The sequence below is a fragment of the Centroberyx affinis genome, unplaced genomic scaffold, assembly GCF_046629955.1.
Source record: "Centroberyx affinis isolate AG114_WGS23_722 - 3 ecotype Tasmania unplaced genomic scaffold, CSIRO-AGI_Caff_v1 ptg001245l_1, whole genome shotgun sequence".
Classification (NCBI taxonomy): Eukaryota; Metazoa; Chordata; class Actinopteri; order Beryciformes; family Berycidae; genus Centroberyx; species Centroberyx affinis.
In genome coordinates, this window is record NW_027279756.1 from 129,720 (window position 1) to 375,647 (window position 245,928).

The 245,928-nt window shown below is 44.1% G+C and overlaps 11 protein-coding genes across 16 annotated transcripts; 6 read left to right on the top strand and 5 right to left on the bottom strand.

Annotated features, from left to right (window-relative positions):
- Positions 1-821: 821 nt before the first annotated feature.
- Positions 822-13,109, bottom strand: LOC139648675 (vasopressin V2 receptor-like). Its single transcript, XM_071524860.1, has 8 exons — positions 12,750-13,109; positions 11,624-11,697; positions 5,300-5,682; positions 4,748-4,993; positions 4,365-4,511; positions 2,776-3,138; positions 2,466-2,697; positions 822-1,021 (listed from the first exon to the last, which is right to left on the bottom strand). The coding sequence occupies exons 3-8, from the start codon at positions 5,678-5,680 to the stop codon at positions 822-824; spliced, it is 1,569 nt and encodes a 522-aa protein (XP_071380961.1). The 5' UTR covers positions 5,681-5,682; positions 11,624-11,697; positions 12,750-13,109.
- Positions 13,110-29,325: 16,216 nt separating this feature from the next.
- On the bottom strand, positions 29,326-35,820 carry idh3g (isocitrate dehydrogenase (NAD(+)) 3 non-catalytic subunit gamma). Of its 3 annotated transcripts, XM_071524864.1 has the most exons (13): positions 35,663-35,762; positions 35,387-35,430; positions 34,983-34,994; positions 34,722-34,819; positions 34,481-34,596; positions 34,278-34,338; positions 33,896-34,028; positions 32,809-32,942; positions 32,586-32,688; positions 32,034-32,180; positions 31,790-31,884; positions 31,525-31,585; positions 29,326-30,404 (listed from the first exon to the last, which is right to left on the bottom strand). In XM_071524864.1, exons 1-13 carry the CDS (start codon positions 35,745-35,747, stop codon positions 30,303-30,305), a joined length of 1,191 nt encoding a protein of 396 aa, XP_071380965.1. In that variant the 5' UTR covers positions 35,748-35,762; the 3' UTR covers positions 29,326-30,302. The 3 variants fall into 3 exon arrangements, with proteins under 3 accessions (XP_071380965.1, XP_071380963.1, XP_071380964.1); XM_071524862.1 differs by lacking the exon at positions 34,983-34,994 and having other exon boundaries at positions 35,387-35,434; positions 35,667-35,820; XM_071524863.1 differs by lacking the exon at positions 34,983-34,994 and having other exon boundaries at positions 35,387-35,434; positions 35,673-35,762.
- Positions 35,821-36,022: 202 nt separating this feature from the next.
- fam3a (FAM3 metabolism regulating signaling molecule A) lies at positions 36,023-41,465 on the top strand. Of its 3 annotated transcripts, none has more exons than XM_071524868.1 (10): positions 36,023-36,288; positions 36,580-36,611; positions 36,703-36,810; positions 36,913-36,936; positions 37,050-37,173; positions 37,513-37,571; positions 37,666-37,716; positions 37,819-37,903; positions 39,280-39,406; positions 39,702-41,464. In XM_071524868.1, exons 2-10 carry the CDS (start codon positions 36,599-36,601, stop codon positions 39,798-39,800), a joined length of 690 nt encoding a protein of 229 aa, XP_071380969.1. In that variant the 5' UTR covers positions 36,023-36,288; positions 36,580-36,598; the 3' UTR covers positions 39,801-41,464. The 3 variants fall into 3 exon arrangements, with proteins under 3 accessions (XP_071380969.1, XP_071380968.1, XP_071380966.1); XM_071524867.1 differs by having other exon boundaries at positions 36,023-36,292; positions 39,702-41,462; XM_071524865.1 differs by lacking the exons at positions 36,023-36,288; positions 36,580-36,611 and having other exon boundaries at positions 36,684-36,810; positions 39,702-41,465.
- A 495-nt stretch (positions 41,466-41,960) lies between these two features.
- wnk3 (WNK lysine deficient protein kinase 3) lies at positions 41,961-81,352 on the top strand. The gene is made up of 25 exons (XM_071524889.1): positions 41,961-42,471; positions 50,014-51,190; positions 60,845-61,017; positions 61,959-62,179; positions 62,644-62,801; positions 63,465-63,553; positions 63,681-63,900; positions 64,171-64,518; positions 65,685-65,878; positions 66,243-67,288; positions 67,735-69,449; positions 69,810-69,853; positions 70,883-71,018; positions 71,137-71,253; positions 71,351-71,452; positions 71,559-71,607; positions 71,716-71,868; positions 71,970-74,140; positions 74,390-74,636; positions 76,392-76,477; positions 76,586-76,929; positions 77,082-77,317; positions 77,410-77,505; positions 77,606-77,769; positions 77,969-81,352. The coding sequence occupies exons 2-25, from the start codon at positions 50,465-50,467 to the stop codon at positions 78,551-78,553; spliced, it is 9,420 nt and encodes a 3,139-aa protein (XP_071380990.1). The 5' UTR covers positions 41,961-42,471; positions 50,014-50,464; the 3' UTR covers positions 78,554-81,352.
- Positions 81,353-81,587: 235 nt separating this feature from the next.
- phf8 (PHD finger protein 8) lies at positions 81,588-93,056 on the top strand. Its single transcript, XM_071524857.1, has 22 exons — positions 81,588-81,836; positions 82,488-82,810; positions 83,513-83,598; positions 83,797-83,923; positions 84,362-84,522; positions 84,784-84,925; positions 85,113-85,299; positions 85,511-85,673; positions 85,796-85,883; positions 86,032-86,138; positions 86,248-86,339; positions 86,791-86,880; positions 87,038-87,319; positions 87,435-87,517; positions 87,621-87,799; positions 88,016-88,101; positions 89,005-89,126; positions 89,421-89,755; positions 89,898-89,993; positions 90,084-90,193; positions 90,323-90,689; positions 90,791-93,056. Exons 2-22 carry the CDS (start codon positions 82,713-82,715, stop codon positions 90,877-90,879), a joined length of 3,090 nt encoding a protein of 1,029 aa, XP_071380958.1. The 5' UTR covers positions 81,588-81,836; positions 82,488-82,712; the 3' UTR covers positions 90,880-93,056.
- Positions 93,057-93,326: 270 nt separating this feature from the next.
- Positions 93,327-136,124, top strand: huwe1 (HECT, UBA and WWE domain containing E3 ubiquitin protein ligase 1). 2 transcript variants are annotated; one of them, XM_071524894.1, is made up of 83 exons: positions 93,327-93,371; positions 96,903-96,970; positions 101,478-101,527; positions 101,724-101,793; positions 101,902-102,000; positions 102,864-103,070; positions 103,204-103,356; positions 103,445-103,507; positions 103,658-103,735; positions 103,847-103,894; positions 104,002-104,170; positions 104,259-104,359; positions 104,575-104,725; positions 104,848-104,975; positions 105,076-105,216; positions 105,350-105,455; positions 105,618-105,725; positions 105,817-105,918; positions 106,140-106,220; positions 106,509-106,615; positions 107,077-107,254; positions 107,368-107,459; positions 107,564-107,766; positions 107,918-107,975; positions 108,302-108,478; positions 108,570-108,815; positions 109,155-109,288; positions 109,372-109,484; positions 109,580-109,762; positions 109,943-110,159; positions 110,251-110,373; positions 110,523-110,760; positions 110,933-111,280; positions 112,252-112,374; positions 112,481-112,576; positions 112,710-112,979; positions 114,325-114,477; positions 114,620-114,747; positions 115,104-115,185; positions 115,956-116,132; positions 116,274-116,424; positions 116,538-116,938; positions 117,122-117,317; positions 117,503-117,670; positions 117,778-117,926; positions 118,034-118,100; positions 118,231-118,454; positions 118,586-118,797; positions 119,233-119,415; positions 119,626-119,798; positions 119,888-120,027; positions 120,148-120,223; positions 120,333-120,431; positions 120,569-120,696; positions 120,783-120,942; positions 121,168-121,396; positions 121,523-121,701; positions 121,806-121,895; positions 122,673-122,833; positions 122,967-123,009; positions 124,068-124,445; positions 124,663-124,873; positions 124,996-125,120; positions 125,358-125,578; positions 125,738-126,132; positions 126,247-126,910; positions 127,015-127,738; positions 127,863-127,954; positions 128,211-128,367; positions 128,473-128,605; positions 128,889-129,091; positions 129,195-129,436; positions 130,300-130,402; positions 131,321-131,470; positions 131,625-131,870; positions 131,972-132,089; positions 132,180-132,320; positions 132,412-132,699; positions 132,987-133,092; positions 133,418-133,535; positions 134,304-134,485; positions 134,928-135,118; positions 135,233-136,124. In XM_071524894.1, exons 4-83 carry the CDS (start codon positions 101,749-101,751, stop codon positions 135,333-135,335), a joined length of 13,746 nt encoding a protein of 4,581 aa, XP_071380995.1. In that variant the 5' UTR covers positions 93,327-93,371; positions 96,903-96,970; positions 101,478-101,527; positions 101,724-101,748; the 3' UTR covers positions 135,336-136,124. The 2 variants fall into 2 exon arrangements, with proteins under 2 accessions (XP_071380995.1, XP_071380994.1); XM_071524893.1 differs by having other exon boundaries at positions 128,473-128,604; positions 128,876-129,091.
- A 7,410-nt stretch (positions 136,125-143,534) lies between these two features.
- l1cama (L1 cell adhesion molecule, paralog a) lies at positions 143,535-190,231 on the top strand. The gene is made up of 29 exons (XM_071524861.1): positions 143,535-143,649; positions 168,982-169,347; positions 170,554-170,568; positions 172,414-172,516; positions 173,076-173,278; positions 174,440-174,562; positions 175,024-175,194; positions 176,034-176,148; positions 176,582-176,766; positions 177,565-177,696; positions 177,793-177,939; positions 178,053-178,164; positions 178,566-178,726; positions 178,932-179,091; positions 179,282-179,406; positions 179,966-180,067; positions 180,661-180,858; positions 180,976-181,046; positions 181,512-181,737; positions 181,893-182,008; positions 182,517-182,733; positions 183,063-183,189; positions 183,797-183,963; positions 184,461-184,574; positions 186,343-186,492; positions 186,957-187,088; positions 188,234-188,306; positions 188,491-188,502; positions 188,787-190,231. The coding sequence occupies exons 2-29, from the start codon at positions 169,209-169,211 to the stop codon at positions 189,046-189,048; spliced, it is 3,858 nt and encodes a 1,285-aa protein (XP_071380962.1). The 5' UTR covers positions 143,535-143,649; positions 168,982-169,208; the 3' UTR covers positions 189,049-190,231.
- A 1,904-nt stretch (positions 190,232-192,135) lies between these two features.
- ribc1 (RIB43A domain with coiled-coils 1) lies at positions 192,136-194,925 on the bottom strand. The gene is made up of 7 exons (XM_071524898.1): positions 194,727-194,925; positions 194,427-194,644; positions 194,177-194,291; positions 193,712-193,830; positions 192,884-193,108; positions 192,465-192,631; positions 192,136-192,217 (listed from the first exon to the last, which is right to left on the bottom strand). Exons 1-7 carry the CDS (start codon positions 194,923-194,925, stop codon positions 192,136-192,138), a joined length of 1,125 nt encoding a protein of 374 aa, XP_071380999.1.
- A 723-nt stretch (positions 194,926-195,648) lies between these two features.
- smc1a (structural maintenance of chromosomes 1A) lies at positions 195,649-208,356 on the top strand. Its single transcript, XM_071524870.1, has 26 exons — positions 195,649-196,022; positions 196,601-196,789; positions 197,346-197,458; positions 197,949-198,152; positions 198,451-198,689; positions 198,870-199,128; positions 199,664-199,804; positions 199,899-199,981; positions 200,128-200,227; positions 200,460-200,567; positions 200,747-200,932; positions 202,231-202,410; positions 202,880-203,026; positions 203,461-203,598; positions 203,693-203,809; positions 203,902-204,008; positions 204,133-204,274; positions 204,457-204,602; positions 204,737-204,890; positions 205,006-205,113; positions 205,703-205,859; positions 206,063-206,217; positions 206,430-206,581; positions 206,737-206,806; positions 206,908-207,018; positions 207,322-208,356. The coding sequence occupies exons 1-26, from the start codon at positions 195,914-195,916 to the stop codon at positions 207,400-207,402; spliced, it is 3,696 nt and encodes a 1,231-aa protein (XP_071380971.1). The 5' UTR covers positions 195,649-195,913; the 3' UTR covers positions 207,403-208,356.
- Positions 208,357-209,979: 1,623 nt separating this feature from the next.
- LOC139648699 (dihydropyridine-sensitive L-type skeletal muscle calcium channel subunit alpha-1-like) lies at positions 209,980-231,746 on the bottom strand. Its single transcript, XM_071524897.1, is given in 44 exon segments — positions 209,980-210,557; positions 211,148-211,240; positions 211,328-211,374; positions 211,823-211,887; positions 211,992-212,200; positions 212,610-212,735; positions 213,635-213,768; positions 213,862-213,963; positions 214,080-214,182; positions 214,341-214,437; positions 214,561-214,688; positions 214,861-215,020; positions 215,103-215,194; positions 215,357-215,422; positions 215,733-215,858; positions 216,579-216,641; positions 217,435-217,518; positions 217,606-217,716; positions 218,371-218,529; positions 219,240-219,441; positions 219,725-219,871; positions 219,974-220,026; positions 220,130-220,237; positions 220,365-220,452; positions 220,590-220,696; positions 221,300-221,359; positions 221,451-221,580; positions 221,809-221,941; positions 222,360-222,429; positions 222,558-222,657; positions 222,792-222,906; positions 223,075-223,195; positions 223,410-223,617; positions 223,850-224,075; positions 224,205-224,365; positions 224,491-224,572; positions 224,662-224,807; positions 224,923-225,026; positions 225,264-225,469; positions 225,587-225,739; positions 225,902-226,035; positions 226,440-226,579; positions 229,415-229,520; positions 231,562-231,746. Coding segments are annotated over 44 exon segments (5,589 nt in total). The 3' UTR covers positions 209,980-210,218.
- Positions 231,747-232,924: 1,178 nt separating this feature from the next.
- tmem9 (transmembrane protein 9) lies at positions 232,925-236,277 on the bottom strand. Its single transcript, XM_071524881.1, has 6 exons — positions 236,150-236,277; positions 235,836-235,953; positions 235,641-235,732; positions 235,398-235,506; positions 234,742-234,873; positions 232,925-234,610 (listed from the first exon to the last, which is right to left on the bottom strand). Exons 2-6 carry the CDS (start codon positions 235,926-235,928, stop codon positions 234,470-234,472), a joined length of 567 nt encoding a protein of 188 aa, XP_071380982.1. The 5' UTR covers positions 235,929-235,953; positions 236,150-236,277; the 3' UTR covers positions 232,925-234,469.
- Positions 236,278-245,928: the final 9,651 nt, after the last annotated feature.

Consider the following 245,928-nt stretch of genomic DNA (forward strand, 5'->3'; position numbering starts at 1 on the left):
CTTGACAGTACTACACCGTCTTAGCGAGTCTACCTCTCTCCGGCTCGCTCACAAGTCACTATTGTTCCTTGAAACTGGATTCCTCCTGAGTGAATATGAATTCAGCCTCAGGCATCCATCTCTAATGCATTTTCTTTGATTTAACAAAGTTTCCTCATATTATTAGATTTCAACCAAAGCCTTCTCAGGACAGCTCCTAGAGTTGTAACATCCATGTCATCCCCTGTCTGTTTTCTGTCCAACAGCAGTCTCTCTCTCTCTCTCTCTCTCTTTCTCTCTCACTCTCTTTCGCTGAGCTCGCTGCTTTGTTTTCTCTACACCCATAGCTTTGTCTGCTGCTTTGTACATTAGGCGTGCCGTAAGTCCATTAATTTGTCGATCCACCCCTTGCATTCCTACAGCTCTGTCTGAGCAGGACGAGGGATTTGGAGTTCTCAGTGTACAAGATCCTACTCCACGGTTACTGAAGCGAAACTCTTCTTCCTTCAAAGCCATGTTGCATTGCAGTTGCTGTTGTTGACAGCCACTGTATATTCCATAGTGCCCCATAGTGCGCTGTTGACATCTTCAATGATGCCCTTCCTCAGTGCCAGGGTGGAGAGGACAGGTGACGGCAGATAGGGATCCCGTTGACAGTGCGGCTGTCCTTTGTTGTTGGAAACATCTGGTAGGGGTCAGCACACTCTGTTCTCAGGGAGCGGAGCCGGAGGTGGTAGCGGTGCTGTGCGGTTGCGTGCATCAGCGCAGGCGTGTCCTTGTGACGGGCGTGCGTGCAGCCATGCGTGTCTTCTCAAACATGTCTGTGTGCGTGTCAGTCTGCGTCAGTACAGGCTGTCCTTGGTGGTAGAGGTGTGTGTGGTGGTGGAGTCGTCCGGCAGGGAGCCCCGGCGGCCGGGCCGCGGCCGGCAGCGCAGCAGGCCCTGCAGCTCTCTGGACACGCTGCTGGAGAAGGCCGTGTAGATCCACGGGTTGGTGCACGAGTTCAGACTGGCCAGCAGCATCAGGATAGTGAAGGCCACGCCTGCAGAGGACACACAGACACAGACACACACACACACACACACACACACACACACACACCCACGAGAACACACATGCATAAACACACACAGATGCAGGGACAAGCACATACAGACACATGCAAATGTATGAGTATTCACACACACACATGAGCGAGCACACACACACACACGCACACACACACACACACGCACGCACACATGCACGCACGCACGCACACACACACACATAAGAACACACACACACGCATGCACAGAGCCATCAGTCAGCCGGTGGAGGACGTTCTTGCTACTGGGGAAACGCAGTAGGGAGTGATAGCGAGAGTGTGAAGGGCAGATAGATGATTGGAGTCTACATCCTTCCTCTCTTATATGAACCGAATATAAACATGTATGACCGCCATTCACTATGAATATAAACCGTTCATGATTATTGTTTTTCATTTCATTTCCTCCTGGAATAGTTACAGGGACTGTAAATATCCTTCTGGGACAAACCCCTACCTACTTCCTTTTGCTGTTTTCTTACTTCTAATAATAAGCTTTTTATGTAAAAAGTACAACATGCTTATTTCACTGTTGCCAATTCAGGAAGATAAAGACGAGTGCAGAGCGATTTTAGACTACACAGCTGATAATAAACAGACTTTATCCCTGTGTGTGTGTGTGTGTGGGTGTGTTTGTGTGGGTGTGGGTGTGTGTGGGAGGGAGCTGCCTACCTGCCAGTATTCATCCATGTGTATGTATATCTGTGTGTATACGTGTATGCTTTGTATATGCATGTATGTGTATGTGTGTGTTCCTGCAAGCTTACGTTCCTCGCTCTGTGCGCGTGCTTGTGATCTTAACTGTGTGCGCTAGCTGCTGGCACGTAACATTGTTGATGAAATGTCAACATCTGGCCGGGTTGCAAAATCAGCAGGGGACATAAACAGGTTATTTACTGGCCTCTGGTGTTTGTTCTTAGCTTGATGATGAGAGTGAGAAACACCCAGTCAGTGTCCATTCTGTCAGCAACAACTTATGGCTACGCTAGCCTTGCTTCATCATTAGCTGCCAGCAAAGACATCAACAGATGCTGACTGTCTGCCAAAATGCAGAGGCCAGAGATGTCATCCAGGGGTTTCTGGTTGTGGATCAAAACAAACATCCTTTTTGACCCTGTATTTCGCTCACTGTTACCACAATTGAGTTGGGACTAGCTGTCCTCGGAGTAATAATTGAGATCGTATCCAGACTCCCCAAGTTGGACAACAGCAATCATCAGGGGTTGTGGTTCTAAACCAGATCTGGCCCTTTAGCTTTTTTTTTTTTTTAGGCTGGCTGGAGTGCAGGAGGATAGATGGGGTTTGCACATTTGGGACAATCAGATGGGTACAACTGTGCTAAGGCAGCTCAATCCATCCCAGAAAAATAATTGAACTGATCCACTTGTTTGTGACTAACCTTGGTTTGGAGGGTTGGGGTCCCAGGCGGCCCACAGCTGGACGATGAAGAACGGCGACCAGCAGACGGTGTAGACCAACACGATGACCAGGGTCATCCTCACCGTCTTAGACATGGCCTTGGTGATGCTGGGGGGCGGGGTGGCGGGGGGGTGAGGGGGAACATAGTCCAGGGAGCAGCGGGGCGAGGCCCTGTGGCAGCCTGCGGCCAGCTCGTACGAAGCGTAGCACTCCTGGCAATAGCAGCTGTTGGTGGGCCCATGTGGAGAGTCACAAGCTAGGTTGGTCACAGGTGCGTTTGGGCTCCTAACCTGATTCTCTGAGCTGTTGAGTGTTTGTTGTTCTGTTGGTGATGTTGTTGTTGTTATGTGCTCACCGTGGCAACTGCTATATTGAGTAGCAGATGATACGTAGTTGTAACATTCTCCCACCTGGCTATTGTGGGTGTTGTTGTGAGAGCCTAAAGGGTTGTTATTCACACCCTTTAAGAGCTGTCCTGCTCTCCCGTCCCGGCCCACTCCTCCAGATGCCCGTCTCCCTCTCTCCCTGGCTCGCTCATCCTCCTTTTTGAAGCTGTGGAAGCGGAAGAAGACCTCGTTCTTCTTCAGCTCGGCCGTCACCACTCTCTCCGACTTCAGGTAGATGTTATTGTGAATCTCCCGGAAGATTCTTATCTGAGAGGAATGAGTTGTCCAAGAATGAGCTTGAGAGTTATATTTGACAGGAATGCAACATTGCGGTCAGAAACTAAAGTAAAACAGGTCAACACATCGTTCAAAGACCAAAGGGACTTCGTAATTAGATTTCATGACTGGCATGTCCCAGATTCAGATGTTTCTCTTTATTCTTTTGAGATAATCTTGTTTACATTTCTGCCTTATTGGACAGCATAATATTCGGGAGTGACATGAAAAATGAGGAGAGAGAGAAAGGGTGGTGACATTCAACATAGACCCTGACCCTGTCCTTTATTTTTATGCAACATTATTAATTATAATAACACTATGCTCTGTTAAAATCACGAAAGCTACCATATGTTGCACAATGTTGTTTTTGCAGCCAAAATTATAAGACACTTCTGAGCATTTTAAATCATTATTTGAAAATGTATTATGATCTTTTTTCATGGGTGATTTATATCTGCCTTGTAGCTATTTTTTACTGTTATTTTAAGTGGTTTTAAGGTTTAAGTTTTTTTTTTGTTATTGACACAAAGAAGGTGCAACCCTTCCTCATGCTGTTGATAATAAAACAGGATTTCACAGGACATCGCACTCCAACCCACAACATGGCATAATGTGTCCACAAAGCACATGGTAGACACTTAATCTGCTGAGTCACGAAGAATTGCTAAGCTTACAGAGCTAGATTACTTCCTCCAACAGAATAGCATACCTCTGAAAGACTTTATTGTCTAACAAGGTCACTTGATTTGAAATCTGAGAGTGAAAATGAAAAATCAGGACAACAAGAAAAGGTCATGAGCGCTATGTTTGGCTGAGATCTGGTGCATTCCACTTCCTGGCAGGAGGTTCTCAGAGTGGGCAGATTTTCTGACCAGCCGTCCCAGCAGTGGTCCTCCAAGTGCTGTGTTAATTAAGGGAAATAGTTGGACCCTGGAAATATCTTTCCCTAAATAGAGCAGCAGGGCCGATGGGAGGCAGCCCAGAATGTCTATCCTCTATGGGATGCTACACAACACAAACCGCACGATTGCGCGCTCCCCCATGGGTTATCAAACCACGGCTGCCAAATGCACCCTCCATGAAAACAAAGCAACATTTCATTCATCCCACCTGCTTGATTTCTGGATACTGTTTCCTACAGTACATAATCCAGGTCACTGGTCATTGTTGGACAGTCAAGAGAGTGAGAGTTCAGCCAGCACAACCAGTATTACCTGACAGACGGTGATGATGAGGGCAGGTAAGAGGAAAACAGCCACAGTCATCCAGGTGACGTAGGCCTTCAGCCCCCACGGCTCGGCAAAGTGACCCCAGCACTCAAACTCCCCAGGACCCACTTCTGAGCGAGAGAAGATGAACACCTGACAGACCGGACAAAGGGAGGGTGTTCAGCACACCCACAGACACCAGTAAGTTTCCTTCTCCATTAACCGAACTCAGATTACCTCATGGTGCTAAAAATAGACCAACATCTTGAGTTCTCCTGTAGGAATCAGGGTGTGAACGCCCACTGAGCTCTCATTTCCTATTGCACCATGTGTTTTTGTGTGTGTGTGTGTGTGACGTTTTGTTTTCCTTTGTGTTCGCTCCTCCCTACCTGTGGTAAGCTGAGGACCAGCGCTAGAGCCCAGGCCACCATAACAGGGGTGTTCCAGCGGGAAACTGCCCCGCCGCGGTAGGCCTGCAGCGGGCAGCAGATGGCATGGTGGCGGTCTACCGTCATGGCAACTATCATGTAGGAGGAGGCAAACATGCCCACAATCTGCAAGTACTTGACGGACCGGCAGAGCAGGTCTGGTCCCTGGAACCTCTCTGTAATGTCCCATACTAACTGGGGAAGTACCTGAGGGCAGACAATTTAGAATAAAGAAACGGTTGATGGTTTTGTCAAATTATGTAGAAATGAGCTAGCAGTGTGTAAGATATTGTTGTTATCTTGGCCCTCAGACAGATGTGGAAGAACAACCTGCAAGGTTTTGGAATTAGTGATTTATATTGTTGCTATGGCTAAAGCCACATAATGGACAGAATAGTAGTGCTGACTTGAGTTATTTATGTTATTTATTTTCTTTACACCATGGTCAGGTCATTGCTGCTAATCATAATGTTGTTATACTTAATGTTCCTGCTAAGTAACCAATGAACTGACCTGAAAGAAAGCCACCACCAGGTCAGCCACACACAGGTTGACCATGAACAGGTGCATGGGTGCGTTTTGCTTCTTCCTCCTCAGCAGCACCCACAGCACAAAGCTGTTCCCCAGGGTGGTGAGGGCCAGCACCAGCGCCAGCACCGTGATCTCTGCCCGGGCCAGGCCCATGTCCCTCACCCTGGGCTGGGGCAGGCTGTGAGGCGTGGTGGCCGAGGCGTTCTCAGGGAAGATCCCGAAGAAGGACCCCCCGCTGTGAGAACTGTTGAGGGAGTTCAGCTCAGAGAAGAATGAGGAGGAAGAGAGGTTGTTCCTTCCTGTGGCTGCCAGAGAGGAGAGGGCTAACCCATCCCAATCCGTTTCCCCGCTGATGCTTTCCATGCCTGGAAGACAAACAAAGTGTTAACGTGAGAAGCCAATAAAATCTCTTGTTGTTTGTGGAGATTGGAAGTTAAAAAGAGGCCCTGCGCAAACCGCGACCCATCAAATTGACTTTGGCAGGAGGTCATAAGACTTTGTATGCTCAGATTTTACCAAGCTTAGATTTTATCAACAAACAGTTCGCTTGTTTAGAATTATCTCAATAATTCGGTGTGTTTATCATGTCTGCGCTGTACTACTATCAAAACCGTCTTTATTAAATTTAACTCCAACTGCCCTCAAATTTGTCAGCTGAGTCATTTCGTACTTCAACAATTACAGTTTTTCATAAAATGCTGTTGAGGATCCTGGGCAAAACACTTAGGCCTTTTCTTGAAGATACAGGATAATATAGGGATAACTAAACAGACTGGGTTTTATTAATCAGAATCACTCTACATGGGCTATGTTTTAGGTGTATATATTACATTTTCTCATCATACACTATAAAAAGTCATAAAACACAGAGACTGTACTGATCATACACAGATGCTGCTGCGTGAGTATTGTTATGTTTTTGGTACTGTTTCCAATTTTTTAATAAGTCTTCAATGTGTCTGTTTGTCCATCTGTCTAAGCCTCTAGCCGTGTTTGACGCAAGTCCTGCCTGGTTTATTTTCTTTTTCATACTTTCTCAAGGTTGATTTGACAGCTTTTCCCTCTATCCCAAGACTCTTATTCCTTCACCTTCGCTCTCATAATCTCTCTCATCCCTCACTTGCCCCATACATTCCTGTTTTCCCTGTTTTTGTTCCCCCTCTCTCTCTCTCTCTCTCTCTCCCTCTCCCTCCCATGCACACAGGCATTCTTTTCTCTCCTCAAGTCAGACTCTCTGTTGAGCTCAATAAAATTCAAGTTTATTTTTTTTTCTTCACTTACAAATAAATAGCTCAAAAGAAAAGAAAATTGATATGAATGAAAATTACAATTTAAGAAACAGAGCCATGGGATTTTGGGGACAGTCTTGGAAATATAAACCTCACATAGAAGACAGAAAAAAGGGAGGGAGATTGAGGAAGAGTGATGAAGGATGGAGAAAGGGCAGCTAAAGGAAAAACCCACCCAGAATAGGTAAAAGAATAGAGTTGTGGAAAGATGGGATAAGACAGGGAAAGGGAGGTAGACAAACAAAGCTTGAAGGTGGTCTGTGTGCTGTTGGTTATCATAGAGGGTGTGTTGATCGATACTAAGGCGGTATAACTTATCATTTTGACTAATGTGCACAGGAGTGGCCAGGTATTGTGTGATATAACGAATGGGTACTTGGAAATTTTCCAATTCCCTCAAAATAGGGGGCAAACTTAGTGATAGTGTAGTGTAATTGAGTGTGACTAACGAGAAGTTACAAGGTTGTTTTCACTACTCCATTGAGACTTAATGGCCAATTTGCTAGTAATAGCTTACTTACTGCTGGGTGAGCAAGATAACACAGCAGAACATATTGTCAAGTGTTACATGCTGGCTTTGCCAGAGGAATGTATTTAGATGAATGCATGACAAGCCAGGCCAGCTGGATCTCCCTTTGCCCAGCATGAAGGTAGAGCAGTGGGTGAAAGAAAGAGCATCTGAGCAGAACCATTTCTCTCAAGTGAGACAATCAATCCTTGGTTGGTGTGAATCCCAAACCAGACTTCCACAACATTGCCATAGAAGGCAAAACCAGGCCAAACTTTAAAAACATTTCTCTAAATCAGTGGCAGTAGACACTGGTGCAAGGGTCTGTCCATCTCCCCCTAGATCAAAGTTGGTAATTATTACCTGTTTTTTTTTAATTAAGGGTTTAGACAAGGAGGCCTTTTCTTTTTAATCAAGGAATCTCTTGGCCTCCCTTTGTCTGGACCTGAGGAGCCCTGTGCCCCTCTCTGTAATTATAATTCATGAGAGACTTCTTTATGCTTCTGCAGTCCTCTACATCTCCTATGTAATTACATTATGTATATTTTCCCTCATGACTAATTTCTGATGTCAAATCCCTATTTCAAGTCCATTTTGACCCCATATGCCTCGGTCACAAATCATTATACCTTATCTGGACGATAAAGTATAATGACTTGTGACCTAAACATTAATCCACAGTAATACATTTTATTTAATTGCATTCATTAAATTTAAGTAAAAGGTTCTTTAACTGGTAGTGAGAACATTATTTGATGATGTTATGGTTTAAGGGGTTGATAATAAGTAATATGTCAACATGTGAGAGGTTTCCTCAAATCCTGGACAGATTCACAAAGGTATATCATCGCCTCTTCGAAGTCATGTACTGGGAACTCTGAATTAGATCCTTGTTTTCCTGGAGTCCTGAAGGACAAAGAGAATTTTCTCCAAATATGTTCATGTCTCATTTGCATGGCTTGTGCATCCAAGAAATCAAGATGGATTGTCTTCAAATTGCTCAATGGCTCAACTACAGGAGACCCACGCACTGCTTAAAACTTTTGGCACCAGCATATCCTGTCCTCAGAGGAAATTCCTTGAACTGTAGTAACATAGAGAAGGTAAATAATGTCTGCAGAAATGTGCTGTATCCATTTTTAATGTAATCCTTTACACATACACGGTATTTGAAAATATGTTATGCGTTGCACGTTTCTCTAACAACACGAGCGTAGCACAGCAATTCCCATCCGTCTGATCGACTTAATGTAAAGCACAAATTATTCCGTCTGCCTGCTGGATGGACTGTAGACACTGCTCTTAGTAGTAAGTGCAGTGCGTTGCTTCCTCTCTTTACTTTAAAGCTTTCACCCTGATTAATGAGTGAGTTCATCCCTCCCTTGCTTTCCTCCCCAGAGGCAAATCGGTGTGGAACCATCCATTTTCATGTCCTCTTCATCTTACACTCTTTTCCTGCACACAGGGCTTGTGTGCAGTGCCTCGGGGATGATGAAAACAGGTAGTTAAATTGCGCAGCAAAACATTACATCGGCCTTTTACATCTTTCACCATCTCAGTCCTCTTTTCTTGCTGTTCACACATGTTTTGGTCATTCCCTCCAACACACTGCGTAATGTGCCAACTATGCTGAGATCCAACCAGAGTCTGCAGGGGCGTCAAAACCCTGCTAAACCCTGAGATATGGCAAAGTCCCTGCATCTAATGTTTGCCACCAAAACTGACTGAATTTGTTAGGGACAAATGGAGCAATTATAATTATTTTGTTGTTTAGTCCATGTGATTGGTTATTTGCTTATCTGGTCAATGTGAATGATAATTAGAGGGAACTTTGGTCCTGAATATGATGTGGTTTATTTTGGCATGGCTTTCAACTAAATCTGGCAGTTTTGTTTGATACTTGCTCTTCATTATATTGCTAAAAATTACAACATCAAATTTGGCAACACAGTCTCACAACATTTCATAAAAAGAGCACAAACTCTGAAACTCAGGTCATGTTTTGTGAACACGAAACATGTGAACATCACATTTTTCTGCCACAGAAGGATCGCACAGTCGCACAAATTGGAAACTTTCCATCGCATTATTTCAGTGTCAGACTCCCGCCTGTTTCTAGTCTTGTCTTCTCAGCGTAATCCTTTCGTGGTGGGGAAATGGATTTCTCTCACTTTTTGTGCACAGAGCATCTTATTTGCATTTTAAGACATCATGCTCATTTCATGAACTTTTGTGAGACCAGGCTGAATACATTTAGGCTAATGCCAGTGTAGATGGATCTGGAGTTGGCAGGGCTAATCAGCGTCTGACATGAAATGGTGGTGGCAGCAGTGGCAGACAAACAGGTGGGTGCAAATACTGGAAAAATAATCCAAACTTAATTAAAGACCCATTACTACCCTCCCTGTCCCTCTCTGTGTTTGTATGCCAATCCCTTGATTAGTTCCCTTTGACCAGATCCGACCCAACCCTAATTAATGAGGACCTCCCTGTCCTCATTACCCACCCAGTGTAGGCTCAAGCAGCCCATTGCTAAATGTTTCCCTGTTCTGATCTGCGCTTTTCCCTCTTTTCTCTTTTTTCCCTCACCTGCTATTTTCTCTCATTTTTCACATTTATCCACCCACTCCTTTTCTGTCCTGCCATCCTAACCATTCCACCATCCTCTGTCATTTAGGATGACAGCTGCGGAGGAAACAGTTACTGATATGCTTGTTATTTTCGCTTAATTTCAATTATCACCCTCATTGTTGGATTTTGGCAGCAGGAAACAGGATCAGAATGGTCGAGCCCAATCAGCATCCAAGCCGACTGAAAATAAACATATGAATCAAGCATGAGATCATGCCATGTAATATAGCTAAGCTTTGGTCTTCTATGCTGTTTCTCTCAGCATGGCAAGAGACTTTATTTACATACCGATCAATAGAGCATTATTCAATAAAGGCCTGGATGAGTCATGTAGTGCCACGTGCTGGGCTGTGGACTTCTGCAGCATTTCATCTGCATGCTAAAATAGATATGATAGGAGCTTTCTTTATGCCTCTACACATATACATTAAATTAGATCCTCATTCACACACTCAAACTGAATGAATCGATTCAATGACAAATGGGTACTTTGTGTATATTCATCTATTTCAATTTGAGATGCGAAGACACCTGCTGTACTCATTGAAAGTCAAATTCACAGGTCTCTATTCGTGAGCAACAAATTGCAGCCTCCATTGATTTATTTGTCCCTTTTCCTGTGTGTCACTCCTGCCTCCAGCCTCCATTGCATACAGCCCATGTGAGCAATAAAGGTAAACACTTTGTTCTTTTGCTGTCTTGCCCAAGCAACCCATTAAATGTTAATCATGTGGGACCACACCTCATTGCACACACTGATACAGCCATTACTCGGGCACATTTCAATACCACTCTTGTGTGTGCAGCTACTTGAGTTTTGTATTTAGGAACCTCGCCTTTAGACATGAAGTTTATTTCCATAGTAGACCTGCCAGCAGACAGGGCTCACTTGGTTTTGTTTTGAAGAAGGTCCAAGTCCTCTTATCTGCACTGATAAAGCCCGTTCATAAGACCATTGACTGTTTTTCTTGTTATGTATCATTAACCAGCACGTGCCCTAAACCAAACTGGTGTGTTTCACGTCACAGAAATGGTATGAAATTCAGAGTATGCCCCTCATGAATGGAAACTGGGCCGCAATGTTACCACACCAACTAATACAGTCCTGACCGTTCCCAGTTGATATGGTCAGATCCATGCCACACAGTGATGAAATGAATCCCTGTCAGAGACCACACTAAATAGAGCATGAAGAAAAAGATGATGATGATGATGATCGCTTTTCCTGATGGAAGCGACAATCAAGGAAGTAATTTTATGCATACCATGTATTGTGCCAAGAAGAAAAAGAAAAAGGAAACTGTGTGGCCAGTGGAAAGAAAACAGAGGAAAAAACTTTGAAGCGCTTTGTATCAAGCTGCTCTGAATCAGAGTAATGATGACACCATACGGTGATTTTTGCTCATTGAATTGTCATACTACTGAGATTACCTTTAAAAGGTTTAGCTATTACACTAGTGGGAACTGACAAGCCGAACCGCTCAATTAAACTGCTACGGCAGGAATGTGGTCTTTCCATGAGAAGTGAAGTCAACATTACTACACATCATTGCCTCATGGCCCAAGCCTAAACATTAAACATAAATTATACATTAAATTATAAGTTCTAATCTTACACATATATTTTACAAGTTAAGCAATTATTCCTTTGAAATCAGCAAACAATGAGCTTTTGAAGATGTGGGTTTGTGTGTACAGTAAACACATGGTTGGTCTATTTGAGAAGCTGATGTGGCATCACAAAGTTCCTTGAAGAGCTTTGATTTGCCTTATAAAATATGGGCAGGACATACAGAGATATACACACACACATACACTCACACACACAATAGAAGAGCACCCCAAGGTGAGTATATACCTCCCTCCCTCATCTCTCACCTTGTTGTCAGTGCATGGTAAGCCTTCTCACGCGTGTCCTTTTCTCTACGTTTGTCTGTCTCTCTTCTCGGTGGCTACAAGACAAAGCAGGAGAGCCGCCACCATTACGCCCCATTAACATTACATGCTACAGCAGATCACATTAATGACCTGGCAATAATTTAAGCTCTTTATTGTTTTTGTCCACAGGAAAAGTTATTAGTACTACATGCATTTTAAACTCGGCTGTGCCATAAAACATCTTTTAATTTACCATAGCTGTCACTCTCCTGACATATGAGCTCAAATATTTATATATGTTGAAAACAAGATAGACAGGCATGGTAAATGGCATATATATCATTAGAAAATGCTCTATGCCAAATATGCTAATATATCAGCATTTTAAATGTGATATTTGTTAATTTGAAATAAACAGACGACTGCATCCAGAAAAAAACTTATTTGTGAGTAAAGGTCATCAAACAGCTAAAAACTTTAATTATGTCACATAATAAGTTTCATCTCATTTGAGTATGTGGCACATCTTTCAAAATATATACTCAATATATACTGAATACATTAATTCACTTTGCATCATATCTGCATTTTCCTAAAAATCTGCACTGTTACTACAAAACATTTAAAATATATGTCTTTACAGAGAAGAGTGCTATTTAATTATATTTTATTATTATTTTTTTTTTTACTTTTTATCATTATAAAAAAGAAGAGTGCGCCATTATTACTTAGGTGTAAGGTATATAGTCATAAGATTAATAATAATGATAACAGCAAGACCCTGATTAGGAAGAAGCGGTAAAGATGAATGAATTAATGAATAATAACAAGAAGTAGAAATAATAATATATTCAATACATAGCTTCAGTTTCAGATTTGTGTGTTCTTCAGATACGCGGCGTCATATTGAGACATGAGAGACAGTGACCTAGATTGGTCAGTAAACAGATCTATTCAAACAATTTGAGCTACTTTTAGTGCCTGCAGAACACCACAAATGTGTTGCATTAATAAAAAGAAGAGAATTAATTATATTAATCAGATACTAATTCATTGTTATTATTGTCGTTGTTATTATTCTAATTATTATCAAACACTGACCATACATTAAATATAAGCCACTTACTGGCTCCTCAGTGGTGTGACAGCGAGGCGTCAGAATTTTCCCCAAAAACATTCACATCCTCAGCGCTGTCAAAGCCAAGTCCCTCCGTTCAGTGTGAGTGTCAGAAGCAGTTGACTTCTGAATGAATTGGACAGGAGATAAAAAAAAAAAAAAAAAAAGTCCTGTGACCTGTCTGTGTCACACAAAAAAAAACCCCAGGGAGCTTTTCTGTCAATGTGAGGAAGAAGTTCTGTCAAAGGTCTGCGCAGGTCCTGAGTGTGCCTTGTGATGGCATGTCCTTGCAGTATGGTAGTTCATATAAGTATATGTCAGAGTAATCCATTTGATAGCCATGTGTGTCCCGGCTCCTTGTGCGTCACATTAGGCTATTGCATTGCGCTGTGCCTCCACCACCAACAGAAATGAATTTGAGCTCCGTCTGCTCTTACCACCCCCTCCTTCCCCCACTATCCCCTCCTCCTGGGTCAACAAGCCTGTCCTCTAGGACTGAGGGCGGAGCGTGCAGCCAGGAGTGGAGGGAGGGTGTATGGCTGTTATACATACCTATGAAGTGTAAGTGCAGCGCTGAGAGGGAGAGAGAGAGGGGGAGAGAGGGGGGGGGGGAGAGAGAGGGGGAGAGAGAGAGAGAGGGAGAGGGGGGGCACAGCAAGGAATCATGGTAAAGAATGAGGAAATCTGTGTGTCTGTATGTGTATGTGTGTGTGTGTGTGTGTGTGCGCGCGTGTGTTTGTGTGTGTGTGTGTGTGTGTGTTTGAGAGAGAGAGAGAGAGAGAGAGAGAGAGACAGCACAGTAAGGGAAACGTAACAATCATGGTAAAGAATGGTGAAATCTGCGTGTCTGTATTTGTAAGTGTATATGTGTGTGTGTGTGTGTGTGTCAGAGAGAGAGAGAGAGAGAGAGCACAGCAAGGGAATGGTAACAATCATGGTAAAGAATGGTGAAATCTGTGTCTGTATGTGCATATGTATATGTGTGTGTGTGTGAGCAAACATGTTTGTGTGTGTGCATGTTTGCATGTGTCTGTGTGTGCGCATCAGAGAGAGAGAGAGCACAGCAAAGGAAAGGTCACAATCATGATAAAGAATGGTGAAATCTGTATGTGCATGTGTATACTGTATCTTTGTGTGTGTGAGCAAACATGTTTGTGAGTTTGTCTGTGTGCATGTTTGCATGTGTATGTGTGCGTGACAGAGAGAGAGAGAGAGAGAGAGAGAGAGAGAGAACCACCTCCCCTCATTGTAATGATTTATGCCTTGCATGGGTCATTGATACATGCCGCTTGTGTTTTTATTCAACGCTCTCTGCTGTTTTGTGTTCTCTTGCCCGCCTTAGTTCTCCTTTGTTGGTGAACATGAAAAACCAGTGATCTGTCTGTCCTTCCTGTTGTTCTCCTGCACTTCCACCCATCCAGGAATGCCTATTGGCTGACTCAGCCTGGTCAACAGCAGGTCACGCCCTTGGTGAACACACCGAGGAGTGAAGGTCACCGCAAAAAAAACCGCCTATCTTTCAGTTTTCATGACTCACACACACACACACACACACACACACGTGATAGCATGGAAATACAATTTGCAAACACGCAAACGCTGTGTTTGAATGCCTGCAAAAATTCATGCATAAACACAAAAGCACTCACATACGCTCATATGCACAAACATTTGCACACACACACACACACACACACACACACACACACACGCGTACATCCAAGCACACAGTGGGTGATTTGTTCAGTTTTAATGAGGATGGTGGGCAGGTAAATTGTCGCTTCCTCTCACTTTTTCCCTAAAAACTGGAGTTAACAAGGGAATTAATACTTTATTGGTATTATATCATCCCTGTACACACTCACACACACACACACACACACACACACACACACCGCATGCTATACCCATGGGGTACTTTCTGTCTAGCCCCAGGCCATTGATCTCTGGCCAGCAGAGACTGAATTGTCCCATGATGTCAGAAAACCTGGCTGCTTTCCTCCAGCGGTTCTGCCAGGTTCACATCAGATGTCTCCCTCAATCGAACTTTTCTGTCCTGCAACTGAGATGGTGGGGGCTCAAGCTCTCCGAGAATCGCCTTAATGTGATTATCCTGGCTCCTCTGGTCTTAGAGGACATTTTGTCACAAAGCAGTAGAGCGGCAGAATTAATCCACGATCCACCTTCTCCCTTAAACGGCCGCACATGACAACCGATGAGCAAGAGAGGAAGGAGGGAGGAGGGAGATTTCAAGATAGACAGAGAGAATAGTCATTAGATGGAGAATGAAAGTACGGGACAACAAACCTTGATGTGTGACAGACGAATAATTAATAGATTGCTCAGATTAGCTGTGAGTTATGAAAGCACGATGCGGTAAAAACAAGCCATCCTGTATAACCTGTTTTATTGAGGTCACGGCAAACCACATTTCATTATTACTCTCTATCATCAGGTAGCGAGTCTTGTGCACCATGCTCAGATGCAGGACTGTACTAAAGTTTAAAAAAAAAAAAAAGTTGAGACCTTTAAACATCTCAATCCATCAAAACCTTCTCCTCTGAGATTTCAGGCTGGACATTCTCCCACATGTTGGGGCTTATTTCCAGCTCCTAGTGTTGTGGCCAGAAATAAAAATGACAGCTGTTTTCCTTTGAGAGGGAGTCTCTTCTGCAAAGACCTTTCAACGACTCTTCTCAGGGACCTCCTCATTCTAATAGGGGTGTTGACAATTAGAATCTTGCATTGAGGTCACATGAATCAGCCATGTGGTCAATCATGGACCCTCTGTGCCTGGAGAAGGAGGAGGCTGAGACAGGCATGGAATACACTGAACTGAATCCAGAATCAGTCACTCAGTCAAGTTCGCTTTTCAGTCCAAAGTGCTTGGCCTCCTCACCAGAAACTGTCAGAATCCACAAACATGGCCGTCCTCAGCCTCCAAAGCGAGAGCTGCAGATTTACTGTATGTTCACTCAGAGGAGCAGAAAGTCCAAAAGAGCAATTTGTCTTTCTGTACGACGGGCTGAAGTAGCCTGTGGACCTTGAGCAGAGAGATGCATGGAGCACAGTACAACACCTGGTCTGACAAAGTTGGCACCACAATGCTAAGGAACATCTGAGGGAAGCATTAACTGTCAGCTGTCCCATAAATAACAGAGACAGATGAGGAATTTGGGGTCCATCGTGTGCGAATCCATTCTAGCTGGCCATATCGCTATGAAAAGATACTGTGGAAGATTACTTTGCCAATAAAATGCAATTTTATTTGTATCAAAGGCCCTATGACAGTACAGCTTGTTTCCGTGAGTTGTTTTGCTAAGCGTTTATCACTTCTGCTCGCAAACCTGTCATCTACAATCAGAAATATACTCTCCACTTCCATTTTAAGCATGATGCTCTAATCCAGACCGTCTTATAGTGAGTGACCAGGTAAGGAGTTATTGCCTCGCTCAAAGACACGAGGAGAAAGGCTGTTGTTGGGATTAAATTGTGATCTTTCAGATGGTCTCTGTAAACAATAGGCCACTAAAAAGTGCAGACACCATGAACATGTGTCTCCTTTACTTTATGTTCATTTAAAAAGATGGATTGTCCATGAGATAATCTGTTTATGAAATTTCAAAGCATTAAGCCTGGAGCAGCAAATTCATTTATCATATCATAGCAAGCTCTGCATATGGTCACAGTATGATAGCCATAGCCACTTTTCATTGTGGAATACAGCTATTATCTCTGCGTGCTTTGTCATGCTAATAGCTGTGGAAGACATAGATGAATAAAGTGGGTGGCAGACCTGTGATTTTCACTGCCAAGTTGGATGCTGATGGAAGCTTATGAGGACAGATCTGAAGAAAGATCCATCGGCCTCCAGAGATACAGATGAGTGTGTGTCACACATCAACCAGAGATGTTAACTGGTTCATATGAGACAGGCACCCACACTACACCAAGCACTGTTGGAGAAAAGTGACACAAGGCTTTGGCTAAATATATTTCAAGGTTTAAATCGCACATTTTGGGTGTGTGTGCATGTGTGGGGGAGAGAGAGAGAAAGGATGGGAGGTATTGGGGTATTGGGGTAAAAGGGTATTGTATATGTATCACAGTTTGCAGCGTGCATGTACATGTTTGTGTACCACATAGGGGTCCTGAGAACTGGCCTCTTCCTCAGTAGGGTCCGGGGTCCAGATGACTTTTCTGGGCAGTATCTGTCCCTGTCCAGAATCCCCTCCTCCCTCTTTTATTCTTATCTTCCTCATCTGTTTCTTCTTCTCCTCTTTGTGCCCCTTCATTTGTTTTATCGTTGTGTTTTCTGCTCAGTCTGCTGGATCCCCCCTACTGCCAGATGACAATGATGGATTTTCTGTGTGCACAGCAAACATACAAAAGGCTCAGATAAGGGAAGGATAAACAACAAAGCAAATATATTGACAGAACGACAACGAGGAGACGACAGAAAAGAACCAGGTAGAGAAAAACGCACAAAAGAGAGCAAAGAATAAACTGAAGAAAGTCAGGCTGAAAAAACAGCGTGCAAGACAATTTAGGTTTTTACTCAACATTGAGATGTGTTTGAAATCTTTTGTTTTGATCCACTAATGAGAGCTGTGTTTAAGGACACGTGTCATTTGAACCATCAATCGAGGGAGGCTGCAACAAAAACAAACTTCGAAACCTCACTGCCTCACAGTATTTCCTTTCCCCCTCTCTTCTGCTCACGCTATCTGTCCATCCCCCCCGATCCTGCATCTCCTCCATGGCAAACAAAGCAGTGGAGAACAGGAAAAACAAGATGGGCTGTAATTCAAGCGTGAAAGATGGATGGAAGACACTGGACACAGAAAATAGTAGATCTCTGCATCCTGGAAAAAGAAAACACACACCACAGTTAGAAATAATTAGAGGGATTAAATGAGGAGGAAGAGAGCTGGGCGGAGGGGAAGGAGAATACTATCTGTCAATGTTTAGCGAACAGAATAAAGAATGGAATAAAGAGCATGGTTCAGGAGCATTGTACCCATGGAGTGCTGAACGTGATCATCCAGAAAAAACAGAGTGTAAGCACAACGTGATGGTTTGTGGGAGGCGGTGTGGTCGTGTGTGTACATAGAGCGTGGGCTTGAGCGAGCAGTGTGGTGCATGTTTCCATACAGATGGAAGTTTGTTTAGAGTAGCGTGAGTGTGAGAAGTGAGTATGCAGATGGAGATGCAGATGTTGTCAGACTGTTGTGAATAGGACTCTGTGCGCTTTGGGGGTCTATGGACTAAACTGGCAGTGGCGGACCAGTTGCCCTCTCCATTTCTTCCACTTACTCAATGTCAGCCAACACCCCCTACTGGATCTGGACTCACAACCTGCAGTGTGTGTGTGTGTTTGTTTGTGCATGTGGAGAATGGGATGATACCTCTATCCATGAGCACTGCACTCACATACTGTATGTGTCTATATGTATATGATTGATTTGTGTATGTGCATTTATATGCGTATATGCATGTGTGCATCCGTGGGTCGAAGTGGATTTGTTCTCTCTGTAGCGTATGTGTGTACATCTGAATGTGTTGTTGGGTGTGTGACTTGCATCAGTTTGTACAGATCTTTACCAATCTGTAGTGCGTGTGCATCCGGCCGTGTGTGTATGTATCCTCATGATGTCACAAGGAAAGAACAAGAGCAGAATGGAGATAGTAACAGAGAGGAACTCCAGATGAGCTGCAGTTATTTGTTCAGATGGATCTGTCTGAATCCCATTACATCCCTCTGTAAGACTATAGAGATGGACGGAGTGAGACAATGTTACACAAATCGGAAGAGATGAATGAAGAGTTGGAGCTGGAAAAAAAACATTGACAATGGAGGTGTATCCATCTCACATTGTAAATACAGGTGGTCAGACAAACAGAAAGCCTAAGCAGCGCAAATGAGCCGCATGAACACTACAACAATATTGACAGAGAAAACCAAACCTTCCCTCAAAGCATTATAGTCTGTGGGAGCAACATAAACACTATCAAGGCAATGTAAATCCAAGTTGGAAGTCATCTATAGTGGGCCCACCTAACGAGGCACAAAGTTGGAAGATGGATTGTAGCTCAAATCTGAACTCGCACAAAAGCCACTTTTCATTTTCAGCTTGCTGTAGGAACATAGGGGCACGAAAGGTGTTGTGCTTTGCATCAAAATGAGCTGATGTTTATGTCATATCATATCAAGAAACCAATGTTCCATATGGGAAAGGAACTGTTCAAATCCAAGATGTGTGTGTGTGTTAAGTACATGTGCATGTGTGTTTGTGCGCATGTGTGTATTTGCATGTATGCATGTGTGCGCAGACGCACGCCTGCGCTGGTGCATGCACACGCAAGCCTGTGCGTTTCCTGTCCGCATACCTACTTATCATATACAGGCTGTGCGTTGACGTCACAGTGTTAATGATGATTATGATGATGATGTTTATTTATCTGCGGAGGTGGAAAAAGGTAGACAGGGTTGAATGAGCACAGTGTCAGGGGCCGCAGAGAGCCGAGCGTGAGCCAGGAAGAGAGAGGGAGCGAGGAAGAGGGAGACTGGGGAAGAGGGGTGAATAGTTCTCTGTTGGGGGAGAGGGAGAAAAGAGAGAGCCTCTTGTGGTATGTTTACATGTCAGTGTAGTTCTTCGTCTGATTGATCGTATCTATGTGTGTGTGTGCCCGCATCTCGCTAGCATGTTTCTTAGACAAGGCCTGCAAGTGTGTATGTGTGGCACTCTGTATGTGTATTTGTGTATGTGTGTATATGCTTGTATATTAGTTTCTGTCTGCAAGTGTAAGTGTGTGTGTTGCTAATGCATGCGTGTGCATGTTTGCACGCGCGCGTGTGTGTGTTTGTTGTTTGTGAGTCTCTGTCTGTGAGTGTGTTTCCACGTTGAATTACTAGGTTTCCCCTTGCAATCATTTAGGTTGGACCATTATGCCTCGTATGTACTAAGTGTCACGCTGTGATGTGTTATGGCTGTATGTACTTTCATTTAGCAACTCATTGGACACTGTTAGTAATGTCTGGCCTATGAAAACAGGGGGAGTGTGCTAGAAGGCTTGCTCCTGGCTATTCCACCATTGTGATTTATCGTGGCGTAAACCTACAAACCCCCTCCGCGTGGCAGGCAGTGTAAATCTGAGCTTGGCTAGGTGCTGTCTTGGACTGAGCGATGCTGGTGGAGGTATATTTCATAAGAGAATGAGGCAAATCTGTACTCAATGGAAATTAAATGTAACCACAGGTAATAACTCCACAATTACCCAACTATATTTACATCCAAGAGTGGAAAGCCACTGTTTTGTTAGTCTGTGCTTTCCTGCACTACACTGAACACTGCAGTGTAATTATCCACAGCACCAAATCCACTTAATCAGTAATATGTTTTGATATGAGGATGTTATCAGTAAACAGCCTATCTCCTGCAGACACTTTCTGGTCCACTTTGAAGTATGGCTCAAAAAATGTGGGAACAATTGCTGTGAGTCCTAAGAGGAGATCTGAGTGTTTCCTGAGTTTAAAGCCACCGCCGACCTGGTTAAATCAGGCTGGTTCTCATTATTCCACAAGTGAAGAGGGGGAGGAAAGAGGGAGAAGAGGGTCTCATGGATGGAAGGATTGAGGGAGAATGGGAAGGCCACTGGAGTCTAGAGAGTCTAGAGTCTAGAGGGATACCTAGAGCATAGAATGGTGAATAGACAGGGAGTGTAGTTTTTGTTTTCACTTTGAGGAAGATTTTGTTTGGCCACGTATTGGAAAATCTTTGACATGACTGTAGGAGCCAGGAGTTATAGGGAAAGTGATGAGGCTGATTAAAAGGGAGAGAGACAGACACACACACACCCACAGACACATACACACACAAACAGAAAGAAGGTGTTTAAAAAGATTATGCTCATCTCCTGTTACAGTCAATAAAACATTAAGTGTGTCAGTCACCATAGTGTGTTTCTGAGGGTGTCAAGTTAGTGTCCTTCGTAGAAAGGCCCTCCTCGGTGCTGGCAGCAGTGGGGGTGTTTGTGTGTGTGTGTGTGTGTGTGTGTGTATGTGTGCACATGCATATGCGTGCATGTGTCTCCATGCATGTCTACCTATTTCTATTTGTTTAATCAAGCCTTCTCATGTGTAAAATGAGTCTTAACACCTGATCAGTCTCCGAGTGTGGGGCTGTGCTCAGTGAGCAGGGTGCTAATCTGATAGAGTAACTTTGTTAGACCTTGTCTAGACACATACGTATTTAGCTCTGTAAAAGCATGGTAATTTTGTTTGTGCTGAACACAGTTCTAAACACCGTGATCAATTCAATCAGTGATCTTTGCAGATCAGATAGTCAAGGTTCACATCAAGGGAGTCTGATGATACCAATCTGAGGAGGGTATAATATGACCGTGTTTATGGCGGTGTTCCCATAGCTGCTCAGAGAGCTTGACCCCACAGTTCCCAGGGACAGGGGACAGACAGGGCTGTGGAAATGCTGTTCTTGCAACAAAGTGACAGTTCTCAGGCCATGAAATCTCTTGGTGCACCAATATTATGCTCCCTCTCTCCAGGGAGAGAGGTGTCACTTAGAGTTAGGAGTCGGGATGTTGGAACAAACTGTTTTGTCTCCTGCAGACCGGCGTAACGGACCTTGCATAAGCCGAGCGTGCTGGCAACCCAACATGGCAGTAAGAGCTGTCTCCATCTGCTACTGCTCAGCACTGGGCTCCTGTGTTTATGATGACAAGGCTGTGACAGGGCAGTAATGAAGCTGTATCAACCGGCCAAATGAAGTGGATGTCAAGTCTCAGTGACTGACGGTGGATTAGCTGTTCTCTCTCCCACTTCCTTCCTGTCGAGCGGATCTCAGAGAAGTGAGTGTGACCTCTTTGAACTGCCATACACACTATAGCCCTTATGATATAAGTAACTGAGAAATATTACTGCAGAATCTGGAGAATATTACTGTATGAGGCACTAGATTGAGTTGCTCAGTACAAAGCAAACCGTGTACGGGTGGCCCCTGTTCAGCGGATGTCTTCAGTACAATAGGTCATATACTGTGGAGGAACATAAACAATCAAGGCCGGCTCATAGGGTCATATGCTAGTCATCATGTAAGCAATTAGTCTGAGGAGTTCCATGGTAACAAACACAGATCATGTCATTTGTCGTTTTTAAACAATTCCCAAGGCTGAAGACATACTGAAGCAATGGGGGATGACTGAGTAAAGCCATAGGCGTTCATTAACTTTTCATTAGGCTGTATAGAATTTAAAGGGTGTGAATAATGAAAAGACTAACAGGGGGTAAAGAGACAAATAAGAGATACAGTTAGAATGCAGTCTTTGTCTTTTCAAGCCCTTGTCTTCTGCTATGACTCGTTTAGTGGAACAGGGATTAGGGGAGGCTGATTTCCGTATTGTATTTCCATGGAAAATGAGCGGGTGATGCAGGAGTGACGGCGTCACATCCTGGGCTTTATGATACTCCTGACTCCCTGCCATTCTCTGTCACTCCGCGCTCAGTTTCTCGCCCGTGTCCTTAATTCCACCTGCTTCCTGGACTCTCTCCTGTTTTTTTTCTTCAGCACCGTCTCTCCCTACAAAACAAAATAAAAGATCCCCTCTGGGGAAACAGAGCAACACAAACTTTGCATGAGGGTTCTTTCCATGATTTGGAGTAATGATTTAATGATAAATAATTTAGTGGAGACACACAAGGAGAGTGCAGAAGACAGGTTTGTTTGCTTGTGGTTGACATAAATGAGGCAGAACACCGCAGAGTGCCGTACCTAGACACAGCGTGAGATTTGCACTGCTAAAGTTAGCAGAACCTGAGATTGGTCAGAATAGATAATATGCATTCATACTGTGAACATACACACTGTTAACACAAGTGTTTTCATGAAATGTCTACAAACAGTAATTGCTTGGTGACATTACAGCATGAGGTCATTGCTGAATTTTTAGGCTGTATATTAAATGGAAAAATAGGACCATATGTCGAACACATATCGTCCATATATCTATCCAGCTATATCTAGCTGAGCTCTGTCTTCGTTTGTTTAAGATTAGGCAGTAGGGCGATAGGAAGCCATGGATAAGGCTGGCGGAGGAGCTTTGAAGTGAGGCAAGGGAAGGGGCCAGGCAGGTATGTGCTGGCACTTGAGGGGGTGCTGAAAGAAAGAGCAGCTCAGCGGCAGTGAAAGAATGTGAGAAAAATGTACTATAAGTGTGGAACCTTCACCCACGGAGCCAATAAGAACGATCTGTTCCTTGAGGTTATGAATGTTGAGACATGAATGATTAAAAATAAACCCATCTGTTTATTGGTTTATAACAGAGGCATAAGGGCAAAATATGTCAAGAGTCATCCATCAGATCTTGCTGGGCCCATTATTCCCTCTTCATTTCCTCGTGATTCCCCCAGCTGTTCCATAAGATACCATCAAAAGTGGGATAAAAGTTGGGGGAAAAAAGCAGAACGCTGCAGCCTTGGCAATATTACTGTTTTAATTTTCCACTGCTAAACATACCGTACGTGATAAAACCAAATGGGCAAGACTTCAGTTGGGAAAAGTCAATTCAGACAGAGGGAATGCTTACCGCTTCATTCTTTCCGGATTTATCCAAAGACTGAGCTGTTCAAAGATGTAACGATGAAAGAGAAGATGGAAGCTCGGTCATCACTGCACTCCCTCTTTTCCTGTTTTCTGTGTGTCAGGTGGCTTTACCTTTAGAGCAGGGTCACAGCAGGTATGTGGCAGCTTAGTGCACCCTGAGGCCAGGTGTGTGCTTGCTGCTATAGGCTAACATGGCACTCTGCACTCTGCTTCCTGTCCGCGGCCTCCCAGTCGGCTCTCCAACAGCATCAAACTCACCATGCACCTCTCTTCCAGCTACCGGATCCGTTCCTCCAACAGTGGAAAGTCACCGAACTCTCTCTTCATTAGTCCATTTTTAATACAACTTTTTAAAACGCAACGGTAACACTTTACAATAAGGGTACATTAGTTAACTGTTAATTGAGGGTTATTTAATGATTTTTAAGCATTAACTAACCCTCAATTAACAGTTAACGAATGTGTCTGTAATAATTTACTAATGGTGTTCATGTTAACTAAGGTATTAATTTATACATCATTTAATAGTCATCTTTATAAACTATTAAATAATGTATAAATTAATACCTTAGTTAACATGAACACCATTAGTAAAGTATTACCAGACACATTAGTTAACTGTTAATCGAGGGTTAGTTAATGCTTATTAAATTTTTTTGGTCACAGCATAACATCTGCACAATCTGCCACAGACCCCCAGGTCCTCTAGATCACTTCAGGTTTTGTTAGAACGGCGACATGAATGTTTCCCCCCTCCAAACTATTTCATTCAGGCACCAGACAGCTTTTATGAAGAGCCACTGAGACAGGAATCCTGCAGAGTTGTCACAGCAAGTAGGGAAATACAATCAAAGCTGTGTTTTCTGGTGGATTTGCAGAAATCTGTTTTCATAAGAAACACTTTAGAGATGCTTCACCTGGGGAGAATGGGGAGAGTAATGCAGACATGTAAGAGAGGGGAGGGGGTCCAGATAGAAATCAGGAAATAGAACCAGAAAATATGAGACAGAAAAATGGAAGCGCATCAAGAGTAATAGATAAGCTCAAAGCCGAAGACGGCTACTGTTAAGAAAAAGACAAAGGAGGTGGAAAGGATCTGGACTTGTGCTTAGAAACAAACTCTTCTTTATCAACAACGTCACTTTTCTCATTTTGGGAGGTTCAGAGGGATTGCACGGATATTTTAGTAAGACATATTTACTTTCTTAATGGCAGTCTAGACATGCCTCTGGCATCAGGTGGGAGATGGTCCTGGCCGGGTCCAGGAGAAGATCGCTCACTGTGTACACAAAACTAAGTCGCTGGACGTGGATGGGACTCAAGAGCAGACATTTATAAGATCACACTATATCAATGTTGGTGGGAAATATGCTTTGGCAACCCATAGAATACACTGTGTTTGGATTGGAGATATGTGGTGTGTGCAGAGGTAGAAAGCAGGGGGTTGCCGAAATGGCAAAGCGCCAACATGCTCCAGTTTCGGGGGAGCAAAGTTGTAATGACATCAGGGCAGTGTAATGCAGGTTGTCATGAACACAGCATGCTCGCCTTGATGTAATGTAGCTCTGGCACTGCCCCCCTGAACTCACAGCAAGGAAACACAAGGTAGAACATTTAATAGCAACATGAGAGAGAGAGAGAGAGAGAGAGAGAGAGAGAGTGAGAGAGAGAGAGAGAGAGAGAGAGAGAGCAGGAGACATATTGGCAAGAATGGAAGAATGGGTTCAGATGGAACAAACAGCCCATCAATATCCAATCAATCACCGCTGTTTCCTTTTCTTCCTCCTCCCATTCTCTCCAGCCTGACCATACATCTGGCCAAAGTGCTGTGCTGTGTGACCCTAACTGATTCTCTCTGATGAGAAACTACATATCAACGTCCTCAGTAGAGCCAGCGAGCAAAACAAGCCCACCGATCTATCATAAACATAAAACCAAACAGAAATAGCACACAGCCAGGCTCTCCCTGCCCGCACGCTGCCAACAGGCTTTCAGCATGGAAGAGCAAAAGAGAGAGCTTATGAGGGAGGTAAGGAAAAGAGAGCAAGTTAGACAGGTTCCTATTTAGACACGATGCAATAGAGCCCCCAGTTGCCGCCCCCCAACACACACACACACACACACACACACACACACACACTCTCCCCATGCAACATTTTACCACCTTGGCTGTCTGACAGGGCAGAATACCAGGGCAGGGCCATGCAAAGGGCTCGCTCTTACAGCACATACACAGGTGGGATTAATTTTCCTGCCTGGGGCAAAGAACACGGCAGTGCTAAAAGCATATGCAGACATGCACGCATATATGGCACACATGCATGCATACATGGCACACATGCATGCATACAAGCATATACATACATACATGCACATGCACACACGCACATATATGCATGCACGCACACAGACGCAAACAGTCCAGCTATGCCTGGGGCCTCAGATTTCCTCCCCTGGGGATCAAATAGAAGCAGTATATGCACTTAAAAGGTAAGTGCTGGCAGAAGCATAAGAAAAGTGCTTGCCATACTGGTTCTATACATGTGTGAGGCAGATAAACTGAATAGGTAAGCCTATGTTTTGACTGTGAGCTCAGTGTGGGGGAAGCCCCTGTAGCTGTGGCTGTCCTCAAACTGCACTCCTCAAACTCCAGGTTCAAGCTCCGCGTTGGCAAGCATGTGCCCTGCTGAGGTGTCCTTGGGCAAGACACTGAAACCGAACCATCTCCAGGGATCTTGTTCTGTAGCTGACCCGGCACTAAGTCCTTCTGGAGGGGGCAACGAAAAAAGAGAATTTCCCTACGGGGTCAATAAAATATCAATTTAGTCTTAAGAGGAGCTGTAGTGATAAGAGAGATCTTGTGACACACACACACACACGCACACACATACACACACAAAATGTAAAAGCTGTGAAAGCTCTGGCTGATTGCAGCTCCAGATAAAGAGGCAGACAGGAGTCAGATGTTCTGCGGGATCCAATTTTGTACGGTAGGGTGGTGATGAAGTGTTTCTACTGCCAAGCTACCCAGTGAACTCTCACTCCCTGGTATTCAAGATATATCAGCTATATATCATGCTACTCTTCCTCCCCCTCTGAACCAAACCTCACCACCCACCTCTCCCTCAGTCAGTCCTCTCCTCATCCTCCACCCCCAGCCACTTACTTCCCTCTTCTCTTCCTTCTGCATGCCCTCCTCCTCGACCTCCTCCTCTCCTTTCTACATCCATTCTGCCAGCCAAACATTACCGCTAACCTCACCCTACTACCCTTTCGTAATTTTTTTCTGATTAGGCCTGTCACTGCTAAGGAGGACACTCAAAGTTCTGTGAAGAGAAGGCCAAGAGGACACACAGATCCCCAAACAGACAGCCTGGGCTAATTAATGGAGAGAATAGCTGACCGCTGACGTAGCTTTAATGTAGCTAAGCCATAGCTGTGGGGGGAAAAAAGTCCCATTAACAGAGAGCAGAGCTGGCTGACTGGATGCAGCTGTGCTCGGCAGAGACTGATCAGACACATGTTGATTGATTACTATCACCTGCAACGCGTTGCGTAGTGGAGCAGAGCTGATCAACAGGAGAGTGAACACACACACATGTTCACACACATAGGAAGTGAAAATTACTCATTGGAACTTGGATTACACTGGAAAAATAGGAAAAATAGTGTGTGTGTGTGTGTGTGTGTGTGTGTGTGTGTGTGTGTGTGAGTGAGACAGAGGGAGAGAGAGAGACAGAGATCTGGGGAAATGATCTGGAGCAAGCCCCAAGTTACGGCAGAATTATGGCAGCTAATAAAACCACGTTTAACATCGATCTCATATCCTGTGGTTAGCTTCAATTCCTTACATTAGCATTCATCATGGAAAGGGGGGTGAAGGATATGAAACATGGTGTTTCAGAGAGACATGAGAGGGCAATAAGGAGGAGAGGGAATTACAAAGGAGAGGGAAAAGGAGGCACAGGGTGGGGGGGGGGAGAAAAAGACCTTTGAGCCATGGTAAAGCAGTCAATAGCCACATGTTTAGTGAGTGCTAGGAAGACGAAACACATATACAGAGTGTGTGTGAACATATGCCTGCTCTTTTGATGAAACAGAATGATCAGGCGGATTTAGGTGAAATAATAAGAGATCATTATATTTTGTATGCTCGCTGTGTTGTGCCTGGAATGAAAACCAGACAGCAAGGATAGACGGAGTGCAACTGGAGCGTTTGAAGGCAGCTGTTGGAGCAGAGATTTGCTCAGCAGGTTGGTGTGCTCAGCCCCTACAGGGGATTATACAGGGAGTGGATGGTGACCCCTAGGTCAGGTGGCTGGTGGTCTCTTGCTAAATCTCCCTCTCTCCACAAACTTGTTGCAGAGTTCTGGCCGTCTGACTCACGGCCTGGCTCCAGAGGAGGCTCAGAGGGGACAGAGCTAGGGAGGGGCAGGGAGATAGAGAGGTGAGGGGTGACACGGGAAAGAGTGTGTGGCTCACTGTACAGTGATTAGAAGTGATGTGAAGTGTCAGGCTTCGGGGTGTATGGTGAGGTAAACAGGCTGAGGAAGGGAGGATTATGAGAAAAAGCTGGGGACCTCTTAGAAAAAGTGCAGCAAAAAAGACTGATCGAGAGCGGGGACGTACGCGAGCCAACTTGGTGTCTCTGTGGACTGAATAACTGACGTGAATGGAGAGGGAGAAGAATCGCCAAACAGACAGCCAAATTGTCACAAGCCAAAATACACACCTGAGTAATTCCCTGCACATTTCACACTGCACACCGCATGCCTGTTGTTTCTCCAGGACCACTAAATCTAAAAAAAGAATGAACTCCGTCGTAAAAAACAGCTTTCTCCAATCAATATGCAAATGTTCAAACAGAGGGAACAGCTCGCAACTTTCCCACAGAATCGGACACATGATGAATTGGCCAGTGCCATTACAATGGGACGTGTCCCCGTGACCGCAGGTCCTATCGGAACAAGAGAGGCGGACTGGGATTATTTGTACAGTATATGTGAGCAGGAGGTCACTGCTGAATGATGTACTGCTTTGACATCCATCTGCCCCTCCTCCTGTGCCTGCTGGCTTAAAGGATAAGTCCTGTTTTTTCCCTATGATGTTCAGACGGTTGTGTGGTCAGACTAGTCTAAGAACCAGGTGAAACTGGAATGCATGGTTTGGTTTCAGGCTAAACGAGGATAATTTTGACAGAGAACAAAGCCAAGCATTCCAGTTGCACCTCGTTCTTAGAAAGGAGGACTCTGAGGCCAAGAAACTGAACGCAGGAAGACCACATCAAGAGCAGGAATTATCTCAATGCTCCCAATTACGTGAAACATACAGTGCCGGAGATTCTCGCATCCTCATTTCCCCTGCAACTTTTCACACTACAGTCAGTGCTGTGGTAACTTGCATATACATGGTGAACCACATTGCTTATATTGTGCAATTTTTCCCCGTCAAACAGCGTGTAATGGGACACACATGCATGCTGTTGTGCAGCTAGTGTAGAAGCATCCACTGTACAGCGCTGTAGGAGCAGCCCAGGAAGTGCTGTTGCCCCCTACTGATGAAATGTGAAACAGCAACTCGTCATCCATCATGCTACAAATATGACGTTGATGGAGTGTGAAATTGTAAGATAAATGGAAGGATCAATTTGCATTACTTTATTTATAGCAAAATAATCCTACTCCTCAACAGAAGGCGTGAGGAGAGCTTGTTTTTTTTAAACCGAGGCAGAGAATGAGGTTAAGCCCAAATTGATCTAAGGGATAAGAAATTCCAGTTTTATAAACCGTTTTTTGTGACTGTTTCTATAAACAGTTTGAAATGTTTTGCCTGTTTACTGTAGCCTCTTTAATACATTAGCAGTTCATTAGAGATCTGTTTGATAACTGTAGCCTCATGGAAAGGTTTGACCAAAATTCAGTTGCAGAAAATGCCTGTCCAAAATAAAGAATCACCCAAAATGAGTTATATAATTGCTTTATTGATAATATTTAAGTTATACATATACCCACAGATATGATAAATCCACTCTTTTCATATCAAGATTTAAGAGCTAAATTTTAACCAGATGACAACAGTATATCTCTAGATTTGAGCCACACTTACGTAAAAAGAAAAACATAATTATGGCACAAACATAACCTTACAGCTGTGACGAAGTTATTGTACACCTTCTCTCATGATACAGTATGAATGAAGCTACATAACCATTTCTTTTTTAAGTACAGTTGATCTTATGTGAACATACAGGACAGTACAGTGTGTAACAGGCAACTTGATGTTTAAAATACAGCATGACAAAAAACCGTAAGGCATTAAATCTAAATTAAAGCTGCACATTTGGGTTGATTCAAAAGGCGATAGAACATTAGTAAATCATAAGACTTATGATATATTCCACTCAGAGTGAACATTGCACTGGGGAGTGAGGGCATTTATCAAGATCACTGTACAAAGAATGCAGTATACCCGCGTTAGCATATTTTTACGGTATATTCCATAACCCATAATGTGCCTGGTGTGCCAGATGCTACAAGAGGCCCTTTTTCCAAAACCATCTGACAACAGATTTAAAATTGGATCAGCCTTGGGCAATCATTATTTAAATCTCCTGTTAAATGTTGGGCAAACATTTAATGGGACTCCTAAGTGATCATGGAAATTTATCAAAAGGAAACCGTCATAAATCAATACAGTATAAGTTATCATGTATGTGAAAGACACAGATGTGGATCAAAGGTAGTTTGTACAGTGAACTGGTCTGTAAGCTGTGTGAACACAAAAAGGAACCATTCTAATGTCATCGATAAGAACCATCACTATGGAGGCAGACATGCACTGACACCCTTCCTCATACTGTATACCGGTCCTGGATACAGACACCTGTTCAAACACACACATACACCTGTGATGAGTGTGTGTGGGTGTTGTCCTCAGCGGTGGTTTAGAGCTCAGAGGTGAGCTGTCCCTTACTCTGGATGAACCTCATGATAGACTGGACCACCTCTGATGTGGTGCCCTGCCCCCCGATGTCAGCCGTGTGCAACTGCAAGAAAACAAGGACACTTACACTCTGGCTCCAAAAATTAATATCCGGCAAGCACCAAATGCCAGTAAAATTTGCCAGTAAATCAGCAAGGGTCAGCTGACACACTGGCCGGTATCTTACTGAGGAGATAACATCTGAATAGCTCAGTTAGGCTATATACGGCCGTTGGGCTTTGCCTGTTCTTAAACTTTGTCCCTGCTGACCACTGTACTACAAAGCAAAACAAAGTCTCTGTATTGGCTGCCTGTTGACGTTTCTCTACACAAAGTGGTACTGTCTAAACTTCTGTAGGCTTTTCCTCCTGTTTCTCCACTACATGGACGGTTAACTAGCCTATTGTTAGTAGAAATGTAACATTATTCCCATGTGGCAACATACAGCAGGTGTGAGGCCACTATAAAGAAAAAAACATTAAGATAAAAAAGAAAATATTAAGACCAAAAAAACATCCATTGTATAAGTGAGTAAGCAGATTTTAACACTGAGATGGGTAGGGTGGCATATTTCAATTAAAAACAAATTAATTTGGACAATAAAAATTATTATTGGCAGATAGATATTTTAGTTTACCAGTCCTTGGCAGGTGAACCAAAAAGTTAATTTCAGACCCTGCTTACACCATGCACTGCCATCTAAGACAACTCAAAAATGATTTGCTATTGGTGATCATGATTTGTGCCACTTATTTTTATTTGTGTGGGTGCATTATACTTTTAAAGCTTCTGTATTCAATCAATTTCCCATTGGAAATAAAATCACGGATATCACCTATCGTTTCTCAAACATCCTGCCAACACGGCTGCCGGTCCGCTGCTTTGGATGATAAGCCTTATAGACCAGGTTTTTACGTGCGCTCAAGGACTGTAATTAATGCCATGCCACACTGTGCAATATCGGATACCGCACAGTGCCGCACTTCATAGGAGCTTTGTGTTAGTAAAAAGGACATAATACTGCTCTGTGTGAGGGTATTGTGATGCTGTCTAGGAAACGTGCCAAGCCTGCCGTCCAGGGCCTCTGAGCCCATGTCAGACAACAATGGCCTGTGAGCTACATGGCAGCCAGGGAGGCAGCTGAGGGCAGAAAGGCCTATCAGTGACAGGGAAGCAAGACTTACCCTGGTTTCATTCATGGTGGTGAGGACTGCATTCCGGATCGAACTGGCATGGTCATAAAGCCTGGGGGCACACAGGAAATAATAAATGCTGTTAGGAGTAGAGAATAGGGAAACTAATATGGAATAAAACAGTCAACAGCCAACAATTAAAAATGATTGTGTTACTTACTGGTATAGCACAGTCACATCATCACATCTAAAACCAAACAACAGTAGGGTATGAACTAAAGATTAAAGGTTAAATATTTTGTCTGGGAGAGCTTACTGGAGGTGGTCCAGCATCATGCAGCTGGCCAGCAGCATGGCAGTGGGGTTAGCAATGTTCCTGTCCGCAATACTCTTCCCTGTGTTCCTTGTGGCCTGAGAGATCAAGAGAATTAGGAACAGAGTTAGGGAGAGAAAAGACTCAATCAGACTGCTGTAATTTATGTATTCTTCATAAAAAAAAAAGACAAAAGAAAAAAGGGACTGTACATTGCATTGCCAAGCATGAATGGCCAACCACTCACCGTTTCAAAGACAGCATAGTCACGACCATAGTTGGCCCCCGGCACCAGGCCAGGTCCTCCCACCAGGCCGGCACACACGTTGCTCACCACATTCCCATACAGATTGGGCATCACCATCACGTCAAACTGCTCTGGCTTGGACACCAGCTAAAAGACACCCAAACAAACAAGGTGAGAAGCAGATACTTTAAAAGGAACTTTTAGAAACATTTCCTAGATCACGGGGTCATGAGGTAATTTTGGGAGGTTGCAAGATGATTTATGACATAGGTAAAAGGCATATTTCTACTATACAAAATTATTTTCATGTCTATTTTTTCAGATTTTTCTCTAATTTATGTTTTTTTCCCCTTGTAAAATACTGAATAGTATTTTTTTGTTTTCAGCCTCTAGGCTTCCTCTGATAATGAATCAAATGAAATGACCTGAAAAGGGAAAATCATTCTTTGGTTGAACTGTACACTTGAGACGAGGGTCGCTAGTAGACATTGCTTCATTTTAATGGGTCACGAGCCAAAAAGGTTGAGAGCCAGTAAGTAAATAGATGGTCACCTGCATGGTGGTGTTGTCCACTATCATGCTGTCAAATGTGATGTCTGGGTACCCGGCGGCCACTTCCTTGCAGCACTGCAGGAACAAACCATCACCAAGCTTCCTGTTGGTGGGGAAGAACGGGCCACATTCAACACGTCAAGTGCTAAGAAACTCAAAATATGACATATGACTCAGGGGAACAGACAGCTCTGCATTAATACATCACTACAGACTAACTCACATGATGTTGGCCTTGTGAACGGCGGTGACCCTGCGGCGACCCTTCTCCCTGGCCAATCGGAAGGCATAGTCAGCGATCCTGAGTGAGTTGTTTCTGGTGATGATCTTGAGGCTTTCCACTACCCCTGATACACTCTGAAGAAAGACAGGGAGACAGGGGGAAGGTTGATAGATAAATGACTGGCAATGTTAAAGTACTGAACACTAAATTTCATTCAGATGATGGTAGTATATATGGTGGTATATATGCAAGTGCTCGGAGGAAAACTAGACTGAAAACAGGACAGAGGCACGGTGCACAAACTTTCAAAACTACTTCAGGGGTTAAAAACAAAAAATACCCCCCTCCAAAACAGTTCCCAACATTGACATATATTATTAACACATTATTAACTATAATGATCTTAGGGAAGTAGGTGTACAAAGGTAATATCATGCAGTAGGAAGTAGTTGCTGGTGTGAATAAGGTAGTATCATGGTTCTGTGTTGTATGTGAAGTATTTAAAAACTTCCTTAAAAACACAGTGAGAAAATCAAAAATGCACAGGGTAGCTTTATCTTTTTGTTCACCTGCACCACAGACTTTTTATTTTAGCACGTTTTTTGCTTGGTTAATAAAGAAAATAATGTTAGCTAATCTTTCATTTTGGTGTATTTTTGATAGTGTGTGGATAGTGCCTTATTCCTATTTCAAAGGAGAGTAAGAAGAGAACTGGGGGCCGAGGGGAAGAACGACACAAAGAGGAAGAGGTGTTTAGGGAAGGAGTGTAAGTATATATATATAACCTTTATTTAACTAGGAAGTCACATTGAGATTAAAACCTCTTTTACAAGTGACAGGGTCAAATAGCAGCAACAAACACAAAACAGGACAACAACATCCAATCACAACAGCAACAATAGGTATGACAAGAATACATTACATAATAAAGTGCATAAACAAAAACAAGGCAGCAATATTTAATCAAGTGTTTGTTAGGTGAAGCAACTGCAGCTAACAGTGACCACTTCCATGATTCTGAGTGTAAAATAAGTAAGTGTGTGTTTCTGCAGATTGTAGAATCAATTGTGTGTCTGTTCTGTCTGACCTCATGCTCCAGACTGCTGTACTCTCCCTCTGTGTTCTCCCTGATGATCATGATGTCAATGTCCTTGTGGCGAGTCTGGACTCCAGGGAGGGACTGGCAGTGCATCACATTGGCATACAGGTCTAAGCTGGTGCTGTGGACACACACACACACACACACACACACACAAGAGAGAGAGTGACACAGAGGGGGAGAGAGAGAGAGAGAGAGAGAGAGAGAGAGAGAGAGAGAGAGAGAGAGAGAGAGAGAGAGAGAGAGAGAGAGAGAGAGAGAGAGAGAGACACTGGGTCAACTGACATCACCAGACACAAAAGACCAAATCGCAGGTGAGATATCACCCATTTGTCAAAGAGGGAACTGAATATTAAATTAAAACTCTTACCGAAGGAGATTATTTCTGGATTTGACAGAAGGCGGCATGGTGTGGTTGGTCTCTATGTTACCTGCCAGGATGGTTAAACAATGTCACGGTTAAACGACAGTGTCATATTTCATTTTTAACACGGCTAACCTACATTCTTCTCACAACTGTGATGATTATTTGCTTTACTTGTGACTTTGAACTTTGAACTTTAAATCGCTTACCTTTGAGGGCAACTCCATTACGGCGGATGGCGGTGATGGCATTATTGATATCATCCAGAGTGCCCAAAGAAGAGTTAACATGCACCACCTCAAAGTCCACTGGCACACAACTGAACCTATGGCATGATTGCACAGCACAAGATCAGCCCCATTCAACCCCAACCTGCCTGCAGTCAGCACGTTTGAAAAGGATTTAACTGACCTAAGAGCCATAAATGTCATGTTAATAGACCTGACCAACCTGAAAACTTCTCTAACATGATTAAGCAACTCTGGACCAATTCCATCTCCAGGTATGAGGGCCACTGTGTGTCTGCCTCCGTACTTCGCAGGAGGGGGCTGAAACATTGACATGCCACACATTATTAACTAATTATGAACTTAAAATAGAATTAATAGGGAAGTAGGTGTACAAGGGTAGTGTGAATAAGGCGGTGACATGGTTCTGTGTTATATGTGAAATGATGTAGACCAGTGAGCCATGTTGGAGTCGGCTACTTACAATATTTTCTCCCTGTTGTTGAAGATGGACAGCAGGAAAAGCAGAGGAACAAGTCAGTTTGATAGCAAGGCAGAAGGACACCATAAAAGAACAACCTCTCCTCCCCCAAAGAGGATGGAATGATAGAAGTACAGAACAAATAAGCCCAAAACAACCCAAGGTTTAGCCATTCTAAATGGAAATGAACAGTAATGATACAGTTGTCATGATGTAAATGAGTAGCAGTGATTTATGCGGCATAACTTGTAGCACCATCTTCTCGTTCATTATTAAAAGGTGCGTTACAATACGCACTGGTAGCTCTGAGGGGTATAAAGAGATGTATAACCTCAGTCAGTAACAAGCTTGCCAAATTGACATTACCACCTCTGCTCACTCTGACAGACATAATCTGATTTACTCACAGTATGTGATGACTTCTCTCTGTGACTTGTCAGTGTTGCTCCAACTACCTGAAATACAAGATAGATAGGGGGGAAAAACGTGACTAATATGGTTAGCAAATGTAGTGGGACCAAAGCAGGATGAGCATAAAACAAGATATGACAGATGCTTGCTATAGCTAGCTAACTCAACTGTTTGGTTAACCAAATGACCTTGTGTTCAGAAAGGAATAAGCGACTTTACTTTGGAAACCCAAAACAACAAGCACAGCCGCGATGCAGGCAGTTTGTCTTCACTTACTTTAACCGTATTCCCCAGTCGTCCTCCCCAAAAAGGTTTAACGATTTTGGACATCGAGAGCACAGCACTGGAGGCAGCCATCTTGATTTTGAAACAGGATGTACAGCGGGCGCGTGCACGCCACACAGATTTTGTGCGCGTGCCACAGCGGAGATATTTTTCAACTGCCTTTTTTTCCCCTTTCGTCTTAATTTCTGGGAAATGTGCGTGTTTTCAATTACCCTGATCAATGACAAAGAACTGACGAGTGGTTTAAATGCTAATAATGTTATGTAAAATAAAAAAAAAATCAACATACGTCACGTGCTCCCCATGCGCAGACCCGATGGTGCTGACGCCATTCGTGTTGCGGAGGGGATGGGGCTCGGCGCTAATCCGGAAGACAGATAGAATAAACGTATTTCTTCCATGCCTGTCGAAACTAGAATGATACAAATCACGTATATGCTCGACTGAGTACTGGCTCGAGTCTGTCTTCTCATGGAAAGTTGATTCGCACCAGGAATGCCTCGATGAGGAAACAGCGCAAGAAATAAAGTCCCGGGTGGCAAGAGCAACAGCTCTTCTTTACCGTTTAATAAGGGGGCAAGTTGAGTGAATAATCGCCCCCAGCCTTGACACAGTAGGTAGGATCTCTCGTTCCTTATATTGTAATACATACAAGTGAAATGTAAAGCATGTACAAACAATTATCCTTTGCTGTCTAGCCGTCTCTGCAATGGTTTCCTTCCTTCCACTTCGTACTCCAGCAAGCGTCGTCTTTGCAGAGCCATCTTGCATGGACAATTTGTAAAAAGAAAAATTAATTAGACACACTGCATGCTTTGCAATGCTGGTATGCAGTTTATCACATCAACCAGTTATAGAAGTGCTATATAAGGGGTTTTAATCAGTTCTTTCCAACTCTGTGCAGGACTGAGAGCTGGTGAATCATGAGATTAACAGGTTGGTTGAAATTTAAATAAGTTACACTCAAGTGAGAAGTTGTGTAGCAACTTTCAGATGAGACTAACTGGAATGTCTTTCCTCTTGACAGGCCCACTGCGAGCTATGGCTGTGCTGCTGCTGGTGGGGCTCATCTGGGTGTTGGCAAACACTATATTTGGAGGGGACAGCGGTTCATCTGTGCGGCATTTCTTCACTGGTAAATATCCAGAGAAGCTATAACTGTTCAGTTGTGATTCAGATTTGATTATGACATGTGTATCAATCAATTTGAACTTGAACCACGTGTTTGTTTTTCCAGGTGCAAGTGAGGAACCAACGCCTGGTAAGTGGAAGAAACATGAAGGCCAGGTTGTAATCGCTTTCCCTGTCAAACGTCTTGAGAGCATAGCATCTCCGTCATATCACTACTAACTAACGTGTCATGTGCTTTATCAGAGCCTCGCCCTCGTAGGTATAAATGTGGCCTTTCAGCTCCCTGTCCCCAGAAACACCTGGCTTTCCGCCTGGTGTCTGGTGCTGCCAACGTCATCGGCCCCAAAATCTGCCTGGAGGACAAGATGTGAGAATCGATGCTTAATTCCTCTCCGCTCATCTGTGTCTTTGTCTCCCCTGCTGTCTCTTTTTGTGTGTTTTTTGTTTCACCTGCCATTCTTTCTTTCTCTGTGCTGTCAAAACCAGGCCTCAAGTCTGTCTGGGGAGCTGAATGCAAGTATTCTCTGTCTGTCTGTCCCTCACCTCTTTGGTTTTGTCTGTAGTCTTGGTCCTTTTATAGTTGGTGTCGCTTCTTAAGTGTGTGTTAGTGTCCAGATTAACCTCTCAGAGCTCCACTCGTTAAGGCAAGGTGCTCTTTTAGACAGTTTCAGTCACCGCTTCAACCTCTCCTGTCTCTGTCTCATAGGTTGGTGAGCAGTGTGAAGAACAATGTTGGCAGAGGACTGAACGTAGCTTTGGTAAATGGTAAGAGCCTCCACCTGACAATATATCGTATTGATATTTGAAACGCTTGTTTATTGTGTTATTCCAACATCTGACTGATGTTTCTGTTGTCCAGGAGTGACAGGAGAGCTCTTGGACACAAAGTCCTTTGATATGTGGGCAGGAGGTAATCAAAACAAGATGCTTATTTCATGTACATATTTCACATCTGGTACATATGACTCAGCCATAAACCATGTTACTTACCTCATCTGCTTCTCATTCTCAGATGTTTCTGACCTGTTGAAGTTTCTCCGGCCGCTCCATGAAGGAACGCTCGTGTTTGTGGCTTCCTTTGATGATGCTGCTACAAAGTAAGAATCCATGATGGCTCCGCTCCGCTCCTACACCCCTCTCTCTTCCCTAAGACACACATGGAAGCCATTTTGACAGATACGTTGTCAGCTGGCGTGGTGGATATTCATGTTGTATAGAGCTGCAACGATTAATCGATTATAATCTAGCTGCAACTAACCATTATTTTCATTGTCGATTAATCTGACGATTATTTTCTCGATTAATCGATTAGTTGTTTGGTCTATAAAATGTCAGAAAATGGTGAAAAATGTCGATCAGCGTTTCCCAAAGCCCAAGATGACGTCCTCAAATGTCTTGTTTTGTCCACAACCCAAAGATATTCAGTTTACTGTCATAGAGGAGTAAAGAAACCAGAAAATATTCACATTTAAGAAGCTGGAATCAGAGAATTTTGACTTATTTTTCTTAAGAAATTACTCAAACCGATTAATCGATTATCGAAATAGTTGGCGATTAATTTAATAGTTGACAACTAATCGATTAATCGATTAAACGTTGCAGCTCTAGTTGCAGCCCTAATGTTGTAATTTGGACAATCTTTTGTAGAGTGTAATTATTCCACTCTTGACACAGAATAGCTAATTATTGACAGGTTATAGACAACAGCTGCTTATCAAGAGCAGGGCCAGTGCCCACCTAGCTTTATAAGCAGCCAGCTGGTGCTAGTGAGTAAATCTGTTGTCGTCCTTACAATCAGATTTGTGTGCAACAAAAATGACATTATATACCCCACCTGTAATGGTATCTATCATTTATTCATTAATTCATTCAAACTTCCTCAAAAACACGCACTAAAAACACATAATAAAAATGCAAAGTAAAAGCACAGTAAATATCATACAGACAAATATCAGTTGATAAAACCAGACAAGTCAATTGCTCATCATGCCTGAATGTTCCCTAATGGTATCAAGAAGCAAGGTTTGTTTATATTCATCAGCAACACTATATTTTACATTTAAGCTACATCCAGTGACTGGTTCATTAGTTATTGAACACTTGATGCCTTGGCTGTAACAAAGTGAGCATCATCATCATCATCAGTCCCTACCTGCTGCTCTCAAAGGCCTTTTGGCTTGAAAAGGTCAAGGGGTTTTAAAGTGGCTAAACCTCTGAGTAAAGACCAGAGAGTCCAATTTAATCCTAGCTGAAGCCCGGAGTGGCCTCTGGAGAAATGTTGGAAGTGCCAGCACTCCCTGGCTGTGACTCATAACTTCAGTACAACTGTGGATCAGACACTGCTGTTAATGCAGCTTGTGTTCGATACAAATTTAAAGAGAGAAGTACTGTATGTGTGTGTTGCTTGCTCAGAACAGCCAGTCTCGCTTCATGAACAGCAACCCGGTTTCTTTTGTCCTTGTTTCCGTGGCAGGTTGAACGACGAGGCCCGGCGACTGTTCGAGGAGCTCGGGAGCACGGCAGTGAAGGAGCTGGCCTTCAGAGACAGCTGGGTGTTTGTTGGGGCCAAGGGCATCGAGAATAAGAGTCCCTTTGAGCAGGTACATTACCATTACTGATGCTGAACACACGCCGGCAGCGGTGTCAGTCCGCACAGAAGCTTACCGTCTCAAATAGCAGCTTATGTGATGCGGTTCTGATCTGATGTTTTCCGCCAAAGAGGGCAGCAATCACATTGATGAGCCTGTTTACAATGTAGGTTGATTATTTCTAGAAACACATTCAGTGTTCATCCAGCACTCTGTGTACAAGTGGCTAGAACCTGACTGAAAATTAAAAACGATCTATTCTGCTGACACCAAATGTTAACTCTGTTTGTTTGTCTGTGCTCATTAGCGTATGAAGAACAGTAAGAGCAGTAACAAGTATGAAGGTTGGCCCGAGTCCCTGGAGATGGATGGCTGCATCCCCCTGCGGGCTCCGCTGGAAGGTTAATTCTGTCTGGTTCTCCTTTATGAGCAAGTAAATATAGTAATACCTGGAGCAGCAGCAGTGGATCCAGATGACTGTTATAAAGCCAAGGAACTGCTGGATAGTTGAAGCCATCCTAGACCTCGGACAACGATTATATTTTATTTCTCCTGGTCCTGGCAGGGATATTAGTCGACTGCAAACTACATTGTCTCGGGACTTGATATATTTAAAAGAAAATGCTGGACGGTTTGTGTGCAAAACTTGTGGGTCAATTTTGAGCTGGAGTGGGGGAAAGTTCGGAGGCCGGATTTTTGATGACCAAAATGCAACGGTGACCAGAGAGTGAATACAGCTGGAGTAGGTCTTCCAAAGCCATTGTAGGAAAATGTAATGTTTTTTCTTCTCTGCAAGTCCGCCACTGGTGTGTCAGTTGTCTGTGCTTGAGCAAAAGGGATATGAAAGATTAAACGTTCGTGTGACATTTGATGTTCAGCAGGCAAGAGAAAGAACTGACTGGTTTCTCACCAAGGCTGCAGGAAACCCACCCCAGATCTGACAAAAAAATTCATTTGAGGTAGTACAGTAGTAATTTCCCACTAAGCAGGTGGTCTAATGAAGATCTTGTCTAGTGTGCTGATTTTATATTTAAATCCGTTAATATATTTTCCTCCTGTGATATCTGTTTCATTGATATTGTTATGCATAGTGTTAGCTGCCAGTTTCCATAGAACTTGATGCACAGCAGTCATTGCTTGCCCAATGTTTACAGAGTGTTTCTTTATATAGTTTCAACAAATTTTGGCCTAGGACCTACTACATTGATGAAACTATTTATTCTGATACATTAACAGAGAATGCGGCACTAGCATCAATGTGTGGGTTATTTATAAAACCACCCATGCTTTTAATTTTGTCTCAGGCCTAAAAATGTTGTTCCATTAGCTCATTGAGTGCTTTTTTCAAGATACAGCCTCTTTCTTGTACTTTTGAATATGTCATTTTTTTCACTCTTGAATGTATCCATCTGGCGTCTTGCAAGCCTAACTTGTAGGAAATGTTTGAGGTCTGTTTTAGCAACCTTTGTGTGGATCTGTTGATATGATTGTGTTCCCTCCAAGTTTCAAGTTTCTTCTACAAAGTACCAGACTATGTTTTGTATTGTGTTAACAAATGCTGATCAATAAAAAAAGTTATATCTGGTTCTGTAGATTGTGTAAATATTTAAATAGTGTTGTTATTTCCATCAGTTCTGAGTCAACTGACCTATATGAAGAAATTCACCAGAGGGCGACAAAGGTCTGTTATGTCACTGAGGTTATTCAGTTCAAACTGCTCAAGGCATTTGCGTGAGCAGGCATATGTCAGGATGGGGGTAAACACTGCGGACTGATTGTACACAACTTGTCTAAAAACCTAAAAATGACAGCATAGCTGCATTCTGCTCGTTAAATTGGTGCATGTAGTTGCATGTCGCTCGTTAAATGCGGCCTTCAAGTGTTGTCGGGAATATCATAATTATGAGCTGACTGTTCACGAGCCATCTACCCAAGCAGTAAAAAAAGTACTGGGAAGTTGGGAATTATCTATGATGCCCGCGCTGCCAAGATGTGATGTTTAGGGGGCCTTTCTTGAGGGAGAAGCGACAGAGACCATGGAAGCCGTGTCAATTACTAGTATAATGGTATATGGTAATGGTAAAGGTTATGTAGTTTATTATTAAGTTATTGTTTGAGATTCGTGTAAATAATTATTAGTAGCAGACCTACTTGTGTGTGTTTCCACTTTTTTTTTTTTTACTTTTTAATTTGCTAATAAATGAATCAAAACAACTACATGCCTGGCGTGCATTGTCTCCTCTTCATTGCGCCGCTGCAGCACAAGACTGCAGCACAGAATGTGTCGCTTGATTTCTAAAATAACAGCCACCAAAAAAAAAAAAAAAACTACGTTTGTTACAAGGTCCATCAAATGCTTGTTATTATTTCCGACAGAAAAATAACACTTGAATGTGCGTCAAGTCGTGCTTGGAGCTCGGAAATAGGAGCTTACGGGGAGCATTTGAAGGCAGCATATAAGAAACATGTTGTGGCACTGCCCCCTTGTGGCGAAATGAAAACCGGTTTTGTTCGTTCTTTGGATGATGAGCCCTGTGGCAAGTGTATTCGACAGTCAGGGGGGACGGCAAGCGCTTTCAGTACACTACAACCACCAAATGGCTGTTTGAGTCGTACGTTGTAAATTATGTACATAACTTATTATTATTATTTGAATATACCTGAATGGCCAGGTCTAGAAGTTTGAGTCGGCAAATCGACGAGCGAGTGGAAAAATCTGTAAATCAACGGCCAGCATCGTCTGAATTGGAGCACGTACACGAAGTGCTCTCTCTCTCACAGACCGAGGCTCGACGACTCCAGTGGGGATTTTCAAGCCGACAGCACCACGACAAGCGTATGAAATGTAAAAGAAGATATATGAACGCGCGTATTTTTTAAGCTCTTTGTAAATTTATTTTTTGGTGTAAAATAATTTTGTACGAAAAAGCCCACTGTAAATCTCCTAATAACCTTTGAAACGTCTTGTAAATAGCTAACGGAAGAACAAATTCTAGGTCTCAGTGAGTTAGCCATCTGTGCTGACCAGCTCGTCTGTAACAAATCACCGGACCGACGACATATGATGTTACATTTGGGTGAGTGATGTTTGTTGTTTATTTACAATTACAGCGTAATGACTAATTTGCATGATTATATGTTGGAATACCAAGGGACTGGTTCCCAGAGACACAATGTTATTATTTTGTCCAGTCCGTTTAAGCACTAACGTTACCAGATTTCTGCCTAGGTTTTCATTCTCTCCTGTCTCCTCCTATCTTTAGGTCCCAATACATTCTCCCTGTCTATTGTTTATTCTCTGAAATACCTTATGCTATGTGAAAGCAGTTCAGTCAAGTGCAGATGGGCGGGTTGACTGACAGGCCTTCAAACACCAAATATTTATCCCGTCATTTGCATGATTTGGCAGTTTGTCAAACGCCTGTGCTCCTCTGGCACTATTAGGCTGGGGGGATTTGGGATTTTGATTTGTGATGGTGTCAGTCAGTCAGTATGAATTAGTTATCTCATGCCCTGGTGATTGTACCTTTTTTCTTCCACCGCTTGGCGTTTCTAGAGTCAGCTGAGCTGCCAGCTAGCCAATGGCTGCACATGGCCCATGCTCATGCACGCAATACAGTGTTGAATATGCTGTAGCCTATATATAACATCAATTATTTTCATTTAGTTTTACAGCCAATGAGTATTCCCCACCCTCAAGCAGTTTGTTTAAGAAAATTAAAGTCACCATAACAAATTCACCTCACCTCCATCCATTGTGTTTGTTATCAGTGCATCCTCAAGTACAGGTAATTGAATTAATGACTTTTTTTTTATGATTGCCTATGGGCAGTGAAGTCTAGCCATGCCCCTCCTCTACCCCAACTGTACAGATATTTTGTAGCCATATTTCAAAACATTGCCTCTCTGATCTCTGCATGTTTTGATTTGAGTGATGATGGTGTACTCAAAACATTAGGGAGGCTACTTGCTTCTCGTAAATATGCTGACAACTGCTAAACCGCTGAAAACATCTGAGCAGAAACACTTAACTGGGCAGTGATCTCAATAAATCAGTACTCTCCGCTATGAAGCCGTCAAAGTTCAGAGGTGATCAGCTCTGTGATCTGACCATTTGCAGCAATAAAAGGGGCTCAGCTGTTGATATGAGCTCCAGGAGTGGTAAGCCACTTTAGTAATGTGTAATCCCTGATTCATCATTGGCTGATTAAGGAGCCCTCTCTCACCTGGATTAGATGGATGCTTAGTGAGAGACGGTTCTGCTCGCTGAGGGGAATGAAAAAGAATAGAAAAAGAGGGTTAGATAACACATATTCTCTCTCTCTCTCTCTCTCTCTCTCTCTCTCTCTCTCTCTTTCTCTCTCACTCAATGAACAGTACTCTGTGTGTGCTACCTACACTCCACTGTCCCATGCTTGACCTGGATTGGACAAAAGTACTTGTTGTGTTTTCGGCCTTGAGTTTCCCTAATGGGAAGAGCACAATCATTGTGTGTTTGATTCTAGTAGAACAGCACAGTATATTTTTCATCACATTTCAAAATGCCGCCTAGACCAAAGAGGCAAGGGAAGCAACATGTGCTGAATCAGACCATGTAATCATTGATTAGGAGAGATTACTTTATATATCATTAACCTTCAGTGTATTTTTCTGTTAGATTGGGTCTCTCTTTCATTCTCTTTTGTCTTGTTCAGCTGCACATACACTGTTTTCAAACTAGCTTGCTGACTTTAGATGAAAGATGTCACTTGTCATCTCATCATCAATGTGTTTTTTGAGGTCTGATCATCAAGACCTCTCTACATTATTATGAGCCAACATTGTTGTGTGCCCACACTTGGCCTGAAAATGTCAGTTGCATGTCTCTTTTGGTTTTATTTAAACATATGCCTCCATTAGTTTTTCTGTTCTTCCCTATCTGTTTACATTGCTTAGTGCCTAGCCTGTGTATTATGACTAGATTGTAACTAGGCTATGTGACCACATTTTGAGCCTGACTGCCTCTGAATTTCAGGTGGTAGATCCGGCAGCGGTACAGATAAAGCCCGGTTTTTGAAGGTTTACACCTGCCACTTGTGTCCTGGTGTGACTGGATGACAAAAGACACATATGTTTTTTGGGGCATTTTTGCTTTTATGCGATAGTACAAAGTAGAGAGAGACGGGGAGGGGGGTGACATACGACAAAGGTCCCACGCCAGATTCGAACCTGAGACATCGCAGTCACATGGTACGCACTTCAGACCACTGAGCCACCAGGACACCCAAAGGTCACTGTTTAATATGCCATCATTGAACAAGTGTGGTCTATGTTTTTACTTGCCAATCTGGCAAACAGTTGGGCTACACATAGCTCAAATGTCGACCCGTGATCTCCAGAATAGTTATTGCTTGACATCGAGCCATTCGAATTTTGGCCGGCACCTCTCAGACCTTGTGCTGCCTCTGTCCCGTCTCTCCACATCACTCAGTCTCCTTCATCTCCTCTTTAAATCTCTGTGGGACCGATGCTAAATTGAGAAAGGAGCGGGTAACTCCAAATGTTGCATTAATCATGCACGGAAAAGTTGCTGCTACAAGCAGGTATCGCAGGTTAGGATTTGATCTGCATAATCAGATAACCAATTATGTTTGACCAGGCCTTTTGACTGACAGCTCACCTGCATTTCATCACTAGTGAGATGCTGCACCAGTATTCCTCCTGGTAGCAGGAAGTGATACCTGAAATTAAGAATGTAATAAGAACTCAGATTGTCCCTGGACTTTAAACAGTTTTATTTTGGCCTGTAGTGTGCAGCAGTGGTTTAAATGTCTGTTCATATGATAAATGAAGAGCGGGACTCTTAACAGGCTTACGGGAAACAGTCCTCCTCACCCCGGTGTCCCTGGGCCTTCTGCTCCCAATCTCACAGTGCCACTGGACATAGCAGTGGAAACTATTCCTATGCTAATGTAATCATCTCATGTATTCAACCTATTCCAGCCACTGAAAGCATTCTCTTCCCTCCATCCCTCTCTTCTCCTGTACTCTCCTACCCATGCACAACTGTAGTTGTTTTTGTTCAAGCAGAAATTTAGCTATAGTCACTGCTTTCATTCACACAAACATTGGCACATATTTTATCAGGCAAAATCCCCCCCAACCCCCTTTTTGTCTGTGCCACCCCCCTCTCTTTATCTCTCTCTTGTTCTCTTTCACACACACATTTTTCCCACCCCTTCTACTAGCTGGCCCCCCTCGCTCCATCTCTCCTTCCCTGTCGCTCTCTCTCTCTCTCTCTCTCTCTCTCTCTCTCTCCCTCTCCCTTTCTCTCTCTCTCTCTCCCTTTCTCTCTCTCTCTCTCTCTCTCCCCCTTTCTCCCTTTCTCTCTCTCTCTCGCTCTCACTCTCACTCTCTCGCTCTCTCTCTCTCTCTCTCTCTTTCTCTGCTCCCTGTTTGAAACTTTGGTGTCCGCTTGCTCCAACCAACTACAATCCCTTCCTGTCCCCCCAGCCACTTTTTATTCACACTTTTCATCTACATGTCCCCCTCGATCACAAAACGGCACTGTCTGCCTACACACACGCACACACATACACATGCATGCGCGTGCACGCACACACACACCCACAGTCCCCTGGCTCTTCCTTTGTCTGCCTGCCTAATTCTCCAGCGGCCGTTCGGTCCCAGGGGATTAATGTGTGTATCCCCATGAAGTGAGGGATGAAAAAAAGTGCAGGAGGCAGAAAGGGTGCGATGTGTTTGTTATGTTTGGAGTTTAGAGACTGTGCGGGAGATGGGAGACTATGTGTGCGCTTTTGTCTTTGTCTCTGTGATGAACAGTGTAAATTATGTAGGGCATTTTTTTTTTTTTTCTATAAAACTTTGAGCTCAGACAGCAGAAAGTTTCAGCGAAAAGAAATTTGGGCTTCAGTGGGTTCGGAGGATAGAATACAAATCACAGCTTTGGCAGTGGTGAAGCAAAGGTGTCACAATGATTTTCCCTGTGCATTTCAGAAATGATTAGGCGGCTGCAGGTGTTCAACCCGATGTAAGAGCCCCGTAGACGCCTGGAGGGCAGGCAGAGTGCAGCACGTCAGATGTTCAGTTCTCATGTAGCACTGCTAGAAAAATGAACGGACAATGATTCTGACATGTGAACTTATCGTAGACTACATGCTCGCCGCGTTTTGCTGCCGAAGCAAGATGTCATCATATTCAGCTGTTGGGTTGGTTTTTGTTATCCTTAACTCTTATGCCCTTATGTGGTTTTACCACGTTTGCCCACATGGGCAGTTGTTTGGTCGTTTGGCTGGTGTCAGGAAATTCCTTTTGGCATTCTTTCATTGAAAGGGGACATGCGGTTTGGGTGCGAGTGAGGGTTTGCTTGTGGTGTGTTTGTGTGCGTGTGTGTATGAAAGATAGAAAGAGAGAGAGTAAAATAGAGCCTGTATAGGTGGGGATCTGGTATGTCTGTGTTAGCCTGCTGGTGTGTCTGTGATGTGTGTGTGTGTGTATGTGTATGTTTGGAAGGGAGACCGGGAGTTTTTGAGAGACAGCGACGGGGCTGAATGTGTTTGATGTACTGTGATAACTCTGTCCGGTATGTGGCTTTCATGGGAACTCCTTGCCCTGGGGACAGTGGCAAATAAGCTCTTGTTTAAAGGAGAACTTCCCTCTCTTTATCGCCTGTTGTTTTTCCCTCTTGTCCCCCCCCCACATCCTGTCAGCCATTACCTTTTTAGCCTCACTGTATGTCCCCTCTGGGGCACCCTAACTCAGATCCTCTCCCTATAGTTCTGCTCAATATCTGTAAGACAAAGACCAAAAACTTGTGTGACAGGTTATTCTCAGTTCATTTGCTGTTACTCAACAGGATACCATTAGCTGAGGTATGTTGCTTCTGTTGCTGCAACAGCAGTTATGATAATGATTTCATCTTTTATTTTGCATTCTGGGACAAGGTGTGCAGTGTCTCGTGGGACGCTACTGGCTTAATGCTTATCATAATGTGAACGTGTCTGTATCTCGGGAATGTTACTGAACTGGAATCCTTTCTTCTCCCTCAGGCCCCTCCTAGCAGTTGGTCTAATATCAACCTATTGTGTTTTTAATGTGACTGACAGCTATTGACATTGCATGTCAGAGTCCCTTGGTTTGAGACTGGAGAGGGAACGCGCTTGACATAAGTGTTAATGACCACATTATAAAAGAGATAATAGCAGCCGGTTGCCACTGGACACAGACCCCCAGTGCTCACGGTGGGCTTTACTCATTAGAACTGAAGAAACGGTGTAGACCTGCCGCTGTGACTTTGAGTCAGTCTAGCATTGAAGAACACATTCCAGTGGCCAAGATAGACTGTGTATGTGTGGTCCACTCAGGATACCTCCAGTATTCCTAGTAAGGAGTGTCCGGTAACCTTAGACAAGAGTGACAGAGATGACAGCGGCCCTTAAAGGAGTAGTTCACCCCAATTTTTTTTTTGTCATTATCTATTCACCTTCATGACAGTTGAAACACTGGTGAAGTTTGTATGTCAATATAACAGACAGCAAGTTGGCTGCTGCAGCTCCGTAGTAGCCTTCTCCAAAACAACTGGAGTGAATGGAGACAAAGAATGACTCAAAGACAAAGATAACTCCAAACAGCATAATTCAAGTGTTCTGAGCCAAAAGGTTGCACTGTGAGTGCAAAAGCCCATTATTTACCTCAGTATCTCCTAGATTTCTAGATTTTCCACACTTGTTCTGCATAAGTCACAGCAGTAGCATGCAGAGTAGATATTGACAACATTTTCATTTTTGGATGAACTATTCCTATAACATAACCAAGCCTTTCATTTGTAAAGTAATACGCAAAGCGAGTTAATATCCTGACCTGGACTCCACTTATTGATTTCCATTTGGTGCACCGTTCTGCTCACAGGGACAGCCTCATTCATTCAATGCAGCATTTGCTGTTAGTATGCATTAGCACACTCTCTTCCGGTAATTTCAATTGCTTCATCATAAATGGTGACATTGGGCTTTATTGCTTCCGTAATTGTTAGCTCAGCCTTGTGTCTTGGATATTCGCTCCAGAGTGACTTCAGCGGTCGGCGGTCTGATGGAACAGCTCTGATGCAGCCACTGACAGATCATTGACAGAAGGGAGAGGGACACGCAGGGACAGATGGAGAGTGAAGATAAAGATGTCACCAGAGAGATGCCCACCAATGTATATACACACATATACACACACACATGCGCGCACACGCACACGCACACACACACACACACACACACACACACACACACACACACACACACAAAAACTCAAACACACATTGCAGGGTGTTAGCCATGTCAGAGGAACCTTGCTGTGATCAGTTTCACCTTCTACTGGCAGAGGATAACACCTTCTACTGGCAGAGGATAACACTGAGGGCCAATTAAAATCCTCTCGGTGTCCCCACTATCAAAGACTTGCTAAATGGATGGCTGAGTACGCACTGAGCAATAGCGTTGGCAAATGCCTGTTGCTGATGATAATTACAATTATAATTGTGTATATTTATGAGCCCTTTGTTGCAGATCTGTGGCATTCACTCCAGCACAGTTCAACAATCCCTCTGCTTATGAATTATTCACACTGAACTGGCCCATAGTGCATCATCCATATTTAATGGTCAGGATCACGTAGTCCTAACTGCAGCTTTCTTTTGACTAATGGTGCCATTGAACTCAACTTAAATCACAAGACACTTATAAACATGTGCTTGATGATTGATGAAGTCTTATGTAACTCTCAAGCAGCTAGGTACTCTGAGGGCTCTTTGGTTTAAACACCAAAGTTTAGCCCATAACAAAGATGAAGTTTTGTTTGGTTTTGATTAGCAGATTTAATGGTTGCTCTCCTGTATGTCTTTTAGGATATTCTCACCATACATGGGCACGAGTGGGGCTGCTCACTACCCAGTTTGAATTAACACTGTCCAATTAAACACTTAACAGTGCTCCTTTGGCCACCAACACTGGAAAAAGGCCATTTACGGACATTTCTACTGAAGTTTTACCCTGTATCCGATTACTGGATACAGGGTTCACACCCAATTATGAGTGTTTAAAAAGGATATATTGTCAGCAGCCCCTTTGTACAATTTACTGTGCATTAGCCATTATTCAGTGTTAGCAGCATTTTGCTACCTAGGGAGCTTAATTGCTACAAATCCATTTGCCGCGCTATTAGGTCTACAGGCAATCAACACTTCACATCAAATAGACTCTGGGGAAATATCTGTTAGCAAAAAGTAGCAACGGTTGGCCTCACAGAAATGTGCTGGGGAATCAGTTATATTTCAGCATTTTCCCACTAAAAATAACATCTCACAGCCCGATCACACACTGCGATCAGGCTGCTCTGACAGGCCATCTTCTTTAAAAAGTTCTGTGAGGGATCTCTGGTTTTTCTTTGATGTTGGTCCATTTTGTCCCTCAAAAGCACAGCAGACCCTCTGACCTTCCTCTTCGAGCGCATCTCATCAAACATGAATAATCTCCCACTAGCGTTCCTCTTGAAAGAGTTGGATATGACAACATGTCAAGTTATTCCTCTCTTCTATCTTTGTGAATATTAATGTGTTGTTTTTTTTCTTGCAGGATTTACTTGAAGATATTCATACAACATTTTTAAAGAGGAGGCCACAGCTTTCCTAACAGACTTGAAAACACCCTGGTTTAGTGTGTGTTTGTAAGTGAGAGTTGGATGAGGTGTGGTTTACTTTGGTTAGTAATGAGCCTTAGTGGGATCTGAAGGCTATGTAGGAGATGGAGAGAAGGAAAGTGAGGACAGAAACCAGTCTCAGACAGCTTTGGTGTCACCCTCCTGCGCTACTGTAAAGCATCCAAGAAAAGGAGAGAGAGAGGAGAGTGGGAGGGGGTCACCAGTTTGACTGAGGAAGGCCCCAAGTCACCTGCAGCACTGGAAGAACAGCTTGTCAGACTAGAAAGGGTGAGAGGGTGACCACAGAAAGAGAGAGACGGGGACTGACGGAGAAGCAAAGGTTCGGAGGAGGAGGAGGGGTAGGAGGAGTGGGAAAGGCCATTCTCCATGGCAACTGACCCTGGAGAACCCACAGGCACGGAGGACTCCTCGGAGAAACCTGATGGACAGAGGGAGGAGGAGACGGAGCGGGAGGGCAGGGCCGGCCCAGAGAGGGAGAGGACGCGCAGCACCCCCTCGGACTTCCCCTCCTCCCAGACTCAGGAGAGGAGAGCGGCAGAAGGAGAGGAAGGAGGACCCCGAGGAGGAGGAGGAGGAAGGGAGGCCAGCCAGGAGGGCGAGGAGACCCCAGTCAGACCCATGTCGCTCTCCACGCCCTCCTCGCCCGCCGCCCAAGGTCACAGCAGGCTGAGGAGGGAGAAACGCTTCTTCAGGAAGAGCGTGGAGATTTGCGAGGAGGAGGACGAGGTGGAGGAACCCCCAGAGGCACCCCACAGTGCCCCCCACCTGGAGCTGCGCTCCTCAGACTCAGTCTTCACCGGCAGTGCCCAGCAGCAGGGGGCCGCCTCAGCCTGTGCTGCCCTGGGCCACGACCCATCCTGCCCCAGCTCCAGTCAGGAGCCTGGCAAGGATGCCCCTACCTCCACATCCACCCAGAGGGGCAAGGAGAGGGACCGTGAGCAGGAGGAGGAGGCAGAGATGAAGGCCGTGGCCACCTCTCCTGGAGGCAGGTTCCTCAAATTTGACATTGAATTGGGCAGAGGAGCCTTCAAGACTGTGTATAAAGGCCTGGACACAGAGACCTGGGTGGAGGTGGCCTGGTGTGAACTTCAGGTGAGATTAACTGTTCTTTCTATTTGTATTCACACCACAATGTCAAACATTAAACTAACATAAATTCTGCATTACTTAGCATACTAGATAAAAATAAACCTAGAATGTTCTTATGCACTACGCTAACTTATAGAATATGTGTAAATGGTCCTGGCAGGTGAATAGAACATCATCAGAAATACTTTATGGCAACAAATAACAGAATTTCCAATCAGCATGCAGGGGAAATCTATAAGCCCAATGTTCTTCTGAAGTGAATAGCATTAAATGTGTCCCAGGAGCTCTCTCCTTTCTGGGAAAATCTCAGCACGTTGTCTGTTTGCTATTCATACTGTGAGACTGCGGTTCAGTGGAGAGTAGGGTGAAAAGGAGGAGCATCTCTTGTTGAGTGACAGCACAGAGTGAGAATGTGGGCTTTTCTAGGACTGTTATGAATAATAGAATCATATGCTGTCAGCGCTTGTTGTGATAGACTATCCTATTAGAAACAACATTCCACATAAGCCTGAATTATATGAATCCATTCATGGCAATTAAGGACTGTTCACCTGTAGAAATTAATAGGCATTGTATAAATTACATAATGTTATAGGCATAGCAATTAGCAATGTCATGCAAGAGGCTCTTCACAGTTGAGAAATATCTTAACATGTTTAAGGGTCTATTAAGTTTAGGTTTTCTCTGGCTTGTGGCAAGTTTAAATTATGTTCCCTTTCATATTGCTTAAATTACACTACAGACAGCTTAAGAGCCACACTGACTGCCATCAAAAGACTGTACTTAAGTTACTTTATTAAACAAGATAATTTTTTAATGGCTTGTCTAATAACTGCTTGATTGATTTATTCACCAATCAAGCAGTCAACCTGAATCACATGACTTCAAGTGAGAAGTTAATGAGTCTAATTAAGCTGGCCTAAACATATGGTCTGGTTATAGCCTAGGCTACATGTCATAGCCCACACATTGGCCTACTCTTGTCTACTGTGTAATGTAGTCCTGCAGAGATGAGGTATGAAATGGAAATACGCATGCAGAAGGGAGGCTGTGAATGGGACACATTTTGTGAAAACAGAGCAAAAGGGAAAACTGTAGCTACTGTAGATATAATGACAGCCAACATCACTATAAGGAACTCTTTTCTGTCATGCATTGGCACTGTGGTGGGAGGAAAATAAGAGTTTAATGAAGGTTTTCTGTCAGAGCACTGTTGAAGTCTTTACATAGCCGGCCTTATTTATTGCATTGAGAAGCAATGGGGAACATTGTCAGATGGCGTGAATTCAACATGTGGTGGGAGACACACTCGTGGAGGAGAGAAGAAATGCATCTCTCTGAGTCTTGGCCCCACAATAGAGAGCAGTGTTGTGGTTAGCCAGCTGATTTGACTGCTGGCTTTGTGTGAGAAAAGTCAGTCATGTGTTTGGTTTGGAGCTAATTCCAAAACAGGAGCCTTGACTAATCCTTGTGATCAGGCTCTGCCTGTTGGACTAACAAGCAGCAACCATACCCCCGTCACCTTCCCTGGTTTCACTCCAACAGCTAGTAAATCAGTCTCACATCAGCAGCTTGGCTCTGCCTAATATCAGCAGCCGCAGCTCCTGCTCATACCTCTGTCAAAGACAACAATCCTACTTAAATCTCACTCCATCTCGCTGGGTTTTTACAAGAGTTCTACCGAGTTTGTAAAGGTAGCCTGTTTCATTTTTAATAGTAATGGTATCATTAAAATGCTTTTATTGTGTGACACCAGTAAAGACACCACATTGCATTTATACCATGGTATAGTGGTATATAGTGTGAGCATAGCTGAGCTGGTAAAGCCTTTCTTGAAAATGAAAAGCCAGTAGGCTTAACATAATTTGTTGCTGCTCCCATGTCTCCACAAATGCATTAGGTCAAATTAAGTCTCACGGAGCAAAGGTGGTTATCATTGATTAATTGTTTATGGAGCATTACGACAATATATGGGAACCTTGTACATCAGTCAAGGATTACTGAGATAATTTGGATTTAGAAACAATCCGTGCATATTCTACTCTAACCAGATTTCACTGTATAAACAGGAAAGAACACAGTTTCTGAGGCAAAAACAGACTGAGAAACTGAGATACACACAGAGAGAAACAAGGGGCTGTACAAAAAAGAGCAACAGCACAAGACTGAGTGGCAAGAGGGAAAGAGAATGTGAGAAAGAGAGGAGAGAGACAGAGGAGCTGTTGGTGAGATGGAAAGAGAGACAGAGTGAGAGAATGATGAGCCAAACAGAGGATTACCATGGCATCCCTCCCGGAGAGCAGCCGTGTGGCTAATGCTAAGTTACCACACGCAGGGAGACACACACACACACACACACACACACACACACACACACACACACGCAATCCCCCACACACACATACACACATTCACACGTATATGTACACATACACACACACACTGGCCTGGTCACACGCCTATAGATGGATCCAGTGGCACAGCAACATTCTGTTACAGCCTGGTCACTCAGGTCTCGTGATCTGTCCTATTTCCTCCAGCTTACCAATGTCTATTCTCAGTGTCCAGGCAGAGTGGTATTAGGATGGACAATGGTGATTAGAATGATGTTGATTAGATGTGATTGGCTCGTTGCGGTAATGGTAGACTTGATAAAGGCATTCATTTGTCCTCCTGTGGCTGGATGCAGTGACCTGTGGTTGGATGCAGCAAAATCTTCAGTAGTAAAATATGAATGTATCTTTCTATTTTCATTCAGGACAATGAAACACAACAATATTTTTTCACACAGAATTTGTGAATTGGCATACAAGGCCAAATGTGGGAGAATAAATTTAAGGTGCAGACTGTCAATATCAATTAGCTACTTAACAATTTGTTCCTGCCTTTTTTCTGACACATATCAATTGTAAGGTTTGGATTGACACAGCCTAATTACATGGTTTAGATTGATGCCCAATGCATGCAATTACAATGTCATAATTTCAGATTGATAGTATTCCCTTACATCACCACCCGGTGATCTAGATATGCAAACAACAGCCATTCCTAATCAAACTACAGGTGTCAGTAATCAAACAGCAGGTACAGAAGATGATCAGTCCTTGTATTATTCTGCAGTATTGGTAGAGAATGATGGCAACATCATGAGAAGACCATTAACAGACTGTGTGGAACTGCAACATACTTCCAGTTTGCACTTTGAAGGCACTGATTAGGATGTATTATACAGCCTGTACAGTACTAGCTGATGCTGTCTCCACTATCCTGTGAGACCGCTGCCTGAGAGCACCTAGCTCCTCTCCTCCTGTGCCCACAAAGGGGGGAAGCCACTCTAGCACAGGGGATTAGCTGTCCAAATGCAGCTTGAAAGAGTGGGTAATAAAAGTTCACAGTGCGGACACCATCTCTCCTCTTTCCTCTCCCTTCCCCTGGGAATTCCATGCCTAAAAGGGCAAAGCTATATATCCCCCTTGCTATTGCTTGAGTTGTAACTTTTGCCATCCATCACCCTGAGTGCATGTGTGTTTGTATGTGTCATGTGCATCTATACGAGTATTACATTTCTGTGTGTGTGTGTGTGTGTGCATGCGCACGCGCGCTGTTGCTCTCTGTCCGTCTGTGTCAACATATGCCACTGTATGCGTCTGTCTCTCTCCCTCTGTCTCTCCCTCTCCCTACCTCACTGTCCCTCCCTCCCTCCATGGCTCTTTGTCTGTGTGAGTGAGTATACAGAGTGATCCAGGGAGTTAATTACAGTGGGTGCCTGTCAGGCTGGAACAAAAACCCTGCACAGACAGCACAACTCGGGCGGCAGAAACCAGACTGGTTCAACCCAGTCCTCCCAGACTGGCCCAGCTCAGCTCAGCTCAGCCTCACTCACAGGACTAGCAACAGTGCTAGAGCAGCATTCAGGTCTGATTGACTGCAGCACTCAAGGTTGACATGATACCACCTCAAAGATTTGGTGTTTCAGTGCATCTTCCTATAAACCGGTAGAGCCGCCCTCAGATTCCTCAGTATTTATGACTGCAGATAGATGCCAGTTTAGGAACCTGCCTACTACAAACACTGCCAGGTTTCCTAGTAGGCTCATTCTTATAAAGGGCATTAGAGAACAAGGACCAATGACTTGGTTAAAGGTTATATTAGCATTGGGGCTCAGTCTGTAGTCCATGTGACGGGAGTGGAGACCCCTTATTGGGTTACACTCAGGGATTGACATCATGATAATCCAGCCATTCACAAGGTCCAGAGATCAACAGTTGTTGGCATCAAATACATGTGCCTCATTTCAGGAATATTAGCTGGTTAATCTTCCTGTCCTTTGATAAGAACAATTAATGTATGCTCTAATGAAGGTCATGTAGACCACAAGCTAAGCAGGATGTACAAAAAGTGTTTTTTCTGGTCATACTCCTCAGCCCAGTGTAACAAGTAGCTACAGTGTAGGGAGGAGCTGAAAATTGACTTTGTTCTTTCTGATTATGAAAGACCGGTCGAGTTAGGTTAGGTGAACCAAAGACATACTATTGACTAGTGACTAAAATTAGTAGAGCAAAATTGAATGGGCCACAGCAGAACTGAATAGACTGGGATATAATCAATCCAACCAGACTGACCGGACGCACATTCAATTAGGGCAGTGACAGTTGACTTGTGTCCCTCAGGCCGTATCCTCCCACCACAATATTAATGTGCAAACTGGCTACTGAGATTAAATTGTTATTGAATGTGTGAGTTATTAACTAATTGTATAGCCTAATTAGAATCCAATAACTCAGAAGAAGAAAGAAAGCTCATGATCGGATTGTTATGATGTGTGATTATTAAGTGATTTAAATCCAAGGCAATCCAAGGTTGAAAAAGGAGGAGCTCTCCTAACAGACTTGAAAGAGGGGGGCATTAACACATTTGATAGGGAGCTGTCATGCCCATTATTAAAACACCATTTCACACCTTGCTGTGTGCTTGGTATGCAGCCAACTACTCCAGTAAGATGAAAAACAAAAATGTTTCAAGTCATAATATGAAGAGAAGCACAAATGTGTAATTAGATTTTAAGATTTTAATGAAGTGTTGATCAGTGGAGCAACCGGTGCTGAGGTGCTGTGTGTCTTCTCAGCCTGTCATATTTTCCAGCTGGCCAACTAGACATGGCAATGAAGTCAATCTCTCTACCACTGTACAACACAGGTAGCTTTAAAACACAGGTGGAGGTATGAAAAAATCCCTGCTAGCAAGGATCACCTAAACGGACAATAGAGGCAACCATGATGGTTAGTGAACTTGGCCCACTGGCCTGGGGTGGTAATCCGGGGTGAGAGCCTGCCCTTTTCCAGCAGTCCATCTTGTTAGTCTGAGCTGTCATAGCTTACAGTAATCTAATCCTAGCCAGCAGCCACCTCGCATTTCCAAACACTGAAACGCTTACTCCCACACTACAGGGCCACGCTAAGGATCACTCATGCATGTACAAATGTCTACCGACCTGCACCAAGAATAACGCTTCTCTGTTTTATCTGTGCTACCCGAGGGTCCGGACCCAGCACTATTGATCTCACTGTGGGTGAAGCACCTCCCCCAGACAAGAATGTCAGTGGAGAAAACCGAGATAAGACAGTCAATCTTGTGTAGTCTATATGATATTCATGTTTGCCAAATAGAGGCTGTGATATAAGAGCTCACGTGTCTGGGCCTCCTTGACCCCAGCCTCTTACCATCGGCCAAATGTGCCTTGTAAGCCATATCCTGTCCATTTCTCCTGGTGTTTTATGAAGCTACTTAACCCACAGCCTGACCTTCTGCTACACCAGGTGTCCAAAACAGTCTCATGGTGTACGGCCAGTCTCGGTTACTGACAGGTCTTACTCTGTTTACCAAGATACTTATAGCCCTGCTGCCATTTAACAAACACATTACATTACCAAACTAACAGAGTATATACTGTAGGTGGTTAGAGCCAAGTGTACATAGGTTGTTAGGTAATGTCTTTGTCTCAAGTTCTCTTTAAGAGCTACATTGTTTACAGCCAAAGGTATTCATTCGGATGGCTGCCCAAAAAGACCATGATACAACCAACTGCACTCATTAACAACTCTGAGTCATTAGACAGAATCGAGGCTAAAGTGTCAAATATTAACACATGTATTATGTGTTAATGTTTGGCACTTTAGGTTTTAGCTTTTCTTGCTAGCAGAGTGAATAGTCTCGTTCCATATACACTACCAGTCAAAAGATTGGACAAACCTGATTGAATGTACTATGTTTTTCATTATCTTAAAGTCATTTTGACCTACATGCTTATGCTTAAATGCTTGAAATTTGTTTTTTAGACAAATATAGTAAAGTTGATGCCTATGTATAAATTTCTTTCCAAAGCCCTTTCCTTTCCATCAAGGCAAAGGGCGGCTACTTTAAATAATCTAAAATATAAAATAGTATTGATTTGTTTAACACTTTTTTGGTCGCTGCATAATTACATTTGTGTTATTTCATAGTTTTGATGTCTTTATTACTATGCTAAAATGTGAAAAAGAGTAAAAATAAAGAAAAATGTGTGTGTCCAAACTTTTGATGGTAGTGTAGGTTTTACTCTACTTAGAAACTAGTGTATTGACTTGGAGAGACTGCAGAAAGGAAGAAAGACCTGGCTGACCTAGACTAAGCTGGTCACAATAGGCCTTTTCATGGCCTCATGAGCCCCCCTTTTCTCTCCCTCAGTTTCTGTCTCTTTGTTACCCTTGCTTTCTTGTTTCCATTTATCTGATGGTCAAGAGGATGTTCTGTCCAGTTTATTTGCATGTGCTGGCTACTTGTCATTTGTTTTAATTTTTCAGTTCTCTTTTTGTGTTGTGCTGTTGTACCAAAGTAGGACTAATCTACTATAGGGTATAATGCCAGATTACGTCCTTCGTTTCAAAGCGCTTATTGAGAATTGCAGTATTTGCTTACATCTTATCACGTAAGCCTATGTGAGGCCTCCTGTCCCTTTAATTTCTAACACTGGTAATTGTATTTGGGTGTGTTGAGCACCCTTGAGAATGGAAAGGGGAGTGTAACTTATTCATGACGCACTTGAGGAACGCGTATCACCTTTCGTTTGAAGAACAGCTGTTTTTGTTATTGTGCAAATACGTGCATGAATGTGTGTTTGTATGTCTGTCTGTCTGTGCACAATTATGTGGGTGTAGGTGTGTGTGAGCTTGTCTAGACACAATTACAATAACTAACCCTGTGTGACCCTTGCGGACCCTAAGACTGTCTGATGTGACACTCAGAGGGAGACACAATAGACGCTGAGCAGGAGAGCAGACAGAGAGACACAGGCAAGCACTCTTGTCTCTCACAGTGCCAGACAGTCAGCCAGAATGATGCTCTGACTGGGGAGTGACACAGAGGACAGAGGCACCCAAATAGAAGCAATACTCCCCGACAAACACAAGCGCACTAGAATGGAGACACGTGCAGATGTAGGCAGAAGTAGAGGCAGGCAGCATTGAGAGCTAAGCCACACTTGGAAAGACACACTTGCACATAGACAGGTACACACGCACACACAAACACGCGCGTGCACACAGAGAATACGAGGTAGATTGAGTAAAAGGAATGAAAGGAAGAGAGCAAGCCCAGGCTGTGCAACTTATTTTTAGCCATAATAGTGCAACGAAGAGCAGTCTCCTTGTTGATGCTATGTCTCTGTTCCAATACAAGAGGAGCGGGGAGGGGTGGGGAGATGGCCTCCACCAGTACTTCCAGAAAAGGACATTGAGCCGGTATAGACAGAGAGCAAAAGATCTCTGAAAATACACAGATTGAAGCTGAGACAGAAAAAGAGGGAGTGGGAGAGATAAAAAGAAAGAGAAAAAAGGAAATTTGGTAACAAGGAAACTGCATAACATTAAAATCATATTATTTACATTGAAACATCTGCAGTACACCACCTCCCTTTGGACAGCTTTGTGTAAACAGAAAGCTCAACATCAATTGAATCGATCAGTGGAAAACCAGTGTTATGATGACTGCTATTTATAGGGAGGTCTGTTTGTGACACTGCAATGGCTAGCATCCTGCTCCCTCACAGGTATAAAGTCAGAAGCATTGTGAAAATGTTTTTGTGTGAGTCATACATTAAGTTAGGGCTGGGCGATATGGAGAAAATCAAATATTATTATTATTATTACGATATTTTTGACCAAATACCTCGATAGCGATATTGCGACAATATTGTAGGGATGACTATTGGTGCTTTCACAAAATATTTACACAATGAGATTTTTTATAAATAATGATCAGTAATGTGGATATAATGACTAAGTGGGTAAAGGCAAATAATGGAACAGCTAGAACAGTCTGGTAAGTTCAGAAAATGACATCACTTTACTGTAATGCAGCCTTTAAAACCAGGAAAAGACACTTATGCCATATCACGATATTACGATATCCAAAATCTAAGACGATATCTTGTCTCATATCATGATATCGATATAATATCGATATATTGCCCAGCCCTACATTAACTGATGTTTTACATTTGTTTGCTTTTACAAAAATGGTTATTACAAAAATTGCCTGTTGAGTTCATGGAAGCCTATGGCCATCACCTCTGTTCAGAGAAATTGAATAATGTCCTGTAATGTCAAGTCACAAATCAACAAAGGTCAAAAGACCTTTGCACATGGCGACAGCGAACAGTGGCTGTTATTTTTGACGTGACTAAAAAAAAGGCCTAGACCAGAAGAATTTATTGGAGCCTGTCAGAATGTCCTTGACTATAATGATCTCATTTTACTTTAAATATCAGCATCATGTATGATGCTATAATCACAGATACAATGGAATACCCTCTGAAACCATTCAGTGTATTTGGTAATTCACGTTTGCATAGAAATATTCATACCATCATATGACTTTCATACTCCTAAACATTTTTTTTCTCATTAGGCCTGACATTCAGGGAATTTAGAGATATGTGTGTGTGTTTTGTTTGAATACAGCAGAAGCTAGTAGTGAGAGCAGTGTGGACAGGGTTTAGGAAGAAAACCTCAAAAGAATACTTAAAAGATAAAAAATAGATAGTTTTCCTGTTTTGTTTTTTTTACTGCAGAGCAGAATAACTGCACTGCATAACTATTTCCATAAACTCTCCATAAGGCTTAGGTCTTCTTATGAATAGACTAACTGAGGGTTTAGTCAATGGCTGTCTCTGCTCCTGTGGGATGCTGCTGTGCCAGTGAGTGGAATTTCTGCAGCATCCATCCCATCCGCCATACTGGGGCTGTGTGGCAGATGCAGCAGAAATGTGGTTTATATAGCTCTGGCTTGGGTGTTGTCTCGCCACCCCTGCAACTCTATTTTGCTAGCACCATCTAGTGACAGTAGGTGTGTAGTGAACAGTCATGGGTGTGAAGTGTCAGGTTGCCTGGTGATGTGAGGACTCCCTAGAGCATTGTGCGGTCTGTCATTGACAGCCTACTGTTGCAGCCATTGTTGTACTCATCTTGTCCCTGAACTTGTACAGCTTATTGAAATTAATGAAGGAAATGTGATATTCATTATTGAGTGTCGTCACTCAATAGAGAAAGTTCTCTCTATAGCTGTGGGGACACAAATGTATGCATGCATGCCATGTAACCTGGTGTGTATCTCTCACCTCAGGACCGCAAGCTGACCAAGGCAGAGCAGCAGCGCTTCAAGGAGGAGGCGGAGATGCTGAAGGGGCTCCAGCACCCCAACATTGTCCGCTTCTATGATTCCTGGGAGTCTGTGCTCCGCGGCAAGAAGTGCATCGTACTGGTCACCGAACTCATGACCTCAGGAACACTCAAAACGTCAGCACACCCTCCCCATATCTATTACTATTCACTGAATGACAGCTCACTGTATACTATTAGAGCACAGATTGTTTACATTTTATCGTAATGAGGCTGATATATTGTATAGATCATCCTATAAATGTCTGTGAAAGGTCTACCAGAATGTCATTTAGTTTAAGAGTCACTGAGCTCTATTGAATTTTAATTTCCCCTCTGAGTGATGATATCTGTAGCAGTGTTTACATTCATTTAGCTGCACTGCCCCCCATGGCTGGTGAACTGTCCCCATAGCTAGAAAAATGTCAATTCAATGACTATTATACTGTAATTGATATGTCATGATACAAATAGGAGCAGTTCTTAAACTGCAACACACCACTGTAACTGATCCTGGAATATGTCTAGAAACAAACCTAGGTCTCAGAACCAAAATGATCCCCACCCCAACACAGTTCTACAGGAAATGCTGCACCTTCTGTTTATTACAGTTCACTGATGTGATTTAGATGTTAAAAAGATAGCATGACTCAAAGCTTCAGGGAGGGATAATGTTGGGAAACATCAACATTGGGTCTTTTCAGTTTAATGTGTTGTCCTATATAATTAGAAGAGCAAATTGGTCTTCAGAGGAATCGTGATCAAAACAAATCATTACTCTCAATTATCTAACAAGTTAGAGCAGGTTGTTTTAACAATCTTTATGGGGAAGTAAATTCTTTATGTACAATATAGTATTCAGCAAATTATGAGTGTTATGAATTCAAGTGAATTACACTGCAAGATAAGTGGCAGGTCACAGTAACATGATGCATTTAAATTCAATGGTATTTATATTATTGTTGGTTCCTTCATGTAGTGACATTGTTGGTGATCTCACTCATTCAGCTCTGTCATTGGTTGACTAAAATATGCTTCCGTATTTGACCACAAAATCATGCTTTGCTCTCTCCATACAGTTACCTGAAGCGCTTTAAGGTGATGAAGCCCAAGGTCCTGAGGAGTTGGTGTAGGCAGATCCTGAAGGGCCTTCACTTCCTCCACACCAGGACCCCTCCAATAGTCCACCGGGATCTCAAGTGTGACAACATCTTCATCACAGGACCTACAGGCTCAGTCAAGATAGGAGACCTGGGACTGGCCACTCTTATGAGGACTTCCTTTGCCAAGAGTGTCATAGGTACAGAAATAGACCCAGTACATTTGAGAACAACTCAAGGCATTTAGTAGCTACATCAGCAAACTGAGTCAGTACCTCTAAATGCACATTTCACTGCATTCAGCACTGGGCTGATGTACAGAGGGCAGCAGCTGCCCCAGAGTATAGATTATTATTGACACAGTCACTCTAAAATCCATCTGGGCAGCACTTACTGTAAATACAGACCACAGATTAGATGTTTGGCTCTGACAGCCAACCAGAGCAATGCCCTATGAGTACCATTTAGTTCAATAAAGTTTAACTCCGGGCACAGGAGCAATCACCAGGAAGGATTTCTATCGAATTTGGGGTCTCTTCTATTGATTTGGGAGGTTATCTGTGGATTGTCTTATGCAACAGTAAATAAAGATTGCAGATATTGATGATTAGTATTTAGTTCTGTTTTTTTTAATTGACTGGGATCCATTTTTTGGTCGTAACAGGAACCCCAGAGTTCATGGCTCCAGAGATGTATGAGGAGCACTATGATGAGTCTGTGGATGTCTACGCCTTTGGGATGTGCATGCTGGAGATGGCTACTTCAGAATACCCCTACTCTGAGTGCCAGAATGCTGCTCAAATCTACCGCAAAGTCACAAGCGTGAGTCTCTGACTGCATGGAACTCTATGTTATATTCTTATTTCAGAAACAGATTGTGTACAGTCTCAGGTCATTTGTGACAATGACATATAGGCCTAATTAATTATCAGTTTATTTGAATGTGATCTTAGCTCTCTGGCTCCTTAGTTGATCAGCTGCCTTCATTTCTTCTATGGAGAATATAGTAATGTTTGGCTTGCTAGTTAATATTAGTAACTGAACTGTTAGCAAATGTAGCTTATTGCATATTACATACAGTATATACTCAGATGCACTACTTATACACCGATGTGCTTTATTATGCCAGAGTATGTGTTGTTTTGCAATCAAAAAAATATCTAGCTGTATATATATTGCTTCATACATCGCTATATTGCAGCAGTCCATGCAGAATGATAGACTAACCCTGTGTAATGTCATCAAAACTCGTTTACACATGAAGAGGGTTATGGGATTACTAATTACAAATTATTACTTACTAATTACTAATTATATACTTCTCAATAAAGAACAGAGTTGATTTGTACAAATGACTTTTACCGTGCTGTGGTTTCATAGTGTCCAGGTATAGAGGAGTGTCTCACTGGTTTGGCTGAATTTAACTCTAGAAGATTGTGACAAGAGGCAAGTCCAAAAAATACATTTTCCTTTCTTTCTCTACAGGGTATAAAACCAGCCAGCTTTGATAAAGTCAACGACCCAGAGATTAAAGAGATCATCGAGGGCTGCATTCGTCAGAACAAGAGCCAGAGGTAAGCAGTTTTTGTTCTCATAACATGACGTGTGGCATTGTCTCATGCACAGTTGCGGAGAGGGCACTCATAAAACTTGATGGTGCTTCTGTTTCATGGGTTCCTTATATTTTCCTTCCCTTCACAGACTCTCCATCCGAGACCTCCTGACCCATGCGTTCTTTGGGGAGGACACAGGGGTGCGAGTGGAGCTGGCAGAGGAGGACACAGGCTGCCAGGACTGTCTTGCTCTCCGGATTTGGGTGGAGGAGCCCAAGAAGCTGAAGGGCAAGCACAAGGACAATGAGGCCATCGAGTTCAGCTATGACCTGGAGAATGACAGCGCTGAGGAGGTGGCTCTGGAGATGGTGAGAGATGGGTAATTCAGGCATGACTAGGAGAAAGGGGGTTTATTAATATCAGGTATGGGATGGGGCAGATTGATAAAAGGCTTTAAAGCCTTAGAGCCTAGAAGGGTCGGGAGAAGGAAATCCTGCAGCTCATTTATCAGGCATTCGAAGCTAGTTCCTTCTGACCTAGATTCCCTCGACCAACCCCCCGCCTTTAATTCATTAACTTTCTCTCTCTTTCTCTCCCTCTCTCTCTCTGTCTCTCTCTCTCTCTGCCCTTCATCACAGGTGAAGTCAGGCTTCTTCCACGAGAGTGATGCAAAGGTGGTGGGCAAATCCATCCGGGACCGAGTTACTCTGATCAAGAAGTCACGGGAGCGTCGTCAGCAGCAGCTGCTCCAGCAGCAGCAGGGCTTTGAAGAGAGAAGAGACTCTACGCTCACCTCCTACACCTGCTCCCATCCATCCTGCCCCTCCTCGCTGGGGCCGGGGGCAGCTGCGCAGATGGGAGGAGGAGGTGGAGGAGGTGGAGGTGGTGGAGGAGGAGGGCAGGAGTCTGAGGAACTGCCAGAGGTGGACCAGCATGTCAGGCAGCAGCATATTCTCAGTGGGACAGCCCTCAGCCTGCCAGGTGGAGTATGCTCCTTCATTACATGTTACTTAAACCAGAAGATTATGAGAGTCAGTTTAGGACAGTTTAGAACTATTATGTACTAAATGATAGTGTAGGAATTAGAATTAACAAAAAGGAATGAACTTAGGACAGTGAATATTGTGACTTGGACAGATAAATATTGTTTAATTTTTTACATCCTTTATTTTAATCTTTCAACTGTCTTTCATTCAGAAGGTGAGAGCATTGGGTCAGCCAGCTGTGAATCCTACGCAAGTGGACAGAGTCAGGCATACTCTCAGCAAGGGGAATCGTACACCCACTCCCAAACTATTCTTCCCCCTACTGTGTCTGTAAGTCTATACTGTGTTTCCACCTTGTTCATAAAATATACCAAAGTGATTCATCCTCCATTGTTTGAAATCATTGTGCTATTAAAGCACATTGTTTATTATCTATTTTCTGGCACTACAGAGTACTGGGGTTGTGGCTCATCCTCAAATGCTCCCCATTGGTCAGAGTGGAGGGGCTCCAAATGTGCCTATTGGTCAGAGTGGTGGTATCTCAAGCCTGTCCATAGGCCAAAGTGGAGGGGCATCTGTTGGTCAGACGTTCAATCAGCCCAGTCCCATGGCAACACAAATCTCACCAAGTGTACCTCAACAATATTCTCAGGTGAATAGACCTAATGATTTGATATTATTAACTTGTATTAAAATCAAAGGCATATGAGACACTTGAGCTACAGCTAATACATTACTACTACTTGAACTATAACTATGCTCCCACTACTTCCATTTTGTGTTTTTCCCTTAAATATCTGTTTTACCCAACTACAAATCATCCTCATAATCCTCTGAGATTGACTGTCTATTTGTTTATACTGTATAAAATGAAATGTGTTGATTATTAATGCCCCTTGCCAAAGCTTACTCTTACCTTATTTTTCTACTGCTGTCTTTTCCCTCTTTCTTTCAACATCACTCATCATTCTGTCATTATCACTGAATAGACACAGCCATACCATTCAGATGGATCACAAATTACTACTCCCCATGGGTCTATGGCCCCCTCACAGTCATACATACCCCAGGTCTCTCCACAAGCACCCATTAATGTCCTCACTACACCCCTCTCAATCAGTGATCAGGCTGGACTTGTGGGGGCCATTGTGCCCCTCGCTCAGCAGACCCAACCCGCTGCCACTCCCATGCAGCTCACTGACATCATCCCCCAGGCAGCACCCCACCAAACACAGCCTGTCATGATCCCTCAGCAGACCATTGTTCAACAACAACAGATAGGGTTGGAATCACAGACCACCACCCTTCAGCAGCAGCAACAGCAGCAGCAAATGGAGGCTCAGGCTGCTCTGCTCCAACAGCAACAAGCTAATGCCATTCAGCAGCCCCAGGCTACAGCGGCTACCATGCAGCCACCGATAGAACAGCATCAACAGAACCTTTCAGCTACAGCTGTCCAACAACATCAACCTGAGCCTCAGCAGCAGATCTATGTACAGCAGCCTATACCGCATGTCCAGCCACCTACTCAGCAGCCTGTGCTACCAACACAAACAGGTATGGAGCAGCAAGCCACGTCATTACCACAGCCAGGGGAGCAACCTCAGACTTATAAACAGCAACCACAAATGGATCCTCACGAGCAGACCATGATACATCAACAACAACAACTACAACAACAACAACAACAACAACAACAACATCAAAAACAACTGCAACAACAGCAACAACAGCAACAACTGCAACAACAGCAACAACTGCAACAACAACAACAACTGCAGCAACAGCAAGCCCTGTTACGACAACAGCAGCAGCAGCAGCAACAACATCAACAACAGTTGGAGCAACAGCAGCATCAACAACAGGCTTTACTGCTGGAGCAACAACAGGCATATATCCAACAGCAGCTCGAGCAGCAGCAACAAAAAGCATTGCTTCAACAGCAGCAACAACAGGCCCAACTACAACAGCGGCAACTGGAGCAACAACAAGCACTTATACAAAAGCAAATATTGGGTCAACAGCAGCAGCAAGCTCTTCTGCAACACCAACAGCAACAGGAGCAGCAGCAGCAGCAACACACTCTTCTGCAACACCAACAGCAACAGGAGCAGCAGCAACAAGCTCTTCTGCAACACCAACAGCAACAGGAGCAGCAGCAACACGCTCTTCTGCAACACCAACAGCAACAGGAGCAGCAGCAGCAGCAGCAGCAACACGCTCTTCTGCAACACCAACAGCAACAGGAGCAGCAGCAACACGCTCTTCTGCAACACCAACAGCAACAGGAGCAGCAGCAGCAGCAACAAGCTCTTCTCCAACAGCAACAGGAGCAGCAGCAGCAACAAGCTCTTCTACAGCAGCAACATCAGCAACAACAAGAACAACAACAACAAGCACTTCTACAACAACAATTGGAGCAACAGCAACAACAGACTCTTTTACAGAAACATCAACAACTGGAACAACAGCAATGCCAGTTACATCAACAAATTGAACAGCAAGCTGGAATACAAAAACAACCACAGATGCAACAGCAAATTGAACAACAGCAGCAACAAGTTGCGCTGCAGCAGCAGACCCAGTTACAGCAGCAAATGGAACAACTGCAACAGCAAGCCTTACTCCAACAACAAGTGGAACAACAACAACAACAAGCACTATTACAACAGCATTTACAGCAGCAAGCTATTTTACAACAGCAGCAGCAACAACAACAGCAAGCTCTGCTACAGCAACAGCAACAAGAGCAACAACAAGCCCAACTCAAGCAGAAATTAGAGCAAAAGCAGCAACAAGCTTTGTTGCAACAACAGTTAGAACAACAACGGCAACAACAGGCACTGTTACAACAGCAACAACAAGCAGAGAGACTGCACCAACAGGCACTGATACAGCAGCAACAGATTCAAGAGCAACAGCAGCAACAAGCAGCCATCATTCAGTTCCAGCAAACTGAGAAACTAGAGATTGTCCCTATTCAACAAAGCAACAGTGAGCAGCAGATGTTGATTCAGCAGCAACCGACTGATATACAACAGGCATGTATCCCACAACTAAACACTGCTCAGTTTCCACCTCACACTACTCTCACTCAGCAGCAGGTGATAGAGCAACAACAGCAAGGAGCACTGATCCAGCAGCAGCAAGCCTACATTGCCCAGCCGCAGCATCACATCTCTGTAATGGAACCTCGCATTCCAATTGGAGCTCCAGCCAGCAGTGAGGCGATTCAGCTCCAAACTCAAATTGTCTCCCAGGCCCAGGTCCCAGTGGCCATTCAGACTACGCAGATCCCCATGCAGACGCCCCCTGTGATCCAGGCCCAAGTCCTTTCCCAGCAAGGACAAAGTGAGGCTCATCCCCAGAGCCAAGGCCAGGTCCCAGTCCAACTCACAGCCCAGCCCACAGCCCAGGCAGCTCAGGCGATTCCTCCTCAGGTGGCCTCCATCCAGCGACAGACTCAACCCATCCAAACCCAGCAAGTTCCTTTACAGACCACTCATCCAGTCTCTGCCGCTCCTACACAGAGCCAGGTGGCTGCTCAGCCATTAATCCACACTCAGCCTCTACACTCCACAATTAATCAGCCTCAGCTACTACAGGGCCAGAGCCCAACTGTTGACACTCAGATGATGGGCCAGCAGAGCCAAGCCCATGTCCAGCCTGCAGCTGCAATTGCCTCAGTTCCCTGTCAGATCCAACATGAGACTCCAGTTCAGCAGAGTGCTCAAATACCAGGCCTGTTACAGCCCCAGCTCCAGACCCAAGGCCAGCTACATAGCCAGGTGCATGCTCAAGCAGCAGCTGGCCTTTTGACACCTCAATATGTCCCAGCCCCCCAGCCCACTCACCAAGTCATGCCATCAATACAACAGGATGTCACTCACATTACACAACAGCAGCAGCAACAGCCTCCAGTACTGCAGTATCAGCAGATGATTCTGTCTCCTGGCTCAGTTGGGAGTGTTGGAAGTATCACAGCTGCTCCCAGCTCAGTAGTTGACCCTGCGAACTTTACCCCTGCCCCTCATGCTATGCAGCAGACTGGACAAGCCTATGTCCAGGGCCAAGCAATGCTACAGCCCGTTGTTCAGGCCCAGCAGCAGCCCACAGGAAGCACAGCTGCACCTTCAGTAATTCAGTCCATCTCCCAGCCTGCTATGCCTCAGCCTGTTGAGCAATACCAGCAACAGCTGCAGAAGTTTTCACAAGTGCAACAACAACAACTAGTAGCACCAGCTCCACAGCAACAACCACCTCTACAGGCCCAGCTACCGGTGCAGCCACCCCCAACTCCCATCCAGAAACCACTTCCTCTTCAGCAGCCTTTGATACCCCTCGATGAGAGTCAACTGCCCCCTCAGTGTCAAACTGCTCCACATCTGGTGCCTCAACCCCCTGCACAGATTGTCCCCAGTAATGTGGCCCAGCCTCAGTCCCAACCCAAGGTCCTGCCCCTCTATAGTCAGGTAGTGGCAGGCCCACCCCCATCCCCCCAGCACCAGGCCAAGCAGACACTGCCAGCTCACACACACACACAAACCAGCATCCAGGCCCAGACACACACCCAGACACAGACACATGTTCAGACACAGGCTCACTCTCACACACAGACACACACTGAGACACCTATTGCTGAGCAGCCTGTTCTGCCCCATGCTGTCTTTCCTGCCCAACAAATGCCCCCCAGCCCCTCTCATACCTCCTGCCCCCCAACATCCCTACCATCCCTCCATCCTCCTGCTGCCCCTGCTCCAGACCTGCCCACATCCCCACCAGAGGCCCAGGTATCCTTACTGGGACGGGCTGACTTTGTACCCACCTCCCCTCCTCCTGTCACCACTCTACAGTCGCTTGATTCTAATGCCCCCTTGCTGTCCCAAACCTCGCTGCAAGACTGTGACCCTCCCCTGCTGGGCATTGCTCAGGTACAGGAAGCACGCACTACTGGGTTATACGTCTCTTAAAAGGACACATGTTGGCTTTATTGCTAATTTTCTTTTGCTGAAATACTGGCAAACTTAAAGTGAATAATGCTAATTACTCACTTGAAAAAGCCTTTGAGTACACTTCTTCATCTTCAAACTAACAAGTATTAATAAAAAAAAAGATTTGTGTTTATTCATAGGACAGTATTTTTTCAACTGAGTACATTTGTTATTAACTGTAACATCCTGCATAGTTGCATTATAGTTTAATTTGTATCATGCAGCTAATGGTTTGGTTTGTGTTTTTTTTTTCTGAATAACTGTGTGTTGCTTTGTGTCTGTATTCATGTGACTCTACAGGATAGCCCACACCTGTCCAGCACAGAACGTCATTCTTCATCAGGGTATGCCTTATATCACTATTCTGTGATCTTGGCTCCAATTCAGAGTCAGTGCACATCAGTCTTGCACTTACGTCCATCAGGCAATACAAAAAACAAAAAACATGTGACAAGATATTCGTATTCTGATTTGTGTCACGCGGGCACGTAGCTCTGAGTTGAGGGGAGAATATTTAAATTACCCCTCTCTCGCACCTGCCCACTGGGTTGCCAGATTTCTGACATTAGTATGTTTTTGCAGATTGTTACTCTGAGCGTGCCAGTCACATTCCCTTTAAGAGAAGCATTTGCCTTTAATTTTGAGAAAATGAGTATGATATTTCCAATTATATGATAGCCTTTTATTAATTAGCATCGGTGCATTGCTCGTTCATTAGGCCTATAATAGGCTCTGTGCTTTTATATAATTTGATTTCAATATCAAGTGCTATAATTTAGAAATGGCTTGAGGCCTATGAATTCAGCAGTATTTGATACAGTATCAGGCTAAAGAAATGAAGCTGTTGTCTTTATAGTGGATGTTGAATGCAAGCTTAATCAGAATGTACTTTCGCCACCTTTTCTCCAGACATTGCGTAGTAGAAGAGAACATGCATTGCAAGTCAGAGTCCCACAGATGTCAGGGAACAACTCTGTCCCCACACGTAGCTGCTTGAGGCACTTAACGAGAGCTTCAGGACAAGGCTAAAGTCTGAATGCCGACCCACACATTTTGTGGATAAATCCCCACTACATGTGTTTATGTCAATTCTGAATACGAGCCTGTGTGATTATTTGGTGGTTAACAATCTCTCCAACCATACAATTAGCAATATGTTAGTGTTGTTACAAAATAGTCATATGTATGTATGTATGTATGTAAATACATACAAATTACATGTACATTTTTGTAATTTAGGTAATGCTCTTATTTTGAGCGACTAACAGTGAGTGAGCAGCACCTTTCAGTTTACAGGTCTTTTTTGATTTTGATCTCTAACTACACTACCACCCTGACTGTAATTATTGTTACATCATCCACTTGTCCCACAGGTCTGTTCCAGCCAATGGTGAAGATACTCTGCAGCTCTTGGCCAATGGGAAACTAGAGAAAGTCAAGTCTCAGAGGAGACCTTCCTGTCAGAGGCCTGAGAAAGGCTCACACCAGTTTCTACTGAGCATGCTCCAGGTGTGGTAAACATTAACAAATAACAAATCATATTACCAAGTGCAAGTATGTGTATAGACCAGTGGATATACTGTATTTTGAACAGGCTAACTATAATGATTCTTCCTGTCCTCCAAAGGTGTCAAGTAGTGGGGACAATATGGTGGAATGCCAACTGGAGACCCATAGCAACAAGATGGTGACATTCAAATTTGACATTGAAGGGGATGCACCTGAGGACATTGCAGATTACATGGTAGATTACTCATAGCAGTATCATAGTCTGCATTATTTATTGAAAAGTCACCATTCCATGTCTTAGTTACTTCTGTTTGTTTGCATTTTGTTTGTAGGTGGAGGAGGACTTTGTCCTTGAGTTGGAGAAAGAGAAATTTGTTGAGGAGCTGAGAGCCATCGTAAAGAATGCCCAGGAAATTCTTCAAACACATTTGCAGGTCTGCTGATTTCCAGATTCAACATCTACTGACTTCTCCCTTCCTTTTTATTGTTTTTGATGTGAGTGTGTTTCAATATGAACTTGAACCTTTATCTCTCTGCTAGACTGGATCTATTGACCAGTTGCATGTGAGCACTCCCACTGGCTCTACAAGTGAGTTTGCATCTCTTTTCTTAATGCACAGAAGAACCAAATTGTGAAACAATTTTGACACTACTTTCCTTCCTTCCGTATCTGCTAACTATCTTTATGTTTACCCAGTGGATGCAGTGCCCCAGTCCTCCCCAGTGGGACGCTGGCGCTTCTTCATTAACCAGACCATCCGCCACAGAGACTCTCAGTCCAACCAGGGAGCTGCCACACCGCCCCCCACTGGAGAGACAAGGGTACCTCAGTCCCCTAAAACAGAGAGAGGTAAGATTTTTCCAAATGACCTTTAAAACTGTGGCTAATTAACATCTCTTTGAATGGGCAGTGTAACAGAAACTAACTGTCCCTTTCTCCGGCGGATGTAGAAAGTGAAGGATCACAGAGATCGGAGTCCTTGACTGGAATGGCCTCTCTTCCCTGCCCCACCTTGTCTGCCACCTCTCCTCCTGTCTCCACTGTCTCAGCCCCTGCCTCCATGTCCCCCCCAGCCACCGCTGCCCCCGCTCCTGACACCACTGCCTCTGACAGCGTCTCTGCACCAGCCTCTACTCTTGTAGCCTCTGTCCCTGCCGCTGCCTCATCTGGCCTTGAACTGTCAGTCCTCACCTCTGCTTCTGTTGACCAAATCCCCAGTGCCCCCTCATCCATGGCCACCCTAATAACTGCTGCTGCCAACCTTTCCACCCTGGCCACTGCCCCTGCTGCTATGTCTCCCATACCCACCGCCAGTCTGCCTGATGTCCTCACATCTCCTGGGACTAGTGGTAGCTCCACTCTAGGTCAAAGCATAGGGGATGCAGTGCTAACTGCTCTAGGGCAGTGTGTGTCTGCAGGGGACCACTCTTCCACCTCTGTTCATTCCCCTCCTCCTGCTGCTGCAGTGACCTCTCCTTCGGTCAGCCAAGTTGGCCTGGAGCAGCAGCAGACATTGGCTCAGATGGCCAGACCAGCCCCGCCACAACCACAACCACAGCTACAGCCAGCATTACAGCAGCAGGTACCACCAACTCAACAGCAACTACAGACAGTGCAGCTTGAACAAGTACCACTGGCACAACAGATACAGCAGGTACCACCACCACAAGCACAGCAATCACAACAGCAAGTGTACCAAGAACAAATTCAGCTGCAGCAGGAACAAGCACTGCAGCAGTCTCTCCAACAGTTACAACAACAGCAACTAATGCAGCAACAAATGCCACTTCAACAGCAGCTGCCTGAGGTGCAGATGCTGCCTCAGCCAAGTCAAACAGAGTTGTTACAGCAGCCTGTGCCTCTCCAACAGTCTCTGCCACCAGCAGAAATGCTGTCAATGCCCCTACAGCAGACCCAACAAATGTCTGTTCAACAGCAGGCACCACAATATAGCCCACAGATACTTCAGCAATCTCAGTTGCAACAGTTACCACAACAAGCTGTGGTACCACAAGCACCTGTAGTGCCTCAACAGCAGGCCCACATTGACCAGCAACAGCAGCATCATTTAGGACTACAACAGACAATACACTTACAGCAACAGCAAATGTTACAACAGCTACAACAGCAGCAACAACATCAGTTATTAATGGGTGCTGTTCCAGATCAAAGTCAAATGCTACCTCTGTCAATCAGTCAACAATTTGTTCAACAACAGACACCACTAAATGTTAGCCTTGTACCGCAACAACAGATTCAGCAGCAACAAACCCAGATCCCTATAGAGCAGACACAACAACGTATACAGTCACAGCAGCTGCTCCAACAACTTCAGCAGCAGCAGGAGGTGGCTAAAGCCATGGAGACCCCCCAGAAGCAGCAACAGATTCCACTGCAGAAACAGTCTTCGTTCCAGCAGTCAGAGTCAGAACTCTCCACAGGAGAGGCCAGTGTCACAGAGGACACAGGCAGCCACTCTGCCCCTCTGCACCCTTCATCCGACTCCTCCCTGCCCCCTCTCCCTCTGGGCGCCCCCGAAGCCGCCTTACCCCCCCTCTCCCTCACAATGACGCCATCCCCTGCTCAGCCCTCCTCTGTGGCCGAGTCAGACAGTGAGGGCCCCCCCAAAATTGAATTTGTAGACAACCGTATTAAGACGCTGGATGAGAAGCTGAGGAACTTGTTGTATCAGGAGTACAGCAGCGGGGCAGTGCTGGCCGGGGGAGCTGCTGTGGCCTCCACCGCGGCTCCTGCCTTGGCATCAGCAGCCTCCACATCGGCAGGAGGGGATGAGTCATCTGAGCCACACTCGCTCCACCCCTCGTCTTTCCCCCCACCTGCCTCCTCCTCAGACACCTCCCCCCACTCCTCGTCCTCCACCACCTCCTCCACCACCTCCCGTTCCTCCTCCACCTCCCCTGACCTGGAGAGGGATAGAGGAGAGGAGGCTTCCCCAGAGGTGCCCACCTCTGCTGAACTGGGCCCAGTGGAGCAGCAGCCTGCCCCGTCTGTCCCCTCCACCTCTGCCTCCTCCACCCCCCCCACATCCCTCCTGCCCCCCCATCAGGATGACTCTGCTGGGCCCCAGCGCCCACCTGTGCCGGGAGAACCAACCATTCTTGTGAGTGAATACCACTGATTTGATTGCGAGTAAATTGTGAATATTGTGAATTGTGAATATTTCATGTACATTACTACAAATACAGTGAATTTCCATGGCTGAATAAATGTGACTCCTCTCAGTTCTTTTTCAGCCACCTGTGATATTTATGTTTCAACGTCTCTCTTCCTTTCTGAGTGTCTCAACTCCATGCAGCCACTCTTAACTGTCAATGTGGCTTATTCCCTTTCCCTCCACCCCTATTTCCAGGCTGTCCCCCCACACTCTGACACCAGTACCACAGGAGATGCATCGTGGCCCTCCAATCAGCACCCGATCCCCCTCCGGCATGGACAGCAGCAGCACAATGCAGGAGGTGGATATTTTGGCCTAAACCTGACATGTCCTAGTATCAGAAATCCTGTTAGCAAGAAATCCTGGACTCGCAAATTCAAAAACTGGGCATGCAAACTGCGCCACTCCGCCAGCTTGTTCAAGAAGCCCAGAGTCCAGCAAGGTAGCGTCTTCTTAGTGAGCGAACGAGCGAGAGAGAGAGAGAGAGAGAGAGAGAGAGAGAGAGAGAGAGAATGGGGTGTTGGGGCATGGTCTTAAACCTAATGTCTAGTCCTAGTGTTAACATAGAAATGTAACTTTCTAAACTGTCAGGAATTAATAACTGTTAATGTTAAACGATGTTAATGTTTACGGCTAAATAATTGTTTTTGTATATTGTAATGTGACTGTAAACCCTGTGTAGTGTCAGTGTCGATATCACTACATACATTATTGTTTTTTGAATTTTTTGATTTTGCCGAATTGCTTTTACTAAATTTCATTTTCTTGGCAATCTTTCTTTTTGCATGGGTTACTCACCCAGGGGCAAGAACAGTGGAGAGTAGAGGAGGGTGGGAGATTGGCACAGTGTAGGAAGAGGTTGGCATCAGGAGTCTGATGCCCGTCCCAGTGCAGATGAGCTCTGGAGTAAAACCCGGCTGTGCCCAGGACATATCCCTTCATATGATCCCCCCAGTCCACAAGCAGTGCCAACAGCAACCATCTCACCTCCCCTCCACCTGCTGGCTCAGTGTAGACACCATGCACCTCAGCATGAGACATTAAACAGATAAGATAGATACAAAGTCATTGTGTGATCAGTTGTCATTCAGAATACATGTACGACACACAGTCAGCTTACGCCGCACTGCTCCATGAGACTGCATAATATACTGTAGATGCTATGCTATTTATGAACACTATTTTTTTCTATTTGCATTATCTGTATGTGATATCCAGATTATGATGAAAGTCATAATTTCTACTATCTATTGTGCACATTGTCCAGGGCTTACAAGTTACTGTCAGGTTCTTTCTTACCTGGGTAGGCTTTTTGTAAAGCTTTATCATATTGTTTTAGTAAGCCAACCTTCTTGCATGTATTTGTGTTTATGTGTGTAGCAGTAGTTTAGATCCATGTATAGACTACTAGAGTATATGCATGAACATGTATGTTATGTTCAACATGTGTGTCTATATAGTAATGGATCATTGTCTGTAAGTAGCACCTATATCAGGCTGCACATTTCCAAGTTGATCTTAAATGATGCAGCAAATCCATATATACGCACTGTACTAATGTAGTGTTCCCTAATATCAAACACATTGAACAATATCACTGTGGATCTGAGTACAGATTTCAAATGCGATATTGGGCTCTGTTGTCTGATATATGAGAGGGACAAGGTTGAGTCAGTGAGAATGAGAGAGTGGATGTGTGGGTGGGTGGGGGTACACTGTTATAAACATTCAACTGTCATTCCATAATATGCTTTTTCTATTTAATGACTTACTATACTTTTGTTTTTAAATAAACTACCACCCCTCCCCACACCCCCATAACACATTTGTTTTAAGCATGTACTTTACTGCCATAAAAACTTACATTCATTGTTGAGTTTATTACTTTTAATTTAGAACAAATGATGACTGCCACAGTATTCAATATAATGTTTACACATTTTCATAGCCCTGCATGTAATCCATGTAAGTCACAATGTTGTTTATGATGTATGATGTTGGTGGGTGATTTTTAACACTGTGTGTTTGTGTCTGTGTGTCCATGTATGTCTGTGTGCTTCTATATGTCCCTCTGTGATTTTTATGTGTCTGTATGCTTCTGTCTGTGTCTACCTCGTCATTTATGTGCGCTTTATACCTGTGCCTCTATGTCCTTGTCTCTTCCCTCTTTGTTTTTCATTCCCCATCTCTTTATCAGATGGACACTCCAGCAATCAGGCTCTGGGAGAGGAGAGGGAGGCTGCCCCCCTAAATCCACCTCAGTCACGCAAAGGACGATTTCAGGTAGGGACAGGACTAACGATTTTGTACTTGTCACTCACCATTCTAAACCTTCAGTGCAGACAGGACCAGGAACAGGCTGTTAATAGCTCCCACATCCTCTGCCATCAGGTGACTCCAGTACCCCAGCCTCCTGAATCCTCTCCCCCCAAGGAGGCAGCCTCAGGACACGGTGGAAGTCACCGGAAAGTGGGGCGCTTCTCTGTAACCCAGGCTGAGACTAAGAAAGAAGAGAGGCTAACTGACAGCTCCCCAGTGTCTCCTGATTTGGAAAGGGAGAGGAGGAGAACTCGGGGGAAGGAGGGAGAGAAGGAGGAGGGTAAGAGGACCCCGTCATTGGCTCACCCACCCCGAGGTCACGGGCACAGCCACTCACCCCTGGGCAGCAGTGATGACGATGAGAGCGAGCTGGAGGATGAAGACCTGAGGAGAGAACTGCACAAGCTCCGAGAGAAGTGAGACAGGGAGGGGAAAGATGGAACAATAGTATCTTCCAACTAATTTCTTCTCGTAGTCTGAATCTTCTCGTGTCGTACTGATTTGCCAAGCCTCATAATCCTCATCTCCCTCCCCTTCTCCTCCATGATTTGTATCTTCTCCCCCATAGGCACATCAAAGAGGTGGTGTCCCTTCAGGCCCAGCAGAACAGAGAGCTGCAGGAACTGTACAGACAGCTCCGTTCCATCAAAGACCACAGGCAGACTCTGCCTCTCCCTCTGCCCCGAACACCTCCTCTTCCCACAGCACCTCCAGCCCTCTCCCCTCGCAGGCCCCGGCCGGCCAAAGTCAAGCTCCGGCCCCGGCCTCATTCTCACATGGACAACAACGGAGTTGCACACCCTGGTAACTATCTTTCTCACTTATCTCTCTCTCTCGCTCTCTCTCTCTCGCTCTTGTTCTCTCGGTGTAACTATTTTGTTGTGGCTGTCCCCCAGGGATGCAGCAGTCAAGTAGTTTCTCAGGTGGTGAACAGAGTAGACTGCCCCCCTACTGCAGCCCAGAGCACCACACCTCACTGTCCACTAGGAGAGGTAGGGTTTGTCACCCAAACATGGAGGCAACGCATAATTAGTGATCAGTGGTATCAAAGTGATGATCAGTGGTATCAAGTGTCCCTTCATTTCTCCGCAGATCACAGTCCTCCTAGAAAGAGCACATTCACAGACGAATTGCACAAACTGGTTGATGATTGGACGAAGGAGACGGTGGGCCCTGCCCCACCCAAGCCCTCGCTCAATCAGATCAAGCAGATTCAGCAGGTGCAAGAGTTGGGAGGCTGGAGCCAGCCAGCTGAGGTAGAACTACACACTGTATAGGACATATCCTATTTTTCATACAATATAACCTTTTCATACAACATAAAAATATAAAAACATATAAAAACAAGATATAAAAACATATAGGTAAAAGGTTTTGTGATTGTTTCATCATAAATGTTGTGGGTAAGGTTTTGCTCTCAGTTTGCCTTACTATTCATGACTTTATTCCATGCAGGTGGCTCCACCTGGTTGGTTTCCAGTGGCACCACTGAATCCCCAGGCATCCCCAACCCCTGCCAGCCTGCCTGTGGCAGCCCCATCTCATTACACAGGAGGAGGCAGCCTGGCCACCCTGCGCTCTCCAGGAGCACCACCACAAACGCACATAGGTCAAGTCCCACAGCTGCAGCAAAGCTTACACCTCCATCAGTCTCTCCCACTCCAGCAGATGTCCTATCAGCAGTCCCCACTCCGCCAGCAGATACCACAGCCCCGGATGCAAACTCCCTTATTGTCTCAGTCGCAGCCCATGCAACCACAGACACAACCCATCACGCAGCTGCCCCACTCACCACCTCAGAGCCAACCTCTGTTGCCTTCCCAAATGCCCACATCTCCAATGCCCCTGGCCGGGTCTCTGCTGCCTGGCCCTGGCACCACGGCGCCCACAGATAGCGGTGCCACCACTGGGGGGACATTTTGCTCCTGTTCTTCATCCTCTTCCTCCTGCTCCTCCTCCTGCTCTACTGCTGCTCTGCCTTCCAGTGCCAAACTTCACCCAACACCCCCCACCTCCACTCTTCCTTTGGGACAGCAATGAAACCAAGGCAGAGAGAGAGGTTGATGCGAATGATCGAGTAGTTGGAGCAAGACGTAAAGCAAATCCATACGGAATATTGGTTGTGTGTATGCAAGAGAGAGGTGTGACCACAATGAGTATATGGATTCCAGTGTGTTTGTGGATAAGGTGGGGAGTGAATGTGAGAGATGGTAGATTCTAGTATGTACAGACAGAGGGCAATATGGAACACTGGCTGGGGGTTATGAATAACGGTACGTTTGGGTGTTGAGTTGTATAAATTCTGTAATGTGTGAGTGCGTGCATTTATGAGTGTGAGTGTGTGTTTGTGCTTTCATGTATTGTCCAAGTACATATCCCTTATGTGTTTTGACACAAATTAACGGTCATGTTTTTGTTTTCAACCCAACTCAGTTGGACCTGAACTCTTCCTAAGCAGAGACATGAAGGACACACAAAAATTTTTGACAATGTATTGACATTTTTGTTTCATTTGTCAATGCTTACAGTGAAAGGACTATCAATTTTAAAAGTGCAATTAGTAACTGTCATCTAAATTGATCATAATGTGTTGTAGTGATTTGTCTGTAAGGCATAAACAAAGTATTTTTGTAGAAGCACGTTGACAAAGACCAGACACATAGAATTAGCTGACCTTTAAAACTATAGGCCTATAGCACAAAGTGTTTCAATGGGCAGTGAACTGTAACACATTTAAAACAACAGCATGTTACACAGTAGAGCATGGTATCTGGCTTCCATCACTACCACAACGCCACCAAGCACACTGTTATGCAGTGTAGTGCACGGGTACAGCATGTACTTAGTTTGTATTCTTTCACGTTAAGTAGTAGTGGTAAGATAGAAACAATTTGAATTAACATGAGTCACATGATTTCAATTAGGATTAATTCATTTTCGGAATATGCTGGTAAATTGAAATATGTCATCTATGTTCAGTGGACTCTTGTATTGAGGTTAACTGAATATTCACCCAACCCAAGACTGCATGACCCTATGGCTACCTTGACCTGCCTGAACTTACTGCAATCTGCTTACACGTACATTTATGAATCTCACATCTGCTGTGTGCAGCCAACTGAGTTAATTCATCAGTCATAAGTAAATTGGTTTTCAGTATGATAGGTTTTTACAGTAGACATTTTTGCTTTCAATTTCAGCACTGCATATCAAGGTGTCATACTGAGGAGGAAGATGAAAAAGAAAAACTGCCAAGTTATAATGGAATGGGGAGACCATACGGGTTATTCCCATATTGCCTTTTAGAATTACTGCATTTTTTGTGAGTGTGTGAGAGTGTGTATTTCTTTCTGTGTGACGAAGCTTTGTGATACTGCTGCACTGCATCATAATTGCATCCCTGTTGCTTTCATTCAAAGCGGCCTCTCACATTAAATGTCACTGTACCCAAAATGTTTACTCTGAGCCCGTGTCTTGGGCTTGTCTCCTCAAGAAACAAAAGATAACAAGCGAGTGCTTAGGCCTGTAAAGATCATAAGTTTGTCGTCAAACACTAGTGTGAGATCATCACTTGGCTATTTGTCAAGTTTGTTTGGCATTATAGTGATTCTTCATTTCAGTTGTGAACTATTTTGTCTTTGATCTTAGGCTGTTTCAGTGTGAATGATTCTTTTATAAGCTCAACTGTAGACCGTAAATGTGCTTTATGCACACTGCAAAAGGTTTACTGAATTAAGAAATGTTCCATTCCTCTATTTCTAAATTCACTTCAATGATAGATACAGGGATAAACAGAGTAATACATCTACAGATGTTTTATTGGGTTATCAGTGCACTTAGCCATACACACATTTGACCATTAATGGTCAGGCATTGATACATTTTTGGAACCTTGGTACAATAAGTAGTCTGTAGTCAAAGCAGCATTTCTGTTTTATTGAAATTAATGATTGAGAGATTTGTGCCACAGCAAAGAGACATTGTACAGGTTGTGAAAGACTGCTAAATGTGAGACACACTTAAAATATGAAAGGTTATGGAGGAACAGTTTGTGCTAAAGGGTATGGTTGTTCAGAAGTAAAACTTTGCAATTACATAATCTAGAATTTAACATAACGGATTTCAGTATTTATGTTGTTTTTCAAGACAACCCACATTTTCACAGAGATGTAGTTCATTATTAGTGAAGGCGAGTTACTGTGCTGTCATGTCCAATACTAACATGTTGACCACATGCCACAGCTTAATGAACATGATTCATGATAGGAAATGTGGAGCTGGCCCTGTCCTTGAAGTGTTACCAAAATGTTATCTAAAAGAAAAAAGATTATTTTTGTATTTTGAAATGGGGGTTGTACAAATTGTAAAATTGTGTTCTCATCATTATAAATCGGAGGTTATTTGAAACTAGAAAACACTGGTTCTCATCCCTGTTTACATGGGACTCCCCTGCTTTTATATACCTCTCTGGGTCGGGACAGGCCAGGGTCATTTTTAAGCATTTATTCTGAGAAATTTTGGTCTGTTGAGAAATGTTACTTCATTTTTAAAACATGATACCTGAGACACTAACTACCACAATGATATAAGTCTACCTGCTGGGCTGCAGAGCAAATTCAATTCACTTCCAAAAAATAAAATAAAATGCAACGCAAATTTGGGGAGTCCCAAAATGGCATGACTGAGAACCAATGATAAAAGGATATTTGAACAGAGAAACCTAGAAAATGAAAAGTATGTTGCTGGTGATTTAGCCTCTGTAAATTGTAACTAATTCAACTGTTGATTTTATTTATGTTTTGTAACTAATCGAAATAAATGATGGAGTTAAACATCAAACTATAATATTGTGTGTTTTTTTTATATGCCGGAATTTAGCTTGGCAGCCCGTTGGTTTAGATATCTGTATCTGAAAAGAAAGATGTTTGTGCAACTTCTCTTGCGGCCTTAACGTTCTGCAACGTTTTGTCTTTCTGAATGCAGCTCCACATATCAGTAGCCACAACTTTATTGTTCCCTCAACAGCGGACAGTGACGAACAACCGTCTGGCGCTGCTGCCTTTGAAATGGCGTTGATGCATTTACGTACTCAGTTATTTGTAGTTATTGTGCTCATTTAGGTGCTTTTGGTTATTTTTTTCCCGTCCAGTGTCAAGTTCTGGGCATGACCAATATATTTGGACATTATTGAGTCGTTAAACAAAAATGTGGTAAAGCTGTTTGTTAGTAATTTACGCTGCATAATAAGGCCGCAGCTACCCCCGAGCTTTAGTAGGGATTTCAACAGCTTTTGAGTGCTTGGCCCAGCCGCAGCCAGATCTCGGTAAGTTGCTAACAACAGATTTAGCTAGTGAGCTTGTTAAAACGATGCTTCTGTATTTTAGTTAACAATTGCAGATGCAGGTGATGTTTTCCATAAGTTTTAAAGCAATTTTAACAGTATCTAAGGTTTTATGTTGTATAAATAACCTGTTATTAAACGTTATTTTGGCAACATAACTGGCTAACATAGCTAGCTTGCTTGCTAAAACACGTTAGCGCTTATAGCAACAACATCCAGGCCCAGGGGATAGAGTGTTTACAAACAGCGAGCTACGACTAGCTAGCTAATTGGCTAACGTTGGGAATAGATAACAGAATACAAACATTTTATTAAAAATGCTATGTGAAAAATATGATTTGTTAACCACAATAGATGTTATCTCTCTAGCTTACATTTAACGAATGGGAAATTGCTAAATTGTTAAAAGTTATGTTGACATGAAGTTCTCCAAAGGTTAGCCTATTCAGCTAGAGTTAAATGAGCTTTAGTTAACAGGAGTATGGCAGAAGCAAGTTTTACTCATGTTCTATGTGAGTAAAGTTTCTCTTATTGCTCACGTTATTTGATAATAAGGTGACAAGTAGAAACGGGGGTATTTATCATGTGTTATAACTATCATTTACGTTTTGTCTTGCTCCTATATTTCAACAGGTTTCCTGGTGAATGCTGTTTGCCATGTGTGTCAGGAACAGGCATCTGGCAGTGAAGTGTCAGACTGACAGCTCAGTGCATCAGTAACATTACTCTTAATATACATCTTTATTCAGGCTGTTTTAGTTAATGAAATTGTCCCTCCCTTCTGAATTTGATTCTGACTTCTCTAAGTGAATTGATATCTCGGACACTGGGAAGCTAGTTCCCATACACACACTGAGCATGGCATCAGTACCAGTGTACTGCTTGTGCCGTCTACCATACGATGTGACACGCTTCATGATTGAGTGTGACATTTGTCAAGACTGGTTCCATGGAAGGTGAGTCATTTTCAAAATTTACACTATTGAACATAAATTGCTTACTGCATGTAATATGATCCAAATTATGTATTGCGTGATTCATGATCTGGTCACATTTGGTGTGTTTGTTACAAGGTTCCTGTGGTTATAAATTGCAAAGGACTCAACCCATCAATGTTTAATGTTTAGGTTTGTGACACAGTACGTGTAACGTCAATGTCCGACGTGGTCACAAACATCACCAAAACACAGAGCTAATTCAACATGAATCTTGTCTGCACACTGTTATCTGATATATATTAACAATTAGAGATGGGATGATATGCTTATCTCACAATATGATAATCTCACAATATGGGGTTCATGATTCGATACGGTCACGATACAATATAATGAAGAAAAGTTCAATGACAACAAAGTCTGACTGCAGAGTTTAATCCTGACTCACTAATCCTTCTAGCAATGGCATTGGCTTGCTAGAATGTATAAAGCGATTTAAAAATGTCATTACAAAGTGTAAATAATATAATTGTGATGGAGAGCTTGTGAAATTTTGACAGACAAGCCTTCTCATTTATGATTACTACAGCAGAATAAAATATATCAGGATATATCACAATTTATTTTTCTGCCCACAATAGGTATTGTCACGTTTTTGTATTGCGATATATTGGATTTTGATATATCGTCCCATCCCTGTTAACAATGTTTTGTATGTAGTTGTGTTGGAGTGGAGGAGGACAAAGCAGCAGAAATTGACCTGTATCACTGCCCCAACTGTCAGGTCACCCATGGGCCGTCTGTCAGTAAGTTACTATTCTTTGGGTTTACCTTCATGCCTTCCTGAATTTGATATTTCCTACACGTTTTACGTGTAGCACCAACCAAATCCTCTAAGAGTTTAGTTGCATAAATGCTGGTTGCCACAGTGTTTGGATCACCTCTTGGTCTTTCTTTCACACAGTTCTGCAGTTGTTGATTTTTGCCTTCTCTCCCTTTCTCAGTGCGTAAGCGGCGTGGGGGGAATAAGCAGACAGATGGAGGTCCTGCTCCAGGAAGAGATCCTAGCCGGCCTGTCAAAACAGGCAGCCCACAGTTTGTTAGGGAGCTACGGAGCCGCACCTTCCCAAGGTAAGTCTCTACTCCACTGCCCTACAAAGGCAAACAGCAGTCACTACTTTAAATGTTTTAAAGTTCAAAGGTCATGAGTAGTAGTTTTTAAATATTTTCTTCCTCGTGGTTATATTTTTATATTTGGAGTGCCTGGATTGTCCTTTTGTTTGGGTCATGAGTAGGGTTTAGAGTCTATATCAAGAAAAATTAATGCCATGAATGCCATTAAATGATATACAGTCCACTTCCATACCACCAATAATTTTTTCAGGACAGAAGATAAAGGCTGAAGTAATTTTTCTTTGTTTCACTGCTTAGGCAGTTATTGCTCTTTGGCTTTGTAGGGGAGCCCAGGCTTCATGCACATTACTGTAAAGCTTCTATTTTAAGAAGTCGAAAAGTGTTTCTGTGATCAGTCAAACCTTGTGTGCGTGTCTGTGTGTGTTTCTGTGACAGTGCGGATGAAGTGCTGCTGAAGCCGTCGGGGGCCCAGCTGACAGTGGAGTTTCTCGAGGAGCGTTCGTTCAGTGTTCCTGTCATGGTGCTGCGGCGGGACGGCCTAGGCATGAACCTGCCCCCGTCGTCATTCGGCGTCAGCGACGTAGAGCACCACATCGGTAAACTTTTGCCAGTTTTAGGGCTAGTATCCCAGGCATTGATCTGTTACATTTGTATTACGGCTAATGTGTATTCACTATTCAGGATGTTAAAATTTGTCAAGATAAGATAAGATGGCACTTTATTGATCCCCTTGGGGAAATCCAGGTGCTATGTATGCTATGCTATGTTTTTTGTGTACATGTAATTTTTTTTGTCAGACACTGTATTTGTATCATGGAAGCATTTCTCAGACAAATTTCATTCTGTGCTAATTGTAGGTGCGGACAAAGAAATTGATGTGATTGACGTATCTCGCCAATGTGACCTGAAGATGCGATTGGGAGACTTTGTGGAGTACTACAACAGCCCCAACAGAGACCGAGTGCTCAATGTAATCAGCCTGGAGTTCTCTGAGACCAGGTACACAGAAAGATCATTCAATTTAGTGTATTTACTGTATTGATGCATTGTCTTGTTACTAGAGTTCAATATCAGTCTAGCATATTCAAGTAATCAAAAACCTGGTGTGGAAAAATTATAAATTCATGATCTAAGTGAACTGAATGGTTGACTGGTGAAGTGAAAACTGAATGGTTGACTGTTTTAGGCTCTCAAACCTGGTGGAAACTCCAAAGATAGTGAGGAAACTGTCATGGGTGGAAAACCTCTGGCCTGAGGAGTCTGTGTTTGAACGGCCCAACGTGCAGAAGTACTGCCTGATGGGAGTGAAAGATAGCTACACAGACTTCCACATTGACTTTGGAGGCACCTCAGTATGGTACCATGTCCTGAGGGTGAGAGGAAAAATACTTTTGGTGACTTATTGGAGAGTTTCAGATGTAGTGTTACACTGACAGCAAAACGGAAAACCTGTAAAATTTGAGCTCTTGCATAGATTCATAGATCATACTGAGTGTGAAAAGTTAATCATATGAATACACGTTTGACCATTTTTATAAATTGCCATCGTTTCAAGATCCTTCATTTGTGTGTGTCTCTCTTCAGGGCGAGAAGATCTTCTACCTGATTTCTCCCACCCCAGCCAACCTGACTCTGTTTGAGCGCTGGAGCTCCTCGTCCAACCAGAATGAGATGTTTTTTGGAGACCAAGTTGATATGTGTTACAAATGCTCTGTCAAACAGGGAAACACCTTGTTCATCCCAACAGGTAAGCTGTAATGTGTTGTTTAGTTTGGTAGTTGGGGGCAGAAGTGGTGTTAGCACATAGCTGTAGTCATACAAGTCATAGTCAAATATTGTTTACATTATTTCCATGTGTATGTCTTCCAGGGTGGATTCATGCTGTGCTGACTCCAGTGGACTGCCTGGCTTTTGGAGGGAACTTCTTACACAGTCTCAACATTGACATGCAGCTGCGGTTAGTTGCCTCAGGCTTTTCATATCACTCTTACTCTCATTATTTAGGAGCTTATCTTTGACCATATCTCGACAGAGATTGTCTTCCAGTTGGTGGCGATAACCACTGATCTCTGACTTGCTCTGTGCTGTATTATCATTTCCTTCAGGGCATATGAAATAGAGAAGAGGTTAAGTACAGCCGACCTGTTCAGATTCCCCAACTTTGAGACAGTTTGCTGGTATGTTGGAAAGCACCTTCTCGATACATTCAGAGGTAAGGGAATTTTAAATGTTGGTGATATGAATTGCCTTATGTCTGTCTGTTTTTGCCTCTGCCTTTTGTCATTGTAATGTTACCAATCCTGCACTTTTCTATCTTGCAGGTTTGAGAGAAAACCGCAGACATCCTGCCACTTACCTGGTTCACGGAGCTAAAGCCCTGAACAATGCCTTCCGAGGCTGGACCCGAAAAGAGGTCAGACAATAACCCATTGGGGTGAATCAGTGATTAATTTATTTCCTTCCATCTTTTTGTCTCCTTTTTTTCGTCTCTTCACTGTGTTGTATGTCCTTCTTTCCTTCCTTTACTCCATCCCTTCCTCGCTCCAAAACCAATTTTGCCACTGGCATGCTGTAATATTTTTGGTCCTGCATCTGAGAAAAATCAATTTCCAATAACAGGAGCAGAGTTGCAATCACCAAAAATAGTCAAGTACAAAATGGATGGATGCCACACTCTCCATTGAAAGTAATGGTTATTTATCTAGTGAATGGCCAAGGAGGCCTTCATTAGACAACAATCAACACGAAAATGCATCATTATATCCTGTGTTTATTTTGTACACCGGAATATTTTGTCTGAATTGTAATGTTGCAGAACTGTAATATTTTGTCAGATATGATAGATGCAATTTCTTCACACTCAGGCTTTAGCTGAGCATGAAGTGGAGATTCCAGAAACCATCAAGACTCAGCAGCTAGTGAAGGACCTGGCCAAGGAGATCCGTCTGGTCGAGGTAAGCCGTGGGAAGCACTCAAACTCCATGCAGTGTCTTTACTGTTTTGAATGGAAAGTTTGTTACATCCCTGAATATTAGCTGTGCTTTTTTCATTTAAGTGTGTTAAGCATTGCTTTTTTGTATTACAAACTAACAGTGCTCTGTCTTTCTATAGGACATCTTCCAGCAAAATATTGGCCGCACTGGACCTCAATTCCCGGGCTCCCCACTCTCTAAAGCTCCCCTAACCACTGCGCAGAATTCAGGGCGTCCCCCTGGGAAAAAGAGAGGTCCCAAACCCAAGGAGGGCATAGGGGGTGTTGGGCCGCCAGGACCCAAGAAGAAGAATCAGAAGGGTCTACTAAAGGCAGAGGCTGGAGAACTTGACCTCCTCGAGATCCACACCAAACACACACTGAAGAAATTCCAACCTGGGAAGTCCAAAAACAAGAACAAGGTAGGAGGTCTGCAGATGTTAAAGAAGACAATAGGAATGCTTGTCCAGAAATGTATTGTTTTTGAGTTTTTCATTCTAATGCTTGCTTACAATTCTTTTCTCCCTCTCTTTCCAGTTAGAGCTGCCGTTGGAGGAGTTTGAAGGGAAGCTAAATAAAAGCAAGCTGAAACTGGTGCTGACCAATGGAAAAATTCAAGGGTAAGCTTTGATTTGCAGCTGGAATTGGCAAATGTCTTTCTATTTTTCTTTTGTGATGTTACCAAAGTATTGGTTCATATCTGCCTTTTTACTCTGGTTTTAGAAAGAAGGAGGGTCGTTCAGGTAGTAGTAATGGAGCAGGAAGTGCTGGAAACTACAAACATCTGGCCATGGAGGGATCCAGTCTCTCTGATTTGGAGTCTGAGGATGAGCTGCAGATTGACGAGACCCCCCCTCCAAGACGCAAACCTGCAGGATCCGGCAAGAAGAAGAAACTAAGTGGTGAGAAATAGACTTTACACAACAGAATTGTGAATACTGGAATGTATTCAGGATCCCATTTTTTCCCCCGTCAGCTAAATCTATAGGAGAGCAATAATGGCTTCTTTTGAATATTTGTGGCTGTGGGGTAAACATCTGATGTAGTTTAGTAGTATGGTCTCTGCAGAAGCCACTGTGATACTGTAACCTAACTAACTGCCAAAAATGTGCCTTCAGGTCTTCCTAGGAAGCTTCCCAGAGCCAAGCCCTGCTCTGACCCCAATCGCATCAGGGAACCAGGAGAGGTGGACTTTGATATTGAGGTGAGATTAGTATAATTTAACAGTGTGATCGGTTGGTAACTGATCCAATTGCCAATTGAAATGATGTAAATAAATCATAGGTTTTATCCAAACAGTAATTACATGTTAGTGCGTGCTTGACAACTGATGTACTTACTCGCCTATTGCTGCTGGTAGAGCTTGAAAAGTTTTTCATTGCAACAGCAGGGGCTCTGTCTTCTGTCCTTAAACTAATTGTAATCTAGGATCATAGCCTGCAAAATTCAAAACACCACATTGGAAATTAACTGTTAATGTTTATTAATATTTAAAAAACCTATCAGATATTTTGAATGACATGACAATTTTGAATTATGCTGATTGCCATAAATTTGCTTTTTTTTTTTTTTGGTGGTTGAAGCGATGATGACCTATTTAGAACATTTTTTGCCCGACTAAGATTGGTGGCCAATCGATTGGTGCACCCCCAGAGATTATATAAAATGGAAATTTTAAGTTTGGAAAATTTCCTAACGGAAATGCCCTCTCTCCTGTTATTTGGTGCTCGGGAGTTAGGGAACAGCATGCCGCTCTTTAGGCAGCGCAGAGCCTCAAGAGCTTACACAATATGCGTTTGTACACCAGGCAGTATGTTAGAAGGTTATTTTCTAACTGTAGTGGGTAAGTGAAAGCATGAATAAAATATTTTGTTTGTACAACACTGCTACCACAGCACTTTGCTGTTAACAAGTGGAGTTTTTAGAGACAATATAGTTTCACTCACTCACTCACTAATACATAATCCCCCAAGCACCTTAAAAAAGCACTTGTAGTTTACTGTGTCGTAAACTTGGCTGCCATCATGAGTTGTCCACCGTTGTTTTTGTTATTACAGCAGTGTTACAACATTGACAATAGTATGTATGTTTGTCCATGTGGCTTCAGGAGGATTACACCACAGATGAAGAGGCACTGGCCGCCCATGGAGTGAAGGGTGGTGCCGGTGGTATTCTGGACTTGCTGAAGGCCAGCAAGCAAGTGGCAGGCTTGGACTCTGCGGCACTCAGGTTAGGTCTCAATAATGGCCATTGATCTTCAAAATCAGAGACAATTGGTGATGAAATATTAATATATGTATATTGGGCTTTACGTATTTTAAATACACCTCTTGACCTGTGAATTCCAATGATTAGGGCAACAGTTGAAAAGACAAGTGAGAAAGAGGAATGTCAAACTGTATTGTGACAAGAATCCAATAACCTTAGAAACTTGCATAGCTCACATATTTGCATTGGCTCTGCACTGTTTGGGGGCTTTTTTTTGAGGTGATGAGTGATTTCTCAATTTCCTCTCTCACACAGTGAGGAAGCCCCAGCCTCTCCCAGTACTCGTGATGCCATCCAAGGCATGCTCTCCATGGCTAACCCACCTTCCTCGTCCTCCTCTTCCTCCTCCTCATCTCCCCTGTCTATCTCTGGAGGACTGACTGAAGGACTGGGGGTGGTCAAGGAGAAGGGAGGAAGGGCTGTGTGGGTGACTGGAGGGGTCAAAAAGACAGGAAGTACTGAGAAGAAGCCTGCTATCCAGCAGCGGCCTGGGAAGCGGCCAATCAAACGGCCGGCCCGTCACCTTAGCGACGAGGAGAGTCCAGATGAGCAAGAGACTCTTGGCACCTGTTTTAAAGATTCAGACTATGGTGAGCAACACACACATTCACTCACACCTGCTGCTGATCAAAAACACCTCTCAGAGGTACATCTAAATGCCGGTCACAGCACTAAGGTTTACAAATTGTCATTGATCAAGCGAATGTTTGCTTAATCAAATTTGTATTTCAGTTTACCCGTCCTTGGAGTCTGATGAGGAGGACCATGCCAACAAGGCCAAGATGAAGCGGAAGAAAAACTGGGATGACACACCTTGGAGCCCCAAAGGTACCTGGCTGAGTTAAACCAAAAAGACTATCAGATTTACATTTGAATGTTCTGGTAGTTGATCCCCTAACAATGTCTTTGCGTTTGTAGCCCGGGTGATGCCCACCCTTCCTAAACAGGATCGGCCAGCCAGGGAAGGGGCTAGAGTAGCGTCTGTGGAAACTGGACTTGCAGCAGCTGCTGCCAAGCTGGCACAACAAGTGAGTAGGAGACAAGGGAAAAGTTTAGGTTTAGAAATGGAACCATGTGCTCAATGCATAATATTAGGTGAGCAGAAGCTGCTTTTACCTAAAGATTTTGACTCATTTCTTCTGTTGGTTATGAATCAGGAGCAGCAGAAACCGGCTAAAAGGAAGTACACCAAAAAGCAGCGTCCCCCTGCTCCTGTAGCCCCTCCTCCCCCTGTTCAGACCGAGCCAGCCCCACCCTCTCCACCACCTGCAGCAGAGTCTGCAGCAGACTTCAGCCCAGACAGGAGGATGGAGTACTACTCTGCCAGTTTATTAGACCATGAATACACAGCAGGACCGGGACCCTTTGGCCCTGGAGGCCCTAGAGGCAGCGGGGCCATGGCCCCTGGTGTATTCCTCACTTCGAGGCGACCTTCCCTCTCTCCCCAGAACAGCAGCACTTATTCCCCCTCCGGTGCTTCTCCTGCAGGGCTAGCCAGCCAAGGCGCCACAGGAGGCGGTCAAGGTAAACATATACTTTACCAATTCATAGCCCATGATTGCTAAACTCTGTGACGGGACATGTTCTTATTTATTTCTCCTTTCCCTTTCACTTTAATTTATCAGGTAAACGTCCAAAGAAAGGACTTGCAACTGCAAAACAGAGACTTGGAAAAATTCTGAAAATCCACCGCAACGGCAAGCTTCTTTTGTGAGAGATGTTGGAAACGTGGCTGAAGATTTTAAGTGGGAACGAAGAAAAAGGCTTTTATTATAGGAGGCTTGAAGGAAGTGACTGCTTCAACAGATAGTGATTTATATTTTGTACTCTAGCTAAAGCTATTTACTATTGTTTCACCTGTTATCGCATCTTCCCATATCTTGTCCCATATCATTTCCCCTGCCCAGCTAATAATTACCAATCTACTTTGACATTGTGCTTCTACTTAGTCATATCTACATGTACCTATTTTCAGAAGCACATTCATCAAGTTATCTACAGCAAATTAAACTGATTTGCTAAAACCTAACATGTGGTAAGTAACTCTCGATAATTGATAGTCATGTCCAATTGGCATTGGTAACAACAAATGCTGAAACGTTTTTCAAAATAACAGGTGGACATTACATTTAACTAGCTAGTGTGATAAAGTGATGAACTCTAATATCTCCTTTTATTTAGGCTATTTTAGTGTCTGTATTTACGCAAAGAGGTTGTACTGTCCATTATTTTTTAAAGGGAAAGAACACATTTTCTAGTCAGGTATAATGTAATGCGTTTGTTTCAATTGCACAGGGTTTCCTGTTGATTGAATATGTATTCCCCGTAGTTGTATTTAGTTGTCTTTTTACCTCAGTAAATAGGTTATTTAGGGGGATTATGAGTTCAAAGCAACACCAATCTTTACACAGATTAAACAGTTTTGCTAAAATCTTGTGTATGCACACGGTTAGTGCCCAGTACGCCACATGTATCAACTCATTTTGAAGTATTTGTCCCCGATGTTTGCAAACCCTCACAATTTTCTTCATATAGAGTCACACTTGAATAGAAAGTGCTAAAATGATGCCAAAAGATTAATGTCATGCTATTTTATTTATTCAGATCATATTTATTTAACATGGCAGCATTTTGCCACCTCATTTAGTTGCTTTTTTTTTTTTTTAAAGTATGTTTTTACCACCTCACCTTTTGGAAGCTTGCTTTTCTCCCCCATTCTAATTTAGATCATCAGCCACTTAAGACTTGTATACAAATTTTATCTCTATTGCTTTGTTAGAATTTTTTACTGTTTCAGTTAAGTCATTGTAAATATTTGTAATTTATATAGCTACACGGGAAAAGCAGTAAAGAAATGAAGAGACTAGCCTCCCGCAGTTTACTATAATTTGTGCCCCAAGTCTTAGCAGCATTCTTGGGCCAGATCTAGAGACGTGCTTTCTTTTCAAGGAATGTTCTAGCAACAAAATGTGGGCAGAAGTGTAGATTTAACTATGTCAAAACATTGAAGGTGCAGGATATGGAGTGATATGTAAATATATGTTGTAATTTAATTTCTTTTATAGTTCAAAAAACTTTGTTTGAGATCTTTCTTAACATGTACATGATGCATTGCTGTATTTGGAAAATATATGAAATAGTTCATGTTTTTTTATATTTGTACGCAGTAATTATGTCATGCTTAGTTTGTCATGTTGTGTTGTCAGTGTAATAATGGAGGTGTTGTGCTGGAAAAAAACTGCCCTTGTTTGATTTCATCCATTTAGTTATATATTAATTATTGTTGATATTCACTCTTGTGTCAGTGTATTGTATGTGTTAAACATGATGTGTTTAAATACGACCTGGAACAGATAAAATATACCTTGGGCAAAGTTTCTTTTTTTCCAGTGAATTTATTTGAGTGCCCCATACCAAATCACCGAAAGAGTGATTTGAGGGCCAATATTGTATAAAATGGATGGCTTTCTTTTTACTGAGCTTTAATCTGCAGGAGCCCTCAGTTTTCCATGGATTCACTGGCATGGTATTACTATTTTGACCAAGTGTATTGGAACAGTACTGTCATCATACAGATAAAACAAGGAATATTGTGTTGTATTAAACACATCTAGACTGTATACCAATCTGATTTCTTCCCATCAAATTACTATTTGATGCTGTGGTAGATGCAATTTAGGGGTCTATAACAAACCACTCTAGATATTTTTTTTTCCAATGATTAGTGTGGACCACCGTTTTTCTCAGGGTTTTTTCCCCTTTGTTGTACTAATTATTGTAGTATTAAGTTCTTATCTAAGCATTATTTCCATAGCTGAAGTTATTTTAACTGCAACCTTTCCCATTCAAATTGGGATCAAAATGCATTTGTTATTAAAATGTCGGATCTTTATCCCCTAATTTTCAGTAAATTTGAATACACTTTCATATTAAGCTGAATTAAAGTATATTTTTCAAAGCCTGAAGAATTGTGCTGTGTGCTTTCGTGTGCACATCTATTCATCAATGATCATGGAGGTAGAGAATAACGATTAATATATTTATTAGACATACCCTCCCCAGGACTAGAAACACTAGTAGTTTTGTTTTGTTTTTTCCAATTACAAGGGAGTGCCCAGAGTAACGCAGCAGCAATTATTCTCGCGAGATCCAAACTGCCCTACTCGCTAGTGCAAGATGGAGAAGTGAATGTAACACGCATCCGAGGTAAGCAGAAAGATACATTCTAGAGCATGGACTTGGTTATTAGCTGATGAGTAGTATACATTTGTCGTCTTCAACAACCGCCATTGGTGATTTGCATCCGAAATTGGGAATCAAGACCATAAAACGAGTGTCTTTTTGAGGGTAAAGTCCGGACCTTCCGCTGTGTAAACCGCCATTTTTAATTTAGCCATGATCCCACCGATAGAAAGAGCATTGTGCTGTGTTCTCACTGCTAGCTGGTTAGCTCGCGCGAAACCCACAAACATACACGCCACACACACATACGCACACTCATGTTCACTGTGGGTATGTGTGCCTCTGTCTGTACGACTACAAGTCAAATTAGTATGTTCGCTAAATAGCTGCCGGAATGTTCTGTCGAATGACGAGACAAATGACTGGTGAGAGTTACAATGCTTGTCAGATTGCTGATTTGACTTTCTGAAACCTGCTAGCCGTTAACGCTAACGTTAAATTGGAGCACAAGTAACTAACGTTAGCCATAACTGCTTGTTAGCTAACGTCACCTAACGTTAGCTTCTAACTTTGCTAACGTTAGCGCTACATTGACTTAGCTAGGTAGCAACTGCAACAATGTTAGCGGGCATTATGAACTGATTTGACACGGAAACGTCAGCAAACGTTAACTAAGTTGAGTGTGAAAAACTAGGTGGTAACTGTAGCTGACAAATTAAGGTGTCACCCACGGCATTACTGTATTTTCTGATGCAGATGGTCTTAACATTTCCTCATTACTAGCTAGTTGTGCGTTTCTGCTTGGGTGGTAATTCCCTATCCATTGAGAGGTCTGTTCAGTAAAATAGCTTTGACATTGACAGTTTAACGCCATCAAATATACTTCAAACTACTATGTAAGTTCACTTTTTTTACTGAAAGAAGATCGACTTCCTTTCTGTGAGGCATTCAGATCTCTTGTAGTTAAACTGCACTCGATCAAATCAAGCTGTAGTACTAGTCAATAGCAGTTTTTGTTCAGTGGCAAGCCAGTGTGTACAATATCTCTGGTCCCTGCAGACCCTACTCTCATCATGACCACTGTGATGACACGAAAACAGGAGGACCTTCTGTTGCTTGCCCTCTTAATTTACTCAAATGTAACAATGGCTGAAACAACTTGTTTTTGTTTATTCGTTCTAGTCATTAGCTAGTATACTGTCCATGATTTGCATCAACTGGAGAAGTAAAGGCCAGTTTTGAAGCACAAACAAGCTGATAATTGATCTGTAAAATAAAATGTTTGTCTGTATTATTGGTTTTAGGGCTTGTTATCTTTGTCTGAATATGTCTCAGCATTTACCACCAAATTGGATGGCTTTTAATCTTTGTCTTGGGGCAGCAAAGTTAATTGTTTGTTATCATCTATATCTTGATTTTAATTTAAACAATTTAACTGCCATATAATTCAATGATATTAAGAATGCCTAATTTAATTTTAGAATTCCTGCTGTATCAAATGAAACACTCCTATTTACATTCGTTGTGTATTTACAATGCGTGTTATAACCAGTTGCAGCTATTTAGTACGCAGTCATTTGTCAACTGTTTCACATGACAAAGGCATGCATGGGCATAACAGAAAGTAAGACTGGGTTGAGCAGGCTAGTTGGCAGACAAGTAGCTTGAACTTCAGATCAGAGAATGTAGAGAGGGAGTGATGAGCTGGTGTTTCCAGTCCACGCCTCTGGTAAGAATGGATAGACCCACAGATGACAGAGATGCAAATCCATCCAAGTGCCAACGCTGAAACATTTTGGATGAGAAAAATGCATCGTCTTGTGTCATTTGGGAATATATCAAAGAAGTATAATACTGTGTAAACTTCACCTTGGGGTTTTGGTTGCACCTCACGTAATATGAGCAGTTGATAAAATAATTTCAAGAATCATCACAATCTATTATGATGAGTGCATAAGTGCCAATGCTGTTGCAGCACCTGGTCTTCCAGCTACACAAATGACTATTGCGGGTCTATTGTACAGTGTCTCTCCCTATCCATCTGACTCCTGCAAGAACAGTAAATTCGCAGCAACAACCCCAAGCACAGGTCTATTATGTGAATGTGTGAATTAGGACCACAGAAAAATTTAAAGTGTTTATTCACACACTTTCTAGCTGCTACTGTGAGAACTTAAAGCTCCACTGATTTTATAAGGGTCAAAGGAAAAAGTTAAATGTTTATTACCTCGATCTAATTGATCTTAAGGCATGAAAGGTGCAGTTATAATGTCATTTTGTTCCCCACATCATAGATATTGATAAGCATGATCACAGTATTTGTCAATATAATCGGGTTGATCACTGTTGCTGTAAACATTTGGCCTTAGATTTTCTACCGGTGTATAGATGGTGATGAGATTCACTGTTTGCATTATGCCTCAGGACTAGGCATGGGACGATATGAAAATTTCATGTCACGAATATCCTGGCCAAAATAATTGCGATTCACGATATTATCCCGATAATCATCAAAATATGCTTAAAACTCTTAAAATGGCACTAAAACATACTGGAATCACTTTGTCTTACATTTTGTTAAGAAACAAATATTTTTATTGCATTATAGGACACATATCTTTTTTTTTGTGAACATCCTTTTTAGTGAAAAACAAACAAGGACAGATTCAGACTCTCGCCAACACCCAGCAGGTAATCACAACGAGAGAAAAAAATCCATTAACAAAAAGAATCTACCTATCAACCTGATATCCAAGCATTTACATGGTTCAATTAGCCTAGTTATGTGAGCTGTTAGTTACGGAGATGGGTTTGTAAATTGGAGGTGTTGGTCCCCGGGGCAGACACCTTCCTCCGGCAGGTTCTGCAGGTGGGCACCTCATCTCTCTGTTGTTCCTTAGTTTTGAATCCATAGTATTTCCACACATCCGATTTAACTTTTTTTGTGGGGGGATACAATGGGCAGGGCAAGCCGAGCCTTCAGCCATGGTGACGATTGACTGGAAAGATGCGGGCTCCCCCTTGTGGCAAATGGCAATTGAAAATAAGTCAGGAAATCAATAGGACTGTACGTTAGTGAGCTAGACAGCTTTTTCAAGTCACTCGTGAGGATATTCACGCTCATGTGAGGATATTCACGATTATCTCGATAATGAAAATTCACCAAGATAAAATTATTTTGCGTGTTTTTATCGCGATAAAAGATAAAATCTTATATCTTCCCATCCCTACTCAGGACCAGATCTTTTTAAACATATGGAAGAAATGACTCTCTTGTAAGAATTGACTCTTCAATGAAGGTACTGCACATCCGATGAGAAATGTTGATTTAAAAATGTAAATATTGTGCTGGGTCCTTGGATATATTCAGGCAAAGGAAATCAAGAAACCAAATTATGACACCAGCATAACAGATTTGATGGGTATTTTATTGCACATGTCAACATTCCAGTTTTGATGTGTTTCACCAATGGTATAGCTGTGTAAATCTTATTTTGTCATAGCTGATTTTGTTGATTTATTTATTTATATATATTTTTTTTTAAATGCTTTCAGATAGTTAAGAGACTGCAAAGCTAGCCAAGGAGGAGAATGATGGAGCTATTGAACCAAAGCAGTTTCTGGTATGTACTGCTAACCTAATTACTACATTAACTAAAACTATTTTGGTTAAATGCAGTGGACTAGAAGGGATGCGCCGATCTGCCACCAATATCTGATACCATAGCCGATACCATCCTACAATAGGGTATCATAAAATTCACCCAGTAATGAAATTCAAAGCAATGAGGCACATTTAAATGTCAGAAAGAAAGGTACTTGAATTTCTATCTTTTTTTTTTCCCCACATAAAAATGTTGTCAGAGAGATGCGGAATCAGCTGCGTACTCGGCTCACAGATCTACAGCAATAGTTTCGGTGTCTAGTCTATTTACCCTGCGTGATGCTTTCACAGAGATACACACTGAAAATACACTGTAGATGGTCAGATTTGGATAATTTCACCACAGAAGCACATATATATTCAATGATCAACCTACCAGTGTCTTTATGGTGTGCACTGATGTACATTTTAAAAGCAAGAGTCATTGTGGGATGATGAACATCATGTGCTTTTGAGACATCACATGCGAAATGAATATGCTATTGAATTATCACTAAAATAAATAAGATCAAATGTTTTGTAAATATTTGACAAGTCACAACCCTGGCTGAAAAATAATCCTGAATAAAACGTGATTGCTTTGATGTGTCAGTCTGTGTAGAAAGTGAAGATGGACATATCGTCCATCTTCACTTTCTACACAGACTGACACCGTAGTGGAAAAATACAGGGAGCTATATGACCATCATCGTTGTTTCTACAAAGACAACATTAAAATAAGTAAGGATTGGATGTTGTTGCTTCGGCTGTTGGAGCACAATGCAAGTACAGCCAATTTTCACAGGGTATTTCTCTGTGCGCGTGGAAATACACTTCTGGTCTGAACAGCCCAGCTGCGACTCACGCATGTAAATCTTACTACACGTCCGTTTCGCGCCCTGTCTGAACCAGGCCTAATAGAGAAAAATATTATATCTGATTTATTTTGTCCAGTGACCCAAAATAAATGAACTACTCCATATTGCTTCATAAAAGTAATGGATTGAATTGCTTCTTAAGATTGCCCAATACTTTTGCTTTCTGTGTCAGCAGTGAAGAGGGATCCATAGATCCATGTGCATCCATCACATCACATGTGTAAAGATGGCAGATTTGATGTTGTTGCCCACTCCCTTGGGTTGTTATGATTGAGGCAGCTGCTTCACAGAACTGAGCTTTCAGTATACCAAAGTGTCAATACAGTTTTACAGCTTTAGTGAACCAAAGAAGTTACACTGCAAGACACATTTTATAATTAAACACAGTAAAGTAGAGTCACAGTCATTCAGTTCCAAATTTTTACAACTGTAATAGCTAATGATCCTAACTGGCTCAATCATTTTGTTAAATATTTTCTTACAAATGTGTACAAATGTTAACATCAGGTCTTCAGAAACAGGACACACTGGTTGTATTTTGCACTGTGGGGTTTGCTGACAGGAGCAAAAGACTTACATTTTATTAGTTCAAGTTTATTATTATTATAAATTTTAGAGGCAAAATGGGCTACCAACATATGTAGAGAATACTGCTGAATAAATAATGGTCTATCTCCACAATCATTTTAGGCAGACAAGCCTTAAAGAGCAGGATGATGATGAATATGTCATATGATGCAAAACAAGTTGTAAACCAAGTATATTACAAACTATAAACCAGAGAAACCAAAAGGGGCCTAAAACACACAAAAAAAGATAAAAGGCTTTAGTGCCCAGTAGGCTAATATAGGTGTGCATGTGTTTTGGGGAGGCAGGAATTATTGTGCTGGAAAATCTCCCTTATTTTCAGAAATAGACATCTATCTAAATAGACAGGTATGGCTTTGCAGCATTGAAGCAGAGGAATGTGTTGCACTGCAACACCAAGTTGGAGGGTTCTTGGTATTCTGTTCACTGCCAGCACTTTGGCTCTCTCCAACTGTTTATCTAGAATTAAAATAGGCAAACCTACATCTTGAAAATTTCAACACAAACACAAAAAACTTGAAACTTGTCAGTGTCAGATATTGCTCTTAGTGTATATATGTTTTATGTAGATTTTACAAGTTGCCGGTAGGAGAACGAAGCATGAGCATGACATTCTGCACACATAAGTCTAATATGTTAACTATAAATCGATTTAAAAGTTAAGTACCATTTGAATGTCTATCATCTGCGCAAGGCTTTACATCTACTGAACTAACTGAAGTGATATCTTATCTTATCTTATGGAGATATGCAAGTGGCTATTTTAATTGTAATTGTTGATCCATGCCATTACTATAGTGATCTTGACTTATCAGCACAACAAAAATTGGGGCGTTTAACACCTCTATGCTTAATATTAATAGTTTCAGCCGTAACCAAATGTGAGCCCAGTTAACTGAATATGCTCTAATAATGTGGGTTTTAGTGTTTTGTAGATATTAATATTGCAGCCATAGTGACAAGTAGAATAATTAATGCATTATGTATATCAAGTATTTTATATTCACTGTTGTTGACCATCAGACTGCATACCTCCAAAGTTGTGATGCACATAACTAAAATGGCTTCCCCATGGTGAGGGTGACAGCTATGCACCTGATGGATATTGATGAGAATAATATAGATAATATAGACCATCTAAATTGGTTACTATTACAGTGTTTCCCTACATTTACTGTGGAGAGTGTCCACTTAAGGGTCGTGTTGATTGTTAAATATTGAGGATTGCACAAAATGTTGAGGTGAGTTGCATTCCTACAGTAAACCAAATGTCCTATATTCTGCACTGCATCGATAAACAGTGGCTACTCATTCCCTGCCGTAACGTTATTCACTTTTGCACACTACCCAGAGTCATGATGACTGTGCCAACAGCTAGTGCCTACATGCTACGGATACACGCGCGCATACTCTCCGAAAAATGAACATGATCTAACAGACAGATGAACACACTTCTGTCCCGAGCCGGTAGCTACTCACTATTGCCCTAACGAAAACTGAAAACACCAACTCGCAGTGTCACGTTAGACCCGTCTGAGAATGATTCAGCGAGTTATTATGCGTTTCTGCTTGCTACTCAACTAGCTAGCTTGCTAGCTAGCCAGCGCGTGCTACGACTGTCTAGCTGAAAGGCCGGGGTAAGAATCAAAACCTTGCCAAAGTATCTGAATACAAGTATTTGACACACACTCAACCTATTGTCGCCGGCCACCGAGCTACGTTTACGGTATCGGTTGAATTGTGAGCGAGGATGCAGGGTGGAGAGTGCGGGCTTCTTGTGCGGCCTGTATGCATCCCCGAGCTAAATTAGTCAACAGTCAGGTCAGGACAGCATGGTAAATCTGTGAGGTCTGGACAACTGAGAGCAGTGGCATAATGGCTAAACACGCTTGAATTCTTTGTATGTTAGATTTTTGAGCCTTATAATTAGCACGCTTGACATGTTTCCGAGTTAGCTGGCTACCAGAACTGATTTTATTAGCTCAGGTGGTATTTTGTTGCTTTCAAGTAATTTCAGAGAAGATCGTTTGCTACCGGTAGCTCGCTAACTGTTAGCTGGTTAATCGCTAACAGCAACTCCCAAGCTAACGTTATCGATCGAATGCTTCGGTTCGTTGAGCTGTTAAGCCGGGTTTTGTTTTGGCCGACGTGTTGCTAGCCAGGTACTTAGTCAGCCAAGTTTTTTTTTTATTTCGTGGCCAGTAGTTCGTTAAATGTGTGGCTGTTGACTTGGTAACATTGGATAAATATGCCGCTAGCAAGAGGGCTAGCGTTAGCTTGCTAGCTATAACTTTAACCTGTCAGTGTCAAGTCACTTGAGTAACTGTTAGCTGAAAGCCAACCATTAATCGAGGTAGCGGTCTGTTTTCATGGGACATCGTTTGAATCGTAAGCACTCGTAACGTTAAATGTTTCAGGCTATCAAGTTGGGCCCAACCTAAATTAATTAACTTTGTGTCGTATGTAGCTAACATTGGTAGCTAGCCTCTAATTCGCTGCCTTGGTCTGCTCGGTGATAAACGAAACTCGCCTGGTAACCAATATTAGCGGAAACAAGCATCACCTGCTAGCCAATGATTGTGCATAATCGTTAGATAGCTATTACTAATTTTTTGCCAAAAATATTTTTTCACCGTGTTGACTGGCCTTGCTTATTAGTTGAATGTGTTGTCACAATTCAGGCTTTATACTTGGTTGTCTGTATTCATATATATGTACGTATCTGTATGTGTGTTGGTAACGTTAGTTCTTGTACTAACGTTATATTTTGGAGACACATTGATTTGCCGTGATACTGGTGTCTGATTCATTTTACTGCTTATAGCCTGCTTTTGATGCCATTGAATACCCCTCTCCAGAGATTGTTATACATTTGCATAACTTTCCTTACACTTGATGCTTGTTTCACTATTTAAAGTAAATTTGTGTTGTGGCGCATTGAGGTGTCTTGATTATTGGAAACTGACTGTGGCTACTTTGCACCAGAAACTGGGCAAATTAATGAAATCTATCATTTTGCAGGTAACGTGAACGGAATATGCTGTTAAGTGGGTATTGCCAAATTACTTACTGTAAGTGTCACATTCAGAGTTGTATAATAGTCCAAACCAATTAATCCCTTGTAGTATTCATTTTAAATCATTTTGAACATTGTTTTAAAACATTTTGAATGATAATAACTTGCTTACTATGCAGCATTGATATTTTGCATTACATATGGTGGTGTTTGTAATACAGCAGCATGACATGCATGTAATTTCTCAACAGGAGCAACAAATAGAAAGTATCGACAATGAAGGTCGACAGAAGCAAGTTAAAGAAAACCCCTACGGAAGCTGTGAGTATGCATAACACTGGCTCCGTAATCAGTGCTAGACTCACTAGGTGGTCCTTGTGCCCTGCTTGGCTGTCCTTAACACTCTCATGCTCTCTCTGTACCACGCAGCCTGCCGACTGCAGGACTCTCATAGAGAAGCTCAAGGCATGCAGCGATGAGCAACTGCTGATTGAACTGCAGCACATCAAGACCTGGAATATTGGCAAGGTAAGCCATGGACCGGTTGGGGGAGGGGCACCTATTCACGTGCAGTCATAGCAGGGTTCCCATTGGTCATGGAATTTCTGAAATATCATGTACTTTTGAGAGGCGTATTTCTGACAGGAAAAGTCAGGGAATTTGACACATTCTCTGGGGAAGTCAGAGAATATCAGGGAAGTTAACAAATGGGCCCATTTACAGGAATATTTTTAAAACTTGTTTCACACATTAATTGCATTAAGCCAAGTTTATTTATATAGCCCTTAATCAAGATCAGTCTCAAAGGCTGGTTCGTGCTTCATGTGGAAACGCACGCGATGGAGTGACTTAATTGCAGCCAAACCTGGAAGGTTGTGCACTGCCTGAAATTTGAAACAGTGTGGATGGCACTGCAGCATCTCAGTCAAGGATTGGCTGAACAAAGAGGAAACGGAATTACTAGATGATTCCAGTGAGTTTTTTTGCTGGAGTTTTCCGGCACGCAGTCTTCATGAGAAGCACAAGAAGCATGAACAGCAAGGAACGCGGTTTGTGGCTCCCGCATGTCTAGATACGCAGAAAGCATTAACCAACCTTTACACGCTCAATGAGAACAAGGAAAAACCCCCATGAAAACCTCATTAAGAAAATAAATTTAAGAACTCTTGACAAGGGCCTCAGTGAGATGGATCCCCCTTCCGGGACAGTCAGGCATGCAATGGGTGCTGAGAGAGGGCAAACAGATTAAATGTTAACAAAATACACAGAATAAAAACGCTTGGTTGAACATTCATTAGATGGTGGTGTTCAGTGTTTTTTTAGACATGGTATGGCCACTTTGCCACACTTGCTAGGTCAGTGGGAAAAATGCTGTCTTCTGACTTCAACAGTGTGAGCTGTACCACTGGGTGGACCTGCTGGACCGCTTCGATGGCATTCTGTGTGACGCGGGCCAGACTGTGGAGAATATGTCATGGCTGCTGGTGTGTGACCGTCCAGACAACGGACAGCTCAAAGCCCTGCTGCTGGCAGTGCTCAACTTCACAGCTCTGCTCATTGAGTATAGCTTCTCCAGGCACCTCTACAGCTCCATAGAGGTAGGCTGGAACCAAGTGCAGTTATGACCATCACCATGCTCTCTTCTGGACCATGCACCTATCAGAGTGGAGGAAATAAACCTGATCACTAACTTTTAACCCTCTGCCCCCCCCCCCCATTCTCCTTTTACAGCACTTAACCACCTTGTTAGCGTCATGTGACATGCAGGTGGTCCTGTCTGTGCTGAACCTGCTCTATGTGTTCAGTAAGCGCTCCAACTACATCACAAGACTGGGCTCCGACAAGAGAACCCCTCTACTGGCCCGTCTGCAACACCTGGCTGAGGTCTGGTCAATGCCATTATTTTACTATTGCCATAATGACAGTTAAGAGAGAGAGCTTTTTTGTTCATTGTCTTTGTTCTCTCCCATAGAGCTGGGGAGGAAAGGAGAATGGCTTTGGTCTGGCGGAGTGCTGCAGGGACCTGCCTATGACGGTAAGCATTTGTCACTGTAATCCTCAATAACTGTCTCAAATAACTGCTTCCTGCTTTGGAATGATTAGTTTTATCATTTTAGACTGATCATGCTTTACTCATAAACTTCTTCTCTCCCTACCATGCTTGCTCCCATTGGCACATAAACAGAAGTACCCTCCCAGTGCCACCACACTGCACTTTGAGTTTTATGCTGAACCAGGCCCTGAGGTCAAGGTAGAGAGGAAGGTAAAAATTAAAACATTTATTTATGCACTTATAACACAAAATATAAATTTGAGGAATATTGCTGCCTCTGATTTTTTTTTCTAAATTTGTGAACCTTCCTTCCTGCAACAGACAAGTAGTAACACACTACACTATATTCACATCGAGCAGCTTGACAAGGTAAATTCAGATTATCATATTGTGTCATAGCAAATAATGGACGTTATGACAACTGAATGCTTTTGCTTACACCTCTGCTGTATGTCTTTGTACTGTGGGTCTGTCAGATTTCAGAGAGCCCATCTGAGATCATGGAGTCGCTGACAGTGATGTACAACATCCCGAAAGACAAGCAGACCCTGCTGTTCACACACATTCGACTGGCCCATGGCTTCTCCAATCACAAGAAGAGGCTACAGGCCGTGCAAGCCCGACTGCACGCCATCTCTATACTGGGTGAGTAGAGGCCCTTCTCTTACCATAGAGTGACGAAGGCTTTTGCCTTCAGTTTAAGTGCTGACATTATTCTTCTATTTCCTTGCAGTGTACTCAAATGCACTCCAGGAGTCAGCCAACAGTATTCTATATAATGGCTTGATAGAGGAGCTGGTGGATGTACTACAGATTACAGACAAACAGCTTGTGGTAAGAAAGCAGTTTTCTCTCTCTTCATCAGTCTGTTATTACACCTGGAAGTGTGTGCCACATGCCACATTAGCAATACTATGTGTGAAATGACATCCAATATAATATGCTGTCATGTCAGACCAAGATTGCCTTCAACAGCATGTTGTCCAGTCTTGTTTCATATATTTCATCATTTTAACTTTATGGAAATATCTGATGTTTTTGTTCCTCAGGATATAAAGGCAGCGTCTTTGCGCACTTTAACTTCCATTGTCCATCTGGAGAGGACGCCCAAGCTTTCCAACATTATCGACTGCACCGGCACTGCCTCCTACCACGGCTTCCTGCCTGTCTTGGTGCGCAACTGTATACAAGCAATGATTGGTGAGGAAGGAGTCGAAATTTAAACTTTCCATGTAACAATTTTCCAGTGCATGGCACAGAAAAACAGATCAATTCTATTTAAATGGATGCTCATTTGTTAACTTTTGATGGCTGTTTCCCAGACCCTCTGATGGAGCCCTACCCACACCAATTTGCCACTGCACTCTTCTCCTTCCTCTACCACCTGGCCAGCTATGATGCTGGAGGGGAAGCCCTGGTTTCCTGTGGCATGATGGAAGCCCTCCTCAAAGTATGTCATGATCTTACTAATAAATCACTACCAATGGTATCCCTCTTATATTTACAAACATTACTTTCAATCTGCCCCATTTTTTCATGTACTTTTGTAGGTGATCAAGTTCTTGGGTGACGAGCAGGACCAGATCACCTTTGTGACGCGGGCTGTGCGGGTCGTGGACCTCATCACCAACCTGGACATGGCTGCCTTTCAGTCCCACAGCGGCCTTTCCATCTTCATTTGCAGACTAGAGGTTGGTTATGCACTCTGCATTTCTCAGCGCCTGACACGGCACTCTGCTCACGCACAAGCTACAAAGTCACTGGAACCTGTGCCAAACCTCTGGACTCACTCACCCCTCTCTCCATCTATCTTTAAATGTGCAGCATGAGGTGGACCTGTCGAGGAAAGAGTGCCCTTTTGTCATCAAGCCAAAGATCCAGAGGCCCAGCGCGGCTGTGGAGTCTGAGGACATGGACACAGACATGGACAGTCAGTCACTATTCCTTTTACCCTTTGGAACTTTCTCACGTTTAGAAATTCATGTTAAAAAATTAAGTCTACAGTTTACACTGGAGAAGGCTATATGTCAGTATGGCTTAGTAGTAAAGAATCTCCTAGCGTTGATTTGGCCAACATCTTGTGTTTTCGCAGTGTCAGAAGTTGCCATGGAAAGCAGCCCCGGCCCATCAACATCTTCTGGTTCCAGACCAGAGGTGGACCACCGAGCACAAAGCAGCACTGCCAATACGCCTCGTGCAGGTATATATACACACACACACACACAGTCTTGCATATAGACACTTGTCACTAGTGCACTGTATAATCATGATGTTGTTCTCTCTGCCCATAGGCATGCAGTGTATCCCCCAGAGGGCAGCTTTGTTGAAGTCGATGCTAAACTTCTTAAAGAAAGCCATCCAGGACCCTGCCTTTTCTGATGGTATCCGCCATGGTGAGCCATTGGCATCCTCTCACTTATTCTATAAATGGACTCAAGATCAAGGGTCTCATGCTAATAATGTTGTTTATACATATTGAACGGATTTATAATTTGAAGCCCCTAGGTCTATACATTTCATTATGCAAATGTTTGCAGTGAATGCCCTGGATGTATCTTGGCTAACCTCAGCCTGTGTATACCCACTCTCTCTCTCTTTCTCTTTCTCTCACAAGTAATGGATGGGTCCTTGCCTACCTCACTCAAGCACATCATCAGTAATGCAGAATATTATGGCCCTTCACTCTTCCTATTAGGTGAGTACACAGGAGCGCTTCAGAAAAGCTCTGAGATGAGATGCAAGTACTCTATTCACTGAGCCAAGTGCTAGCGCTTGACTTCAGAGATGCTGAGCAAAAAGGCAGACGTTATGTTGTATTGTTGCCAGTGTCTCTACCAGACAGGGAATAAAATGTGATAACATTCCATTGTCGGCTTTATGAATGTTATGAAAGCCTAGCTATCAATGTTTGGTCTTGTGATTTTTAACATCCCTTGTATTCCTTTTTCTGTTTTCCTCCCTCCCTTGTCTCTCTGGTTTCTAGCGACGGAGGTTGTGACGGTGTTTGTGTTCCAGGAGCCATCCCTGCTCTCCTCCCTGCAGGATAACGGTCTCACTGATGTCATGCTGCATGCCCTTCTCATCAAAGACGTGAGTCTGCCAGCACTCCCCCCTGTGTGCTGTGTTTTTCTTTCTCCCTGTCTCTTTATCTTCCTCTTTTCTCTTGTTCTCTGACAGTTCACTCCATCCCTCTCGTTTCCTCTCACTACCCCACCACACATTTGATATGTTTAAATGTCACATTTTCTCTTTCAGTTGGCTCTCTGCACAGCCAGTAGACTGCCTTTGCAGGCGTCTCCCTTTCCATCTTTACCTTCATCTTTCCTCTTGTTTTTGCGATTCTTCAGTCCAACACAGTATCAAAGTTTTTGCTTTGTTTCTCTTGGACATTTTATTCGTGTTATGATCTTTCTGGTCCTCACTGTCTTCGCCTTTTGGCTCCCCTGCTCCTCCCTCACAGTTAACCCATCCCTCGCCACTCTCTCACCCTGTCTTCCTCCTTTTTTTCCCCTTTCTGCCTATTCTCTCTCTCACAGTGTTTCTCTCTGCAGGTTCCTGCTACCCGTGAGGTGTTGGGCTCCCTCCCCAATGTGTTCAGTGCCCTGTGCCTGAATGCAAGAGGCCTGCACTCCTTCGTTCAGTGCCAGCCCTTTGAGCGCCTCTTCAAAGTGCTTTTGTCCCCTGACTACCTGCCTGCCATGCGACGGCGGCGCAGCTCTGACCCACTGGGTGAGTTGGGCTATATGTGTGTTTCTATGAATGTTATTCAGATCTGCTGTAGCCCTGTGGAACCTGCTTGAGGTAGAGATTATGTGGATGATATGTTCCATGTGTGCTTACAGGTGACACTGCGTCAAACTTGGGCAGTGCTGTGGATGAGCTTATGAGGCACCAACCCACTTTGAAGACTGACGCCACCACTGCCATCATTAAGGTAGGGTACCTGAATAAATCTTTTTTACTCGTAATGAAAAATGGCTTGCATTGATCAGGTGTCAGCATGCTATCCAGCAGGATAAAGATGAATTTGTATTACAGTTACTGGAGGAGATCTGCAACCTAGGCCGAGCCCCTGAGTACATCTGTCAGAAGCCGTCTATCCAGAAGGCAGATGGCACTGTGGCGGTGCCCCCGGCGCGCTCCAGCCATGCTGCTGAGGAGGCCTCAAGTGAGGATGAAGAGGAGGAGGAGGCCCTCCACACATTCAGCCAGCAGCAGGGGGAGCCAGAGAGCAACAGACAGTCAGTGCCACTTGAACTGTATGACGCTGAGTTCATAACACAATAGAGTAGAACAACAACTCCTTACCAAGTTTGAGTTTTCAGTGAATTTATTTAATTTCAATCATTTTATTTGGTAGTTGTCATTTTGATGTTCTGTGGTTTCTTGCAGGGTGGTCGGCACTGAGGAGCGGATACCCATTCCTCTAATGGATTATATTCTGAATGTGGTGAGTGTTGATTCTTTGACAGTTTTAGTCTCTTTGGTATGTTGTGAAATCTTCAGAATTATGAGGTTCAAGTTAATTTATTTATATAGCCCTTTATCACAAGCATGTCTCAAAAGGGACTTTACAGAGAATGAGCCTACCTAGATCTGACTAATCAATCAATGATAGAACAGAATTGATGTAACACAAAAAGACACAATAGCAAGTTTTAGCGAGACAGAGAAAGTCTACCCGTCCTACATAGCCTAGCCTACCCTGCACCACCAAGGAATGCACACCTCAATTTTTAGTTCAGTCAATGATTTTTGGATGCACGTGTTTTCCAGATGAAGTTTGTGGAGTCCATACTGAGCAACAACACCACAGACGACCACTGTCAGGAGTTTGTCAACCAGAAGGGGCTTCTACCCCTGGTTTCTATCCTGGGCCTGCCCAACTTGCCCATAGACTTCCCCACCTCTGCTGCCTGCCAAGCTGTGGCTGGTGTCTGCAAGTCCATACTGGTGAGACAAAATTATGACGTTCACTGGTGTGCTTCTCACTTCGGATTGCTGTATTGAGACTGAAGCAAGCTTCCTCTTCCTTCCCCCCTAGACCCTGTCTCATGAGCCCAAGGTGCTCCAGGAGGGCCTGTGCCAGCTGGACAGTATCTTGACAGCCCTGGAGCCTCTCCACCGACCCATCGAGGTGCCTGGGGGCTCTGTGCTACTCAGAGAGCTGGCCAACGCTGGCCATGTCACCGACGCCACGCTGTCAGCCCGCGCCACACCACTGCTTCATGCGCTTACCGCAGCGCACGCCTACATCCTCATGTTTGTCCATACTTGCAGGGTTGGACAGGTAAATATGAATGTTTTCTTTGAAGTTCTTCATATTTGTAGTGGCTGTTATTTTGTCCTTATCAGTGGTTGCTGTTTGTTTGTTGTAAATTATCCACAAAATTACCCACCTGGCTAATTTTGGTTGTAGATCGAGGTTTGCTCCTGGGCCCATTGCAGGATCAATTCCTCTAGGTGTTTTGGTTTAAGAACAGCTCTTTGTTATGATATATGGACAATTGTGATCAGCAATAAGGCCAGATGGTTATTTGTCATTGTATTTACATTGGCACTATGGCTAAATGAATGTAGAGGAAAGACAGATCCTTGTTCTTAAGTTTGTCTTCTTCTTTCTGAGCAGAGCGAGATCAGGGCCATCTCAGTTAACCAGTGGGGCTCCCAGCTCGGTCTGAGTGTTCTCAACAAGCTGAGCCAGCTCTACTGCTCTCTGGTGTGGGAAAGCACCGTCCTGCTCTCCCTTTGCACGCCCAACAGGTGAGTCTCTTTCTCTTCCTTTCCCCTCTTTTCTTTTCACTCTGCAGTCAGCTATAACCCTCTCTCATGTCTGTGTCCAACAGTCTGCCTCCAGGCTGTGAGTTTGGCCAGGCTGACATGCAGAAACTGGTGCCCAAGGAGGAGAAGCCATCTGGCAGCACTGTAGCAGCCACAGCCTCTGGCTCCAGGAGAACTGGTAATGAAGCCGTTTGACTTGACTTGACTATAACAACATTGCCCAGCCATGTTCCTGGATAAATTCTCTGTCAACTCTCTTTTACCCCTCCATAGCCGAGTCTGAGGCGGTATCTGTGGATTCATCTGCTGGGGGGCTACTGGAAGGCATGGGCCTAGATGGGGACACCCTGGCCCCCATGGAGACTGACGAGCCCACTGCCACCGATCCCAAGGCCAAGTCAAAACTTACCCCCGCTATGGCCACTCGCATCAAGCAAATCAAACCACTGCTCTCTGGTGAGTAGAACTCAGCTTTGTTCTATTTGTGTTAATATTTGAGAGATGTAGATTTTGAAAACTATATGGGGACTCAAATGTCATTCAGTAATTTTCACTTCTGTTGAATTATTGATATTAACTCTAACTCTCCATCGGTCTAATTCCTCTCACTAACCCCCTGTCCCTGTCTTTCTCCAGCCTCGTCTCGCCTAGGCAGGGCTCTGGCTGAGCTCTTTGGCCTGCTTGTCAAGCTGTGCGTGGGCTCCCCAGTGCGTCAGCGCCGCTCCCACCACGCCACAAGCACAGGCACTACCCCCACACCTGCTGCCCGGGCCACCGCCTCTTCCCTCACCAAGCTCCTCACCAAGGGTCTGAGTTGGCAGCCTCCACCCTACACACCCACCCCTCGCTTTAGGTAAGCATAGCCCGCTCCAGCTACTTTTTCCCATTTTTACTATGTTGATTGCACACAGCAGCGGTGACGTGGTGTGTTTTTCTTCTCGCAGGCTGACTTTCTTCATCTGCTCAGTGGGCTTCACTTCTCCCATGCTGTTCGATGAGAGGAAGTACCCCTACCACCTTATGCTGCAAAAGTTCTTCTGTTCCGGAGGGCATGATGCCCTATTTGAGTGAGTGTGCTGCCGCTAAAACGCTTTGCGGTGACATATCAAGATTAAGGACAATATCCTGTTTTGTTAGTTGGCTCGTTAATACCCATAATGCCCCAAATGTTTTTGAACAGCAGTTGTATTGGCCTTGTTTCTCCCTCTCTCTGTAGGACATTTAACTGGGCCCTGTCCATGGGCGGTAAGGTACCTGTGTCTGAGGGTTTGGAGCACACTGATCTGCCAGATGGCACAGGGGAGTTCTTGGATGCCTGGCTAATGCTGGTGGAGAAGATGGTGAACCCCAGCACTGTGCTGGACTCCCCCCACTCCCTGCCAGCTAAAGTGCCTGGGGTCACCCCCACCATGCCCCAGTTCAGTGCCCTGCGGTTCCTCATAGTCACCCAGAAGGTCAGTATCCATGACCTGTAGTAGGCACTGACGATAGAATTGAGTATATCTCACGAGGTTTGTGTGAGAATCCTTATAGGTTTATGTTACTAGTTTCACTGGAGGCGGGGGACATTCCATGCATCTATGTTGGTCTTTTATTATTGTAACACTCCGTCTCTCCTTCCCAAAGGCGGCATTCAGCTGTATCCGCAGCCTATGGAACAGGAAGCCCCTGAAGGTGTATGGAGGCAGGATGGCTGAGTCCATGCTGGCCATCCTCTGCCACATCCTGAGAGGGGAGCCTGTTATCCAGGAGCGCCTGGCCAAGGAGAGAGAGGGCACGGTGCGCCCAGAGGAGGAGGGGGCCTCCACAGGGCCTGTGGCCCCCACCACTGCACCTGGAACAGCTGCGACAGCTGGAGAGGGACCACCAGCGGCCGGAACAGCTTCTGCAGGACCAGCAGGAGGATCGGCTGATGACTCCACCAACTCCACTCCCCGCCGTGAGCCTCAGGTCAACCAGGCCCAGCTCACACAGGTATGGGGCGAATGCTGTCTGAGGCTCTGACACCTATTTCATCCGTTCGTACATTGCCGTTTGCACATTAGGTGTTTGTATGTGTGGATGTGTATGTACACATCATTGTGCCATCACTGGGCTGTCATCTTTGGAATGATAGGCCAGTGATAAGATAAATGGTGGAAAATTTTATTAATTTATTTAAATATTTTTTTCGCTTCAGTTGTTTGTAGTTTGACAGCTTGTTCCGTTTGCCAGCTGTGGTTTGTTCCTGCAGCCTTGTCAGTATTGTCAGCTTGCTGCGCCTTACTGCAGGCAGTTCTGACAGCACAGGTTAACTGCATAATTGGATATCTAGGTGGCCATGTAAGCGAGATGAACTAAAACAGAGCTGCTGTGTTTACCAATCTTCCTCCCCCATATTCTGCATGAGCTGAATCCTGGGCCACCATTTGTTTTGTGACAGGGAAGAGGCAGAGGGAGAGGGAGGCACCCACAGGTCCGCCAGCAGCAGCTCCAGCAGGTATAAGAGCCATCAGGGAGAGGGGGAGAAATTGACAGGAGAGGTGACAAGAGTGAGGGAGCAAAGATTAGAGAGGAGAAGGTGAAGAGGGAAGATTAATTTAGCAAGAAAACGGCTAAGAGAAGAATTTTAATCAGATTAATGGGATTCAAGGTTTGAGGTTGAAGATAAGAATAGTGGTGGAAAGGAAAAAGGTCTGATTGGATGCTTTGCGGAGATTGGGTTGCTGAGGCCACTCAACCGTTATTAAAAGAAAATGAAGTGAGGAGAAGGAATATGTGGAGGAATGTTTCCTCGACTTTCATAGTGATAACATAACTGACTTTTCCTCGCCCTTCATGACTTTTTTCCAGCCCTTATCCTTTCGGCCTCATGATCCCCCGTTCTTTTCATTTGTCCTTCGTTCTTGACCATCTCTCTGTTACTTCTTTAAACTTACCTCCTCCTTTTTTCTGTGTTGCTCCAGCTGATGGACATGGGTTTCTCAAGAGAGCATGCCATGGAGGCGTTGCTCAATACCAGTACCATGGAGCAGGCCACAGAGTACCTGCTCACACATCCCCCCCCCCTTCTCAGTGGAGCTGTCAGGGTAAGACTACATAAACAGAAACACACAAATCTCCTTTCCATTCTTCCCATCTTACACAGGGCAAACCCAGGCAACTGACATTTTTGCTCTTGCCTTGTGTACAAAGGACCTGACTATGTCTGAAGAGGACCAGATGATGAGGGCCATTGCCATGTCACTTGGGCAAGAGGTCAGCATGGAGCAGCGCTCTGACTCTCCTGAGGTGCGCTGTCCTCACAGCTCACATTATGTAGAAAAACAAACACGCATGAATGATGAATCATGAATGAAAAACTGGACACTTAGGCAACCAGCTGTTGACATTATCTCTGTATCTGCCTCTCTGTCTCCCTCAGGAGGCGGCTCGTCGCCGTGAGGAAGAGGACAGGCGAGCCAGGGAGCGGGCAGAGGAGGAGGAGGCCCGCTGCTTGGAGCGCTTCATGGAGGCTGAGCCCCTGGACCCCCAGGAGCTGCATACCTTCACCGACTCCATGCTGCCTGGCTGCTTCCATCTGCTGGATGAGCTGCCTGACACAGTCTACCGGCTCTGTGACCTGCTGATGACTGCCATCAAGAGGAGCGGCCCAGAGTACAGAGACCTCATCCTCGGCCAAGTTGTCCACCAGGTCAGTGGACGATACACTCCAAAGAAAAGAGAAAAAGTGAATCACCCAGGGGTAGAGGTTGATACCTTTTATACGTATGATACATTTTGTGCCCCAAGAACCCTTGATAAAGTGGACTCTGGGTGTGGCTCATGTGATGTATTTTGGTACCATGACATGTTTTGGTACCTGATCAGCCAGTAGCAGATTGCAGTAGCATGTCTCATTGCAGTAGCAGTCTCTACAATTAAGCCTAGACTACAATTAGTCGCTACAATTAGATTCAATTGATGTTTTTGGAGTAAGGTTTCTCTTTAATTGCACAGGGGGTTGACGAAATAACGGTTGCATATTAATATCAAGTACCTAATAAGTAAGAGGGCTACCCTTTGCCTTCAGAACAACTTAATTCTTTCTTGGATTGTTGTCATACAAATCCTAATCTGTGTGTAGTGGAATGTTGGACCAGTCCTCAAGAAGGTGACCCTCCAAGTCTTTGTTGATGATTCATCAGACCATTTCCATTGCTCAGGGGTTCAGGTTTTGTGCTCCCTGCACAACATTCTGTGTTGTGCGTTGGCCTTGGAAACGAGCAGTTTCCAAATGACTGCCTTGACATAATTACCAGCTTTATGAAGCTCACAGCATAGTTTTGGTTGACTGTGGCACAGAGGTGTTTATTCAGTTTTGTAATTTTGATGCCGTAGTTTTGTGGTCGTTAGCAACTATTCTGTTAAGTGTTACTCTGTCGTTGTCAGTGGGCTTTGACTTGCAACCAGTATTTTCTTTGTCGATGCAGTTTGTGTTTGACAAATCTTAAAGTTTTTGACTTTTCCTCTTGCCACATTAAATCATTTCCAATTTTTGCAGTAGAATTGTCTTGGAACAGCAGAGCTGTTTTAGGTAATAGCAAACATCAATATTATTATGCTGGTCTTATAACAGCTTTCTCTAGAAGAAGAAAGCTTAATGTTTTTCAAGTCAAATTTAGCTTGAAAATTGTTTAAACATGTTTTGCATTAACAGATTCACAGCAAGATTCTTTGTAAGTCTTCAATTCAGATGTTGCAGTTTCTTTGTAGGCTGTTTTCCTATGAGATACCAGCCCAATTATACAGACCTATATTCTGATAGGTTGTCATTTTCATGTTTTGTTTTTTTGTTTTTCACTTGCAAAATTGGTGTTATGTTTCATTCTAAGTGGAAGTAAAAGATATTTATACTTGTACGTCTTCAAATTGATGAAACTTACAGACACTCTCTAACAGTACAGTAAACAGGAACTGGAAATTAGAGATTTCAATTGTCAAGAGGATGGCAGATCTGTGTGCTTGTATCAGCCTGATGGTGTGCATGTTGTGTGTAGGTGTGGGATGCAGCAGACGTGCTGATCAAAGCTGCTGTGCCCCTGACTACCAGTGACACAAAGACAGTGTCTGAGTGGACCAGACAGATGGCCACTCTGCCCCAGGCCTCCAAACTGGCAACTCGAATTCTGCTGCTCACATTGCTCTTTGAGGTAACAACACAAACGCACACATGCAATATTGTACCCTGTGAATGTTTACACACTCGCCAAAGGTGGAATCACTTTCTCCTAATTGTTAAGTAACACATATCCCGAAGTATCACATTTGTGTCTTTTTCTCCTGTTCCTGAAGGAGCTGAAGTTGTTGTGTGCCAGAGTGGTGGAGAACAGTGGGATACTTGATTTGCTGATTAAGCTACTTGAGGTGGTGCAGCCCTGTCTGCAGGCTGCCAAAGAACAGAAGGACATCCAGACACCAAAGTGAGTCTAGAACTGCTCCACAGGCAGTTGGAGACAGAGCTGACAGATTAGGATACCAGTACGATCTAGGGATGGGCATTTCAAGCAAAAATACTGTTCGATATTCACTGGGAACTATTCGACCATTCTTCGAAGATGGGGGGGGGGGGGCTTTTTAAGACAAGACAATAGTCACATAAACTATTCGATTTTTATTCGAAAATCATGACCCTTCCCTAGTACGAGGAATACTTTTCAAATGGCAAGACACACTAGCTGTTCATCATGATAACCTGCAATAGTAAGGTTTCTGGGCATGATTTTCTTTTTTCATAAATTATGTAACATTTCTTATTTTTGTCCTGTTTTCTCTACAGGTGGATCACCCCAGTACTGTTGATCATTGACTTCTATGAGAAGATGGCAGTCTCCTCCAAGCGCAGAGCACAAATGAACAAGGTAAAATTCAACCTAATAAAACAAAGCCATAGTTGTAAATTAAGTTACGCTTCTGGCTACTTCACTTAAATTCAGGATATATTTTATTAGGTACCCCTACTAGCACAGGAATAGGCAACAGTGTGCCATGGAATGCCAAGGGTATGCAGATTTTCATTCCAACCAAAGACTACACCAGGTGATTTCACCGATTAGCACACCCTCAACCAGAGAGATCAGAACTAATCAGTGAAATCAGCTGGTGTGGTTGTTGGTTGGAATGAAACCTGCGTCGTCTAGGCACTCCATGGTTGCCTATTCCTGTACTAGCGAGTAGGACTCCCTTTTGCCTCTAGAACAGCCTGCATTCTTCAATGTATGAATTCAAAGTGCCAGAAACACTCACAGCAAACTTGGTGCATCCTGACTTAATAACATCATCACCAAAAAGCATAGACTGTAGCCATGAAAAGATGCACCTGGTCAGCAATAACTTTCACTGATTTACTGGAACCGTCTGGCACTGTTCAGTCGCTTAAATCATGCATCTTGCCCATTTTAACATTATTCAAAGAGTTACTGAACTTTTCAACCCTGTCTGCGTGCTTTATACTCATGCGTTATTTATGCGTGACTCATTGTCCAGAGGAGTGAGCAGTTTGTATATACATGAATCACTGTCTGGAGGAGTGAGCTGTCTGTATGAACGGGAAGGTGTAACTCATAGTGGATTCTGAGTGAATGTACCTGTAACTATATAATAATTCTTTTCTCTTTTGGTCTGCCTCCAGTACCTGCAGCCTAATGGTAATAACTGGAGATGGTTTGATGACCGCTCAGGCCGCTGGTGCAGTTACAGTGCTTCAAACAATAGTACCATTGACTCAGCATGGAGGGCAGGGGAGAGCAGCGTCCGCTTCACAGCTGGACGCAGGAGATACACCGTGCAGTTTAACACGATGGTGCAGGTATAGACCAACACTACACTCTATTACTGTGCTGTCAAACAATACCCAAAAACTAGAAAAAAATCCATGTCCTGTTAGTTAAATTGTGTGTTTTTTAAGTAAAGATGAACTGATGAACCATTCCATCTTTCTGCATGGCAGGTGAATGAGGAGACAGGTAACAGGAGGCCAGTGATGCTGACTGTCCAGAGAGTGCCTCGCATGCCCAAGCCTGCCAAGACGGGCAGCATGACTGACTCTGAGAGAGAGGAGGGAGACAGGAGCAAGGCAGAAGAGACACAGACTGACCCAGGTAATGGCACAACAGTCAAAACTGTTACCCTGTAAGTCAAAATGAGGCTAAGCCAGTGCATTTGTGCTTTGAAATAGTCTGTGTAATACAGTTTAAAACATTTTGTCCACCAGACTCTGTGGCAGCAGTGGAGATGGGTGCTCCTAAGGATGATTCCAGCCAGCTAAAGGAGACCCCCTCTGGCCCTTCATCCTCCCTGGAGTCTGACCACTCGCAGGGCTCTGATATTGTGGTGCAAGGCCTGACTGAGGACATGACCACTGTTCTGATCCGAGCCTGTGTCAGTATGATTAGTGTGCCTGTGGACCCAGACACCCTCCACGCCACGCTGCGTCTCTGTCTGCGCCTGACACGCACCCACCACTATGCTATGATGTTCGCCGAGCTGAAGAGCACACGGATGATCCTAGGGCTGACGCAGGGCTCGGGCTTCAACGGCTTCACCCCACTTGTTACCCTGCTGTTCAGACACATCATAGAGGATCCAGCCACACTCAGACACACCATGGAGAAGGTTAGAGGCATTTCTCTTAGGTCTCCAAGTGGGGTCACAATATCTTGAGATACTGTCAGCTTGTCTTTCATCAACACTTATTTATTTTTGCTAAAAATACTATTTTGTTATATTCAAACATGGTACTTCTAACCTCTAACTGTTGATAACATAAAACAACCCCCTGACAATCTGACCCTGTAGGTGGTGAGGTCAGCAGTGACCAGTGGAGCAGGTAGCACCACCTCAGGTGTGGTGTCAGGCAGCCTCGGTTCCAGGGAGATCAACTACATTTTGCGGGTCCTGGGTCCTGCTGCCTGCCGCAACCCTGATTGCTTTGCTGAAACTGCCAACAATTGTGTCCGCATTGCCTTGCCTGCACCCCGTGGAGCTGGCACAGGTGAGTTTGTGAGCTTTACTTTCGTATATCTGGTAACTTTTGATTAGACTTAAGGTTTAATTTATGGAAATATTCTAAACCTGCCTGACAGAAGTGTTTAGGTGTGTGGTCTTGGGGTGTTTTCTTTTGTTTGTTTTTGTTTTTCTCCCTGGTCCTTACCCTCCTATCCAATCCTTTCTCTTCAGCCTCTGATGATGAGTTTGAGAACCTGCGAATCAAGGGGCCCAATGCTGTGCAGCTGGTGAAGACCACTCCTCTTAAGCTGTCCCCACTACCGCCTATCCCTGACACTATCAAGGAGGTCATCTATGACATGCTCAACGCTCTGGCTGCCTACCATGCACCTGAAGAGCGTAAGACATGTGACTTGTTTGTTTTGAGGGTGTATTTCTCATATTTACTGTAAATAGTTCTTTGAGCATTTCAGCTGAGAGTGTGTGTGTGTGTGTGTGTGGCGCAGCTGAGCGTCCAGAGGAGCGCGCGGTGGCAGTGCCTGGCGGTCAGGACCTGTGCCAAATCCTGCAGGACGTTGGCGACGATGTTTACCAGCAGTACAGACTCACCCGGCAGGGCAGCGACTTTGAATCCCAGTCTGCATTCCATATCAACGTGAGTCTCCATGAGGAGTTGTGCTGTTTTATATTGCTTGTGTGTGTAGTAATGGTGAAATGTCCCAACTCCTCAGTTGATAATGGAAACATTTCCCTTTCTCTTAGGCTCAAGTGTTTGCTGCTGATGGAGGTGTGGCTGAGTCTTCCCAGTCTGGCACACCACAAGGTGAAGGTGAGAATGAGACTGTTAACATTGATGATTTGAATGTCCTCGTTTAAGTACTTTAATATGTCCATTGCACCACATCAGTTTGGCTTTACCATCTTGTTATCTTATCATTTTGTTATCCTAACTTCGTCAGCCTCCACCCCAGAGGAGATGCGGGAGGAAAAGAAAGAGCAGGAGGGAGAGAAGGGTGCCAGCTCAGAGGAGGGTAAAGCAGCTAAGGTAAAGGCCAGCAAGCCTCTGATGCCTACCTCCACCATCCTAAGACTCCTGGCTGAGCTCGTGCGCTCCTATGTGGGCATCGCCACGCTAATCGCCTCCTACTGCTACACCGCTGGACAGTCTGAGCTTATTAAGGAGGTGGGTGGTTCATCATACCTCTACATTGTCATGTCTTCACCCTAAAGTTTTTATCTTCATTTCTTTTCTCCTTTCAACGAAGGAAGCAATATTGATGTGTTTCCACTGACTGCCCTGTATCTGTCTTGCAGGACTGCAGTGTTCTGGCCTTTGTGCTTGACCACTTGCTGCCACACACCCAGAATTCAGAGGACAAGGACACCCCAGCTCTGGCACGCCTCTTCCTAGCTAGCCTGGCAGCTGCCGGCACAGGCACTGATGCCCAGGTGGCCCTGGTCAATGAGGTCAAGGCTGCCCTCAGTCGGGCACTAGCAATGGCAGAAGGCACTGAAAAACATGCCAGGTAAGATGGCACTGCCAGTATGGCTGGATGAATGTAACAATACACCACCAATACATCCCATTTTTATTTGGTTCAACTCAGAATCAGAGAACTACACTCATTTAAGTGTCACTCTAGTGAATTTGTCCCCTAATCCATGTCAATAATGCACATTACTATACATCACAATACCAAAAAGATGCATTGTATAGGTTGTGCCAATTCACAAATTTCACTCATTTACACTGTGTATAATATCGATACTGTGACGTATTGAATTGTATCGAACTGTCATATAGTGATCTGCAGTATCAAAATTGTATTGTGAGGTCCTTGGCAATACCCAGTCATAACTGCAAGTCTGACTAACTACAACCATGACTCAATCATATGAAAAACCCAATACAAACTCTTTATCCCTTTCTCACTTTCTATCTCTCCACCTCCATCTCACAGGCTCCAGGCAGTGATGTGTATCATCAGCACCATCATGGAATCGTGTCCCTCCACCTCCAGTTTCTATAGTACAGCAGCGGCCAAGACACAGCACAATGGCATGAATAACATCATTCGGCTCTTTCTTAAGAAAGGCCTGGTCAACGACTTGGCCCGTGTGCCTCACAGCTTGGATTTGTCTAGGTACTCGAATCACACCATACTCAATTAGTTTCACTGGCAAATTAGGTATTGGTAGTGCTATTTCAGAATGAAATTAGGCTTGGCAAAAATACTGGCATAAAAAAGCGGTTTTCAGGCATGTTCCATGTTTTAGACTTTCAATTTTTTGGAATATTTACAACATATAAAATCACTGTAAAATGGCACCATTTTTGTGTGTGTGTGCTTTAGTCCCAACATGGCCAACACAGTGAATGCTGCCCTGAAGCCTCTGGAGACTCTGTCCCGTATTGTTAACCAGCCCAGCAGTCTGTTTGGGGGCAAAGGAGGCTCTAGCAAGAACAAGACCGAACATGACACTGTGGGCACTGCCAGGGACAGCAACAGCAACACTCAGGACCAAGGTATGCACGATGCAGATGAGATGCTTACATACTGTTTGATCCAGTGATTCCAAATATATCCTTTGCTGACGTATGTCATATATTTCCAGGGGAGTCTGGTGAGGCAGAGCCAGTGGAGGGCAGCCACAGGGTGCAGGGCACAGACAGTGACCTGATGGATGGAGAGACGGAGGGAGACACAGTGGTCATTGCTGGTCAGCCAGAGGTCCTCAGCACACAGGCGATGCAGGTGACTGGCTTGTATTACATCCTTTAACACAATGCTCAAATGGTATTGCACCCCATTACCTAACACAAATACATTACATACAAAGACGTTACATTTGTGTGTAATTTCCTGTGTTTGTAGGTGGAGAACGAGTTGGTGGATCTGATTGATGAGCTGCTGGAGAGAGATGCTGGCACTGTCAACAGCACCATTATAGGTAAGTTACAGCCGCTGATTCCCGGATTCATTGGTCTGAGAGAGAATAGTGAGGTTAGGCAGAGAAGCCCAATGCTGGTGTCTAATTTGTTGTCTGTTCTGTCAATCAGTGGGACGCAGCGGTGAGGATGAATCGCAAGAGGATGTGTTGATGGATGAGGCCCCCTCCAATATTAGCCAGGCATCCACGCTTCAGGCCAACCGTGAAGGTAAAACAGCAACACAGCAGAACTTATGTTCATCATGGAAAATAAACTCACAGTTGTTACCACTGTACTACTATGACTGCCACTCAGTTTCTAAAGTTTGGCTTGTAAGGACTGGTTGCGTTTCCCTCTGCCATCAGACTCTATGAATATCCTGGAACCAGAGGATGAGGAGCACACGCAGGAGGAAGATTCTAGTGGCAGCAATGATGATGAGGACAGCCAGGATGAAGAGGAGGAGGAGGAAGAGGAAGAGGAGGAGGACCAGGTATGGAGGATGAATACAAAGAAATTCGGTAAAATGTCTTGGGTGGGATTTAGCATCAAGACTCATAGCTGTAACTTTTCCTCCAGGATGATGAAGAAGGAGATGAGGATGACGATGATGAAGGTTCAGAGATGGAGCTGGATGAGGACTTTCCTGACATCAACGCTGCACCCCACATCCGTTTTGAGAGGTTTGACAGGGATGATGACCTCATCATAGAGTTTGACAACATGTTCTCCACCACCGGTGAGCAAGCTCTAATGCTCAGGATAATGTATTACTAGCATTTCAAGAGGCATGATGATCAGATTAATTACTAGAGTTAGACACAAGAATGCTAACACAAAATGCAGAAAATAAATTTTAAGATTTCCAGTTGCTTCAGTGGTCATGAACATTAATGACTCGGGGTTGTGCCTGAGCTGTCCCCCTAATGTCTGCCTACTGTTTTCTATTGTGTTCTTCCATCAGCTGACATCCCTCCCTCCCCAGGCAACATCCCCAGCTCCCACCCGCTGATGGTGCGCCATGCTGACCACGGTTCCCTCACCCTTGGGGCGGCGGGCACCAGCAGCCGCCTGGCACAGGGCATGGGTCGCAGCCAGCGAACACTGCGCCAGCTCACTGCCAACACTGGACACACCATCCACGTCCACTACCCCGGCAACCGCCAGCCCAACCCTCCACTCATCCTGCAGAGGTGAAAGCATGCCCTTGTGGAGGCTGTGTTTGACAGAATATAATGCCAGCATCTGTGTTATAGCAGGTCTGTTATTTTGAGTAATGCTGATTAACATGTCTGTTCCTCTTCTACTCCCCTGTTTAGGCTGCTGGGCCCCAGTGCTGCAGCAGACATCTTGCAGCTGTCCAGCTCTCTGCCCCTGCAGTCTCGTGGCCGTGCCCGCCTTTTGGTAGGAAATGAGGACGTGCACATCATTGCTCGCTCTGATGATGAGTTGTTGGATGACTTCTTCCATGAGCAGAGCAGCACTGGGGGACAAGCAGGTGAGAATCACTGAAGGATGGTCACTGTCATGGAATTTATTCTATTGGATTTGTATTGGGTGTTGGGTTGAATTCCTAACAGTTCTGTCCTTTTGTCTCCACAGGCACCCTCTCTAGTATCCCCACTGCCTTAACAAGATGGACAGATGAGTGTAAAGTGCTGGATGCTGAGAGTATGCACGACTGTGTAGCAGGTAGGCTGGTTGAAGACTTTAGACTAGGAGTGTGTATCTCAATTGAACACGCATCTCGATAAGGAATTTACAATTCAGTACACCTAAGATACATATAAAGCAGGCAACAGTTATAATACTATTTGACACACGGTGTGATATGTTGCAATTCAGTATAGTGCAAACATTGCCATTTCACTTCTACTGCCACTGGTTGCACACATGAATCTTCAGGCATAAATCAGTCCAGTGATGTGTGAGGGGAAAGATGTACATTAGAATGGTTTCATTCACATTTTGGTGACTTTGGTTCCTGGTTGGAATCTCATTTGTTGATCATAAAGAATGAAAATCAGAAAATCAGAAACCTTTTTAGCCGCTGCTGCTAGCTGCAGGTGATGAGGGGCAAACAGGGACACTCTATCCCACAGCGAGTCCATGGTGTCTCTTGAATGGGTGACAAGATTAATTGTACTTCCTGTATATTTCACTGTTGCTCGGCAAGTTTTGCATATTGGCACACTTGGGTCAAGTGTTACATCTCTCATATTGAGGTTTTCCAATAGAGACAAGCCTGCATTAATTGAACTCCAATTCCCTCCCAACTTTTGCCAGATACAAGCTGTCTGTACTGATCTGAATTGATGCACCAGGCTTTATGTCTAACGCACTTGAATCAGTGAATCATTACACCCCTACTTAATCCAATGGGATTAATCCAAGGAAGTCATTCTCACACATCAACATTTGCACATACCACAACCCAGGATTCATTTGTGATGTCTATTCTGCTTCCAGTGGTGAAGGTGCCCATCCTGCAGCACCTGGAGAGTCTGCGAGATGAGGAGCTGGAAGAGCGTAGGGAGAAGAGGAGGCGGCAGCTGGCTGAGGAGGAGGAGGCTAAGCAGAACGAGAGGAGGGCCTCCGGAGCAGAAGAGGCCAGGGAACAGAGCCTGCAGGTCAGGAAATGGACAAGTTTGTGGGCCGTACAGAAGGAAGAAATTTCAAACATAGAAGTAGGCTGCATCTGTCTTTTGGCTGCTTTATTCAGTCAGCTTTTGCTGACTGTCAACTCTTTGTTTTTATCCATAGGGTTCTGGATTGGGGACAGTTAATGGTGCAGAGAACACTGCAGGTACTGTGATCTTGTACAGTTTTTGCTTTTGATTGTATGCATACTGTTAAAATGCCTAGACCGAAACCCTCCTTGTCTGGAATGGACACCATCTCGGTGATGGGCACCCAGAGGCAAGCAGCCAGCAGAGCGTGCTGTGGGATGAGGTAGTAGTTTGTATAGTTTTAGGATCACACCAGATCTGGGAGATAACTATACAGTCTACTGTCTTTCTTATGGCAACGCCATAGCAGCTCGGCATCTTCATCTGCTGCTGTGGAGATCCAGTGTTTCTTGCAAAATGGCTCAAATAAGTATCAAACTGAAAATCTGGTTAGTTGCATTACTGCCATTAAAGTACCTAATGCCACCCATGTAAACTATAGCTCTGTACAATGTTGCCTCATGATGTAACTTTTTACATGGATTCATATTGTATTTTTCTGTAGTCTGGCTATGCTGTGGTGAGGTAGTAAGTTGTGTTGTTGTTGGGGATAAGGATTGTGCACCCCGTTCAGGAGATAACTATACAACTTACTGCCTTCCTCAGTGTAGGCCCTTGACATCATGCCTGTGTTTCTGTTGAAAGTGATCAACAACATGTCAACATGGTCATTCCAGTCCTGCTAAAGTGAGCTTTTGGCTTGGCACACACTTTATTACATTTTACTTCTAAACAACATTTTGAAAGGGTTTGGAAACAATTTAGGTTTTAGCTGCAGTTTGTATGGGTTTTTTTGCTTTGACAATAAATTAATCTGATATTTGTTTATTTATAATATCACACCACTGTGCTACATTTCAGGGTTTTTTTTAAGTTGGTAAGTGTAAGTTGGTAAAGGAAAGATTCATATTGATAGCAAGTCATTGGTGACAATATCATATTTTCAGTGACAACACCAAACATCCAAATGAGTATTACACTGTTTCCATACCTTGTGAATGTGTACAATCACTGAGAAGTAAGGACCACTAAGCTTTGATATTGTCAAAGCAAAAAACTTAAATATCAAGTGTGTACAAAATCTTTGTCACTGCCTTCACATATGACATATGTTTTCTGTCTGTGGCTGTTGCAGAGGGTGAGCAGGCCCAGGGTGGTACAGTGTCATGTCTGGACCCACCCAGGGTCTCAGAGGGCTTCCTCACTGCTCCCCCATCAGGAGAGGTCACTCCTACCACCCCTGCTCCTCATGAACAGGCCCTAGTCTCCCTGGAAACCGCCATCAGCCAGCAGGTCCACCAGCCAATCGCTGACCTGCTGCTGGCTGAGTCGCACGCCAACTCACTGGCCGCTCTGGCAGGGGCGGGTCTTCCACCCTTGTCCGCAGCCGATAGGCCCAACAGTGAAGCGGAGGCATCCCAGATGGAAATGTCCCCGGCGCCCACAATCGGTGAGAGAGGAGGAGGAGGAGGTGGTGGAGGAGGAGGAGGAGCGTTGGATGAAGGCAGGGAAGGTAGACTAACTTTGAAAACTCTCTTTATACAGACTGGCCAGCAGTAAGAGCACACATCTGTACTGGCAATGATGTTGTTGACCACGCTGGTAGCCAACATCTGTCATACAATTTTCTGAACAATGTGCATTACAAATCACATTGTCATCCATGAAATTGGAATGTTGTATTGATTAATGTTTGCCCCCAACCCCTATCCCCTACTCTTTTACCTCAGCCTCCCTGAGTCCAGACATTGTGGAGACCTCAGAGCCTGCAGTAGTGGGTGTGTCACAACTGGAGGGTTCACCCATGGATACCAGCAGCCCTGCCTCTGCCACACAGGAAGAAGCTGCTCCCAACGCTGCCCAGACTGCCCACCTGTCTCAGGAGTTGTCTGGCAGTGCGGACAGTGGGCTGACGGACAAGCAGACGGATGCAGACACAGGGTGAGTAGCTTTTAAGAATTGTCTCCCAGAAGGCCGTTTTGTACATTAGGGGGCAAGTATGTCACAGTTCTGTTATAATTACTGACTGATTGTAGACAAGTTGTTTTCTTTTCCATTTCTAGCTCTACTTCTGTCTCGTCCCCTGGGGAGACGATGCCCAGGAGTGACAGCGCTGACAGTCAGTCTCAAGCCATCCAGGAAGAGCCCCTCCCATCAACCAGCAATGAGGAGGAGGACCCACTGGCAGGTAAATGGAATTTCACTGCCATGTTTTTTTTTATTTACTTGTTTTAAATCTTATATCTAGTTTGAGTTCATTTATTTATATAGCCCTTGATCAAGCATGTCTCAAAGGACTTTACAGAGCATGAGACTAACTACATCTAACTGAGCAACAATCAATCATAGAACAGAATGACGTAAGATAAACACAAGGAAGCAGAACAAAACATAAGACTCACTCTCTCTGTTTTTGTCACGGAAGGCATCAGTCTGCCAGAGGGTGTGGATCCCTCTTTCCTGGCAGCTCTTCCTGAGGACATCCGTCGAGAGGTGCTGCAGAATCAGCTGGGCATCAGACCTCCCTCCCGTCCTCCTGTTGCCTCCACCTTGCCCTCCTCTACTGCACCTGTACTGGGAGGACCAGGGGTTACAGAGGTCAGCCCTGAGTTCCTGGCAGCTCTACCACCTGCCATCCAGGAGGAGGTGAGATATACATAATGAATAATTACAGTTAACAGAATATCTTTTTTCATTGGGCTGGTTTAGAAGCAAACAAAGTATTGGTTTCCAATTAAATCAGTCTCTGCAGAGAATCTGCACATAACCAGTCCTTTTAACTAAGCATGGCGTTGGCTGTCCTAGGTGCTAGCCCAGCAACGGGCAGAGCAGCAGCGCAGGGAGCTAGCCCAACAGCCTCCCCAGGGAGACACGCCCCTGGACCCAGTCACCTTCATCCAGACGCTGCCCTCAGAGCTCCGGCGCAGTGTCCTGGAGGACATGGAGGACAGTGTGCTGGCCGTCATGCCCCCGGACATCGCTGCCGAAGCAGCTGCGTTGCGCAGAGAGCAGGAGGCCCGCCAGAGGCAGCTGATGCATGAGAGGCTGTTTGGCCACAGCTCATCTTCAGCCCTGTCGGCTATCCTGCGCTCACCGGCATTCACCAGTCGGCTAGGGAGCAACCGTGGCGTTCAGTACACCCGATTGGCTGTGCAGAGAGGAGGTACCTTCCAGATGGGGGGAGGAACCAACCACAGCAGGTGAGAGGAGTTGATTTTCTAGGTTGTTTTTTTTCCCCTATTAGTAATATTTGTGATAAGGTCATAGGAAGAAATGTCCTTTCAAAGATTTGATTATTTGTTGGTGTTCCCCAGACCTTCCAGTTCCAGTGTGGACTCCTTGTTGCGTCTGCGTGGTAGACTGCTGCTGGACCACGAGGCCTTGTCCTGCTTATTGGTGTTGCTGTTTGTGGATGAACCCAAGCTAAACACCAGCCGTCTGCACCGCGTGCTCAGGAACCTCTGTTACCACTCACAGACTCGTGGCTGGGTCATCCGCAGCCTGCTATCCATCCTGCAACGCAGCAGCGAGAGTGAGGTGTGTGTGGAGACGTCACGCCTGGAAGACTCGCGTGGCAAGAGGAGCACCCAGGGGGGCTGTGGAGGAAAAGGCTCGGCTACCTCCTCCCTCTCTTCATCCTCCTCTTCCTCCTCTTCATCCTCCTCTTCTTCCCTAGAGCTACTGAACAGGGTGGAGTCTCGCAGCTCCAGCCAGCTCTCCTGGCTCTCTGTTTCTATGGACGCAGCCCTGGGCTGCCGGACGAACATTTTCCAGATCCAGCGAGTGTCAGGTCGGAAGCACGCCGACCGACACTCGGCTGGGGGGTCAACAGGACCCGGGGCACTAGGAGGAGGAGTGTCTGGGGCTGCAGCAGGAGTCACGTGTGCCGGAGGTGGAGGTTCCACTGTACACATCCACCCGCAGGCTGCTCCAGTGGTCTGTCGACACGTATTGGACACACTCATCCAACTAGCCAAGGTGAGAGTCATTTAAATTTCTTTGCTATAAAATCAGTGAATTCTCAATTAAGATTAGAACTTGGTAATTAAGAGTCCTATCTGTTTGCTTGTCTGTCCATGCAGGTGTTCCCCAGCCACTTTACCCAGCAGCGTTGTAAGGATCTGTCATCGTCCTCCTCTGACCTGGACTCTCGTCTGTGTTCAGCCTCCTCTGGGGGAGGAGGTGGAGGTGGGGGGTCCAGGTCAGGGTCCCTGTCCCAGAACAACCCCAGCTCCAACCCTTCCAACACCCAGAACTCCCTGGGCTCCTTTGCCATTACTCCCCAGTCCCTGGGCATCTCCACCGACTTTTGGGACCTCCTGGTCAAGTTGGACAACATGAATGTGAGCCGCAAGGGCAAAGCCTCCATGAAGACGGTGCCTCTGGGGGGCAGTGCAGAGGCCGAGGGGGCCCAGTTCAGCTTGGAGGCCTCCCCGCTCGGCCAGCTGATGAACATGCTGTCTCACCCTGTAATCCGACGTAGCTCCCTGCTCACTGAGAAGCTGCTGCGTCTGCTCTCCCTTATATCTATTGCCCTGCCTGACAACAAGGCCACTGAGGTGCCTGCTGGACATCCTACCCCACAGGCTGCCAACCCCAGTACGGCTACCAGCTCAGGAGCAGCTGTGCAAGCCACGACCCAGGGTTCAGCATCAACAGGCACTGCCCAGGCCATTGTGGCAGGCCTAGTGGGCTCTGTGGGAATTGCAGCACAGGGTTCATCCTCAGGGACTGGCCTAGCAGCCTCCCAGACGTCATCCTCTACAGCAACCTCTATTCCCACATCCACTGGAATCATCTCCACAGGTAGACTGTTACTCTGTTCTTGTGTACAGAAAATACAGTGCCATCTATTAATTTGTTGCTCCTAATGTAAGAGTGGTTTCAGTAGAGAATAATGCAATGTGTTTGGGGTGGTTTATCAAAACAGTGAAGCAGAGGGCCGCTGCTAGCAGTACTGAGAGTGACAACAAGATGGCCTCCACTGGACTCACTGAGAAACAGCTACAACTCTCTGTGGAGGTATGAGGGGGGATTCACAGGGTGGTCAATGGCTAGACATATTGTGCCCATGACTTTGTAAAACCTGGAATTTTAAAGACTGATCATGGAAAATGCAATAAAAGTCATAATGTAGTGCTAAAAACCCCTGCAATTTGATAGCAGAATAACTCTTCCATTAATCATAGACTTTTGGGGTTGAGTATACCCTTCCACACTTTCATTAATAATACCTCAAATGATTTTCTTACAACCCTCTCCTCATCCTCCATCCAAGGTGTTGACATCTCACTCGTGTTCAGAGGAGGGTCTAGAGGACGCAGCCAACATCCTGCTTCAGCTGTCCAGAGGAGACTGCGTGACCAGAGACACCGTGCTCAGACTGCTGCTGAGTGGAGCTAGACACCTCGGATACACTCTGTGCAAACAGATCGGTCAGTGCTGTGCCACTACACAGATGCCAATTCTCATGCTGATATGGCTGCAAATGCTCTCTTTTCTACCACATACATTTTGAACCCTCTTCTCTCATTTCTCAGGCACATTATTGGCCGAGCTTAGAGAGTACAACTTGGAGCAGCAGAGACGGGCACGGGCCGATGCCCAATCCCCTGATGCCCCACCAGAGGATTCCTCCCTCTCAGCCAGGCTCAAGGGCAAAATGACTAGCAGGTTAGCATTGGGTGGCTCTGGGGAAGCCTAGTGGCATTAGGTTGGCAACAGACTAGCACAGACGCTGATGGTACCTAATCTAAACTCCAGTTCATTAAATTCAGCACAAATGCATAATGATGACTCAGGCTCAGATAAATCAGGTCTAGGTCTTGTGGCAGTGTGTGTACATAGGCGATTGTATGCATATGTATGTATGTATGTATGTATGTATGCAGGTTAATTTCTTTATAATAACTGCAATTGCCATGCTGCCTCGTTTCGTGTGTTGGTTGGGGCGCAGGTTTGACGGGGCGGAGAGCGTCGTTATTGTGGCTGCCCAGAAGCGCACACTCGGGGGACGTGAGCTGCAGCTGCCCTGCATGAGCTCCCTAACCTCCAAGACGTCAACGCAGAAGTTTTTCTTACGAGTGCTGCAGGTCATTATCCAGCTCCGTGAGGACACGCGCCGCGCCAACAAGAAGGCCAAACAGACAGGACGGTTAGGTAGGAGGACGGCACACATACACAGTATTCTGGCTGTAAAACCCCATTATTTGTGTTCATTTATGATTTTCTCTTCCCCCTTCCTCCCTCTCTCCATGGCCAGGCTCCACCAGTCTGGGCTCGGCCAGCAGCATCCAGGCTGCAGTGCGTCAACTAGAGGCCGAGGCCGACGCCATCATCCAGATGGTGAGAGAGGGCCAGCGAGCACGCCGGCTCCAACAGGCCCCCCCACCCACCGCCTCGTCTGCCTCTGCCGCCGTCGCCGCCGCTGCCGGATCCTCCGTGGTGCCCCCCCATGCCCCCGCTGGCGCTGCTCCCCCTGCCAGCACGGCTGCTGCTGCCACGGTTAGCATGGGCCGCACTGACAGCAGGCAGACTGCTACTCACACACTGCACGCACTTAGGAGACCCTGTTGGAAAACTAGGCCTACACATTGACTGCATATTATCAGTAGACAGTAGTTATCTACAGACTACTGTGGTGGTCCGGACATAGGCTATGAAGCGGCTATTAGCTATTGACATGCATCATGTCTATATTGGCTTTGTGCCAATATAGATATTATAAGCCAAATCAAAACCCACAACTGGAAAATTATAAGCCAATCAAAACCCACAACTTGTAATGCATATTAGTCTTATTTTGCAAATCAAAAAACATTGACAATAAATTACATCCCAAATTATTTTATTACATTGATACTGCTATAGGGTTAGGGTTAGACAACATAATGCAGATTGCACTCAGCCTACAGCCTGCTATCTCGTGTGTCAGTTTACACATACTGACAACATCCACTCAGCTGACATGATAAACATTGACAGCCCCAGCAGAAGGACAGATGTGCCAATGATCCCCTGCATTCTATATTAATGTCTTGTGCATTGACATGTTCTACTGTTGAAATGGTCGGTGTGAATGTGCTGCCTGCTCCAAACTGTACGATATGTTGATGATCATGATGTCTGTTTGCTGGCTGACATGGCTTCATGCTTTTGGCCCTCCCTCCCTACTCAGTCCCGGTTCCTCTCCTCTCTCTCACAGGTTCATTGGAATGTCATGATGCATGGCAGAGTCAGTCAAGATGGTTACTCTGAATAAATTGGCATCATATTAATCCTGATTTCTTCCATTCTTTTCTTATCTGTCCCCTGTTGTTCATCCTCGGTCTCTGCCCATCCTGTCCTCCCTGGTTTGTGTCCCTTAGTCTGAGGTGCAGTCAATGTCGGAGGCCCAAGCAGCCCAGAGAGATGACTCTCCCATGGATGTGGACCAGCCGTCCCCTCTAGAGCAGGACCCTGCACCTCTGGGTATGACTTGCCTGCACACACACACACTCACACTACATACCACACTTGGGGCGTTTTCACACCTATAGTTTGTTTGCTCTGGTCCAAATCAGTTGATGAGTTTGTAAACTTGGAGCGTTTTCCCCTTGGTTCGGTTTCTTTTCACACAGAGAAAAATCCACGCGAACCAAAATGCATCAAAAACTGTACCGGCAGAATGCCGAATGCACTTCGAGGAAACGTCTTGAAAATGCTATACTGGCTATACCTGCTATATCTGGCTACACGAGCTGTTTAGCTCAAACTTGCGGAGTAAATTGAGTACACCTGGTAGTTGGGTCGGATCGAGGTTGGATCACTTTCCCACCACAAACGAACCGCTCCAGAGTTCGTTTGGGACCGGACCGAGACCACCTCCTCTGAAGGGTCTCGGTGCGGTTGTTTTGGTCCGCACCCGAGTGCGATTACTGTGTTCACACCTGCCCAAACGATCGCACCAAGGGGGAAAACGAACCAGAGTCCTATTTATCCGGACTAAAAGCGCAGGTGTGAAAACGCCCTTAAACTCATGTCATAGTCTCATATGTAGACTGCCAATAACAACCCAGTACACCTGTTGATCCTGTGTTAAAGTGCTTTTTAATTTTTATTTGGTATGTCTGAAAAATGAGAAGAAAATATTCACCAAGTACAACAGGTGCACAAGGAATTTGGAATTTGGAAGGAATGACACACTAGGTGCAGGACGAAACATAACATGTAGCGTGTCACATATAGTGCAGAGAAGACACTATAACAGTAAATGTAAATGAGTAAATGTAAACATACTACAGTAGTACACACAGTTTAAGAACCAAAGAATTGTTCCAGTCTAGCAGGCATAGTTGGTAACAGTAGAAGTGATGCAATCTATATTGTAATGTTTTTTTCTTTTTTAAGATGAAGAAGGAAACGGCCAATCGGAGAGTGAGGAGAGGCTTCCGGACCTCCCTCTGCTCAGCGAGCAGCTGCTACTGGACGAGCTGTGGGATATGCTCGGGGAGTGCCTGAAAGAGCTGGAGGAGTCCCATGACCAGCATGCTGTACTGGGTATGTGGAATCCATCTTTAGCAATGCCTTTTGAAAAATTGTGATTGATTTTTAAAAGAAATTTCCATGTGATATGGAATTTGAAACCTGTATCTATTTTGGTAGCATGGTTGAGTGATGAAGCACCTTAGTCATATTCTCTTTGTCTCTCCAGTTCTCCAGCCAGCTGTGGAGGCCTTCTTCCTAGTCCATGCCACAGAGCGGGAGAGCAAACCCCCAGTGAGAGACACCCGGGAGAGCCAGCTGTCCCACATTAAAGATGAGCCTCCTCCGCTGTCCCCAGCACCCCTCACACCCGCCACACCTTCCTCCCTGGACCCATTCTTTTCCAGAGAGCCCTCCTCCATGCACATCTCATCAAACCTGCCCCCCGACACCCAGAAGTTCCTCCGCTTTGCCGGTGAGTCCAGGAGATCAGAGTTAGGAGAATGACATGGCTTATTTGAAGATGTAGTACAGTATTACAGTGCCTAACATGCCTCCATCCTCTCTGTCCTTTAGAAACTCACCGCACAGTGCTTAACCAGATCCTGCGCCAGTCCACCACTCACTTGGCTGACGGGCCCTTTGCAGTGCTGGTTGACTACATCCGCATCCTGGATTTCGATGTGAAGAGGAAGTAAGGGGGATTATGTTGCCCTTTTATCTCATGCACAGTTATTGGCTTCTTGGATCACTGACACTCTGCTCTTTTTGCCCATCTCTACAGATACTTCCGTCAGGAGCTAGAGCGACTGGATGAAGGCCTGAGGAAGGAGGACATGGCTGTACATGTCAGGAGAGACCATGTGTTTGAGGATTCCTACAGGGAGCTGCACCGCAAGAGCCCAGAGGACATGAAGAACAGGCTGTAAGGCTCCCTTGCCCTTATGTCCACCTAGACATCCCGTCTCTTCCGAAGCTCTGAACCCGAATCATATTCCTCTCCCTTCCCGTTACAGGTACATTGTGTTCGAAGGAGAGGAGGGCCAGGATGCTGGGGGCCTGCTGAGGGAATGGTACATGATCATCTCCCGGGAGATGTTCAACCCCATGTACGCCCTCTTCCGCACCTCACCGGGCGACCGCGTCACCTATACCATCAACCCCTCATCCCACTGCAACCCCAACCACCTCAGCTACTTCAAGTTTGTGGGCAGAGTGGTAGCCAAGGCCGTCTATGACAACCGGCTGTTGGAGTGCTACTTCACCCGCAGCTTCTACAAGCACATCCTGGGCAAGAGTGTCAGGTACTGGAGCCACCGGCAGCTACAAATTTACCTGGTTACCAAATTTTGTGGTAACCAGGGAGCTAGCTATATTTCTTTTCGGGTGTTTCTTTGGTTCTTTTGGTTCCTGTGGTTATGGGTACAACAGTGATGCAATAGGTACAAACAATGGTCTTTTGGATATTATTACTCTGCTAAAGGGCCATTACATCCCCAAATCTAAATGGGGCAAGTCTATGAACAAATTTTCAGTGTCAGTCTGTCTCAAATGTATGCATGATTTCTATGTATTTCTGCTGTATTCTCAGGTACACAGACATGGAGAGCGAGGACTACCCGTTCTTCCAGGGCCTGGTGTACTTGCTGGAGAATGATGTGTCCACACTGGGCTATGAGCTGACATTCAGCACCGAGGTAGGTCTCTACTGTAATCTCCCCATTTAGCTTCAAGTGGAAAATTGATTCTCATGCTGCGTCTTCTCCTAAACTGTTGAAATTGGTATTGGGCCTCGAGGGCCTGAATCCCACTTGCTTTATGTTCTCATCATTTTCATCAAGTCAGCAAAGTAGCAATTATACTATAAGTGCTGCAAAAGAGTAATTTACAGTCTGATGGACCTAAATTACTGTTAATGGATGCCAACTGTGACCCACAGTGAAATAGTGAGCTGAAACTGTCACTGCACGAGAAGCAGTGCTGAAAGACTGACTGTCTGTGTGTGTGTGTGTGTGTGTGTAGGTCCAGGAGTTTGGGGTGTGTGAAGTGAGGGACCTCAAGCCCAATGGAGCCAACATCCTGGTCACAGAGGAAAACAAGAAAGAATATGTGCACCTGGTCTGCCAGATGAAGATGACAGGTGAGATCATGGTTATTCGACCAAATATAATTGACCACTGTATTTTCCATAAATATTATGGCTGCAACAATTACTCACAATATTGGACAAAATCAATTATGCAAATTCGTAGATGTGAATTTTTATGTCTCATTTTTACATTTTCTGGCTGTATGCATGAAAGATGCATTAAATTACGGTCAATGATGCATTGCATAAATTAAGATCTAGGTGGTAGCACTGCTTGAAAAGTCGAGCTGACCAACATGCATGTTTCTTTTATTGAATGTGGCTGAAAAAGCAATGCACGACATTTGCAAAACATTTTGACTGCGAGTTTCAAAAGAAATATTTCAAATCCAATCCAGCGACACAGCAGAGTGAAACCTCTGCAAAACGCAATGGCCTCCCACAGCAGCATTACACCAACATTTAAGATGAAAGTATCCTAGAGCCGCATCTGAACCAGATAGTAGTTAGTGAGTTATACTATGCGGTTATCAATGGCGGACTAGCATGACAACAGACCTGACTATGTGCTGATGGCTCTGGCTAGTTATTGTTGGTTACCTAAAGACCTTAGAGGATAACAATAACTTAGAGCTCTCATATCAACACAAAACTTTTTCATAACAGTTATATCCATGAAGCTCTATATCCATAATCTGAAATTTCCATTGCGAGATTAATCAATTAACAAAAACAATCATTAGTTGCAGTCGTAATAAATAAGAATGTAGACGGAGCTACTGAAAGTTCTTTGAGGGTAAACTTGTTCTGGGTTTCTAGGTGCGATCCGCAAGCAGTTGGCAGCCTTCCTGGAGGGTTTCTATGAGATCATCCCCAAGAGGCTGATCTCCATCTTCACTGAGCAGGAGCTGGAGCTGCTCATCTCTGGCCTGCCCACTATTGACATCGATGACCTAAAGGCCAACACAGAATATCACAAGTACCAGTCCAGCTCCATCCAGGTACGGATGAGTGAACACACACAGATGTACAACATGTATTATGGAAGTTACTTCACATTCACGTGTGCGCTCACCTGTACATGTCTGTCAGGAAATTGACATTGGTGTGTTGTGAGATGACATATGGGACTAGGATTATCCAAAGTAAGAAAAATATAGTCCCATTCAGTTCGACCAAAACACTGAAAATATAGAATTCAGGTTGATTTTTATTTTCAGTTAATTTTACAGGCAGACATTACTTAGATTTTTAGCATGCATGGCAAAATGGTCGAAACATTTCTGCTTGATATTCTGTAAATCACATTTCTATCTTAGCCATTTCCCCCCCTACTAGAAAATCTATGGAGACAAAATTATCTTGGCTCAGATTGTTAGAATTAATCTGTTTTGTTGTTTTTTTTATTTTTGCATTTTATATATTTTTACCCTTCACTTTCAGATCCAGTGGTTCTGGAGGGCCTTGCGTTCTTTTGACCAGGCGGACCGGGCCAAGTTCCTACAGTTTGTTACAGGCACGTCCAAGGTGCCCCTGCAGGGTTTCGCTGCTCTGGAGGGCATGAACGGCATCCAGAAGTTCCAGATCCACCGCGACGATCGCTCCACTGACCGCCTGCCGTCTGCTCATACCTGGTAAAGATGCTGCTAGATTACCGGACCATACATAATTACACACAATGGTCTAGAATGAAGAATTTTTGAAGACTTAAGTTTGTTCTAATGCGCTGTCTCTTTCTCCTCCCTCAGCTTTAACCAGCTGGACCTCCCAGCCTATGAGAGCTATGAAAAGCTGAGACACATGCTGCTGTTGGCCATTCAGGAATGCTCAGAGGGATTTGGACTGGCTTAAACAATGAGACTCTTGACACACACAGACACGCATACAAACACTTGATTTAGACTTGCCTACTCTTGACACGTTCATACTGATAACCCATAAACGCACGCACACACACACTTACACACACACACACACAATCCACCATCATAGACATTACTGGATTACTTGTTGAATGGCCTAGACTTACTGGTTTCTAATCCATATAAAGAAACAGATAAACCAGCAAGTGAAATGGACTGATTGACATTGCCTACTACACACAGAGCCTCATGTTGACACAACTGTGTCTCCCTTCCCAATTTAATGGCAAACACGAGAGTGGATTCAGAGGATAAAAACATGGACTAATATAAGAGACATTTTCTCCATTTAGTTTGATTTCTCTGTACAAAAGGTTTGGGAGTTTATTATGTTTAATCTTTTTTGTTCTTCTCTGGCTGTGTAAAAAGAAAAAAGAGAAGGTTGTGTGTGTGAACAGGATGGTTATAAAACCTTTGGGGAAAAAATGTTGGTTGTTTCTTGTTGCAAATTTGTGACCTCGCAAGCCTTGAAGATGGGGGAACATTTTTATGGGGGGTAAAAGAACTTGAGAAGTTTTGGAGATATTCACGAAAATGCACTTTTCAAAGTTTTGTGGCATTTTTAAGGAAGGATGGTACAAAAAAAATGAAGAGAACAACTGAAGGAGATAAAGACATTAACCATAAATTCTAGAGTATTTTTGGCTATTAAATCGCTGACCCAGCCTTGAGCCTTTGAATCAGAGTGGAATAACTACATGAATAAATGCATAAAATTGAGTCTATTGTCTCTTTTAACAATGTATTAACCATCACTTGCAGTGAATTCATTCTCCATCTAAATCAAATCTGCCAATTATGTGGTGTGTAATCACACCAAAATACTAATTCATTTTGATTCAGACAGTTCTTCATTAGAAAATATCTATTGGCAATATGGAGATCGTCCATCTAATCTCAGTTGAATTGAATCCCCAGTGCTATTGTTGCAAGATAAATTGATCACCCACATTAACATTCACATATTGATCCCAGGTGTGGATCAACCAGAATGTCCCCCATGATAAGGTCACCCCACACTTTGGCACTCTGTCTGGTAGAAGATCTAGCCACAGAAACGTCATTACTAATGCCATCCTAGAATGCTTTTCTCATGCGCCACCTTGGGCCTTTGGGTTAAATCGATCATCTGAGGTTTGGGGCAACAGTGTTATCATTTGCCATGTTGACACTTGGCCGGTGCTTCTTCCAGGCTCAAATGTTTCTTTGCCCTTGCATGTGTCACACAGCCTGCAGTGTCCCTTCTTGGCCACCGGTCCATCACTGATGAGCTGAAGATGACATTGAGAGCGCTGACTCGGAGTCCATGTCATGGGAATGGGCGTGAAGTGTGAATTTTGACTGAGGGTGTTATCGCAACTTTAATTTTACTCCTGCTAATGCAGCACATGGATAGAAATTGACTGCTTTGCTGACTGTCCTGAGTGCTTTTTTTCCCTTTAAAGCCATGCAGTCTGACATTTTACTATTCCCCATTATACTAGACATCACAGAAAATCAGGATAGGAGATCACCACTATCCAACAAGCAGGTGCAGACACATTATATGAGGAAATACTTGGTGGTATGTGTACAGGAAATCACTTGTAGCCAACAGTTCAGCTGAAAACAGCCCATGCCCTCTATTACCCTTCCCTGTTTTCCTCAAGGTGCCCAAATGTGTTGTATTTCAGGAAATCTGTAATGTGGCTATAGGGATTTGAAGGTAATTATGTGTGCTGTGTATAGCCACAACACCCAGTTATAAAATACCTGAGCGTGTTCTCCTTCCTGGGTCCCCCTCCCTGTTGGCTCCTTGCTCCTCCACTAAAGCCCTGCGTGTCTCCAGTTTGCGCCTGTCATTCCCTCTCTTTCTCTCAATCCCCTCCTGTGTATCCGTCCTCTCTTACCTGCTCTTGCGTGCTGAATTTGTTCCACTTGAGGACCCACTACAACAGAGGAAATCGACCCCCTCCGTGTTACTTTGCTGCTTCTTTGACTTGCCCCCCCTCCGTCTGATTTGGTGTGTGCTCAGGCGTGATAAATGAAATTACAGTGCTGTCATGCAGGGATTTCAGGCCCCACTGTAAGCCCTGGCTTTAGATTGGCCAGCCAGGTTTTTTGCCCCCCTCATCCTCCTCCTGTGTGAGGCACAGATGCAATTTAGTATTGGCCACGGTTGATTTACACACACTGTGGGCATGAGTTGCTGTGTGGAGACTTTGATTCTCAATTAAAGTAGAAAAATAATTAGTCCATGCAGGGAATTTTCCTGGGAACGGATTTCACAATACGCTTTCTCACAAATGGGTTTACTCTTGTGCTAGTTAGGGGATTTTAGGCTTCCTGTTTACTTTGAAGAAAGTATGTTGAAACACTTGGCTGAATATCTTTCCGTCATTGTTTGTCGGGATAATTGAGATATCATGGGTGCTGCCAAATGAGCCACAGCAGCGTTGCAGTTAAAACCTTGCTGCACTGTGGCGGCCCCTCCACTAGGTGGGGCTCATTAGACTGAGCAGTGAACAGGATGTTCCCTGTCACGCATTCTCCATGTCAATGCGTTTGGTTTCTAGCAAAGTCACTCAACCCTCTGATGTATTCCATTTCATGCTTCAGGCACATTTTAGGGGTGACCGGTGCAAGAATTGGAATTATTTATCTGTGTGTTTGGAACCACTGATTCCTCCAGTCTGCTTGAGAAAAACAGTGTGACCAATTCATAATCTCTCAGACTATTCCAGCTTTTTTTTTTCTTACTATAGGAAATAAATGACCAATGAATCGCTGAACAGGGAGAAAAAAAAATCGACTAGCACCCAAGATTCAGGATGTTTGTGGTCTAAATGGATAAATACATAAGCTCATAGGCAGTAAACAGGGTGCACTCATAATAGTGAACCCTCTTCATCAATGATTGTAGACAGATAGTGGGCTGGAGAGGAAATGAAGGCCGATGGAGTTCATTAATAATGACTACTTTGTGTATGAGCCAGAAAGCTCTCAGCCTAATACATTCCACTGCTGCTGCCTTCAGTGTCTCTGGAATAAATCACAATATTACAGCGCTCACAGCGCAAAATGATAAAAGGCTTCTGTAGCATAAAGCCCAAACTGGCAAAGGGACAGAATCAGTTCATTAGAGTAATTGGTTTAATGTTTCTAATTGGCTAGAGAGATATTTGTTCTGTAGGAAATTGATGACAGTGATTAACCCTTTCCTTGGCAAGAGTGCGCCACCCAGTGCCATTCATTCTCATTAAGAGATGGAGACCCTTGTTGCTGGATGTGGCACTGAGGCCAGTGAGTGTTCAGCATCATTTGATTCATTTACAGCAGAGACCAGTTAGTATCACTATTTACAGCCTTTACTCATAGTTGAATTTCCCAGTGTACAGCATCCCAGTGGAAATCTGAGGAGAGAAGCAGCGTTCACAAATCAAACCAGTATTGACGCCATGAATTAACATTTCACATTTCGCTCTGTGCTAAGAATATCTTGCATCCAGTGAACACTGTGAACCCTGTGCTCCTGTTGTACAGCGCAAACAAGAAAAGCAGGACAGATGAAGGCGGACAGGAGAGGTCCTCAGTTTTGACAGCAGCGTGACATGTCGGGGAGGGTGTTATGAGCTGTTGTGAATCTGTCGGCTTTGTCATCACCTCCTGATTAGGCTGCTATTTCTGCTCTGCCTGTGAGGACGAGGACCGGGGAGGAGAGGAGCAGAAAGTGCTGTCGACTTGTGCTAAACATAAGAGGCTGATTCCCACACAATGAGAAATCTTTGGCTCTGCGCTTGTCATTCAAGTAGAACACGGTGCCCACATATTGTGTATTATTACAGTTTTCATCATAGTGTATTTTGTGGGCAAGTGGAGAGCTGACTGGGAAGTTGCGCTCAGCTGGGCTTCAGGTAGATAGTGTCTGGCCTTCGGTCAGCTCAGACTCCAGACCCAAACCAGAAGTGACAGTTTATGTCTACTGTAAAGGTCAAAGTGTTTATTCCCTCTGTGTTTAGAAGTATCTGTAGTCGCTATCTATTTACCACGTTGCTTTCATAACCCCCCCCCCACCTTGTGGCATTTTCATTTCAAATTCAGCCTTCATATATTGCAGATCATGTACTGTGCTGAGCTGCTGAAGGTTATCAGTTGGAGTAGTAATGCTGTTGATGTTTAGAGAGGAATTATACCAGGAGCGATTGCGGATTAACTGCAGTGGGATTTGATGGCATCATTTGAAACAAACAAACCTCATTTATTTGTTACTATAAAATGAGAATGGCTGCAGTTCAAATAGATCCTCTCGGTGACATTTTCACAGCTGCCCTATTACGCTGTAATAAAATATGCAAATCATGTGATGATGTAATTGCTACACGGTCCATTGTGATACAAGATAAAGGACAGTAAAAGGGTCATTTCTATTTTTGGAGGGAAAATCAAGCCTTTGAGGTGAAAGGCAGTAAACTAGTTAAGGTCACATTCATGCCTTTGCTCTAGAAACATGCCCCACTCCTTGTGCAATAGCAAATTCCATGCAAAACTTTGCTTTGAATATCAATGATGGGAACTTGGGAATTCTCATGTTGCACATTTGACTATCTGCCCTCATTTCCAACCTCGACGACAGCCTCTCTCTGACAGCACCCTAATCTTTGTCGGACTGAACCCGCGACACATTGGTGACTCACATGCTGGTAACATGCCTAATGAGATGTGTTTGGGTGAGTGAAATGCCGGTCATATCGGGCAGCTGGGCAGGAAACTAAATCAGAGTAATTTCCCTTCAATTAGCGAGTGATTAACGCTGGGTCAGAGACGGCTGGCTGACCTTCCAGCCAACTAATGACTTTAACCGGATCAATGGACCACCGAACACCAGCAGCCACATCAGCAACCCAGAAACAGTGCAGACAGCGGACAGCAATGAGTTGTACAAAATACCTCTCCAACTGTCCATCTCTCACTCTCTAGCTCTCTCTTTGCTTCCTCTGCCTGACATCTCATATCTCTCTCTCTCTCTCTCTCTCTCTCTCTCTCTCTCTCTCTCTCTCTCTCTCTCTCTCTCTCTCTCTCTGTGTAAAATTGTCTCACCCACTCTCTTTTTTTCCCTTCCTTGTTTTTTTCCTTTCTTTCCCGGTAGTGTCAACTCACTGCTCTTTTATTTTTTTTTATATCTCTCTCTCTCTCTCTCTCTCGCCCTCTCTGGCTCCCAGCATCTCTTCAACTTTCTCGACACGTTCTCACTTTCCTTCCTCTCACACTGTCTGCATATTTTTTTTTCTGTCTGATGCACACACACACACACACACACACACACACACACACACACACATCTCAATTTGACGCATCTCCCATCACACCACCTCCCTCATCCCTCTTCCCATGACACACTATACTCTTCTCCCTTTCTGTTTTAATCTGTTGTTCTCTCCATCTCAATATTTCTGTTGCTCCCTCTGCCTGCCAGTCTCTCAGAACCTACACACTCATACTGCAGCCATTTACTATATTGCCTTCTTTACCCTTTGCTTTTTAAGCTGATGGAACTCTCTCTTTTGCTGACTGCATCTCTTTTCCTGCAACTCCGGTCTTTAAGTTGTTCATTCATAGCCTTCCTCTCTCTCTCTCTCTCTCTCTCTCTCTCTCTCTCTCTCTCTCTGCCTTCGCTCCCTCCTTCCTCCTCATATATCATTCCATCTCTCCCGCCAGTCTGCCAGCTGACTCACTTACAGTAGAGCAGAGAGGAGGAAGGGTAGGAGTAGGAAAATGAGCCGAGGGCTTTTGCAAGGGCAGGTGAGGAGTTTCTCACAGATGAATGGTTTTCGAGCGAGGGCTTGGCCAACGGGTGCGAGGGTAGTGAGTGACAGCTGAGGTAAATGTCTCCTCACAGATACGAGTCCCGTAGAGGTCAGCCTGATGGATTCATTTCTGCTCCGCTCTCTTTAAGCTCCTCTTTTATCACGCCCGTTTTTTTTTTTTTTTTGTGGTGTCAGGAAATAGACTGGGGATAATAGAGATCCATGTACTTCTGGTTCTGAGGGGGACGTGAAGCTCCGGCTGTGCGGAGGTAAAACAGTCAAAGAGACAGGAGAGACATTATCTCTATTGATCGGCCTGAGTGAGACTTCCTACAAGCTGTACACTAATTTTACCCCACCCTCCACCAGCAAGTACCTTCTAAATATTATATTAATGCCTTTGTTTTAACAGCCGGGTGTAAACAGGGATAAGCGCTTAGAAGAAATGATTCAGATAGTGGCTCAAACTGGAAGTCGCATGGACTCTGTTAGGCTAAGTTAGGACTATTGATTGGAAACTTTCGAAACCTTTGTGTTGCAACATTTCATCTGATGTTCTTCTGATGTTAAAAAATCTGGTTCTGCTCCCAGTAATGGTGCAATGTTCCAGACCTCCAACCTTCTGTATTTGCCTTTTCCTCTGTTTCTCACCATCACCCTCTCAGTCTGTCTCAGTGAAGAAAATATGTTATGGGAGAGTGGACTGCCTCCTCTTCTTTTGTGTAAAAATAAAAACAAATATCCAATTCTAGACTGAATTATCTTTCGATTGAGCAGCTGTAACTTTTGTTTCCCCATCTCAACACAGCAGCACCTAACCTCATCATCTCCATCACATGTCCTGCTCTGATCTCGCGGCCGTTCTTTGTCCTCAGTCCTGGCGTCCGTCCAGCCACAGTTTTGCCCCAGACTTCTTTCCAGCCTTTCTTCACCCGTCCAGCTTCATCTGAGGATCATGGCGGAGGTTCAAACCTACCTAAGCCGGTGTCATCATCAATCATAATTCCCATGCCCCGGCCTCTGCTGCCTGCTCCTCTCGCAGCTTTTGTCTGCATGCCTGGCAGATCCTGGGGCACGGCTGGCAGATGGGCATGCTGGCACTCTCAGGTTGGAGAGGCACAGAGAAAAACCATGGTGGCTCAATGAGAATGGGCGGTTTGTGAATGGACATGCTGCTGCCCCATTTACCTGAGAGGCTTTGAATACAGTCTTCAATGTGTTGTGTGTGAGTGTGTATGCATGTCCCCATATCAGTGTCTTTCCGGCCTCAGCCTTTCTTTCTCTTTCTATTTCTCTTTCTCTTTCTGTATTTTCAGGATTAGATCAAAATGCATCTGTATGTGAATGTTTCTGTGTGTGTGTGTGTGTGTGTGTGTGTGATCAGCACCGACCACCCCAAAGCAGAGCGAGTATCATATCATATAGCAGGTCTCTGTCACCATGCATGCCGGATCGCAGTTTATCAACCCTGTAACTGCGCTGCTATCGTGTCACAACACAGCCAGACACCCTCTAGATCACCAGCTCTTCATTACCCTGAAATCAGTGCGTCTGCGTCTCCTCTCCTCAGCCCGCCCCGCAGACACAGATAAAAGACGGCACTAATTCATGACACATTTTTATTCACCAGCGTTACATAACAGTTGCCACACTCATGCCTTTGATTACACTATTATTAACTGAAACCCAGTCGATGTCTTAGTGACAGAATGAATTAATCGAGCTTATGAGACTGGGGCTCAGCAGAGCGTAGAGATTACTGATACAAAACCTTAATAGCTGTCACTTCACCTGTACAGGCTATTAGCTGCCGGCTTGGTGCAGAGGAGAAGGGAGAGGAAACGTTAAAGGGCCATAGGCTGTGTGCTCTGTGCTCAATGCTAATGGGTATATTGTTATGCTGGCTCTGCTTGGTTGAATATAGGAGCAGTTTTAACTGTGCTGTGGCTTTCTGGCATGGGGCTACTGGCTGGAACCTGGCCCTACTAATCCAGCCACAGAGACTGTCTGCAGGGAGGAGGAAGACAAGGAGAGGACAGAGGGAGTGGATAGAGGACGGGGAGGGTGGGAAGAGAATAAAGGAATGGTCAGGATCCACAGAGAGTGAGGCGAAGAGAGGCATATAGGGAGAGAGAGTGAGTGAGCGAGAGAGAGAGAGAGAGAGAGAGAGAGAGAGAGAGAGAGGGAGGGAGGGAGGGAGGGAACAGGGGAGGAGGGAGGCAGGCAGAGAAGAAGGGTGATGTCACCTCTAGCAGGCAGCCAATGAGAGTCAGGGAGGGAGGGAGAGAGAGCGGCTGAGAGAGGGTGTGTTTTTCTATCACTGCAGCATCAGCACAGAGGAGAGGGGCACAATCAATTTGATAGAGAAGAGGAAGAAACGGCACAACTAGATAAGGAGGAAGAAAAAAAAAAAAAGGACGCAAGGAGTTCCCAGAGGAAAGAAGCAGCATCCCCGTGGAGGTAAGAGAGAGGGGCAGCTATCCCTGATGAGATGGACAGTTTGTCATTAACAAGAAAGAGAGAGGCAGAGAGCTGGTGAGCGGATTAATTAGGCTGTTAGGTGGAGGTTGTTATGGAATCACACCTTTGGCACATCTGTACCTCCATTGGCAGCACAAGATGGTAGTCTGGTTCATGTAAATGACTTTGATAGGTTTTTACATGAATGTCACGTCTTTGGCAGTAATGTATTTTTTTCTTCTGTGGTGCGTCGGTGGTTTGGAAAAAGTATCAAATTGCAGCTATTTCAAGGCCCTTTGTAGAAATAATCACTGGAATCTAGAAAGATTTCTTTATTTCAGTGATGGGGGTTGTGGCTGAATATAGTGCATCGTCACGTTGCATTACATTACTTGTGTTGTGAGTTAAATTATGAGTGCTGAAGGCAAGTAGTAACAGATCAGGATAACCTGTTGGTACACAGATTTTTTAGAAAAAGGGTTTTTTGTTATGTGTGCATATATTTTGCTGAGTGAACAGTCAGTGCGTTGCATGCAACAGGGTCTACTCTGATATTAATATTAAATACACAGCAATGCTGTGCGTTGCTGTGCTGCCTCATTGAACACACTGAACACATTACTCCTGAATATTAGAATATTGCCTTAAATGTAAGATTTTACAATATTATTTTCTTGTGTATGACATTCCTGACCTTAGAATTTGTGTTTTAAGTCTTGTGTTTAAAACTAGTTGGAATATTTTATGTGAAAGATTGTGATTGAACGTGATTTTTTGCTTGTTTATATCAGTATCAAAGATGTTTATGTATTGTTTGTCATTGCAAGGTGTATTTAAATGCACTTTAAGTCTGTCACATTGCCATGCATATATTGCAAATATGCATCAACAGCCCTTCTTTACAATTCCTTACCAAATGTGAAAAAATAATTATGCAAATATACTTTAAATCTGTTGCATTACCATGCAGGTATTGCAAATTTCAACTACACATTTTCCTGCCAAGTGTGAGTAATTTCCCATGCAGATAGAATTCTTTTTGCTTTACCTCTCCCTCTCTGCCTCGCTACCTTAGTATAAATCTCCGTTTTCTCCTCCACATTCCCCTCCCCTCCCCCAGCTAATAGCAGAGTGGCTTAATGTTGTTAAGTATAGCCCATGATTGCAATGTGTTGTTACGGTATTCAGTGATGTGGAGGGTGAAGCTCAACTGTGTGGTGGACAGCGCAGCACTGCACATCTCAGTTCTACTCTACTGATCTCATCTCCGACTGCTGCAATAGACCTGTTCTCTTTCCTTGGGCAGACAGAAAGAACTGGGTAACCTTAAACTATGGACTATGGGGGGAAGAAAGAGAGGGAGGGAGGTAGAAAGAGGAGGGGAGGGAAAGAAAGAGAGAGATTTAGATATCAACAGGAGAGAGAGAGAGAGAGATGGAGAGAGAGATGGAGGGAGATATCAGGGGAAGTGAAAATAAGGGTGGGGCAGTGCTCCAAACAGACTGTGGAGGTGTGCCCATGAAAAGAAGAAGCCGCTCACCTGGCTGAACGCCAGCCAGCTGCCTACTGCCTCCCTCTGTAGCCTGTAACACATCTGTTCTACCTGACGGCGCAAAATAGACAACGTTCCACCAATTGTATTAATCACATAGAAAGCCAGAACCAGGCGCTAAAGGCTATGAGTGTTTCAGTCTGCTGGTTATGTATGTGTGTTTGTCTGATGTCTGTGTGTGTGGGCACGTATCATTGTGCAACTGTTTGTGTACGTGTCAGCGGTGTATTTTTGAGTGAACCCACTCCTCTCTCTTGCTCTCTCTCTCTCTCTCGCTCCCTCTCTGTCTCTGTCACTCTCTCTCTGTCTGTCTCTCTCTCTGTCTCTCCCTCTGTCTCCCCCTCTCTCTCTGTCTGTCTCTGTCTAGCTGTCTCTGTCTCTCTCCCTCTCTCTCTCTCTCTCTCTCTCTCTCTCTCTCTCTCTGTCTGTCTGTCTCTGTCTAGCTGTCTCTGTCTCTGTCTCTCTCTCTCTCTCTCTCTCTCTTTCTTCCTCCCTCTCTGTCTCTCCCTCCCTCCATGCCTCGGTAGCCTGCAGCCTGTCCCAGATGAACCGAGTCAAGGGACTGGAGGGGAGGGGAGGCACTGCGCCTGACAATGACTTGTTACCATCTGTACAACATCCATAAACATACTGCACTGCACACATACACACAATAGATCAAGATATAGCTGCTGCTGAAGAGGGTGTGTGTATGTAGGAGTGTGTGATTGTGTGTATGTATGTGTGTGCCTGTGGCAGCAATGCTCCAGAGACCCACTGCTGGCCACATTATCATACTGTTTAATGCAATAGTGTTTGTATGGCAGTGGCAGGCAGCTTGCTAGACTGGTGCTGTAGAGATGTTGTTGTCGGAGGAGCTTTCCAGACCTGAGTGGATGATTACGCCTGCTACAGTATGGCGCAGAGTGTAATCTCCCCTCTGACGCTAGCTGGTTAATTGAGCTGTTCCATCAGAGAGATGGATGGACACAGTGATTTACGGGAGGGGAGAGGGACAGAGAGGTGTGTGAGAAAAAAAAGAGAGAGAAAAAGCTGGGGAAAAAGGTTAGAGCACGATAAAAAAAAAGGTAAAGGATAAGGCATAGAGAGAAGAGGGTGGACTCCCATTTGAAGGGCAAAGCACTTTGCATCCAGTAATGTATATGTAGTGCTATAGGTTTTGTCTGAGAGGAGAGAGAGAGAAGGAGGGATCAACTAGGATAGAGGAAAGGGCAAGGTCACAGGGAGGATGGGCTGGAGAGAGAGCAGAGAAGGAGGAGACCAAGGAAATTAAAGGCGAAAAGAATAAGGGGAGGATTTCTAAATGTATTCACAGATAATAATTGTGATGAATATTGTGAGTAAAACAGAGAGGTGGAGAGCCCCGTAATGTACGGTCATATATTTATGGTTTTGCCCTATTAATTTTTATGGGATGATAATGGCAGAGACTGGCCTGTTTCCAACCTCGTTTTGTCCTCCGGTTGAAGTGGAGAGATTGTGTTGTGTGGGAGGAGAGGGAGTGATCTGCTCTCAATCTGCCAGTTAGGAGGAACTCCAGGGAAGAGCAGCGCTGCGCCGGCCCACTGCACCTCAGCCACCTGTTCTAGCCTCAGGGCACCAGTCATCCTGCTCCCCAAACACACACATACACACACACACACACACGCGCAAACACACATCTGTATAAATGTACCTCTGTCTGCAGATAATACACACACAATTACACACGCCCAAAAACAAGTGCTCTCACAGATACACACAGCAGAACATCCTGTTGCAGTGCACCAAATTAGACATTCTGTAATGTTGCCTCCCCAGCCTTATTACTTAGGCGCCTGCCGCGGATCAAAGACCGCTCCCGACACTTTCCGGAGTTTCAATCATTAAAGCAAAGACGAGGTAAAGGAAGGGTTAAGAGAGTGAACTAACTCTCAGACTGAAGTGTCAACAAAAACAGTTTCATCTCTCTGCTTTCTTTACTGCTCTTTTATCCTCCTTTGAGAATAGCGTTTGTAAAGTTGTAAACTCACAAGCGCAGATTCAAAGGCTTGCGAGTCAACTCCTTTGAGTTTTCTTTTCTCTGTGTGTGTGTGTGTGTGTGTGTGTGTGTGTGTGTGTGTGTGTGTGTGTGTGTGTGTGCGCTTGCATTTGCGTGCTTGTGTGTCTTTAGGATGCTGTCAAGATGGAAAGTCATTTTCCCCCCTGGCTGCGGCTTGGAGGCTGTTTGATTTAGACTGTGCAGATGGGAGTCGGCCCACTGGGTGTCAAGTGGGGGATCGTGCAGACACGCTGTCAGGGTTTGGGTGGAGAATACATTGTGGTGATTTAGAGAGCCAAGGGTCAGATGGATTGACAGGCCAGCCACGGGTACATGATTACAGAGAATAGAGGAGGAGGGAAGGAGGTCTGCAAAAGAGGGGATTGAAATTTGCAGAGGTGAAACGAGGCAGGCAGGGAGGAAGATGTAAAAAGAGAGAAGGGATTGATTTAAAAGACAGCAGGACGGTATGGAGATGGTCGAAAGATACAGAAGATCAGGCTGATGAGACAAGTTAGAGGAGCAGTTTCTGTGAATCACCTTAGCGTGCCAGTCATCACTTAAGGTCCCGTTCTCTCTTCCGAGGGCGAACCTGTCAACTTAGGTAATCCATTCTTCCTTTACTGCCTCATTGTCTCCCTTTTCCCCTTCTCTTCTCATTGTGCGTTTCTTTGGTTTAACATGTCATGTCTGTATTCATGCAGTGGTGGGCAGAGAAGCCCACTCCAGGGCCTTAATCAAAATAATGACTGAGAATCCTATTGGCCTTCCCAGAAAGAGGCCCTTAGACAAAGACTCATAAATCCAACCCAATTATACAATTGAACCTGTGATGAAGAGAAGGGCACAAATAGAGGCATCATATATGGAAATTAAATTAATTTGACAGAGTGAATTACCTTATTACAGCTTTCAGCTGTGATAGTATGAGAGACGAGAAATGAAAGAATTCCCTTGGGTAACAAATATAATATTGCCTGTTAAAATTACAAAACTGGAACCCCATGGAGGTTATTACTTTAAGTCATGAGAGAAATTAATAACTGACAATCCAATAAGTCAAACTAATTTGGATAACACAGATGATGTTGTAGAAAAAAAGCTTCAAATATGGTAAAAACTAAAAAATACAGATTCTGTGTTACTTAAAAAAATCCATATAATCCTGTCATTAGCATGGCTCATAGATTCATACATTTTCTTATCCTATGAATTAAATTTCTTCAGCTCAGTTAATTTAAAACAAAGAACCAAGCAGGAAACCAAAAAACCACTGAAGCTACAGATAAGAATGAATAAGATGAGAAACTCAGAGTCTGACCTCTTTGCTTTCATTGACCTTGATGCCTCCTCTTCTTTTTCTGCCTCTCTGACAAAATGATGTCTTTGTCTGGGCAACAGAGAGAAATCCCCTGCTCCGTCACTCCAACTGACCAGAAGTCAGCTCCATCAAAGAGGCTTTATTGTCCAAATCAGTGACTAAAATTAGACTCAATTGACCCTCTATACAGTATGCTCCCTAACTGCACATGTGTCTCTATGAAGTGTTCTGTTGTCTGTTGACACTGTGTGTGTGTGCGCGTGTGTGCGTGTGTGCCCCCATAGAGGCATTTGAGTCGTCATTGTGACTAAGTATCAGACGGCCTCATGAATGGATGGATTGAAAATGAATTACCGTATATACTAAATAACAAGAACTGTTGGGTTATTGGCTTTCATTTGTGAAAGTTACTGCAAAATGTCAGATGGCCTCATGACTGAAATACAGTAAGGGACAATGACAATTTGGTTTATTGTAGGGCTGGGCGATAATTCAATATTTCTTTCAGAGGAATCATATCGAGATGATATGAAGATATTTTAATATCGTGACACACATTTCTGCTGTCTAAATTGATGATGACAAGCAAATTTTACTTAAAAACTCTGATAAAATGAGGTATGGTAGGAATATTATTTGAAAATTTCAGTTTTGTTTGACACCACACCTAACATCACCATTCGGTTCAATGAGATGGACATTAATTCGATTATTTAACGTGATTTTGCGTACATGAACCATATCGTAATATATATTGATATCGAGAAAAATCCTTATGATTATCATGATATTGATTTCAACCATATCGCCCAGCCCTAGTTTATTGGCTTTTGTGTAAAAATATCTCTAAAATTAGGCCATTTACTATCTTTTTCTGATTGAGAGAAAGTTATTTATGCTTTTATTTCACACCTCTCTTTATTCCTTCATTAACTGTAAAACACTTTCTCATGCGCAGTTAGTTCAGAATATACTGTAGAAGCTCATTTTAACTAGGAGGAAAGATAATGGTCATATAATTGAGAACAAATTTTGAGATTTGATTTATTACTACCTATATACAGAAGCATTGGCTGTACAAACTGTTAGGGAACACAAATCACACAGAGACAAGGCTTCTCAAAATAATGAAAAAAACATACGAAAGGATTTACCCTCCATTTCTCACAGCAGTTGCCACCGTTGATAAATCCTTGTACTTTGACTCTTTGGTGTCGTCGTTAACCATTGGCTGTCTGAGTTGTTGCCATGACACTACCCACGCCACGCCCTGTAGGAGCTGTGAGTTAGAAATCTTTGTCAATGCAACATTTGATGAAAGTGTAGAGCTTTGGAATGTTTACAGAACATTTCACATTTTTGTGTAAGACAGTGAAATTATAAGTCATCTCGGCCACGTTTCTGTACATGATGGGGGCTAAAACTTGTGTGGTTCAGATTTCAAACAAACAAACAAAATCAAGAGGAAGGTGAGATAATTATTCGATGTGGCAGAGCTTGGAAAAACGGACTGAATGTTGTTAAATTGATGCAGCTGTGGATGATGCCCTCAACGATTGGATTGTGTTTGGTCTGAAGAGGCGAGGCCATATTAAAACACTTGCTTACTCAAGACAATCACACTAACGACAGCCGCAGAGATTACTGTATTGATGAACCAAGTAGCAAAGGAACTGCAGCAGCCTGGAATGTTACCGCTGCAGAAAACTGAGGCACCGCCCATCATCTTAATGTTGGGGGAAAAGAGCTTGTATGACACATCCGTGACAAGAAAGGACACTGGGAGTTGCAAATGTAAAGGAGGGAAATAAACCAAGGACACTCACAAAGAATAATCATTCAAGGGAAAAAAAAAACACTGCATAGAGGGAAGCTAGGTAACAGCAACACAAACCCAGAAGACACATTACTTACCAAGGAGCCTCCGCAGCATTATTGGAACGAAAGCCAATCAGAATGGAGGTCACGGCCAGTGCAGCTGTCTGGCTCATTTCAGAGAAACTATTTAAGAAGAAGCTGAGCCACCTGCACAAATGCCTGGAGATGGTAAAATTGTAATATATACAGGTGAGACTTTTTGCCATGGCTTGAATGGCAAAGGCAAGGAGAGCTAAATGAACAATATGCTAATACACAACAATATGCTTTCTGTCTAGATTTCAAGGTGACCAGTCTAGATCAGTCTAGCAGCTAGCAATTTAGCAAGCTAGTGATGCGAGTTGCTCAGTACAAATTGTTTGGTGTGGCTCATGGAGAGAAACCAGACCTGTCTGCAGATGCATGTTAAGAAGTCGCAAAAGTATTTTACCACCACAACTCACCAGAGGATCTATAGATACTGACACTTGATGTTTGGGATAACCTAGTCTGCAGTGTGTCAAAAGGTTATCGATCAAGTCCTCCTGCTAACTCCTGCTAACTCCTGCTAACTGCATGACATCCTGGCACCAGAAAATAAACAACCAACACCAACTCTTTACAAGGCACAGGGAAGACTGAAAGAGAATGACGTACGTATTCGTCTGGACAAGTGGGACTTTTCAATCTTTGTGATGCACAGGTATTCATTTTCCCAGCTGTTTCACTCTCAGTATATTGCCGTTTCGGTACTATAGACTATAGCGCTACTCATTTATGCTAGCTAGATTTGATGTAATGTGTCATTCTTGAAATGAGTTCTCATCAGCCAAATCACTATCCTATGCATCCTCGATATTTTATGGTTAGCAAGTAAACTTCCAAGATCTTTATCCGTCCTCCTTCCTTGCTGTTCTTTTGTTTTGGACTCATACTGCGGCTGTTAGACATCACGTCAGATGCCCCTGCTTTGCCTGAGCGACAGCCTTGCTGCTTCCTCCTACTAATGGATTTGCTCAACAGCCGTCTCTCTTGTCCTTGACGGAGTTGCCCTACTCCATAAAGCACCGGCCCTACAACATCTTTATGTCTGTGCGCTGACTGTTTCTGCTGAACTGCTTCTCTTGGGTTCTGTTTTCTCCCACTGATACAGCGGGTGCTACACTCCTGCAGTGTTCCCTCTACGCAGTTTAGCTCCTCTGTTTGGTTAGACAAAGGTAGTTCGGGGCCCTCGATGCCTCTCACTTCCTCCTGCCTTAGCTTGTGAATCTGTTCCTTGTCATTGTAAGTTGCATCATCCCGCTCTCCTAAGTTTTTGACAGGCTTCTCCAGAACTGTTGGTTGAACCTTTTGTTTGCCAGTTTCCCCTTGACAATGCTCCTCGACTTCCTCGGCGTAACTTTTTATCTCAGCCCAGTTTTTTTTTTTCCCAGCGCACACTTACTTTCCACACTGACACCTACCATACTGTTTACCAACTACTGTCTTCTGACCTAGGGTGACCACATTTTCAAACCTCCAAACCGGGACCCTTAAGTGTACGGCACGTTCATGCACGAACACATGTATGCGCTTGTGCACGCACCATAGGCGTTTTCATCAGGATGGGGGACAATTATTTCAGCACTTAGCACACCTAGTGACTGCACCTTTCAACACCATGGACAGTGCCTCAGCAAACGAAAAATGATGTTTTATCTCCAAAAATCCACCAAAACATAGTTTATGTGGTGCATTGTTTATGTTTTTTGATTGGGTTAGGTAATAATGAGCGGGACAGAACATGATAAACGTCTATGTAAGTGCTGAAAACAAATATAATACTATTATTATTATTTTAATTGTGGTGAAAACTGGGACAATTTTGTAGTGAATGTTGAAAACTGGGACATTTTAGTGTTTTACAGATATTTGTCGGGACTCGGGACACCCATCTTGAAACTGGGACAATCCCGGACAAACCGGGATGTCTGGTCACCGTATTCTGACCTCCATTTTTGGTACGCATACCACCTCTAACAGCCAGCAGAATGCAGTGCTGGGTGCTTCTTACAATCAAATACCACAGGTCAGAAGCACATGCTAATGCCCCTGGCTTGTCACAGCTTCCGCCAGATACCCTCCTCCATTGTACTTCGACATGATGGAGATAAATCCAATAAAAGAAGATCTAACCCAGTGAACAGAGCTTGACCCTATCATGAGGGGGTGATGTCTCAACATGGCACAGGCACACAACCGTATTTACAACCTCGTCTTTTGCAGAGGAGGGATTTGACAGTGACGGCCGAATGCCTCCTGGTGTATGCGTTTTACTGCTTCACCAAAGCTGAGGACGTTCGGGGCACTAGGGCATCATCAGGATCAAATAGTTGACACATAGCTCTTTCCGGTGGCCTGGACTAGGTCACAATATTGAAGATAAAGCCAAAGCATCAGGAACACATAGAGTCTGACACCCCTACACCTCTGGGACTGGCCAATGAACCACTGGCGGCAAGTGCACCTGAATTTTACAGCAGCTTACCCTCAATGTCAAGATAACACTCCCCTGGAAATCCAATCTGGCAACATTGTGCTTCAGTTGTAGACCGACTTATCAGACTGGGTCTATAAATTGCGGTGATAAGAAGGGAAGTAGTGCGTAGTATGTTCGAGAAGAGGACTTAGCCAAGAGACAAATAGAGTCAGGAAGGGAGACAGAAGCTGTCTGTTGGACTCACTGAGGCATTAGAGTAAGTGTGCTGAATTGAGAGTGACTGCTTGACACTGAATGTCTGGCGCCAATGATTCACTCACATGCAGAACAGTTGCAGCACAGACTATATGGTTTGATCTTGTCGTCAGTCCAGCTGAAGGCTTATTTTGAGTGTTTATATTTGCGTGTATTGATTTTGTTTCGGTCAGGCCTCCCACACCCTTTACCTACACTTCATGTGAATCGACCGTAACTGGAATAGATGGGGCGTGAAACACGAGCGCCCATGCACACACTCGACACCGGATCCTCAAGTATTTTGCAGGTGTAGAAAGTAAACAGGCTGTCTGTACTTCTCTCCTCTCTGTGTCTCTGTGGTGTTGTGACTGTAGTTTCCAGCGGGCGCTTTATCTGCTGTGTCAGCCATGATATATTCATTAGGGCTGGATTACAGAGAGTGGGAGGGGATCAGGTTTTGAGTGGGTTGTAATCCCCATACACTGGCCTAATTTAATCTCACCTACTGTGCCATCCTATTACACACTACACCCACCACAAACACACACAGACACTGGCTGGAGGAGAGGTGATGAGGGGGGCGCCCGGGTGCAAGAGGGTAACATGGGACAAGAGGCATGGAGAGAAAGGAGGGAGGATGGTAGGAAAAGAGCTGGAGAATGGGAGAATTCATTAGGAACAGCGGGGGAGAATTTCAAGTACAGAGAGAGAAAGAGAGAAAATGGCAAGGATTAGGTAAGGAGAGAGAAGGCTAGAGAAAGAGAAGAGTGCATACAGGTAAACATGTTTTTGTTCATGGGTAACGTGTTGCCTCTGTTTCTCTCTCTTCTCAGTAAGCTACCACCTCCTTCAGAAGGCATTTTAGGACTTAATCAATCCTGTCTGTGGTATGGGTTGATATATCGCTGTTGTTGGGTAAAAACCTTGTGTCTCCAAAATGTAAACTTTTCAGGAACTAAGAAAAACAGCCCTGCTTTCAGCTTGATCCATGCATTTTTCAGTTTTTCCAATGGGTTTTTGAAGGTTTTTATAAACCCAAAGGTGTATTTTACTTGCCATGTATTTGCTCATATGATCTGCTGTGGTTCAAAGGTACCATCTATCACACTTGTTCGGCATTATTGGATTGAATAGAAAAAATAAAATAAAATAGTAATTGATAATTGAAATAAGTTAACCCTGCGATGAAAAACCTTTGTCACTGAATGATTACTTACAATTTTTATGGCCATTTTAGGGAGACTGAACAATGAGGCATGGCTTTATATAACCCATTCTGCCATGTATAAACACGTTTATGGCCTACATCCCTCTCATCATCCATCCTCATCAGCTCATAGCCGAGTATAGCCAGAATGAATGAGGTCACGCTGCCAGCCGCACACACCGCGCATCTACCTGAGATGGATGTTGTCCATGTGTGTGTGCTTGTTTTTCGTTCGTGGATGTGGGTTTTGTGCTTTTCCATCAGCAAATTGGTGTTGCTTGAATTTGGCTCTTGGACTTAATCAGGGGTAATTGGGCATGGAGCCATTGAGAGCCTCATGCAGGGTCTAAGCTGGAATAATGAAACTCTGTATCTCTGTATCTGTATCTAGCTTTAAAAATCATGCTCCGCTACACAGCAGGAACAATTGAACTGTAACACAACTTTGTGTTTGTGGCCACACTTTTGTGGGGTGTAGTTCTGGTAAAGTAGTGATGTTTTTTTTGTTTTCATAGATTGTTGAACTCAGCTCGTGACTTGAACTTGCTGCTGCAAGGTGAAAAAGCTACTTTGCTACTGGACTGGAGGGCGAGGGGGTGAGGAGACGGCTGAATGAAGTGGGAGGAATCGATGAAGAGAGACGGGGTGAGGCTAGCAGTTAATACGAGGAAAAGAAAAGAAGCGCAGCCCCCAAGAGAAAACACAGGAGCAACAAAAAAGAAAATAGATTTATTCAGGGGTGCAGATGTCACATGGGGTGGGGGGAAGGAGGGAGATGAAGGGAAAGGGAACAAACCCCATCGAGATAAAGAGAGAGGGGAGAGAGAATAGACAGAGGGTCCGGACATTGTTAACGAGCTTAACGAGGTAATTATACACATAAGCAGAGATCTCATCCTCCAGGCCTTACATGGTTGGGTGGGGCAGGGGAGGAAGGAAGCAGGAGGGCGTTTCTAACTAAAGAAAGGAGGTCTATTATCAGTAACCTTTTAATAATGTTGATTGTACCATTAAAGTGTAATCCTGCTCAGGGGGATGAGCCGAACTGAAGTGCGAGAATGTGGAAGATGGGAAGACAACGTGGCAAGATAAAGAAAGAAAGATATGGGAAGAGAGAGAGAGAGATGGGGGGGGGGGGGGTCTGTTAAAGGAGAGATATCCTGTAGCGATTAAAATGTCACTGAGTGCAGAGGCAGATGCACACCTGCCATGCACATGCAACAAACACACTCAACACACACACACACACACACACACACACAGAGCTCACCTGCATCCTCTCCGGCTGTGTGCAGAGTGACTCTGTGACACTAATTACATAACAGGAAGAGAGCGCATCCCCAGACACAGATAGTAGAACTGCCTGCAGACTGAACTGACATGATTGAATCAACATGTCTTCAGCACAGCAATGACTTCATTCTCCAAGTGTGCCGTATGTCATCCATCTTTATTCCTCATCGTAACTCTCAGTCTTTCTTTGCGCTCACCTTAGTAATAGGGAACGATCTCTTCTCCCCCCCCCTTTCGACTTTCATTTTTCTCTCCTTCATCCCTTCAGTTTTTCCTTCTCTCCCTCTCTGTAACTCTCTTCCCCAGACAGTCTGTGTTTTATTTATGGCTGTGTATTGAGTGGTGTCTTGACCAGCCTGTGGTTTAGAGGGCCACAACAAACCAACAGTAAATGTTAGTGACAAGGCTGTTACTAGCTGTGCTGACATCATACACACTGGTCCTCTCTGTCGGCTCCACGCACACACACACACACACACACACACACACACACACACCTCCGCAAGTGTCAGAAAAGCTGGTTCCCCCTATCAAGTTTAATAGAGGAAAACATCTTTGAGGTATTTTTGGAGCGTTTGAGACATTTCGTCTTGCAAGTGCTGTATTGTTTGGCTCGTTTTGTGATGAGTTGGCCGATGCCAGTGTAGTTGGCAGTATTTGCTGACTGGCTGTCTATGTGTCCTATATAGGAACCAACATGGTCAGCATGTTTAAAGCATGGTCCACATGCTTGACATGATGATGATTAAGTTATCAGTCTTCATGGCAGAGGGTTATGGCGAACTACAATATTGCCACCGGCCCCTTTCACCCATGAGAAGACCTTTGAGTGTGTGTTTTTGTGCGTATTGGGGGTTGTGTGATGTGTTTATGTTCGTGCACTTCACTGTGTGTGTGAGGATGCACAAGTGTGTCTAAAGCTGGCTGCGTGCCTCTTTATTTTGTGTGTGTGTGTGTGTGTGTACAGTGTGTATGTGGATTGTCAGACCTTGTTGGTCTAACTCTGTATGAGAAGCTCATCAACTGGTTCTTTAGCCGCAGGGAAAGGTCACCACAGCTTCCTCTGTATCCCCTTGTCCCCCCTCTCTCTACTCTGCCTGTCTCTCTCTCTCTCTCTCGCACTCTCTCTCTCTCTCTCTCTGTCTTCCTCTCTTTCTCTCTCACTGGAATGGGGGCCAACCCCTTCTGTCATCTCTCATAATTGAAGCAAAGCGGGAGGAAAAGATAGAAGAGAGACTGCGGAGCTTTGGCCACAGCTGGGCCTTCTGTGAGGCGGCAATACCCCAGGAGGGAGAAGAGGGGAAGATGATGGAAGAGGAGGAGGGGAGGGGAGTGTGGAAGAGAAGGAAGAGAGCTGCACAAAACAGTATAAACAGAGAAGGGATGAAACACTTTTTTTTTTTGCTTATTCACTCTATACCCTCTGGATGGGAAAATGCAAAAACAGATATAGTCGTCACTCCCTTTCCCTGTCTGATGGGAGAAGACACACACACACACACACACACACACAGACCGATACAAACACAGACGGGGCGGAACAGGTTGTCTGTTTACTTTCTTTCATATCGTGCCGTGTTGAAAATTGGTGCGCGTTCCGGAAAATGTCGTGTCCTTGATCTCTTTGCACCACTACACAGTGGTGCGTGGAGGGCTGGAGCCTGTGTAGCGATGTACGTGTGTGTGTGTGTGTGTGTGTGTGTGTGTGTGTGGGGGGGGGTGTTGGCCCAGACCGCAGCAGAGACAGGGCTGCGTGCCTCAGATAACGGCGCAGCCTTTGATGGAGCCTGGCCCTCCTCTGTTGGAGAGGACAAGCCGCTCCGCCTCAAATAGATTTCCGCCGTAGACTCCATTGGTAATGATTGGATTTAGTTACGGAGCTGAAACGGTTTGCTGATGATAATGATAACAGATGCGATGGGAGTTAGTCAGCCGCTTAGGGTCGGGGGACTATATCGATGCTGTGCCAGTCTGTGCAAATTTCCCTTGGCTTCCACAGGCTTGATAAGAGTTGATGGCAGAGGTTGATAGGATGCTACCTGTAATTGCATTCTGTATGATCTAGGCTGGCTGGTTGTAATGAAGATGTAACGCAGGACAGCTGGAAGACAGAGTTCCATAGGTTTCCTTCTATAGGGAAGGAGAAGAAGGGGAAGAGGGGGAGGGGTGGAAGAGAGGAGTGCAGGAAGAGAGTGAGGGGAGTTTCATGCTGCTGAGAGTGATGCAAAGAGCGAGAAGCAGTCAGCAGGGAGCGGAGAGGAGCGGAGAAAGAAAGAGAATAAGAGCGAAAGAGAGAGAGAGAGAGAGGAGCGCAAATAAGAGATAGACTTTAGGCGAAGACGGCAGTCGGAAACGAGGAAGTCTTTCAAGTACAGATAGCATGTAGACATAACAGGGGAACTGGAGAAAGCCAGAGATGGGGAAAGAGCGCAAGAAGGAGACGCGGGAGACGAGAGATGAAGGTGGAGAGAAGAAAGTAGAGACAGATGAGCAAGAGAATGAGAGAGAGAGAGAGAGAGAGAGATAGGGAGTGGGGAATGGGAGGAGGATGAATGTGTAGGAGGGGGAGGGGAGAGAAATATTTGCTGTGTGCGGCTGGGCTGGAGTCAGGGGGTTGTCATGGTGATAGTGGGGTGAGAAGAGGAAGGGGAGGTGGGAGTATTGACACCTAGACTTGGTACACACTGCTGAAATGAGCACGGACACACACTCACACACGTACACATGCTATTACAAACAAAATGAGTCATGCATAACGATACCGATCTCCCACCTCTTAAGTAAACACACACACACACACACACACACACATACACACACACACCTTCTTTCTCTCTCACACACACACACACACACACACACAGGTGGTGCCTACCAATGAGCTAAGTGCAGCATCCAAGCCCCGTAGCTTAGATCACCATGCAAAGTCTGTCTCCCATGTCTCTCTGACCTCTTTTATCCTCACTCAACTCTATTTGAATGGCAGGCAAATCCCTTTAAACTGACTTCACTTGCCAGACAATTACCCAAACCATACCATTCAAGTGTGTGTGTGAGAGAGAGTGTGAGCGAGTGTTCACAAATCTCTTGGCTTGGCTTTATTCCTGTGTGTGTGATGATGGAGCGACAGGAACATGCAGTTACAGCTGGATCGAGATGAAGACTGATGTGGAGAGAGGCAGCAGCTCTGGTGGGGCTACCAGCCTCTGAGCCTCTGCACACACTTGTATAATAATAATAATAATAAGAAGAAAAAATAAAAAATAATAATCTTACTAAGTGTAGCACTTTTTGAAACAAAGTTACAAGCTGCTTTACATAGAATAAAACAACAGCAAAAAAGAAATACAGCAAATGCAAACATAGAAACATAGAAAGAAAAAAAAAGCAGCAGCAAAAAGAGAATGACCGTATTGGACACCTAACTAATCTATAAAATTGCAATATCAATTTTAGCAGTTAAAAGCAATTTTATATAAATGAGTTTTTAATTTTAATAATTTAATTTTAATTGTGTCTTTAAAGGAGATAGAGAGTTAGCTATTTGTATTTTGTCAGGTAAATTGTTCCATTAATAACCTTTTGACTTTAGTCTGGACTTGGGAACAGTGGAGACTGGAGAGAGCTTTGTCTGTAGATCTAAGACTATGCTTTTGTACATAGGAAGATAAAAGCTCCATTATATCAGGCTAAGCCATTTATTGCTTTAAAAGTAATCAATAAAATCGTAAAATGGATTCTAAAATCAATTGAAAGCCAATGTGAACTGGTTAAAATGTGGCCCAAATGATCTCTCCTGTTAGTTCTATTGCATTCTGGACTAGTTGCAGACTAGAAAGAGTTTTTTGATTGAGACAAGAATACAGGGAATTACAATACATACACACAAAAACACAAAACCTCTTTCTCTTGTATTCTCTTCTGTCTGTCTCTCACTCATTCTCATCCACCCACTCTTTCTTTCCAGTCCATAGGCATTTACTAGCCGTTTAGTGGAGTTGTATCTCCTGCCTCGTCCCCAGAAGGCCTAGTATTTGATTAGATCAGGAGCACTTAAGGGGAAGTGCTGCTTTTGCAACTTTTAACAAAGTTAATGGAGTTGCCAAGAAGCAGTTGTCTGAGCTGGTTAATCATTGTGATGATGTCAATCACCGCATGAGCTGTTCAAAACTACATCTTCTCCGCCCTAATCAAGTCAATTAATATAGAAATATCTGATTGATTAGGCTAGTGCTATTTCAAGAGATCCTTGGGTGTTTTGTAATCATTGATAATTTACATGTATTTCTCTCATTTCTGCTTTACTTTGATGATTCTTACATTACCATTCTTACGAGTGTTTGTATGTGTGTACATGCTTGCGTATCTGTGTGTGTATGTGTATGTTTTAATTATCCTACTTTTTGTATGTTAATGTGTGACTCTGCATGCCCCCGCAAGCCCAGCATTGGGCTCAGGAACAAACAAATCCAGCCACTTTCCCACAGTCGTTGAGCCACCGGGGCCTTTCCATGCAAATGTGTTAGCCAAGCTCTGTGTCTGACCTTGTCCTGCCAGCAGCTCATTTCCCTGTGGTGGTGGGAGAGGACTGACAGGGATTACATCCAACCCAAGAAGACCTTGACAAATGTTTCCAGCAAAATCTAAATCTTACCACTGAGCTGTCTGCAGGGAAGCTATGGGGCAAAAATTTACCTTTATGAAATATTACAAAAACATCCAAACTGTGCACAATGTCACATTTGAGATCTTTTCTGCCTGAGATATTTTCCCGCCATGATGTTTTTTCTTTGTTCTTTTTGATTGACAGCGTATCTGTGATGTGACAGATCTCAAACGGTGTCTCGAACGGTTGACCTGTTGTGGAGGAGAGCCGTAGGTCATCCATCACACACACACAAAACACACACGGACACACACCCCTCCCCTCTCCTCAGGGCGTGGCGTGCCGATGGTCCCTGCGGAGGGCGACCACGTGTCCTCGCGTGTCACACGAGCCGCTGGCAGCTGTATTCTCCGGCGCTATATGGGCCACTTATCACCTGACCCAGGGGATCGCTCCCTCCTCCTCCACCTCTCTCCGTCTGCTGCATGACTGACTGCACAAACATCGCTACCTGCAAACAGCCAACACAAAACCCACCCTCACCTACGCTCCTCAGATGATGCAACAACACACATATGCTCCCATTCACACCTGGGACATTTCACCACCTCCTCTCACTACTTCATGTCTTGGAGGATCTTAGCGCTTTTTCTTACGCTGTTTTCCTTCATGTTTTTTTATGTGTGCATGGCTGACTTGAATAATAACGCGACAGTACTGCACACAGCATGTAAATGTTTATGTTTTCTGCTCTTAGGCATATGCCATAGTACGGCTATTCAAGCATCTACTTCGGTGCTTTCATAATGTCATGATTGTTTTCCCTCTAGTGCTGTTACATGCTGTTTGTGTTGTTGGTCTGCTTGTCGTCTCCAGCAGTCTTAAGCTGCTGTCTCTGGTGTCAGGGCGAACACTGGAGGATACTCTACTGATGTCAGCTGTTTTCTACTGGCCTGCCTGACACACAGACAGACTCCATCTTGATACCATACACACACATACAGTATGCACACATGCCCACACACACATATGCACAGAAACAAAATCCTCTCCTTTTCACCCGTCTGATCTCCCTCTAGATAAATGCCCATACACACACATTTACTGAAGGATCTCCACTGAGCTCCAAGCAGCGTTATGTCTTCACAAAGGTAAAAAAAAAAAAAATGAAAGTGACAGTAAAGGTGAATGTGCGTCTAAATAAGAAAAAAAAAAGAGCAAGGCAGTTAGCTCCGGAGCAGTGGGAGAGAGGAGGGGAGGCTGACTGCGAGAGATAAAAAGAGAGAGAGAGAGAGAGAGAGAACTGTAGGACAAAGCAAAAGACAGAATAGGAAGCGGGGCGGAGAGGGAGAAGGTCACTCCTAATAGCTCTTCCGCTTAATTTCATAATGTCATGATTGCCCCTCTTTACCCTGGCTAACGGCATTACCTCTCTGCTTTATGTACAGTAAGCCATTCTATCACAGCAAAGTATAGAAGCACATATATACGAGACAGCGTGTACATACGAGTTTCTGCACTGAGCTCTTTGTGTGCATCGTTGTGTTCCTGATTTACACAGCATTCGTTTACATGCCCAATGATGTAAGCGTCCATGAGTGTGTGTTTGTGCGTGCTTGTGTGTATCGCGTCTTGTGTCTTCTGCATGGCACCTTGGGTGTGTCTGTAATTAGCGAGCTTTGTGCTACAGGCACAAAATCTGACTGATGCTGCTGCTAACGAAGCAAATGACACCCACAGGCAAGAATGGGGCAGGGTGTGGAGAGTGTGTGTGTGTGTGTGTGGGTATGTGCTCGTTTGTGTGTGTGTCTGTGTGTGTGTGTGTGTGTTTGTGTGTGTGTGTGTGTGTATATACATGTGTTTCTCACTCAGTCTACAGAGAATATTTGATTTAGCTGTTAGAAGGTTTTTTTTTATTTCATTCATACTCGCTGAGATGCCTTTTTGTCTTTTTTTTGTTCTGTTTATTTTTCCAATGAGATTGGGCAGTCTGCTTTCTTTCTGTATCCATCAGATTTAGATTACAGATAAAATGCAAGCAAATGGAGAAGAGACATTATATTACTGTACTGGCCAGATTTTTAATACATTTAACCTTGCTATAAATGTATAAGTGTATATAGTCATGATTTTAACCACCCAAACACACAAATCTCCATTCTGTTAGATATTTTTTTTTTTTCCACATACGCTCATTTCCTGTGACTAATTGACTGACAGGCGAGCCTAAGCAAATTACCTTATAAATTGTGTGCTAAGTGAGCAGCAGCTAACATGCTAGAAGCAGCGAGAGAGCTGGAGGCAGCACTCCATCTGCAAGACTGGCTCCATTAACTGACAAGGGATTAGCTGACCTGCTGACACACAGCCTGATCCTGACTGATACACACAACACGCGTGAACACACACACATGCACGCACACACACACACACACACAGCCATTCAGGGAACCCGATACACTCTATTACACCAAGGCAACACTCCTGCTTTGTGATCGTTATAGGCCTTTTACTGGTCACTGATCCCATATCCAAATCTCTCTCTTCCACTTCTCTTGTTTACGGTCCACATGTTTTATCTGCCTTGTTTTTCTTTCTTTCTCTGTATTTTAATTCTTTCTTTTTGTTCTTGCCACCCTTCCTCTTGCTCTCTTTGTTTTCAGTTTCTATGAATTTTTCAGACTTTTGTTGTCGACTTTCTGACGACCCCCTTTGATCTCCCGCCGGTGTTGCCCTTCTTTCTCTCCGTCGTTCCTCCATCCCTCCATCCCTCCATCCATCTCTCCTCTCCAGCCCTCACGGATGTCTTAATGAGTCCACTCCCTCCTCCTTAAATTATTCACCACTTCTTTTATTCTACCATTCCCATTGTGTCTTAAGGGGAAAAACATCAATAAATAAATCAAGGCAGCGGTACCTTTCTCTACAGTCTCGGCCATAGGAGAAATGATTGTGTGTGTGTAAGAAGGAGAGAGAGTGAGAGAGAGAAAGAGAGAGACATACAGAGAGAGACAGAGAGAGAGAGAGAATCTTGTACCTCTGTTTTGTCTTTATACTCCCTTTGATTCTCAGTCTGACAAGTCTGAAGAGGATTTAGCCTTATAAAGATCAAAATCCTTTGAGTATTTAAGCTGTAACTGAGATGCTCCCTGCCTGTTCCCATGAGTGTGTGTGGGTTTTCGTGTGTGTGTGTTGAAGGTTCACATGCCCACCTGTGTGTGTGTGTGTATGCGTGGTATATATGTGCAGACATCCAGTATTTGTACTTATGCATGAATGTGTGTGAAGGTGTGTTTGAGAGACAGCCTGTGTGCGTGTGTGTGTGTGTGCACCAGCAAATGAGTGAGTGTGTGTACGTGCGTGCGCATATGAAGTAAGCGATACCGCAAACCGGCTAGTGTCCATGTGTATGAATAACTGAATTTGTATGTACAAGGGGGGATGCTGTGTGGAGACCCTGTTGTCATGGCAACCAGGATAGAGAGAGTGGGTGGCTGCCCCCACCCCTCCTCTGACAACCTTTATTTTCTCCAGCTTTTTGTCACTCCAATATTAACCCCTAACCCTTGACTGAACGAGAGGGAGGGGGGGGGGGTTGTCTTCATCGGAAGAAGTGCAGGATTTGGAAAATGAAGGAAAGACAGCCTGCATGCTATCACCCCACTGACACTAGTGGGAATTGTAAAGTAGTAAATGGTGGAGCTTATGCTAATAGCGGTATTGATAAATGTGCTGTCTGTGTACCCTGATTCCAGATAAGCTGTAGTGCTGCGGCTTTTTTTCTAGTAAATTTCCATTCGGAGTTGACCGTGGATCATCGGTCTTGAGCCACACGTTACTTGGCCTTTTAAACAAGGCGCACGGCCATGAAGGAGATATTGGTTTCACACTCAGCGCTGTAAAGCCCCTTTCCAATAAAGTTGGAGATATTGAATTAATCAGCCATATTGCCTATTGTCCAAGGCAGAGTGCTAGTGCTGCAGTTTATTAAATTGACAGAGGAGAGAAAGCGTTGAATATAGAAAGAAGAGAAGGAGAGGAGAGGAGGATGGGGGGAATATGAAATGTGTTGTGAAAAGTGATCGGAGGGGGAGTGGAAGAAAGCTTTTAGTGTCAGCTACCAAGGGGGTTGAAAGAGTGGAGGAAGAAGATTGATAAAAAGGTGACAAGAAAATGGGCACTCATCGCTCTTTGGCAGTTCCTGTTATACGGCTGGGCTCCTAAGCAGAAATACTTTGAGAAAACCTGAGAGTGGCTTGTAAAAAAGGCAATCTTCTCCGCGGCGAATGATAAAAGACATGTCTGCGTCACGTAGCGAACTGTAGAGCGGAGCAGAAACAGGTAGCCCGTATTATTTCACATGATTTGTGGTATTTTTCTGCCGTACCGACAAAGTGGGTCTGAGAGTTGTCTCACTGCAACAGGCTCATGCATTAAGTATGATCCTGCCAGAGAGAAGAAGAAGAAGAAAGGAGGGAGAGGAAGAGAAGCAGACAGCCAGACCAAGGAAGCCAGGTACGGACGGACACCATCAGTCTGGGACCAAAACCAAATGTATGGCGAGGGGCTCATATGAATTATGAATTTGGGTGAATTTAGGGCAAATTGTGCCGACAGGAAAGGGATGCCTATGAATAATTCACTCTGTAGGGGGCCTGATCATCTACCCCCCACCAGCACCCCCCACCAGCACCACCTTGTTCTCCGGACCCCCTCCTCTCTTTTCCCACTCGTTGACCCTTATAATCTCTCGCTCTCCTTCTCCGCTAATACCTAACTCTATCAGTCCATCTCGCTCCTCGGTGAGCACTCTCTCCTTCTCTCTCTGTGCGTCTAAATCGCTCTCTCTCCCTGTCCCTCCCTCTGTGTCTTTCAGTCTGGTGCTTCGGCAGACAGGCGGACACCCTGAGGGAGGAGGGGGTAAAGGGGGGCATGTATTCATTTATTTTTCTCCCCCCTTCCGTCCCACCTCCTCCCCCTACACATCTTCACAGCTGGAGGTGGTTAATATTTAAAAACAAGCCATGACAGGACACAAGACCTGCACACATGTTTAGACATGCACACACACACACACACACACAAGCGCGCACACACACACACACACACACACAAGCGCACACATACACACACACACACACACACACACACACACACACACACACACACACGAAACAGAATCCAATAGTGCAGCATGTTTGATCAAAGAGCAGAGAAGCCTTCAGAACTGATGTTTGCATGACTCACTCTGTTTAGAAGAAATATACGAGGCTTCTTTCATATCAACACAGCAACTCCTCATACTGATACGTGAGGCAATAAAAGCAAACAGTGAAGGTCTCTCATGCATATGTGGGTGGTTGACGCAATGTGGATCTGAATATGTCTGCAAAACCTGGAGCATGGTTTGACTCCTGTGGCTTGATCTTGTGTGTTTGGCCCCCACCCCCCAGTGTTTCTGATAAGAAGGCCTATTCAGCATGTTGCTGTGCAACTGAAAGACCTCAGCACCGCCCATCATGTCTGCTTAATGCTAATTACTACATTTTGCAGGGGAAGGGTGCAATTTCACATGCAATGGGTGACAGGCGGTGTACACACCACACTGCTAGTGCTGCAATTAAATTCTATTAGTGATAGCAACACAAACAGCATTAATATAAAATCTTTCTGTTATTTGTGTTTTTGTAAGCAAAACGCCTCAAAGCAGGAGAAACATGAATAATTTATCGAGTTGCAAAATTGATTTTGGTCGATTTGGCTTGTTGGATACATGGCCTGTTGGCGGCTAATTTCCTGCACTCAGGCTTTCTTGCGAAAAAAAAAAAAAACGCACAAAAAAGCAGACTACGCCCTAAATCTCAACCACAATGCCGTTCACTCTACAACATCTCTTCTGATTGAATGACTTCTGATCACACCCGTTGATGTCGCCGTGGCGATAATAGTTTTTAAAAGCACTCGGAGACAGTGGGTGTCGGGTCAGCTCAGCCCAGCTGCAGCAGCCATCTCGGGCCTGACCTTTGACCCTGTCCAATGAGGCAGGTAACAGGGCTGGGATTGGATCGCTGACAGCTGCACAGCGGACACACTGAAGTAGTGAAATCAGGCATCTGTTTCCATCTCAGTGTCACTCACCCCTGTGCTAATGGAGTGGCCACAAGACTCCATACCGCGCACACAGCCTGGAACTATGTATGTGTGTATGTGTGTGTCTAAGCCTGTGTGTGTGTGTGTGTCAGGCCACATCAGTCTTTATGCTATCAGCATGTTTGGGTGACTGGGTGAGCCTCATTACATGGCAACCTTACAGACCACTCCTTCCTCTCTCTCTCTCTCTCTCTCTCTCTCTACTTCTCTCTCCCTCCTTCTTGCTCTCTCTCTATGTCTCTGCCTCTCTCTCACTCATAGTCTCTCTCTCTCTCACACACTCACACACCCCTCCCAACCCATTATAGTGTTCCCCTTTACTGCCCCCACTCCACAACCAGAATATTCCCTGGCAAGGTCCACCTCCTGACTGGGACCCACTGGAGCATGCCAATTTATCCGTCTGATCTCTTCTGTCAGTCCACTGTAGGTGTGTGTGTGTGTATGTGTGTGTGTGTGTGTCTGTCTGTCTGTCTGCCTTTCTTTTTGTCTATCCATGCATTACCAGCTTTTCTTTGTATGCTACTGTCTGTTACTTATGGGGGTGTTTCTCTTAGTGTGTGTGTGTGTGTGTGTGTGTTTGCCTGCCAGTGCGCACACAGCACACATCCTTTGTGAATTGTGATTGGCGGCATGACAAGCCACAGGGTGCCACATCGTTAATCAGCGTCCCACTCCGCTCCGCTCAGCTCTCCCGCTCAGTCTCCCGCTCAGTCTCCTTGGAGGATGTGCTGATCGGCACGGTCCCACCTTAGATCACATTAACACTGGGACAGGCCTGGTGCTAACACCCTGACTAGCCCCGCTCCATTCATCTACCTCTAATGGCATTTTGGAAAGGCCGGTTAAGACCGGATCACTGTAATTGGGCCCCCTGTATCCCCTCTCCAGAGATCAGCCACTACTAATGCGGCCCCAGTCTGAGAGAGGGATGGCAGGAGAGCGAGAGAGAGAGAGAGAGGGAGAGAAGGCAAACAAGAAGAAAGGGAACGAAGGATCGTTCATTGATTGGAAGGGCTTGCGTGTATGTGTGTGTATGTGTGTGTGTGAGTGTGTGTGAGTGTGTGTGAGTGGATGGGCTGGATTAGCGTCACAGCTGTCACCCTTTGTCGTCCCTCCTCTTCCCCTCCTTCCACATCCCTCTATTCCTCCCATCACCTCTCTCCTTCCCTCCTTATTCCACCTCTTTCTCCTTCCTTCCCTTCACCTCTCCCTCTCTCCTGCTTCCCTCCTCCCCTCCCCTCCCCTCCCTCACTCCCTCCATCAACCCATTCCTCCCTCCCTCCCCACACCCCACCGTTCCTCCCATCCCATCTTCCCCTACTGTCCTCTGCTCCCTCCCTCTCTCCCTTCCTTCCTCTCCTTCCTTCTGTTGTTGTTGTGCCATGCTTCTGACAAGGCGAGCCACTGAGTGTAATGGCTCATTTAATCCTAATGCTGTTAGTTTAAACCGATCAAGACTAATTCTTGTTTGGTCTTTAATTTCGTCTCATTCGGCTCTGTTGATTTAGACGTATTTGCTCAGCGTGAGTGTGCGGGAGAAATCCCTAAAGAACCCCATCTTCCCTTTTACTCCTTCCAAGCAATCGTTCAATACAGTCTCCACTGACTGACAGGGAGATATTCACGGCAATTAACTGGCCGGCCATTACCCACAAGATAAAAGAGAATGAATGATAATCACCGCTCTCCATCCTCTGCTCTCTCTCCTCTCTTCTCCCTCATCTTCGTCTCCCCTCCACTCTCTAACCTTCCCCCGCTCTCCAAGGTCACTCATCACTCCAGTTTGGCATTGCCAACAAACAGCGCTGTGCGGAGCCAGTACTCCTTTCAATCAGGCTGCCGTGTTCACCAGCCACTGCTGCACTTGCCAAATAAGGCTTCTCTCTCTATTATCCCTCTTTTCTTTTGTCTCACATGCATGTCTCAATCGTGGTGTGCTGTAACAGCTCTTTGTATGTGATACTGACTAGTGTAAACAGTCAGCGGGCAGCGCCACGTGGTGCCGCGGGGGAGGACAGCCCGCATGTTGTGGCGAGCACCGGCTCCAAGGGTACAGATGGAGAACGGATAGCCTCCTGGCAGGGGTGGCTAGCCTCGCTCGCCATGACTGATAGCATCTTTATCGCGCACTTATCACGGCACAATCACCCAAGTACACTACGAACTGTTCAATTCGTTCAGCATGGCCCCGACCGCTCAACCTTATTGTGAACTATTTGTTTGTGTGTCCTGCTTATTATCTGATTTGACACTCCATCAATCTGCATTTGTCTGTCCGCAGCCCATATGGGTGCTGGGAGTGTGAGGCTCTGTTCAGCCTCTTGTTGTGGTATTCTGTCCATCTGTCTGGCTGAATGGCCCTTCCATATGGGCCACTGGTCATGTAATTAACCACATGGACATGTTTTGCAGCGACTGGTTCTGTGATAGACATTGTTGGTGGTTTTTGATACAGTCTGTGTTGTTAATTCTTGATTGGTGTGTTAACTGTATGTCTCTGTCTGTCTATAGGTCTGACCACATGGTGCAGGGTAATTTTTCTCCCATTCTGACACATGGCCCCTTTCTGCCCCCCCCCCCCCCCCCCCCCCCTCTTTTATCTTTCAGAGAGGAGACCAGCAGGAGGGCGTGGACCTGAGCGAAAGAAGGAAAAAAAAGAGAGAGAGAGGAAAAGAAGGACCAAAGAGAGCCGAGGCCTGCCGGAAGAGAGAAATACAGACACACGCTTGCTCAGCACGAGTGTGTGTGTGTGTGTGTGTGTGAGAGAGAGAGGTTGCCCTCCGTGTGCGTTTACGTGTGTGTGAGCAGGTGGGACTTTGATGGGACAGTGAGCAATGCCTCACACGCAGCGACAGCAGGGTGGCAGTAGGGGGCAGTGCACCTCTCTCCTCCCCCTCCTCCTCCCTCTCCTCCCTCTCCTCCTCCTCTCCCTCGCCCGGCCCAGCCAAGCAGCCATACACATTCCCTCCAACTGTGAGTACAGCTTCGTATGATACCATTCATAATAATGGAAGCTGACTGCCTCTATGGGGTTCAAAGAATCTATTTGTTGTGTTAATTGCATTGTTGATTCATCAAAGGATTCTAATAATGATCTTTCATCGCGATTAATTAGTGCAAATGAGCAGAATGAACGTTTCTGTTTCAATAACCTCAATATTGCAGGGCCGGATTGCACCATTAAGTACGACAGACTACAGTAACCGAGCTTTCTTCGGTGAGCTCTCGTTCGAGTCTGTGCTGTGTCTAATTACTTTGTAATTGATCCCCTCATAGAGCATTGATTAGGCACATCATCGATCTGGTTTCCTTGGTGCGAACCGGTATCTGATTGGGGAGTAATTTAATCAACAATTGCGTTATACGAGGGAAATCCAGTGAGATTTTTTCTCCCTCTTTCTCATTTCTTCCTCCCCCTCAGTGCAATATGTGGGCATTAGAAATACAGCTGAGTCTGTGGCCCTGCAGGGAAATTGATCTTCATCTTCTCTGCTGTTGCTGCTGGCCTGCCCACAGAGCCGAGATAGAGAGAGAATATTGTTTCCACTGCTGCTTTTGTTGTTTGCTCTTTATCTAAGGCGAGTCGCAATGAGTCACAGTCCTTCACCACCCACACAGATTGCACATGTGTGTGTACAACGATGCAAATGCGTGCACACACACACACACACACACACACATGTTGTCTAAATGCTGATGAAATGCAGTAAAACACCCAATCTAATTCCCAGAGGGGCGAGGTGACATGGAGGTGAGAAGGGAGAGGTGGAGGAAGGGAAGGAGGAAGGAGGAGCAGGTCAAAGATGTAAAGGTCAAGGTGTCTCCTGCCTTTCAATTAGTGAGCCTCTGCCATGTCAATGAGAGTCACTGAGACAAAGATCAGGATCAATAGAGGAGCTGCGTTAGAATGAGTGTCAGGGAGGCAGGGGTTAAAAGCCATGCTCCATTACAGGAGACATTACACTGCTTTATGGTCCACACACCATAATCGTTGTTCAATTATCAATGAACTATCTATCTATCTATCTATCTATCTATCTATCTATCTATCTATCTATCTATCTATTTATCTATCTATCTATCTGTCTTTCCCTTTCTCGTATTCTTTCTCCTTGTTTACTGTAACTAAGATATTTTTCCCTCATTGTTTTCTTGCCTGCCACCACTATGGAATAACAGACCACATAAGTGATCGTAAGTGCTTTTAACTTTATTGACGTCTGTCTATCTTAATGCAGGTGCTGGCAAAGCCTGGCTATTGTAAACACTTTCGTTATGCCAAGGATTATTCTGGAGCCAGCAACACAATAAAAATCCTCTCGCACTGTGCTGCACTTTAATGAATCTGGCATTCGTGTGCATTGCGCAGTGTTATGCTTGTGTGAAAGAGTGTTTATGCGCCTGTTTCAATGTGTGTATTGTAGCGTCTGTGTAGGAAGTGTGCATCCGCATGTGTGTGAGTATGTGTTATAAGTGAGCATGCGTGTGCACCTGTTTGTGTGTGTGAGTCTATGTTTTTATGCGTGTGTGTGTGTGTGTGTGTGGGTGTGTGTTTAGCCTCATTGGCTCCCACTAGGTGAGATCCCTGCAGGAGCGAGGAGGAGGAAGTGTGAGGAGCTGCTGTCTGTAAGGAGGCAGCAGGGCTGTCAGATCAAAGACGGGGGGAAATAAAGAGGAGTCAAAGCACTAAGCACCGGCTCCTCTCCTCCTCCTCTGCCAATAACAGAGCGGCGCCTGCAGCCCAAAACTTCAATTTGATCAGCTGAGGAAATGGGCTTATTTTCTCTATTGCTGGGAATTCTTTCATTAAATTCCCTCGTTCCCCCTATTCCTCTCTGTCTGAATCTCTCTGAATCCGCCCCTCGTTTGTTTTTCTTCTCTCTATCTCTATCTCCCTTTCTCTGTTGCTCTTTATTCCCTCTCTCTCTCTCCTGCACTCTCATTCGTCTCCCCTGTCTGCTCAGCTCTCCGTCTCCATCCCCTTCCTCTCATCTACCGCAGTCCCCCCCTCCCCCTCCACCCCGCATCTACTGCCCTCCTTTACCCATTTACCTACATAATGTAAATTCATCTCTGACTCCAGCTCTGTCTCTTTCCCTTAGAGTCAAATTAAGAACTCTACCAACAAGTACCAGGCTGTGACCTCTATTCCACTACAGAGGGACTATACGTGTATGAGGGAATGTACTTTACATTGCTGAAGCTAATTGGAAAAAAAAAGCATATACATTTCTGACCGCGCAAGTGTTGAAACCAGAACATAAAAATCTGACACGGGCCATAAAGCACGCGGGAGAATCAAACATGTGGGATCTGTGCTATATTCATACCACACACACCACCATGTTGGTTTTTATGTGTCTGTTATAGAGTCTTTGCTTTATGGCTGTTATGGACGACGGTGACGGAGAAAGAGAAACCTCTTCTGGTGGTCATTACTTTTCTCCTTCAAAATCCCTGCTTCATTTCCCCAAGGCTTTCCTCCCTCTCTCTCTCTCTCTCTTTCTCTCTCTCTTCGTCTCTCCGTCTCTCGGTCTCACTGGGAGCTCTGTGCCATATATCTCTTTTACATGAACTCTCCCTCTTACATTATGCTGTATCAATTTCCTCTCATCTCAACCCATTTTCTCTCACTGCTCTCTTCCTCTCACTCTTTTCCTCAGCCTACATTTCATCTCTTTCTCTGGGGAGTCTTTTTAAGTGATATTGACTGAATATATTTATCGGCAGCTGTTAAACTATGAAAATGAGTGGTGTCTCTGGTTATTCTATACTGTCTGCCTAGCCATTACCAGTGGCTATAGGGATGTGTGTTACATTGGGGTAATATGTGTATGTATGTGTGTCACAGCGGGAGTTATTACAGCAGCATGCAAAAATTAAAGCAGGTCACATGACTGCAGCAGGACATGACTGTGTTTATATTTGCATGCATGTGTGTGTGTGTGTGTGTGTGTGTGTGTGTGTGTGTGTGTGTACGTCTCCTTATCTGACTGATGTTGTGACAGCGCTAACTTGGTGTGTGTCTGCTCCTTGCAGTCAAGAAGCCTCCAGTGATCACCACCCAGCCGGAGTCTGTCACTGTCTTCAGTGTTGAAGACCTCGTCATGAGCTGTGAAGCATCCGCCAACCCTCCACCCATGTTAGTTAGCACATATCAAGCACACACACACACACCCACACACACACACACCCACCCACACACACACACACACACACACAAACGCATACAAATCATGGCTTGTCAGAGTCTGGTTTGAAGATGTTGCATTTGCCACCAGTTTTCCTTTTATATAGCTGAGATCTGTGACCTTACCTCTCCTTGTGCAGCTGACATCTGCATATTAGTATTACATGAAAGCACGGCTTCTTCCAGTGAGAGTTTTCATTTCAACAAAGGATAAATGTCATTAAGCCCTCGAGTGATCTTTTCAGAATGTCTTAGCCGCTCTGAAGTGGAACTGCTCCGATTGCCAAGGAAAAGATTAATATCACAATTACACTGCATAAGCCTCCATAAGACTCCCATCCAAATTTTTGCTGCAGTTCACTCGTTTCCTCATCTTAAACGAGATGTAAGGACGTCCCATGCGTGTCTTCAAACTGCTTTCAAAGAAGAGGAAATGATCATGTGACTTTGATATTTTAAATGAACAATCATTATTCTTACTGATTTGTTTTTTTTTTTGTCTCTGGTCAAGTTTCCGCTGGACAAAGGATGGGGAGGAGTTTGACCCGGGCACTGACCCAGAGCTGAAGGTGTCTGAGCGCTCTGGCTCGTTCGCATTCTATACAGTCAGTAGCAGTATGGAAACTCTGAAGAAGTTCCAGGGAAAATACATCTGCTACGCATCCAACGAGGTGGGGACAGCCGTCTCCAGCGAGGCCATACTCAACACCGACCGTAAGTAAACACTGACTACTGACTGGCCAACCGCTGATCCTCAATGACCAGATACTGAGACCCAGAGTGATCAAATTTTGAAAATGGTTGATTACTGAAATAATCAATTTCAGTAGTGATGGTTCAGTCATGCTCAATGAGTATTGCTCTTCTGTAATCATTCAGCTTTAGCCTTGAAAGAGGAAACGTACCCTTTGAAATAGTATCAAACAAAGCAAACATCCTCTGATATACTTTCAAACAAACCATATCACTTAAATTAAAGCAGTTGCATTTCTTTGTATAGACGCCAGTTTAGGTGTCTTCAACGCTCCTGATAAATGCCTTCGAGGTCCAGTTTAGTAAGGCAGGGAAGTGAGCTGAGCTGTTGGTGGTTTTATCAGCAGTAACAGAGCTGTTCACAAGGCCATGAACAGAGGCAGAGTATAAACCTGTTCCTGCTCTGCTTTATAAAGAGCTCATTTGTTCGCAGATGGAGCCTCACACCGAAGGCTCAGAGTACCGCCACCTAGAACATAATTATATGCAATAACATGGTAATCAGCATCTCACGAGGCATACTCTCATACACATCACGCACACACACACACACACACACACACACACGCGCACACACAGGCCCCTGGGCAAAAGTAAAGAGCACCTACGTATATCCATCCACCTGTGTGACTGGCTCTCTCCCAGTCGACCTCCTTCCTTCACAGTTTCCCTGACAACGGTTTCCCCAGAAACGCTCTTGAGTTGATGTCATGCGAAGCACTCTTCAGTAGCTAGCGACAAGACAACGGCTCCTGTGGGGTTATCAACAATGGGAGGAGGGGAAGGGTGGGGTGTGGGTGGGGGGGGAGCAAACACACACGACTCACAAAGCACATCATTCCACTTCTGCAAGACAACAGGCAACTTGATGCCTCTCATCAAATCCTTAAAGTTCCTCAAATGGGGATCTATAAATAATGCCTCGGCTCCCGTTTCTTATCCACTGCAGCAGGCGTTGTGTTTGCTTGCACATGCTTATGTACTTACATGTTGACTGGTGATCTGGAATGCATCAGGTGACCTTTACATAAATGTGTATATGGACAGGTGTGTGTGTGTGCGTGTGTATGTGTGTACACAGACTTATGGGTGTATAATTTTTCCTCGTCTGCCCCTCCCCAGTCCCCCCGTCCCTGCAGAAAGAGCAGCCGGTGAAAAAGAAGGCGGCCGAGGGAGAAAGCATGAACCTGAAGTGCAACCCCCCACCGAGCTCCATGGAGCCTATCATTCACTGGATGGACTGGAGTGAGTACCATTATCCATCCATCTCTCCTTCAGTTCCATCCCTCCACTCGCCTCAATAAATCTGCAACTTAGACCTTTTATTATCCACTTCTATCATGTCATGGCCTGGTAGTTGATGTTTATTTATGAAACTATATCATCTTCCCCCTTTCTGTGTCAGTCTGTCATCAGACTGTCTCCAGGATATTCTTCAATTTATGTCTATCCCTTAATTTTATAAAATATGTCTTCAGCACCTTTGTGAGCTGAGCAGGATCTGTTCTTGCCCCTAATCTCTCTCTTCTCTTTATCTGCATTTTTCCCATTTCTCTCGTTCTATCCTATCTCTCTTCCTCCCTTTTCTACTTTCCCTCATTATTTCACTCTGTCGCTAAGCTCCTCTCCTGTCTCTCTCCCTTCTTCTCTTTTTTTCCCCTCCCTTTCTCTGTTATCATTCTCCCTCTCGCTCTCTCTCTCTGCAGGGCTACACCACATCCAGTTAAGTGAGCGGGTGATGCTGGGGAAGGATGGCAACCTGTACTTTGCCCATTTAACAGCCGAGGACAACAGGGTGGACTACACCTGCAATGTCCAGTACCTGGCAACACGCACCATCCTGACCAAGGAGCCTATCCAACTTACTGTCACCACCTGTGAGTTTCACACCGGAGCTCTGATCAACTAAACTGAACTGAACTGAACTGAACTGAACTGAACTGAACTGAACTGAACTGAACTGAACTGAACTGGACTGAACTGAACTGGGTTTCTGAAATGCTTCTTTAGGCTAAGATTACCTTTGTTCCATTTTAAGTCAATGGACCATGATGATCTTAGTGACTGAAAAGGTTGTGGGAAACTGGGCTCTATGCCAAGCTATCCAACAGTAAAGGAACCCTATACCATTTCCTTCCATTAAAACTGAGCACAGATCAAACTCAAGTAAATCTAGACCTAGATAACCAAAGTCAACTCACCCCCATGTGTCGGCATGTTGTGCTGACCAAAGCAGTGTCAGTGTCCAGTAGACAGTCCCAGAGCCAGTGGGGGGGGGGGGGGGGGGCTCTCACCTCCTCAGCCCAGTGGTAATGAGATGCAGCTCACACTGAGACAGGGCTAGCAACATCTGTGGCCCAACTAGAGGTCAGAAAGACAAACACATGTTAACATGAGACGTCTGTGTGTGTGTGTGTGTGTGTGTGCGTGCCTGTGGGTGTGTGTGTTGGAAATGTGTATGATGATGTGCTGTTAGATGAGAAAGGTAAAGTCATCTCCACATGATTTCCCAGCATGCATGTGTGGGTCCGTGCCAGACTCTCTAAAGTGACTGCTGTGTCAGCAACACTATAGACATACATCTAGGGGCAATCTGGAAATTACCCATACATATGTATGAACCTCACTCTCTCTCCCTTTCTCTCTCTCTCTCTCTCTCCCTCTCTCTCTTTCTCTGTCTCCCTCTCTCTCCTTCTCTGTCTCTCTCTGTCTCCAGCTAACTCTGTAGTGCGGAACAGGAGGCCCCACATGATGAGACCTTCTGGACTCCACAGCACTTACCATACCCTCAGGGGCCAGACCCTGGAGCTTGAGTGCATCGTCCAAGGCCTGTGAGTGTGTGTGTGTGTATGTGCGTGTGAGTGTGTATGTGTGCATGTTTCTGCCCCCCATCAATCAGCAAACCTATATGCCTTTTAATCAATCTTACCTGCCTCTCATCTTTCTTTCTCCCCTCCTCCTGCCTCCCTACTCTCCCTGTCCGTTCCATTATCTTTCTGTCTGACCTTCTCTCCTCTCCTGCCATCTCTGCTGCTTACTGCCCACCTTTTCATCTGCCCCTCCCCTTTTCCTCTCTGGATGTCTTTTCTTCTCTCTCCCTACCTGCTTCCTTTTGTGCCCATTTTCTCCCACCTTTGCCCTTCCCTCTCGCACTTCCGTTTTCCTCTTTCTCACCTCCTTCTATTCCTTCCTCCCTCTGCTCCTTCCCTCCCGTCCTTCCTCTTCATCCCTCCCTCCTTCCTCCCTCCTCACCCTCCCCATCAGTCCCACTCCCTCCGTGTCCTGGCTGAGGATGGACGGCGAGCTGTCCGAGTCTCGAACCACCAAAGCTATGTCTGACCGCCGCCTGAAGCTCAGTAACATCTCTGAGAGCGACGCAGGAGAGTACCAGTGTGTGGCTGAGAACTCACAGGGCACGACCACACACACTTACACTGTGACTGTGGAAGGTATGTCACACACACACACACACACACACACACACACACACACACACACATACACACTCAAAAATACATTTCATGTAGAGTAGACATAATCACTCAACCAGACAGATGAGCAGAGGTCCTGTTACAATTCTGCAACCCAGAACCAATGAATGCAATGAACCCCCTCATATTTCATTGAAACAGCCTACCATATTTCATAAGTCAAGCATCTAGTAAAGCAAGTTTTAAAAAGCAACTAAAGAGGTTATTCTTAGAAAGAAGGGCTGTAAATGAACTATCCTGTATCTTTTTTTCTCTTTTTTATTTGTGAACATGGTAGCTAATAGTATTAGTTGTCATGGATGTATTATGGGTAAACATGATCAAACACTCCGTATTGTAATAGTGAGCCACTGGTGAATGTGGGTGAATGTAATTGGACTGAGTCATACACTTGCACAAGTCACCTACTCGATCTACTACTGATGGTGTTATTATTGTCTCGATTCAGATGTTCTGTAATGTTTACATTTGTTTTAATGGGAGGGGAGGGAGAGGGCTGTTGAAATGGTATTTTGTATTTCTATATGTGGGTCCCAGGAAGAGTAGTTGTTGTATTGTCCAAATAAATGAACAATAAACAATAAACACATACATATACACACACAATCACTCACCATCCGTTACTTGAATTACTCACCATGACATAATTTTAATCTGTTCAGTCTTAGATTGTCTTGTGTAAAGCTTTGGTACTGTGTAATGCATGCTTGTAATAGACATTGCTTATACATGGTGTATGTATTGTGTCCCTACTAGCGGCTCCCTACTGGACCAAGGAGCCAGTCAGTCAGTTATACGCCCCAGGAGAGACCGTCAGACTGGACTGTCAGGCTGACGGCATCCCCTCTCCCACCATCAGCTGGAGCATCAACGGCATCCCCCTCTCAGGTCCGAACACACACCTGCCTACGCATACACATCTCACCACGCAACCCTCAACACTGTGCATGTGCTGACTGTGTGTATGTGTGTGTGTGTTAACAGCAATTGACCATGACTCCAGGCGTAGTCTGACAGCAAGTGGATCTCTGATCCTGAAGGATGTAAATTTTCAAGACACTGCCATCTACCAGTGTCGGGCCTCCAACAAGCATGGAACCATCCTCACTAACACCAACGTCTATGTCATCGGTGAGCATTTTTCTTTTGTGCATATGTAACTCTGAATAGAAGTATGTGATGTGCTTGTGCGTGTGTGCTTTTGTGTGTGTGTGTGTGTTTCATCTCCCTGTGTGTTGTTTCAGAGCTGCCTCCCCAAATCATGACCGAGAATGGGAGTACATACACAGTCACAGAGGGCCAGAAGGCTATACTGGACTGTGAGACCTTTGGCTCTCCTAAACCTAAAGTCAGATGGTGAGGCACAACCTCTATTCTATTCTATTCTATTCTATTCTATTCTAGTTCGTTGTCTGGAGGATTTCGTGTTATCATATTTCAGAGAGGTGATATTATGGCGTAGGTTGTTCTTCATATGCAAATGGTGAGGCAAATTAACATTAGCCACCAGCCAAATGCTGGTACATCTGGGCTGTGACTGGTAATTTTGTCTGCTCTACCAGTCAGTGTGGCAGGTATCCAATTAGGCTCTTTTCTGTTCTAAAAATCATTTTGACTGGTAAAGTAGTCAGAGCGTTTGTTGAATGTTGAAATCCACCAGCCACTGTGGCCAGGACATGAAAAAGTTAATCTCTTACTGTGTATGCAATGATTGTAATGTGTGTTCATGTGGTTGTGTGTGTGTGTGTGTGTCCCAGGGAGGGTGACAACGCCTCCTCTGTACTGAGTGATCCCAGAGTTAACCCGCTCACCAACGGGGCGCTCCAGATCTCTAATGTCACCCACGACGACGAGGGTCTCTACACCTGCTCCGTACAGAACACCAACTTGTCCATCAGCGCAGAGCTGGAAGTGCTCGGTGAGTGAGACACACATACACACACTCTCTCTCTCTCTCTCTCTCTCACACACGCACACACACACGAACACACACACACACACACACACACACACACACACACACACACTCTCACTCACACACACTGCGTCCCTGAGCAACTGATCTTATTTGCACCTCATGAAGCTGGCCTCCTGACTGTGTGTCTCCCTGCCTTCTGCTCCAGACAGGACAGTGATCCTGTCGCCTCCCCAGGCTCTGAGGGTGCAGCCTGGAAACACTGCGATCTTCACCTGCCTGGCCCAGGTCGACCCCAGACTCACCCCTCCACTCATCCAGTGGAGGAGGAGTGGGCAGAAGCTCTTTCAGTCCTACAGTGAAGACAAGTAAGACTCGATACATTAGAGAAGGGGAGGAGGGGTGATCATGGCTGAATGTTTTTTGTCATTTGTTTTGTTTCATGCTTCAGCAATGTTGATGAAAGGGGGGTGGGGGGGTGATGATGATCCTGATGAAGAAGAGGAGGAAGATGAGGATAACGATGATGACCGTTACTCTTCCTCCTGCTTGCTTCAGATACACATTTGACGGGCCAGACCTGATCGTGGCCAATGTTGAACCCAAGGATGAAGGTGTGTACATCTGTGAGGTCATCACTAAGCTGGACATGGCTGAAGCCAGCGGCTCCATCACTTTAGTTGGTAAGAACCCAAACCATGTCATTATCAATATCTTGCGTCTGAGACTGACTATACAACAGTACTGCGCAATATATGCAGCATACATGTTCAGTAATTTTTTTTCAAAATTAGCCCCTTGCACCCTGAGTTTCCCCTTAAATTTCCTCTTAAGTAGCTTCAAAGTCAAAGTCAAATGCATATTCTGTATCTGCTCGTTCCAACGCTTCACTGAAGCTTTAGCACGCTTATATTGAGTGAATTATTCAAACCCAAGGCACCATTTTTTTTATGGCTGCACCATTACATCAAATGGAAAAAAATACGATGTTTGTGCACCATTTTACACACGTCCCTGTAATTCAGCATGACATATTTGGTATCTTTGGAAACCTTGGGATCTTGACTAGAATTTTAAATACAGTTCTGTGGGTTTGAACAAAGCTTGGCTGTGAAATGTGTATTTGTAATGGTGGTCCCACTCTTGGACATGTAGTGTGCCTGAAGTATGCACATAATATCGCAAAGAAAAAAGAAAGGTGTTTGTGATAATGTGTTAACCAGAAACTGTTGTCCCCCTCAGATCGTCCGGACCCCCCTGTCCTCCTCCAGATCACTGATCCTAAGCGCCGTGCGGTGACCCTCACCTGGACCCCTGGAGATGACCACAACAGCCCTGTGCTAGGTATAACACACACACACACACACACACACACACATATATGCACATACACGTGCACATGCAGCAACACTCACACAGCCATAAAAACATGTTAGTTTGGATTTGTCTTCTGTCCCATTTTTCCCTGTTTTGGTTCTAGTACATATTGGAATGATTAAACATAATCTTATGTGGATACTTTATTGCAATAAAAGCACTCACTGCAAAGTTTTACACTATATTTATTTGTGTTTTCGAGGGAAATGGAATTTCACAGTTTCTCTAGCAGTGGTGATGATTTTCTCAGTAGTGCTCCTAAGTGAAGATATGCAAACACAAAGCTTTTCATCTTGTCTGACTCCAATACTCAGAGCAGCAAACCCATATCATTTATCTCCCTCTGGCAAAATGAAAGGCTGCTCTATTTTCATTACATTGACAGTATTATTTGTTCCGCAGCAGCAGACTTTTGTACGGCTGAAAGTGTCTCAATAAGACTTCATCTCCGCTAAGTGTTTATTCATGTCTCTATCGCTCCACCGATATTTACTTCCTCTCTCTCTCTCTCTCTCTCTCTCTCTCTCTCTCATTCACTCCCTGTCTCTCTCTCTCTTCAGAATATGTGGTTGAGTTTGAGGACCAAGGTTCAAAGGAGAGGGGTTGGGAAGCGCTGAAGAGAGTAGGAGGAAACAAGGAGAGTGCTAGCCTCCCACTGCAGCCCTACATGTCCTACCGTTTCCGGATCATTGCTGTCAATGACGTGGGCACTAGTGACCCCAGCAAGCCCTCTGAACTCCACAACACACCTGCCGAAGGTTAGAGCCACGGCCCGTTGTTATGTGTGTGAATATTGATTCGTTTTTTTCAGTGTACTGTTTTCACTGAACTTGGTTCTCAGCTGATGTCTGTTGATGTCTTTTTTTTTTTCACAGCTCCAGACAATAACCCTGAAGATGTCAGGAGTGAGTCCATAGACCCAGACACTCTGGTCATCACCTGGGAGGTAATGTATACCTATTACACTGCAAAAAATCTCCATCTTAGCAAGTCATTTAATCTATTATTGAGTCGTAAAAACGCAATTTTCTCAAATCAAGTGAAAAAAATATGCCAATGGGGTTAGATCATTTCACTTGTTTCCAATGCAAATAAACTTGTTTCAAGAATTTTGTAGAATCAAGTAGTGCAGAGATCTGCCCTTTTCTGACTTGTTTCAATATACTGACACTCATTTCTAGAAAATTCCTGAAACTGCATTGGAAACAAGTGGAGTTATCTCACCCCATTGGCAGAATTTTCCTGTGGTTTTAAGAAAAAGCGATTTGAAGGTTGAATATGAGACTAAATGACTTGTTAAGATGGATGTTTTTGAAGTGTACCTGAACTTACAATTATCTGAAGCAGCAGCTGATGCGTTCTATAGAAAGGGGCTTGTGCTTTATTGGCTGCTGTCACTCTGTCACTCCAGGAAATGGACAAGCGTAGCTTCAACGGACCTGATTTCCAGTACCGGGTGCTGTGGAGGCGAGCGGTGGGCAGTGGGCCCACCTGGCACACCAACTACACCACAGCAACACCCTTCATCGTCACTGACATTGGCAGCTTCTCTGCCTTCGAAATCAAAGTCCAGGCTGTCAATGAGAAAGGGGAAGGACCTGAGCCAGACCCTGTCATTGGATACTCAGGAGAAGATGGTAACATCTGCAGCTAGAATATGTTTCTGTCTATTTGGAATTACCTAACAGCAAGCAAGTTTTTCGTTAATAAGCTCTACTTTTGCTGAGAATGATTCTGATCTTTCTCCCTGTATTCTTCCTCACCCATGACTCTCTCTCTATCACTCTCTCAGTTCCGCTGGAGTCTCCTATGGGTGTGGGTGTGGTGCTGCTGAACAGCACAGCCATCAGGGTGGCATGGGCAGCGGTAGACAGAGAAACAGTCAGAGGACACCTGCTGGGATACAAGGTACTGATTCTGTATCTCCTCTGTTGTTCAGCCTAACATATTCAGCCCCTGTCCTCATGAATAATTCATATCCTCGGTTTATAGCAGAGGCAGTCAGAGCTTCGTATGGCAAAAGCTATAGAAGTCTGTTTAATTATATGATCTCACATTCAAAAAGTATGACATTCGTTCTGCTTATTTCTTACCTATGATGTATGTTCTGTTTAACATCTTGATTTCACATTATCCTTTTCAAACAACTCTAAAAAACCAATTTCAGTGGTGGTTTAATTCAATGCTGCCATAGCTCCAAATGTCTTTTCAGGTTTGAATACGCCACTCAATATAAACACAATATCTATTAAATTAAGTATTAGAAATGTGTGAAATATTAGAATACATGCCTGACATTAACCTTGGAAACAGATATGGTTCTTTTTCTTACCTTCAAAAAGGAAATATAATTTCAATTCAGAGGCTAACTCCATGATTTCCTCTTTCATCACTTCATCACTTTTTGTGTCTCCAGATCCACTTGACGAGATCAGGCTCCAGGGGCCACCACCGAGGCCGGAGGGCCAGGGAGCCAGCCACCACTGTGGTGGTGGAGACTGAGGCCAACGAGGAGAAGAGGGTGATCAGTGGCCTCAGACCGTTCTCCCACTACTCCCTGGTGGTCACTGTATTCAACAACAAGGGAGAGGGACCCCCGTCTGAGACGGTGTCCTTCAAGACTGACGAGGGAGGTGAGAAAGAGAGGAAAAAAGATGAGGGGGAGAGGAGGCGGGAGTAGGAAGGGCAACAAGGCTGAACGGGAGGGAGGTGATAGATAAAGGGGGAGGAGAGGCTCAGTGAGAGGGAGGGAGTGACAAAGAGGGAGTGAGGTGAGAGGAAAAGAGGGACAGATGGGGGGTGGCACCAGAGGAAGTGAGGGAGGGGGAGAGAAAGTGATGCAGGGATAAACATTTTGTACAGACAAGGTTCAGAAAAAAAAAGGTGACAGTAGATCAGAGTGATATGACAGTGTCTGTTAAGCCAAGTGCAACTGAATCACGCCTGTGTGTGTTGCTGCTAGCTCCTGGTCCTCCCATGTCTCTGCTGCTGGACAGCCCAGGAGAGACAGAGATGACGCTCCACTGGACGCCTCCTGCCCAGCCCAATGGAATCCTCATTGGGTATCTACTGCAGTACCAACAGAGTGAGTCATTTGATCATTATCCATAAGAATTACCTACTTAACATAGCACTCTGTTTGCTAAGTATCTCTGTTTGCATCTATACCTCATAAAAGAGACCAGAAAAAAATGTTAGCAGTGTAGATGACACAAGACAATAATAATGATAATATAATAATAATCTTTATTTATATAGCACTTTTCAAAACAAAGTTACAAAGTGCTTCACAAATAAGATAAAATCATGAAGTGTTTCACAATCAAGAGAGATAGATGAACAAAGGACAGAACAATAGATCAGTGAGGTAAAAGTAATAAAAAAAATATATATATGGTAAACAGATCCAGCCATAGGTATAACAAATGGAATAAAATAACAGGCAAGGTAAGAAGGTTGAGAAATGAATAGTCAAAGGTTATAAAAAGGCCTTACGATAAACGTATGTTTTAAGAAGAGATTTAATAGATGATACTGACACAATACATCCCCAGCAAAATCAATAGCACTGAAAAACTGTCAAAACAAGAGCCTGCTAATGAGGCTCATCAGTCAGTCACCCAGAACGATGTGTCAGAGATCCAGCACTGATTGAACGCTGTGTTCTCCGGTCGTGTGGCGTTCAGTTGTGGAGAGCGATGACAGCCCCATGCAGGTGGAGACCATAGACGACCCCACAGTCAGCCATCTCACCCTGAAGGGCCTGGACCGCCACAGCCGCTACCGCTTCTACCTGAGGGGGCGAACTGCTGCTGGGGACGGAGAGCCCATCACCAGGGAGGGTGCCACCACCCTGGATGGAGGTACAACCGCAAGCTGATCACCATGTGCATTAGCATCATAATGTACACAAATTAGGGACGATACGCTCACCTCACGATACGATTCGATGCACGCTATGGGGTTCATGATTCGATACAACCACAATACGATGTAATAATTAAAAGTTATGTGCAGAATTACATTTCTGAGCACATTTCTGAGCTACAAATCCTTCTAGCAATGGCATTGGCTTGCTATAATGTAAACAACAATTTAAAAATGTCATTACAAAGTGCAAATAATATCATTTGGATGGAGAGCTTGTGAAATTGGGCAAGCCGTCTCATTCGTGATTACTACAGAAGAATAAAATAGAGCTAATATCACAATTACGATATGTAGGGCTATTGTAATTTTTTTGCATTGCGATATACTGAATTTCGATATATTGTCCCATTCCTAACACAAATGTATGATCTTTGATGCCAATACCAGATCAGAAATGACTTTGATTATTCTGTGTCTGAACTCATTTCAGCCCCTCCTGCCAACATCAGCCTGTCTGTGGGAGAGACGTCAGTCAACTTCACCTGGGTGGCCAAGGAGAGACACAGGAATGTGGGCTTCCAGATCCAGTTCCTCAAAAAGAATGGTACTAATAGTGACATTTAGCTGCATGCAGCAATAGAACGGGTTCCACTGCATGACAAGGAGGTTGATCTGCATGGGTGGCGGTCATAAAGCCTAGAGGAGGCTGCCTTCCCTAAATTTACCACAGGCTATTGTGTAGCATATATTGCACATTGATAACCTTACTTTAATAAAAATGAATACAATTTGTGCTAGTCTGACCATTCCATGAACTAACACTAACACCTCTTGACTCACAGTATGTTCTGCACAAAACCTTTCTTATTTCACCTGCAAACAGTTACATTGTTAGTATTAAGAGTCATGTGGGCATTTGTTCATTTGTTCACATGAAAGGCATTGTGGGAATTGGAATTTCTATAAATGTCAAAGCAGATCTAAAAGTGAAAACAGTTACATAGCGAATATTAAGACCCATGATTTGATGAGCAGTAGCCAATGTTTTAGATAAGATGGCTACAGTTTCGCCATGTAGACAATAATAATAATAATGATGTTGGTGCATTGTGCTTCAAAAGGTCATATGTTTGGAGTAATGGCAACATTTGGGCACTCTAAAAGTTTAGTCATCATTATGATCCACATATGGGTCATTTTCCCCTTCATGTAATACTATGCCTGCCTGTAAAACACAAACATTTCCTTCAGTCATTTCACAAAGATTGTGCATCGTTTTGCCAGGACAGTGTTCCATGTGCAGTGTGCCCGGCATTGGAATTATATTCAGAATGCATTTTCAGTCATGTGCAGAGATTGAGGATGCAAGGCATCAACACGATCAACATAGGTGATCATACAATTGCTTAATGTCTGCATGACAAATGACCACACATTTCCCACGTCATCATGTGTGCCATTTTTATTTAAGCCGTGTGAGTCAAACAGCGCATATCCATTTCTATTCTTCATGATTGCACAGGTTCTCCCATAAATTGTTAAAAAGTTAAAAATCATACTCAAATATCATTTATCACTCTTCTACATCTTCTATGTCAAAGAGTGATAAAACATGATCCTCATGATCTTCAGCATTGTTCCCAATCATGCCTATGAAAGAGTTTCCAGTATGGACCTCAAATGTGGCATCACTTACAGCATGAGTTTGTGGCAATCCACTGACCAAAATATGTCCATATTTTGTGTCTGAAATCTTACCAGTAGTGTACAATTTGTCTTACAACTTGTTTCCATCATCAAGAATAATATGCAGTGCAGAAGGTTTCATTTAGTGTGTGATCATAGCTATCAGACAATTAGCAACACACTGGTGACCAGCATGTTCTCCAGATGGTTGTGCGTGTCCTGGATGAGTTGATGCTTGTACACAGCGATTGGGACCTGGAGAAGCTGGAATTACATCATGTTTCACAGAACATCTGTCCTTTTCTTTTATGACATCTTTCAACATTACACAGCAGGGTTTGATAATCTGTTTACATTTGTCTCAAATTTCACATTGTCACCATAACTATCACACTTATTGATGAACATGATAGGGCCTGGATGATCAGAGCTGTCATAATAATTGTCATATTGTCATATAATTGTCAATGTATGGCTGAGTTATTGAGCAAAATACAGGAAAAAAAATACATAATAATAATAATAGGAATTCCAGCAATTACATTAGGGTTTCCTGCTTCACAGTGGAACACTACATGCGTATGGAAAGCCTCATTTCATTCAGCCTTTTGAAAACATTAGCCCCTCATGGGAATAGTTTCATGGAACTGAACAGAGAGGAAATCTAGGTTCATGTGCTTCTGCAGGCCGCGGTACATGGAAGCAGTCAGAGATGGTGAACTCCTCTCAGATGTTCTTCCAGCTCCAGGGCCTGACTCCAGGCTCTCATTACCGCCTACGCCTCACCTACAGCAACATCACCTTCTGGGAGGCCGACATCGAGACCGAGGGGACAGGTACTACCAAACCTTCTGCCTTCATTCATCCCTTTTTCTTTCATCTCCTCTCCCCCTCTCCTCTGGGCTTCACACATCTAAACATGAAGCCTGATCCTACTGAGTGTCTTGCAGCTCCCTGCGCTGCCTCTGAAGTGCTTTCAAAGTGAAAAGAGAGCTTGGTGAGCCATATGAAATGATCCATTAGTAGTGTTTGTTTGGGGCCGTATTGTGCCGTATTCTTCAGTTCCCCAGTGAAATGTCACTGTGTTTGTCAGAGCGCTGGCTGACGGAGCCCCGTGAGCTCTCTGTCTCTTTCACTCTAGATCCTGCTCTCCCTTTAATCTTGTTTTTTCCTCCTTTCATCCTCTTTCTCATCCCTTCCTCGCTTCCTGCGCTTTCATCCCGTCTCCCTTCCTGTTTCCCCCTTCCCAAAAATGTTCTCTCTCTCCCTTCCACCTCCCGCTCCTTCTCTCTCTCTGAAGGAGTGACGGAGGTGCAGCCAAGTTTTGCCACACAGGGCTGGTTCATCGGGCTTGTGAGTGCCATCGTGCTGCTGCTGCTGATATTGCTCATCCTCTGCTTTATCAAGAGGAGCAAAGGGGGAAAGTATTCAGGTAAGTCTCACCCACCGAAAATACATCAATAGAGAGCTTGGGGTGACAAATCTGTTGGGTTAACTCAGCTGTTCAATGTTGATAACAACAAAGTGGTTGAGGCCTTGAACAACTTTTTTTGAAGAAAAAGTACTAATAACACTGTAGTCGTTCCGCTTCCTGAGCCTGACATCGTTTGAGAATCATGCAGCATTAGACAGATGGTCCAGGGTGGTGCTGGTCTTGGTTCCTGCTCTGTATATCAGTTCAGGAAGCTCTCCTCCAGGACTCACTCAACACAAGCTTTGCTGATAACACTGGACTGTCCAGAGCCATAAAGCTTTCTGACACTGACAATTACATCTCAGTGGAAACAGAAGCCAGGCAGCTAGAGGAATGGACCACAGCAGACAAGATGTGTCTTAATGGAAAGAAGACAATAAAATAAGAATCAGCCATGTTAGAGACTTTTCCCAAACACCCCCTCTAACTCTGGGTGGACAGGTGGTCACATGTGGTGAAAAACAACCTCTAAGCTTGTAATTCCTTACTTTGATAGCAAGGAGCGGCTCTGTACTGAAAAGTTGGTCGATGTGTATATCATATCATGTGTGGAGTATGGGATGGATACTGGTGGCCTGCATGAAGAATCAGGAAGCAACCATGTGAGGGGTTCACCGTTTGACTGGTCAGAGAAATGCACCAAACCTAATCATCCTCTCCAAACAAGGGAGAAACAAGTGGCCGGCCCCTTGGAAAGCAGAATTAATTGTCTGCACTATTGGAAGGGCTAATTGATTAAGAAATGCCACCATACCCACTGGCATCAGACTATTTAACAATGAATAATTGAAATTGTTTGAAATTTTAATAGTGCTATTTTTAACCGGTCATTATACCGTGAGCTAGACTAGAAATAAAGTCAAAACTCAAACTACTAGCCACATAAAGAAGCACATTCTGTGTGTCTACAGATAATCCATATCTGTTCTCCCCATATACTTGAACATGTATTTTGTATATGATAACACTGTCACTGCTGCTATCTCGTTATCTGACAGAATGTCATTATCAACTTCTGAGACAGTGGCTTAGAGAGCAAAGCAGTGGAGATCTTACCGATTAATGGACTGATAATGAAATCCAATAATCTCTCTCCCTCGCAGTGAAAGATAAAGAGGAGGGTCCGATGGACTCAGAAGCGCGTCCTATGAAGGATGAGACTTTCGGAGAGTACAGGTTTGTCATCCAGTCATTTAGATGCATATTATTTACTGAGTGTGTTGCATTATATTTCTATTGATCATTTAAATTCTAACCTCTAACACAGCCCTGATTCCCTGATTCCATTGTCTGTTTTTCCTAACCCTTTGCGTTCATGTCACTGTCCCTCTTTTCCCCAATGCTTGCCCCTGCTTTGCAGATCTCTAGAAAGGTATGCTGTGATGTGTTCGCTAACTCTAACCCTCTCATTTTCCATCCCCTGCTAATTGCCTTACTTATCTACTCACTCACCTGTCATATTTGGTATAATTATAGTGTAATTTTTGTCAGTTTTTATTCATTTGCAGTTTGCAAGATGGCATGCAATGCAGTTGTTCAAGAAAAGGGTTTAATTACATGATACTTAACTTATTAGGTTCCGAGTGATACTACGCCTCACTTTTGACTTCTATCCATTGCTCTTTCTCATTCTCTCCGTCTCCCTTTGTGCTGTAGTGACAATGAGGAGAAGCGCACAGCCAGCCAGCCGTCCCTGTGTGACGAGAGCAAGCTGTGCAGTGAGGACAACCTGGACTACAACGTCAGCAGTGCCATAACCACCGAGCTCAACATGGACGAGTCCCTGGTCAGCCAGTACAGCCGGCCCAGCGAGGGTCCGGAGCCACTGCAGGGCCTCCCAGACAGCTCCCCCCTCAACCCCACCACCGTCTCCTCAGCCAACAACGGCCTGCCCAACTCAGTCGCCATCCTCGATTAACCCCCACACGCCCGCCGGGGACCATCAGACCAAAACATGTCAACACATATGTGCCCATACGCTCCTGTTCCCTACTGACTTGGCGATCCGTAGTTTGACTACTAACACACAATCAATACATTGACTATTCAGATGCCCCTGGCCGCCATCTGATCGACTGGACTATTTTGACCAAAGGAGTGTTGAAAGTAGTGGACGATGTGATACAAGTCTGACTGACGTGACGATAGAGCCACTCTCTGACCTAATGATGTCCTTTGACCCCCCTACTCTATGTAGTTTACAGCATACGTGAGTGACTGACATTCATTTCTCTCCCTTGTTTCTCTTTTTTTTTTCTCTCTCCGAAAACAACTCTATAGAAAAATAAAGGCAGAATGTCATCGCAGTAGACATAACAGAGGGATCTTAGGTGCGGTCCTATAGAGATGCAGAGTAGTGCGTCAAAAGAGGGGGATGATGGTAGAGCCTAGTGTGGGGAAACAGACAGCGCATGCTGCTGTGGAAAGTCTTAAATCTTAGATATTTATTATCACGTTTCATATTATTTCACATATTTTCTATGTCTAAAGCCATTTGATGTCTCAGACTGTAATTGCCAGTGACATTTTTATTTTTTTACAAACGTTTTTGAATACAAAACATACTTTTGGTTATCTGCCATTTTTATTTGTATTTTCACCTTTTTATATTGTTTTCTACATCATTTATATATAATTCAGTAGTTCATGACTTCTGTTTATTGACATATTTCATGGATCTAGATGATCTCACTAAAACTAACTGAAGCCAAGTTTCTTATTATAAATAACATTGGATGCATAAGAGGAACTTGCTGTGAAAATGCTGAGTAGTGTGTGGTGTATATAGCTGCATCTACATCTATCTATTTAGCCATAATACAGTATTATAGATATGTACATGCTCCTTATAAGTTCCTGTGCCTGCTGGGTCTGCATAGAGCACCAGACTGATGTCATTACTCTCTCGCCTTTCCACCAGAAGTGTAATGTCATTATTGGTATGATATTGTAATTTTTTGTGTAGAGACCTATGTGTAGCTTTCTGTATCTGTCTTTGTCTCTTTCTACAGTGTATTAAAAACAATGTTGTCTCTAATGAACAATCTTTCCATACCTGTCCATCTCACACAACACAAATTGTGTAAGGAGCAGTATTTATGTATATTTACAGATTAGGGAGTGGAGTCTTGTGGGCGCACACTCTCAGTTTTATTTTCAGGCCCTCATCAATGCAAGCTGATGATGCAGACAGTCTTAATGATTGCCAGTTGATGTATAATAAAGACAAGCAGTTGGTATTTACATCAAACACAGAGAATGTATTCTTTCTAGGGCTGGGTAGAGATAGTATTTACATGCCAAAAACTATTTCGGACTTATTAAAAGAAAACAATTCATAGACCTGCGAGGTATTGCGGAGATGAGAACACACAGGTTTTGGTATGGATATGACAAGACCTGAAAGGAGAGCTTTTTGTCACTGAATGTAAATACAACCCTCAAAGATTGTTTTGATGAACCCAACCATGTTTGATAAAAAATGTGAAAAATGTGCAGGTTTAAAACTGTTTAAGTTCATTTTAAAATGTTGCAAGTAGTTATTTTTCTTCTTTGTACTGATGCTATGAATTCACACTTTCCTTATTTGACAAATTATTGCGGTGAGATTTGGCTGTTTTAGCAAAGATAGTTCATAGTTGGGAAAAAAAAAGAAAAATGGAAAAAAAAAAAAAAAAAGAAAAAAAAAATCCCCATTGTTCCGTAGATGTTTGCAAACACTCTTCAAAAATTTGAAAACGAAAAAAATGTACATTAATTCCTATTGTCATTTAGTGATAGCAGTAGTTACATTGCAGCGGAAGCTAAGATTGCGTTCCTGTCCATCACCATCTAGTAATGCATTGCAGTGCAGTGAGTATCTGTGGAGTCTTTGTCTGATGCAGTTATGAGAGGCGGGGATGCAGTGAGCCAGTTTGTGCATACCACAGGGAGTTCCTATATGCAATGTTGCTGTCTCTGCACTCCCTACTCAAACAATAGCTTGCTGCTGGCCAAACACCACCTATTGACTATCCCAGAGGTAAAGAATACGGGAAGTCTAGGGCTAGCGGCACTGAAGGAGGTGTGTGTAAGCTCCCTGTTGTTGGTTGTACAGACACACTCAGGACAAATAAAACTTTTAGAAAATCTATTTTCATACAGGAAACCATAAATGACACAAAATATGCCAATATTCTATCTCGACTATCTGCTGCTAAACATCTGTGTTTGTCAGTGTTTGGGCAAATGTTAGCTTTGAATGAGGAATGAGTGTACACACGCAGACTCACTCTACTGCCGCTTGCTCTTTGCTTTTCATGTGTCAAGGGGAAAGCTGGGGACGCTGGCCTTTGCTTTTCCACTATTGTATTTTCCCTTTTTATAGTTAAAAGATAAAAACCTATTAAAAAAAGTGGATTGGTGCATTTAGAGAAGAACGGCAACAGCTTCTTCAGTACTCAAAAGCAGACTGATTTTCAATAATAATGCCTGAGTGGGAGGGGAAGGTTGTGGGACAGGGGGGAGGGAGGAGGGGAAGAAAGGGAGGAAGGAGGGGTAGGGGGGTATATACTGTATGTCACTGCCGGGGGGAGATGTGCCTCTGTGTGCTGTGTGGAGTGCACCATTAGCACAATGGGACTGAGGGGTGTGTATTTGTGCCATGGGAGAAAGACAGGAGTTGGGGGGGTGGGTCAGCTTCTGAGTGGACTTGTACTGCATATGGGGCTAATATTATTGTATCTGCATTATGAATCAACCACTGTAACTGGATATATGATTAAAAAATAAAGTACCTGGAACAATCTGTACCAAAACAGGAGTCCCTTTCTGTCATCAGTATCAGCCCATATCATTTACAATCATCAATGCATATGTGCCCCCTAAAAGTAATCAGGGGACACTGAATACCCCGTAGAAGCAGGTCAAATTGTTCACATTGAATTTGAGTATAACAATCAATAGACTTTTACTTGGTAGCACAGAGTCATGTGTGAGCACAAGGCAGTGTGAAGCGTTGAGGCAGTCAGCGGGAGCTGGTGTTGAACTGACCAAAGTAGTCCACAGTGGGTTTGTTGGTGTACAGCTGCTTGTTCAGGTACTCCTGACTGGGGCAGACAAAGATATAAATAAATACACAGTCAGTAATGGTTACCTGAAACTGGATTCTACATTAGAATACGTCTTCCCAAAAATCCTACACTATATGCTGACTAATGTATGTTGCATTACTTTTCTATATATTCTGTACAGTTTGTAAAGCATGAGCATGATTCTTTTTAGTGCATGTGCACTTGAATAGTAGCATGAATATGTGTGTGTGTGTGTGTGTGTGTGTGTGTGTGCAGTGCTTACTATGCCTGCTGCTCACTGGCCAGCTGCTTGTTATACTGGTCCAGCTGAATCCTCCTCTCTCTCTGCAGCTCTGCTGCTCTCTTCTCCTCCTCCTCCACCTCTCTGGACAGCTTCATGCACTGGAAGTCCCAGGCAGCATCCAGAATCTTCTCAGCCTCACGCTGTTTCTAAAAATGGCAAGAAAAACTGTCTAGTTCTGAAAGGCTAGTATTACAGTAATGGGATGCCTTTAGCATCAAACAATGGGGTGTTGGGTTTCAGATTTTATTAGGATGATCTTTTAAAGGACTTTCGTAGAAAGGTAGAACTAAGAAGTAGCTTAGAGCAGAGGCAGATGTCAGTCTGGAGGACTGAAGTGACTTGACCATGATGGCCTGCGTCTATGGGAGTTGTATTGTCTTTCAGAGTGACTCCAGTACCTGTCTCTCGAGGCGCTGTTCTTCTCTTTCCCTGCGGATGGCACTCAGCTGCTCGGGGCTCATCCCCCTCCACCTGTCTGTCAGGACCCTGACAGACAGGTCTCTCTCTGCCGCCTCTGGACACTCTGTCAACATGTCCGATGTCACCATGTGCCACATCTCTGCAAGGCTCTCCCCTTCCTCTCTCATATGCTGCTCTCTCAGTTTCTCTGCCCGCTCTGCAGCCTGTGGGGAGTAGGACGAGGTTAGGCCTAACCACTGATCCAGGACCAGTTTATTGATCATCCCCTTGTTGATTAGGATTTGGATGAGGTTTACGAAACACAACCTCTAATCTGTGGTTAGTTCTGGGTCTAGATGGGTCAGCCACGTGTTGAATGTCCTCCTGAGGGATCCACTCAATCAGTTATGTTTGCTTGTGCATCATGCATGTGAGTGGTTATTAGAAAAACCACATAATTGTCATGAAAAACACCATGACCTGAAGGATTTATAATGATGCCTCCCACCGGAGGATTCAACTGAGCGCATTCAGGCAAATGAGGGGAGAGACTAAATGGGGGCTTTTAAAAACAGGCTGGGCCCACGCATACATCAAAGCAGTTTAACCATCCACGTTGCTTAGCGCCTAACTAATGTGATGGCCGCCTTCCGCCAGCGAGTGTGTACGCATCACTTAACATCCTCAATTAGTTATTTTAATTCCAAAATCCCACCTGAGTACACCCTGTCACAGCTCAACACCTCACTGGATTTTGCCTTGAGCATCCATGGCGGGTGGTGTGTGTGTGTGTGTGTGTGTGTGTGTGTGTGTGTACATGCATGTACCAGAGCGTGATTGTAGTTGCTGAGTGCGATGCGGGCAGCTTTCTTACACTCGTCCTCTAGTGCATCCAGCTGAACTGCCCTGAGGTCCTGATGCACCAGTTCTTTACCTGTGAACACCTCTGTAACACACACACACACACACACACACACACACACACACACACACACACACACACTGGAAATCACCTCCTGTGCGCTCCACACACCCACATTACCCATTACCCATGCAAAGCCCTTCAACAACATAGTCATAACGGCTCTTTAAGATGAGCATCCATCAATGCCACCTGGGAATAAGGGCTGTGCGTAGGAGTGCGTGATTGTTTGTGCATGAGGGCATGAAGCATGTGCATGATTTACAGAGGTTGTACTATACTGTATATTAGCCCATCGGTGATCACGATGCATGTGTGTGTGTGTGTGTGTGTGTGTGTGTTTTGTGTGTAAGTGTGTGTCTGTTTTCACCTTTGTGCTTATCCTCCATGCATCTTTTCTCATTGGCTTCCTTCTGGGCTCGCAGATCTCTCTCTGTCTTTTCCATTTGCGCTCTCCTCATTTGCTCCTCTCCTACACCCTCGCCCTGTAAATAAAACAAGGAAACAGAACTGGAGGGGTAGCATGAATATTTATTCAACCATTCACTGAAAACACACTGGATTCTGTTCCGCTGGTGCTTTGATGTACACCTAGCACCCATCCATCACACAGGGCCTACCTGGAAGATTTGCATGCTGGCAGGACCCAGCTCAGCCTCTGGGATGGTGAGCCTGGATGCCCCCTTCAGGTCACATTTGAGATCAGCATCACTGGAGTCTTCCACACGCTGATGGACGGCCCAGTACTGAGTGAGATCAGTATGCAGCGCTGCTCGCTTCTCCCTCTCATCTCTCTCTTGTTGCAACAGTGCTTCATCTTGACTCCTTCTCAGCTTATCTGCATTGTATTGACATAATTGTGAGTTGTGGCTGTCATTCAATGTATTTATTTCTCACCCCGATTCCAGCCCCTTGTTTACCAAAAGCTTTGTCTCGTTGTCTCTCCATGTTTTGCTGGTGTTTTTTCTCCAGGACCTGTTGATCCAGAGCACTGAGGTCCAGGCCCATCACACGGCTCCGGGTGTTGAATATCCGGGCCCTGCGTGCAGCTTCTGCTGTCCTTCGACGCTCAACAGCCACATCTGTGGAGCGGTCTACCGGCAAATCCACTTTGTACATTTTCACAGTTTCTAATGAGTCTGTGGAAGGAGAGGATATAGCATAAGAACAGTGGCTATGGAAAGGCACACACTGCAGGGCCTATTGATTTCAGCCTGTTATCCTTGTTGGAAAGAATTGATCATGTTGACTGAACTGTCCACGCCCATGGGGCTGTTAACTTCCAGACAAATTTAATTAATTTGTACCACTACCATCAACCTGGAGGCTCCATTTACTTTGGGTGAATGTGCATGGATTGGATGTTAGCACATGTTCTAAAATTCAGTGGCATTCCCTTTAAACACAGGCGGAGGTCAGAGATCTGTGCGTCCTTTGTGTAGTGTGGGGGAACACTTACCGCTGACATTACAGGTGAGGGCAAATTATTCCAGTTATTATCAGGACGTCAGACCTCAGTGCGTGTAGCTGCTTCACAACTGCAATCCTGTTGTGTTTGGAAGCTCTGCGTAACCATGGCAACAGTTTAATTTGCCACTGTGCAGGTCAGGGACAGGTAACAACAGCGATTGGTGCATGTATATTAAATATGACGTCGCTTTCGCATTCAATACACTATATGCTATGCAATTTAAATAATTTTACGCTCGACGTTACTGGTGGAATAAGCCAAGCATGTTCAGAAGTAACATAACTCTAGCGACGCAGTAATCATTGGATCTCGCGAGAAACTACACGATTACGCGTCTCGCGCGCTCCAGCGTCTTCCTGTTGGATTGTAAAATGGCGCATTGTTGTCACAACTGTATCGTTATATTTGTTTAACATTAGTAAGCGATTTAAAGTTAGCCAACTTACGATGCAATTTATAATGTGACTTATACATACTGTAGCAATAGATTGAACAGGGAGGTTCATGCGTTTGTGTGCATGCTACTCCTTTCAGATAGCTTGCTAGGTAAACATCGCCTGTTAGCGTTAGCTAACATTTAGCTAGCTAATATCACAGTGCATTTTTCCTCGCAGCAGCGGAAGAAATCGAACAAAGATGGGATACTTAAAACTGATAGAGATTGAAAACTTCAAGTCTTATAAAGGAAGACAGATCATTGGACCTTTTCATAAATTTACTGCAATCATCGGACCCAATGGATCTGGTATGTTATGCTAGTCAACATTAGCTAGCGGCTAATGCTTTTTCTGCAAAACTGCTTGCTAGCTTTGGCTAACGTCAGCGGCAAATGAAGTGCATTACTACCTTGTTGACAGCAGAGATTATAATTATGGTTGATGTCTGCACGTATCTTGATTTACTGTCCAGCTCTACCTAAATCCTGCACTCTACTGTTGATTATTTAATTGTCGCTTTTTTGTTATAATCTTTTATTAAGAATTTTTATAAGATGGTCTGTGGGTGTCTGCTAAAGTGCCTGCCAAAGACAATGTTTTGTTTTTGATGCCGTAAACTAATAGCATGAAAATTAATGTTTATTTGCTTGACAAGCTGATGGTTTCTAAGCTCTCTTAACATAAACTGGGTAAGATCTATACATTAACGTTAACTATAAATCTGACAAGCTAAAACCCTAATAAGGTGGACCATCTGGTTGACTGTGTGGTGGTTTTAGTGGTGTTTTTCAGTGCTTTGTTTTGATATAGATTTGTAGATCATACATTGTCAGTTCATTTAGATTTGTGATTATCAAAGTTACTCATTATTTGTATGATGTTTTAGGCAAGTCCAACCTTATGGATGCCATCAGCTTCGTGTTGGCAGAGAAGACCAGCAATCTGCGTGTGAAAACTCTGAAGGATCTGATCCATGGAGCGCCTGTGGGCAAGCCAGCTGCCAACAGAGCCTTTGTCAGCATGGTGTACCAGGAGGACAACGGAGAGGAGCGCAGCTTCACTAGGGTCATCATTGGTACGGACCTCCATCCACATTTATAATGGTTGTAGTTCAATTGCCTCATCAGGAGGCAATCGGCAACATTATTGCTTGTCTATGGCAAAAAAAAAATATATTGTTTTGACATCTCAGTGCTGGCATTTCTTGCCCAAACAAGAGAGGGCATTGGTTTTGCTGGCCATCTAGTTAACCACACTTTTACTGGGAACTGCTGCAACAGAAACAAGTTTGAGAATAATGTTTAATCAGTGTTTCATTGCCTTTAAAACCTGACAAAATTATTTTTATATATTAGCCTAATATTTGTGGTTAGGGTTAGGCCTTGCAATGCTTTATATTTTGTCATTGAAGAGTATATTATCAGCCATTCATATAAGACATTATAATGTGTAGAGGCATGTTTTATTTTGGACAAATAGCCTAATCATTATTCAATTTCTCTGAAGGACAAGTGCCTGCCAAAGTTGAATTTCAAACCCTGCTCATTTTCAGCTGACTTGTGTGCACCTTTGATTCTGAATGTGTTTGATATGTTTTGTTTCCCTTAATGTGCATGTGGCGTGTGCATCAGGTTCCTCCTCTGAGTACCGCATCAACAATAAGGTGGTGCCCCTGGCTGAATACAGTGAAGAGCTGGAGAAACTGGGCATTCTGATCAAGGCTAGGAACTTCCTGGTCTTCCAGGTCAGACATTGTGCACAACCTAGTACACTACACAATAAAACCCTGAAAAACTTTGCTAACAGAAATGTACTCATCAGCGCTCTTTCTTGATGCATTTGTACTGAGCCACAGGTTTATGTAATTAATCAATAGGCTGTGCTTTACATTGTTTGGCACGGCCTCAATTGGCTTATTAGCTTATTAGCCGGCACTGTAATAAAATAAGCATGCACAAATACAACAAATCTTTAATTTATGATAAATGATATTTAAATAATTAAGTTATTCTTCTGGCAAGCAATATAGCTCTAGTACTGTACTAGTACTATTTGCAATTGAAACATCTGTAGTCACAGTTGTGCCTTCACTGACACAGCTTCACATATGACTCAGTCAGTCAGAACTGAGGACAGAAAGTGTCCATTTTGTGATGCAAAATAAACGTCTATTAAGATGTTGTCAGTATTTGCTATTGGTAACCCCCATTGTGGTTTTCTGCTTGTTCTCCTAGGGAGCTGTGGAGTCCATTGCCATGAAGAACCCCAAGGAGCGTACAGCTCTGTTTGAGGAGATCTCCCGTTCTGGGGAGCTGGCCCAGGAGTATGACCGGAGAAAGAAGGAGATGGTGAAAGCAGAGGAGGACACCCAGTTCAACTACCATCGCAAGAAAAACATTGCTGCTGAGCGCAAGGAGGCCAAGCAAGAGAAAGAGGAGGTATGTTGTCCGTATTTACTCTGGAGCTACATTCACCTCCGCCATGGAGGTGTCATCGATGTGTCATGGTTGGATTGGAAATGAAATACTTCACATAATTTCAATGCTTTTGCCCTTGATTTCAGTTCACACTTTATTGTCCTGTAAGAGAAATTTGACTTGTGGGTTAGTTGTAAAAACACACAATCATGATTTGATTTTGCCATTTGATTGTCGCCATGAAAACACACATTTAATTGACTTTCTCCTCTCTCTGCCTCTCTCCATCTGTCTCTCTCTCCTCCCCTCCCTCCACCAGGCTGAGCGTTACCAACGTCTGAAAGACGAAGTGGTGAGAGCCCATGTCCAGTTGCAGCTGTTCAAGCTATACCACAACGAGACAGAGATCGAGAAGCTGAACAAAGAGCTGGGCCACCGTAACAAGGAGATTGAGAAGGACCGTAAGAAGATGGACCATGTGGAGGAGGAGCTGAAGGAGAAGAAGAAGGAACTGGGCAGGCTGATGAGGGAGCAGCAGACTGTGGAGAAGGAGATTAAGTGAGTGATGATGCAAAAGGTGTTCTGTTGTCCATCTGTGGTGTGGGATTGTACATATTGAAGCACACAAGATATAATGAAAGTCTGAGACACACTTCAGATCACCTAGATGCTTTGTCAATTAAAAATGGGTACTTTGCTATACGCTCGTGCTCATCAACTGCTCTCCACCCCTAACAGAGAGAAGGACTCTGAGTTGAACCAAAAGCGGCCCCAGTACATCAAGGCCAAAGAAAACACCTCGCACAAGATCAAGAAGCTGGAGGCGGCGCGCAAGTCCTTGCAGAATGCCCAGAAGATGTACAAGAAACGCAAAGGAGACATGGATGAGCTGGACAAGGAGATGAGGGCGGTGGAGTTGGCCAAACAAGAGTTTGAGGAGCGCATGGAGGAGGAGGCGCAGAGCCAAGGCCAGGACCTCACCCTGGAGGAGAACCAGGTATGGTGTATTAGCAAGCCTCTGGAGAAGGAGTGTGTGTATTCAAGGGCTGTTCTTGACTAAAGAGATTCAACTATTAGCCATAGGAATTTATTCACTGATTGAATAGTTTACTTAGTTGACAAATCTGTAAAATTGATCTTCCCACATTACTGTCCCCATGTAAACAAAAATGCATTCATGTAAACTGACCTTCTGATCTGTTATCAAAGGACCAGCATGTATTTGGAAATGTTGTTCTGATGGAAGAGATTTTTCAGGGAATCATTCATACAATATTAAGATTGAATTTAAATTGACTAATGGGTTAAAATGTCTTTGACTAAGATGCTGTCAAGCAATACCTTGACTATGATTAATGGTCAGTCCAACCATATTTTATGCATGAGCAGTAATGTCCTATTCAAGTTAATTGACTAAGTTTGGTATGAATAACATCTGGAAATGCTGTTATGGTTTTATCAAATCAAATGGATGTTTAAATAGAGCTGGCTTTGCCTGAGCCTCTGTGTCTCCCTGTGTGTCTTCCCTCCAGGTCAAACAGTACCACCGTCTGAAGGAGGAGGCCAGTAAGCGTGCGGCCACCCTGGCCCAGGAGCTGGAGAAGTTCAACCGCGACCAGAAGGCCGACCAGGACCGCCTCGACCTGGAGGAGAGGAAGAAAGTGGAGACGGAGGTAGACTTGATGAGGATAATGATGCTTGCTTGTGCCCATATTAACTGGTTGATTTGAATGCATAAACCCAAATATTTTGTTGTTTTCTCTCTAGGCCAAGATCAAACAGAAGATCCGTGAAATTGAGGAAAACCAGAAACGTATTGAGAAGCTGGAGGATTACATCACCACCAGCAGGTATGCAGCGCTTCATGCACTGAACTAACTGTCCCATTATAATGTTGGTTTGATCAATGCTATGTTCAGAACTGGCTTATTGATCAAATAGTCTTTTCTAGTATTTGACTCCCTCACTCACACCCTCCTGTCCCTGTGCTCCTCAGGCAGTCTCTAGATGAGCAGAAGCGCATGGAGGAGGAGCTGACGGAGGAGGTGGAGATGGCCAAGAGGAGGATTGATGAGATCAACATGGAGCTCAACCAGGTACGCAATACACACACTGGGCTATAAAGAAGGGCAGTTGAATTCAAATAGTGTTATCTCTGCTTTTAACCGGAAGGTCTGAGTTCAATCCCCATGTTGGCAAAAAATCTGCCTTGCTGGATTTTCCTTGAGCAAGTCTCTGAATCCTTACAAACTGGAAAGAGCAAGAAAAAAAGAGACTATCCCCATGGGGATCAATAACAAATCACATTATTATTGGCTTTTGCTGTAGGTTATGGAGCAGCTGGGAGACGCCAGGATCGACAGGCAGGAGAACAGCCGGCAGCAGCGCAAGGCTGAGATCATGGAGAGCATCAAGAGACTCTACCCTGGCTCTGTGGTAAGGCAACTCTGACGGTATTCAGTGAAATATTGTATAACATTTTTATGCTTGCAAGACTACAGTTTCTTGCTCAGTGTTTTGCTTAATATGGTTTAGTTTGGGCATAACATGAACTTGATATAAACTTGGTATAATCAAAATATGCCACTCTTTTTTACCACTCTCCCTCTCTCCAGTATGGTCGTCTGATCGACTTGTGCCAGCCCACTCAGAAGAAGTATCAGATCGCTGTGACCAAGGTGTTGGGGAAGAACATGGACGCCATCATTGTTGACTCTGAGAAGACTGGCAGGGACTGTATTCAGTACATTAAGGAGCAGAGAGGAGAGCCTGAGACCTTCCTTCCTCTTGACTACCTGGAGGTGCGTACAGGAAATAACAAAGACAATAGCTGGTTTTCCATCCAAGTACTTTTGTGATAATTAAGATGTATCAAATCAGAAATGCTGAATGGAAACAACAATTTTCAGTAAACTTTAGGCAGAAAAGCTTGATGTCAATAAAGACATTGGCCCTCATTTACGAAACGAACGTATGACAGAAAACTGGGCGTACGGTCATTTCCACGCAAAGCTCGGCATTTATCAATTTGGACGTGAGCGGAGGCTACGATCAAATCTCATGTCAAGTCTCAACTCGTGTACGCAAGTTTTTGAGTCAGCGTGGTAAGCATAATAAATCTGGCTGAGTCGGAGAATTGTTATTAGACCATATATTCTGACTGGCATCTAAGCATATGCAGCCACATATGCATCACTTAAAAATATGTAGCCTATGTCAAAATATTCTATTTTGTAAAGGCCTACATGGACTATGTGTCATATAGCCCATCCCTAACATAAATAGGTATTTTCAAATTGTTTGCAATTAACAGGGTTAACAGTTTTCTGGTGTAAGATTAAGTTCTCTTTCATTTTGAGATAGCCTACTTGTTTGAGGTCTGACCAGTTTTTCCTCACCTAAATGTAAAGAATTGCGATACAAGCTATTATAGTAGGCTACTATTTTATATATATATATATATATATGTATGCTATACATATCACGGATGTATAAATTAAATATTCAAACCTCAGCTGGAGTTCCATTGTCGACGGCAACGCTGTTGACCGCAGCAGTGATTTCTTTCCATACTGCATTTTTCTGACTTCCTTTTATGCCACTTTTCAGGCTGCCAAATAGAACTAATTGGTTCAATTGGACTTTAGACGTTAGAGTTTCTATTTTGAGGTCGGAGAAGTTTCTCTTCTTGGACGTATTACGCCTCTCCATGTCGTAAACTCTGGGGGCGAGGCCTCTAAACCGAGAATATTTAGGGGCGTGATATCATTCTTACGCTGTGATTGACGAGATACGAACGTTTCATGAATCACACGTGAACCCTGTCGTAAGATTATTTCTGCGCTTGGATCTGCGCTGGTTTGGTTTAGATTGATAAATGAGGGCCACTATGTGTTAAATAGCAATGGAAACACATTTGCCGAATAAATAATGACATGGCATAAAGACTCACTTTGTCTTGAGGGTGTATTTTTTCACGTAGCTATGTTTTATGTTCAGGAAGCCTATTTACTAGCTAAAACCCAGCTTCAAAAGTTTGCTCTAAATTTGCTTGACAGTTGGATGGATATAAACCTATCATTCTCTTGTGATATTGTAGGTGAAGCCCACAGATGAGAAACTGAGGGAACTGCGTGGAGCCAAGCTGGTGATTGATGTGATCCGCTACGAGCCCCCCCACATCAAGAAAGCCCTGCAGTACGCCTGTGGAAACGCCCTGGTCTGTGAGAATGTAGAAGACGCCCGCAGGATCGCCTTTGGAGGGCCCTACAGACACAAGGTACATGATAACACATATAAACCTGTCTTAAGTTGAGCAAGGCAAATGAAGTAGAATTAATTTTGTCATTGACCAATCTGTAAAGTAAATCCTCAGAAAGCAGTTATAGACCAAGTGTTTTTCAAAAGCCAGTATGTATTTGCAAATATTGTTCTGATGGCAAAAAATTTCTAATAATTTTTCAGGGAATTTGAATAAATTCAAAAAACTGTGTGTTAAAACTGATTGACTAAAGAATCTTACTAGACCCTAAGAACCGATTTCTTAGCTAACTACTATATACTAATAAGTAACTACTATGACTATGAGCAAGCAGCCCTCACGTAATCTATGCATAAGCAGTTATACTATTGCTCCAGGTCTATCATTCACTATCATATTGTCAGCATTTTGGTATCAGGAAGATGGTCTGAAAGCTAACTTTATCTTTCCCTCCACCTACCCTCTCTCTGTCCCTCCCTGTGTCCAGACTGTGGCTCTGGATGGAACCCTATTCCAGAAGTCTGGAGTAATCTCTGGGGGAGCCAGCGACCTGAAGGCCAAGGCCAGGCGCTGGGACGAGAAGGCAGTGGACAAGCTCAAGGACAAGAAGGAGAAACTCACTGAGGAGCTCAAGGTAACTTGTCGCTCTAGACTCTGATATAGAGGCAACAGTAGCCTAGAGGTTAGAGAAGCCGACTTGTGACCGAACTGTCAACAGTTTGAATCACCAGACAGGCTCAGAAAATGTGGGTGGGGAAGTGTGAGGTTCCCTCCTCCCTCAACAAGTACCATTATGTGCCCTTGAGCACAACTCCTTGACTTGAGCTGTTTAGTTGACAACAGTAGAAGATTGTGTCTTTTGTGTTTTTTCTGGGAAGCTCCCCAGGTGTGAATGGGTGTTAATTGCTCGGTTGACTTTCCCCGGATAACTAAATGTTTAAAAAATGAATCGTGTTGATTTGCAGACAATGACTAATAAATTCAAGGCAAATGCCAGGGATCCTTAGAGATTGATGGATTGTCAATGGAGGTAACTTCACTAAAATTCACACTTAATTCTCTCTGCAGGAGCAAATGAAGGCGAAGAGGAAGGAGGCGGAGCTGCGTCAGGTGCAGTCCCAGGCCCACGGGCTACAGATGAGGCTGAAGTACTCCCAGAGTGACTTGGAGCAGACCAAAACACGCCACCTCTCCCTCAACATGCAGGTACAGCTGGGCTACAACTCAGTATTTTCCACTTCTTTTGGGTAACTGCTATGGTGACTGTTGAATTAAACCGTATTTGATTTGTATCATGCAGGAGAAGTCCAAGCTGGAGAGTGAACTGGCGAACTTTGGCCCTCGCATCAACGATATCAAGAGGATTATCCAGTCCCGCGAGAGGGAGATCACTGACCTGCGGGATCGCATGAACCTGGTGAGGCTGACACGAATTTAGGGCTATTTAGAAGCCTGTCTATGAATACCAGATGTCTCTCTAATGTCAGTATGAATGTTTTTGTTTTCCAGGTGGAGGACGAGGTGTTTGTGGAGTTCTGTAAGGAGATTGGAGTGAGGAACATCAGAGAGTTTGAGGAGGAGAAGGTGAAGAGGCAGAACGAGATTGCAAAGAAACGGTGAGTCTAGTTAGCGATTCAGAATGACCCAGTCCACCTATGTGGACCAATTCTCACCACACTGTGTTACTTGTCTCAAGGTTTCTGTGTGGTCTAACATGACATGCACCATTTTGTCTATCAGTCTGGAGTTTGAGACCCAGAAGACCCGCCTTGGTATCCAGTTAGACTATGAGAAGAACCAGCTGAAGGAGGACCAGGAGAAGGTCATGATGTGGGAGCAGACTGTCAAAAAGGATGAGGCTGAGATAGAGCGACTTAAGAAGGTAAAGACATGTGGTGGAGGATGAGAACTCACCTTGTAATTGATGTTAAGCATTCCGTCTTTGCGTTATTCACAAGTTTATGAGGTATCAGTTCTGACCTTAGTTTTGACATCAAGTTAAATCTCCCCTGTACATCTCGTTTGTTTTACTCCCTGTCTCTCTCTCTTTCATTCTTCCTGTAGGAGGAGCACAGGCACATGAAGATCATTGATGAGACCATGGCCCAGCTGCAGGACCTGAAGAACCAGCACCTCACCAAGAAATCTGAGGTCAACGATAAGAACCATGAGATGGAGGAGATCCGCAAAAAACTGGGTGGCGCCAACAAGTCAGTGGCTACAGACACACACTCATGTCATTTAATATAACATTCAAATAGTTTTCTGCTACAAATGTATTGTTATAATATTTATTTTCAGAAATGTGTCTTAATTTTTTTTTACGTGTTTCTGTGTGTTCCAGGGAGCTGACCCAGCTGCAGAAGGAGGTGACGGCCATTGAGACCAAACTGGAGCAGAAGCGCAGCGACCGCCACAACCTGCTGCAGGCCTGTAAGATGCAGGACATCAGGTTGCCTCTTCGCTCTGGAACAATGGATGATATCAGCCAGGGAGAGGTGCGCGCACACACTCACACACACTCTCACACACACACACACACACACACTGTTATTCCATACTCGCTGACAGGATTGAAGAAAATTACCTCCCCCTTTGGTTTTGTTATTCCAGGGAAGCTCCCAGGCAGAGGAGTCCAGCAGCCAGAGGACCTCCAGCACTGTCCTGGCTAAAGAAGCCCTCATAGAGATCGACTACAGCAACCTGTCTGAGGACCTCAAGGTAGCCAGTCCACACATCAGCACCACTGCCTTACACACAGACACTCCAAACTTGACATCTCTTCCCCTGCTATCCAGAATCAGGATTTATTGGAAAACAAGAAGTGCTTCTGTACAGGCTCATAGCACATCTGTGCCAGAATACAGTAATGATAGGCTACTTGGCTTGATTGTTAACGTGAGCATTAGCAAACATAGCTCATCACATATTATATACATACATAGAAGCACTACTTATACAACAGTGTAATTATTATGAAATGCCAGAATGTGTTGTCTATGGTCATTAACAGATTTAGCTAAATCACCATTCATTGCTTTATCGTAGCTGTCTGTGCAAACTAATAGGTGAAGAACCCAGAAGTACGTTCTCCGGGCATGTGAACGTCATCGAAACTAGTTTGGAAAACTGCAGCTAAGATGCAAAAATTATAGTTTAAGTTACACTTTTACTTATTTTTATTAAATAGATACTGCTCAATATAGAACAGAGTTCTTGGCACGGCTCTTTATAGCTGTGTCAGCTTCTGTCATTAGAAAACTTTGTGACAGGTTCCACTTTTCAGTCAACTCTGTTTCTCTCCCAACAGGACGCGCTGTCAGAGGAGGAGATCAAGGCGGAGATGAACACGCTGCAGCAGCGTCTGAACGAGCAGCAGAGCATCCTACAGAGGATCAGCGCGCCCAACATGAAGGCCATGGAGAAACTAGAGAGCGTCAGGGACAAGTTCCAAGAAACCAGCGACGGTGAGATGACAGGGTGAAGAGGAGAGAGGAAAGGAGAGGTGGGGGTGGGGGGTTGAACGAGAGAGAGAAAAAGATGTAGGGGAAAGTAATGCAGGTTAGACTTGCTCCAAAATACTGATGCCTGTTTCCTCATTACAACACATTAGAGTGCTTAATAAAGTGCACACTGTGTGACCTCGTGGTTCTCTGTCTGTGTGTCTCAGAGTTTGAAGCGGCCCGTAAGAGAGCTAAGAAGGCCAAACAGGCCTTTGAGCAGATCAAGAAGGAAAGGTTTGACCGTTTTAATGCCTGCTTCGAGTCTGTGGCCACCAACATTGATGAGATCTACAAGGCCCTGTCACGCAACAGCAGTGCTCAGGTAAGCACTCCAAATAATATTGGTATGATGACCATAAATTTTGATCCATGCGTTTTATGCATTGGCATGTTACACATACGCCATTGATCATGTATTTGTACATTGACCTTGTACATTTAATCTGATGTTATAAATACCACTTCATGTCATCTTAGGTGTCATAATGTCTTTGAAGGAATATATTTTACAGCGTGTCTGTCCTCCTCCTGTAGGCTTTCCTGGGCCCAGAGAACCCCGAAGAGCCGTACCTGGATGGCATCAACTATAACTGTGTGGCTCCAGGGAAAAGGTTCAGGCCCATGGACAACCTGTCTGGAGGAGAGAAGACTGTAGCCGCCCTGGCTCTGCTCTTCGCCATTCACAGGTAAAGGAGGGGAGGAGTAGAAAGAGAGTCTCAATAAATGTTTTTTAAAAGAGCTTTTCCATTCAAGTATTGTTTATTTGAATTGCTAGAAAGTTGATCAAGATGTTTACACTGTGTTGGAGTATTGTAACAAAATCTCTCCCGCTTGTTTGCAGCTACAAACCTGCCCCCTTCTTTGTCCTGGATGAGATTGATGCCGCTCTGGACAACACTAACATTGGCAAGGTCTGTTAAGAAAGTACAATTGATTTCTTTAGTGACTTAAGCACAGTAGTTTTTCATCAAAGTTAAAAACACGACTCATTATTTCCCTCTGTGCTCCTAAGGTGGCCAATTACATCAAAGACCAGTCGGTGCAGAACTTCCAGGCCATTGTCATTTCTCTGAAGGAGGAGTTCTACACCAAGGCAGACTCGCTCATTGGCGTTTACCCAGAGGTTTGTTTCTCGATATTGTCCATAACAAAATAGAATGCGCATACCAAGTAATATGCAGCCAGGAAGCCTTGACAATAGTTTGAACATTTTAGAACTAGAGGTTCTTCATCTTTTTGAGCCTGGGACCCATATTGACTAGTTTCAGGGGTCATTAAAACACACTAGTACTTTTGTCATGTGTAGACCCAACAGAGACGGGCATTGTAAACCATTTTGGATCCTGACTTATTACAGACTTACAGAAATGCTAATTACTGGATCTAATTTAAGTTCTAACTGATTTTCATTTTCTTTCATTTACAGCAAGGAGATTGCGTTATCAGCAAAGTCCTGACCTTTGACCTCTCTCAGTATCCCGATGCCAACCCAAATCCTAATGAATAGGACTCCAAACACTGGCATTTTGGCAAATTGGACTGTCAGTTTCTCTATTCTCCCTGGATTGCTAATGTATTCTGTAGTCACAGATTATGTATCCATTAGGTCCTAGATGTTATTTGCAATTGTTTTTTTTTTGTTTGTTTATGTATTTTTTGGATATGTTAGAGTAGTGAATTAGTGAGGGATTTTTTAGAAGGGTGTTATGGAGGAGACAACATAAAGTTGTTCTTTATAGCTACGACCCGAATATATGTGCATTTATACAAGCCAGCCCTTTTTAAATTTGGCTGTAATCTAAATACACTGAGGGCTTTTGCTTATGCAAGAGTTGCACAAGCAAACAAATGAAAATTATAATCAAGTGAAAATTATTGTGAATCAAACCTTTTTAAAAGACTGTAGAGTTTGTATCAGGTTTTGTTCATGTGGTAAAACCTGCTGATAGGCTGATGTATTACATGGAACGCTTTTTTTTGTTTTCAGAACTTTTATACTAATCATGGTCCCCCTTTCAATCAAGTGCTTTGAAGCCCTTGCCTGTCCTGTTGTGTGTGCTCAAGGATGTACTTGTATTTTCACATGCGCTACTTTTTACTTTTTTAAAAGCTTTATCAGGAAGAATTTATTACCAGTATGGTGGATACATTCCCGTTTCTGAACGCTTAAAAACCCCAGTCAGCTGCAGCTGATGGCGCTGTAATGATATCATTGAGCTTTGTTAGAGCTGCCAATAGAAAATGACTTGAAAGGAAATGTATTGAGGGAATGAAGCTATATGAGTAACAACACACCCTTTATATTCCTAATTCCTAATAATAGTCTGAATCAGCCCTAGGCAAGTGGAAAACTTCATTCTCAATATATGGGTCAAAATGTTCTGTGTTACATGTCTATTCTGTTGTACTGATTGCTTTGCTTCAATAAATAAATTGGAACTATTTTAGCTCATTAGATTTTGACACTTTTCACTATTTACTTTTTAAAATATGCATTTAACCCATTCACAATGTTGTGTAATTTCAGCTGCTCTTTTTGTGGGCTGGTTGTAAGGAATTTTATTGTTATTTTTATTTAGGCCTACAATCTAACATGCATTTTGCTGCAGTAGTTTCCATTCCATAAGGGGGAGTGTATGCTTTGCTATGCAGGGCTATTTATAGAGGCTTCTCAGTTTTCACACAGTAACTTGTGTAGGGGGCAGCCTCTGGATTATGCACTTATCTTTTACCAAAGCTTTCTCTGGACTAACCATCCCATTTCAAGGGTTTTTTATCGTTAGTCATTATTATTCATGGACAGCTGGAGCACACTCACCTTTTGTGCCAAGGCCTGACGCTCTCCAAATCACAGCCTGTGTTGTGGCAACAGACATCCATCTTTCATTTGCTTGCAGAAAAGAAACCAACTAACACAGCAATGTATGTCTTGGGTGATTTATTTCTTTTACCAATGGTGAAAACACCAATTTGACATAAAACATAATGGCACAGATTTAAGAGTATGATGAGGAGACGTATGATGGTAGGTTGAACTGTAAAGTGCACTCATAAACTAAATCCAAGACTTCAGAACGTACTGAACATATGAGAGCAAAACACAGGCTAAGAAGATGATAAAGTAAAAAAAAACAACCTATCTTCTTAAAGGCTCTGCATTAAGGCAAAAACAAAACAACAGAGAAGTGCAATATTGCATCAAATTATGTCCATGCAATTCTGAATAAAACCAATTAAGCTCCAGTGAAGTGGGCTTTCAAGCTAAATCCACCATACTCCAGGTATGCTGAGGACTTATATATTCTCTGCATGGATAAAACAAAATTTTGCCTAATCTGACCTAAAATGATGACATAATTATCATGTAAATGAAAAACGCAATTATAAAACCTACAGCAGTAGAGTGACTTGAAAAAAATTCATATGCACTACTTAACTACAGTATGGCATATTAGTTAAACAAATACTTTAATACAACTAAATCACTGATAATAGGACGTTTGATAAATTCAATGTATGTTATGTCCCACATTAAAAAATATGCTTCCCCTTTAAAATGTGCTGATACCAACTGCTTACAAGAACAGTGGTGAGCAGGAGAAAATTGTCACATAAACCTCAATAAGAAGAGACTAATTAAAAGTTAGCAAGTCCAGGACATTGCCATAACAACAGAAAAAACTCCTGCCTTTTATTTGTTCTGTGATATTTACACCAGAGCCCTTTTTCAAGAGTGTGAACTGAAGAGCTCAGTTGCACTTTTCTGGGCCTGGATGCAGAGAACAGGTTCCCCAATACGGAGTCCTTTCCCAATCTGCTCACTGAACCGCAGCACAACAATGATGACTGCCGACTCCCTGTATTCACCAAGTCATTTCAGACAACAAACACTATCCCACCTCCCTCAGTGAGGCTTCAGTAAGACACTCAGCTCACTCACATGGTTGTCCACAAACTCTATGGAATGGATTCCCTCAAGAAACAATAGAGTAACAAAAAAGAAAGAGGTTCATCAATCTGTGTGCTCTGAGATAAATTAGTCTTTTTATTTGTTGCAGTAAATCTGATGACTGAAAAATTGTTTGGATTATCAGATATATTGTTTCTCTTTGGTTAGGTTTCCATAAGTTTCAACCACAGTCGACAGTGTGTTAAACCTGAGCCAACCTGCTGCTCAGGCCTGTAGCCAGGCCAGTGGGTGTAATTTGTCGCAGGGGCAACAAGCTTGGTAAGCACGGGTAAAGTAAGGTGAGGTGGAGCCACCTACACAGTGTTGTCAAGTGTAACGTCACATGATAACCTTGTAAATTCAAGTGACAGCCTCTAAACTTTGGTGTCAGCCTCAGCTGGCTCCTGTACAGACTGGACTGACACAGAGCGAGGCACGGGGATGGGCCGTCTCTTTCTCTTCACAGCGGCGTCTGCCCGGCCCGTTTCCTGCGTCGTCTCAGCGGGAACAAGGACAGGAGCAGAAGGAGGGACGGGGATGGGGCGTCTCTTCTTGACCGAGGTGACGCAGCCGGAGCGTCCGTTGAGGATGCCCTGGGCCATGCCCTCCATCTCAGCCACAGGCAGCTGCATGGCGTCAGCCATCTCCCTCTTGGTCACTGACACAAAGTCTGGGTCTCTGGCCAGGGAGGCCAGACCGCCCTCTATCAGAGCCTGGAGGACAGAAACAACATGCACTGACCTCGCTTGCATGCCGTGTTTACATTATACTGAAATCATGCTGGATATCATACTGGTAATAAAACAACCTTAAACCTGAAACTCCTGCTGTATTATTTCTGCTTTACATCATTATTATGCAGCAATGCTTGCTTGACATTTAGAATACTGTAGTAATAATAATAATGATGTGATATTTTATTGGACCCTGTAGGGAAATTCTTTTTTCGGTCGCCCCCCTCCAGGAAGGTCAGAGCGCAGGCTCAGCTACATAACAGCCCCTCTGGAGAGGAGCAGACAGAGAATCAGTGTCTTGCTCAGGGACACTTAAACAGGGCAAATGCTCGCTGACACAGAGGCTTGAACTCTGTGTCACTCTGTGTTGACACTGTGTGTTTTCTGGCTGAAGGACTGTCTGCCCACTGACTCTGCCATGCTGTGGAACAATATCTACAATAGAAACATAATACATTTATATAGCCCTTATCTATGATGGAGTGGATGATAGTGCCTCAGGACACTGTCTGCTAATAAAAATAAAAAAAATAAAAGAGGTGGGCGGTCACAATTCCTCTCTCACTCACCTCCTGGACAAGCTGGTCAGCAGCAGGTCGGCCCTCAGCAACAGTGTGGGAGCACTGACACTGGCTGTCACCATAGTTTGGGTCATAGGGGAACTGCAAACAAAAGACATACATCACCATTTTTCTTGTTCCATCATGGAGACTGTATGTGGGATGAGTCAGCCTTCAGTAAAACATTACCTGTGTGATGTCTGTTCTCACTGTGAAGTTCGAAAAACACCTGTTATCTAAAGACAAGGGTGAGAAATAAAAAATCAAAACAAAACAAAAAAAAATTATCAAAGATCCAGAGAACAACTGAGAACTCCATAGAAAAATCTGCCTGCCTCTCTTTTTTTGTCTGCTACTTTTTCCTACTCATTCACCATTTCAATATACCATACTTTTTCCAGACATTAATTGCTTGTCTGTATTTGTGCATTTTGGTCAGTGTTCAATGTAATGTATGCTGATAGTGGCTGACTGTCAACTAGGCCCTATCACACTGTAGCTGAAGATTTTCACCACAACAAATATCATAATATACGAAGAGGCACTGGGTCTACAACTACGTAAAATGTGTAGTTTAATATGCATCAAGACAAAACCTGTAAATGATAAACTTTCCATACATTTACAGACTTTCCAGACCTTCATAGGAACCCAGTGTCCCTATCCAAAGACCTCTGGACCTACCTGGCTCTGCATCCTCATTGGGATTGTAAAATTCCTCAGGACTGCCTTCTCTTTCAAATGAAAATCTGAAACAAGGATTGCCACCAATCAGCCACTGCTTGAAATAACTTTTTCCATCTTGAATATAGGTTAGTTAGTCTCAGTAGATGGGAGTGTGGTAGGTACTCACTCTGCGAGGGCGTTGTTGTTAGTGTTGCTCCTTGGGGCGGTTGTGGGGAAAAACTCGGTGGTGGCCGTGAAGGCGGAGGAGTCGGGCGGAGACTCGGGCTGGTTCTCAGAGAACTGGAGGGGCCGCTGGCTGGTCATCTGGGGCTGCTGGGCGTTGGTGGGCTCAGAGGAGAAGGAGTCCACCTGGTTCCCAAACAGACCATGGGTACGCTGCAAGACAGGAAGACAAGCACACATGCAGACATTTGCAGACGTTACTATACATGGTTAATCAAATTGAGGAGTTACTCCCATTTATATCGATGTAGGGAAAGGATAAGGATGAAGCACACTCTGCATGGTGTGTGTGTGTAAACTGTTGTCAGGTGAAAACCCTGTATCTCCAAAATGTCAACTTTTCAGGAACTAAGAAAAATAGCCTTGTTTTCAGCTTGGTGCTGAAACCCCATCCATGGGGTTTTGAAAGCTTTTCATAACCCAAGGGTCATAGAACTTTCTCAACCCATAGAGGAGCATATAATCATTCAATTTAAGTTAAAACATGAAAATCATCATATTGGTTTTCACCTGGCAATGACCATATAGAATATATGCATCTCACTGTGCATGTGTATCTCACCCTGTAGATGCCCTCCTCTCCAGCCTCATCCATAGCTCTGTCCATCTCCTCCTCATTGTGCAGGTCTCCTGAAATGGTCCTGTGCATCTCTGGAGCCGCCTCCTCCTCTATGCTCCTCAGACCAGCCTAGAAAAACATGGAGAGCAGGACCACACAGCAGAGGGTCCACAAGGAGAGGAAGAAAAGGGAAGTTGAGTACAGATTGATGTAAAAAAAAAAAAAAAAAGACCAAAAGCAAGACGAGAGCTATAAGCAGAAGAATAATTGGAGAAAATGCACATTCAGCGCATTAGAAACAGTGAAGAACATAATAAATCTTGTTGATATGATGCACAGGGTTCCCACACTCACTTATACATAAAATTCAAAGACTTTTCATTGACTTTCAAGATCTTGTATTGTGAAATTCAAGGACTCAAAATTGACGTGTTTTGGGTAAGACATGACATTGATCAAAATTATACATCATGGAGGCCTCATTTATTACTCATGACCTTCAGGATCAGGATGTGAACTGTTGATCCTAGGACAGAGAGAGGAATGATGAATTTGGGTGCTATATCTTAATAAAAAATCAAGTACTTTCAAGGCCTTCCACTCATTTTCAAAAACTTGTAAAGCCTAATTGTATTTTTCTCAAATCCACAAACTTTCAAGGACATTCAAGGCCCATGGGAACCCTGGATGTAATACTTTATTGATTTATTTACTCTATAAGAGCCTAGAGGAGAGAAACAGTATGCAGTGACCTTGCTTACATTGCATATATTACACTGAAATAATGCAAATTAAACTGGTAATACATCGGCCTTTAACCCACAGAGTTTTATCCAATTACTATGCAGCAATTTCCTGCCCAGAGTCAGCTACATAACAGTGTTTCTGGAGTTGCTAGTGGTTAAGTGTCCTGCTCAAGGGCACTTCAGCAAAATTCATGCGTGCTGATACAGGGATTTAAACCTGGGTCCTGTGGTTTAAAGTCTCTCTGCTCACTAGCCACCCTGCTGCCCCAGAGGGGGCCTTACCTGGATCTCTGGGCCTGAGGCGGTCTTCTTAGTGGGCCGGTAGCCATAGTACTCCTCCTGGCGCTTCATGAACTTACGGAAGTGCTCCTGGAGCAGGAAAGTGGCGTAGAATTTCCCCACGGTCACCTCATCATCTATAACCAAACAAGCCACAACACTGTCCATGTGAGAAACGCTGCTCTGTAAAGGTGAATTCCAACAAATTCTATTCCTGTTGAAAGACTCACCTCCTATAGGGGGAATGACCTGGTCTAGCAGTTTCATACTGGTGCGTTTCCAGATTTGCTTTATAATGGCTCTCAGCTCCTCATTGGCCTGCTCAAAGTTACCTGGTCAGGACAAGCCATGAAAATATTACAGCATTAAATCATATTGGAGTCAACACATCAACATGAAATGTAATTTTTAACAGTATAGGATGGGTAACAATAATGATGAGCTGTACCTTCTGTTTTGATCTTGAGGGCAGTTCTGACCAGAGCAAACAGGGTGGCGTTGAAGGTGACTGTGCCATCACTGTTGAGCGGCATGTTCATCCCAATCAGGCGCTACAGACAGGGAGTGAAGAGAGTTCGGGCAACAGGGAAGGAAGCATCAAAACATCCACAAACTCCTAAAAGCCTGTGATTTGGTAAGCACCTGTTGTAAACCTGGGCAGAACTCAAACACACCAATGACACCGACAGATGGTATTTTGATGCTGTACCTTGCACGCAGCACGATGGGGACAGAACTTGCCAAAGCCCAGTGGAGGCTGGATGCGTCGCAGCAGCGTCACCACATCTAGATGTTTGATTCTCCCCCTTTAGATCAGAGAGACACATTATACTCATATTGGGTTACACCCACTTAAAACATGACCTAGATCTGCTGAGAGATAATTTAAGATTATAAAGTGAGGCTAGGTTTTCATATATGGATCTCACGTTGCTTCAGGGTCGTATTCAGCCCAGATCTTCTTAAACTCATCCAGATGATGTGGACCCAGGAGAGACCAATCACGGGTCAGGTAGTCAAAGTTGTCCATGATGACAGCTACAAACAAATTGAGGATCTGTGGAAAGAAGGGATGATATATGTTGATTTGACAGATGTTTATAATTGGATGAGATCAGTCCAGTTAATTTCTCATTTCTGGCTAAAGAATTTTTTTTTTTTGACAGGATGAGTAGTAGAAAACAAAAGATTATGGTTGACTTCTAAGTGGCTTTCCAACCACTGCTCACCAGGAAGGCGCAGAGACAGTAGAAGCTGAGGAAGTAGAAGACGGCGAAGTTGGCCCCGCAGGTGTACTCCTCTCCTGGCAGGAAGTCAGACTTGGGGTCACACTTCTTCCCATACATAGAAGCCAGCATGATCTCTTCCCAAGCCTCTCCTGTAGCACACCTGGACACACACACAAACCACAGCGTGAGGTCTCAGCTCAATTTTCTTGACCTTTGAACCACATCCTGGCTCACAGACTCACCGGAATAGCATCAGAACAGCCTGAGGGAATGTCTGGAAGTTGTTGTTGCGGTGGATTTGCGTGCCGTCTACTAAGGCTACCTTCCCAAAGATCTGAAGGGTTGGAGAATCAGAATCAAAATCACTTTAATCACCAAGTACATTTGAAGTAAAGAGACACATTGACAACCTACAGAGTTTCATAGTGCATAATGACACATTATACATCATACTTGCCTATGTATGTTCCTCCCCAAAATAAAGTACAGACTGTACCTGCATGCCGATGACAGCGTAGATGAAGAAGAGCATGATGATGAGCAGAGCTACATGGGGGAGAGCCTGCAGACACAAAACAAACATGTAGTGTTGTATGTAGCATTTTTATGTGTATTTATTTTTAGCCTGTGTCTCATAAATCTGAGTGAGTGGACCCCTTTTTTACCGTCATTAATAGGGTAATGTGTTTATTGCACATTTGTAATTGCGGAGTGACATATAAATAAAAATGATCTATCTATCTATCTATCTATCTATCTATCTATCTATCTATCTATCTATCACAAAACAAACACACTGAATCAGGTCATTGAAAAGTCACTGCTGACCAGCGCAGCAGAGAATGAGAATGATGATGGTGTGTGTGACGGACCTGGAAGGACTTGATGAAGGTCCACAGCAGATTGCGGATGCCCTCCGATCGATTCAGCAGCTTGACCAGACGCATGACACGGAACAGTCGGAAGAACGTGATGGAAACGCTGGCGTTTTCAGAGGCCTTCAGACGAAGAGGTGGAGATAATTAGACTGATAAGGACACATAAGAAAAAACACAAATCAATGGCAGTGAAGATGGATACAGTTCCAGACACTTTGGCTTACCGCAATTGCTTGCATAGGATTTGTCTCCTGTGGAAAGTAGATGAGGAGACGACAGTTAGATGAGTTATATTTGATAGAGGCTGTATTATTACTATCAGCAGGCTCATAAAAGACATAGCATCGATCAACTGTTAAATATTAATGAGGTACATTTTTCTCAAATCTCAAAATGATGTTAATACAAGAGTCAATTTTTCCACCTTTGATGAATTACTAAGCTTCCAAAAGACAAGGCTTGACTGCTGAAAACTTGAGGAATGGCAGCAATTTGTAACTCATGCAAAATAAACAGTAAACACACAGTTCATTGTCAAAATATTAACAGTTTTCAGTAAATCCAGCCACCAAAAAAAAAACTGCTGAGTTAGAGACATGTCTGTGTAAACCACAGCTCAGAGCCACATTTGAACACATTTGAGCAAATACCTTGACAACTAATCTTACACTGCGCTGTATGATTAGACGTTAGAAACACAGATTTCTTCAATATGTCTCACCAGCAGTAACCCAGTCTGAGCCACACAAGGTTCAGTACAGTTTAGTCCCACTAGTAAAGCACAGAGAACATAGTGGAGTGCTCACACAGCAAGGCTCATGCAGCAGTGCAGTGCAGTGCAGATCAGATATTTACAGCACAGCCATGGAGACAGTACAGTCCTCCACTGGAGGCCAGGGCAGTCTGTGGAGGATAGACAGATGAGGAGTTACATGGGGTGGAGGAGAGAGGGATGGAGGAGGCGAAGAGGAAGAGAGAGAGAGCAGAGAGAGCAGAGAGAAAGAGACAGAGAGAGAGAGAGAGAGAGAGAGAGAGAGAGAGAGAGAGAGAGAGACATGGAGACATAACAGAGTGTGCCATGTGAACTTGTGTGTTTGTGGAGGAGGAAGACGAGAACGCAGTGCAACACTGGAGATAAACAAGTGACAGATTAAATAGTGACTTTGACAAATTGATTTTGTGTACCAAATATTTTAAAAAACAAAAAAACAAAAAAAAACAAATAGAAAACAAAAACATCCCTTAAATTGTGCTCTTTTAAAGTGCTCAGACAACACACATACTGGAAATGCGGTAATGAAGAATTGTGGGAATAATGGAGAATTTGGTGGTTTGGTGATGGAACATTCCAGTCAGTGAGTCGTGGTGGCGATGCTTTTGAGGTTGCATGAGGCATTGAGGGGGTGTGGGGGGGGGTACAGGGGGTGGAGGTGGCCAACAACGGTACTGACCATGTCCTGTGAGCTAGTTCTGCTAGCCCCAATCAGCTGTTTGGCCACGACTATATGTTTCTGGGTCAGAGTATTGAATAAACACGGTACATTCAGTCATTTCAAATAGAGTCACAGTATTGACTGGGAATGTCTCATGAAGACAACACACAGGGCTTTAAATACACCTGCATTTAGAAACCTGATAACTGTGGAATTAATTGTAAAGGACCAAAGAAGAGCTTTTTTTTATCATTTGTACTCACATCGACCTCGCTCAGGATGACGTCAACCACACTACCGATGACAATGAGGAAGTCAAACACGTTCCATGGGTCTCCGAAGTAGCCCTGCACACACACATAAAACAATTCTGAGATGGTGGGACGCTTGGATTGGGTCAATACCATTTGAACAACAGATGCTGGGGTCCTTACTTTAGCTTTGAAGGCCATGAGTTTGAGAATCATCTCCACAGTAAAGAGCACAGTGAAGATCAGGTTCAGAGTGTCTGACAGCTTGGTCACATGGTCTGACTGGTTGCAGTGCTATTCAAAGGGAAAAAGACGGTGTTTCAAGCAAATATTCATTTTAACATGCCATAAATATTCAGTTGACATATAATTACAGAAAGTTTTTAATGATGATGCATTGATACATCTTCAGAGGGACATATTAGGATTAGACCAATATGTCAGTTTGATGATATATCGGGCCGATATTGGCCTTTGTTGGAATATTGCATATTGTCCAGTTAGTGAATCTTCCAGTCCTCTCTGACAACAGCTGTATAAAAATAGTCTGTAAAAACTGAAATTAAATTAGATTTTCTTTGCTCATTTTATGTTTTGTAATTGAATTTTTCATTTAAAGGATTATGTATCCCATAGTTTCCCCTTCCACTGAACAACTTGGGTCACCCTGCCTTGAGGCGCTGCTAACCCTTGAAGGATTTCATTAGTATGGGTTTCAGCAGAGAATTTTGGTGTCCCGTGGTCTAAATATTGTTTCAGAGGCTTTCCAATCCTGAGGAATGAAATTGTGGGGTAATCACTGAGTCCTTGTCCTTTTTGGCATGAAAATAGTCAAATTTGAGCAGCTTCAAACAGACATATTGGTATTGGCGTTCAAAAACCCACATCGGTCGAACCCCAAGAAATACCCAGTGCTTTTCAGTTACAACATGACCTTGATGCACGTACCTGCATCCCCAGACACAAGGTGTTGAGCATAATTAGGAAGAACATGAGGTACTCAAAGTAGCAGGAGGTGACGATGTACCAGACCCTGTACTGGTAGGGGTTCTTAGGGATGTAGCACCTCAGAGGACGAGCCTTCAGAGCGTACTGCACACACTGACGCTGCAGCGGAGACAGGACAGACAGAGGGGAGGACATTTTTACAATGACAAACACTAGGAGAAAGTAGATTAAAAGAAAACTAAGTGTCACTCTTTTAGCCAGAAGACTCATTTTACTCAATTGGAAACAGGCTACCCCTCCCTGCTTTAAACACTGGATCAGAGATACACTACAGTTTTTGAAGCTAGAAAAGATAAGATTTGCCCTTCGAGGGCCTAAGGATAATTTTAGCAGCGTATGGCAACCTTTCATTACATATCTACTTGAACAGCTATGAGGTTGTGGGATTGTTTGTTTTCAACATTTGCTGTAGAATTTGTTTATTCTAAACTGCGCACGCTCACACACACACGTCTTGTCTATTATTGTTGAGTTTGTGTTGTTTTTGTCGTTGTTATCTCATTTTATTTTATCTTATTTGTCTGTTTGTTTCCTTGAAAAAAAAAAAAAAATGTTTTTCCTGTACTTTTGTATACATAATGCTTCTTTTTTAATTGTGAAAACTAATAAACAAAGTGGTGAAAAAAAAAGAAAAGAAAACTAAGACATATTAATGGCATCATGTATAAACTATATATAACCAGGGATTCAGAAACATTTATTTTCCTAGATTCCACCTTGGAGTAAAGTATTTTCAGATTTCATTGGGAATCTGTAGATTCTAGTGACTGTCCGAAGTGTCATAGTGTTATAGGTCTCTGCATGTGTACCTGGTTCTTGTCCAGCTCACAGTTCTTGTACTCCTGCTCGCCCTGCTCCTGGAAAGTGACAATGACGAAGCCCACGAAGATGTTCATCATGAAGAAGGCGATGAGGATGATGTAGATGATGAAGAAAATGGACATGTCCACGCGGTTGTTGAAGACGGGGCCCATATCTTCTTTGTCTGAATCTATGGCTCTGTATAACAGCCTGGGAAGAGGCGGAGGGGGGCAGGGAGAGATGGGGTGAGATTGGTAGAAAAGGAGATCAAAGATCGGAGATACAATAAGGCTAATTCATATAAATGACATTTAGAATTCAGCGGTTTAAAAAAGATATATTGCCTCCTTTACCATCGCTGACCTCAGGCAATGAAATTACTTGCAGCTCAATATCCACATAATAAAATATTCTGTCTTCTAACTCAATCAAACTGACAAGTGTTGAAAGATCCAATATAAGATGCAATTTATAAAAGTCCTTCTGTACTCACTGTGGCCAGCCCTCAAATGTGGAAACAGTGAAGAGAGCCAGCATGCCGTTGAGCACATTGTCAAAGTTAAAGTCGCTGTTGAGCCATTCTCTCTTAGCTAGCACCGTGTCTTGGAGGGAATTATCAATATGCTTCATGAAGATTCCCCTGAGGGCAGACACAAAGATTAGTCGCTCTGAAATAGTACTTATGTTAAAAGTTTTGTTCTGACGGATGAAATGGTGCAACGTGAAAAGATGTTTGTCTTACTGGCAATCCTCTCCAGTCACTTTGGACGGGTCTGTGCAGCTGTAGAATTTACCCTGGGAGAGAAAGGAATAGTGATGCATTTAATAGATTAATTTGGAAATATGATCTTTATCTTATGACGCATTGTGTTGTCTATATCATCTTTTAAAAACCCACCTTGAAGAGTTGCACTCCTATACACGCAAACATGAAATTCAGCAGCATGGTAACCAAGACGATGTTGCCGATGGTTTTGATGGCCACAAACACGCACTGGACCACGTGCTGTCAATACAAAAAACAAACAATGTGCAGGTAATAAACAGTTAAATTCAATGGATACTAAGGGTGTGTCTGTCAAGAGAGGTTCAAGGTGCAGATTTGTGGAGATAGAGAGATGCTTATGTTTTACCTTTAACCCCTTGGCTCTATTGATAGCCCTTAGAGGCCTCAGCACCCTCAACACCCTGAGGATCTTCACCACAGAGATGGCACTGGACCTGCACACAACACATGACAAACAACACACTCAATACGCACATCTGGAAATACTAAATACTGTAATCTGGAAGTAAAACATAACAATCAGGACATGCACCAATCTATTGTGTGGTAAAAGCTCTGAAATAAAACTCACTCCATTCCCATAGACAGCAGGGAGACTCCGACCACAATCAGATCCAGGATGTTGAAGGAGTTACGGCAGAAGGAGCCCTTGTGCATGAACGCTCCATACACTGTCATCTGCCAGTCACATGTATTGGAGTTATACCCAGACCAGAAAACCAAACTGACTTGTTTAATGTTTTACACATCATTAAAAAAATGGATGATTTGCCTTGAATGTTAGAAAATGTCATTAATCTATTCCATCCGTTTATGCCACGGTTGGCTAATACTGAGATACTTAGTATTTGCCATTTAGCTGGGCTGTCATCACTGTCAATTAGGTAGCTCCACATTGATTCTTTCAGCTCCTGACTATTATATTGTATTAAGAAGATTGATTTAAGAAGCTGCTAACCCACCTAAAGGAATTGCATTAGTATGGATTTGAAGGGAAAGTTTTAGTGTCACATGATGGTCTAAATCCTGTTTCAGAGGCTTTTCCATCCTGCCAAGAATCAAATTCTGGGGGAAATGCTTAATACTTGTATTTTTTTCCCTAGTTTTTCCAGCAACAAAATTGTCAAATTTAAACATACAGAATATCAGAACAAAATAATGTCTATTGGCAGCTTCAAGACAAAGATATTCTGGTATCTGGCCTTCAAAGACCAAAGTATTAAATAAGCCCTATTAAAGCAGAACATGAAAGAACAGTACATTACATGCTGTTGGCTTTACCTTCAGTACAATCTCAATGGTGAACACAGTTGTGAAGACAATGTCAGCATAGGCCAAGATCTGGAGAAAGGCACAGAGGGAAGGGATGTTACCATAGTTCCCCTTCATTCAACAATTAAAATCCAGTGTGAGTGTTAGCTCCAGCTGTCACCTGGTTCCTGTAGGACTTGGGGTCGATGGGGTCCTCAGCGGCCAGGGAGATGGAGGAGAGCAGGATGAACAGGAGGATTAAGTTGGTGAAGGACGAGGCGTTGATGATCTTGTAGCACAGCTTGCGGAACCTGATCCACACCCACACCCACACCCACACCCACACACACACACACACACACACACAAATGTACACACACACACACACACACAAAAGACACACATATAAACACAAGACACGATACAGTCATCCGTGAGTTCACTCAAGTTCACTGTTGTGTTTTCATACTAGATGACAGTGCTGAAGTATAAACACTGTGAGATCTGTTATCCTAGAGTTGTTATTGTCTGGTTCCTACTTGTTCTGAGGGCCAAAGATGAAGAAGGAGCTGGCCTCCGGCAGGGGAACCGCTTCCTCCTTCAGTTGCAGGTCAGCCATTGGTCGAGGCCGAGGGCTAATGGGGATATCTGGCTCTACCTCCTCATCATCGCCTACAGTATGGAGGGAAGTACAGCATTGCAGACACAAGAGAAAAAAGAGAAAGGCCCAGCCAAATATAAAACTCCTATGTTCGGAGAAAGGGAAATCCCAATAGTGAATCATACAGTAGGCTTTATATGGTAGTAGCCACAGTATGTGAAAATAGCCTAACTTTAGACCCTGACTATAAATGCTCTGGGGAATCAGCTAAGTCTAATAATAATAATGAGGGGCTACTATACTTATACTGTAACATAGCCAGCAGAGGAGCACAGCCAGTGTAATGAATATGAACACTTGCAACCAGTAACCTCATTCTGCCACAACTACACAATTGAGAAATTCAAAGAAGAAATGTGAGAGGTGAGAGGTACAGGAGTTAGTGATGCGAGAAAAGTAGTTTGGCTGTTTATCAGACAGATATATTACCTGGGAAGTCTGCAGGTGGGAATGGATCTTTCACTTCATTGACATTAGACTCAAACTCATCGATTTTGAGCTGAAAAACAAAAAGAAAGTGATGTACTGTATATGTAATGGGTGGAGCATTACACTGACCTATGATCAGTGCAGTGTATCCGTGCTAAGAGTCAACATGTGATATGATATATCAAAAAGAACACTAACCTTGGCTGTGGTGGGCATGCCCTCCATCTTGGCCCTCTGCTCTGCCAGTTTCTTAGCTATCCTCTCCCTCTCCTCATCAGACTTTTCGGGCATCTTAGATCTGGAGAGCAAGAAATGAACAGACACAGTAGAGGCTTGAACTAGTGGTAGACAGGCTCTTTAATTGGGTAGATCATCTCACTCAAGTTAAACACTTCATTATTTATTTACAAGGTCCTCCAGAGAATTGTTTACCTTAATAGCTTCCTCCTAATCTTCTCTTCAGCCTTTTCCTTCTGAGCTGAAGTCAGACTCTCAGCCTCTGCTAGGTTGTCGACAGCGATGGCCAAGAAGACATTGAGGAGGATATCTGGGTGCACTGAGCTCAGGAAAACAAAAACAAAATGGACAAAAACCTTGGTGTTGATACAGCACTACAGTTTAACTTTAGAGCTGTTTTCATTAGCATCAGTGCTATATACACAATTTTTAAATCCTGCTGGACTTGGAAGATATTGTGAGTGGATGTGAAGGATACAGTTTCCACAGACATAGAGGATGATAAAGTAGATGCTGACGAGGATGCCAGGGAAGGCAGGGCCTCCATAGGCCATAATGCCATTGTTCATGATGGTGGTCCATTCCTCTCCTGTTAAGACCTGAGAAGCAGACAAGAGTGAAAGAGGAAGAATCACTGATATTAAGTACAAATGGATGGATCAGATGCTGCTAAATCAGCTGCATTTCTACTGTACATCACAAAATAAGCCAAGCAAGGTTCAAAGTGTTCATAGCAGCTGCAGTTAGAGTTCTAACAGAGGGGAAACTAATTCAAAGAGAGTAGCTATGAAAGAGGAGTTTCCAGCCACTCGCCTGGAACACACTGATGAGCGCCTGAGGGAAGTTGTCAAAGTTACTGCGCCTGGGTCTGTGGTCGGGGAAGTTGAATTTCCCCCCGAACACCTGCATGCCCAGGAGGGAGAAGATGACGATGAAGAGGAAGAGAAGGAGGAGCAGGGAGGCGATTGAGCGGACAGAGTTGAGGAGCGAGGCCACAAGATTACTCAGAGAGGTCCAGTACCTGGGAGACATGTTACCAGGGTGAGAATTAAAACCATGGCTACAACAAATTCTCAGTCAAATTAAACCATAACTGTTATATTAAATGCAACATAATTTCTTTGGTTAAGCCATTCTTTTGTTGTTCAATCCATTAAAGTTGCATTTCCCGAGTATCAATTTTAGCACGGCAGTTATAAAGACTATAGAAACAAGTGTGCCATGATACATCTCTTTGGGGGGAGAGGACTTACTTTGTGACCTTGAGGAACCTTAGCAGCCTGATACACCTGAGTACAGAGAAGCCCAGGGGAGGCATGGCTTGTGTGGACAACAAGATCATCTCCAGGATGCCACATAGCACCACAAAGAAGTCAAAACGGTTAAACAGGGACATGAAATAGGTTCTGGGGCCCAGAGCATACATCTTCACAAACATCTCTAGGACAAACAGCACCAGCAGCACCCGACTGGCAACGTCTGTTGAGAGGACAGAGAACAGAGACATGAGGAAGAGGAACAATGGAGCAGGGAGGGACAAAATCAATGCAGGACAAATGATTCACAATGTAGATGAATAACTAGCTTCAATTGATATATAGGACCGACCTTGAAAGGAGGTGAGCCAGTCAGGCTGGTGGTGGTACTCCGTAGCTATGACCAGGGTGTTGAGGAAGACGAGGAACATCACCGCCCAGTAAAAGGCCCTGGTCTTCACATATACAAGGCACTTCATCCTGAGGAAACGGTTCCAGCGGCGGGCCAGGCGGCTAAACACAAAGAGTAATTCTGGCTTACTGTGCCAAGTCGCTGTAGGTAATGGATGTCTACATTACACACAATGATTACACAATGATCTTGAATAATAGGTGAATGCCTAAAGCAGCAGACTCACTAGTAGTAAACAATTCGACTCTTGCCTTCCAGGTCATACAGGCTGTCTGTGTCTCCATCTCCATTGGTCAAAGGCAGGAGACCTGACAAGAGAGCAAAGTTTGAAATTCTAGACACTCTGTCAATAGTATCCCTACATGGGATGGGTGTTAAGGTGGTTCATAGAGCTGACCTTTGCCCTCTTGATCAGCGTCCAGGACCTCAGCGTGAGTGATCCACTCCATGTAGCCATGGAGGTCCTCATCTAGCTGCTGACGCTCTCGCAACTTCTGGAACTCTCCACGTGACTTGGCCTTCTCTCGCTCTTTGGTAAACTCTCTGAGGGGAGAGACAGAGGAATGTATAGCACATACCATTATTTCTCTGTTTGATCATGGGAAGAAGTAAGATGCAGAGGATAGTGGAGAGATAAGTCGCTAAAGAGTTGTCTTACCCACTGAGCACACCCAGAACCAGATTGAGCACAAAGAAGGAGCCCACTAGAATGAGGGTAACAAAGTAGAGCCAGGGCCATTCATTCCCTATGGCATCATTAACCTGAAAGACAACAGTGGATCACTACTGTCAGCTACAAACTATTATCCTGTTAGGTATATCTTTGTTTACACGATCAACACCAAAAGTGTAAACATAGTTGGTCAAATTAAATGGGGACTAGTAAGTAATTAGTTGGTGAAACAAGGTGTAGAGGGCAAGAGCAGAACTGCTATTTGCTAATTGCCCTAACACTGAATCTGCAAACACTGCTGAGTTAAAGTTCAAACTGTCACTGACCCAGTAGAGCACTTTAGTCCATCCCTCCATAGTGATAGACTGGTAGACGGTAAGCATGGCAAAGCCAAAGTTATCGAAGTGGGTGATGCCGTTGTTGGGCCCCTCCCAGCCCGGCCGACACTCGGAGCCGTTGATGGAGCAGCGGCGCCCGTTACCAGCCTGGGCACAGGGGGCCGGCTGCTCACCCTCTGCTGTGGCGTAGATGTCTGAGGGACAATATTATAGGATATTATTGTAACTGATAATATAACAAGAATGACTATAAATGACAGCATGTAAAGGCCCAAGTGCAACTGTCTCTAACTGTGTCCTTGTTTACACACTTGTTTCAGCGTAATAACAGGTCTTATGCATCTTGCACTTGAAGAGCTCCAGGCCCACGATGGCATAGATGGTGACCAGTAAGAAGACCAGTAGGGCAATGTGCAGCAGAGGCAGCATGGCTTTGAGGATGGAGTTCATCACCACCTGCAGACCTGGATGGGAATAATAAAACCAAATCTTCACACTACACTTCAGCACTCTTTCCATTTATAACTCACAGTAATCCTTCTTTGCATATTCTTCCAAGTGGACAAAACTGTAAAACAGTGTTGGGCTTATTTTTGTGAGTACAGTAGTGAGGTGCAGGTTCTTACTGGGGACTCCAGAGACGAGGCGTAAGGGTCTCAGCACTCTGAAGGCTCTCAGGGCCTTCATGTCAAACCCCCCGCCCTTCTCCATCGGCACACCCGCTATCTTATTGATGGTATCCACGGCAAAGGTGAAGAGGCTGCAGGCAAAGATGATTCAGCTGTAAGTGAATACCTTTACAAAACTGTATATTTCACTATATTAAATGATATGCTTTAGAATATTGCTGGTCAAAGCCAAATCTAATCTGGAAATAACCCCTTTGATAGCATGATCTATGATGTAACATTGTGTTTTGTTTTTGCCTTGATGTTTTGAGAGGTATTACTTTTTTCCACTCATCTCATACATCTGTTACAAAATGAGCATTCTGTAAATGAGCAGAAAATCATTACACTTTTGGCATTACATTCTCAATTGTAGAAGTTGTTGCTGACGTTTCCATGTTAACAACTTATAAAATGATACATATGCTCAAGAGAATCTGTTTCCAATGGCCTTTGCTTGCAGAGGCGTCCATCTGCAGCCCGGAGCTCATCTTACCCCATGAAGACGATGACAAAGTCCAGTATGTTCCAGCAGTTCCGTAAATAGGCGCCCTCGTGGAACACGAACCCATACGCCACTATCTTCAGAAAGCACTCTAAGGTGAAGATGACCAAGAAGATATACTCCAGACTCTCCTGAACAAAAACACACACAAACCAGAAAATGAGATTTTATGACGCTCACACCTCTCAGATTCAGTTCTGTGGGGAAAATGTGAGGGTGAGTGTTAGGCAGAACGACTGGAGTAACTGAAAGCTTTGGCATTTGAGCTGCCTCTGGAGGGAATAGCAATAGGTATAAAAGATTTGCTCGTATTAGATGAACTCATTAGGTTTGATAGCTTGTTAAGTCATCTTGGTGCTGATTAAACAGGGCCCAGGCAGGCTTAAACGGATGGATGGCCCATGAATCACAGAGATTAGAGGAACCTGGAGCCATAATTTAACATCTTTAATCTTCAAGAGCTTTGTTACACTGTCTAATGCACTGTAAACTGTTTGCAAAAAACATCTAAAAGCTTTGTTTAGAGGTGGTAAGCCCAGATAAATGTCAGGACGGTTCAATGCAAACATCTGTTAGCAAATTGGACCTGTATCTCTGTGTTTTTAACATCAGTGTTGATGTTGTCAGAGAGAAAAGAGGTAGACACACAGCAGACAGTCACAGCTCCATGTATGGTTTTCCTCAGACTGTTTGTATGTGCATGTGTGTGTGTCTGTGTGTGTGTATGTACAGTGACCGTCACTATAGCAGACAGACAGAGAAACACACACAAGCCGCGGGATTAACAGTTCCACGACAGTGTCAGGGAGGTATTATCTTGGTACCAAAACAATACACCACACATCATTATGAAAGCATTAGATAACATAACCTCTCTTGCTTTTCATTGTTGACTACTCTACAAATGCAGTAAGGAGAAGCTGTGATATGAGAAGAGCATGATATACTGTAGTTTCCAGGGTATTTAGCCCCAATACTCAATTACTCAAGTACCATAAATAAATGTAATTATGTTTTAAATGCTGTATTTATTCCCCTTTCATCTTACTAAACAAATCGGGTCAATAATGCTTGGCTGAAATATCCAGCTACATCCATTCAGTCCCAAAGTCTCTAATCAGTTTCAAATTCCAAGGCCAATCTTGCATACACCAACAAGAAAACATACATACATACTGTACATACAGTACAAACATACATTCATTGACTACAATATAAGAAATGTTGTCATTCAAATGAAACCAAGTGGGACAACTAGGAGAGCTGCGCTCCCATGAAGTAGTGGATTACAGCGTTACGAGCCAACGCATTTGATGAGTAAAGTCTGGGTTACATGATGCAGAATTGGACGACTCTCCTATATCCACCTGTGTGCATGGGCCAACCTACTTCTAACAGCAAGGGGGGGGGGACTTCATGAGACACCCTGGCCGGCTTCTGTTACATCCCTCACATCTCTGGAATGAAACACTAAGAAGTCAGAGGGATTTGGGATGACGCATGCAAAGAGGGCTAAAGCAGGAATCTTAACGAAATGGGGTCAGTATGAGGTTCAGGTGATATCTAATGACTTGGGGAATTTGGCTGGGGGTGTAGGTTGGTTGTTTACTCTCTAGATTGACATTAGCTTTAACCTGGCTGTGTGTTATTTGGTTGTAAAGGGTAGAGGAGATTATTGACTGAATGGTGAGTGACAGGTGGTGGTTGGCTGAGGATGCTATACATTTGCACTTGTGCTGGAGGCAGCAGGGTCAGAGACAGCTACCTACACACACCTAGCCTCCTTAACACTATAATACCACTGTCAATACAATACCACAATTCAATACTACTGTCAGTAGCTCTATAGGGAATTTCACGTACATGATGTGTGCACCGTGCAAGTGAAAACACATCTTGCGCTCATTACACCACACACCCTCTGACAGAAGCTTAGAAACACATTCATCAACACACACACACAAAAAAAATCCCCTGAGTTGTGTGTTATATATTTCAGTCCTACACTGCCTGCACCCCCACAGCAGTGTCAACACACACCTATAAGGTCCAAATATAGAAACTCTGGGAAAGACTCCAGGAGCGTCTAGGGGCCAAACACCTGCCACCCAGCTAGCTTTACACTACTTTAACATAGGAGACCGTCTGAGTCACCTGCCATCTAGAGTGGGAGGAGTCATCGAATCATACCAACAGTTCGGCTACTTCACTTTTTATTAGCGAAATATACAATATTAGGTTTCCATGATTAATGTCAGTTTTATAGGGAATGTCATGCAAAACCATAAAACTCATTCTACCCAGATATAATATGAGCTCTGTTTTGATGGCTTGTATACTTCAACATAAGCACAAATTATGTGTAAAAACAGACACACAGGCAGTATGAGACAAACTCACTTATTAATTATTGCGCTGAACATCCCTGGCTACTCTGTAAGCTTTTTCCACATAGGAAAAAATTCTACGTACATCAGATGCTGCATATTCGCAATATTCCTCATGCCTGTGATCCATTATGTTCTTCAACAGCCTGTTTCTGATCGGAGATGGATAAACCAATATAGCACAAACATTTGATGACATGTTCCTCTGCAGATGCAGATAAGGCTCCAAGTAAAGAAGTGACTTGTGTCTGGAGGCATGTTGTAAATGGGGCTCGAGGGCCGAGACCAATGAGTGTTTTACTTCACAGGCTCAAAACAGACGAATACATTAACAGAGCTGCACAGTCTTCTACTGGTCAAGGTAAAAGATTGGATCCTCAAGAGACCATGAGTAAAGTATTTTGTGGGTTTTAAGGATAAAGTTTAAGATTATGCCATCAGTCATATCATAACAAACAAATGTCATCACCACATTCATCCAGCTTGCCAAGGCTCCTCATAGAGACAACTTAGTCATACTTAGACGCGTGGGTTTGGGTTTGTTTGTGTGTGTGTGTGTGTGTGTACATGCTTACTCACCAAGCTTGTGTTGGTGTTATTGCTGTCCTCCTCAGGCATGGGCAGGAACACGGCCAGAGCTACACAGTTAGCAAAGATGGTCAGCAGGATGATGATCTCAAAGGTTCTGGAGGAGGCGGCTCAGGATCATAACAACAACACATGAAGAGGAGGACTGGTAGAATCCCAGATCCCCAGAACATGCTTATGTTGGCATATTTAGAGCATGCTGCAACATACTAGTAAGACTTAGCACTAATATTTGAGCTCATGATTCAAGTGTTGGTAATTATGTGATATTTCATGAAATGGAAGAATTTTTTTTAATGAAAAGGATATTTGTTGGTGAAAAAGAGAAGCTGATTAGAATACAAATACCTAATATGGATTCTTGGCCCTATGCACAGGGTTTTAGGATAGGTAGTTAAGTCTTATCTTTGTTTATTAGTCTTGCCAATGTTGTGAATGAACATCATTGTGCCTTATGTTTGTGTAATATGTTTTGTATTTTGTCTTTATTTTTATTGATCTGGTTGTTTTGTATATCTCGCAAATGCTAAAGTAATAAAAAAAAGAAAAGAAAAAATATTTGAGCTCATCATGTACAGATAAAAAGGCCAACAATCGTGGGTTAAGTGCCAGTTTTAGAAGATGAATGGGCCATCTCATTATCTGTATGAGTTGTTCTGCAAGTCTCAATATGGCAAACGAAAATACTGTATATCAAACAGCTCTATAGCCTTGCTAGTATTGATCAGTGGGTCTTGATGCTCTCTGAAACACCGCCCCTAAAATCAGCCCATTAATCTGCCACACAGGCCGAACTGTAGGTGTAACCCTGTCTGCTGTGCAGGCCCATTCTCACCCATAGGGGGCTCTCTGAGAGAATTTCCCTGCCAGCTCAGCATCATGTCTCGCTGTGATGCCACAAGACAGCTGCAGAGCCCCAGAATATGACCGAACCATTTAAACACAGACAACTTATCAAGAAAAGAGACAGCAGTTATATCTACTATGAGACATTCATCCATTCAAAAGTCTGTAGGCATTGGTAGAATAAAAAAAACACACATTTAGAAGTATTTAAAGGAGTTTTAGTCTATTTCTGGAACATTCCTCTCCTGTGAATACCGAACCTAAGGCCTGGGTTATGGAAACACATAGCAATGTGATTAAACCAGTGTCGTAAAACTTTCACTTGACTTGGTTGAGCATGTGGAGAATTAATTAAAACACAGCCCCAGATATCAAGTATAAGACAACACACAACAAATACAGTAAATAAAACTGCTTTGAAGAGTTAAACTCATTAACTCCGTACTGATGTTTAAAATTTAATGCTCATTCTTTAACTCCATAATTCCAAATATCCCACTTCAAAAGCTATGAAGATAAGGGCGCTGTCACTAGATGAGCAGGATCAGTACTTTAAAATATAATGTTTTCCCCACGATATACCACAAAATGTCCATCACATCCCAAGCTATTTCAGATGGAAAGTATGTATGACCATGTGTTATCTGGGAATGGACATCAGACTAAAAGCAGGAAACCCCCTACAGGGACAACATCACTCAGCAGCCATTTTTCCAAGCTTCAAGCCTTACAGTCCACTAGCACTGCAGAGCTGCTCTTTCCACATTAAAAGCAGAATGCCAGCCAGCCAGCCAGGACAATTATCACTAAATTAAGCGGCTTCATTAATTGTTTCTGTCTGCCATCTGTAAATAGCTTGGGGTTATGAAGCCCTGCCGGTGAAAAGACTAGGGTTACATACTTGACGTTGACACAGGGCGGCCAGATACATAACAAAAGTCTTAACACCCTGGGGAGTCCCTCAACAGAGATTTGAAAGAGCCTTGGCTTGGTCGTGCCGATCACAGCTGGACGACATGGCAGCTGTCAATTCACTGCATTAACATCAGTTCTGTATACAAGAAGTGATATACTGTAGTAAAGTGACAGCCTGAAGTGTTTTCACCTATAAAAATATATAATACCATGAGTGTTCAAGAGCAAAAAACACTTAATTACTGTTATTGTACTTCTTTAGCAGTTCTGTTTAAAGGGAGCTGTTAGTAGGCCAATGTCTATGTAACATTACGAACACAACTGTGTATGTGTAGGTGTGTGTATGTGTGTGTGAGGTGGTTCAGTGTGAAGGATACTTCCACTCCACGATGTTGATGCAGGCCTTGCGGAAGGGGTTTTTCAGAGTGAAGAGGAAGAGGGAGCGGGCCGGTCGAGGGTTTCCCCCCGTGGCCTGCAGCTTCTTCAGCTTCTCCCTCTGCTTCCTCTTCAGCTCCTCCTCATTCATGATGACCGGCTTGGCCGCCTCTCCGTTGGCCGCCATCTTGATGCCTCCTGAGACGAACCCTCTGTCCTGGAGAAATGTGTCCTCTCAACAAATATTCCAAAACTGAAACGCAATTTCCCAACTTCCTGTTGCGAAGGCCCCTGGGTCCCGAATCCTCCGATCCTGTGTGTCTGTGTGTGTGCTCCTCCGCTGGCCCTCGCTCCCCTCTTCACCTCTCCCTCTGACTCTGTCTCTCTCACACAGAGCCACAGGCCTCTCCTCCTGGCCGAGGGCTTCTGACAGAAAAGTCCACTAGGCAGGGAAAAATAATAGGAGCCCAGAGCCGCTGGAGGAGCAGTTGGCCCCGCTGTAGTTTAAATATAGACTGTGAACCACTGACAGGCCATGCTTGGGGATGGCTAAGAGGGTGGGGTGGGGGGGGGGGTGGAAGGTGGAAGATGGGGGTAGGTGGGATCAAGGGGGGGTGGGGTGGGGCAGCAGTGGCAGCCGAGAGCACAGGGAAGAAGCAGTTTGGGGGGTCTTAAGGCAGCCGACCCCCCTTGCTCCCTCCCCCTCCCTCTCCAAAAGAGACTCAGCTGCTCTCCTGCTGGCCACTGGTCTTGCACCCTTAAACTGCGAGGAGAAGAAAAAAGGGAGCAGAAAGGAAAAAGAGGTGTGGATGTTTCTCTCCGTGTGACACTGTGCAGATGGAGGACAGTGTTTAGACTCTCAATAGGGTTGGATCAGAGCAACAGGCCAAAACACGCAAGGCTGAGAAATGATTAAGAGACCACTTGGGATGGCCAGCCTCAGAATCCTGAGCTCTTACATAACATATTTACATGTGGAGGAGTTCCATAGAGCCGCGCTCCAAGAAATTAGTTTGGATAGTGATGAAAAAATATAAATATAACAGCTTACAACTTCCCAAATTGACTGGACATAACTCTCAGTATATAAGGAGTTTAAATTGTTGAAATAGTTTTACCCCACAACTGAACACAATATCAAATTCAAGAATTAATTTGATGACAAAAATGTGATTCTGTAGTTTCCCCTGAACTACTCCAGCATTTCAAAATACGACACAGAGCAAAAGGAGGGAACCACATAACGTGTACTCTGTCGCCCCCTAGTGCTGATCAACAGCACCAGTGACTAGACAAGAGAAGAATCCGCAGCCAAACCCGATGAAAACAAACTAGACCAATAAAGGAAAATCTTACGCTCAACCAGAGTATTTTTTATTTCACACCGAGCAGAATATATTGAGACATGAGCAAAAACATTCAGTGCACTAATCCAGTCAGACTGGAGATAAACATAAATACACAACATTGACAAAAAAAGGTCTTAAAACATCAAAATACATCATACCAGTGATATGAAATTAGGTTTAAAACAATGTATGCAAATGCTTCAGTGATAAAACAAACTCATTATAAATAAATCAAGTTCACCAGTCCTCACTGTGTGTGAGGTAATGTAGGCCAGTGGGCCTTTCTTTGACTTACTGAAAATTCCCAAACGGAGAGCTTCAGTAGTGGAAGGCGAGGGGGAATTTAGTGACACACCATGATGCACACAGGGGCCATTCAAAGCCATGAGGCGTCCCAGTGCTGCCACTCTTAACCACATTATCAGCCGATAATGGTTAATGGTTAACTGATTTAACATCCTCCATTGGCAGAGATTTAATTCATCTGAGGATGGTTGTAAAGCTCTGATACGCCACGTTCTCTATTTCTCTCTTCGTATGGGAGGGAGTGTTACCTCAAACTCCATTGCAAAAACTAGTAAATAAATGTTACCTTATACAAACCTCACAGAACATGATTTTTTTTCTGAATTGTTGGGCTCCACTGGTAATTTCAGCATACAAAGTTGTATGACAAATCTTTTGGTGGACCCTGCCATAAGTTATGTTTTGCAAGTTGTGTATGTTTGGTGATAAGCAAGGCAACGTTTAACTTGGTAAATTTTGCAATGGAGTTTGATGTTACATTCTCTCCCATACAAAGAGAGAAAGAGAAAAAGACACATATTGGGGCTATCTTAAAGGAGGCAATGTCACAATTCCAAGGCAAAACTAAGAAATTAACAATCCTTTAATTAGTCTGTTAGTGCAAATAATACCAAAATATGCCTTGGTCATTACGTGCAGCAAGATGGGCCAAATAAATGATTAAATACAGTGCTAAACTAGGGAATGTGCATTGCTTGGCAATAGCACAACTAGGGTATAATTAGTACCCTATCCAGTGAGCTAACCATTCACAAACATAAAGCTTACCTGTTCTGAGGTAACTTCACGAAAAGTAATGCTACAAGAAAAACGGCGTAGTGATTCATTCAATTGGCAAGTAAGTAACAACAAAACTCATCATGAGAAAGCTTATGGGCTGTCGGAGCGGTGCCTAAATAGCCAAAAAAGTGCTAACATCATAGAGAAACATTCCAAACCTATTGCGTTATTACTGGAAAAGCTTTAACTTGCAGGTTTGCTGAAATGGTTGAGATTATCTTAAATCCATTTAGATCGTGGAGGCTAGCAGTTATAACAACAACTTAGCCTATATTGCTCTGCTATAATGATTTAATGACCTCTGATCTTGTTAGATCAGTATTCCTAGTTTCTCAATGAGGAAAATAGTAATTCAGAGGGTGTGGTGCATTGAAATGAGAAAGGGATTAGTATCAATGCAGCTGGTGACAGTGTAATAGCGCTGAGCCTGGGAAGGTTACCTACTCTAGCCCTGGTCTGAGATCAGCCATGGGGTTTAACTAAGCATCTTGTGGCGGTCAAAAACAGTCTTGCGCTGTTCCTGGACCTGCTTCTTCCAGCGCTGCTGTGCCCCCTCCACCCGCTCCAGCATGGTGTTTCCTCTGGCCTGGGCGCTGTCCACCTGCGGACGCATCTCCTGAACACACATACACAGAGAACCGTTTAAATCAAGAACTACACTTCACATTCAACTGAAATAACATACATGCACAGATGTGTTTGAGTTATTGTTTGTCTGTGTGTGTGTGTGTGTGTGTGTGTGTGTACCTCAGCGTCCTCCTCGTTGTGCAGGGGCTGGGTGTAGGGGTCATGTTTGCGGATGAGGGGATCCACCAGCAGCAGGAACAGCATGTAGAGCAGCAGGGCGCCCACAACAGACAGGTAGATGATGATGGTGACCTGGGACAGACAGAAAGGGAAACAGTAATACCAACACAAGTCCCTTTTGACAGTATCTGTCAAGTCACCATGCTGCCATTTTGAACTAAAAAGGCTAAAGGATTTGTTTTTCTTAACCTATCTTCAGTGTCCAGCAATTACCTTCCATCAACCCCCAGCAACTTTGCTTCCCGTCATTTCCTCAGCAGAATTTTGAATTGAAACAGGCTTAATTCATAGCTCCAAATGACTCCAAAGTGCAAATTCTGTTTCATCATCTGTTATCAATTATTGTGACAATCATGCTGTTTGTTGGGTGTCAAACATTTGCTTGGACATTGTTTCAGGACATGAAATTTAGATGCCAATGAATAAACCCTAAAACGCTGACATGAGGTAAATTTTACGACTTCTCTCACACCTAAACTTTTTTAATTAAATACCATCGTAGACAAAGTAAACAGTCTTGACAGTGTTTGAGATGGTTCATGTTAAGGGACGGACGAGCAAGATGAAGAAAAAAAATAAATGGGAGGCAGCGATACCTTGATGGTGTTGCTGCTGCGTTCCTCGTACTTGCACTCACACAGCAGGCAGTAAGCCTCCACATCATGGCCAGGCACTGGCATGGGCTCCACTACATGGAGGCAGTTACTGGAAAACATACATAAAACTGTACAGTGGGCAGTGCTGATGAGACAGATATTTCCACATATTGTGGAATAATGTTAAGAAAGATTCAACAGTATCTACACAGCACAGTAGGATTGCATTCTGTTGAATCTTACCAATCTTTCTGGGAGACATTTCTGTTATAGATGTGTCCAGTGATGTTTCTGTATGGCGGGCAGATGCACTTGCAGCGCACATCCTCAAAGTTCTGTGATTTTCAAGAAAATGAAGTCAAGATGGATTCCCTCCACTTAGCTAATTACTTACAAACATTAACGTTAAAGTATGGAGCAGTGGTATTGGTGATTTACCTTAGCCTGTGCAAAAGCAACAGCCTCAAGCAGAAACAGAGTCACGACTGTGGCCACAACAAAGGACCAGGATCCTTCCCTCCAGGAGGACATTTTCCCACAGGCAAGAAGATCTGCGCTACAGATGGAAAATCACCGGTAAAACTCTATCAAAACACATCAGTCACTCCTGTTAATAGATACAGCAGCAGGCCAGTTAGCTACTAAACTAGCAAAACAAATGACAGCTGCTAGCCTGCTACCGCAGCTAAGTTTATGTAAGAAATTAGCCTAATGTAGAAACAAAAGTCACGGTGGCAATGCATTTAACTTACGTTGCGATAGTAGCTGCAATAATTAGTTTTGTTAGGCATTCAGAATGAATACACTATCTGTATTCAGAAATACAATGTCAGACACCTTCGCGTCCAAGATTATTCTCCGCCTCCTTCTTCCGGGTTTTCGTCCCTCTGGTGTGACGTCACCACGAACCGCAAGAGGACGCATGTAGCCACACTGCCACCTACTGGACAAGAATACAGAAATAGATGCTAAAAATAAAAATATTAGAAATCTGATAAATAGAAAAAGAAATGACTTACTGGCGCTCTATCTTCTCTCTTTCTCTTTTTCACATACAGAAGCAAACTCACCAGGATAAAAATTACATTTAATTGTACTGTCTGCTTTTAGGTGTGTATATGCGTTTTTCCATGAACATTCGTTTCAGCTTAAATTTTAGCCAAGCTTAGCCAGTGGGCAGGGAAGCGAACTTCCCTACCTCAAATTAGGTCAGTCTTGATATTATGCAACAGACAGTCTTATTTAGCTTAGTGTAACCTGAGAATGACCGGTCTAAGGCTTAGACTAGTCATAAACTAAGTTTATGCAACTGGCCGCAGGTATGTCAATGTCAACGGTCACACAGAAAATGTTCTTTGAATGGCCATTGTATGTAAGACATGTATGTAATAGGCTATACTGATAGATAGCTGATGGGAATGGAGCAATGAATATTGCCAGACCAATCCAAGACTAAACTTAGGCTCAACCAGAATTGATCTTATTTGACACCAAGCAGATGTTATTGACTAGAGCAAAAAACATTCAGTGCCATATGGAAGTCCAATCAGACAGTTAAACAGTTCTGTGATGAAAATGAATTTAGTGTAAAATGAGTCCCTAACATATTTTTGAGCTCAGACTTGATTGAGGAGTGTGCGAGTCAAAATTTTTCCCCTCTTTGAGTCAACACTGTTTTTACCTCAAATCCTCTCTCCCTGGTGGAATTTGTAATGTAACCCCCGGCTTCTTGACCCAATCAATACCTCTATTTCCTGGTAATCCTGCTTTCACATCTCTCAGTATAGTAAGCTACTCATATCTTTAATAAGCCATAGAAATCAATGGCTCACAAATTCAGCCTGAACCACTTGAGCTCTTGGTCATAGGGATCAATTGAGACCACTGTTATTTCTCTAATGAGCTATGATATCAGTGTGAACAGCACAACCCCATCTCTGTGCAACCTCAATCATTCAGCTGACCCTTGCGATTCGTCCAACAGCTTGTGAATATACACAAGTATCTGCTTCCACGTCTTCTTATAGCCTTCATGCATCTTGCACCGTACAACACCTCATAAACTCTGTTCAGTGTCTGAGACTTATCTGAGCCACTTACTTGTATTTCATGATCTCATTAGCTCAGTCCTGTCATTAAAAGACACTTATTTCTCTGTCTATTCTGATGCACAGCCAGGGTCTTTACACCTTTAGGCCAATTACAGTACAAATGACACCGGCCACAGCTCTCTGACAGCTCTCATCACCTGTTCAGACCTCTCATGAAGAAGAAAAAGGTGATCCTAATCCAATGTTCAGTCTATATTCAGGTAGATATAGAATAATGTGTTGGTATGAGAAAAGAAAATTGCAGTTACCTTATGTAAAATGGCTGCTTTAGCTCTAAACTGTACTAGCCAGCTAATGCAGACAGATGCAAATGTATGACAAACAACATCTGGGCGGTAGACTGCACCACACACCCTGGCTATAATATAGTTAATGAAAATTATCTGTTATGGAAATACTGCAGAGAAATCCACCTCATAAAAATGATTAGAAAACATCAACTTCTCTTATCTGTCAAGGTATCTTAAAGTTTTAATTTAATCAATCTATTGAACGCATTAATTTTCATGGGACTTGACTGTAAATAATGGGCAGTTTGCCCACTAGGAGATGCTGTAAGGCCCAAGGCATGAGCGAACTGAATCCGACCAGCACACCTTGGAGCCGTAGAAACAAGCTTTCACTATGTTGAAATCCATTGTCCAGACATGTCATTAAATCTGTCAAAAGCACATAAACATTGACGTTGATGCTTATTATGTTGTTAAAATATATAAAATATATAATCTCCAAATTACATTAGTGGCAGGTCTTTGGCATGACAGAATACAGAGGCCTAATAGCTTTTAGTGTGGTTTATTGTAGATATCTGGCTCAATTTCTATGTGGTTTATTACGTCCAAATAAAGTCATACATGATCCAAAACACACCTATTTGTGTCCTTATCCTCCCACTCCTATACATCCCCCAACCTTTCAGTATGGTTCTTTTTGACCTTTATCACATCATCGGCAGTGCCTTTTTGCTCTCCCCTCTTTCTCTCTATCATGTTTTTGTAGAGAACACTGTTTGAATAACAAGACTATTGCTGGGAAGTGATATTTCCCACTTCCAGTCACCTCTCTCCTCTCCTCTCCTCTCCTCTCCTCTCCTCTCCTCTCCTCTCCTCTCCTCTCCTCTCCTCTCAGCTAAGGTGATGCATTGTGGGCAGCAGGACTATTCTAATAGACACACATGGTAATTACAGTAGTGGGAGGCAGCAGACAGTGGTGGTCCAGGGACAACACAAAACTATAAATCACAACTCCTGGTTCCGCCCTCCTGAGCGTAGCCGATCACGCTCAACCAAAAAGCAATTCTGCCAACATGTGTTTGCACATTTGTCTTCATCAGCCACTGGCTTGTTTTGGGCCCCAGCGACTGAATTTTCTTGTTCCCATGGTAATCAAACATGGACTACTTCTCAAGTGTGTGTGTTAGAGTCAAAGTCTGCTGTAGCAGGCTTGGAAGACAAATCAGCTGCACTTGAGAGATGCAGCAAGAAAAATTAAGTAAGCAAAAGGTAACAATGTGAACACCTACCTGGTGAAGAAGCTTTGTTTTTCTTGAACAACACTGTTTTGATGAATGTGACCTGCTGAGGTGAAGTAAAAGAAACAAATAAGAATAAAGCTGCTAAATGGAGCAAAATTATAACCTTCAATCACCTTGATACCTAAGCAAAAACAAAAACATCACCTGATGTCATTTCAGGTAATGTTTTCTTCTATAAGTGGCGTGAAATGCTTCAAGGAGAATATGTCTAAATCACAGAGGTGACAATAGCAGAGGCGTTAGAGAAAAGTAGGCAGGGTGGGTGACTCAGAGTACAGTGTGTGTCCTCTCCTGTTTTATCCATACAGACAGCTGCCAGTCAGCCAGCTGAGCCCATGCTGGGGAGAGGTGTCTGCTGAGGAGCTGGTGTCAGCAAGGTGAGAGCAGAGCCCAGCCACGCCGAGCCGAGCTGAGCTGAGCTGAGCTGAAATGGATGCAGAGGAGAGCGCACCTCCTGCCTCTGAGGGACACAGATTTTCAGCAAGGAAACAGAGACTGCTGGAGCAGGAGACTCAGCCAGACAGAACATGAAAGCCAAGAGCGGCCATGACACATGATGGACACACACACGCAGGCTGAGAGGCTGCCTCCTCCTCCCCTCTCCCCCTGCTCGCTATTCTTCTCCTTCGGCAGCACTGCAGAGAAACAAGACGCCCCGAAAAAGAAGGAGAAAAGGGAAGAGGAGAGATGATGATGTTTGAATCACAGCGGATCCCATTTGAACTCTGGCCCTCTATAATACGTGGCCTTTGATGTTCCCCCCGAGATGTTTAGAGAGAAACAGGGAAGCTTCAAAGAGAGCCTCATAGGCCAATCATGGAATCTTGGCATGTTGGGAGAAAAAGCAAGCAACCTGCCAGAAATCCACATGCATCTAGCACGAGAGACCAGGGGGTCAGGCAGGGAGACAGCTGAAAACAATAGCGAGAAATGAAAGGTGACATGAATTGAGAGGTAGATAAATAGCTGCAGGGGAGGATGGAACTTTGTTGTCGGAATAAAAGGATGAGATGTAGGCTTTGGTCTTGGAAAAGCTGCCAGTGGGTTTAATAGGGCTTGGCAGGCCGGTCGATGAACTGTCAGCCATTAATGTCCACATTTCAATGACACCACCGCCAAGCATAAGAGTGATACATAGAAACGGTGATGCATGGAATCTATAAGGATATATGTGCAACACATCTCGTTAATCAAGACATTGCGCAAGACAAAACAGGGTCCATTTATCTCACGTGTGTCACCCCTGAAATCGAACCATGTAAAAATCATATGTGACACTTCTTCCTGTGTCTGCCGCTTCACAGAATTAGGGGCAACAAGCGAAGCCGTCAAAGGCCAAGCAGAGTCAGGGGTTTGTTTGACAAAAGGATGACAGATCAGAAAAATGTTGTCAGGTCTAATCCTTTGGAGGGGGACCTCACATTTCCCCTGTGTGTACCATCTGCCGCTGGTACTGGGGGTGATGCGTGTGCCGTTGTGTGGAAGAGGGGCTTTCCTTACGTGTTCCCTTGCGTTGAACCTGCTGATGCTGCCCCCCCCCTCCCCCCCCCTCTCCAATGCCCCCCATGGTACTGTGGTTTCTGATCCACCGGCCCCAGCTGCAGCCCACATCTGCAGGCATGATGGATTTCTTCCGCAGGGGCTTCCTCCAACAAATGCCACTGTGACTCACCTTCCTCTGCTTCAGCACGCGCTACAATCTGACCTGGCAGCTCAGCGTCGTGCCACACCACACCGCCCCTGGCTACTTTCACAAATACAAACCTAAACAATTCTATACTATAGACCTAGATAACTTGTAGAGAGAATATACGCCTGTAGAATGCAGCATGATATAATTACAGGTAAACATCCTCTATGCATTGATCAGACAGACAAAGGATAAACACTCTCTCTGTTTCGCTCTCCCTCTCTCATTCCCTATTCTCTCCTTTTCTCTGAGAGCAAACAGGGCTTGCGGTGAATCAGCTGTAAGCAGGGAGATCTGAGACCAAAAGTTGTCATCTCACAGCTTCAGAAATCAATACAGCCTTGCATTCTCCCTCTAATCTCGCCACACGTGTGGAGCGACCCTTGGGCTGACTGGGCACAGCGGAGGGGCCCGGAAAGGAGGGGAGGGAAGCAGACAGAGGAGCAAAGCAGGCGGACGGCAAGGAGCGAGAGGCTGAAACAACAGGAGGAGAGATGGATGAAGGGAAAATCTGTCTGGGAGGAATCGACCGTACATGTGATCGCTTCGGATTGTGAAAAGAGAGGCCGAGGTTAAGTGAGAGGTGAGATGTTTGCACTGCGAGTGTCAACGTTCTGGTTCAGGAATGGGCAACTCACTGGCGTATCTGCAGTGCAGTGCAACACTTGGGCGCAGTAAAACAACATTATAAATTTTAGAGCGTTTAAAATGCCGCACAGACCTTGTGTTGCTTTACTGGTTAGTTTCTCTCTCTCTCTCTCTCTGAGCCTCTCGTTCGCCCGCTCGCTATTTGTAATTCAGTGCATTTTTTGCCACCCTTATTAGGAGCATTTCCTTGGACCAAATTAATTCCCTCCACCTCTCCCACTGCTTTGCACCTAGGTAGAACACAGCTACCCCACCCTGTTTAATACCCTCCATCATGTCTCATGTCTCACTCTGTCTCTGGCCTTTATTGACTTTATCAACAGGCTTTCTCTTAACTGGGGATGGAAGAGTGAAGAGGCTGGTTAACGTGCAGGCAGAGGAAGAGGAAAGAGAGCAGCGGGGATAGAGAAAAGACGGTGGGGGGGGTGTAAAGAGAGAGGTGGAGATTTAGATTTTAGAGAGAGAGAGCGGGAGAAAGAGAGAGCAAGGAGGAGGAAGAGACAGAGAGCCAGGAGGAGGTGGGGTTAGGGGGAGACGCTCCACTGCCTGGCTGACAAACAGAGGGTCCCTCCAGAGCCAGGCAGATGAGAAGGAGAGGAGGAGAAAGGGAGAGGGGTGAGAGAAAAGGAGGGGAGTTTGATGTGGGCAGTCAACCCCACCACCCTCCGCCAGCCTTCCCTCTCTTCCTCCACCCCCAGCAGAAAATCTATGCCTGCTCTCTTAGTATTCCTCCCATCTCTTGTGAAGGCTCTGCGGAGGGGAGAGCAGACAAGTGGACTGCTAGTGAGGCCCTGGCCAGCCGTGTGTGATGCTAGCTGGGAGGTTTTTTTTGTTTTTTTTTTCAGGATGGGGTGTTTGCTTAGGGCTGACAGGACAGACAGAGCGCCCAGCCACTTGAAAGCCCCCAACAGGGACCTAAGCTGGACACATCCTCCCTGCACACCTCCTTTTCCTCTCCCCTTCCTCTTTTTTCACCTGCAGATCAATGGCTCTACTGTGCGTAGTATACTGTCTGTTCTCAGACTGAGAGAGAGGGCGCTGTGATGGCAACAACTAGTCATATCATGATGTCTTCTTGATGAAGGCTATTACAACACAGTATTAATTTGTACATATTGTATCTTTCCTCTATTCATGCGTGGTTGACATTAATATTGCCTAGGCCTGATGATATGACCCTATATATGATTTATGGAAAAAACTTCCCAAGAATTTATCATCATATGGTTCCTTTGGCCTCCCTGGACAGTTGGGGGCAGTGGCAGCCTAGAGGTTAGAGACGCTGGCTTGTGGCTGGAAGGTTGCCGGTTTGAATCCCTGGACCACTTCTGAAAATCTGGCTGGGGAAAATGAATGAGTAACAATCCTCCCTCCTTCAACAACTTCTATCAGAATCTCAGACTAGCACAATCAGTATCATCTTTTAAGTCACTTCTTAAGACATACCTTTATGTACAGGCCTTCGCTTAGTGTTTATTTTAATTTATTTCTTGTTATTATTTATTGTATTCCATTTCATTGTATTCCTTCTTTTAGATGGTGTTCTTTTCTATTTCTATGTTCTTTATCTCTTATGATGTTTTATTGACTTTTTAAACTCTATTTTTCTTGTTGTAAAGCACTTTGTAACTCAGTTTTGAAAAGTGCTATATAAATAAAGTTTATTATTATTATTGTTATTAACAGTGTACCCTTGAGCAAGGCATCTGACTCCCAACAACAGTAGAAGACTGTGGTTGTACTGGGCAGCTCCCAGGTGTGAATGTAGCTGTATGAATGTGAAGCAGGGCAGTGCTGTAAAAAAAGCATTTGTGCACAGTTGACTTTCCCTCGATAAATAAAGGTTAAAGAAGTTGTCCTTGCTGTCCTCCTAACAGCAGCCCTGCCTGAGAGATAATGTAATAATTTAATACACAGTTAACCGTTGGTCTGCGGCAAAAACACAGAAGTTCCAGTGATATTGATCACCTGTGTGCCTATAATCTCCATTACTGCTTGTGCACCACGACTGCTAAACCACAGATGCACAAAGCTTTGTTGTCCTCAACTCGAACATGCTCTTCCAAAGTAGCCCGTTCCTCTGTCACCTTGAGCCTGGTTCGTCACGCTTGTGTGATCGCTCTAAAGGTCACAGCTTGTAGCCACTGTCATTAGCTGTCACTCTCCCACACTCCCTCCCGCTCCCTGCCTCTCTCCTTCTTCAAGTCGCTCTCTGTCATGCATTTCTTTCTTGGGCTCTGGAAGACAGATCAAAGTGCCATCCTTAGTTGGGCTTTGAAGGTTAAGAGCAGAGCGAGGCAATGCCAATGCAGACTGAGCCTGTTATGTCTCTGTGTGCATGCGTGTTATCTGATGTGTGGACGTAGAGACAAGGTGATCAAGGTATCTCTCCTTGGAGTATCTGTAAGTGTTACGGCGTATCAGACAGTATGCTTGTTACAATTACAGATTCGTCTGCGGTTCAGTCTATGGCTATCTGAGGATCTGTTTCCACTGCCTGAGGAGAGAAGAGGAGGAGAGATGTGTTTTTCAGTACTTCAGCAGAGGCTAATCAAGGCCTGATGGTTGGGATTGTAGCTAGGGCATAGATTAATTGTATTTGTCATTAGGGGCAAGGAGAACAGTAGAACAATATTGTATTCTGAATACAAACACAGCGTTTAATAAACTGAATTTGGCAAGTGCACACCAATGAATACCCATGCAATAAAAATAAATTCAACTAGAATACTGCTGCTGCCGGAGGGAGGAAAAATCTAACTATTGACAAAATCGGACAGAAGCGTTACAGAAGCATCTTACATTCCACTGCACACAGTGCGATCGGATGTGACTAATTGAAACGTGCTTGATTGAGAGGAAAGAGAAAGAGGAGAATAAGTAAAGAGACAGCAAACACAGGTGTGGCGTTTTATCAGTTGGGGAGGTGAGGGGTAATCACGGCAAACTTTAATCAGTTCAGATCAATTATTCATGGTCAGGGGCCTAGCGAGCTGATTTCTAAAATGCCCCTTCTCTCTCTCTCTGACAGCCCTGTATGAATTATTCAGGATGAATTTACACAAAGAACTCCATCTCTGATACCTGATCAGTCAGTTAGAAACATTATGCAACAGGGAATGTCAATTAGAAATGGGGAAATGGGTCTCTTGATATGTGCACAATAAAAATGAAAACAAAGTTACAGGATAAAATGCATCATAAAAAGTCATCGTAAACTTCATGGTCTTGGGAGAGTATCACTCATTCAGTTTCATTCAAAGAAGAACTGAGGTCTCAGTATTAATGGGCTCAACTGAAGTCAAGATTTGTCCTTGTGCTGTCTGTGTGTCCACTCGCCATCCATCAGCTTATCAAGTCGCTAAGTGAACTCCACCTACAATATCCACTGCATCAGACCCTCCTATAGCAGGGATTTCTTCTGGACTCCTGCAACTCCCTCCAGCCCCTGCTACTCATCCAGAACGCTGCAGCCCGGCCCACCTCGTCTTCAACCTCCCCAAATCTCCCCGTGTCACTCCCCTCTCACACTCCCTCCACTGGCTGCCGCTGGCTGCTTGTCGTGAAATCAAAACCCCGGGTCTGTTGTAAAAGGCTGTGAAAGGATCCGCACTCCCGTACCTCAAGGCCATAGGGCCAGACACCCTTACACACCAGCCAGTGTGTTCTGCCACTGCCAGCCACTTCTTAACTCTCCCCTCCCTGGTCATCGCTCCGCTCCACATGGTCACAACTCTTCTTCAATCCTGGCTCCCCAAAGGCGGAATGACCTTCCCGCTCCAGTCAGAACAGCAGAGTCACTCCCCATCATCCATCATGGACTGAAAACTCATCTTTTCAAGAAGTACCTCGCGTCACCCTCTCCCCACTGAATCACATCCCCTTTCATCTAGACACTCTAATTTCCCTCGAAAAAATCACTTCTATCTCTTTCCTTAGCTCTTATTTTATTTCTTTTCCTGGCACTTCTCTCTTACTTGGTCATTCTATTGTCCCACAAGACACATAAAGTTGTGAGATTGTGTACTGTGGCCCTGACCCTTGCAGTCCTTATTGGTTGCTTGTGATGATGGTGATGTAGGAATTTAAAGTCACACTGAAATGAAATTTTTTTAGCTCATTCTAACTATCATAAACCTATTTGACAATTTATGTTAAAGAATGACAAAAATATATATATTTTATTGTGTTTTTATATCAAAATCTCATTACTTTTACTTACTGGAAAACAGAAAATCTGTTGTGGTGACCTCATTGTGTACCAGTAGGCATACATAAAACTTCCAACCAATAAAACCATCACAGATTGCCCCTCCCATCAAATAAAACTGCCTCTCTCTCCCTAACTGATATCCCATTGGTTTACACTTTTGAATGATCCCTCCCTGCGCTATGTCCCGCCCCAATATCCTGTTTCAACAGGAAATACATTAAGGAAGCAAGATGCTCTCGCAATGTGGTTTCATTCTGACTTAAAGCTTATTGTGCTCATTCTAAGTTGCTCTGGATAAGAGTGTCAGCTAAATGCCTCAAATGTAAGTGAAACGG

Bases quoted from the DNA above. Each gene is read 5' to 3' on its own strand.
- LOC139648675 (XM_071524860.1), bottom strand. From the start codon at position 5,680: ATGGAAAGCATCAGCGGGGAAACGGATTGGGATGGGTTAGCCCTCTCC. The intron at 2,698-2,775 runs GTTAGGAGCCCA...TGCTATTGCCAG, and splicing joins TCAACAGCTCAGAGAATCAG to GAGTGCTACGCTTCGTACGA. The intron at 1,022-2,465 runs GTTAGTCACAAA...TGTCCTCTGCAG, and splicing joins CCCCAACCCTCCAAACCAAG to GCGTGGCCTTCACTATCCTG.
- idh3g (XM_071524864.1), bottom strand. From the start codon at position 35,747: ATGGCTGCCTCCAGTGCTGTGCTCTCGATGTCCAAAATCGTTAAACCT. The intron at 34,029-34,277 runs GTAAGAGTTTTA...GTGTGTCCACAG, and splicing joins TCCAGAAATAATCTCCTTCG to CACCAGCTTAGACCTGTATG. The intron at 32,689-32,808 runs GTGAGTTAGTCT...CCCCACCAACAG, and splicing joins GTTCACAAGGCCAACATCAT to GAAGCTTGGTGATGGTTTGT.
- fam3a (XM_071524865.1), top strand. From the start codon at position 36,684: ATGTCTTTCCTCTTGACAGGCCCACTGCGAGCTATGGCTGTGCTGCTG. The intron at 36,811-36,912 runs GTAAATATCCAG...TTGTTTTTCCAG, and splicing joins TGTGCGGCATTTCTTCACTG to GTGCAAGTGAGGAACCAACG. The intron at 37,717-37,818 runs GTAATCAAAACA...TCTCATTCTCAG, and splicing joins CTTTGATATGTGGGCAGGAG to ATGTTTCTGACCTGTTGAAG.
- wnk3 (XM_071524889.1), top strand. From the start codon at position 50,465: ATGGCAACTGACCCTGGAGAACCCACAGGCACGGAGGACTCCTCGGAG. The intron at 51,191-60,844 runs GTGAGATTAACT...CTCTCACCTCAG, and splicing joins TGGCCTGGTGTGAACTTCAG to GACCGCAAGCTGACCAAGGC. The intron at 71,869-71,969 runs GTAAGATTTTTC...CGGCGGATGTAG, and splicing joins GTCCCCTAAAACAGAGAGAG to AAAGTGAAGGATCACAGAGA.
- phf8 (XM_071524857.1), top strand. From the start codon at position 82,713: ATGGCATCAGTACCAGTGTACTGCTTGTGCCGTCTACCATACGATGTG. The intron at 85,674-85,795 runs GTAAGCTGTAAT...TATGTCTTCCAG, and splicing joins CACCTTGTTCATCCCAACAG to GGTGGATTCATGCTGTGCTG. The intron at 90,690-90,790 runs GTAAACATATAC...TTAATTTATCAG, and splicing joins CGCCACAGGAGGCGGTCAAG to GTAAACGTCCAAAGAAAGGA.
- huwe1 (XM_071524893.1), top strand. From the start codon at position 101,749: ATGAAGGTCGACAGAAGCAAGTTAAAGAAAACCCCTACGGAAGCT. The intron at 109,289-109,371 runs GTGAGTCTCTTT...TGTGTCCAACAG, and splicing joins TCCCTTTGCACGCCCAACAG to TCTGCCTCCAGGCTGTGAGT. The intron at 123,010-124,067 runs GTACTGTGATCT...TGGCTGTTGCAG, and splicing joins TGGTGCAGAGAACACTGCAG to AGGGTGAGCAGGCCCAGGGT.
- l1cama (XM_071524861.1), top strand. From the start codon at position 169,209: ATGCCTCACACGCAGCGACAGCAGGGTGGCAGTAGGGGGCAGTGCACC. The intron at 178,727-178,931 runs GTGAGTGAGACA...CTTCTGCTCCAG, and splicing joins CGCAGAGCTGGAAGTGCTCG to ACAGGACAGTGATCCTGTCG. The intron at 181,738-181,892 runs GTAACATCTGCA...TCACTCTCTCAG, and splicing joins TGGATACTCAGGAGAAGATG to TTCCGCTGGAGTCTCCTATG.
- ribc1 (XM_071524898.1), bottom strand. From the start codon at position 194,925: ATGTACAAAGTGGATTTGCCGGTAGACCGCTCCACAGATGTGGCTGTT. The intron at 194,645-194,726 runs GTAAACAAGGGG...AATACAATGCAG, and splicing joins ACAACGAGACAAAGCTTTTG to ATAAGCTGAGAAGGAGTCAA. The intron at 194,292-194,426 runs GTAGGCCCTGTG...TTTTATTTACAG, and splicing joins CCAGCATGCAAATCTTCCAG to GGCGAGGGTGTAGGAGAGGA.
- smc1a (XM_071524870.1), top strand. From the start codon at position 195,914: ATGGGATACTTAAAACTGATAGAGATTGAAAACTTCAAGTCTTATAAA. The intron at 204,275-204,456 runs GTAAAGACATGT...TTCTTCCTGTAG, and splicing joins AGATAGAGCGACTTAAGAAG to GAGGAGCACAGGCACATGAA. The intron at 205,860-206,062 runs GTGAGATGACAG...TGTGTGTCTCAG, and splicing joins GTTCCAAGAAACCAGCGACG to AGTTTGAAGCGGCCCGTAAG.
- tmem9 (XM_071524881.1), bottom strand. From the start codon at position 235,928: ATGTCCTCCTGGAGGGAAGGATCCTGGTCCTTTGTTGTGGCCACAGTC. The intron at 235,733-235,835 runs GTAAATCACCAA...TGAAAATCACAG, and splicing joins TTGCTTTTGCACAGGCTAAG to AACTTTGAGGATGTGCGCTG. The intron at 234,874-235,397 runs GTATCGCTGCCT...TGTCTGTCCCAG, and splicing joins GCAGCAGCAACACCATCAAG to GTCACCATCATCATCTACCT.